The sequence below is a fragment of the Thunnus albacares genome, chromosome 12 (genome assembly GCF_914725855.1).
Source record: "Thunnus albacares chromosome 12, fThuAlb1.1, whole genome shotgun sequence".
Lineage (NCBI taxonomy): Eukaryota > Metazoa > Chordata > Actinopteri > Scombriformes > Scombridae > Thunnus > Thunnus albacares.
In genome coordinates, this window is record NC_058117.1 from 25,697,829 (window position 1) to 25,986,186 (window position 288,358).

At 39.1% G+C, this 288,358-nt stretch overlaps 9 protein-coding genes and 4 long non-coding RNA genes across 26 annotated transcripts; 7 read left to right on the plus strand and 6 right to left on the minus strand.

Annotated features, from left to right (window-relative positions):
• Window positions 1–22,677: 22,677 nt before the first annotated feature.
• On the minus strand, window positions 22,678–23,468 carry LOC122993083. Its single transcript, XR_006406326.1, has 3 exons — window positions 23,163–23,468; window positions 22,917–23,060; window positions 22,678–22,828 (listed from the first exon to the last, which is right to left on the minus strand). It is a non-coding gene; the product is annotated as an uncharacterized LOC122993083 (long non-coding RNA).
• Window positions 23,469–47,222: 23,754 nt separating this feature from the next.
• Window positions 47,223–53,634, plus strand: pold3 (polymerase (DNA-directed), delta 3, accessory subunit). The gene is made up of 12 exons (XM_044366952.1): window positions 47,223–47,358; window positions 47,981–48,036; window positions 49,573–49,672; window positions 49,791–49,830; window positions 50,098–50,230; window positions 50,586–50,841; window positions 50,943–51,015; window positions 51,478–51,619; window positions 51,831–51,934; window positions 52,208–52,290; window positions 52,430–52,511; window positions 52,902–53,634. The coding sequence occupies exons 1-12, from the start codon at window positions 47,302–47,304 to the stop codon at window positions 53,105–53,107; spliced, it is 1,332 nt and encodes a 443-aa protein (XP_044222887.1). The 5' UTR covers window positions 47,223–47,301; the 3' UTR covers window positions 53,108–53,634.
• A 2,021-nt stretch (window positions 53,635–55,655) lies between these two features.
• Window positions 55,656–94,607, minus strand: LOC122993079 (sodium- and chloride-dependent betaine transporter-like). 3 transcript variants are annotated; one of them, XM_044366949.1, is made up of 16 exons: window positions 94,158–94,607; window positions 94,102–94,103; window positions 65,819–65,965; window positions 65,585–65,719; window positions 65,286–65,423; window positions 64,709–64,811; window positions 64,175–64,307; window positions 63,438–63,572; window positions 62,917–63,020; window positions 62,546–62,670; window positions 61,931–62,043; window positions 59,984–60,121; window positions 59,789–59,888; window positions 56,693–56,793; window positions 56,341–56,511; window positions 55,656–56,111 (listed from the first exon to the last, which is right to left on the minus strand). In XM_044366949.1, exons 1-16 carry the CDS (start codon window positions 94,163–94,165, stop codon window positions 56,004–56,006), a joined length of 1,761 nt encoding a protein of 586 aa, XP_044222884.1. In that variant the 5' UTR covers window positions 94,166–94,607; the 3' UTR covers window positions 55,656–56,003. The 3 variants fall into 3 exon arrangements, with proteins under 3 accessions (XP_044222884.1, XP_044222883.1, XP_044222885.1); XM_044366948.1 differs by lacking the exons at window positions 94,102–94,103; window positions 94,158–94,607 and having other exon boundaries at window positions 65,819–66,775; XM_044366950.1 differs by lacking the exons at window positions 65,819–65,965; window positions 94,102–94,103; window positions 94,158–94,607 and having other exon boundaries at window positions 65,286–65,329; window positions 65,585–65,805.
• LOC122993076 (sodium- and chloride-dependent GABA transporter 2-like) lies at window positions 71,063–80,700 on the plus strand. Its single transcript, XM_044366942.1, has 14 exons — window positions 71,063–71,524; window positions 71,602–71,736; window positions 71,921–72,058; window positions 73,562–73,664; window positions 74,067–74,199; window positions 74,805–74,939; window positions 75,353–75,456; window positions 75,714–75,838; window positions 78,125–78,237; window positions 78,332–78,469; window positions 78,565–78,667; window positions 79,101–79,201; window positions 79,386–79,556; window positions 79,668–80,700. The coding sequence occupies exons 1-14, from the start codon at window positions 71,245–71,247 to the stop codon at window positions 79,773–79,775; spliced, it is 1,887 nt and encodes a 628-aa protein (XP_044222877.1). The 5' UTR covers window positions 71,063–71,244; the 3' UTR covers window positions 79,776–80,700.
• LOC122993078 (sodium- and chloride-dependent betaine transporter-like) lies at window positions 82,982–133,969 on the minus strand. Of its 4 annotated transcripts, none has more exons than XM_044366945.1 (14): window positions 101,511–101,551; window positions 91,287–91,421; window positions 90,958–91,095; window positions 88,401–88,483; window positions 87,862–87,994; window positions 87,136–87,270; window positions 86,475–86,578; window positions 86,112–86,236; window positions 85,257–85,369; window positions 85,025–85,162; window positions 84,830–84,929; window positions 83,849–83,949; window positions 83,442–83,612; window positions 82,982–83,208 (listed from the first exon to the last, which is right to left on the minus strand). In XM_044366945.1, the coding sequence occupies exons 3-14, from the start codon at window positions 91,060–91,062 to the stop codon at window positions 83,050–83,052; spliced, it is 1,467 nt and encodes a 488-aa protein (XP_044222880.1). In that variant the 5' UTR covers window positions 91,063–91,095; window positions 91,287–91,421; window positions 101,511–101,551; the 3' UTR covers window positions 82,982–83,049. The 4 variants fall into 4 exon arrangements, with proteins under 4 accessions (XP_044222880.1, XP_044222879.1, XP_044222878.1 ...); XM_044366944.1 differs by lacking the exon at window positions 101,511–101,551 and adding an exon at window positions 91,498–93,172 and having other exon boundaries at window positions 90,958–91,001; XM_044366943.1 differs by lacking the exon at window positions 101,511–101,551 and adding an exon at window positions 91,498–93,172 and having other exon boundaries at window positions 88,401–88,503.
• LOC122993082 (sodium- and chloride-dependent betaine transporter-like) lies at window positions 95,287–111,617 on the plus strand. Its single transcript, XM_044366953.1, has 17 exons — window positions 95,287–100,923; window positions 101,951–102,290; window positions 102,371–102,444; window positions 103,478–103,623; window positions 103,701–103,835; window positions 104,023–104,160; window positions 106,712–106,814; window positions 107,216–107,348; window positions 107,981–108,115; window positions 108,459–108,562; window positions 108,820–108,944; window positions 109,859–109,971; window positions 110,066–110,203; window positions 110,298–110,400; window positions 110,800–110,900; window positions 111,087–111,257; window positions 111,473–111,617. The coding sequence occupies exons 3-17, from the start codon at window positions 102,434–102,436 to the stop codon at window positions 111,578–111,580; spliced, it is 1,764 nt and encodes a 587-aa protein (XP_044222888.1). The 5' UTR covers window positions 95,287–100,923; window positions 101,951–102,290; window positions 102,371–102,433; the 3' UTR covers window positions 111,581–111,617.
• LOC122993087 lies at window positions 117,447–118,171 on the plus strand. Its single transcript, XR_006406331.1, has 3 exons — window positions 117,447–117,521; window positions 117,599–117,819; window positions 117,920–118,171. It is a non-coding gene; the product is annotated as an uncharacterized LOC122993087 (long non-coding RNA).
• On the plus strand, window positions 120,157–129,516 carry LOC122993080 (sodium- and chloride-dependent betaine transporter-like). Its single transcript, XM_044366951.1, has 14 exons — window positions 120,157–120,468; window positions 120,546–120,680; window positions 120,888–121,025; window positions 123,419–123,521; window positions 123,923–124,055; window positions 124,670–124,804; window positions 125,218–125,321; window positions 125,579–125,703; window positions 127,661–127,773; window positions 127,862–127,999; window positions 128,096–128,198; window positions 128,617–128,717; window positions 128,904–129,074; window positions 129,291–129,516. Exons 1-14 carry the CDS (start codon window positions 120,315–120,317, stop codon window positions 129,396–129,398), a joined length of 1,761 nt encoding a protein of 586 aa, XP_044222886.1. The 5' UTR covers window positions 120,157–120,314; the 3' UTR covers window positions 129,399–129,516.
• Window positions 132,937–134,281, minus strand: LOC122993408 (sodium- and chloride-dependent betaine transporter-like). Its single transcript, XM_044367551.1, has 4 exons — window positions 134,128–134,281; window positions 133,916–134,050; window positions 133,571–133,708; window positions 132,937–133,013 (listed from the first exon to the last, which is right to left on the minus strand). The coding sequence occupies exons 1-4, from the start codon at window positions 134,279–134,281 to the stop codon at window positions 132,937–132,939; spliced, it is 504 nt and encodes a 167-aa protein (XP_044223486.1).
• Window positions 134,282–139,732: 5,451 nt separating this feature from the next.
• On the plus strand, window positions 139,733–159,327 carry LOC122993074 (kinesin-1 heavy chain). Its single transcript, XM_044366934.1, has 26 exons — window positions 139,733–140,143; window positions 144,663–144,750; window positions 144,910–144,983; window positions 145,071–145,175; window positions 146,009–146,057; window positions 146,375–146,430; window positions 146,540–146,627; window positions 146,726–146,850; window positions 146,988–147,092; window positions 148,438–148,583; window positions 148,937–149,085; window positions 149,193–149,380; window positions 149,683–149,751; window positions 150,415–150,621; window positions 151,163–151,306; window positions 151,637–151,828; window positions 151,926–152,043; window positions 152,530–152,585; window positions 152,892–153,001; window positions 153,270–153,371; window positions 153,560–153,620; window positions 153,962–154,033; window positions 154,163–154,267; window positions 154,542–154,758; window positions 154,978–155,113; window positions 156,224–159,327. The coding sequence occupies exons 1-26, from the start codon at window positions 140,018–140,020 to the stop codon at window positions 156,225–156,227; spliced, it is 2,892 nt and encodes a 963-aa protein (XP_044222869.1). The 5' UTR covers window positions 139,733–140,017; the 3' UTR covers window positions 156,228–159,327.
• A 3,852-nt stretch (window positions 159,328–163,179) lies between these two features.
• On the plus strand, window positions 163,180–232,565 carry LOC122993075 (rho GTPase-activating protein 12-like). Of its 7 annotated transcripts, none has more exons than XM_044366936.1 (18): window positions 163,180–163,484; window positions 173,601–174,366; window positions 213,426–213,695; window positions 215,743–215,949; window positions 216,482–216,562; window positions 217,145–217,273; window positions 218,097–218,171; window positions 218,954–219,015; window positions 219,692–219,773; window positions 222,054–222,155; window positions 222,624–222,722; window positions 224,245–224,347; window positions 224,620–224,739; window positions 225,262–225,360; window positions 225,597–225,674; window positions 225,828–225,962; window positions 226,682–226,787; window positions 231,059–232,565. In XM_044366936.1, the coding sequence occupies exons 2-18, from the start codon at window positions 173,674–173,676 to the stop codon at window positions 231,231–231,233; spliced, it is 2,616 nt and encodes an 871-aa protein (XP_044222871.1). In that variant the 5' UTR covers window positions 163,180–163,484; window positions 173,601–173,673; the 3' UTR covers window positions 231,234–232,565. The 7 variants fall into 7 exon arrangements, with proteins under 7 accessions (XP_044222871.1, XP_044222870.1, XP_044222873.1 ...); XM_044366935.1 differs by having other exon boundaries at window positions 163,181–163,474; XM_044366938.1 differs by lacking the exon at window positions 215,743–215,949 and having other exon boundaries at window positions 163,181–163,474.
• A 968-nt stretch (window positions 232,566–233,533) lies between these two features.
• LOC122993085 lies at window positions 233,534–239,284 on the minus strand. 2 transcript variants are annotated; one of them, XR_006406328.1, is made up of 3 exons: window positions 239,025–239,284; window positions 234,874–234,995; window positions 233,534–234,274 (listed from the first exon to the last, which is right to left on the minus strand). It is a non-coding gene; the product is annotated as an uncharacterized LOC122993085 (long non-coding RNA). The 2 variants fall into 2 exon arrangements; XR_006406327.1 differs by lacking the exon at window positions 239,025–239,284 and adding an exon at window positions 236,162–236,410.
• An 18,129-nt stretch (window positions 239,285–257,413) lies between these two features.
• LOC122993086 lies at window positions 257,414–260,181 on the minus strand. Of its 2 annotated transcripts, XR_006406330.1 has the most exons (3): window positions 260,110–260,181; window positions 257,982–259,839; window positions 257,414–257,879 (listed from the first exon to the last, which is right to left on the minus strand). It is a non-coding gene; the product is annotated as an uncharacterized LOC122993086 (long non-coding RNA). The 2 variants fall into 2 exon arrangements; XR_006406329.1 differs by having other exon boundaries at window positions 257,982–260,172.
• Between the last annotated feature and the right edge of the window lie 28,177 nt (window positions 260,182–288,358).

Sequence of the window (288,358 nt, forward strand, 5' to 3'; positions counted from 1 at the left end):
TTCCTATAAAAGGTCAAGCAATCATACAACAATTCAACATTTTTACTGGTGAGCTGCTCAGGACTGTCTCAGCACTAAATGTCACCAATCACCTGTTGATTCAGTATCTTAATGTTTGACCTGTATGGCCACCAGTATATTTGAATTATGACTTTTTCTCCAAGCTGAACCGGGAATTACTCTGCTGTAATGATATTCTTCTCAATAACTGAAGACCTGCTTGTTTAGTCTGCGGGGTGTTTAAATTGTTGTCTGCAGGAGCCAATCAGCTGAGTGCGGAATTAATGGAGACGCTAATGACTCTACTGAATCAGAGTGGAGCTGTTTGTGGTTCAGTGGCTGCGGGTTCAAAGGGTTAATGGCTTATTTCTCCTTTAGAGCCAGAAAGGCAAATAATGTGGTGATACAGTAATCTGAGTAAGAGGAGAGGAAACAAGAAGAGAGAGGAAGGAACTAGAAAAGAGGAGAGGATATTTGACTTTTCAGTAACACTCCATTTCACATTTATAAGCAGTATGTTTTACTGTACATTTAATAAATTGTTTACAGCACACTGTGATGTCACTATAAGCAGCTATATGGACATTTTAATGTGTTTTTTTAATGTACAGTATTTGTCAATTATTATTATTAACTTCCCCTATGAAGTTTCTTTTACTATATTACTATATTGCCATTCATTATCTGTTATAAACCTTAATACACACAATAAATACTACATTATCGTGTGTTATAAACCATTTTTTGAATGTTTGTTTACTTATAAATGCTCAATAAGGGGACTTAAAGTAAAATATTACTTATTTCAGTTTGGCTTCTCTTGTATATCTTCCCTCTGTTCCTTCCTCATATCTTTTCTTCCTCTCTAAAGGTGCAACCTGCAAACACTTTTTAATTCTCCATAACGGTGTTAAATGGCAGCTGCGATTCAGCGGGTCATTTATTCATAGTTAGACTCATTTATGTTTTACCAAGACTAATTAGCTGCTTAATATTCCCTTTTTGTCACAGTAGAATTAATTCATGTCCTGACCTGAACAAAGAGAAAGAAAAAAAATCTCACACTACATTGTCTGCTTCTTTCTGTTGTGACTGGCAGTGTTATGCTGCCGTTCAGCAGTTCTAAGTCTTCATTGTGATTAAATGAACGCTGCGTACAGTGATTAAAAACTGTGAATTCCTATGATGATCTTTTGATGTCTCATGATTAAATTTTCATTTGTAGATGATTTCCTGTTGGACCTGCACATTTTAAGAAATAGTTTCACATTTTGGAAACATGCTTATTTGCTTTAAATGAGATTTAAATGAGAAGATCGATAGCCAGCAGACAGTTAGTTTAGCTCAATGGTTGAATAAGTATTTAGATCTTTTACCTACAGTGGCCCTGAGGTAAAAAACACAATATTTCACAAAACACAATGACATTTCAGAAAACACAACATTTAAACACTTGTTAAATGTTGTTTTCTGTTTTGATTTTGTGTTTCCTGAAACATTGTTGTGTTTTGCATCTCAGGGCCACCGTATTTACTTTGGTACAGGAGAAATACCTCAATCTAAAAATACTCCTTACATGTACAAATCCTGCATTTAAAAATGTTACTGCAGAAATATTATGACTAAAATGTAAAGTATCAAAAGCAAAAGTACTCACTATGCAAAATGGAGTGTTATATCATTATAGTGTTTTACATTAGTCTGTTTTTATCACTAATAAATACATGTAAGCATATTTCAGTGCTTGTCAACGTGGAGCCAATTTTAGATACTTTATATACTACTGGATAGAATAACAATAAGCAATAGTACTGCATCATGTTATATAGGCAAATCACGTGTTTTTTTTATGTAAAATCTTAATCTGAAAAGTAACAAGTGACTAAGTGTCAAATAAGAAGCAGTGCAGTAAAACTATTTCCCTCTTAAATCTAGTGGAGTAGAAGTATTAAGTAGCATAAAATGGAAATACTCAAGTTAAGTACAAGTACCTCAAATTTGTACTTAAGCATATTATTACAAGAATAATGTACTTGGTTTCATTCCGCCACTGGCTTAGCTTAGCATCAAGACTGCAAATAAGTCAAAAAAAAAAAAAAAAGCCTACCAGCTCTTCTAACGCTCACTATGCTTTGGTATCTTGTTTGTTTGATCCTCATAAGTGTAAAAACAAAAAGTTAAGAATTTATGGGGATGTATTTGTTGGACTGTTTCTTTTCCTGACAAGCGACAATCTGGAGTCTGGAGGGAGTCACTGGTAAGATTTTGTTACCTTTGGACAAAGCAGGCGAGCAGCTGTTTCCCCTCATCTCCACTATAACCGGCTGTTGGCGGTAGCTTCATACTTACCATACAAACATGACTCTTGACAAGCAGAGACCTCAAATTAAAAACAAGAGCAACCAAAGAAAAAAATAAATGCTGGGATAAAGTTTTGGTTTGCTTCATATTCAGTGTCATGTGACTGGCTGTGAATTTTTAGCCAATGACAGCCTAGCCTCTTTTAACGGTAATTACGAAGAGATATACTTTAATGGTCAAATGAATCTTCAGATCAGTTAAGACTGCAATCACAGAGATGGTTGCCTCCCAGCTTCATCTGAAACCAGCCAATGGCAGTCTGCCGCTGTAATGAACCAGAGCAGTGGGTTGTGTGCCGTCGGTATCCAACCAGGCTTCCCATCAGCAGAAATGGACTGGGTTCAGTCACATCATATTGGCTGTGTAAGTGGGACTCTCACAGCTCTGTGTAATTATCACCCATTTGACACAGTCTGAGCATCTCGTCCGGAATATGAATGAAGGAGATAAAAATACTGAGATCACAGTGAACCGGAGCCTTGTACCTGAAAGAATTATCAACGGCTCGACTCCCATCAATGTCCTCGCTGAGCCCTCGCTAACACACAACAATTATCTCGTTTGTGGCCGCTTTGCCGCCTCTTCAGGCTGGTAATTTATTTCCTTTAAGATGTGAATTCCTGCTATAATTCCTAAACATCAGCTAGTGTGTTGCAGGTTTGTAGAGGCTATATGGCACAAAGCCCAGACCTGCTATTGAAGTGTACAGCACTTAGTGATGCAGATCATAGGAGCTTAATGATGTGTGTGTGTGTGTGTGTGTATGTGTGTGTTTAGGTTTTTAATGCTCACTCTCCTGGGAATCTGTATACCGGATATCAGAGGTCATGTCCAGGCAGTTCGTCATTTTGTTCACTGACCTTTGTTAAAACACAGGAGAAATCAGGCCTTTTAAACGTCCTCTTTAGCCTTGACCTTCCTAAAATATGCTAATCCAAAACACACACAAAGACATCCTTGTAAATTAAATCCAATCCTTTCGTTTCAGTTCCTTTCCAAAGGCTGATATGTGACAAAAGAAACTAAATCACTTTTGAAGTAGAGCTGAAGGAAAGCGTGCTAATTGTTGAGGCTCTTTTGGCGTTGGAGGTTGAAAGACGTTTTTAGAAAAAGGGCTGGTATCCCTGGTATTTCAAGAGAGGCGTTTGATTAATTTCCAAACCAGCTTGAGAAGGCTGAGCAGAGCTGGATTAACATCACTGTTGAAAAATATCCTCTTAAGTTAAATTTGTGTATCTTTTTTTAAAAAAAAAAGAAAATGTTTAACGAAGAGCTGTACTCTACAATCCACTACAGCATGATGAACATTTCTCCTGACATGGTCATCAACAGTGATGATCTGTCATCTTTAAATGTGGTTTCAGAGAAATAAATTGTGTGGTTTGCCATGTCAGTTTAGCTGTCCTTGGCTCTTACAAACCTCATTGGGCCCCGGCAGTGAAAAAAAGGCCGAAGCTCCCGCTGACTCGCCTCGTCAAGGTCTGACTGGCAGGATAATGGCTCTGCTGTCTAATTGTACCTCATGTGCTTCTACTTCAGAGACTGGAAATCATGAGTATGTCATGTCACACATTCAAGTGCATTTGGTCAACAATACAAACAAAATGGACAACATAAAAATTATACATTTCACAGCTGTTTTTTGGAGTCACAATGCTTTGTGCGGCAGTGGAAATGAAGTGGAGTAAATACAGTCAGGTTCCTTATTCTAAATAAGGAAAATCTTAATGCTACAGCAAACAGAGATTATTTAGACAATATATGACTATGGTTTGTGTTTGGCACTTTCTTGTTTCCACATTTGCAATGCCCCTATGCACAGAGGCATGGTTTTCTGCGGTTGGTGTGGAAGAACTTGACTGGCCTGCGTAGAGCCCCGACCTCAATCACCACCACCACCACCACAGACTTCGAGTCGGGCCTTATCACCCGACATCACTGCTTGACCTCACTAATGATCTTGCGGCTGAGAGCAAATCCCAGCAGTCAGGCTCCAACATCCTGTGGAAAATGTTCACAGAAGAGTGGAGGCTGTTAGAGCAGCAGATTAATGGCAGCGTTTTTGGAATGACTGGATGTAATGTTCAATGTTCAATAATAAATATGATTATTATATTTATATAGCACCTTTCAAAAAAGGAACACTTTACTTTAAGCCTCCATATCATTAACATTTATAAGGTATATACAAACTAGGGATGTGCAGAGAGCTCAGTATTTGTATTTGTATCTATATTTGTTGAGGCAGCAAAATTATTCAGCAAGCTCATTGTCATCCTAGCCAGTCACTCTATACAACAAAACATCAGCATCCAGCTCAAATCAACCCAACTCATGCCCTCAAAGTCTGCCTGAAAATTGGGTGTCCTGATCGACGACCAACTAATCTTTAAGGTTCATGTGGCCTTAATCACTCGGTTGTGTCGATTTGCCCTGTACAACATCAGGAAGATCAGACCTTACCTGTCTGAGCATGCAGCACAACTAGTGCAGGTTCTCATAATATCACACACTGAGTACTGCAACTCCTTACTGGCAGGCCTCCCTGCATGTACGTTCAAACCTCTGCAGACGATCCAGAACGCAGCGGCACGGCTGGTCTTCAACCAGCCCAAAACAGCATGAATCACCCCGCTGTTCATATCCTTCTACCGGCTCCCAGTTGCTGCCTGTATCAAATTCAAAACCCTCACACTCACTTACAAAACAGCAATTAAAACGGCTCCCACCTACCTGAACTCCCTCATTCAAATCTACAGTCCCTCACGCTCACTACATTCTGCCAATGAAAGGCACCTGGTACCACCAGCACAACAAAAGACAACAAAAGATGCAAAACAATCATTTGTAATACTATATGAATCCATTTCATATGATTAGCTACTTACAGATGCATCCTCTTTAACTGTTGAGTGTAACTCTGCTTGTCAGACCTTTCCGTTAGGGCTGCAACTGACGATTATTGTCATTATTGATTAATCTGTTGATTATTTTCTCGATTAATCAATTAGTTGTTTGGTCCATAAAATGTCAGAAAATGGTAAAAAAAAATGTCGACCACTGTTTCTAAAAGCCCAAGGTAACATCCTCAAATGTCTTGTTTTGTCCACAACCCAAACATATTCAGTTTACTATCAAAGAAGACTAAAACCAAAAAACAGCTGGAATCAGAGAACTTTTTTTCTTAAAAAATGACTCAAAATGATTAATTGTTTATCAAAATAGTTGGCAATTAATTTAATAGTTGGCAACTAATTTATTAATCAACTAATCATTGCAGCTCTACTCACCACAGCCCTCACTCTTCATCACACCATCACCAACCACAACACGGTTGTTTATGTAAAATCATCATCACTGTTGGCAATATTGACGGACCTGTTAGAGCTTTGCTGCTTATTGTTTACATTGTATTCAGTCCAGACATACACAGACAGCTGAATTACACTGAAGTAACATAGATTATATAGAATCGCATGTACAGCAAACACATCCAGCTGATGGGCATGAATACAACATAGGTTTGACATAAACACATTAGGCTGCATTGCGTTGAGATGACAAGAATAAATGAGTGCTTATGCAACAGTTAAAATATTGAGCATCTAAAATGCAAAGAAGAAAATATGGCAAATTAATTTTAGAAAGTGCATACATTCAAAAAAATAGATTTGACACCTCATTAAGATGATGTAAACACAGTGTACTGGTATTTACATAAACTTATTACAAGAGATTATTGCAGGATTCTACAGACTTTAAGGCAGATAAATGTCTCTGGTTCTCTAATTAAGCTGCTGAAGAATTTGCCGCAGCCCTGACGAGACAGACAACTTCCTCTGTGGGAGGAATTAAATTAAAATAATATCCAGACAAGCAGAATGTGGTACAGAGGCAAAACAAAATCATTAGTTGTTCATCTTGATCATGACCTTTATCCACCACCTACAGCCCACGCAGCACTGTCTTTCTGGAGAGAGAGGAGATTAAACCAGACACCAAAAGTGTCTTGTCTGTCGGGGCGAAGAAGAGCACAACATGACCAAAGAAAAGAGCAGAGAATCAATTTGAAGCCGAGTCAGATTTGAAGTTTCTGTGTGTCTCCTCTGTAGTCTCTAAATAGGGATGTGCAAAGAGCTCAGTATGTATATTTGTATCTGTATGTGTTGAGGCAGGAAATAGACGTAAAACTCCAGTTTTTGTTTTTATTACACTTTTAATTTTAGGATATTAATGTGTTAAAAGTGTTTATGAATAAACTATCTTACAAAGGAGGTCCCGACACCAGGTCTCAAACTCAAGTCTCCCAGATCATAGATGACTGTGCTGCATACTGAGCTAAACCGAGTTCATTGCAAATGTGCAGACAGACCTCTACTTATTTATACACCCATAACACAGAGAGCACAGCGTGTAATGTGTAGAAAAGAACTTCAAACCTGATTCTTGCTTTGCACTTTTCATTTATTGCCTATTTTTTACAACCTAACTTTGTGGAAAGGAGAAGAGGAACAACAGGTTCTGGAGAGTCCCTTGTAAACACTTTGCTTGTGTCAGTAGCTCAGCTTTATCTCTGGGGAACACCCCCAACTCTGGAAGAGATGTCCAAATAAGGAAATGTGCGTCATGTAGCAGGTGGATGTGACTCCCCTCGTTGAGACCTGCTGATAGACTTAACAGCGGAGCAGAGGACAGAGACTAAGATGACAATGTAACTGACCTGCACGCTGGTATTTGACATGGTTTTTTCTTTCTTCCTGAAAACAAATAATTTAAAAAATATTTATATGAAACAAATATTTGTAAAAAAAAAACAACAAAAAAAAAACCTCCACGATTTGTGCTTTGCCGAATAATGTATTTGTATTCGGACACACCCCTAACTCTAAAATAAGGAGAGTGTCACATTTAACTGACTGACTTACTGATGAGACTGACATTGCTACCCCCAGCAGTACATTTACCTTTTTCTGACAAGCAACCTCATCTAAATAATCATAAAGTGGGTGTGTTATGTAGTAAAGTGGATGTGTTGTGTGCAGATAAACCCTTCTCATGTAGCCTCCTGACACAGCCTCCAGAAGCTGTCCAATCAGAAAAGAGTGAGCTCATTGGGAGGGGGCCTTAAAGAGACAGTAGCTAAAACGGCCTCTTTCAGACAGAGGCCGAACTGAGGGGTCGCATAAAGGGTCAGTATAGGATAAATAAGGAGTTTTCTTTAAACTGTAAATCATGATAGATATCCCAGTAGAGCCCAGATTAAAAATATAGACCTGGACATATACATAATATGTCCTCTTTAAGATTGCTCTTGTGGAGGATTCCATTGACAAGGTCAGTCCAGTATTGTCCTGTAATGCATTTTAAAATATATAAAAATATATATGATAGAATAAGGCAGACAGTCTTCTTTTTGATCCACATACATGAATAATGTCTTTGTATTTTTGTATGCAAAAGTGCGTCTCAACTCCTCCTGGTGAAGGTACTACGGCTCCATCTGGGCTACAACCACTTCAGAGACACAGCAGGAACCTTCAGCATATTCAAACTGCTGTCAGTTACAATAACGCATTAAACCAAGAGGGGATGAGGGAGAGGCAGGCAAAGAAAAAGATAAAGGCGAGACTGAAAGGTAACAATAGACAGACAGTGAGAAGAAAAAAGACACAGGATTAAGAAAGAAATGTTTTGAACATTCAGCCAGATTTCATGTAATATATTCCACCATGAACAGAATGAAAGATAGAAAGAGAGGAATAAAGGCAGTTTTTGTGCGACACACCAGGCTTCTAGGTGTCTGTGTGGAAACAAAAGAGCGAGCAGGTTTGACCTGCTGGCTGGCAGGTTGGCAGGAGGTCAATGAACTGAGATGGGACACTGGAGCTGTGTGTTCAGCCGGTGAATGGAGCTCCTAAGGGATATCACACACACACCTTTCTTCCTGCTCTCTCACGTTTATCAAGTCATCTAATCCAGAGTAACTCCTCTGATGAGCTGCTGTTGATTGTGTTGGTGTGAAAGAACCTGAGATCTGATCCGGTCTGGAAACCAGACTGCAGTCTGAAACACTTTTAAACACATCAGCGGCTGCAGTTACATGAGATACGATTTCTTCTTTTTGAATGAAATCAGGTTGACAATAAACACAAAAGGATTTATGTGAACGGGAAATAGAAAGGTGGAATAAGATGTCCTAAAGTGTCCAATCCATCACAGATAAAGTTTTGTTATTTGAGTTTGTGGCACCTTTTTGGTTACTGCTGCTATTTGTCTTGAATAATATGTTTTTCCTAAGACTATAGAACAGCTTGTAATTGGAAAGGTGAAAGCACACACACACCCACAGAGAGAGAGAAGTGCAGAGTAGTTTGAGTCACTGCACTCTTCTCCTCTTTAAATGCAATACCCCTCTGGACCAAATAATAAGAAAATACTGTTATTAATGAATCTTTTAGTGCAAGTTAAAGCAGGAAGATAATTATCACCCTACAGTATTTGGACGTCACTCTGGGGCTGCACCTCTTGGTTATTATTCACTGGGATTTGTTCAAAGGCTCTCCTATTATCCAAAAATCATCATAGCTGAAGAATATTAAACCACTTTACCTGTTTTGTCTCGCTGCTCTAATTGCAGTCTATGCCGCTTTGCAGGTTCACCTCTCCATGACCCGACCAAGGCCATATATCTCCCAAAGTGGGATCTCCAATTTGCTGCTATTTAAAAGGCTCTATTCATATAAATGTACCCAATTAGTCGAGGTCAATGCCAAAGTCTTTATCAAATAAAGAAATCTGTAAGTTGGTTGGTTTTGGTTGTATTTTCTTGTAATGTTTCCATCTTCTGTTTCTGCCCACATTGGTTTGGAGTGTTTTGAACTGCTTTTTTTTTCTCCTGTGACAAAATGTGTCAGAAATCCCAACATGCAAAGTTTAAAGAGCACAAGTTCACCTCTGTAACGCTTGGGTTGAATCTTTGTATGATGCATGTTACATTTTGGCAAATCATGTTCAGAAACAGCTAATCTTTTTTAACAATGCCAGTATAATTAGACATCAAATCTTAGCTTCAAACTTTCAAACATACAGTATATATTTTTTACTTTTAATACCATAGTTTAAACTTCTCAAACATTCAGTCTTTTTAATTTTACTTTCATTTTGATGAATTGTGGATGTGATTTTTCAGTCTCACAAACAAAAACATTTCATAAATGTTTCAGAGAAAGTGTCATTTTCTTTTACATCTCCGCTACTATAGGATTATATAATTTAATTCCTATGGACATGCCAAGACTATATGAGGATGAACACTTCGAGAGGCTATTTTAGAACTAATCCTGCTGTCAACATCTGTATGTGTTTCCTAAGAGACAAGTAGCTGCAACATGAAAGATCAACCCATACAATGTTAGGGATGTCACTATGTTCTAATAATGAAGAAATCCCAACATGCAAAGTTTAAAGAGCACAAGTTAATCTCTGTAACGCTTAGGTTGAATCTTTGTATGGTGCATGTTACATTTTGGCAAATCATGTTCAGTAACAGCAAATTCAATTATCTTTTTTTTAACAATGCCAATACAATTAGTATCAAATCTTAGCTTCAAACTTTCAAACATACAGTCTTTTTAATCATACTTTCATTTTGATGAATTGTGGATGTGATTTTTCAGTCTCACAAACATAAACATTTCATAAATGTTTCAGACAAAAGTGTCATTTCTTTCTAAAATACCGACATTCATTTTTATTTCTTTGTTTCACATCTCCGCTATAAAACTTAATTCCTATAGACATGCCAAGACTATATGGGGATGAACACTTAGAGAGGCTATTTTAGATCTGATCCTGCTGTCAACATCTGTATGTGTTTCCTAAGAGACAAGTAGCTGCAACATGAAAGATCAACCCATACAATGTAAGGGATGTCACTATGTTCTAATAATGCACTTCAATGTAAAGGATGTCTTCTTTTGAAGGCTGCAGATGCACTCAGACATTTTTTTTTTCTTCGCTCAACACAGGCATTAAAGAGGCAAATCCCCCACACACAAAGAGCTGTAATTGGACCATTTATGTCCATTTCCACACTGTTAGGATGTGTGACAAAGTCCTAACAGATTAAAGAGGAACATTCTGTCACCGCCGCGCCGCTAACAGCCTGGTTAACGTGTTCCTTTCTCTTGGTAAATGTTTGTCTTGTTGCTTCTCAGATGGTCGAGTGCAAAAGATGATAAGGAACCTAAAAAAGGAAGACTTTAATCTCTTCCTAGTTGTTTCTGAGATTATTTCTCCCCCTCTCTATTCACCCTCTTTCTTGTTGAGTGGTTCCTGTAGTGGTTTTTTCGGAGGCAGTTTAACATTCAGTTTCCGTCTTCAGAGAAAGACGAGGTTCTGTGTCAGTTTAGATGTTCGTCCCAATCAACAAGCTCTTCAAACAAAGCTTTGATTACATTTTAAAAACAAAAAATCTGCAGCTTATCCGACTCACTGAATTATTTGTAGATTCTAACTGATTGAGTGTCTCATCATAAAAAGTGTCTCTCATCATCTTCATCATCTCCTGGTAGATTAAAGGGGAACTACACTAATTTTAGACCTGAAGCTCAGTTTACTCATCATTGGGATTACTACTCATCCCGAGAGGTTTAATTTCTTCTGTGAAGGAAGGAGCTGCTTAAAGTCTGAAATAACCATGAGAATGTCATCAGGGTTATCTTGAGTTGGGCTTGGAGACTTCATATTTTTTACAAAGAGCTTTACATTACAAGCTGTGGCCTGGAGTTTGAAAAATGTGGGCATTTACCACACAGACAAAAGACTCATTTGTGTTGCATCATGGAAAATGTGGGATCCAGCATTTTTTGGAGCTTGACATTGCTAAGAATTAAAAGTCAGGGTATCTCGGTCTATGCTGCGTCACGTTTGACTATTATTATTTGAATCTGTCACTTGCAAGCCTCCTAACTTTGTTGGGCCTATAATATATGATTGTGGTTTATTTCAACATGACATATTTCCCAAGAATGTGGCCGACGTGGCTCTATGGATCATGCTAACTTTGTACTCGCCAGCTGTGTTACAGAGATTTGGGGAAACAAAGGCTCACTCAAAATGATGTATATTGGGGCAAGTGAGTCCTTGTTTCCCTGAAGAAAAACACTTTCAAAATGAGTTATAGGGTTAGGGAATTTCAATTCATCTCCATGGAAACACCTGAGGTCTTAAGTCCCATCGTAGCGCATTTTATTCCCTTGCAGCTCAGCGCCCTCACAGACTTGAAGTGATGATGGTGACGGTGCAACTGAAGTCTGCGAGGGCTCAGTCTGAAAGTCTGGAAGTCTGGAATTTAAACTACTGTAGGTCACCAGAAGCACATCTTTCAGGTTTATGTTTTTTGAAAGTAAACTTTACAAAGGTCGAACATGGACACCAGATTTATCTTGCTAAAGCTTAGATGAACAGCTAAAGATAGCATGCCTCACATTTAGGTTGATCTTTGTCTTGTTTGTCTTGTTGTAGAAACTGACAGCTTGTAAGGCATGGCAAGCTGTTTCTAAAATAGCGACTGATGACAAAGATGTGGCGTATTAATGTTTGCTTTGTTGCATGAACAAAAAACATTAGCTTATGTGGCTTTAGCAACACACTTAGTACTCACTATATTTAGTTAGTTTAATTACTGCATACTCAGAAACTTCAGCAATGTTTTTAGTAGGTTTCTTGTTAATACAAGTGTACAAAAATTACTAATATGTACTCACATTTTCAAAAATTTGAACTCTGATTCATATGGAGGATGCAGGTGTGGATCCAGGAAGGATTTCTTGACATTGAGAGATTGGATATTTTGTCACATTGCTATTTTTTCATAAACAACTCACACTAATTTGAATGAAAACAACCTGGTACATGTATCCTATGATTGTCTATCACCATGTGTATTTTGATGCTTATTAGATTAGATTCAGACATTTCTGATATTTTCTATCATTTAAATAACAAATTGTGCTCATTGCTTTATTTTTTCTGTTATTTGATCCATTAAAGTTTAAATATGTCCAACATGATCTCACTGTTTTGGAGGGATTGAACCTATGTGTGTGTGTGTGTGTGTGTGTGTGTGTGTGTGTGTGTGTGTGTGTGTTATTTATTTAGTAGTATTATGGCCTGAGGGAAAAAACTGTTTCCCAGTCTGCTGGTGCGTGATTTGAGAGTCCTGTACCTCCTACCTGAGGGCAGCAGAGAGAACAGGCTGTTGCGTGGACGTGGTCCTAAATGACCCTCAGGGACTTCCAGTATCACTGGGTATACAGCTCCTGCAGGCTGGGCAGCTCACACTCAGTGATGTGCTGGGCCGTGCGCACCACCCTCTCCAGCGCCTTGATGTCTATGCTGGTGCAGCTGCCATACCAAGTAGCGAAGCGGCCTGTCAGAAGGCTCTCTATGGTGCCTCAGTAGAAGTCCCTAAGGATTTGGGGCCTCAGGCCAAATTTCTTTGGGCACCTGTGGCCATGTAAATGCAGTCAGGCCTTTTTAACAACAATGGTGTGGCTAGACCATGTCAGTGTCAATGTTTACCCCAAGGTATTTTAAATTGTCCACCCTCTCCACCATTGTGCTGTTGATGGTCACTGGGGACATTTTGGAGGTTTGCACTGTCCAAAAATAAAAAGAATCACAGAGCAGCCCGGTGCAGGGTCGGTGCCTGGAGCTGAGGTGAGAGTAGCCGGTGCTGGTGGACGGTGCAAACCTCAAAAAAATGTCCCGAAGCTGCATTTCAAATGGTGGCGTCAGCAAAATGTCTATCCGTCCTGCAGTGTGCCATTGCCCTTTGGGATCTAGTTTTCGTCACATGTTAAATTGGATGTTTTGGTGCAGTTTTGGCAATATTTTCCTAGAGATCGGCCCAGTTAAACTCCCCAGCAACGATTAGTGCAGTCTCCGTATGTGCGGTCTCCCTCACATTAATACAATTTTTAACTATAACAGTGCCTGAATACTCTACAGTACTAAATCAGTACATGCACTGATGTTTTAGGCCAGATGGACTTCTTCGGTTTCTTAAAATAGACCCTGAGGTTAAACTGGCATTAGTTGTTTTGTTTTTTTTAAATTTGCTAACAACCATCTCTATACTGAGTTCACACAGTTCACTTCACTGACATTCAGCTCAGCACAACATTAAATCTCACATCTAAAATGCACTAATACACTTTGTACCAGAACACAGACAACACTTTGTCACTCATTACACAACAACCTGAAAAAACACTTAAACAGGTAGCATTACCTTACACCATTGTCTTTGAAGTAGCTTTTATCTATTTATGTATTTTATTTACTTGTTTGTTTAGAATAAACCAAGATACCATTACAATAAAAATAATGCTACTACTTTATCGTATGGATAATAAGTAAGTAAGTAAGCTTTTATTTATATTGCACTTTACAGACACATATACATGCAAAATTGAAACAGATAGATTAATAAAATATTCAAACATGAGACAGAGAGAAATCAACCAGAATGAAATAAAACAGGACATGGGAACAAGAAGGGAGGTCTATAGAAAGGCTCGCTGATATAAATGGGTTTTGAGGCGTCATTTAAAACAGTCCAAGGATTCGGCCGACCTAACAGGTTGTGGAAGATGATTCCACAGAGTCGGGGCTAAGAATGCAAATGTGTGGTCACCTTTTGATTTGCGGTTTGTGCGGGGGATAGATAGAAGGCCATCCATGATCCAGAAATTATACAACACGCTTCTGGACAAATATCTGTCATAAATTTTCTTTGATATGTAATACTTATAATAAACCAGAGCTGTATAGAAAGATCCAAATCTGATGACGACACAGGTATACAAAATTTTCTACACTACGATCTTTTGACTTGCTTCAAAATGAAAGTGTCTGCACAATAAATGATTGAGCTTATGTCACAGTTTATAATCACTCCTATTTCTTATTTAGCACCTCAGTTGTCAGGTAATACCAGCTCAGTTTACAAACCCAGGGGGTACACATCTCCAATTTTTAAAAGATTTTTTACTGGTTTTAGAAAATATGGTGAAATATAAAATATTGTAATATGTGTTTTTATTTCATGTGCATATTTTGTGCATGAACATTTAAATTGAAAAAAAATCTAAAAAACAGTGATATGAGTTCACAACAAGTGATCATGTCATGGTCCTGTCACACCAGCTTTACATTTCAGTGACATACCATCATGAATCTCAATTTCATCTTCAGCAGCATGTAGGTATAGAGAGGCTGGTGTTGTTGTTGATGTTATGTATTCAGAAATGGGAACCCTATCATGTTTAATTCAGCAAAATGTTATAACAACATTTCCCCCCATGGTGAAATCAAGCTCTCTGTCAGTGAGCTTTGAACAGCAGAGCTCAACATGGAGACCTTTTTGTATGTTCAGAGCTGCAGGGTAGATCTCTCTCCCTCGCTCGCTCTCTCATCATACACACACACACATACACACGCACACACACACACACACACACACTGAGGGAGTAGATTTGATGCAGGCTTAATTAATGATTTGATAACTGTTGAGGCGTTAAATGGAGCGCAGGGATAGTCGAGAATCCCAGATGAGGAGTGAAAGCGGAGCGGTGCTAGCTGGTAATATGATGTGAAGGGTTTCTCTCCACCTGCTGCAACACACGCTGTTTCTTTCTTCTCTCTTCGTGCCTCGTCTTTAAACTTCCAGATCAAGTGAAGTTTATTTTTTACAGCCATTAGGGCCTCTTAACACCCAACCCTTGACCCAACAAGGAGGAAAATGATAAAATTGGAGGAAGCCAGAGAGAAAGAGAGAGAGAATGCTTAGGTGCGCAGAGTTTTCTGATACTGTGAAGATAAAGGACTGTGTGCTCTTGCACCACTTACAAGCTTCACTCTCTCATTATTTGTCAAATTTCTGATTGTTTGGTTCCTGTAAAAGCAGCCTACTGGTAATAGTGAGGACACACTATAAACACAGAAGTATTATACAACACTGCCAACACCACTTCTAACTCCTCACTGTGTCACATGGCAACGCTCCCAAGCATATTAAGTATTTCTCCTTTGTGTAAATAAGCAACCTTCCACTTTTTACCTGGATTTACATGACTTTATGCCAAGAAATAGTTCAATTTTGTTTGTAGCTATAATCTTGGAAACAGCCCATCGCAGAATCATATTTTCTTTTTCACTTTTTTTGCCAAATCTACACAGCTACCAGGCAAATTTCCTATCATTTAAAATATATTTTTTCACCTTTGGATTGTTGCCTTTCTCTGATTGGATTGTTGCCTGCTTTTCCACAATGCCCTAAAGGAGACATATCATGAGCATTTCCGGGTCTATGTTTATATTCTGGGGCTCTATTGGAATATCTTTGCATGGTTTACAGTTCATGCATTTATATTATACTGACCCTTTATGCAGACCCTCAGTTCAGCCTCTGTCTGAAACAGGCCGTTTTAACTCCTGTCTCTTTAAGATCAGGATCCCACCGGGCGCGCCTGGTTCACATTCCGGCTCCGACGCGGTTTTGTTTTCCGTCTTGCACGCGGTGTCCTACCTGACTGGGAGCGTTTCATAAATGGAGCATTTCAGCATTTGCGGTCAAGCCAGCTGCCTTTTTAATTCAGTTGTACTGCTACTAATGTAATTACACACAAAAAAAAAAAAATTCTGTGTGAAAAGAAACTGAACCAACTAGAAAACACAACAAGTTTACCAACTTATCCATTGATCCAGACCAAATCAAATGAAAAATACATTGGAAAACATCCTTAGTCTCACTTTGAAGACCGTAACATAGGATTCACATCATTTTCATACTCATCACACCGTGCAGTGATCCCTTGTACCCTGTATGGAGACATCTGCTTTTATAATGTTTTTCTACTCATTTATTAAGGTTTTTTTTTTAATGTGTCACCTGTCTGCATCTTTATGGCTGGATACTAACAATTTGTGTTATTCTTTGTCTTGGGTGTTTGATTTTGTGAAAGCATAGATCCAGTGCATTAACAACAGCACATGAACGCAGCATAATAGTTATGGCTAAAAATATGGATATCACATATATGTTGGATATCTCGTACATAAAATAGATACATAAAATCTGATACATAGAAAGTATTACCATAATGTGTAAAAAAATTTGGCTGGAATTGAATCATTTATGTAATAGAAGTACAGGCAGTGTTCATTTCGCCTCCAGGAGGACAATTTGAATAAGCGTACATCTATTTCAAGCATGATTTGTCATGGTTGATGACGTGGATGAAGCAGGTAACATCGACTTGTCATTGAGTCTTCTGAACCTTCAGTTCAACTCTGTGGCTCTTCACCGTTGTCATTAACAACCCAGCCGCAGCTCTATCCTGCCTCTTTGAGCTGCAGGCAAAGTCAGCCAATAAAGAAACAGGACAATTACACACATAATGAAGACTGCCGAGAGGAGGAATTAAAATTTAAACTGAGCCAGGTGTACTGCTGAATGAGAGAGAGAGTGAGTCGAATGTGTCGGCAGGTTTATGAACTCAGACAGAAGGAAAAAGTGGGACTGAATAAATGACCAAACTGAAAATTAATCTGACTCATTATGAATTCAGATTTCTCTTCATCAGCAGCTGGTTCCAGATCAGACGGCATGCTGTGATGGACACAAATAGATGAAAACTCAGAGAGAAAACACATTATGTCTGTTATATCTCCCCATACTCATCACAGGCAAAGCAGTTGGCTGTGTTCTCATCAAACATTTGTACTGTGTCAATTTTGAAGGTTTAGGGTTTTTGCTTTTACAAAGGCTCCTACTGATTAAACACCTTCCACAGTTTTAAAATCATGTTGCAGACTTTCACAAATCTGACTGTTTGAAGACAAAAGTACTTTAATTCAAGAGCAGAAAGTTGCGTTCGGCTCTTGCAGCGAGAGAGCTGCCTCATAACTCTCTGCCTCTCTCTCTGATGACCTTATTTTCTCTCAACTATAATTAAGAGGTCTTGAGTTAAGCGGCCTTTTGATACAAATGATGTTATTAATCAGCACCCAGAGGAGAGCAACCACTAATGACCTTTATAATGAGGGGGCTGGAGTCAACATGCTTTTTCTTCTCTTCTCACCTCCTGCTATGCACTCTTCCTCCTCAGCTGTTTCTCTTTTGTCCTTTAAAGCTGGAGAGCGGGACTTTTGTCTCCCCCTTCTGGAAGTGAGAGGAATTACAAAAACACTGTTGACACATGCTTACATCATAGGCTCCGCTGTAGCGTACTCCGTCACTACTGTTGCGGCTTTAAAACAGTGAATGAATTGTTTTGAACATCACACAAGTCCTACGAAATGACTATCACAATTTGATCATTTAGTCCGATAACATTTGGAAAGTCTAGAAGAGCTGCACGATTAAATTATTTTATCCCCATTCAAGTTAGCAGAGAGCTAACTGGAAGTTAGCCAGCTTGACCGGCAGAAGTCTTCAGTGCCCATGATCTGCCCAATAGAGCATGTGCTGTATACATTCATCCGGCCAGCGCAGGAATGTCAAACCCAACACCAGATTAAAGACGTATACTGTGAAATACAGAGAGATTTATCTGCTTGTGATGGGCTTAAACAGCATTGTGTGAACTCGTTTGGCAAGGGCTTGAATGTAATGGACGTTCATTTACATATAAAAAATACTTCTTTTGCATAGTGTCCACATTTAACTGCAAGTGGGCATGCCACCAACAACACATATGTAAACGTTTCAATGACATATGAAAAGTATGGCTCAAAAAGCACTCCTGATACAGCCTATCATATGGAGGATACTGTTATTGAAAGTAACTCACACATTTTACAGTTGCATCCGATTCCATCCCATGTAATCATCATTAAATAATTGAATTATAAATACATATTCCTGTTCAGTATTCATCTTATATCCCCATTTGTCACACCTGTTTGTCATTTCCTCATCAAGCCGCAGTACAAATAGCAGCCACTCTCTCTCTACCAGATAGTTTTTGCTGCCTTTTGCTAAGTTTTTCAGCTTTTTTCTTGCCTGCCTAGTTTGTTGCTTTCTTTGTTTTTTTGACCCCTGCGTCTGCTTTGCTCCTCTGAACGTCTGCCTTGTTCTGACTGCTTTCATTTGCCAACTGTAATCCAGCCTTCTGACCTGAGTAAAGAGTGTTTTAGACTCATCTGCTGTTGGCTCCTGAGTTAGCTTTTTTGTAAATATTCCCAGTGAGAAATAAGACACTCATCCTGTAGCGTATGTTCCTTGCTTGACTCATGCATATACAAGGAATTCAGCAGCATTTGACCAAGTAGGAACCACACAAAAACTTCTTAGATAGAAGTTAGTAGCACTGAGCATCTACCTGATAATGAGAAGCTGTGACTTCTGGTGACTGGTGAAATTTTAATAATAATACCATTCCTGATTTAATTGGCCTTGATGCAGCTAAAAAGTCTCTGCATTTAGGAGCTAAGCCTGTGAGTCAACAATCCGTGGCACCGGCTTGTTTTTCTCCTGCTCATAATGAGAAGGTCATGCTGTTTCTTACAACACTCGACTGTATTTTTTAAATTTTTTTTATTTTTTTTGCTGTGGCAACACATAATATTTCAGTTGTGTGTTTTAAACAGATTTCAGGAAGTCATAAGTATGACCAACAACAAACAAACTCAATTTTTATTTTAATTGCAAGTTTATCAGCTAAGAGATACAGCTGATCTGGGAATGAAACTTCTGGAAAACATCTGGAAAAACACAGTGAAAACATATCTTATTGTTTAACATCATAAAAAGGGGAAATAGAACTGACTTGAGGCAAAAGATGAAATCTAGTATTAAATAAATTAGGTCTGAATCTGTGATACTACTGATATGTTGGCTGCACGTATTTTTGCTCATATTGTGAGTGCTGATAATGACTTTGCACCTTATGTACAGTGATCTGGATTCTACATTGCCTTTGGTACATCGCTGTATTGGTATATCTGCCACCTTTCTGCTTGTATTCATGCTGGACAAAAGAGACTTGCAGCCTCGGTGGAAAAACCTGGTTAGAGAAAATTCAAGATGTGAGCAGAAAAGTCCACCTGGAGGCTTCAGATTCATATATAAAGTAACAAAAACACATCAGTATGCGATGAACTTTTTTGGTTTTAGAGTCAGAGCTCAGAGCAGAAGGAAAAGAAAGAGGAAAAAATGAAGACAACAAGCAGTGGTGATGATTGATTGGTTGATTGGATAGAAAGGATGAGGTCAATATGTCATCTGTTGGCATCCTCTACCGTTAAATGAAAGAATAATCCATGAAAGAATGGCAACACAAAAGAAAAAGAGAAGAAGAAGAGGTCCTGTTTCTTCTGGCCATGCTCATGGCCTGACACTGTTTCTATGGAAACAGTGTCAGGCCGGTGAATCCTGGTGAAACAGACCAGAGTGACCCAACCAAAATCTCTGAACAGGAAATATTAGATAAGATGAAACTACACTAGGGAAATTGAAATTAGATTTCAAGAAATATATATAGGGTGAAATGGCCTTGCCTCACCCCTGTGAGAAGCAGCTTTCTGGTGATAGTATCTCCCTGCCAGGTGTCAGGTTAGTACCCGTCAAATAAAAGAAGAGATATGAGCCTGACTCTGCTGCTACAGATACCAGATGCATATCAGACAGAGACAGGCCACTGGGTGAGGGCTGAAGTTAGACTTGACTCTCAGTTTTTTAATTCTGACTGAGATTTGGACACTGACAATTTGTACTTTAAACCTACATTAAATTATTTTTTAGGGGTGCAACTTTGGGGCAGAAGAAGACATATAATCACCTTTTAAAGTTATATATATGATGGATATGTTAGCAATAGCAGATACGGGGCAACATTATCATTCATTTGGTGTCATGTTTGTGTGCAACTGATGAATATAAGTCCAATTTTCACTTTCCTTTTCGCTCTGTTTTTGGTCTGTCTTTGGGCGTTAGCTGCTTAATTGTGCCATTATTTTCACAAGCTAGTTGCTAACTTGTCATATTTGGCACTGGGTAGGTTGTGTAGATTTGGTTTTCAGAGCTTTTTTTGACGCAGAGAGTGAGCCAAAACAATAGAGTTATAGGCTGTAAAACCAAAACAGTGGACTGAAGCTAAAACCCCCCAACAGAGCTGAGGCGAACTGCAGATAATCCTGTGTGATAAGTGTTTCTACCAACTCCGAGGGAAATATATGGCTCTTTTATGTGCTAAATTCTCCACTTTGTTTACCAGCTAGTCACTAACTGTGTCTGTTTGCCATTTGGTGTTGAGCAGGTAGTATAAAGTGGGTTTTTAGGGCTTTTTTTCTGGAAACAGCTGCCTGCTGCAGCCGAAAACAACGCTATAAGAGCACTGAGAGTGAACCAGAAAGTAAAGTTGCAGATGGACAGCTAAACAATGAGCTCAGTAAAGCTGAGGGGAGCTACAGAGTTCTCTGTAGGTTCATCACTACGAGTCACACCTCTCACATTACACATTGTCATCTGATATGCTGTTATTATGACAAATATAAATTATATAAAGGCTTTTACAATCTGTACAACATAGACGTCTCAAGACCACAAAAGCTCCTCTTGAACATGACCTTGTCACCTTAGGCATCATTAAATTAAACATTAAACACAATTAAACAACAGCTTCATTGTGCATCTACTAACAGTACAGACTGCCGTAAGAAAGCACAACATGTATTTCAATTCAGAACACATACTAGTCTGTATATTGTAGTGTTTAAAAGTATGTGCTGCTAAAATCCAGTTGCTTTATGTAAAGCCTGAGATTAACAAATCAAAAGTCTCCATTCAAAACCACTTGAAACCTGTTTTTACTATGACAGGTGCACCAAGAAGACGAGAGGGTTCACACTTTAATGCTCACCTAATAATTTACCATAAAAAGTAACTGCCCTGAAATAGAAGAAAAGATATCAGGTGTGTCAGAATAAAGGCAGCTGAGGCGGAAATGTCACAGAATGGAACCACCAAGTGAGAATCAATTCAGTCAGTGTGACAATGTGTTTTGTCTTTAATTATCTGCTGAGGAGAAGATATCAACCACTTAGAGGCTAAAGTAGGGGCAGAGAACTATGATCAAAACATGATTCAATGCATCATAATCGTCCACACATTAAACTGTCCATCAGCAGCTCTACAATCCGAAGCTACAGCATAAATATTCTAACCCTCCTGCTGGAGACTTTGTCCTGTATGTTTGTTTCCTGTCTGACTGGTGGAGTGTGAGAGCATCTGTTTGGAGTCGTGCTCGTTCTCTAGCCGCTTCTGTCTCTGATGTTTGGCACTGAGAGCCCTCTGCTTCTCTTCAGTCATCAGTTGCTCTCCGCTAGCAGAAGGCTCATCATTAAAATATTGTGCACAGAGGTGTTAAAGCACCCAGGAATTCACACAGCATGCAGGCTCAGCTGAGTCTGTTTTCAACACTTTCTAGATACGAATATATATCCCACGATGCCTCATTGCAGGAGACACATAGTGAATTTTTACATGTAAAGTGATAATATACTCTGCTGCAGTCTCTCTGCACTGTGTATGAGCATCTTTTTAGGCAAGCATCCTTGACCTTGACAAAATATGGAGCATTGCGTTAGTTCAGGCAGAGGAGCAGGCATATTCATCGGCTGCCTGGCTACCAGCTGACCAGTAACATCCAATCATAGTTGCATAGGTGTACCAGGAGGCCTGATTTAACTATTACCACCTCCTCCAACACCCTAACCTTCACTAACGTTGAAAGTTTTGATATTGTTCTTTGACAGCTCCGTGAAACAGCTGTGCTTTTTCCACTTTCTCCAACTTCTCTGGCTGCAGTGCTGTTTTATTCAGATTTCAAACTTCTTGCATTTTATGTTTGTTTGTTGTTGGTTTTTTTTTCTTTTTGAGATAATGGCAATTGTAGACACAGTTTGACACATTAAGTAATTATGAGATAATGATTTTCCCCTGCGGTAAACAGTAACATGCCTCTGGCTTCCTTTAGGCAGACAGCAGGTCTGTGATATTTTACCATCATCCTTCTGTTCTCCAGAGCTACAGACTCTGGTTTCATTCTGCTTCAGCTTTAAAAAAAAAAGAGAAACAGCTTTGGACTACAACTAAAGAGACTAAAGACATATTCTTTTTATCTAGAGTAATAGCGACACAGAATGCATAATGACTATCAGGAAACTGTAAATCAAGTCAGTGTTTTTTCATGGGGATGTGTTTTAAGAACTCAAGAGGGTCCCAAACACAGGACAAGGACAGAGTGGTGTTGTTAAAGAAAAAAGGTTTATTGCAGGAGAGTTCTGGTCTTGGAGTGTTGGGGAAAGGGATCCAGCGGCAGCAGGTGGAGAGAGAGGGTGTGTGGCTGTGAGCGTGGGATGAGGGGAAGCCTAGCTGGCAGGCAGGAATGAGATGATCCTGGGGCACAAGAGAAACAGGTTAGCATTCAATTGATAGCTTGACACAAGGATTTCACTCACTAAATTGGCCTGGAAACATTTGCTACCGCTGAGGTTGAAACAACAATCCAGTGAAGAGTGGGTGAAGAGCCGGGGTAGATATATACTGGAGAGGAGGTGAAATGATAGCTGGCAGATGTGTGTTGACTGAGGGAGAAGATGAGCCGATAGAAGGCAGGTGTGCAGGTGTACTGTGAAGGAAGGGAAACCAAGCCTATGCCAACACACAGACACATGATAGAAAATAACAAAAAACATTATATGTCTCCTTTAAAAGGTTTATCAGAGCTCACTGAAACTCCATTTTGGCCAAAGACACCGTCCACCCCGACAAGCTCCAGTTACTGAAGGCTCCCATTGGACAGAAAAACTTCTTATTGTTGTTGTTGTTGTGACTGTGATGAAATGACCTTGGACTTGTTGTGCTGTGAGAATTGAAGACAAAGCCTGTTGACGCTTGTGAGGACTTTTGTTTTTATCAACATTCAGCTGCAGCAGATAAAGAGTCCTCAGAGAGCCAGATGATCACAGACACAACAGATTTATTTGGAGCTTTTCTCTTGACTTGTAAAGCTGCTGGTCTATTGTTTAGTATTCGAGTGACACAGTCACTTCATTAGCTGCTGATCAGCCTCCCTTATGACATCATTATCTGGTTAACGAGTAATGAGAGGCAGGTGTGTATGTAGCAGTTGATTGTTAAAAAAAAATCCCATCAGCGCTGTCGCTGTCTGTGGTGCTGAAACATCTCTGATGTCTTCTTCTGGTTTTCAGCCTTTTTGACTCACAACCCCCAGGGGTGTGTGTAAGTGCTAATCAGTTAATGAATGGTTTTAATCTTTTTCGCTGATTTAAAGGTTCAGTGTGTAGAATATAGTGGCATCTAGTAGAACAGACTTGGCAGAAATGGAATATAATATTCATTAGTATGTTTTAATTAGTGTATAATCACCTGAATATAAGAATTGTTGTGTTTTAATTACCTTAGAAGGAGTCCTTTATATCTACATAGAGAGCGCGTCCTCTTCAATGGAGCCCTCCATAGTGCACCGCCATGTTTCTACAGTAGCCTAGAATGGACAAACCCAACACTGGCTCTAGAGAGGGTCTTTCACATTTCACAGTCACCATAGGGTCTCCTTCACACTTGGAAGGGGAAGGGGGGGTATTCAGTTGGTTGCAATCTACAACCTCACTGCTAGATGTCATTAAATCTTACCTGGTCCTTTAATTTGATTAATTATCATAATAAGCCTTTAGGCTCAAAGCTCTAGAGTATTTCCACAGAAAAAAAACTAATCTGATAAAAATCTGCAGTTCTTCTCATCACAAAAATAAAGGTGGAAGGGAAAACTCAATGAAAATGGACCTTTTAAAGTAACAAAACCAGTTTTACAAACACTGCTATCAAAGTGAGTCCTCATATGTTGTACGCAGATACTGTATGCCATACTGGTCTAGGTCCGTATATCATCCCTGTTTGTTTCAGCCTGCAGCTGCAATTCCTCTATGTTAGTTCAGTTTCTCTGTCTTGTCTTTTTTTAACACAAGTCATGATTTTTTTAACCAACATAATTAAACAATTTAGCAGTTTTTACTGGTGCACATGCAATTTAGGCTGGAGCTGCAGCTAACAATTAATTTCATTATTCATTAATCTGCTAATTATTTTTTAATTTATAGATTTTGTCAGGTTAACAGTCCAAAACTCAAATATATTCAATTTACTATCATATTAAACAGAGAAAAACAACAAGCTGTTGTATTGATGTAGCAAATGTGTAGTTTTTTTTTTCCTTGGTGAATGTTGATAAATAATTATTAGCATTGTTGATGATTCATTTTGTGTGTCATTTTGTGATAAACCGACTAATCTTTTCAACTCTAATGTAGGCACTGACGATTTGGTGTCCTTGGAGCTTTTAGTTGTTTCTTGTTACTTTACAAATCCAAGCGTATATTTCCAGACCACTATTGCGACGAATTGCTACCTACTTTATAGCAATGTAAGTAGTTTGTAATTTAGTTACTTAACAGTTTTGAGTCTTTTTCCTTGAGGTTTTCACATTGTGTTAAGGTTTTGTTTTGTTTTGCTTTAGTACTGTTATAGTATTTTGTAAAACCCTCACTCCTGTGTTAGGATTCCTTGCAGTTTCCAGCCTCCCACATTGAAAGTCTGTACAAATCCACTGCTGTCAGGCATCTGACCTGTTAAGCAACATTTCCATAAATGTTCAAGAATCAGAAGTCATGTAAGTACATCCAGAGATAGATTATACAACACAACAACAATGCAATTCATCTGTGATGAAAGATGTATCACAACTAGTGGATAACAAATATTGCTGAACATGATCAGCATGCTGTCACTGTAAACATTAAAAGATTGGATTTACTTAAAGAGCTTTGATTATAATCAGCATTCACTCAGCCTCGGTCATTACAGTCACTCTGCTTCTGGTCAGATGAATGATTCATTGACTTTTCATCAGTCAGAACAGACACAAAGCAGCTCCGTGCGAGGTCTGAATTTCACAGACTTAGCTTTTGAGGGATTAGTTATTTTCGCAAAAAAAAAAAAAAAAAAAAAAAGTGTAGCTCTAGGACAGAAGCAGTATATCTTCATTCATATTAGTATATAAATGATGTGTCAGTTTTTTGATTCAGGGTTATTGAGGGAAAACCGAATTAAAATTGACTGCATTTGTTCATGTCAATGCCAACACAAGTATATCAACAACAACAACAGCAGTAATGGAACAAAACAGTTGGAAACAAATGAACAGTGAAGTTTAACATCCTTTACAGAAACATTGTGAACATCCTTCAGTGCCTGAGGCGGCCATTTGGTCATTAGCCTCAGCCATATTTTACATGACATCTCATCTCATCTGATATTTATAAATTTTAATTTTGTTTCTAGCCTTTTAATTTGTGTTCTAATGCGTTATGCTGTATTCGTTATCTAATGTTTTTATACATTATGCAGAGCACATTGAACTGCCTTTGGTTACAAAGTCTGTGGCTCATTTATATTTTGCTACTGGTCTAAATATATTAATATTTAATTGTTTTTTCATTTCTAATGTGAAAATAACATTTTTACATGTGGTTTTATTGGTGAACAGGAAACAATCTTTCTTGCTTCTTCCAGGTTTAAACTTTGACTACTTGGATTGCACTGAGCTGCATCACCCTTAAAACATAGTAAGGAAAATCCTCTTAGATCATGTTGCTGAAAACGTTATTTCTTTGTGTGATTATCCACCTTTCAAGGTCTTTTCTCACATAATCCTCCTGTAATTTTTTCCTCAGGTCAGTGAGAAACTTTCAGATGGTGCTTTGGTGTAATTATGATTCTTCATTCTGAATGGCCAAAGTCATCAAACAGTTCTGTCCTCTGCATTACGCCTGAGTAAACTGAACAGAAACTTATTTAGCTTATTTGGGATTTTCCTTTAAAACCACTGATTAAGGCATGTTTGATTTAAAAATGACTGGATGTATAAAGAGCTTAAGAAGAAGAGACTTTGAGGATGTTTTGGTTTAGTTTTGTGAACTTATACTGGTTAATTAACTGGTTTACAACAGATGAATTAAATTATTTAAAGAACCCCTCCAGACATCTATTAAGACTCTGCTTGGAACAATAATGTTTATCTGATATGGTTTTCCCACAGAAAAAACATATAATTTCCACTTTAAAATCCTTAAAATGACATTTCCTCTTTCTCCCTCATTAAAAATTGCAGAATCTATGAATATGCAAATATATTTCATCTCTGTATGTGCACTGGAGGTTTCAAGTTTCCGCATCACACTCGTGTAAATTGAATATTGGACTAGGATTGGCTTCGAAACTTCAGCAGATGAATGTTAAAACAGACTATTGTCAAACTCTGCACCTACATCTTTCTGCACAGAGAAGTTCAAACATCCAACTGTAGGAACAAGAAGAACATATTTTTGAGTGGAGGGAGACTTTAAGATTAAAGCAAACACATGAATCCAGGCAAAGATTAATTATTCGTCCAGATTCTCAAACCGGGTCCTTAACCAAATGATGTTAGATGCTACTTTTTTTTTTCTTCTCAGTTTCATTGACTTTCAAAATTGTAATACTTGTTGGTTGCATGTTTAGAGAGCAGATTTATTTGCCAGATCAACTCTCACCTTCACCTTTAAGATCATCTGTGGTAGAAATGTTATCAGTCATGTCTACATAAATATTGCCAGTGAGTTTGATAAAACCTGAGAAAATTATACATCTTATCGCCTGATTGAAGTATTCTCAAGTACTATTTAGCCCAAAAGGAGCCCCACTATTTCATTCAGTTCAAGCACAGAATCATGCTGGATCCTGATTGGTTGCATTATGCATAAAGGAGAAGTATAACATTTACTTAAATCTGTATTCACTGATTTTTTTTTTTTTTTTTTGTCCACTTGGGGGCAGCACAACAAGCTGCAAATACAACATTGATGTATTATCATCTTATAAAGGTAAATGTGCAAAGAGTTTCACATTCTGCAGTCATGGAGGAGCATTAGTATTCATCTGGAATCATGTTTCTGGCCACCTGAATAATGTAATTCCAATATTCAGTCTCCTTTTAGCTCTTTTTGGTCTCCACCAACTCCTGAGGGAAATGTCTGGCTCATTAGCTACTAAATGCTCCAGTATGTTCCAGTAAGAGTGAACCAAAACCATCAAGTTTCTGGCTGTGAAACTAAATCAATGACCTGAAAGACACAAAAAAGCTGCAGGGAACTGCAGATTTCAGTGATAATCCGCTGTGGGTTTATCACTGCAAGTTACATCTTTCATGTTACAGGTGGTAATTTTGTCATCGTTAATGTAAAAATATTGATTAGTGCAGTTTTAAATGATTCATTCCTTCCCCCTCCACCAACAGGAAGGACTCAAATGGAAACTAATGAACTCTACTGTACTTACATGCTGAATAATTTAGTTTTATAGATAACAGATATTCTTCAGAAACTTCAGAAAAACATTTTGAACTCTTTCCATTTGTGACTCCATTATATCTGTCAGCACTAAAACTTTAGATGACCGGAGAGCAAACTGTCAGAAAAGTGTTTGATGGAGCCACAGACAGCAGAGAAACAGATCCAAAAGTCCTGTGAAGCTCAACCAGTAGAGAAACTCCGCCACGGTCAGTGGTTTTATTTCCACTGGGACTCTCTAAACTCAGAGTCCGTGCACTCTCTCTGTGCTGTGAGCTGCTGCAGATAAGAGCGACATGTACATATGATGACACCGAGGTGTCGATATCTGTCTCTGTCTGCTGCTTCTGTCTTCTGTTCACATGCTGCGTCATCCTGTTGGCTGTGTTGGTGCAGAGACAAAGAGGAAAAACTACTGCTACCAAAAAATCCTCCTGGCTGAGCCAACGCTTTCTGTCTGACGGCCTCCTGATACAATCCAGATGAGACCGGACTCTTCCAAAGGTTTATCAGCTGCAAACAGCAGCACAATTACACCACAATCTACAATGGAAACGCTTACTGGAAACAGCTTCTGGAAATTTACATAACTTAGAACGACTGCCTGTCTCTCTCTTTCATCATCTCTGCTTTTCTTTTCATTTTTCCTCAGTCTTGCAGCTTCCCAGCATTATTCTCAGCTCCACGGTTAAACCCGTTAACTTGCATTACAGAGAGCAAAAGGACTCCCTCAGTGTCATTCACATTGCTGTGATTTCCAGGACTGTTGTGTTGTGCTGGCAGGTTTCAGTTACACAGTGATTAGTGAAGGAAACATGGAAAAAACATTGTCTTTTCTATCCCAAGAAGCTCAACACACATAAACATCTTTTCAATCCATCTTTACAGACAACAGGAAATAGTTTTGGGTTGGAATTTCTTATTCATTACTGTAGATGTGGTGTAGTATTGTCTTCGCTCCGCTGTATCAGAAGGTTTGAGATCTTCGTAGAATGAACAGAATGGAGAAATGGGGAAAAGGATTTGTTTCTTCCCCCAGAGGCTCAGCAGATAGGGCAGCTTTTATGCAAATGACTCCAGAAATCAAAGCGTGTGATGTTTTCCGTTATAACTTGTTGACACTGAATGACTGGAGAAGTGGAACTTGTTGGGAGTAATCAGGCAAGACAGCGAAGCTCGAAGCCGACACGGTGGACAGACTTAACTGAGCATGTAAAATCACAACGTGCTGTTCCTCCTGCTTTGTTCGACAGTCTCCCTGCAGAGCAGGAAGCTCGCTGATCTAACCAAGCATGCTGTGTTAGCAGATGCTGAGACGATCTGCAGGATTTCTTCAATGATTTCAGATGGAGGTTTGTCTCTCAGTTTCTTATGAAAAAAACAACTACAAAGAAACGGCAAAGCAAAATATCTATTCAAGTTTAGGAGAACATGATTTTGCTCATGTTCTTTTATGCCATGAATATATTTACTGATCCCTGAGCTGATTCTTGACACTTTATGCTAATCTGCTTTATTATTTGCTTCCACTTGCCCTTGATTTAGACAGCCGCACCCTCAGGCGTGTTGGAGAAATGCTAGCATTGATCTGATATTGTGCCTTCTAGCGTAGATCTGCGACACTGCTACATGCAAGCAGATATTTATGAGCTTTATCATCCAAACCAATACAATAACACAGTGCTGCAGATGCTCTCATTGATAGTTACTGTGGATAAGACCATCCGCTTGTGTTTAAAATGTAACTGGAAATGTTTTTAAATGTTTTTTTTTTTTCTTTTTCATACCAAGTAATTCATTCCCTGCTACCTCCACATCTGCACAGAGTTGGGAGGCGCAGGATACAGCTCATTGTTGATTGTGAAAAGCTCTCAACTCCTGTTTTGTGACTCTAACATAGTTTTCTAAACCTGAACAACAAGTGTTAAATAATGGCAATAATGATATGATATGACAAATCATGAATCAAATCTTATTTATCATTTATTCAGTTGTTATGTCATTCTTTAGTGAGAGACGAGTTATGAGAGGCAGCTGTGTGCACGCTACAGGTTGTAAGTGTGTGTGTGTCTGTGTGTCTGTGTGTCTGTGTGTCTATGTGTGTATGTGTGTATGTGTGTGTGTGTGTGTGTGTGTGGGCTTCCTGTGGACAAATCTACAGAAAGCACATTGTTGAAAGCTGATTGCTGTTTTTTTACTTGCTTCCTCATTCTCCTCATCATTTAAAATACACACTTCATTAGGAACACCTGTGCAATCTAGTGCAATCTAATAAAACTGCTCTGTCATAAATTCTACTTTTTACCAAGCTTATATATTTTCACTTTTTGTTGACGTTGTTAGAAAGGTGATAATTCTACTTTATGTTTATTATTGAGTGGGTGTTGGTGGTGTACTGGAGTGCATTATACATGTGTGTTCCTGTTATTTTGCCTCCATCATGTAGTTTAATGGAGTGGACAAAATATAAGTCCAGTACACCACCAGCACCCACTACGACTTCAATAATAAACATAAAGTAGAATTATCACCTTTCTGACAATGTCAACAAAAACTGAAAATGTATGAGCTTCATAAAAGTAGAATTTATGGCAGAGCTGTTGTATTGGATTGCATTATTAGGTGTGCCTAATAAACAAAGGTGCAAAGGTATTCCTAATAAAGTACTTGGGTGAACGGTCTTCTCAGTATGAGGAGTCTGAATATTATCACATGTTAAGAAAAGCAAAAAGACAAGCAAAACCAAAAAGAATGCAGTTTAGGGCTGTCACTTAACTTTCAGAGTTTAATAATAAATACATGACATTTACACTTAGAGCCAACATTTTGTTTAGCTCAATAAGAGATTATTATTAATAAATTTTATTTCATCGGGTATTCTCTGTATGCTTGTAGAGCAGCTCTACTATCTTTATAAAGCTTCAATCTACTCAAAAAACATAGTAAAAAAAGACACAAGATTCCTCTTCACTCCCTTTCAGATGCCTCTAAAGTGGCCTTTAACGAGGCAAGATGCTGCTCCAGTTTCAATGTATGTAACTGAGTTATTATGAGAGTTATAAGAAATGGCACCTTGGGTTTAAATGTTAAACTCAAAGTAGTCATTATATTGCTTCAAAACAGCAGTTAAGTAAACGTTTTATTCAAAGCAACAGGGAGTGAAATTAGAAGGTTAAGAGGTTAATTGAGATCTTTTTAGCCTAAACTGTTCAAAGCGCATCTTTCCTGGACGCAAAGCTTTCTGAAAACAAAAGTTACAACCAAGGGCATTTACGACTGTCAGGTTCAATGACTCACACACACACACACACACACAAACAGATATTGAGCTAATAGCTCAGAGGTCAGTGGATTTCACGGAGATGTAAGTTCAGTTAGCAGAGACGGTAGAGTGCAGCTACACTGACCATTAAATCGCCATTTATTAAAATTGAGACCATGAATCTCAAAGACTTGGGGTCATTTTAGTCAGGGTCAATTTAGTCTTTATTAATCCAATCAGAAAACTAATGTTCAAATGGGCAAATTGCATCCAAGGTAAATGACTGTAAGATCAAATTCTTTATGAAAGAATCTTGAAACCTGCCTTTGCTTCAGATATTATTCTATTGTTGCATTTTATACATTAATGCTTCAGGTGCACTGAATAGATGCTCCCAAAAAGATGATTTATTTAGTACAATTATGACATTTAAACATAGGTAATATTCCACATGTGGTCCATATATATTCCCTTGATTCATCCCAAATGTGATTCCCAGGTCAAGCAATTAGATCAATATATACTCACAAAATTATTATTTACAACACAAAGCTCAGAGATAACAATTTGATATCTGGTTCTTTGATTAAAAAAACAAACAATCAAAGATACAAACCTGTCGACATAAAAAAAAAAACCCAAGGAGAGAAGTCAAAACAAACAAAAAAAATCCAATCTCAGAGCTTAAAGATCCCCTCCAGACACTTCTTTGAATAATAATGTATGTCTGATATGGCTTTTCCACAAAAAAGTTCAATTACATCACCTCATAAATGACATCTCTTCTTTTTCCCTCATTGAAAAATCCAGAATCAATGAAAATGCAAATACAGTTACAACATGTAACTTGAATACTGGAGCACGATTGGCTCCAAACAGAGAGATCAGATTTAAGGTCAGCACAGGGAAACTTTCCCACTTCAGCAGATGAATGTGAAAACAGTTTTCTAGTGTCAAACTCTGCACATATGAGGGCGGGACCCAAACATTCCTAGCATTATTAAAAAAAAAAACCTCATAAATCTTTCAGTAGTACCTTTCTAATCCCCTTGAAAGTACTCTCTTTGAGATGCGATAAGCGCTTCTCCCGTTCCTGGAGACATTTTCCTGTAATCGTCTTTTGTCATTGTGCCCAGAGCCTCCTCCGATAACTACATCCTGCTCTCGTGCTATGAATGGTTTCTAAGAATTTTGGGGTTTCTTGTCGTACATCATTCTGCACAGCGAAACTCAAACATCCAAGTGAAGAAACAAGAAAAACTTGTTTTTAGTGGAGGGTGCTACATACAATAGAAATGTCAGAATCAGTAGATGAATATTGTTCATGACAATACTTTACAGCACATATACTGGCCTTTTCTACTGGGAATCTTCCTGCTTAGACTACAACACAGCATCCTTGGAGCTAAATAATTCAAAAGCGTATGAAAATGAAATAAACATGGATGCTTTAGATCATACATACTCTATTGAGTATGTATGATTTAACTGCAATCTGACTCGGACCGCTTTTGAGTGACCCATCACTGTCACATCACCTCAGCTGTCATTATTCAGCTGCCTGCTAGTCACCACCAATACATCCATGGTCGTCACACTTAAGTAAGGTGGTTGTAGAATTCAGGAGCTCCAGTTGAAAAAGTAAAATGGTTATTCAAAACTAGCCGATACAAAAAAGAAAGGTTGACAGTGAAACACATGCACTGCAAGGATGAAGTGGACTGAGAAACATGCTTGCATTTTGCCCCGAGGGAAGCATGAGACCATTGTGCTTGATTTGCAATGAAACAGGGGCCATAATGAACAACGGGAATGCAAAACACTACTACGACACCAAACATGGCTGTTTTGAACAAAACTATCCCAAAACCATGGACTTAAGAACCATAAAATTGAACCAGTTGAAGTCGTGATATGATGACCTCAGGAGAATAATTGTAAAATCAAACATTTTCAACAAAGAATACAGTGAAGAATTCAAACTGCAGCAGACTCATTAATGAACACTTACACCAGTGTTACTGCCTGGCTGTCACATCTTTTTATGCTCAAGTTTAATGACTTCGTTGCACAACAAAGGTCAAGTCTCCCATTGATATAGAAATGCTGTTCATGTACAGGGCTCTGGAGTTTTTCTACTGAAATATCATCATGTAATGAACCCTTACTGGACCTTTTGATGCAGTGGAAACATGTTAAGTGGACCACTAAGACCTGTGTTTGAGTACCCCTGCTTTAGATAAAAGTCCATCAATCAAAGTAGGTTACACCCCATTTAATGGAAATTTTGTAAATGCACACAATTCTGCACTGTAGCCTAAATCAAATTGTTCATCCATTGTGTAAATTACACGTGTCATCAGTGACACTGCAAATCATGTCAAGTTGTCAGATGGTATGAACACGTGAAGTCATAACCATGAGAATCTTCCTCATCATTACCCTCCATCACACATGATGATAATGTGACATACACTTCAGAACAGAGGACAAATGGCAGATTTATGCTGTGTGTGTGTGTGTGTGTGTGTGTTTGTGTGTGTGTGTGTGTGTGTGTGTGTGACCTCCCATAGTGCTTTGTACTCATAGTGTAAAGTGATTGTAGCCATTCTGCACTGTGTACTGGCAGATCTCAGTATTAGATTCTCCCTTTTTTTTGTCGACATGCAGTGTGTCGACATGCAGCTCACTGCGGGGAGTGTAATCATCATGCAGATGTGGTAGCAGGAGTCAGCAGAGAAGCCTGCCAGGCTTTAAGTGTGTGTGTGTGTGTGTGTGTGTGTGTGTGTGTGTGTGTGTGTGTGTGAGTGACTGTATTTTAATGATTAAGGAGAATATGATTACCATGCAGAAGAAGTAGCAAGTCAGAGAAGAGGTCTTGTGTGTGTGAAGGAGTTCCTGTGTTTACCTGTCTGTCCTTGTCCACCATTATGATTGTGTTCTTCTTCTATTCTCATCTCTCTGATGCTGTATTACACTCGGCTGCATGATGAAACCCAAATAAATGTGGAAATATTACATTACAGGTGAGCAGACAAGCATACGGCCAGTTTCATTATAGATAATATATATATTAGCATTCATAAAGAGATTATGTTAATATTGACTTTGTGTGACTCAGTGGAGCTTGAGACTGAACCTCCATGGTTAGAGGGGCAAGAATTATGAGGACAGTATCTGCCAGAAATCTGCCAAAGATGAGCCTCTTTAAATGACTCATGGTGAGAATCAATCATTTCCCACAAATATGAAAATCTAATCAAGTGTGTTTAAAGGTTTTCAAGCTTAAATTCCAACTGAAGTCCCATTTAATCATCCCTTTAATTTTTGCAGTCAAAAATAATGTCAACATGTTTTTAAAATATATTGGTAATCGTTTTGTGTTATTAAAATGGCGAAAAAAGGTCTTTGGGAAATATCAGAGATGCTCCTTTTTGTCCCAGCCAGTTGGAGGGGCGTGTTTATGGTTTGTTTGATTGACATTAGCTGGCAGGCTACGAGAGTGCCAGTGTCACTGAACGGAGAACGGAGACAAAGTAAACCTAGCTAGCAGGGATTTTGAAGAGTGAGGAGCATCACAAGAGACTGAAGTGACATTTGCAGGTATGTTTACATGCTGTTTAATGTGATGCAGGTGAGCACTTAATTAGATACCTAGCCCGCTAACTGACATTAGCGGTGCACTTTCCCCCGGTGAATGTTTGTTTGGTGGCTCGTTCAAGAAGCTAATGTGTTCATGTTTGTGAGTTAGATAAGAAGAGGACTTTATTAGGAAAGCTAATGTGGGTTGTTGTTCAGAGTCTGTGGCTCTTGTGTTGTGTAGCAGGATGCAATCAGGCTCAGTGTGACCGTCTGCTCTGCCTATGATTGAATGCCATATTATTGCATTATTCAGTGAAATAATGAGTCCAGCGATGTAAATGATGATGGAACAATATTTCACTGAATTAATGCAAAATCATCATGATCATATAAAATATCAATTTCTCCTTTTTGATTTTGGAAACTTTTTTCTCAAAGAAGAACACAAGTGATTTACAGGGCAGATATGAATGCTATAGTAGACAGAAAAAATGTTTAATTTACAAAAAATTCCAACTATTTAATTTCAATAAGTTGGAAAAAATACACCAATTGATTAGATAATTGAATTTGTTTTTAATGCAGTTTGATTTTTGCCATGCCAACCAACATCACGTTTTTCCCAAAATTTAACATAGATATTAGCAGTATTTAATTCACATGCATGTAACGTGTATGTTTCCTAATATAATACTTCGAAATATGTTAGCAAGTTACTATAGTTTGGCAATTTAACAATGGGACTTTATCACAGTTTTATGACATTTTAAACAATTGTTCCAAAATGATGTCCACTATTTGAAAAAACAATGCTTTATCTCATTTTGAAAGTAAACCTCTCTTGTTTACATGGTAATCACTTGTTTACCCAAATATAAAAATACTACATCAGCAATTTCAGGAAAGTTGAAAAATGCGATTACAGAAGGACAAACAGCCAGCTCATGAATGCAACCAAAGTTATTTTCCTGTAAATCATTCATTCGTCAGCATTTCCTCTACCTGTTACGGCCCTAAATCCTTTCTGCCTACTAATCATTCACACTTCAACAAATACAACACAAGTGTTGTGAATAATGAGAAAAGGATAGGTGAGGTGTCTCTGTGTCCTCAGGGGAGATCCCACTTCTCTGTGGTGTCTATCAGGAATCTGATGGCAGAATAAAACTTTATCAAGTGATTTCACTGAACTTGTTTTTTGTTCTTTAGTGAAAGTATCAGTTAGAGTAAAATTAAGTTTTTTTACCACTTGTATGAAGTAATTAATGGATGAATTTTTATTTTTGTGTCATACCATCAAAAATGATCCATTCCACATGGGATAGCATGACATATACTATATATACAGTGTATATATATGTGTGTGTGTATATATATATATATATATATATATATATATATATATATATATATATAGCCCAGGGGGCCAGATTCAAGTTTATCATTTCCCATAATGTTTTCTGAAGTGATGTCACCCATATAGTACTGGTGTTCTCCAGTATGTGTGAATTTTAAGCATCAATTTTTGAGCTGTCCAGCAATGTTAAGACAAGATAATATGCTTTATTGTCCCTGGGGGAAAGTTTGTCTTGGGATCAAGTGTTGAATACAGCTGCATATAGAAAAATACAAGGTACACATATACATAATCTCCATATGTACATCATGATCAGTGAAGTGGCAGAGCATATTTTAAAAAGAATTAAAACAATAAAAAGGTTAAAACCAGATGTGCCAAGTTAAATAGTATTCTCTATATTCTCACTATCAGTAAATATTGCACATGAAACTATATTGTACTGGATGTACATTCTGGTCTATAAAAATAAACACCTGTGCAATAGGTGGGTTAAAAATCAAACGCTATCTGTTAAGTGGTCTTAAAGGAGTGTTAATGCTAAACTGAGTGAGTACTATTTTAAAACAATGCAGGGAAAGAACAACTACTTTTTCACTTACTTCTACCAAAACATCTTACAATGTGATTTGACAATTTCTAAAAAATGATAAATCTCAGATTGATGTCTTTTACCACTGATAACTTATAAAAAAAAGTTTCTTCAGAATTGTGATTTAGGGTTTTTAGCATGTAATGCTTGAGGGATTCATGTTTGTATTTTTGTTCTGTTATCCAGAGTGACATATAATGGGAGACAGTGGTTCCATTATCTTTCTCAAGGACATTTCCACAGTCTGGATACTGACTGGATTGAAAATGTGACATTTTGTTTATGTCACAGCCATTGTAACCACTAAGTCAATCTGTCACCCTTTCCCTGTCTTGTGTTTTGTTTCAAGCACCTGGCCAGGATTTGGGCTGTACATACACTATCCTCTATTGTCCCATAACAATAGCCCCAGGGGCCAGATTCAAGTTTCTGTTGTCCTGATGGAGTGGACAGCAGCTCAGACTGTGTTTATCATTTCCCATGCAGCAGGCCACAGAGCAGATATTAGCTTGGGCTTATCAGCAGGAGCCACAAAGGGCTGAGGGTGAAGTGGAGCTGACGCCGAGGAGGGAACAGCTCCTCGGGGAGGAAGCTAATGATTGTCCCCGCTGACGGAGCCTGTCACTGGGCCTGGAGCGCCGCCACAACAGCCTCACTGTGGAGGACCGACAGCGACAGCAACAGCTAGCATATAATTTTAATGTTAACAGATGAATCCTTTAATCACATAAAGCCAGAGTACAGAGTCTTCACACTTTGTGTCCACTTTATTTGACTAACATAGTCTGATGAAGCCTCATAATATCTTCAGATAAACTTTTAGATACATTTTTGCACAAAACAAGAACTGCAGATTTTGTCCCCCATCACTTACTTTGTAACTACATTTGGAGGCAATTTTTTTAATGGCCAGTACGAACAGAATTAATGATTACAGCAAGCAAAACCTGTTTTATTATTCACATGGGGACCTGATCAAGAAAGGCTTGAAAAATTGTGAACCTATCCTTTAACTTTGACTGAATTCAGGAGTGAGAGGTGCTTTATTTAAGGGTAAGTTGACCCTTCAGTCTATGCAGATAGTAACAACAACAACACACTGCCAACCATTTTCACTGGAACTACTTTCTACCAAAGAAATAGTCCCTGTAAAACTGTTTACAGTATGTTGTGTGGATTATGCAGAGTAATCAGAACAATGTTTGCAATGCTATAAACACCACAAACAAAATTTACTCACCTCCATTGTATCGTGGTGAAGGAAAATATCTCAGAAATGTTAAGATACCGCTAGAAGGGACTGAGGCAATCTTGTAATTTGGGTCAACCATCCATTTAAAGTGGATCATTCGTGGGATGTGCTTAAGGGTTTTCTTCAAATACTTCTCCCCATTAAAGACTAGTTGTATTTAATGATTCTGTTGCTCCCTCATAGCATGCTGAGAGAATGTATAAAAAATGTTGTGATGATAAATTTCACCGCTCCCACTGTTACAGTATCTCCCCACCTACAGAGAAGACAATTTACAATTCAGATCTAACGTCATATCTAGTGACAACAATCTTCTCAGTCGGTGTTTGTGAGGAAAACATCTTATCAAATGTTCATCTGTGGCCTGATGCGTATCAACCTGGGGTACCTGCATGAAAAGAGTGTGAGCTTCTGAACCATAGGCCCGCAGGAGGCTGCACAGCACGTCATTTGTTTACTATGTTTCTGCATGGATCTGTCTGATCTCTACATGTTATTTCACACATGTCTGCTTCTCTGTGTGCTGTGATGGGAGGTGTCACGGCTGACATACAGTTGTGGAAGTCTGCAGCCATGGATTTAAGCAGATAACTTTCTGTCCAAGCTGCTGGTTGCAGGTTTTAAGTCATAAAACTAATCAGAATGTTGTGTTGAGGGAATTCTGCAGCCTGTTGGAGAGGAAATGCCTCTGAAATGAGTCTGCAGGCAGCAAGAGAGATATCTCAAACATTCCCTATGCATTTCTCTAAGAGCAGATATCTTTGCCGTGGATCTGATGCACCGGAGCAGTCAAATGCGATATCAGAGGCAACAGAACAGCAGGGGAGAAGTCAAAATGTTGCCAACATAAAAGATATTTCCACAGCACAATAAAGGAAAACCTCTTTTTCTCTGCCAAATGTTTTGCATTCGCCTTCTTATGCCAGCACACTGCTGATAAAAGAATCCATTATCAATTTTTAACCCAGACCAGACATCAAAGATCTAATCAGATTCATTTCTAAGAGGAATACCACTGCTTTCTGAGTATCCACATAGAAAAATTGGACTTTGTGCTTTGCTTCAATGCGACCTCTTTTATGTTTGTCTGCATTGAAAAAGAGATTGCTAATCTCAGCGTGGTCTTTGGATTTGGTGGGTCAAAACACACAGGACAGAATCTAAGAAACTACAAGAGATTATCATGCTGAGGTGAGTTCCTCAAACACACATGCAGAATTCTAATATTTTGCTTGTGTGTGTGTGTGTGTGTGTGTGTGTGTGTGTGTGTGTGTGTGTGTGTGTGTGTGTGTGTGTGTGTGTGTGTGTGTGTGTGTGTGATGATTGATGGATCATGTCACCAGCTCTGGAGAGCACAGCAGAGATCTCTGTCAGTAAAACTATTAGATATTGCTACCACAGGGTTGTCATGCTGGCTCATTTCCTCTCTGCTTCACTGAAATGGCAAACATATTGCCGTAATGCAGTGACAACGTGCAGGGGGCGGACAAAATAATACAAACACCTGGTGTTATAATGCAACACAATACAGTAGCTTTGCTGAGACTGTGTTTAGTTTCTTGATTGGAATATAACAACAACATCAAACACAAACTGAAACCTGAAAAATGATCTCAAGAGTTAAAGAATAAGGCTGGAGATTTGCTATTTTTTTTCTTATTGTCAACAAATCTCATGTGCAGAGCCAAACCAACAATGAACTGATCGGCCTATAAGCATTGTGTCTGTATCCAAAGTCTGATATATCTTATTCCTCTGTGCCGTAGACCTCCATTGTCATCCAAAAACTATTAAGGTCTGCAGCACAGAGGAATATGATATATCAGACTTTGGATACACACATAATACTTATGTGATAAGTACGATCAATTCATTGTTGGTTTGGCTCTGCACATGAGATTTGTTGATTGAGAAAAATGTAGAAAGTCATCAAATCCTTTAAAAAGCAGAGTACACTACAAACACTACTATTCTGAAACAACAAACAAAACCAATAATATGTCTGGACCGTGTATGAAACGCTACACAGAGAAATGCAGGAAATGATGTTATTCAGTCTGTAATGTAGCTGTAATAAAAATCCAAACTGTTATGTAGCTTAATAAAATAAAATGAAATTTAATATAGACTGAGCTGTTAATTTTAATACATCTATATCTATTGAAATGTGGTGATATCTGTACATATAGATTCCCAGAGGCAGCGCTGTTGTTCTGTCTGGTAAAAACATAAAGTGTAACTTTACATTCAGATAAACTGATGTGGCAGCTACACTTGTTATATTTCATCTGTGAGACCAACATTTATCTTCCAAAAGGAATTATATTATATATCAAAATGCTACAGAGACATTAGAGACAGCGATATATTACCAAAGAGCTGCAGAGATCAGTTCATCAGATCATGTTTTCCCTGGGATGATGACGGACGTTGATTGGCCGATCATCTCAGGAGTCGGGCTGCTAGCAGCTGAGATGACGCTGTTCTCAGCCGGCCAGCGGCTCCTCACATCTCTGAAAACGCCACAGCAAATTTTCAAAGAGGTGTCATTTAGATAAACTACATAGATCACATATTGGGAATCTAAATGGTTACTTTCTTACCTGAAAAAACAGCTTTTAGCCTGGCTCAAAATATCTGCCATCACTGCCAGTTGGTGTGAAATGCATTCTGGGATACTTACTTGCTGTCCCCAAGCTTCGGTTGACCAATGGCATAACTTCATCACTCAGCGACTCATTCACTCAGTCAGTCACGGACATTTGCGTTTGTAGGGCTGGCCCCGCTGTTACAGTCCAGCCAAAACTGAAAATGCCTAAAAAATCAAGATATTATGATAAATCAGCCAAATGTTTGCTGGGGACCAGAAAATTAATCCACAATACATGACAGTTCTCTCTTCATTTGATAATGATGACAGTTACACACTTCAGTATCCATAATGAGAAAATATGATCCCTTCCCGCTGTGACCTCAGCACTGTCTGAAAAAATCCTCTGTGACACCCGCAGGCACCAGTGACTCTCATCAACACCTCCTGATGTCAGAAGCAAGTAATTACTTTTTTTTTTTTTAATGTTCATGTGAGGTTTCATGTTAAATCAATGCTTCTCTGTCTGAACTTCACAAAGAGGTTACATTTGTGATTTAAAAGTTAAAACTAGATTTATTACCTAAAATGACAAGTCCAATTTTAACTGCTCTGGTTCATTTTCAACCAGGGTGTGAAGTAAAATAATAAAACTACAGATCAAGACACATACACAACCAGTCACAAGGTTGATATAATCAGGAAGCGAATTATTAACGGTGTTGAGAAATGCAGCAGTTTTTCACAGAAAGGAGAAGCCTCGTCATTTCATGTGCAAAATGATCAAATGGTACCAAATATCTCAGAGCACAGAGTCTCTCAGGGGCAAAACTGAAGTGGCATTTATCTCTTTCATGTGCAGGGCTACACTCAAGATTTTACTTTTGCTCTATTAGGTCAAACCAGAGAGGCGCTTGAGATAACCAGAGGGGCCGTTGGGGCGTTCAAGTGCCACTCTGGTGTGACATTAGAGTATCAAATCTCCTTACTGAATCCAAATCCTTTGAAATCCTTTATACAATCTATTTAGGTTCAGTTTTGGAACAGAAATACAAAATCTCTTATATAAAACTTATACTTTAGCCTATTTAAAAACAAAAAAGTTTTTACCTATTTATGTAAATGACTCTCATCATCATTGTTCTTTTATAATAAAAAGAGATCCACCATCAGAAGGATTGTGTTGTAAAAATGTACACGTTTATTGTGTAATACTTCCTTTTACACATGTTGAGTCCATTTTAAATTAAATTGTGTTGTATGAATTGAGCTGTTTTACACAGTTACTGTACAGTATGTGGATGTTTGTTCATTTCACCCAACACAAGATGTGTTAAAGTGGTCTGATTAACACATTATTTGTATATCTGTGTGTCAGCTACTAGCTTTGCCTGTGGTGCCAGGTACTCGACAAAGTGAAAGACAAATTTGTGTTGTTGAATAATTGCATTAATACAAAAAAATTTGATATTTCTTGAAATTAATCAGTTGTCTAGAACACATTTTATGTTAAATAACAACATATTGGGGAGTGCCAAAGCTCTTCAGTGTGCATATCACATAACCTAAACATCCACAATTTGATTCGCAGCGGGGGGGGGGGGGGGGGGGGGGGGGGTGGGGGGCTTTGTTGCATGCAAACACACTCATTGATGTGTATAAATCTGACACGGTTTAGTCTTAACACATCCTTTCTAATCATCTTTTTTTCTAAAATAGGAACTCAGAGCAAAAATGGAAACATAAATGGTACATTAGTCTGACAGCTGTGACAGGATTTTATTGAATCTACATTGAATTCAGTTTATCACAAATTATCAACAGCCAGTATTTTTCCAAATAAACTTACGCAGTTCTTCTCAGCAGCTCAAGTTGGTGTCAATGTTTGATCTACACTTCAACTGGAGAGCCACCTCTGTAGTTCTCACTTTATTCTATAAAGCAAAGTAACTCCATGTCTGGCCATCTGTTGAACAAGTTACACACATGTCCATACAGCAGTACTGATCATACATCAGCATTTACTGTCATGTTACTGCCTATATCATGTTGCTAACTTGTGTCTCTATAAATTCAGTCAAGCATCTCTTAACCCTGTGATAACTGTGTTTTCTTTCTGCTGAGGCTTCAGAAAGATGTACTGACCTACGGTACAATGAGCCGAAGAGACTGAAGAGGTTACAGTTGTAATGCAGGCTGACTGTCTTCTCAGCAGGACAGTGAGCTGAAGATTCAGAGCCGGCTCACTCCGAATATTGTATCAGATCATCTGAGAGCAAAAACATTGACATAATATGAACAGTGTATGACTGTCTTTCTCGCACAACTACATATTGTTAACAAGCTTGTTCAAAGTGCTGAATTTGCTTGTAGTTTAATCAAACAAAGTTCTTTTTAATATCACCGGCTCAAATATTAATAACTTTGATTCTTTATAATGTCAGCTGAAGTCCTGATTGTTAAAGTTCAGAATATTTTCAGGTTTTAATAAGCACGACCTTGTCACTCATCTACGGAGCATAGCTATTGTTTGGCTCAGAAATAATTACAGTTGACTCAGGATTGACAGCAGCTCCAGTGTCTGCAGCAGCAAACTGTTAAATCTCATTCTGCTTGTTTACAGGCTTCATCTGAGACTGAACTTCCCCCGTTTGCGCTTTATTTTTCATGTTACAGTATATTTCCTGCACCATTTGGTTTTATGTGTATGTCCTTTAAACAAATAAATAAGAATGTTTTTTTTTCTAAACTTTAACTTTGATTGTTGTTTGTTTAGTCGTGAATATTTAATGTTAAAAAGCAAGATTTATGACCGAATTTTCAGGGATTTTAAATCAAAATCAGTATTTTTTTCTGACTCTATAACTTCTATTACAGCCATACAGACCATTGTAGTCTGTGCTGCATAAATGGTTTTCCAATGTTGAATCACTGCCTTTCACAAACCACTGGTCTAGTAACATGTTATGCGTCCTCCATCATTATTTTTTTCTGCCCTGGAGCCATTATTGTTAAGAACAAGAAAGATAATCTTTCTACTTTGATTTAACAGAGGTTGCTTTATTGCTCCGGCTAGAAACGGCATGCAGGCCCCCCACCTGGAAGGTGTGAACTACACCACTGAGTGATCAATTTCTTCTCTGATATCAAACCTGAGCCTCCTGCGAGGCTAGTGAGGTGGAGTACAAATACAACACCACAGCTAGATTGTTACTGAAATAACAGGTAATGGGGCCCAAGAGACCCAGTATCATTATTATTTTCCACATATAGGTTGGTACATCATGATGCCCATAATGAACCTGACAGGCCTTTCCCTGACTGTGACCTTAACCGTAGCATTTATTGGCCTTTCAGCTGTTGTCAGGCAGAATATATGAATACATTTATATAGTATATGGGATGATAATTGAACAAAGTCTCCCTGGAATCAAACAAAAATGTAATTGTAAGTGAATAAAAATAAACTGAAACCAAAAAATAAATGACCATAAAGGTGAAACTTACCATAAAACTGTACAAGAGAGAAACATTTGATTACAATATTCTCACTTTTCTTTCACTGATCAGGATTTCTCTTTTTTTCAGTGAATTTTTCAGTTTCACAAAGCTCTCATGTGGGCAGGTGTTACAGAGCTGGGTCTCCATTGGCTAATTACTTTTGGAGGGAGAGGCTAAATGGTCTGCGGTGCAACAAGTGGTACGACTTAAATTATTTCCGCCCTCCATCTTGTTCTGTTTCTTGCAACGGGCAATCCTAATAGAAAGTAGGTTATTATTAGTACTATATTTAATTATAAATAACCATAGAGATACATTGGCTGCTGAATATACATTAATTTAAACAATGTGATGTGATAATTGGTAATTAATTGGTAATTAGCCAATGGGGACGCAGCCCTGTAACACTGACCCACCTCCTCACCCCTAACCTGAAACCGAAAAATTCTGCAGCAAAAAGAGAAATCCCAATCAGTGAAGTAAAAGTGAGAATATTGTAATCAAATGTTTCTTAGGAGATTTTGTTCAATTATTATAAGACAATCCCATAAACCCCCATATAAATACTGTACCTCTACTGTCTGATGATGCTCTTTCTGGACACAACAGTGGATCAACTGTAAAAAAAAAAAAAAAAAAAAAAAGGCATCAGGCATCTCATCCATACTTATGTCTCTGCTCATCATCTTATTCATCGTTCTCAACTCTAGTGAAAAAGATTCATCCTAACAAATGATGTATGAGCAGTTTCACCGCTCTCATTTCCCGTCATAATGAGCTTCACCTGATGCAGACAAATGATGACAAGCAGTGAAGCTGGGAGGAGGTTTGCCCTCATGTTGACCAATGATTTGTTTGGAAAAGCAACAATTGATGATGAGGTCACTGAAGGTTTAATATATCAACATTGTCCTTCCTGAATATATCTGTCATGGCAGCTCATTAAAATTCAAGACTTATATTGACTGTGGTTTGATGCATTAATAATGGTTGCTGATCTCTTCCCTGCAGCCTGCAGAGGAGACTCTTTTTTCCGTACTTATTACAGCTGACTGCTGCTGCTGCTGGAACGCTGCATATTTCCCATTTCCTGGTCAATTAGTTTCTCTATTAAAAACACATAAAAGCAGTGTTATTATCTATGAACTATTTTATAATATTTCATTTGTGTGGTTGAACTTATAGTCAGCAATCACAACTTTATTCTACTGTTCCAAACTCTCAGCTGCTCTCGTTAATCACAAATGGCAAATATTTGAGGCGAATGTCATGTGTAGACCGTCGCCTTCAAAACAGCCTAACAGAGCAGAAAACTAAAGTGGTTGTGTATGTTTGGTGGTTTAGGACTTTCTGGTATATGTGTCTTCTACCAAACAGCACTTAATTCAAATTAAAACTTCAACCTTCAGAATTAGCTCACATTACTTACTGCTGTCTATCACAGTGAATAGTTTTTATTAATTTCTATTAAATAAATGTAGCGTGGAAGCTTGCAAACCTTCTAATTTGTTACATTTCTTCTTGCTGTCAGCAACCATCTGTATTCTTTTGAGCTGTGGAAGATGTGGAAACTATGGGCAGAGCAGGAAAAGATTATTCATACAGGAATTATGATGAAAGTTCAGAGACATGTCAGTTAAGGAGGCCTGTGAAGTCTGAGGTGTTCACTGAACAGCAGATGCCATGTTTTCTAAATGTGTTAACAGGGGCAAGAAAGCTTTAGATATCACAGTAAAAGCTATTACCACAGTCAGTTAAACAACACTTTCATTTGCAAAAAATCTCATTTTTAGCCTTGTAGGGTTTCTTGTTACACGTCACACAGCTCTTTAACCACAACATATCTTGCTGAGTCATGCCAGTGATGTAATGCAAAGTGGCCAGAGATGTGAAATAGTAAAAAAACATTTACATTGCTGAAGTTCAATTTTAAAAGGAACTGATTCTGAAAACGCCTTTTATTTCTAGTTTTGAATTTTTAATGCAGTAAGATGGATGGAGTACATGTAATAATTTATCTTAAACTGGTTAGATAATATCTAAAATACATTGTGTCATTGAAATGAAACTCTGCTCCCTCATAGTTCCTGAAAAGTTGACATTTTAAAGATAAGATTTCCCCTGAAAACATAAATATTTTAAGTGTTTCACTTGTTGAATGTATAACCTGCATTGGAGTAAAAAAAGTGCCATATTTCCTTGTAATATGTAGTAGGAGGAAAGTAGAAAGTATCCCAAAAGGTATTCCAAAATACATATACTGAAGTCAAGTACATCAATATTGTACTTAAAAACAGGACTTGAGCAAATTATATTAATTACTTCTTGATTTGAGAAGAAAAGAAGGTACTTGTACTTTACACTTCCACTACATTTCAGAGGTAAATATTGTACTTTCTACTCCACTACATTTATTTGACAGCTTTAGTTACTTTTTAGATGAAGATTTGACACAATGGATAATATAACAAGCCTTTAAAATACAACACATTGTTAAAGATGAAACCAGTGGTTTCCAACCTATTTTGGCTTTTGACATCTTACAAAAAGCAGTGTGTAGTCAGGGTCACATTTCAGATGTCTATGAGTTGTTAACAGCTCCACCAAATAGTGATTTTTCCCTCTAAACTTCTCACATGGTTTAATTTCAATAAATCTTCAAATGATCCAGTATTTCACCAAAAATCAAAGATAAGAGAAAAAGTCCAAAAATTGAAAAAAGATTTGTTTTTTCTTCTTTCCTCTCCCATTAATCATCTCATGACCCCTCAGATTTATCTGGAGACCGTTTGGAGGGGCCTGACCCCTAGGTTGGGAACCACTGGACTAAACTAGCTAACTGTATATAAAGTAGTTCAAACCAGCTCCACCTCCAGCAGCTACAACAGTAACATGCTGCTCTAACACTGATGCTTCAGTATTAATAATCTAATGATGTCATATATAATAAAATATTAGTCAGAGGCACCAAACCACTACTTTTACATCAACACTTTAACTACATTTTGCTATTAATACTAATAGTAGGATTTTTGATGCAGGACTTTTACTTGTAGTGGAGTATTTTACATTGATGTATTGGTACTTTTACTTAAGTAAAGGATCTGAATACTTCTTCCACCACTGGAAACATCTCCATCACCAGTCTTGTCTGTGATAAACAGCTGTAGCCTGTGTTGGCCTGCAGGGGGCAGCCTGCAGCCTCTCATCCAACAGGAAGGAAGCACGAGGCACATGTGACGTTTCACCAGGAAGTAAATAAACTGCCTTCCCGCGCAGTTAAACTGGCTCAAAAAAGACGTTTGCATACACGGGTAATCAAACAAAAATGGACGAGCTTTATTTGGATAATATCGACGAATATGTCAACGACCACGACAAGATAGTAAGTGGACTATTGACTGGTGATATGTCCTCTCGTCTTTAGTGAGCTAATGGCATTTTATTAACGTTAAAACCGAGTTAGCGTCAATATTATTAGCCGTTTATCCGCGTTCACAAAACTGTCTGTTTGATGTTTCCGTGACTACAGGATAAAGTATCTATCTAGCATGACATGATCTACAGTTTGGTCTGATTTGTTTGGCTCTTTTGGTCAATTCGGCTTATGAATAATCTCGCAAATCACATTAAAAATTTACAAAATCCTGCCTTTTACAGATGAGTAGCTTCAATTAATCAATTAGTGCAGGAAACCGCCAACAGGTTCTTTTTGGGGGAAAAAAATAAATATTTTTGCATTAAGATGCTGTCGAACAAGAGGCAAAGATTGACATTTTGTATGACAAAGAATAGCTAACGTTAACGGTAGCTCGGCTCAGGATACAGCTACAGTAAATTTAGGTTAGTCTGGCAAATTAAATGATAACTAACTGCCTTCATTTGACGATCACTTGTACACGACAGCACTCAACTCCTATAATCTTTATCACCCAGTTGCCTGACTCATGTGGGAAGCATGATGTGGGTCTAAACACAAATATTAACATGACTTTTCTGTTTAACAGGTGACCTACAAATGGCTGAGTCTCACTCTCGGTGTCCATGTCAACACAGCAAAACAGTGAGTGTTAATCAACGTCAGCTTACTTTTCTTTAGACTTTTGATTTATAAAATGTATAGATATGCAAACACAAAGCACTTGGTTACATTCAGTCACTACATCATCATGTAGACTGTGATAAATATATGAAGTCCACTGTGCCTTCAGTATTATGTCAAATTTTTGACACAGGTGCTGATTGGATGCCAGAAGGATGCTTTTTCAGAAGGTTACCTCATATTGAAGACATAAAGGAGTTTTACAAAACCCCTTTATACTATTTAAAGGACAGGTTCACAATTTTTCAAGTCTGTCAGGTGTCCATATGAACAGCGAAAGAGGTTTTCCTCGCTGTAATCATTCCTCCTGTTCGTATTGGCTATTAAAAGATCCCCTTCAACTGTGCTTTCAAAGTAAGTGATGGGGGCCAAAATGAGGGTTGGTAGCATGCGCTGAGCAAAAGTCGGGAGAGACTCTGCAGTCACACATTTCTCTGTTGTCTGTTTAGCGTTGTCAGGTTAGGCTAACCTATTGAAGACACAAGAAACCAGAAAATATTCACATTTGAGGAGCTGGAATCAGAGAATTTGGACAAATTTCTTCTTAAAAAATGACTCAAAACAATTAAGAAATTGGTGCACTCAGCATGCTACAATCTTTTCAGACAGCATGAGTTATCAAGAGCAGACACGGGACCGCAGCGTACATAGTAGGCTACATAAATATGAAACTGTATTGCAAAGGCACAGGTCACCATGGAAACGTTTACAGTTACTGAAAGCAGCATCTCTAATCTTAAAAGTAAATCGTTAAAGAAAACATTCATACGTCAACAGGGAGGATTTAGTGATTTGGAGACTCCTGGGAAACTCTGTCTTGCTTTACAAAGTAAAGGAACAACATTGTTTTTCAGGACGGTGGTAAAAAAAAAAAAAAGTTAGTCTGGAGCCCTGCGAGGGAAATATCAACTTCTCTAAGAGGATTAGTTCTATTCACCATCAACTCTTATCATAGAAAGATGTGTTTACTTACTTGTTGGAGCGTCGTTGCAGCCTCATTTCAGCTGATCCTGAAGTTGTCGTGCAGTGCTGGCTCAATGAGGTGCAAGACCGTCTGTCTGCAGGGCTCTTCAGTGGGGCCGCCTCCGGTGCCAGCTCGGCTCCCCGGGCAGCTTCCCAGATTGTAGTTGGTTGCCGAGCAACGAGAGTCAGGCAGCGGAGAGTCTGAGCTGATTTTTGGCAGTCCCACTACTGTTGGGGTGGAGAAAGTTGTTTTGAGGCAGATACACCGCTGTCCTGGTGTTTTGAGGCAGAGCCCAGTCTCTGTTGATTTCGTTATCTTGATAGCGTCTCTGTCTCTCAGAGGCTGAGAGCGCCAGCGTCCAGTCTGACCAGTGTCAATTCTGACACCTTCACTACTGGGAGGTGAAAGGCCAGTTTTGCAGATCCTGGGAGTCTCTGGAGAGATCTATTCAACTCACCATTTGAAAGAGAGGTGGTTGTCATCACTACAATCAACTAATTATTGCAGCTCTAATTATGCGTGTTGTTTTTCAGAATGCTCTATCATTACCTGGATCACAAGAGGAAAGAAAGCTCAGCTCAGCTTCATGCTACCTATCTTGTGTCGGGGAAGTTTGTGGACAACGGCCAGGCGGTGAGAAAACAATTTAAATTAACAAGACCTGTTTTAGCCTACCATTTTTATTCTGTTTTTTGTGTGTGTGTGTGTGTGTGTGTGTGTGTGTGTTATTAATGTTGCACTTCCTTTTCAGAGTCACAAGGTGTCCGTTGTCAGAGAGGAGCAGTTGGAAGGTGTGTAAATATGTTTCCCAGATCACCAGGCAGTATTTACTCTGTAATTCTGCAGCACTGTTGGTTAGTTGTAGCTTTTGCTTCTAGTCTTTATGCTGCAAAAGTAAAACTGTACAAATTTTTGAATTGAGATTAAAGTCACTAACACTGGGCCCATGTGTCTTTGAGTTTAATTAATTGTAATTGTCTTTGTATGTCTTTACGTAGAGAGAGATCTGTATTAGACGAGGCAGAAGTGTCTAACCTTGGTGGTGTTTTCTCTTGCAGACTTCAAAGCCAAGATGAGCTTGATAGTCAGTGTCCATGTGTACAGTGTCCAGAAAGCTTTACTGAAAGACAGCGGTCCTCTCTACAGCGTCGACTATGATGCTGTGAAAGACAATCTGAAGAACTGCAGCAGGTATGTTGATTGATGTGAGCTTCAGAGTTTTGAGAAAGGTCTAGTTTTCACACACACACATAAGGAAACGCTATTTCTATTTATGATTAAAGTAGTAACCCAGCAGAGATTTTGACCCCTTGTGGTGCTGTAGAGCAATGTTTTGATCGGCAGGTCTCCATAACAGCTTTCAAATATATAATGCATCCACTCTATCCATCCTTTTTCTAATTCATTACCTAGTTCAGGGTTGTGGTAGCTACAGAGTAAATAAAGCAACCCAGCAGCAGTCTCCGGGTCAAAATAAAATCACCAGTTGACTTGTTGGATTGTCACAATTTAGGAAAATGTTGAATTTTTCTGTTTGTCTTTTCAGATACAGCGCGATCCGCTGTGCCTCTGCGGTACCCATGTCCTCTCTAGAGCTGCAGCGTGCGAGAGAAGTGCAGCAGGCTCCTACACCAGAGCCTGAAATCAGAAAGTCTGGCATGAACGGAGAAGCTAATCTAGGTTCAAAACCCTCCACCAAGCCGCAAAAAGGCATCATGGGACTGTTTGCAAATAAATCCACTCCTAAAAACCAGGACAGTAGCAAAGAGATAAAGTCAGAGGTGAAGGAAGATGCACCTGTTGTAAGTCTTTGGTTTGGTTATTTGCTCTTTATAAAGAAATGTGTAGAGAAGATGAAGTAAAATCATCGCTTTGGTTTTTATTGCTGTATTTTGTATTCTAGGTTGATTCCACCAAAAGCAAACCAGCTGTAAAGTCGAATCCTGTGACGAACTTCTTTGGGACTCAAGCAACAAGTGAGTAATATTATTTTTTTTGTGCTTTTTTTCTCCAAATTTAGTTTTGTGTATTTGTATAAAAGGGATTTTCATTCATGTATTAAACTGAAGGTTTAATATAAAGCTTACAGTTTTACTTCAACACCATCATACTCTTGTGGGGGGGGGGGGGTCACGAGCCGTACTTGTGGTGGAGCGAGGATCCTGAAGAAGGCAGTGAGCCAAAACATGTCTCTTGAGATACACGAAATACATGTTTTCTTAAATAAAACATCGCATTGAAGTATGAGCTGGTCCTTTTTTCTTTGATGTCCGCTTTCACTCCGAAATCTCACCAGAATAGGCGCATTTTCCATCAGTTCATCATTGGAGTTTGAATATGATTACTACTGTCAGTTACAGATGTTACAAGCAGTCATGTCTGCTGAATTCATCTGATCACTAATTTTTGTAACTAAACACTCTTCCTCACTTCTTCAGAGAAACCAGATAAAACTGTGAAGGAGGAGGAGGCTGCTCAGTCGTCTTCCTCAGCAGAGCAGCGGCATGCAAGTTCACAACCTGAAGAAAAACAAGAAGCTGCTGCAGTGGGGCCCAAGGACACTAAGAAAGACTCGAGGAGGTGTGTGTGTGTGTGTTTGAAAGTAATACTTCATGGAAGAAAGCATCAAATTCAACTACGGGTTATTTTTAAAAAAAATCAAACAAATGATCACAGAGAACACAAGAGACCCAGATTTTATATATTTCATATTTTAAAGTTTTAAAGATTTGCTTAGTAAAGTCAATTATGGTTTTGAATTTAGTCACTAAAAGTTTTCCTCCTCCTGAAGCAAAACCAAGAGAATAGAGGATTCTGACAGCGAGGAGGAGAAAATGGAGAAGAAAAAGAGACGAAGGATTAAGAAGCCTGAACCAGACAGCAGCGATGAAGATGGTAAACCATTAACTTTATTCATTCATGTTTCACGTCCTTTTCCATGATGAAAACTTCCACAAAGAATTAAAATTACCCCAAAAAATGCAGGGAAGATGTATTTTTGATAGTTGATTACAAGACCGGCAAGACAAGACTTTTTTTTTTTTTTTTTTTTTTACAAGTTTACATCTAAAGTAGTTGTTGTGCTATCTTCCATAATATCACAGTTAGTAAAAGGGGAAATTTCAAAATTCCCTTTTTATAAAAACTAATATTTGTTCCCCTCTTCAGTCATTCCAGATTCTCCACAGCAGGTGGAAACAAGAGAACCGTCACCACCACGTCCTAAAAAAGAGGTTGAATCTGTTTCACATGTAAGTGCTCAAACTTGGTGTTTAGATAGTAATTTTTTTTTTTAACTCTCACCTTGTTGAGTCAAGACATATTATAGTGTTGATGTATCCATTTATTCCTCTGTAAGACTAAATACACGTTTCTGTTTTTGTTCTACAGCAGGGGAACTCTGAAATGAAGGTGAGGAAGAGGAGACGAGTCCTGAAATCTCGTACCTTTGTGGATGACGAAGGATGCATCGGTAAGAAAGCTGAGTGAAAACTCATCGTATGACTAGTTTGGATTTGCTAAATTTATATTACATATACTTCATTTCACTTACACCTAAAGGAACTGTATTTGTATCTTTTATAATCTATGTGTAGTAATAATGACACTATGGCCAATTAACATGCTAAAAAAATAATTACTAACATATTAAAACTAAAAATATATTCTTTTACAGAGGTGTTTCTGTGTTGTATTGCATTTGCATTGTATTTAAAGTTGCTTCAAATTTTAAATTTAATATCTAAATCTAAAAACAATCTAAATGTATACAGTAAATCCTTCTAGTCTCAGGTTCAGTGCTAGGTTTATTAGTTTGGTTATCTTGCATTATTTTGAACTCTAGATGATCTCTTCCTCACAGTGACGGAGAAAGGCTACGAGAGCGAATCGTACTCTGAAACAGAAGACGACGCTCCGCCCACCAAACAAGCCCCAAAACACCCCTTTCCTGCAAAACAACCGACAAGTAACAAAGAGGACGTGAAGAAAAGTCAGAAGAAAGCTTCTGCAAACGCAAATAAAGGAACTAAACAAGCTTCAATTATGGGATTTTTCCAGAAGAAATGATGCAGGACAGAGTCAGACACTTTTATTAGCTTTTGAGGAACAACAAGCACTGCTGCTGACGTCCTGTTATGATCTTTTGGTAAAACTGAGTCTCTCAGTTGACACAAATCACATGGACGCCCGCAGCAACACACTATTCACTTAAACACATGGACGTGTCCAGTTTGGGATGAAAAATCAACGTACCAGCTGTGAATACATGTCGTACTTAATAAACGTTGATGGAAAATGAAACTAAATATGTGTTTTGCCTCAAAACAGAAACGGGGATGTGTTGTTTGAAAACATATTCATAGTATATAGTGTGGTGCAGTTACTTGTTGCATCATTAAGGCTCTAATTGTAGTAGAAAACTGGTATCTTTGTGTGACCTGGTAACCTGCTGGTTACGATAAATACCACATAACCACAGTGTCCAGGATCGAACTTTGCTGTTGCATGTCGTTCCCCGTCTGTCTCTAAAACCCCTTGTTTCCTCTCATCTCTATATATTGTTGCTATGTAATAAAAAAATACAAAACAAAATATTTAAAGAGAAGAGAAAATTGGCATCTTTTTTTCTTAGAAGTGTAGATGCACTAATAATTTTACCTTTATAAATGGCAGATGAAAGTTTGAATCATTTTTGATATTTGCAATTGTGGATACTACCACTATACTATCTGTAAATAAAATGTGAATGAATTTGTCTGAAAGCTAAAGTAGTAAGTACATTTTACAGTACTTTCAAGTGCTTATCTAATCATTCACCCTCGCAGGTGAATGTAACTAATCCAAGCCCAGCATGTTATTGATAAATAAATCAGTGGGTAGTTTCAACCCAACTTTAAAAATGTGAAGTGAAAGAACCAAAACTTAAGTGCAGATATGAAATTCTCACCAAAATAATATATTTCATTTGAAATTTTGTCACTTGCTTATTAATGTCAAAAAAAAGACAAGAAAAATCCCATCATTAAGTTACCAGAGCCCAAATAACGCCTTCTTATTGCTTGTTTTGTCTGACCAACATTTATTAACCCCTGAAAAGGCTGTTAATTAGTCTTTAATTAATAAGTTAATAATTATTTATCATCTTCTAGCTAAAGTATATTGACTACAAGGCGTTTTTTTACTTAATAAAAATGCCTAGTTGTCATACTCTGAATGACAAGTGAAGTGTCTCACTAACATTACTCTGCAGGTCCTGTTAAGCTGTTACTGAGAATTAATGAGAAATATGAGAATTATAATACACTATGATCCTTACAACAAAAATGTTTTATGAAGTTTTATGATGCTTGACCTTATATGTCATTATAAAATGTATTATAATGTGTTATTTTTGTTATAAAGCATTATGAATATATTTATGAGCACTTATACCTATAATAATACAGTGCTATAAGCAAATAAGTATGTTTTTAATACATTATAGACATGGGTGTCATAGAAAGTGTTACCATCATTACTGTGCAGAATCACTGACTCGACTTCTTTCCTGATTAGCGTTTGGCCTTCTTTTATCATCCGGCTGAAGATCCAGCCAAGAATAGGCAGGAAATGTGAGAAGTGTACACACAATCCCACCACAGCTGTTTCAAAGATGACAGCTGAACTGATTTTATTTCGGTAAAAAAAAACAAAAAAAAAAAAAACTAATGCTTAGTCATTTTCCTCAATATCTCCATACATGACCCAATATTTGAGGTGAGGAAAAATGTAACAATCCCCTCCAGACATTTATAAGATATATAAAAACATGATGCGTTGAATGATAATTTATGTCTGATATGATTTTTCCATTTAAAAAGCTGGTTGTGATGTCAAAAATCATACTTATAGGTTAAACCTTAAACTCAGATTTATGGTCAGCACAGAGAAACTTTTCTAATTCTGCAGATAAATGTGAAAAAATCCTTCAGATGTCATTCTGCATATACGTCATTCTGCACAGTGACGCTCAAACAGTCAGTGAAGTAACAATAACAACACATTGTTGAGTGGAGGGAGACTTTATACATGATGTGACAAACTGCTGACCGAAAATATTACATGAAATTAAATCAAATAACCAGTGCTATTATATGACAAATGTTAAAGGTAATTTCTGATGTAATTTGAGCTTTTAGCCAGTTTAGGATGACTAATATTGTAATTTTCAAAACGTCATTACAGCATGTTCTAGTTAAATATATACTTTGTTGGAAACTAACTAAACATGATGTATGATGTTACAAAATACACAGGACCACGATTTTTAAAAATTATTTTATTCTCTTCACTCACTGGAAATAGCTGTGGATACAAAAGTGTAAATAATTCAGTGAGAAGTTTAAAAAATGTGCCTCAGTAATCTTGAACAATAGTCTTTATTTACACTTGAAAATGTAAAATAAAACACCCAGACATCAGTACAAATCCAAACATAAAGTATCCTAACTGCAATCGTATAGAGCTAAAGTAGAAACTCATGATTTTCAGTGTCAGTCTATAAGTGATTAAATGTTTAATCTATAGTATGTGTAATTTTTTTAAAGCCATCACAAGTTCCCCTTTTAATTTAATTTATTTATTTATAAGACATGAATCAACATTTCTGTAAATGTGCCAGTGTTAGCCACCTGGCTAATTTTCAGCTGCAGTCCTTTGGCAACATGTTCTGAAACCAATGACGTGATGGTTACAAATGTAGAACCCAACATCTTTAAATTATTCACAGCTGACAAAAGCTGCAAATCCTCACATTTAAGATGCTGGAACAAGCAAAAATCATTTGACTTAAATGATACATTTAGACGATCCATCATTTCATCGACTAATAATTTCAGCACAAAAATCTGTCTTTAAATACATTTTAGCCACACTGAATACAATAAGTTTAACCAATGACAGATGAAGTGTCTAGCTGATGTGACTAAGATGTCTCTGCAGACGTCCTCAGCTCCACATGTATCCCATCCTCTTCCATTTTTCTTCTCTGTGAGACTGGATCTTCAACAGGATGACGAAGGACAGACAAACGCTGGGGAAAAAAGATGAGTGAGTAAGTTTACACACAATTGTAATCATTGGGACACTCAACAAGACCTTTTGGACCCCTGAAGCTAGGATTTGGAAAAGGGAACTTCATGCTGAGTCCTCCTCTTTTTCCTTTTCATCTTGCAGAGCATCCCTCAGCTTCAACTTAAGTTGAAATCATTAATCAGACAAAGAAGCTTTCAAAGTTGCAGGAAACTCATTTGAACACTGACCTGTCTGAAGGTGCCTGCTGTCCAACACATCTGTCCAGCTGCCCACAGTGGTACCATGAGAACAGAGGAGAGTGTCATGGTCCAGCCTAAAGCGTAGGCCCAGTCGGGGTAAACGTAGCTGTCGTTAATCCTGAGGTGTGTGTAACCAACCAGGTACATGATAAGGAAAATCTGTGAAAGAACAAAATAGAGTTTTATGAAAAAAGAAAAGATTTGGTGACACTAGCGCGATACTGCAGCTCAACAAACTCTAACAGGCTCTGTTCTACACAATACAATGTGTGTCATGTCTACATTGGTCTTTACCAGTTAATGGAACTAAATACAGTCTATTAATCCTTTTCTGACTTACCAGTGACAGCAGAGGAATGATATATCTCCAGCACACTTTGAAGAACACAGATGGTCTGTGTCCAGTCATGTCCTCAATGATGTTAATTACACGGTCAGCACCTGATGGGAATTTAGATTGTGCATTAGACTAGTTTTTCTACATTGAACCTGAGAGCTCAACTTGAAAGCACATGCAAATAAGCAAAACAAAAAGAAGAAAAAGTCTTAACCAATTTGACAACACATGCAGAATTTAGAAGAAAGTATTACAAATACAGAAAACAAAACCAAAATACAGAAAACACAACACAATACAAAAACCCTGCAAGTCACACAGAACACAAAATGTATTGTTTAATCTCCATATTGCGACAAACACAGGATCCTGTTAATAAGGTGGGATATTTTAAGATAAAACATTTATGCATAAGTAAATCTGACCCCAACAATCTCTGTCACATGTTGCTGATTAAAATTGCAGACTTCCAGGTGACATTTTGGCCAGACCTGGGGCCTCATTCATAAAACTGCGCACAGGATTCACATCAAAAGGTGGCATACAGACGAAACACAGGAAGAGCTTATGCACAAAAATATTTACAAAACAGTGTGCACACACATCCTACGGCGGTTCAACACGAAATTTGGCGCACGAGAGAGAGCGTCTTGTCACATCCTTGTAACGCCTATAGTTGCCTATAAATAGTCAGTGAAATGAATATTAATTCATACTGACTGCATGAAGACAAACACGGCAGAAATTCCACACAGCGTGAAATCGAAGTTCTTGTTGGGGAGGTTGAGGCAAGAAAAAACATATTGTTTGGTGGACTCAGCGTGGGCATTACAAGTGCCAAACAGGCTTTAGAGTGGCAGCATGTGACGGACGCAGTGAATGCTGCTGGCTCAGAGGGTCGGATCCTCTCCGAAATAAGTGGTCCAACATAAAAATAGAGTATTTGTGCGACTTGGAGGAATCCCCCCTGAGTAAGTAGCAGGGGACACAGATACGCAAGATGCATCAGATGACCCTTGTACATAATTTGTATTCCCTCGTTTGAAAAGAGTAAACCAAATGCATTCAAGTTGTGCTTAAACATTTATTTACACAAAGAAATCAGACATTTTCTTTTGTTTTTAGTCACTGCGTGTTCCAGCAGGCTCGGTGCTGCTGCAGCTGAGCTGAGTGAGCACAGTTCCGCCATCTCCACTGCACCTCATGCGTCTCAACCCTCCAGTGACCGTGTCCTCACAGATGTAGGTTGCCAAGGAGTTAAAAGAGATAAGACTTGTTTTATGCAACACATCTGTGATCTTTGCAACTTGTATTATTTTACTATTGTACTATTAACAACTGCACACTGTATACTGTGTAGCCAACTCCTAATCAATATCTGTCACATCCATCCCATTCCCTTCTATTTAATATTTAAAATTTAAATCTGTTAGCTGCTCCTCTCACACAAAATATATTTTACATGTTTCTTCTTTTGTAAATTCATTCTTTTTTACATTATTTTAGGATTACTTAATTTTTGTGCATTTTTTGTGTATATTTAAGACTGCTCCGAACCACAACACCAAGGCAAATTGTGCTTCTCTGCATGTACTTTGCAATAAACTCAATTCTGACTCTGATGAGCTGTACACTTAAAGATCTACTTAATAAATATTAGTGTTATGTTCATCCTTACATTGTGTTTTACAAGCGACGCATCACATCCACATGCTGCAGTGGCGTTTTGCTGAAATTTCAAACTGTTTCTCACATTTCAACCTTCTGCCAACGGAGTCGCAGTTTCTCATTTCTCTAGTTTATGTGCGTATGCATGGGTCAGAGTTTCCGTGGAGGACCACACATTCTCCCATCGTTTGTTTTTTATAAATCTCAAAGTTTGCTTAGAAAGTGACGTACGCCTTCTTTTGTACATAGGCAACGGTTATAAATGAGGCCATTAGAAACCGCTCCGAATAATCATATGTGACAAGTTTGGTGTGCAGTACTAAACTGGTTTGAATCCTACTTAAAGGACAGAGACTACTTTGTGTAATTACACATCTGAGCGTACAAAAATGACATGGAGCTCCCCAAGGCTCCATTCTGGGGCCTCTTCTATTCAACATCTATATGTTCCCACTAGCACAAATTATGGAAGACAACAAAATATGTTACCACAATTATGTAGACGACACACAAATTTACATAACCATGTCACCAGGGGCCTATGGTCCAATCCAAGCACTGAGCAAGGTCATAGAACAAATAAACGCTTGGATGTGCCAGAATTTTCTTCAATTACACAAAGGTAAAACTGAAGTTGTTTTTGAAGGCGAGGAAGAATGATTAAGAGTCAGCACTCAGCTTCAATCGATAATGTTAAAATCCAAAAACCAAGCCAGAAATCTTGGTGTAGTCATGAACTCAGACTTCAATTTCAACAGCCACAATAAGACAATTACAAAGTCAGCCTACTATCACCTGAAGAATATCTCAAGAATTAAAGGACTTATGTCTCAGCAGGATTTGGAAAAACTTATCCATGCATTTATCTTCAGTAGACTCGACTGTAACAGTGTCTTTACAGGTCTCTCTAAAAAATCGATCAGACAGCTGCAGCTGATTCAGAATACTGCTGCTCAAGTCCTCACTAAGACCAAGAAAGTGGATCATATCACTCCAGTTCTCAGATCTTTACACTGGCTTCCTGTCTATCAAAGAATTGACTTTAAAATACTATTGTTGGTTTATAAAGCACTGAGTGGTTTCTGATCTGCTGCTACATTATGAACAGACTAAAAACTAAACATGGAGATGCAGCATTCAGATTTTATGCTCCACATATCTGGAACAAACTATTGCCTTGCATATAAGTACAGAGGTTTCTGAGGTTATTTTATAACAGTTTGGTGCTGATTGGACAAACCAGGTATGCGTCATTGTGCCATGACAGCGCTCATTCATCAACATCATTCCAGTAGAGATTGCCAGAACAAAATTAGGACCCAAAAGCTCATGACTTATTAATTAAAACAAAAACATTTGAAACACAGATATATACAAATAGTCAAACCATATTATGAAAATGGGATATAATATAAATACTTTTTTGCTTACCAAAACCCCAAGCCAGAGCCAGACACTCAAAAGCCATGAAATAATGAAAAGCTTCAGTACAACCATAATAATCAGTAAGCTGGAATATGTAAATCCCTCCCTAGAGCCAGAAGACACAAAATTTGAATATGAGAAATTGTTTTTAAACAGATTGTGTGTTGTTTCAATGTGTTTTCATGGACTTATTTTATTCACCTCAGTGACCAAAGTCAGATGTATGAAGAAGAAGGATGAACAAATGATGAGGACAAAGATCTCATGTCTTCCTGGTTTACGAAACAGCTTCGGAAACAAGTCACTCACTGAGGTGACAAAACACTCAACTGTCACAAACTGGAGACAAAATAAAATCGGTAAACAACTGCATTAGTTTGTGCCTGAAATGCATTAGTTATTAATCAGAAGGTAATACAACAAAACGAAGGTTACAATATTGTAACCATAGTTCTATAAGTACAGGCGGCGCCCTCTACTGGACTCTATGGGCAATACTCCTCTCCAATCACACACATGCAATCTCTCACTGAAATGTGCATGTACGTAGCCGGCCAGTCAGGACACACATACCGATTGCGTGCGTCCCACACCCTATATAAGCTGCATCTCGCTCACCATCCAAAACCACGTCAGCGGACGTGGGTCCATCAGTAGAGGGCTCCACCTGTGCTTATAGAACTAGGGTTACAATATCGTAATATCTCATCGTTCTATCTCACACAGGCTCCGCCCTCTACTGGACTCTATGGGTACAGTGGGCAGAGCCCAATGAATGGACGCCCTGCTGCGCCACAACCTCAGACTGCCTCACTGAGCCCGGCCAGTCACAGGTTAATCGCCACGGCCCACTTACTACTTTAAAATCCCAGCCGCCTAGTGGAACAGTAAGGGGCCCAACCCAGTCTGGTTAACATGGACAAGAGCTGGGTGAAAAAAATTGCCTAACCTCGCAGGGGTCATAGGTCATATACCAAACACACTACACACACCATTTCCCGAGTCATCTTGGATCACTGGAGAATGCCGGTGTTTCATTGGCAAGAGGGGAAGGAGGGAGGATTCAGGTGAATCACACACCACCCTTTTCACAAGTCCTGAGTTGCACCTGCGAGCATGGACCTTGAAAAGGAGCCCATCATGTCCAAGAGATATAACCTTATGTACGGACAAGGTGTAGACCAGGACCTTGCATATGTCCTCGACACTCACCCCACCAAACAAGGTCCTAGACGCTGCCACGGCACGTGTGGAATGCAAATGGACCACAGTGGGGGGGTCCTTACCCGCCTGCCTGTAGGCTTGGAAGATGCACTCACAAAGCCAAACAGTTAGGCGTTTCTTGGATAGGGCTTTACCACTCCCTCTCCATAGCACATGAGCAGCTGTTCAGTGTGCCAAAAGGGGGACATGCGTACAACATAACATGCTGACGCATGCCCTGGGCACAAGAGGTGCAGTTTTGCCTCCCTAGCACCCCCATGGGGCGGAGGACAAAACGCTGTCATCTGAATAGTTCTCGACCAAAATGAGCTCCTTATGTTCTTAGGAACAAAAGAGTTGTCTGGTCTGAGAGTAGCACCACTATGGTCACCACAAAGCAGCAAACAGCTGGAGTGAACCAACAGGGCACCCAACTCGTTCACTCTCTTAGCTGAGGACAACGCAAGCAGCAAAGCTGTCTTGAATGACAACGCCTTTAAAGAATAGCGCTCCAGAGGCTCACAGGGATCACCCACTAAAGCATCAAGCACCACCGATCTGGAGGAAGCGCTCGGCAGAGTATGCATGGTGGTGGCTGCATCACGCCGCTCTCTGCATGGTCCCATCCGAGGCACTCGAAGCAGATGTGATGCCTGGCAGCAGGGGCGATGAGACCGGGGCACAACGGGCAGGAACGAGCAGGTACTGGCGACTCCATCCATGGAGAAGAGAGGTCAGTGAGCTTTTTCACTGTAGCTGAAGAAAAGAGCATGGTGAGCGGTAGCGAGACGCTGCTTATATAGTGTGTGGGACACACATAATCAGTAGGCATGTTCTGATTGGCCATCTACGTACATGCAAATTTCAGTGAGCGAGTGATTGGAGAGGAGTATTACCCATAGAGTCCAGTAGAGGGCAGAGCCTGTGTGAGATAGAACAACATACATGTGTGTCAACACTGAGGAAAATCATCATCAGGAAAAAGCAGACAGTCCAGAGCTGTGGTAAAGGCATCAAAGCTGTTGCCTGTGGGTAAGCAATGAAGGCCAAACCTGGACCTGTGGATTGGAAATAAACAAGAGGAAGTTGGAAAATATGTTCTTTCTGTAGCTGTATTTCATTATTGAACACAGCATTTCATTTCAATATATTTAAAGTATATGGCTGGCAATTTTCTGTATTTTCTTAATGTCAACAAATCTTATGTGCAGAGCAAAAACCAAAAAATTAAATGATCCTACTTACAAGTGTTGTGTGTGTATCCAAAGCCTGATATTTCATATTCCTCTGCAGTGCTGAGCAGTAATAATTATTTTTTTCAGTAACAAGTAGTGCAAGGGAATTCAATTTGAAATAATAACATTACAGTTAGTAATCCCAGTAATCCCCTCAGCCACATCCTTTATCAAGATAACTTTGTGTGTGAGTATGTGTATGTTTGCTACTTGGTGTCTATGAAAATGTTTTTTATTGTGATTTTAACATGAACTCTTGGGAGAGAGTCTAGCCTTGAGCTAAAAGATATTCAAAAATGAACAAATTTCAAATCTTTGAATATACCAGACTCAGCCACAGCGTCGACAGTAACACCCTGTTTCTGAGCCATGAATCCAAGTACAGAGAAGACGACAAATCCAGCAACAAAACTGGTCCCACTGTTCAGCAGACAGAGCCAGAAACAGTCCCTAGAGGTCACAGTAAGACAGAATACCTTGTCAAAGAGCAGACATTTGCATTGATATATAAGCTATTTTAGATGGTGATGTGAAAACAAGTGATGATTTATTGTAATATTAATGCATTGTGAACTGCATCGACTGTATTTGTTATTTTGCTTGTGACAATTAACTCTAACTTAGACTTTCACTTATTCAAAAACCTTTTAGTTAAAACTCTTATAAAACTTATTGTGTTTTGCTGCTTATACTTACTTGTAGCAGTTGTTCTTGTAGTCATTATAGCTGCTCAAAACATTGAGAGTTCCTGCGGTCAGGCTGTAGGAGAAGCATATTTGAGATCCTGCCTCCATCCAGACCTGTAATATAACAAATAAATATAATATATATGTGGTGGGGAGTCCTGCATACTGAAATAAAAGTAGCATGTGCAGTTAATTCTCTAGTAAGTCTTTTTCCAGAGTGGGCTCCACTTGCTGCTCCCCTGCAGGCAGCATCACCTGGACAACAAAAATTGTCATCTAGCCTGAAGTCTCCTGTAGCCAAGCTCTCATCATAGATTCAAATACATACATTAATTTAATGAATGAACGTTAAAGTGTCTAAATAAACTCATTTTGAATTGGATCCAGATGATCTTCTGTTTTGTTTTTTCTAACTCCAATTCAACACACAAGTTACCTGTGACCTGTGGATTGCCAACCAGTCTGGACAGTCTTTCTCTCACATGACGTAAAATGACTCAATGCACTGTACATAGTATCAATATAAAATACCTCAAGGTTAGCCAGGCTGTTCAAATCTGGATACAGGTAGTAGTAGATCCCTTCCCAAGCTCCAGGCAGAGTCAATCCCCTGATGAGCAATATCAGGAGCATCACGTAGGGGAAGGTGGCAGTGAAGTATGCTACCTTAAAAAAAACATAATTTTAACATCATCTTTTTTGTCATAATCAGAATTAATGAGAATTACTATTAATAATTATAATTTTATTTACATCATATAGCACTTTTCTAAGCAGAGTTGCAAGGTACATAACAAAAAGAGTACAGCATAAACATACTAAAATAATTAGTTTAATTAGAATTTACAACTATGAAAAAGATAAAACAGTGAAACAATGAGGACCATATGAAGATAGAATTAAAAAAGGATAAAAATATAGCTACACTTTTTTAAAAAACGCTTTCCAATCAACATGAGTTTCAACTCTGTTTCCTAGAAATTATGTTTATATACTACTAAATTTTCTTCCAAATTATGTTGTGTTGGCAAACGTAGTTACTGTGGAATCTCAGGCTGCGCTGTGGCTCATAGGGGATATCAATGATATAACCAGAGGCCTGACCATGCAAAGCCTAAAAATTATAATCAAAATATTTAAATCAGTTCTAACACTCACAGGGAGTTTGAGGTGAGCTACTGACTGAATTTAATTAATGAAATATTAACAGTGGTTTCTACTGTATCTACCACAAGTGTAATTTTATTTAGGATAAAATATCAACTCACCTTTGCAGAGGATCTGACACTTTTCCAGATACTGAAGTACGTGAACACCCAGCAGGCCAAGAGACACAAAGCCAGCTCCCATCTCACACTGCCCAGCTCCTCAATGCCTCCAGACATGGCCAGCACCCTCCGTCTGAGGAGAGGAGAAATTACACATTAATATAACATTACACTGTTTACTACACTGGATGGTGGCAAAATGTGAAGGTCATCTACGATTGTGTAATTTATTAGCGCACTTTTATAAAGTTGAAAAGATAGATTGAAAAAAAAGAGAAGTCAAAATTGAACTGCAAAAACACTGAATCCTACATTTCCCATAATGCAACTGAGTAGCATCTTTCATTATAATCTTCATGCCTCTTTGTATGTCCATGTCTTTCATACTCCACAGCCCAAGTTTGAAACGCAGGCTTTCTGTTATAAATTTGTTTTGTCCAAGCTCGAGCTGAGATGACTTGGTTGACATCATCAAACATCAACCACAAGACATTTTACAAACCTTAGACAGCTTTAAAGGAACATTAGACTCACTCCCAGAACTCAATGGCAGCAGAGGTGGTGTTGGTCAACATGGTCTGATTTATAGTCACATTTGGCGACATAGAATCCAAAGTCTGAAGACCCACACAGTTCACTGGTTTAGAGAACAAATGACAATGATAAATGTGAGGAATCACTACTACAAACTAACAGAGAACATTTGACAACAGGAAGAGAACAGAACAACTAGTGCAGAACTGACAGATAAACTGCAAACTGTTGTTACTAGTTGTATGACATAAAAAACAAGCGGTTACTGGTGAGAGGTTTTGAGGAAGTTCAACAAGTTCAGCAAGTACAAAACTTTCTTCTTTCTATGTTATTTAATTCCAATTAATCTCTCCTTGTTGAACTTGCAAATGTAGACAGATGAACGGGGCAATATGTTTGCCAAAATGTGCAACCCTCTGTTTTCTGTTGTTTCCTTGACACTCTGTCCTCATTTGCTCCTTAGTTTTGCTGTTTCACCGCATTAAGTGATTTTATTTAATCTCACCTTGACTACTGTAATGCCCTATTTATCTAACATTTTTATATAATTAAAAGTAAACTACAGTCAAACCTTTACCTGTATTCCAGGTGTTGTCACATGTGGCCCAGGGGAGCTGGGATCTGAATGAGAACACCAGGTAGAAGAGAGCCCAGACTTGGATAGTAATGTAGATGAAGTCATAAAATTTCAACACAAAATATCCATATCCAATTCCTAAAATACAGAAAAATAGTTAATAGTTTAGTTAAAATAGTTTTAATCATTAGATCTACTTTAGATATTCATTTGAGCAACATATTCAGAGTTAGTTTGAGACACAAACAATTTGATTCCTTATCATTTCATGTACATGAGCTCAACATAAATCAACTCACCTTGTGCCAGCGGACACAATTTCCTCCAACAGGTGATGAATCCTTCCTGGGTGTATTGACCAACTGAACTCTCCAGTAGGAACAGAGGTATCCCAACCACCACAGCTAACAGACCATATGGCACCAGAAAGGCACCTATAGGTATATAAATACAGACACATGTATGATCATGGAAATTACTAATTAATTTAGTGTAATCAACTCTTCAGTAGATTCAGAATTTGTATGATTGACCTCCTCCGTTCTTGTAGCAGAGGTAAGGAAATCTCCAAACATTGCCCAGGCCGACCACATTTCCTGCAACAACCAGAATATATTCTGTTTTACTGGCCCATCGTCCTCTGTCTCCATCCCCTCTCTGATTCTCTCTTTTCCTTCTTTCTTTGTTCATGTCAAGATCAAGAACTTCGTCCGTTGTGTGTTTCTGTTATGATTCAAAAATACTGCAAACTGATCTTTGCTGCTTATATAACATGTCTTTTCCTCATTTTAATATACAGTCATCTCAAAGCCAGCGATCATTTTAAATACAAAGCCAGTCATTCTGGTTGGTTAAGGTTTTTAATTTGCAGAACTCAGAGGAACTCATTCATTCAGTCATTTTGTTTATCTTGTAATAAGGTTTCATGGTGAAAATATGCAACAGCAACCTGCCTACAATAACCCTGATAAATTTATAGTAGCTCAGTATTTCAGTTTTACCTTTGACAGATTAATTTAAATGATACAGCAGTGTAAATGAGTGTGATACACATAATTACAGTTACAGATATCAATGCTTGTGGGGACACGTAGATTTGTCAGGTGAATGCAGACCAAAAACTAGATGCTGGTCATGGTAATGGCATATATCAAAGGGAAGACAACCACACACTAAGATCCAAAAATGTTATTAGATGTACAATACTGTAACCTGAAATGTTAGTTTTATAATAAAATCATTGGAGCTTTGTGTGTGGTCGTCTTCCCTTTGAAACATGTGGAGTTTAAACAGAAGAGACTCGAGTATTGATCCTTGGGGATCTCAATGTTATATTTTGCACTTAGATATATCAGTTGGCACAAGTCCAATTTTGCGTGTAGGTGACACACCAATTCTTCCCGTTAACTTCTGTGGGAGGCAAATGCATCCCCAGTCTCACATCAAAACATGTAATAGCTACATTGGTCATGTGACTGTCAAGTTTCTGTCTGCTCAAAAACAAAAAAAAAAACAAAAAGCGATGCCATTCCTTTTATTCTCAGTGGAAAATGCAATATTTTGAAATAGTTTCGGCATTAAAATGCATTTTGATAACATTTCTAACAAGAAATATATATCTTATTAAATTTAATTTTTATATTTTTATTATTTTAATCTTCACTAAGTGAATGTATATGATCTTTAGTTTGTTAGTTATTAAGAAGATTTTTGCTATTGCTGAAACCACGTAGTATACATGTTACATCTATTGCCCAGGATCATATATTGAACCTCATGGAGGGCTCAGAAATAATGTACTGTAGTATGCAACTCAACGTATTTAAGTTAAGATTAGATTCCTCTATGTGACGTTCTTTATGTGCAACTTTTAAAACACAATAGGTGAGGCATCATATAATCACTGAGCACACCAGAGGATTCGTCTTATGATGTTAAATATTAGTTTGGCAGTGTGGGACAAAAGAAAATGTATACAAACCTTTGGTTCACTTGGAAAAGAACTGCATTCACTTTCTTAAGTAAGAACCATATGTGAAAATACACATAATAAAGACTGATGAAACTGATGGATTTTGCCTTTAATTACTGGTTTATTTCCATCTTATACATACTAGCATTAGATGAAGACAGTAATGCAAAAACCAAACAGCTCTTTTTAAGGTCTGATGATTCTACAAGGAGGCAGGAAACCAGACATGAGATCCTCGTCATCTGTTTTTGCTTCTTCTTCATCATACTTCTGACCTTGGTCATTGAGATGAACGAAATATTTCCATGATAGCACATTCAAACAGCAATTGTCAAGAAATGCTTTTAAAAATAATTTCAGTTATTCAAATCTTCTCCTTCTCCTCTCAGTAGGGATTTACATATTCCAGCTTACTGATTAATATGGTGCTACTAGAGCAGAGTCATCATTTTAATGATATGATCTGACTATTTCTATATGATTTTGCCTTAGGTGTTTTCTCAGTGATACGTTATGAGCTGTTTTCCTAAAGTTAACACTTTGTTGGCCTTAACAAAGTGTGGATGTCAACCACAGAGCATTCATTTAATCACCTATGTTGGTGAGATGTATGATCTTGTGTTATTGAAAATACATTTTACAGGAAAGCAACATCTTTGTGCCAACTGGTATATCTGAGTGCAAAATATGACATGGAGATCCCCAAGGGTCAACACTGGAGTCTCTTCTGTTTAAACTCTACATGTTTTAAAGGGAAGATGACCACATTCAGAGCTCCAATGATTTTATTATAAAACTGATGTTTCAGGTTACAGTACTGTACATCTAATAACATTTTTGGAGCTTGGTCTGTGGTGGCTTTTGGTCTGCATTCACCTGAAAAATCTACATGTTCCCACAAGCTCAAATTATGCACAGCATCGATATTAGGATAGACATTGTTTATGAAGGGATTACATTAACAAACAAAAGGAGCGAACTACACGTTTCGCACATTGTTTCAAGACTCAGTGTTATCCCTTAATAAATAAATATTCTGGTATCCTAGTATGCACTGGAATACTTTTTTGACTTACCAGAATGACTGGCTTTGTACTTAAAATGATTGCTGGCTTTGAGATGACTATGTATTCAAATTAGCAAAAGACACGTTATATAAGTGTAGTGCTTTCCCTGGTATTAGCTACCCTGAGATACAGCGCTCTAGGTTCTTTAACTTAAACCCAACCCTGATACTAATCACTTGTATCAACCTTTTTATGTTATATGTGATATTACCATATAGACAAGACACCACTTCCAAACATCCCAGCTGAAACGAAAGTATGCTAGTGTGACTGTGTAATTATAACTCTTGACCCTTCCACTGTATACCTCAGCTTTTAACTGTTCCTATTTATTGAACCGACAAAGAAGAAATTTATATGAAATTATATTATTTATTTACCAAAAATTAAAGAAAATAAAACAAAAGCACGTTTAGTGTTGTCTTTGGGCGTCAACTAAGAAAAAAAATATACATCAGCCCTTTTTTTTCCAAGGTAATGGGAATGAAATTTTAAGGCAATATTCCCTTTAAATATGACTGCATGTAAACTTGTAACAGCTCTGCACCACAATATCTATGGTATCCAGCAGTTTTTTAACCGTGCAGAAAATAACCTGTAATTTTAAGTTGATATGAAGTATCCAACCGCTATTACCACTATTAACACCAAAAACCAGATCGCATGAATAAACAACAACTTCAAGTTACTCTTGTGGGCCAAAAAACTCCACAAAAGCCGGCAATAAACACAAATAAACAACCCCCGTTGCAGGCATGAGCGTAGCTTGAGTGCGATGTGTGTGTGTGTGTGTGTGTGTGTGTGTGTGTGTGTGTGTGTGTGTGTGTGTGTCAATTTTAAACAGTGACTAATGACGTCTTCACAGAAATGCAATAACGGGTTACTCACCAACGGCGGACGGTTCGACCGTCTCCTTACTTACCGACCACAGTCTGAACTCCGTCCCAGGCGCGGTGAAGAAGGAAAGCCCGAACTCAGTCCCTGTGGTATGGAAGCCCATTTCCGCCAGTGTGATGAAAAAAAGATCCTGTAAGTCATTATAATGAGAAACTTTCTCAAAATTACTCAGTATCTCAAAATAATGAGAAGCTATCTCAAAATAATAACTTAGTATCTCTAAATAATGAGAAACTTTCTCAAAATAATGAGTTAGTGGTCCAAGTAAAATCTCCTTTTTTGCATTTTCACAAATAAAATAAAGGTTTCAAGGTCAATAAGAAAAAAGTGCTACCATAAAAATTAATAAAACTTAGTATTATGATACCCTGTGATGTCCCCTGTCATATTGGAGTATTGGTTTCTTGAGAGTTTTTAATACTGAGCACAAATATAGGCAGAAATAGCAATATGGCTGCATTCACACCAAATCAGGCAGTGCGGCATTCAGCCGCAGGGTCGAGCAGAGGTGTGTGGGTTTGTGGGTGTGTTTATTTGTGCTCTACAATGTAACCGCTGTGAAACAATCAGAAAATAATGTTTTATTGATCTGATTCACCGGCTTTCTCGCTACCAGCACTCCCTCTTTTCATTCACTCTCTAGCTCGCTCAACCAGCTGCTCTCTCTCTCTCGCTTTCTCTCTTTCTCTCTTTCTCTCGTCTTTTTTAAAATGAGTCGGGAAGCCGACAGCAAAGTCTAACTTTACTGACGTTATCAAGTGAAGAGAAACGTCCTCCCTCATCCTAGTAACGTCTTTGTCCTCCCTCATGGCAGAGTTTACAACTTGTGTCAGTCTGATCGCCCGCTGTGATTGGCCACCGCAGCCTTCAGCCGCAGTGACGTTGGGTTGCGTTTCTCCAAAAGCTGACTCTGGCTCAACTTTCTGGCTGCAGTCTGGTGCGGCGCCGCAGCAGCCAAAATGGCTGCAGCCGAGCCGCCCTACCCCCATTCAAATGAATGGGACGACTGGCGTTTTCGCCGCACCGCCTGATTTGGTGTGAATGCAGCCTAAGACTGAAAATCAGTTTACCATGAGTAAGGGCAATGATAAAAAAAAAAATCTACAGTTAAAATGATCAAAATTTAGGATTGTAAATCAATTACAGACCATTTCATTCTATGATTCATTCTCATTTCATCTTATCACCCTATTTGTTGTTTTTCAGTTCATGAATTAGCTTAAAAATGACTGAACAACGATATCTACAGGCATTACGTCACTAACTCATTATTTTGAGATACTAAGTCATTATTTTGAGATACTAAGTCATTATTTTGAGAAAGTTTATCATTACTTTGAGATCCTAAGTCATTGTTTTGAGATGGTTTCTCATTATTTTGAGACACTAAGTCATTATTTTGAGAAAGTTTCTCATTATAATGATTTACAGGATCTTTTTTTTTTCATCACATTGGCGGAAATGGGCTTCCATACCGTGGCATAGAGGAAACAAACGGTAAGTCTTTTTGTAAACCCAACGGTGCACTTCTGCTCGTCCGGTCACACTGCGCCGTCTGATGCTGAGAGCGGGCTTCAGAGTCCATACATAAAACGCTAGGATGACATAAGCATGCATGCTAAATAATAACTAAGCAGCAGGGGCAGCCTGTGGAGTTAAGATGAGACACAGTACCAGCGAAAACTCTCAGCTGTTTAAACAACTCCTTACAAATGAGTTAGGCTACTACTAGACTCGCCTGATCTGACACTTAGCTAACTTTTGTGTCTAGTCGCCACATTATCAGAACACACACAATGATTCAGAGAAGCGCACACTCCCGTCCTGCTCTGCGTGATTGACCTGGTCCTTAACCAATCGTAATTTTAGAAACATGATGTTTCTCTATACAGACTAATCAGAGGCAGAAAAACACTCTAAAAATAAACAGAATAGCCTGTCACACCTCACACTGAGAGATTGTAAACAAACTAGGTAAAGGTTATGATCTCAAAATGACAGGGCCTAATATTGTAGCAACGTTATGGTATCTATTGCTATGCCCATTTTAATTCTGGGAATTTACCCAGGGGTTACATCAGCAGCAAAGATCAGTTTGCAGTATTTTGGAATCATAACAGAAACAGCGGACAAAGTTCTTGATCTTCACATGAACAGAGAAAGAAGAAGAGAGAATCAGAGAGGGGATGGGGACAGAGGACGGTGGGCCAATAAAACAGAATATATTGTGGTTGTTGCAGGAAATGTGGTCGGCGTGGGTAATGTTTGGAGATTTCCTTACCTCTGCTACAAGAATGGAGGAGGTAAATCATACAAATTCTGAATTTATTGAAGAGTTAATTACATGATCATACATGTCTCTGTATTTATATACCTATAGGTGCCTTTCTGGTGCCATATAGTCTGTTCGCTGTGGTGGTTGGGATACCTCTGTTCCTACTGGAGAGTTCAGTTGGTCAATACACCCAGGAAGGGTTCATCACCTGTTGGAGGAAATTGTGTCCACTGGCACAAGGTGAGTTGATTTATGTTAAGCTAAAAAGGTGACAATCAACAGATGATGAAAAACTTTCACTCTTGTAAGAGAGTTCTTTGTGTTTAAAACTTAATCTGAATATGTTGCTCAGATGAATATCTGAACTAGATCTAATGATTAAAACTATTTTAACTTAACTATTAACTATTTTTCTGTATTTTAGGAATTGGATATGCACATTTTGTGTTGAAACTTTATGACTTCATCTACATTATGATCCAAGTCTGGGCTCTCTTCTACCTGGTGTTCTCATTCAGATCCCAGCTCCCCTGGGCCACATGTGACAACACCTGGAATACAGGTAAAGGTTTGACTGTAGTTTACTTTTAATTCTATAAAAATGTTAGATAAACAGGGCGTTACAGTAGTCAAGGTGAGATTAAATAAAATCATGTAATGTGGTGAAACAGCAAAACTAAGGAGCAAATGAGGACAGAGTGTCAAGGAAACAACAGAAAACAGAGGGTTGCACATTTTTTTCAAGGCTCAGGTGAAAAAGGTCTGTAACCGGGTCAAATTCAATCTTTCAAATTTCAGGTTCATTCGAGATTATATGTCAACAGAGGCGGCTAAAATGTACATGCATTCCATGGTCATTTCCCATATCATTTACTGTTAAACAACCTGGTCGCAAGCTAGCAACACTACTCTAAAACCAATAAAGTCTTTGAATAAATGAACACTTAAAATCCTTGACAAGAAACCGGTACATTTTCATCATTGCCTAATATTAAAAAAAGTATAACTTGTTGAGTTGGGAAAACTTGATTAAATATGTAGATGTTTGTCTTATGTACAAGATTATATATATGGTTTGACCTCTCCTCTCTCCTCTGACAGTTTGTCAACATAAGATCAACTGCATATGGGTTCACAAGAGGTGCAGCAAGAGGGGATTGCATCATCCCACTCAGAAAAAGTACTTTCAGTCTGCACTAGAATGCAACTCGATCCCAGCAACTATTAGAGAACTGGACACATATAGTTAATTTAGAGCTCATTTAAAGAAATAGTTAATTAGTACTCTGTCAGCGCTAAAACTTAGTCGCACCTTGCTGTCCTCAGTCTGTCTGTGACTCTGTAACATCCGTCCAGGGACTACAGATGAAAAATAGCCTCTTGGCTAACTCTGGCGCATTTACAGCAATGTTTACTAATGTGCACTGTCCCTGTCAAATAAACCAGCAAATAAATAAACAAATAAAATAAACATTTTGGCAAACATATATTGCCCCGTTCATCTGTCTACATCTGCAAGTTCAACAAGGAATTGGAATTAAATAATATAGGAAGAAGAAAGTTACATAGAGCAGAATTACATACATAGGTGGCGCTATCAAGCACATTTTGGCACTTCGGGGGATAATTTTGATATTTTATCAAATTTTTCACCAGAACTGATGTGTGTGGCAAATTTGGTGAGTTTTTGAGCATGTTTAGGGGATCAAATTAAGGGTTGAAGTGGCGTAATAATAAAGAAGAAAGAAAAAAACAGACAAACACAAAATAGCCCCTTTAGGGCTCAGGCCCTAATGATGAAACTGGACAGTTTTTTAAGCAGAAAATAATAAAATTCACCAATAGCACAATAAAGCATTACAAACATTACTTGCTGAACTTGTTGAACTTTCTCAGAAGCTCTCACCAGTAACTGCTTGTTTTTTATGTCATACAACTAGTAACAACAGCTTTATCTGTCAATTCTTCACTAGTTGTTCTGTTCTCTTCCTGTTGTCAAATGTTCTCTGTTAGTTTGTAGTAGTGATTCCTCACATTTATCATTGTCATTTGTTCTCTAAACCAGTGAACTGTGTGGGTCTTCAGACTTTGGATTCTATGTGGCCAAATGTGACGATAAATCAGACCATGTTGACCAACACCGCCTCTGCTGCTACTGAGTTTTGGGAGTGAGTCTAATTTTCTTTTAATGTTCTTTTAAAGCTGTCTGTGGTTTGTAAAATGTCTTGTGATTGATGTTTGATGATGTCACCCGAGTCATCTCAGTTCGGGCTTGGACAAAACAAATTTATAACAGAAAGCTTGCGTTTCAAACTTGGGCTGTGGAGTATGAAAGACATGGACATACAAAGAGGCATGAAGATTATAATGAAAGATGCTACTCAGTTGCATTATGGGAAATGTGGGATTCAGTGTTTTTGCAGTTCAATTTTTTTTTTCAATCTGTCTTTTCAACTTTAGAAAAGTGCACTAATAAATTACACAATCATAGATGACCTTCACGTTTAGCCACCATCCAGTGTAGTAAACAGTGTCACGTTATGTTAATGTGTAATTTCTCCTCTCCTCAGACGGAGGATGCTGGCCATGTCTGGAGGCATTGAGGAGCTGGGCAGTGTGAGATGGGAGCTGGTTTTGTGTCTTCTGGCCAGCTGGGTGTTCACGTACTTCAGTATTTGGAAAAGTGTCAGATCCTCTGCAAAGGTGAGTTGATATTTTATCCTAAATGTTACACTTGTGGTAGATACAGTAGAAACCACTGTTAATATTTAACTTATTTTCATTAATTAAATTCAGTCAGTTGCTCACCTCAAACTCCCTGTGCGTTTTAGAACTGATTTAAATATTTTGATTATAATTTTTAGGCTTTGTATGGTCAGGCCCCTGGTTATATCATTGATATCCCCTATGAGCCACAGCGCAGCCTGAGATTCCACAGTAACTACGTTTGCCAACACAACATCATTTGGAAGAAAATTTAGTAGTAAACATAATTTCTAGGAAAAAGAGTTGAAACTCATGTTGATTGGAAAGCGTTTTTTAAAAAAGTGTAGCTATATTTTTATCCTTTTTTAATTCTATCTTCATATGGTCCTCATTGTTTCACTGTTTTATCTTTTTCATAGTTGTAAATTCTAATTAAACAAATTATTTTAGTATGTTTATGCTGTACTCTTTTTGTTATGCACTTTGCAACTCTATTTAGAAAAGTGCTATATGATGTCAATAAAATTATAATTATTAATAGTAATTCCCATTCATTCTGATTATGACAAAAAAGATTATGTTAAAATTATGTTTTTTTTAAGGTAGCATACTTCACTGCCACCTTCCCCTACGTGATGCTCCTGATATTGCTCATCCGGGGATTGACTCTACCTGGAGCTTGGGAAGGGATCTACTACTACCTGTATCCAGATTTGAACGGTCTGGCTAACCTTGAGGTATTTTTTATTGATACCATGTACAGTACATTGAGTCATTTTAGGTCATGTGAGAGAAAGACTGCCCAGACTGGTTGGCAATCCATCAGTCACAGGTAATATTTCTAATTCGTTGGTTCAATTAGATCTTCTGGATCCAGTTTAAAAACAGTTTTGAAGAGTTTATTTAGACACTTTAGTGTTCATCCATTTAATTAATGTATGTATTTGAATCTATGATGAGAGCTTGGCTACAGGAGACTTCAGGCTAGACAACAATTTTTGTTGTCCAGGTGATGCTGCCTGCAAGGGAGCAGCAAGTGGAGCCCACTTTGGAAAAAGACTTACTAGAGAATTAACTGCACATGCTACTTTTATTTCAGTATGCCGGACTCCCCACCACATATATACTATATTTATTTGCTACATTACAGGTCTGGATAGAGGCAGGATCTCAAATATGCTTCTCCTACAGCGTGTCCATAGGTACTCTGAGTGTTTTGAGCAGCTATAATGACTACAAGAACAACTGCTACAAGTAAGTATAAGCAGCAAAACACAATAAGTTTTATAAGAGCACTTTAACTAAAATGTGTTTCTGATGTTTGAATAAGTTAAAGTATAAGCTAGAGTTAAATGTCACAAGCAAAATAACAAATACAGTCGATGCAGTTCACAATGCATTAATATTACAATAAATCATCACTTGTTTTCACATCACCATCTAAAATAGCTTATATACCAATGCAAATGTCTGCTCTTTGACAAAGTATTCTGTCTTACTGTGACCTCTAGGGACTGTTTCTGGCTCTGTCTGCTGAACAGTGGGACCAGTTTTGTTGCTGGATTTGTCGTCTTCTCTGTACTTGGATTCATGGCTCAGAAACAGGGTGTTACTGTCGACGCTGTGGCTGAGTCTGGTATATTCAAAGATTTAAAATTTGTTTATTTTTGAATATCTTTTAGCTCAAGGCTAGTCTCCCAAGAGTTCATGTTAAAATCACAATAGAAATATTTTCACAGACACTATGTAGCAAACATACACATACTCACACACAAAGTTATACTGATAAAGGATGTGGCTGGCAATTTTCTATATATTTTCTATATTTGTCTTATTGTCAATAAATCTCATATATTCATGTAATCTCATGTGTATAAAGCCTGATATATCTTATTCCTCTGTGCCGTAGACTCCCGTTGTTGTCCAGAAACTAAAAATAAACACATCAGTGAGTCTCACTGTTGCACTGGGTGACACGCTCCTTTGGCCTGAAGATTGTGGTTGCATTAGTTTGTTAAGAAACGGCTTCAAAGACAATAACTACACTGTTAATTTCTCAAAGAACTTCATTACAAAGTCAAGATGTCGTGTTATGTACCACAAAAAGCTAGGAAAACTCTGTAAATGGAATTACATTTCTGCACATGCTCAGTGGTGTCTGCCATACACGGAACTACTCCCTGGATACTGAAAATACCATCGCTGTTATTAGTCTTTGGAGCCATTTCTAAACAAAATAACATGAACAAAGTTTTTGAGACAAGGGACCAAGTCACCCAGTGCAGCAGTGTGGCTCAGTCTCGTGTTTTTAGGAGTTTTTGGACAACAAAGGTCTACCGAACAGAGGAACTAGAAAATGCAATTTCTGTAGAAATTGCGTGTGATTGCTGAAAGCGAATTTAGATTGCATAACTGGAAGCTGAACACTATTGGAAAATCTACCAAGATTAAAATCAACCAGGAGTAGAATTGAACTTACACCCTCATGTTTGTAAGACAGACATACTATGCATTGAGCTAACATATCACACAGCAATATCAGGCCAGATTCTGGTATTTAGCCTGTCAATTGCATGAAATTGACAAAAAAGCAGTTCAGCTCAGCTCATTAAGCAGATTGACATCACCTGGACCCCTTCATCTCTACTGAGTTCCGCCCTAAGCAGGGCTCGAACTCACAACCTTTGGATCTAAAAGGAGTTCAGAAACAACGTAAGCTTAAACCACTAGACTACTCATACATCCTATGTAACATAGGAAAAGATGTCTTTAACAAGCATATCAATCCACAGTTTTGGTAATGTTAAGGTAAGCTAGAGTGGAATTGAATTATGGTACAGGATAAAGATGTGAGACAACTTTGTACATGAGAGCAATATCATGAGGAGCACTGCAGTGAGCAGGTATCAAACACACAACCTTGTCATCTAAGAGGTAGCTGATCATGAGAACAGTGTTCTAAACCACTGAGCCAACAAACATTCACAAAAATAGGAGGAGAAAAATGTATTTGTCTCAAACCAGAGCTTGAAGCCCAGAGATTTTTACATCATTAGTGAAAGCAAGACTAGTTTAACATGAGAATGAATGATATGTGTAAAAAGTGTTTGAAGGAAGAGAGAATCTGTAAGTTTAAGAAACTGCAGTGAGAGAAGACACACATCCTGCAGACTGTATTGCAGTCAATGAGAACATGACAGGGACTCTCTATCAATTAAAGTTCAGATGTCAAAAACTATATGTCCTATGTGAAATGTATTTACATTTTGAGAGTAGGTGGCTTATGGTAACATACTGTGGCAAGATATGTCCTTGAGGAGTTAAAATTGTGGGAGTGACAGCAGTTTAGAAAAACATTTCTGGTCTAAAATTATCTGTGCTCTCCACTGTGCCTGAACACTATTGGAAAATCTACCAAGATTAAAATCAGCCATGGGTGGAATTGAACTTACAGCCTGATGTTTGTAAGACAGACATACTATGCATTGAGCTAACATGTCACACAGTAATGCCAGGCCAGATTCTGGTATTTAGCCTGTCACTTGCATGAAATTGACAAAGAAGCAGCTCAAAGAAGCAGCTCAGCTCAGCTCAGCTCAGCTCAGCTCAGCTCAGCTCAGCCCAGCCCAGCCCAGCCCAGCCTGCTTTCAGCAATCACACAATAAAGAGTGAGAAGAACAATGTATGATTGCTTCCAGCAATCACACAATAAGATATATCAGGCTTTGGACATACACACAATACTTGTAAGTAGGATCATTTTATTTTGTGGTTTGCTCTGCACATAAGATTTGTTGACAATAAATAAAATATAGAAAGTTGGCAGCCATATCCTTTATATTGAAATGAAATACTATGTTCAGTAATGAAATGCAGCTACAGAAAGAACGTATTTTCCAACTTGTTTATTTACAATCCACAGGTCCAGGTTTGGCCTTCATTGCTTACCCACAGGCAGCAGCTATGATTCCTTTACCACAGTTCTGGACTGTCTGCTTTTTCCTGATGATGATTTTCCTCAGTGTTGACACACATGTATGTTGTTTTGTTGTATTACCTTCTGATTAATAACTAATGCATTGCAGGCACAAACTAATGCAGTTGTTTGCTGGTTTTATTTTGTCCCCAGTTTGTGACAGTTGAGTGTTTTGTCACCTCAGTCAGCGACTTGTTTCCAAAGCTGTTTCGTAAACCAGGAAGACATGAGATCTTTGTCCTCGTCATTTGTTCATCCTTCTTCTTCATACATCTGACTTTGGTCACTGAGGTGAATAAAATAAGTCCATGAAAACACATTGAAACAACACACAATCTGTTTAAAAACAATTTCTCATATTCAAATCTTGTCTCTTCTGGCTCTAGGGAGGGATTTACCTATTCCAGCTTATTGATTATTATGGTTGTACCAGAGCTTTTCATTATTTCATGGCTTTATCTGAGTGTCTGGCTCTGGCTTGGGGTTTTGGTAAGCAAAAAAGCATTTATATTATATCCTATTTTCATGATATGATCTGACTATTTGTATCTGACTATCTGTGCTTCAAATGTTTTTGTTTTCAGCAATAAGTCATGAGATTATATCTTTGTTCATATTGTCCCATGTCACAAAATAGGACAACTAGAAACGCTTCTAATTTGAGTGTTTGTTATTATTTAATTTTAGATAGCTTTGGCCAGACTGGTTGCATTTCCTGAATGTAACCAAATGTTTCAAAGTGACTGTTTATCTTGTTCGTCTCACTTACAGTCATTCACATTTCAGCAACAATACCCTGCAATACTAATAAAAACCTCCATATGACTTTGAAACCTATTAGAGCTCAACACACTGCTACTTAGAAATCACATGCAAATCCCAGATCCAACGCAGAAACTAGTCTAATCTAAATTCCCATCAGGTGCTGACCGTGTTATTAACATCATTGAGGACATGACTGGACAGAGACCATCTGTTTTCTTCAAAGTGTGCTGGAGATACATCATTCCTCTGCTGTCACTGGTAAGTCAGAAAAGGTTTAATAGACCGTATTTAGTTCTATTACCTAAATGAAATAAATGACATTTCGTGCTGAAAACCTTTGGCTACTTTTAAGTGTTTCTGTACTTATTCATCTCTTCTTTTTTCATTAAACTCTATTTTGTTCCCTCTGTAAAAAAACAAAACTATCTCCATACCTTCTTAGATTTCCTTTATCCTGTACCTGGTTGATTACACACACCTCAGGATTAACGACAGCTACGTTTACCCCAACTGGGCCTACGCTCTAGGCTGGACCATGACGCTCTCCTCTGTTCTCATGGTACCACTGTGGGCAGCTGGACAGATGTGTTGGACAGCAGGCACCTTCAGACAGGTCAGTGTTCAAAAGAGTTTCCTGCAACTCTGGATGCCTCAACAAGAGCTTCTTTGTCGTCCCAATGATTACAGTTGTGTGTAAACTTACTCACTCATCTTTTTTCCTCAGCGTTTGTCTGTCCTTCATCGTCCTGTTGAAGATCCAGTCTCACAGAGAAGAAAAATGGAAGAGGATGGGATACATATGGAGCTGAGGACGTCTGCAGAGACATCTTAGTGCCATCTGCAAAGTCACATCAACTAGACACTTCATCTGTCATTGGTTAAACTTATTGTATTCAGTGTGGCTAAAATGTATTTAAAGACAGATTTTTGTGCTGAAATGATTAGTTGATGAATCATCTTAATGTATCATTTAAGTCAAATGATTTTTGCTTGTTCCAGCATCTTAAATGTGAGGATTTGCAGCTTTTGTCAGCGTCATATAAACAAAGTATATATTTAAACATATTATAAATTAAACATTTAATCACTGACACTGAAAATCATAAGTTTCTACTTTAGCTCTATACAACTGTGGTGAGGATACTTTATGTTTGGATTTGTACTGATGTCTGGGTGTTTTATTTTACATTTTCAAGTGTAAAATAAAGACTATTGTTCAAGATTACTGAGGCACATTTTAAACTTCTCACTGAATTATTTACAGTTAACACACGGTTTGGACAAAATGTATCCACAGCAAATTCCAGTGAGCGAAGAGAGTAAAATAATTCTTAAAAATGGTGTGTATTTTGTGACATCATACACCATGTTTAGTGTCAGTTTCCAACAAGTGTATATTTAAGTAGAACATGCTACAATGACATTTTGTGAAGAAAATATTAGTAAATAATATTATTAAAATATTAGTCATCCTGGCCAAAATCTCAAATTACATCAGAAATTACCTTTAACATTTGTCATATAATAGCACTGGTTATTAGATTTAATTTCATGTTATTTTTTCGGTCAGCAGTTTGTCACATCATGTATAAAGTCTCCCTCCACTCAACAATGTGTTGTTATTGTTACTTCACTGACTGTTTGAGCGTCACTGTGCAGAATGACGAATGTGCAGAGTGACACTAGAAGGATTTTTTCACATTTAACTGTAGAATTGTAAACTTTCTCTGTGCTGACCATAAATCTGAGTATAAGGTGTGTGCCTATGAGTATGATTTTTGACATCACAACCAGCTTGAAGCCAGTCATGGTCCAGTGTGCAACTTACACAAGTTTGATGTGGAAACTTGAAGCCTCAAGAATAGACTTCAGGGAATCTTTTATCCATTTTGAAATGAAAAATATTTGGATAGTCATAGATTCTGGATTTTTCAATGAGGGAGAAGGAGCAGGGGGAATTTTAAAAATTACTTACCAGATAACTGAACTTTTTAATGGAAAAATCACATCAGACACAAATGATTATTCAAAACATCCTGTTTTTATAAATCTTAAAAATGTCTGGAGGGGATCTTTACATTTCTCCTCACCTCAAATATTGGCCATGTGTGGAGGCATTGAGGAAAAAGCTGTCATCTTTGAAACGGTTGTGGTGGGATTGTGTGTAATGAGAGTTCTTCATGTTCATTCTGTGATTCTCACACTTACTGCACTGGACCTAAAAAAATGCTTGCAAAACATAATTTACTGTCAATTGTTCTACTTTCTCTCTTGATCAACTTCCCACTAAAGAAGCTCATCCTTAACCCCTCACAATTAATAATTATAAGCCAATCTCAAGTATCATTCCTCAGCAAAAATATTGATAGGATTGTCCATATCATACCATGTATGGGCTTGCTTTCTTTTTTATTTTCTCTTGAATCTTGTAGTGTCTTGTAAGCCCATGTGGGCTGGGCACCTTAGGGTGTAAGATTTCCATGCCTTCATCTCATCACACCTGAATTATTGCAACAGCTTTTTTATTTGCCAAAAATCTGCTGACTGTCAGCTGCCAGGCTTTTAACCAGAACCAAGAGACATCACTCCTGTTTTAGCCTCTTTACACCGGCTCCCAGTATGTTTCAGAGTTGTTTTTCAAGATCTTACTGATTACTTTTAGGGCTCTTCATGGCCTTTCTCCCTGCTATATCTGACCTCTTAGTAAAGTACAAGCTGGTACGTACTTTGAGATCTTTGGACACAGTAATTCAATAAATGAATTAAATTCATTATTTTACAACAGTAATGTAACTTTGACAAAAATACTTGCACTCTGTCTTGATGCTCAAAGTGATAGAGTCTGCTAAATTACTTTCATACCTTATGGAAATCAACAGAAACCAGCAGATGCCTGGAAAAAGTGAAACACAGTGGTATAGTTTGATCAATGATTTGCAGTGATGCAAAGTACAAGAGGCTGAGACATGTTAAATCTGGTATTGTCCTTTAATGCTCACTCTGCTGCACTGGTAAAATACATTTAGCTACAATGTACCACAACATCTGAAGGGCAGAACAAATAATAACCATTTAATTTACCTTGTAATAGGTTCATATGTTAAAACACATTCTCAGAAACATCTAGCAAGCAACTCAAAGCAGCCTAGATTAGTTAGATTGAGGGTGCTATGGAAACCAAGAATGTATCAAGGTACTTACATTCATGATTTTGAATAGGCATACAAAACCTAAACACCTAATTTAGGAAATTATGGTGTCTTTAGAGAAATCTTAGCTGAATACTACACGCTTACAGAATACCATACACACTATACAATACACTGAATACAATAAGCTTAAAGGGGACCTATTATGCTTTTCCTTATTTTCAGTCCTATATATAATGTTACAATGATGGATGTTCATGTTATAAGTGGCCAAAGTGTCAAATAATGAGGTAAACATATGTAGAAGTGATCCCAGTTAACAACAACAGTTTTTTCTACTTTCAGCTGAGCTACGACTCGTTTGAGCTGCCATGCTGTGAGTGTTTTTCTATTACACAGCATGGCAATGCAAAATAAGTTGTTTACCTTATCTGCACCTCTTCATCAAACATCATCATCACTGTGGCTGTTTCTGCTTGTTCTATTCCTCCCTGCATTATTTCTAACTGATCTGCTGAACAAAGAGCAACATATATATCTCCATATCTTATTTCAACTGGTTTTTAGTGCCACTAACGAAGCTTCCTGGTGAGGAGCACATTTCACCTCCTGTAAACCCTAATTATTTAGTCATTTAAAAGCTTTTAATTTGAAGGTGTAAAGCAGGAAATGTTGGGTTTGCATCGGTGGTAACTTAACACAACTCTGATACAGCTGCCCCTCAGCAGCTTCTAGAAAGCTAGCCAATCAGAATAGAGTGGGCTCATCAGGAGGGGGTCTTAAATAGACAGGAACTAAAACTGCCTGTTAGAGAGAGAAGCTGAACTGAGGGGCTGCATAAAGCCCCAGTATTAGATAAATAAGGAGTTTTTTTTTTATTGTGAATCATGCAAAGCTGCTCTAGTGGAGTCCAAAAATAAAAAATATAGAGCTGGAAATGAGCATAATAGGTCCTCTTTAAATAAGGACAGATGAAGTGTCTAGGTTATGAGACATTTCTAGATGGCAATAAATTGTCTCTCCAGACGTCCTCAGCTCCACATGTATCCCATCCTCTTCCATTTTTTTCCTCTGTGAGACTGGATCTTCGACGGGATGACAAAGGACAGACAAACGCTAGGAAAAAAGTTGAGTGAGTAAGTTAACACACAACTGTAATCATTGGGACACTCAACAAGACCTTTTGGACCCCTGAAGCTAGGATTTGGAAAAGGGAACTTCATGCTGAGTCCTCCTCTTTTTCCTTCTCATCTTGCAGAGCATCCCTCAGTTTCAACTTAAGTTGAAATCATTAGTCAGACAAAGAAGCTCTTGTTGAGGCACTGCAGAAAACTCTTTTGAACACTGACCTGTCTGATGGTGCCTGCTGTCAAACACATCTGTCCAGCTGCCCACAGTGGCACCATGAGAACAGAGGAGAGTGCCATGGTCCAGCCTAGAGCGTAGGCCCAGTCAGGGTAAACGTACCTGTCCTTAATCCTGAGGTGTGTGTAATCAACTAGGTACATGATAAAGGAAATCTAAGAAGGAACAAAATAGAGTTCAATGAAAAAGAAAAGATTCAGTACAGAAACACTTAAAAGTAGCAGTAGTAGTTTTTCAGCCCAAAATGTCATTTATTATTGCTTTTATTATTTTCAAACTGTAGATAAGACTAATGCTGCATACAAACTTTAACATGCTGTGTTCTACACAATGTCTATATTGGTCTTTACCAGTTAACTAAATACAGTCTATTAATCCTTTTCTGACTTACCAGTGACAGCAGAGGAATGATGTATCTCCAGCACAGTTTGAAGAAAACAGATGGTCTGTGTCCAGTCATGTCCTCAATGATGTTAATAACACGGTCAGCACCTGATGGGAATTTAGATGTGCATTAGACTAGTTTCTGCGTTGGACCTGAGAGCTCAACTTACTGCAACACAGAAAGCACAATGCAAATAAGCATAGAACAAGTCGCACATGCAAGTCGTACAGAACATGAAATTTATTGTTTATTTAATCTTCATATTGGACATACCCAGGATCCTGTTAATGATCCACCAATAAACTGGAATTTTTAAGATAAAATATTTATACATAAGTAAATTTAACCCGAACAATCTCTGTCACATGTTACTCATTGCAGCCATACGTGTCCATGTTGTGATTAAAATTGTGGACTTCAAGGCAACATTTTGGCCAGACCTGTTGATTTGCATTAGAAACTGCTCAGATAATAAATCATAAATGACAAGTTTGGCGTGCATATAAGCACAAAGGTTTCTGAGTTTTTTTACAACAGGTTGGTGCTGATTGCACAAAACGTAACCAACTGTGCTTAACTGTGCCATGACAGCACTCATTCATCATTGCAACATCATTCCAGTAGAGAATGCATTTGACGTGACAAGGAATCTACCTGCTGTGGATGACACATGCAGGTAAGAATCAATCATTAATAAGTATTATTTACTCTTGTGGTCATTAATGTCACCAAGCTCACAACCTGCTCTGAGCAGGTGAGCAGCACAACACACACTCATTCTTGGCACCAAGACTGCCAGCTACTACTGGATTAAGATCACTACACCCTCAACTGCGCCTCCCCTTCCCCAGAGGTACACAGCAGGTCACCAAGATACCAACCTGCCGCCCTGCACCAGCCCGAAATTAGGACCCAAAAGCTCATGACATACAAATAGTCAGACCACATTATGAAAATGGAATAGAATATAAATGCTTTTTTGCTTACCAAAACCCCAAGCCAGAGCCAGACACTCCAAAGCCATGAAATAATAAAAAACTCCAGTATAAGCATAATAATCAATAAGCTGGAAGATGTAAACCCCTCCCTAGAGCCAAAGGACACAAAATTTGAATATGAGAAATTGTTTTTAAAAAGATTTTGTGTTGTTTCAATGTGTTTTCATGGACTTATTTTATTCACCTCAGTGACCAAAGTCAGATGTATGAAGAAGAAGGATGAACAAACGACGAGGACAAAGATCTCCTGTCTTCCTGGTTTACGAAACAGCTTTGGAAACAAGTCGCTCACTGAGGTGATAAAACACTCAACTGTCACAAACTGGGGACAAAATAAAATCAGAAAACAACTACATTAGTTTGTGCCTGCAATGCATTAGTTATTAATCAGAAGGTAATACAACAAAACAACATACATGTGTGTCAACACTGAGGAAAATCATCATCAGGAAAAAGCAGACAGTCCAGAACTGTGGTAAAGGCATCAAAGCTGTTGCCTGTGGGTAAGCAATGAAGGCCAAACCTGGACCTGTGGATTGGAAATAAACAAGAGGAAGTTGGAAAATATGCTCTTTCTGTAGCTGCATTTCATTACTGAACACAGTATTTCATTTCAATATAAAGGATATGGCTGCCAATTTTCTATATTTTCTTAATGTCAACAAATCTTATGTGCAGAGCCAAACAACAAAATTAAATGATCCTACTTATAAGTATTGTGTGTGTATCCAAAGCCTGATATTTCATATTCCTCTGCAGTGTTGAGCAGTAATAATTTATTTTTTCAGTGACAATTAGTGTAAGGGATTACAATTTGACCATCCAACACTAGCTGTTGGATTATTAACAATTAACAAAGTCGTTATAAGTCTTTGGAGCCCTTTCTAAACAATCTAACGCCACTACAATCTTGTCACAGTGCAACACTGTGGCTCAATGATGTGTTTTTAATCGTTTTTGGATTTTCAGTGAAGGTCTACAGCACAGAGGAGTAAGATATATCAGGCTTTGGATACACATACAATACCTGTAAGTAGATCAATTTAGTGTTGGTTTGTTTTTGCACATGAGATTTGTTGACAATAAGACAAATATAGAAAATCATCAGCCACATCCTTTATCTGTATAACTTTGTGTGTGAGTATGTGTATGTTTGCTACATAGTGTTTATGAAAATATTTCTATTGTGATTTTAACATGAACTCTTGGGAGACTAGCCTTGAGCTAAAAGATATTCAAAAAAAAAACAAATTTTAAATCTTTGAATATACCAGACTCAGCCACAGCGTCGACAGTAACACCCTGTTTCTGAGCCATGAATCCAAGTACAGAGAAGACGACAAATCCAGCAACAAAACTGGTCCCACTGTTCAGCAGACAGAGCCAGAAACAGTCCCTAGAGGTCACAGTAAGACAGAATACCTTGTCAAAGAGCAGACATTTGCATTGGTATATAAGCTATTTTAAATGGTGATGTGAAAAGAAGTGATTATTTATTGGATTATTGGTAGATTGTGAACTGTATCTACTTTATTTATTCTATTATTTTGTTGTGACATTTAAATCTAACTTATACTACGAACATCTCAAACAAATTTTGGTTTAAGTGCTCTTGTTTTGCCACTTATACGTACTTGTAGCAGTTGTTCTTGTAGTCATTATAGCTGCTCAAAACATTGACAGTTCCTGCGGTCAGGCTGTAGGAGAAGCATATTTGAGATCCTGCCTCTATCCAGACCTGTAATGTAACAAATAGATATAGTATATATGTGGTGGGGAGTCCTGCATACTGAACTAAAAGTGGCACTGAGTCTTCAACCGATCAAAATAGCCTTTTTGTTTTGTTCTTCAGACTCAGGTAGGTATTTATTTAACACTGAAACTATTTTATGTCTGACATCATGATTATGGAAGTCTGATAGTGAAATGTTGTGAAAACTTATATTTTATTGTACAGTTAATCCTCTAGTGAGTCTTTTTCCAAAGTGGGCTCCACTTGCTGCTCCCCTGCAGGCAGCATCACCTGGACAACAAAAATTGTCATCTAGCCTGAAGTCTCCTGTAGCCAAGCTCTCATCATAGATTCAAATACATATATTAATTAACTGGATGAACGTTAAAGTGTCTACATAAATTCCTCAGAACTGTTTTCGAACTGGATCCAGATGATCTCATTGGACCCATGAGTTGGAAATATTACCTGTGACTGGTGGATTGCCAACCAGTCTGGACAGTCTTTCTTTCACATGACATAAAATGACTCAATGTGCTATACATGGTATTAATGTAAAATACCTCAAGGTTAGCCAGGCTGTTCAAATCTGGATACAGGTAGTAGTAGATCCCTTCCCAAGCTCCAGGTAGAGTCAGTCCCCTGATGAGCAATATCAGGAGCATCACGTAGGGGAAGGTGGCAGTGAAGTATGCTACCTTAAAAAAAACACAATTTTAACATCATCTTTTTGTCATAATCAGAATTAATGGGAATTACTATTAATAATGATAATTATATTTACAGTATATAGCACTTTTCTAAACAGAGTTGAAAAATGCATAACAAAAAGAGTAAAGAAAAACATGCTAAAATAAATTATAATTAGAAATTAATACTATAACAGAATGAAACAGTGATACAGTGAGGAACATACAAACATAAAATTAAACCAGGATAAAAATATATTTACATTTCAAAAAAAGGCTGGGTGAGTTTTAACCCTGTCTCCTAGAAATTCCTTTTATATACTACTAAATTTTCCTAATTACAGTACGTTGGCAAACATAATTGCTTTGAAATCTCAGGCTGTGCTGTGTCTCATAAGGGATATCAATGATATAACCAGAGGCCTGACCATACAAAGCCTAAAAAGTTTTAATCAAAATATTTGAATCAGTTCTAAAACGCACAGGGAGTTTGAGGTGAGCAACTGACTGAATTTAATTAATGAAAATAAATTATATATTAACAGTGGTTTCTACTGTATCTACCACAACTGTAACATTTAGGATAAAATATCAACTCACCTTTGCAGAGGATCTGACACTTTTCCAGATACTGAAGTACGTGAACAACCAGCAGGCCAGAAGACACAAAGCCAGCTCCCATCTCACACTGCCCAGCTCCTCAATGCCTCCAGACATGGCCAGCACCCTCCGTCTGAGGAGAGGAGAAATTACACATTAACATAACGTGACACTGTTTACTACACTGGATGGTGGCAAAATGTGAAGGTCATCTACGATTGTGTAATTTATTAGTGCACTTTTATAAAGTTGAAAAGACAGATTGAAAAAAAAATTGAACTGCAAAAACACTGAATCCTACATTTCCCATAATGCAACTCATTAGCATCTTTCATTATAATCTTCATGCCTCTTTGTATGTCCATGTCTTTCATACTCCACAGCCCAAGTTTGAAACGCAGGCTTTCAGTTATAAATTTGTTTTGTCCAAGCTTGAACTGAGATGACCCGGGTGACATCATCAAATATCAATCACAAGACATTTTACAAACTTTAGACAGCTTTAAAATAACATTAAAAGAACAGACATTTAGACTCACTCCCAGAACTCAATGGCAGCAGAGGTGGTGTTGGTCAACATGGTCTGATTTGCAGTCACATTTGGTGACGTAGAATCCAAAATCTGAAGGCCCATACAGTTTGCTGGTTTAGACAACAAACAAATTTGACACACAGGCAGTGAACAGAATGTCTGAATTCAAATCAAATAGTGAGGAACTGACAGATAAACTTCAAGCTGTTGTTACTAGTTGCATGACATAAAAGTAAACTGGTCATGGTGAGAGCTTTTGAGAAAGTTCAAAAAGTTCAGCAAGTACAAAACTTTCCTTCAAATGTTTTATTGTGCTATTGGTGAATTTTACTGTTTTCTGCAACAACAAAAAAAAATGTCCAGTTCTACCTCACACAGGCTCCGCCCTCTACTGGGCTTTGTGGGAAATACTCTTTTCCAATCACATGCACAACAACCTTTCGTCTGTCTCTGCAACTTCACTCACCTTCTGAAATCCGCCCCCCCCTTTGCCCTCCATCCGCCAAAACCAGTCAGCCGGCTCCCAAACCACCTTTGTTTCACCTTCTCTCCCGCACATTTGGCAGTGCATCAAAGAATCCTGTAAGGAGCTTCTGAAAATGAAGTCACCAGTGGTGGGACTGGTTTCCTTCCTGAGAGAGCAGGGCCACACAGAGACAGGCTGTTCCGGTGTGCCCCCCTGGAAGAGGCTCTCACTTGGTTGACTGGGCAACAGCCTCTGCTGGACTATTTTGCGAAAATATTCCGACTAGGTGTGCAGCTGGCCGCAGCAGCGAACAATCTGGATGTGTCGGGCGTCACTGAAGCAAATACACCACTGCACACCCCCTCCTCAGCAAATCAGGCTGATTTCCTGTGTCGCACCATCAATCAGATTAACAACTTTGTCCTGGGTGTGCAACTGCCGCCGAGCAAGTGATGTCACTTGCCATAGTAGGCTCACGTCATGTGTGGCTGGGACACACTGTCCTACACAGGAAGGACAGAGAGGACCTTGTGGGAGCTCCCACAGCGCCGGACGGTCTCTTCAGATCCATCTCCTCTGACTCAGTGCTTCAAGAGGTTGGACGAAGAGAAGGTCGCTTGCCTTCTTTGAGGAGACTACCAGAGAGGGGACGAGGTGCAGCGCCATAACGCCATGGCAAGGAGGAGAGCTTGCAGGCAGGGCAGAGCACCATCAGCCCCCACTGCTTCAGCCACCTCCCACACCACCTCGACAGAGAAACCGCAGCACTGGCCTTCCTGCAATCGTGGAGCAGCCCAAGCTGCAGCAAGGAGCAAAGACACACATCTGCTGAAGCTGGCTTATGCCCAGGGAAAGTCAGCAGCACTGAAATGACTGTCAGTGGGAGGGAGTCGCTGTCGGTCATCTTGATAGCCCCGGACTGCTGTTTGGTGCTGTGGTATGCAGAGATGACCCACATGTTGGTGGCCCAGCCCTGGTCCATCCTCCATGTGTGGAGGGCACTGTCCCAGGAGGTGGGTTTGATAGGCGCACTGCCCACATTAGGCCAATCTCTCCAGGCTTGGCTCCTGAGAGGGACAGGCTGATCCCTATGAGCCTCTGAAGCACTCCTCTCTGAAGGCAATGTCAGACCTCAGCTAAGAGAGTGAGCAAACTGTTCACCCTGTTGGTTCACCCCAGCTGTTTGCTGCTTCATGGTGACCACAGCGGTGCTTCTCTATGACCGAACCCCTCCTTTGTTCCTAAGAACATAAGGAGCTCATTTAGGTCAAGAACTATTCAGATAGAGGCATTTTGTCCTCCGCCCCACGGTGATGCCAGGGGGGCAAAACTGCACCTCCTATGCCCAGTACATGCACTGGCATGTTATGTTGAACACACAGCCGCCTTTCAGCACACTGAGCAGCTGTTTGTGTGCTATGGAGAGGGAGTGTCCGGTGAAGCCCTATCCAACAGGCACCTAGCTAGTTGGCTTTGTGAGTGCATCTCCCAAGCTTACAGGCAGGCAGGGAAGGACCCCCCCACTGTGGTCCAGGCACATTCCACACGTAGTGTGGCAGTGTCTACAGCCTTGTGCAGTGGGGTGAGTGTCGAGGACATATGCATGGCGGCGTCTTGGTCTACACCTTGTCCATTCATAAGGTTCTATCTCTTGGACATGACGGGCTCCTTTTCAAGGTCCGTGCTTGCAGGTGTGACTCAGGACTTGAGGGTAGTTAAAAGGGTAGTGTCAGCCGTGTAACACCTGATCCCCCCAGGGCAATTATACGCCTGCGTTCTCCCGTGATCCAAGATGTCATATGACCTATGACCCTTGCGAGGTTAGGCCATGTTTTCACCAAGCTCAGGTCCATGTTAACTGAACTGGGTTCCTTCTTGAACTTGCAGATGTAGACAGAAGAACGGGGCAATATGTTTGCCAAAATGTGCAACCCTCTGTTTTTTGTTGTTGTTGTTCTTTCCTTGTGTGTCCTCATTTGCTCCTTAGTTTTATTGTGTCAACACATTACATGATTTTATCACCTTGACTGCTGTAATGTCATATTTATCTAACATTTTTATATATGTAATTAAAAGCAAACTACTGTCAAACCTTTACCTGTATTCCAAGTGTTGTCACATGTGGCCCAGGGGAGCTGGGATCTGAATGAGAACACCAGGTAGAAGAGAGCCCAGACTTGGATAATAATGTAGCTGAAGTCATAAAATTTCAACACAAAATGTCCATATCCAATTCCTAAAATACAGAAAGATAGTTTATAGTTAAGTTAAAATAGTTTTAATCTTTATATCTACTTTAGATATTCATTTGAGCAACATATTCAGAGTTCGTTTTGATTCCTTATCGTGTCATGTACAAAGTGAAACTTAGATTTTTTTGATCATCTGTTGATTGTCACCTTTTTAGCTCAACATAAATCAACTCACCTTGTGCCAGTGGACACAATTTTCTCCAACAGGTGATGAATCCTTCCTGGGTGTACTGACCAACCAAACTCTCCAGTAGGAACAGAGGTATCCCAACCACCACAGCTAACAGACCATATGGCACCAGAAAGGCACCTATAGGTATATAAATACAGACACATGTATGATCATGTAATCAACTCTTCAGTAAATTCAGAATTGTATGATTTACCTCCTCCATTCTTGTAGCAGAGGTAAGGAAATCTCCAAACATTGCCCAGGCCAACCACATTTCCTGCAGCAACCAGAATATATTCTGTTTTACTGGCCCATCGTCCTCTGTCTCCATCCCCACTCTGATTCTCTCTTTTCCTTCTTTCTTTGTTCATGTCAAGATCAAGAACTTCGTCTGCTGTTTCTGTTATGATTCCAAAATACAGCAAACTGATCTTTGCTGCTTATATAACGTGTCTTTTCCTAATTTGAATACATAGAACACATCTCAAAGCCAGCGATCATTTTGAATACAAAGCCAGTCATTCTGGTTGGTTAAGGTTTATGTTTTGCAGAACTCAGAGGAACTCTTGTTCACCTTGTAATCAGATTTTATGGTGAAAATATGTAACAGCAATCTGCTTACAATAATCCTAATACATTTATAGTAACTCAATATTTCAGTTTTACCTTTAACAGATTAATTTAAATGATACAGCTGTGAGAATGATACACATAATTACAGTTACAGATATCGATGCTGTGCATAATCTGAGCTTGTGGGACCATGTAGATTTGTCAGGTGAATGCAGACCAAAAACTAGATGCTGGTCATGGTAATGGCATATATCAAAGGGAAGACAACCACACACTAAGCTCCAAATGTTATTAGATGTATAGTACTGTAACCTGAAATGTTGGTTTTATAATAAAATCATTGGAGCTTTGTGTGTGGTCGTCTTCCCTTTGAAACATGTGGAGTTTAAACAGAAGAGACTCGAGTATTGATCCTTGAGGATCTCCATGTCATATTTTGCACTCAGATATATCAGTTGGCACAAGTCCAATTTTGCGTGTAGGTGACATACCAATTCTTCCCGTTAACTGCTGTGGAAGGCAGATGCATCCCCAGTCTCACATCAAAACATGTAACAGCTACGTCGGTCATGTGACTGTCAAGTTTCTGTCTGCTCAAAAATAAACAAAAACAAAAAAAACAAAAAGCGATGCGATTTCTTTTATTCTCAGCAGAAAATGCAATATTTTGAAATAGTTTCGGCATTAAAATGCATTTTGATAACATTTCTAGCAAGAAATATATATTTTATTTTATAATCTTCGTTAAGTGAATGTATATGATCTTTAGTTTGTTAGTTATTAAGAAAATTTTTGCTATTGCTGAAACCATGTAGTTGCATGTTACATCTATTGCCCTTGATTCTACAAGGAGGCAGAAAACTGTTCTAGAAAACACTGACCAGACATGAGATCCTCGTCATCTGTTTTTGCTTCTTCTTCCTCATACTTCTGACCTTGGTCATTGAGATGAACGAAATATTTCCATGATAGCACATTCAAACAGCAATTGTCAAGAAATGCTTTTAAAAATAATTTCAGTTATTCAAATCTTCTCCTTCTCCTCTCAGTAGGGATTTACATATTTCAGTTTACTGATTAATATGGTGCTACTAGAGCAGAGTCATCATTTTAATGATATGATCTGACTATTTCTATATGACTTTGCCTTAGGTGTTTTCACAGTGATGCGTTATGAGCTGTTTTCCTAAAGTTAACACTTTGTTGGCCTTAACAAAGTGTGGATGTCAACCACAGAGCATTCATTTAATCAGCTATGTTGGTGAGATGTATGATCTTGTGTTATTGAAAATACATTTTACAGGAAAGCAACATCTTTGTGCAAAATATGACATGGAGATCCCCATGGGTCAATACTGGAGTCTCTTCTGTTTAAACTCTTTAAAGGGAAGATGACCACATTCAAAGCTCCAATGATTTTATTATAAAAACTAATGTTTCAGGTTACAGTACTGTACATCTAATAACATTTTTGGAGCTTGGTCTGTGGTGGTTTTTGGTCTGCATTCACCTGAAAAATCTACATGTTCCCACAAGCTCAAATTATGCACAGCATCAATACTAAGATGGACACTGTTTATAAAGGGATTACATTAACAAACAAAAGGAGCAAACTACACATTTCGCACATCGTTTTATCACTCAATGTAATCGCTTACTAAATAAATATCCTGGTATCCTAGTGTGCACTGGAATACTTTTTTGACTTACCAGAATGACTGGCTTTGTATTTAAAATGATTGCTGGCTTTGAGATGACTATGTATTCAAATTAGGAAAAGACACATTATATAAGTGTAGCCTATATCCTGTAAGTCATTATAATGAGAAACTTTCTCAAAATAATGACTTAGTATCTCAAAATAATGACATAATGACTTAATATTTCAACAAAAAAAAAGAGTTAGTGGTCAAAGTAAAATCTCCTTTTTTGCATTTTCACAAATAGAATAAAGGTTTAAAGGTCAATAAGATTATTGGAGTATTGGTTTCTTGAGACTTTTTAATACTGAGCCGGCAGCAAATAGGCAGAAATAGCAATAAGACTGAAAATCAGTTTACCATGAGTAAGGGCAATAATAAAAAAAAATGCTATAATTAAAATGATCAAAATTTAGGATTGTAAATCAATTACAGACCATTTCATTCTATGATTCATTCTCATTTCATCTTCACCCTATTTGTTGTTTTTCAGTTCATGAATTAGCTTGAAAATGACTGAACAATGCCATCTACAGGCATTACACCACTAACTCATTATTTTGAGATACTAAGTCACATTGGCGGAAATGGGCTTCCATACCGTGGCATGGAAGAAACAAACGGTAGGTCTTTTTGTTAACCCAATGGTGCACTTGTGCTTGTCTGGTCACACTGCGCTGTCTGATGCTGAGAGCGGTCTTCAGAGTCCATACATAAAATGCTAGCATGACATTAGCATGCATGCTAAATAATAACTAAGCAGCAGGAGCAGCCTGTGGAGTTAAGATGAGACACAGTACCAGCGAAAACTCTTAGCTGTTTAAACAACTCCTTACAAATGAGTTAGGCTACTACTAGACTCACCTAATCTGACACTTAACTAACTTTTGTGTCTAGTCGCCACATTATCAGAACACACACACTGACTCGGACGAGCGCACACTCCCGTCCTGCTCTAAGTGACTGACCCGGCCCTTAACCAATCGCAATTTTAGAAACATGATGTTTCTCTATATAGACTAATCAGAGGCAGAAAAATACTCTAAAAATAGAGATATACGTTGTAAAGAAACTAGGAAAAGGTTAAAGTGACACGTTATAGTTTCTACTCCTATGCCCATTTTAAAGTGGACGAGGGTTGCTGGGGATGGAAGGTGGAGGGTTCTGGCATCCTGGTGCCAGAAGCACCTGTAAGGGCAAGAAGTTGCTGTTGGAAGAATGGGGCAGCAGGTGGTGCAGGCATCCCGGTGCTGGGAACCCCTGCCAAGGCTAGCTGCTGCAGTTGGAAGAAGGAGGCAGCAGGGGGTGCAGGCATCCTGGTGCTGTAAGCCCCGGCTGTGGCAGGTGGCTGCAGTTGTTGGAAGTGAATGGCAGCGGGCGCTGGCATCCTGGTGCCAGGAGCCCCAGCCGTAGCAGGTGGCTGCAGTTGTTGGAGGTGAATGGCGGGGGGCGCTGGCATCCCCGTGCCAGGAGCCCCGGCTGTGGCAGGTGGCTGCAGTTGTTGGAAGTGAATGGCGGCGGGCGCTGGCATCCCGGTGCCAGGAGCCCCAGCCGTGGCAGGTGGCTGCAGTTGTTGGAAGTGAATGGCGGGGGGCGCTGGCATCCCGGTGCCAAGAGCCCCAGCCGTAGCAGGTGGCTGCAGTTGTTGGAGGTGAATGGCAGGGGGCGCTGGCATCCCCATGCCAGGAGCCCCGGCTGTGGCAGGTGGCTGCAGTTGTTGGAAGTGAATGGCGGCGGGCGTTGGCATCCCGGTGCCAGGAGCCCCAGCCGTAGCAGGTGGCTGCAGTTGTTGGAGGTGAATGGCGGGGGGCGCTGGCATCCCCGTGCCAGGAGCCCCGGCTGTGGCAGGTGGCTGCAGTTGTTGGAAGTGAATGGCGGCGGGCGCTGGCATCCCGGTGCCAGGAGCCCCAGCCGTGGCAGGTGGCTGCAGTTGTTGGAAGTGAATGGCAGGGGGCGTCGGCATCCTGGTGCCAGGAGCCCCAGCCGTGGCAGGTGGCTGCAGTTGTTGGAAGTGAATGGCAGGGGGCGTCGGCATCCTGGTGCCAGGCTCCCCCACCATTGTAAGCCGTTGAATGGGCTGATGCTGAGATGCATAGGCTGCGGAGGTAATTGCACGGGATGGTGAAGGTCACCGGTATTGGGGATGAAAAGCCGATTGGGAGGTGGAAGGTCCTGGGATCGTATTGCCTGGTGCTTCTTCCAGATTAGATGAGAATACGCTGTGCAATTGGGAGGTGGCTACTTGATCCCTTGTGTTATGTAGACCATGTGATCCTCTTTTCTTTCTCTGATGTTGTCCACTCCTTTGGCTTTGGGCTGGAGAGTATGATTGTTCTGTCCCTTTAACGTGCGCTCTGACGTCATGGTGCGACAAGCTTTGCGCTGTGACGTCACCCAGAAGACGGCTGGTGTTGATGGTGTGGAGTGAACTACCGGCTGACATGAGTTTGTTGAAAAGTTTGGCCTTGTTTTCTGAGCAGTGGAACGGAATTCCTCTTTCTTTTAGAGTTTTGTGGAGAGTTGCTACAGTCCAATCTGAGATTTTCGAAGCAGGCAGACATTCGGGGGACCTCCCTGGAGCGTGGTGACACGCCGACCTGCTGCAAGTAGCAAGGCTGGTGTCAGGACAATGACGGTGAGCTGGAGCCAACCTGGTGGGCGAAGGAGTTGGGGAGTGTAACAGCAATGGATGGTCTTAGGACCGCTTCATCCCCTCTTTGCGGAGGGAGGAGATCGACTGGGAGACACCGAGGAATCTTCGGGTGAACTGTAGTTTTGAATGTTTAGGAGAGATGAACTGGGTGGAATGTGGATCGTGGAGTAGACTGAGCTTGAAGGAGTCGCCCACTTTCTGGGTGGCTTGCGGGCCACAGAAAGCGGAGTCTCGGGAACTGAGGAGGCGGGGAAGCTGTCGACCGGATCCTTTGGTGTGGACTGGCAGGGACTCAGGATTTGGTCGCCCTGATGCTGGCTGAAAAGGTCAATGTCCAACGGGGATAGGGAAACAAAATCCATGGTCGGAAAATGGTGAGTAGGCAAGAGGAACTTCGTAGTTTTTTCTTTTAAAGATATTTGAATCGACATGTTTGGTCTTGGCTCTGGAGCAGAATGCGAGAGTGAAAGAGGAGGAGAGGGGTTTGGTTAGTATTCATGAGATTGCCGGAAGGGGTGCGGTTGAGGTGTGGTCCTGCTCCTGAAACTTTGCTAGTAGCTTCAATTAAGGTAAGGTTAAACGGAGCTAGCTGGGCTGCCCATCGCTGTTCTACTGGGCCAAGCCTTGCTGTATCTAGGTGCCTAAGTGGGTTGTTGTCAGTATACACAGTGCAGGAGCCCCCTAACAAGTACTCTCTGAACTTATCTGACACTGCCCACTTAAGAGCAAGGAATTCTAGCTTCATAGAGCTATAGTTCTGCATGTTCTTCTCAGCAGGTTTGAGTGCCCTACTAGCATAAGCAATAAGCCTGAGCTTCCCTCCATGATCCTGGGAAAGTACTGCCCCCAGACATGCATGGCTTGCATCTATCTCTAACACAAATGGCCTCTGGAAATCTGTGTAGGCCAACACTGGTGCAGAGACTACTGCTTTCTTTAGTTGGCCAAACTTCTCTTCACACTCTGCTGTCCAGGCTGAGGCCAGTGGCTCCCTGGGGATCTTACCTTTTTTTGTACCTCAGCCCAATTGTGCCACCACATGGTACAAAGGAGCAGCCATCTTTGCAAATCCTGCTATGAAGCGCCTATAATAACTGGCAAATCCCAGAAAAGATTGAAGCTCAGCCAGGTTAGTGGGGGTCCTCCAGTCTCTCACAACTGCAACCTTGTCTGGGTCTGTTGCAACTTCATCAGCTGATACTACATGCCCCAGGTATTTCACTTGTCTCTGAAAGAAATGACACTTTGAAAATTTGACCTTGAGCCCCTGCTTCTGTAACCGAGAGATGACTTCCTCCAACCTCTCCAGATGCTGCTGGAAGAGAACACAATCACATCATCGAGGCACAGTAAGACAGATTGATAATGGCAGTCTCCAAACATGCACTCCATAAGGCACTGAAAAGTTCTAGGGGCGTTGCACAATCCAAATGGCACACGTGATTATCTTCACTGCAACCGACTAACAACCACAGCACACCTTAAGCCTGCCCTGACTGCTTAACTGGGATGCAACCTGAATAATGTTAATCGTGGGGACAGAAAACTAGTCTGCCCCAAGGGCAATACCCATATCTTTTTGCCCGCTACCAGCTCACTTGCCAGGGCAGACTAGACAGAAAAGAAAACCCCCAAAAAACACAAACAAACGATACAAATAATCCCACGGCAAGAGCAGCTAGTGGACCACTGATGCTCTGATACGTCGATTTATTTTCGTACTGACTACCAGCCGCCTTCAACCAAGCAGGGAAGCAGGTCAGTCATCCCTGCACTCTTGCCTTCCCTGCATACCAGCATGGATTGAGGTGTGCACCTGCCTCAATCAACTGGCCTGAACCAACAGTAGCAAAAAAACCTCTGTTCCTCCTTCAGGTAGCCTTATATCTTGACAAACCACACTAATTGGTGCACCTCCCCTTTTTCCGCTCAGTGCCACCTGCCACATTAAGTTATAAGAGCAATAAACCAAATGAGTGCAGCTGCAAGTGGTCAGTAATTTTCATCCAATTATGAAATTACCCACAATTCCATATAAGTAGAAATTTTGGAACCATGATTATGAGCAACTGAATATTCAACAGTTGTGTCAACATGGACCCAAAAAGGATTTCCACTGCAGCAGTGTTGGGGCATACTGTGGGGTTGATAAAACCCATCATGCAATTAATAGCAGATATTATTGGCCTGGCATGGAGGCAGACATCCAGAAATGGCTAAGTGAATATACTTATATACCCCTAATTTTCTCATTAACCTTATAAAACGTACTTGAAATGATTTCCATTTATTAAATTGATGATTAGCATCTATAATTCAGGCACAATATTGTGGCCACAAAGGGGAAACAACCACTGTGATATGAGAACATGTGGTATTCTCTCTTTCCGGATACCAGTGGTACTTGTAAAGGCAGACTTGACCTATGATAGATATTGGCCTACTTTGTGTCCATTCATTTTCCAGATCAGTCAATACCCAGCATGCCAGGCCAAGCCGGCCAGCCTTAAGGAACAATCACAGTACAACCCAATAGAGGTGAGGTTATTTGTGTCACTAGGTGCTCTAACTAACCTTCCAGTATAGTATAGATAATACTCATTCATATCTTTCAGGTATCTGAGCCGTTTGAGCTGGTGGGAATGGATCTACTCAAACTCACTGTCACTGAGAGTGGAAACCAGTACATATGTGTAATGGTTTACTACTTCACAAAGTGGGCAGAGGCCTATCCTCTTAAAAGCAAATCAGCAGAAGAGGTAACCCATTGTATTCTTGATTTTGTATACAAATTTGGGGCTTCTCAAAGACTGCTTACAGATCAGGGGACAGAATTAAAAATAAGGTGAGGTTAAAATCAAGTATTTGCTGTACCCTAGAACTGTTTATCCATGCTGACTTGTTTTGTCTTTGACACTGTGGAAGGTTAACACACGCCTCTGTGAAAAACTGAGTGTTAAGAGCAGCTTTTGCTCTCCTTACCACCCACAAACGAATGGACTAGTTGAAAAACTTAACAGCACCATTCAGCGGTATACATATCACAATGTTAAGTTAAAACACAGTTAATTATGAATATATGAAGTTAATTGTCTACCCACATGTAATTGAATATTTTAGATCTCTTGGCAAGCTTTCCAGGGACGATCCTAATAGTTGGGACCAGAACTTAGCAGCAACCATGTTCGGGCTAAGAACAAAAAAACACCTCACAACACAGTTTAGTCCTTATTGTTTAATGTTTGGTAGGGAGGCCAGATACCCCTCTGAGGTACCAAGTGAGTGGGAGGTAAGAGGGTCAAAGTAATGTTTGCAATGTTTGGATATGGCAATCATTGAAATGTAATGCCTTTTTTATACTAATGCACTTATGTTTTTGCCCTTGTAGATAACGGATGATAAAGTGGAGGCACTAGTGAGGGAGGAAGTTGTCTGTGAGGGCCTTAAAAAACAGCATGGTGTGTATCAGCAGGTGCAGACAAATGTGAGAAAATCCCACCAAAAGGTGAAGAAAAGGAAAGAGGAGAGGGGGCAGGATGATGGATTCACAACAGGAGATACTGTCCTGCTTAAAAATATAAGGGAACAGCAACAGAAAGGGGGCAAAATGGAGAGTGACATGCTGGGACCTTTCATAATAACGGAGCTAAAGGACAAAAGGGCCATACTACAATCTAGAACAGGCAATACTAAGACGACGGCAAACATCGATCATCTCACACATTTCATTGAGCCAGAGGAGAGGGTTCCAGCTAAGCTCAGAAGAATTGAGGGGCCCTCTCCTCTGACCTCACACCACAGCACAACAGGTCACAACACCCCTGATGCTGCCAGCAACCCCCCATTCCACTCCACCAGCCTCCTCTGCCACACAGTCCTGTACAAGTACCCCTCCATTAACACACTGTCCCATCTCTCCGGCCACTACCAGCTGCCACAGTGAACAGAAATCAAGCATCACACACCGTGACCAAAGCAATGGTACGTATATGTAAAACCTATATGACATTTAACATAATGTATTGTATTCCACCATCATTCTGCTCTCTGTACCCTTCTTAAAATACTCACTTATTTTCCTTTCCAGTGCCTGACTTCTAGGGAAAGGGAGAGATACTGTGGGCAAAGGTTGGACCCTATAAGTTATTCACATCGGATATCCAGAGCCTTGCCCCTGGAAAGGAAATTGGAGAGTGAGGTTTGTATCTAGCACTAAGCAGGGTATTAAAAGTTTGTTGGAACAGATTAGCCTATTAATGACGAAGTGAACTCTTTGCAGGTGTTGAATGCATATTTACAAGTAGTGTCAAGACAAGTGACATCTAAAGTCTTTGTCATAGACACTTCTGAAATGACAGCCATGTGGAATGGCACATCCCGGGGGTTAAGAAAGGTGAGCATCATTATTCTAATTCTAACAATGTCTTATTCAGAATGTTAAGTTCATTTTAACAACTGGACTTTTTGTAGCTGGATGCTGCAAAATATGATGTACTTATTGGAGCAGTTTGCAAGGACAGACACTGGAAGCTGGTGGTAAGTGGACTTTTGTCCAAGTTTGTATGCCCATCTTTAGCACACCTAGACTCTTCATGTTTCATGCATATTTAGGAGTCATCTGTGTATTTTTAACAGGCTATGTACCCCAAGGAGCATTTGTTGACCCTTTTGGTGCCACCAGTGCCCAGGTGAAGAAATGCAATGAAATGACAAGGTAGGCAAATCTTGGATGATCCCTTGTAGGTGCATCTATTATCTCTGGTGTGGCAGACTATTTCATATAGCCAACAAAGCAGCATCTCATATTTTCACCCCTCTATCTTCATGATGTAGCGCAGGGGTATTCAACTAAAATTTAAAGAGGTCAAGTTAGAGAAAATTTCTTGAAGCAAAGGTCCGGAAGATATAATGTCTAAGTATTTAATGTGATATATATTTCAGTAGCCTAGTAGTTGTATCAACATCTGCATGTAATCAATACCTGACTGTCAAATCAAATGAATTCAGTACAATTCAAAAGCTTTTTGACAATATTTATTGTCACATAACATAATAATAATAATATATATATATGTATGACTGCTGATATGTTTAATGTAACGGTTTTAATGGTTTAACGGTGGTTTAATGCCACGGTTTCTGAACCTATGAGACACACTGGTTTAGTGTTCCCAGTGGGAAGTATGAACAGAAATGAGTCTGTCCATTCCGGATTGAATGCTCTATTTTCGCTGTCCACGTTTCTTTTTTTTTGGAGAGCGCCATTCCTTCTTTATTTTACTCTCCCTTTCTCTGTCTCACCCGTCTGTATTTCTCCTTTTCTCCGTCACACTGGTCCTTTTCTCTGTCTCATCCGTTTGTATTTACCCTTTCTCTGTCTCACACGTCTTTTTCTCTCCCTTCCTCTGTCTCACTCGTCTTTTTCTCAGCTTTCTGTCTCACTCGTCTTTTTCTCTCCCTTTCTCCGTCTCACTCGTCTTTTTCTCAACTTTCACCGTCTAACCTGCCCTGTCTCCAACTCTCTCTCACCTGTCTGCACCGCGGAGTCGCAATGTTTCCTACCTGGAATGCACAAACTCCATTGGCTGAGTTGTATCACGTGGTATGGCTTCAGTCGCATGCAATTGGTCTGTGCGTTTCCTCAGCTACTAAACATTTACCGTAAAGACTACAAAAGCTGCGCCAGTTAAAATAGAGGCGCCCGTCAGGTTTTTAATCATAACCTTCTGTCTTGGCTGTAGGTCCGGGTCCGTATAGGACAGCTTCTGGGTCTGGACCTGGACTGCGCTTAGTGACCTCTGATGTAGAGCCTTCATCAGAAGGAGGAACATAAACATCTCCAAGTGGTCGTGTGATACAATTTCTCATCCCCACCAACATGACACTACATCATGTGGGGTGCTGGTGTGTGTTTTCCAGTTTGTCAGTTAATCCATCTCTTTCAATGAGACAATTTACTTCAATCTGTATTCAAGGTGGCAGTGCATATATTAAGGGGTCAGAGGGCAGACTTTCCGGTTGACATGGAGGCAGTCAACCAAATGAGAATGGAAATGGCCCAAATGCTGATTTCCGAGTCAGGTATGAATGTGATGGTCATGTATATTTAGTTAAATGCTTCACTAAATATACAGAAAATTCAATAACTATATTTGTGACAGATGCAATGGAGGATGTTTGCCATTTCTGTAGGGAGAAAAGCCCAGGAATGACTGCACAGACCCATGTTGACTGGGTAAGAAACCATAACTCAGCTCCATAATGTTGAATTTATTTTCACTTTGTGAGCCCAAAGTTTATTTTGTTTTTCAGATTGAATGCACGTCATGTACTAGATGGTTCCACTGAGTCTGTGTGGGGCAGATTAGATTAGATTGTTATATCATTCATTATTCCATGGACTAGGCTGTCCATCTGATGAATTCAGCTTATTGATGGTTTATGCATCTATGAAAAATGTTCAACTTCAGAGGCACAACAAACTGGGCTTGTGTGGCTGCTATCACTGCAATAACAGTGGTCACAAGGTAATCTAGCAGAGGTATTTCAAAACCCAAAGATAACATACAGTTGTTTTTGCTTCCAAATAGGCTGTGTGTTTGGGTATATTGGTAGTTCTCAAAGCCACATTGCTCAGTGGTGTAGCACAATGTACTCTAAGTATTCCTTTATATATAACACCCAGTGTCGAAACCCGGGTGGGGAGTTTTTATTTTGAAGAAAATACATCAAAATATGGTTAAGAATATTTCTGATCCCAAAGTTTCATTGAACTCTATAAACCATAAGCTGAATTAACCAGATGGATAGTCTAGTCTGTGAAATTATGAGTGATATACAATCATAATCAGACATTTACAAGGTCAGCAAAGTTTCCTCTCTGTGATTTGAACATCTTGCTGTCGCCATGGGAAACTCCCAACGGTTACAAATAAAGGTAACCAGTTAACAGGAAAGCCAGTTGATTTGTAACACCGGTAAAAACATCTTGAACGATGAACACTGGAGTAATCCTATCCCTGAGAAGCTGGTTGTTCAACAATGAAGACAACAACTCCCATGATCCCTTGCTACTTCACACCATCATCACACTCCGTCTTTTGTTATTGTTTTGATTGAGAGACCTCTAGAGGCTGAAATTACATATTGTGGGTTTAACTCTTAGAATTTACACAGGGGTTACATCAGCAGCAAAAATCAGTTTGCAGTATTTTGGAATCATAACAGAAACACACAACGGACGTAGTTCTTGATCTTGACATGAACAGAGAAAGAAGAAGAGAGAATCAGAGAGGGGATGGAGACAGAGGACGGTGGGCCAGTAAAACAGAATATATTCTGGTTGTTGCAGGAAATGTGGTTGGCTTGGGCAATGTTTGGAGATTTCCTTATCTCTGCTACAAGAACGGAGGAGGTAAATCATACAAATTCTGAATCTACTGAAGAGTTGATTACATGATCATCCATGTCTCTGTATTTATATACCTATAGGTGCCTTTCTGGTGCCATATGGTCTGTTAGCTGTGGTGGTTGGGATACCTCTGTTCCTACTGGAGAGTTCGGTTGGTCAGTACACCCAGGAAGGGTTCATCACCTGCTGGAGGAAATTGTGTCCACTGGCACAAGGTGAGTTGATTTATGTTGAGCTAAAGAGGTGACAATCAACAGATGATCAAAAAAATGAAATGATAAGGAATCAAATTGTTTGTGTCTCAAACTAACTCTGAATATGTTGCTCAAATGAATATTTAAACTAGATCTAAAGATTTAAAACTATTTTAACTTAACTAATAACTATTTTTCTGTATTTTAGGAATTGGATATGGACATTTTGTGTTGAAACTTTATGACTTCATCTACATTATTATCCAAGTCTGGGCTCTCTTCTGCCTGGTGTTCTCATTCAGATCCCAGCTCCCCTGGGCCACCTGTGACAACATTTGGAATACAGGTAAAGGTTTGACTGTAGTTTACTTTTAATTATACAAAAATGTTAGATAAATAGGGCATTACAGTAGTCAAAGTGAGATTAAATAAAATCATGTAATGTGGTGAAACAGCAAAATTAAGGAGCAAATGAGGACAGAGTGTCAAGGAAACAACAGAAAACAGAGGGTTGCACATTTTGGCAAACATATTGCCTCGTTCATCTGTCTACATCTGCGTTCAAGTTCAACAAGGAGAGATTAAATTCCCATTGTGATTTGATTTTATCTACACCACTGCAGGAGGAGAGAGATATAAATCTGTAAAGCTTAGATATTGTGCCTCTATTTGTTACAATCTTTTTCAATGTATTATCTGCATTTTTATCTTAGGCTAGTATGATACCTTGAGAGATAAATGTCTGCATTATAGATTTTAACTGTAGATACTGCAGAAAACACCGATCATTGAGGTCAAAGTTAGCTTTAACCTCATTAAATCTTATTATTCTCTCCTGCTTTAAGATTTGGCCTAGGTTCTTAACATTATGGCTTTCCCATTCCTTATTAATAAGAGTCTTCCTTCCAGCAGCAAATAATGGGTTCTCCCATAATGGACATGAAGGCAAAAGTATTCCATTAATTGCACATCTCTTTTGAATTATTTTTGCTATTTCACATGAAAAACTGATAATTGGGTTCTTAATATTTATATTGAGCTTTGTACAATACCACAAAGAACAAAGGGATACTTGTTTTTTGCTCTCACCAACAATTTTTTGTTCCATCCATTTCCAACTGCCGGCCTCACACTGTTCATGATAGGCCCAGAGCATAGGGTATTTGCCATTAAAGGCCTCTACCCCACAAGGACAGCGGAAGTGTTCCCCATCTGGCAAGATCTTCTCTGATTGTTTTAATCAATTTAGGACCATTTATCTCGAATATCCTCTCAATGGGGGAGATGATATTAATACCAAGATATTTCAGTCCCTCTTTCTTCCAGACTACCTGTGTTTTGGGAAGATGGGCTGGAAAAGTCATCCAGTTGAGCTCATTTATGAGCTCAAATAAGTGTGGGGTTGAGGTTGCTGGATTTGAGAGTATTAATAATATATCATCTGCATATAAATTTATCTTAAAATCATAACCATATATATCAATACCACTTATTTGTTGGTTAGCTCTAATAGCACATGCTAAGGGTTCCAATGCCAATATAAAAATTATTGGTGAGACTAGACATCCTTGCCTTGTTGATCTAGTTAGCTCAAAGGGTGAGGACACAATTCCATTTGTTTTCACACAGGCAAGTGGTTTGTGATACAGTGCCCTAATCCACTGCATACATATGGGTCCAAAGCCATATCTTCCTAAAGTATAAAATAAATATGGCCATTTGATCCTGTCAAATGCTTTTTCAGCATCCAGCAATAACATTACTGCTGGATGCTGAAGTGAAGCGGCTCTATGTATTATCTGAAAGAGCCTTTTCATGTTAGTTGCCACATGACGGCCTTTAAAAAACCCTACTTGATCAAAATGGACCAATGAGGGAACCACTCTTTCAAGACGTATTGCAAGCATTTTAGCAAATAACTTGTAGTCATTGTTAAGCAAACTAAGAGGTCTGTAGTTACTCATTTGCATATGATCTTAACCAGGTTTGGGTATAGTTGAAATTACAGCTGTTCGCATGCTGACAGGCATTGATTTAGACATTATAATATCATTATATAACATTGTAAGAAAGGGAGTCAAGATATCCTGAAAGCGTTTATAGAACTCAATACTAAAACCATCATCTCCAGGTGTCTTACCGTTAGACAAACACTTTATAGCCAATTTTACCTAATAAGTCATGTGTTCAAGTTTGAAGCCGATACCATTAACGCCCTAGGAGGAGATAGTGTTTGTTCGGGGTCCAAAATTGGGGAAATGTTGTACATTCATGTGTGTATTGTGGACTTCCTGTTGGATTTAGGTCAGGGGTGTCAGCATATGATTTATAGGTCTTCATGAGATGTATAATTGAGTTTTGGTTTGATCTCTGTACGACATTCCTACGGGCCGTGGTGGCCATTTTAGATACATAGGTGGCGCTATCGAGCACATTTTGGCACTTTAGGGGATCGTTTTGACAATTTGTCAAATTTTTCACCAGACCTGATGTGCGTGGCAAATTTGGTGAGTTTTTGAGCATGTTTAGGGGGTCAAATTAAGGATTGAATTGGCGAATTAATAAAAAAGAAACAAACAAACAAACACACGAAATACCCCTTTGGGGCTTAGGTCCTAATGATGAAACTGGACAGTTTTTTAAACAGAAAATAATAAAAATTCACCAATAGCACAATAAAGCATTACAAACATTACTTGCTGAACTTGTTGAACTTTCTCAGAAGCTCTCACCAGTAACTGCTTCTTTTTTATGTCATACAACTAGTAACAACAGCTTGCAGTTTATCTGTCAATTCTTCACTAGTTGTTCTGTTCTCTTCCTGTTGTCAAATGTTCTCTGTTAGTTTGTAGTAGTGATTCCTCACATTTATCATTGTCATTTGTTCTCTAAACCAGTGAACTGTATGGGTCTTCAGACTTTGGATTCTATGTGGCCAAATGTGACGATAAATCAGACCATGTTGACCAACACCACCTCTGCTGCTACTGAGTTTTGGGAGTGAGTCTAATTTTCTTTTAATGTTCTTTTAAAGCTGTCTGTGGTTTGTAAAATGTCTTGTGATTGATGTTTGATGATGTCACCCGAGTCATCTCAGTTCGGGCTTGGACAAAACAAATTTATAACAGAAAGCCTGCGTTTCAAACTTGGGCTGTGGAGTATGAAAGACATGGACATACAAAGAGGCATGAAGATTATAATGAAAGATGCTACTCAGTTGCATTACGGGAAATGTGGGATTAAGTGTTTTTGCAGTTCAATTTTTTTTTCAATCTGTCTTTTCAACTTTATAAAAGTGCATTAATAAATTACACAATCGTAGATGACCTTCACGTTTTGCCACCATCCAGTGTAGTAAACAGTGTCACGTTATGTTAATGTGTAATTTCTCCTCTCCTCAGACGGAGGGTGCTGGCCATGTCTGGAGGCATTGAGGAGCTGGGCAGTGTGAGATGGGAGCTGGTTTTGTGTCTTCTGGCCAGCTGGGTGTTCACGTACTTCAGTATCTGGAAAAGTGTCAGATCCTCTGCAAAGGTGAGTTGATATTTTATCCTAAATAAAATTACACTTGTGGTAGATACAGTAGAAACCACTGTTAATATTTAACTTATTTTCATTAATTAAATTCAGTCAGTTGCTCACCTCAAACTCCCTGTGAGTGTTAGAAGTGATTTAAATATTTTGATTATAATTTTTAGGCTTTGCATGGTCAGGCCTCTGGTTATAACATTGATATCCCCTATGAGCTACAGCGCAGCCTGAGATTCCACAGTAACTACGTTTGCCAACACAACATAATTTGGAAGAAAATTTAGTAGTATATAAACATAATTTCTAGGAAACAGAGTTGAAACTCATGTTCATTGGAAAGCTTTTCTTTATAAAAAAATGCAGCTATTTTTTTTTATCCTTTTTTTTAATTCTTATCTTCGTATGGTCCTCATTGTTTCACTGTTTTATTTTGTCATAGTTGTAAATTCTAATTAAAATGTAATTATTTTAGTATGTTTATGCTGTACTCTTTTTGTTATGCACCTTGCAACTGTGTTTAGAGAAGTGCTATATAATGTAAATAAAATAATTATTAATTATAATTATTAATAGTAATTACCATTAATTCTGATTATGACAAAAAAGATGATGTTAAAATTGTGGTTTTTTTTAAGGTAGCATACTTCACTGCCACCTTCCCCTACGTGATGCTCCTGATATTGCTCATCAGGGGATTGACTCTACCTGGAGCTTGGGAAGGGATCTACTACTACCTGTATCCAGATTTGAACAGCCTGGCTAACCTTGAGGTATTTTATATTGATACCATGTACAGTACATTGAGTCATTTTAGGTCATGTGAGAGAAAGACTGTTCCAGGTCGAAAACAGTTCTGAAGAGTTCATTAAAACACTTTAACGTTCATCCAGTTAATTAATGTATGTATTTGAATCTATGATGAGAGCTTGGCTACAGGAGACTTCAGGCTAGATGGCAATTTTTGTTGTCCAGGTGATGCTGCCTGCAGGGGACCAGCAAGTGGAGCCCATTCTGGAAAAAGTCTCACTAGAGAATTAACTGTACATGCTACTTTTATTTCAGTATGCCGGACTCCCCACCACATATATACTATATTTATTTGTTATATTACAGGTCTGGATAGAGGCAGGATCTCAAATATGCTTCTCCTACAGCGTGTCCATAGGTACTCTGAGTGTTTTGAGCAGCTATAATGACTACAAGAACAACTGCTACAAGTAAGTATAAGCAGCAAAACACAATAAGTTTTATAAGAGAACTTTAACTCAAATGTGTTTCTGATGTTTGAATAAGTTAAAGTATAAGTTACAGTTAAATATCACAAGCAAAATAACAAATAAGGTCGATGCAGTTCACAATGCATTAACAATACAATAAATAATCACTTGTTTTCACATCGCCATTTTCAATAGCTAATATAACAATGCAAATGTCTGCTCTTTGACAAGGTATTCTGTCTTACTGTGACCTCTAGGGACTGTTTCTGGCTCTGTCTGCTGAACAGTGGGACCAGTTTTGTTGCTGGATTTGTCGTCTTCTCTGTACTTGGATTCATGGCTCAGAAACAGGGTGTTACTGTCGACGCTGTGGCTGAGTCTGGTATAATCAAAGATTTAAAATTTGTTTTTTTTTTGAATATCTTTTAGCTCAAGGCTAGTCTCCCAAGAGTTCATGTTAAAATCACAATAGAAATATTTTCATAAACACTATGTAGCAAACATACACATACTCACACACAAAGTTATACAGATAAAGGATGTGGCTGGAAATTTTCTATATATCTTCTATATTTGTCTTATTGTCAACAAATTTTATGTATTCATGTAATCTCATGTGTATGAAGCCTGCTGTAGACTTCTGTTGTTGTCCAGAAACTATTAAAAACACATCAATGAGCCTCACCGTTGCACTGGGTGACATGTTCCTTTGACCTGAAGATTGTGGTTGCATTAGTTTGTTAAGAAACGGTTTCAAAGACAATAACTACACTTTTAATTTCTCAAAGAACTTCATTACAAAGTCAAGATGTCGTGTTATGTACCACAAAAAGATGTTTTATGTAGCACAAAAAGGTAGTGAAACTCTGTAAATGGAACTGCATTTCTGCACATGCTCAGTGGTGTCTGCCATACACAGAACTACTCTCTGGATACTGAAAATAGGATCGCTGTTATTAGTCTTTAGAGCTGTTTCTAAACAATTATTGTGAACAAACTCTTCGAGGTGAAGGAACAAGTTACCCAGTGCAGCGTTGTGGCTCAGTCACATGTTTTTGGACAACAACACAGGTCTATGGCACAGAGGAATAAGATAGATCAGGCTTTGGACATACACACAATACTCGTAAATAGGATCAATTAATTTTATGGTTTGCTCTGCACATATGATTTGTTGACAGTAAATAAAATATAGAAAATTGGCCATATCCTTTATATTGAAATGAAATGTGTTCAGTTATGAAATACAGCTACAGAAAGAACGTACTTTCCAACTTGTTTATTTCCAATCCACAGGTCCAGGTTTGGCCTTCATTGTTTACCCACAGGCAACAGCTTTGATGCCTTTACCACAGTTCTGGACTGTCTGCTTTTTCCTGATGATGATTTTCCTCTGTGTTGACACACATGTATGTTGTTTTATTGTATTACCTTCTGATTAATAACTAATTCATTGCAGGCACAAACTAATGCAGTTGTTTACTGATTTTATTTTGACTCCAGTTTGTGACAGTTGAGTGTTTTGTCACCTCAGTAAGTGACTTGTTTCCAAAGCTGTTTCGTAAACCAGGAAGACATGAGATCTTTGTCCTCGTCATTTGTTCATCCTTCTTCCTCATACATCTGTCTTTGGTCACTGAGGTGAATAAAATAAGTCCATGAAAACACATTGAAACAACACACAATCTGTTAAAAACATTTTCTCATATTCAAATCTTGTCTCTTCTGGCTCTAGGGAGGGATTTACCTATTCCAGCTTATTGATTATTATAGTTGTACCAGAGCTTCTCAGTATTTCATGGCTTTATCTGAGTGTCTGGCTCTGGCTTGGGGTTTTGGTAAGCAAAAAAGCATTTATATTATATCCCATGTTCATGATGTGATCTGACTATTTGTATATATCTGTGCTTCAAATATTTTTGTTTTCAATAATAAATCATGAGGTTATAACTTTGTTCATATTGCCCCATGTCACAAAATAGGACAAATAGAAACGCTTCTAATTTGAGTGTTTGTTATTATTTAATTTTAGATAGCTTTGGCCAGACTGGTTGCATTTCCTGAATATAACCAAATGTTTCAAAGTGACTGTTTATCTTGTCCCTGTTACCCTGCAATACTAATAAAAACCTCCATATGACTTTGAAACTTAAGAGACCTCAACACACTGCTATTTAGAAATCACATGCAAATCCCAGATCCAACGCAGAAACTAGTCTAATCTAAATTCCCATCAGGTGCTGACCGTGTTATTAACATTATTGAGGACATGACTGGACAGAGACCATCTGTTTACTTCAAAGTGTGCTGGAGATACATCATTCCTCTGCTGTCACTGGTAAGTCAGAAAAGGTTTAATAGACTGTATTTAGTTCCATTACCTAAATAAAATAAATGACATTTTGTGCTGAAAACCTCTGGCTACTTTTAAGTGTTTCTGTACTTATTCATCTCTTCTTTTTTCATTAAACTCTATTTTGTTCCCTCTGGAAAAAAAAACAAAACTATCTCCATACCTTCTTAGATTTCCTTTATGCTGTACCTGGTTGATTACACACACCTCAGGATTAACGACAGCTACGTTTACCCCGACTGGGCCTACGCTCTAGGCTGGACCATGACACTCTCCTCTGTTCTCATGGTGCCACTGTGGGCAGCTGGACAGATGTGTTTCACAGCAGGCACCTTCAGACAGGTCAGTGTTCAAAAGAATTTCCTGCAACTCTGGATGCCTCTTTTTCTGATTTATGATTTCAACTTAAGTTTTATATCTACTGAGAGATGCTCTACAAGATGAGAAGAAAAAGAGAAAGACTCATGACATTCTCTTATCCAAATCCAAAAGGTCTTGTTGAGTGTCCCAATGATTAAAGTTGTGTGTAAATTTACTCACTCATCTTTTTTTTCCAGCGTTTGTCTGTCCTTCGTCATCCTGTTGAAGATCCAGTCTCACAGAGAAGAAATTTGGAAGAGGATGGGATACATATGGAGCTGAGGACGTTTGGAGAGACATCTTAGTCACATCAGCTAGACACTTCATCTGTCATTGTTTAAAGAGGACCTTTTACTCTTATTTCCAGCTCTATATTTTCATTTTCAGACTCCACTAGAGTAGCTTTGCATGATTCGCAATTTAAAAAAACACTCCTTGTTCATCTTATGCTGGCCCTTTATGCAGCCCCTCAGTTCAGCCTCTGCCTCTAACAGGCAGTCTTAGCTCCTGTCTCTTTAAGACCCCCTCCTGATGAGCCCACTATGCTCTGATTGTCCAGCTTTCCAGAAGCTGCCAGGGGCAGCCGTATCAATGTTGTATTAAGTTACCGATGCAAACTAAACATTTCCTGCTTTACAACATCAAATTAAAAGCTTTTAAATGACTAAATAAATGGAGACTTTTATTTCAAAGAATATTCAGTATGTGAAATGTGTTCCTCACTGAATTAGCAGAGCTTCGTTAGTGGTGCTAAAAACCAGTCAAAATAACAAGATATCGATATATTTGGAGCTCTTTGTTCAGCATCTCAGTTAGAAATAATGCAGGGAGGAATAGTACGAGCAAAAACAGCCACAGGGATGATTATGTTTGCTGAAGACCTGCAGATGACCAGCACACCTCCAGCAAGTAAACTACTTATTTTACTTTTCCATGCTGTGTAATGGAAAAATACTTACAGTGTGCCAGCTTGACTTCAGTAATGACGCAAGTAGAAGTTGAAGTCTCGAGCTGAAAGTAGAAAAAACTGGTGGAAATCGAGTGTTCAGAGTAGTCTGAAGTCAGTGCTTTTTGCTCACCGGGATTACTTCTACATACATTTACCTCATTATTTGACACTGTGGTCACTTTTAACATAAACATCCGTCATTGTAACATCATATATATGACTGAAAATAAGGAAAAGCATAATAGATTTATTTAGACACCGTAATTCCCAGTAATAGGTTTTTAGGTTAGTTTGTCTATGCAAAATCATGATTGTAAGTACCTTGCATTCTCAGTTTTCATAGCACCTTCAATCTAACTAACCTTGGCTGTTTCGGGACTTAATCCAAGAGGTTAGGTGGTGTAGAAATGCAGGAAATTTGTTTTAAATAAAAAAAAAAAATTCTAATTGAGGACCCCCAGACACCCCTCCCAGTTATGTATCTTTCCAAGTTGTTCCTGGTTCCAAACTATGATTTCCTTATAGCTGCTTAAATGCTTTGCGTTCCATGCTACATGTTTCTGGGCATGTGTTTTAACAGGTTACAGTGTAAATATAATGGTTTGGTTTATTTGCTCTGCCCTTCAGTTGTTGTGGTACACTGTAGCTAAATGTATTTTACCAATGCAGCAGAGTGAGCATTAAAGGACAATACCAGATTTAACATGTCTCAGCCTCTTCAAATCGTGTACTTTGCATCACTGCAAATCATTGATCAAACTATACCACTGTGTTTCACTTTTTCCAGGCATCTGCTGGTTTCTGTTGATTTCCATAAGATATGAAAGTCATTAAGCAGACTCTATCACTTTGAACATCAAGTCAGAGTGCAATTATTTTTGTCAAAGTTACATTACTGTTGCGAGATAATGAATGAATGAATTTATTGAATTACTCTGTCCAAAGATCTCAAAGTACGTACCAGCTCGTACTTTACTAAGAGGTCAGATATAACAGGGAGAGAGGCCATGAAGAGCCCTAAAAGTAATCAGTAGGATCTTAAAAAACAATTCTGAAACATACTGTGAGCCGGTGTAAAGAGGCTAAAACAGGAGTGATGTCTCTTGGTTCTGGTTAAAAGCCTGGCAGCTGACAGTCTGCAATCAATCAGCAGATTTTTGGTTCAGGCAAATAAAAAAGCTGTTGCAATAATCCAGGCATGATGAGTTGAAGGCATGGAAATTGTCTTACACCCTAAGGTGCCCAGCCCGCATGGGCTTACAAGACACTACAAGATTCAAGAGAAAATAAAAAAGAAAGCAAGCCCATACATGGTATGATATGAACAATCCTATCAATATTTTTGCTGAGGAATGATACTTGAGATCGGCTTATAATTATTAATTGTGAGGGGTTAAGGATGAGCTTCTTTAGTGAGAAGTTGATCAAGAGAGAAAGTAGAACAATTGACGGTAAATTATGTTTTGCAAGCGTTTTTTCAAAAATCATTTGTGTCTGATATGATTTTTCCATTAAAAAATTCAGTTGGGTGTCATGTGGTAAGCAATTTCTAATATTCCACCTGCTCCTTCTCCGTCATTGAAAAATCCAGAATCTATGACTATCCAAATATTTTTCATTTCAAAATGGATACAAGATTCCCTGAAGTCTATTCTTGAGGCTTCAAGTTTCCACATCAAATGTGTGTAAGTTACATACTGGACCATGACTGGCTTCAAGCTGGTTGTGATTGTAAAAATCATACTCATAGGCACACACCTTATACTCAGATTTATGGTCAGCACAGAGAAAGTTTACAATTCTGCAGATAAATGTGAAAAAATCCTTCTAGTGTCACTCTGCACATTCGTCATTCTGCACAGTGACGCTCAAACAGTCAGTGAAGTAACAATAACAACACATTGTTGAGTGGAGGGAGACTTTATACATGATGTGACAAACTGCTGACTGAAAATATTACATGAAATTAAATCTAATAACCAGTGCTATTATATGACAAATGTTAAAGGTAATTTCTGGTGTAATTTGAGGTTTTGGCCATTTAGGATGATTAATATTTTAATATTATTTACTAATATTTTCTTTTCAAAATGTCATTGTAGCATGTTCTACTTAAATATAAACTTTGTTGGAAACTGACACTAAACATGGTGTATGATGTCACAAAATACACAGGACCACCATTTTTAAGAATTATTTTACTCTCCTCACTCACTGGAATTTGCTGTGGATACATTTTGTCCGATCCTTGTGTTAACTCTATAAATAATTCACTGAGAAGTTTAAAATGTGCCTCAGTAATCTTGAACAATAGTCTTTATTTTACACTTGAAAATGTAAAATAAAACACCCAGACATCAGTACAAATCCAAACATAAAGTATCCTCACCGCAATCGTATAGAGCTAATGTAGAAACTCATGATTTTCAGTGTCAGTCTATAAGTGATTAAATGTTTAATCTATAATATGTTTAAATATATACTTTGTTGATATGAAGCTGACAAAAGCTGCAAATCCTCACATTTAAGATGCTGGAACAAGCAAAAATCATTTGACTTAAATGATACATTTAGACAATTCGTCAACTAATCATTTCAGCACAAAAATCTGTCTTTAAATACATTTTAGCCACACTGAATACTGTAGGCTTAAACAATGACAGATGAAGTGTCTAGTTGATGTGACTTTGCAGATGGCACTAAGATGTCTCTGCAGACGTCCTCAGCTCCTCGCCTGATCTCTCCAGGGTGCCGCCGGAGTACCACGACTTCTGCCTGGTCTTCAGTAAAGCCAAACCCACATCTCTGCCTCCGCACCGCCCCTATGACTGTGCTATTGACCTCTTGCCTGGGACTTCATCCCCCAAGGGACGCCTGTACTCCCTGTCTGAGCCTGAGCGAAAGGCCATGGAGACTTACATCAATGACTCTCTTCGAGACATGCTCAACCGGTTCGCCTTTGTCTACCTGGATGACATTCTCATCTTCTCCCAGTCCAGAGATGAACACATTCACCATTTCCAAGCCGTCCTCCAGCGCCTCCTTGAGAACTCCCTGTTTGTCAAAGCTGAGAAGTGTGAGTTCCATGCCTCTTCAGTGTCCTTCCTGGGGTACATAGTTGCAAAAGACAGTGTACAGATGGACCCAGCTAAAGTCTCCACCGTCACCTCCTGGCCTGTTCCTGAGATCCGCAAACAGCTTCAGTGCTTCCTGGGTTTTGCCAATTTCTACTGCCGCTTCATTCGCAATTACAGCCCCATGGCAGCTCCTTTCACCGCCCTGACCTCCTCCAAGGTGCCTTTTCAGTGGTCACCTTCCACTGACAAAGCCTTCCAAACTCTCAAGACACGGTTCACCTCAGCACCCATCCTTCAGATGCCTGACCCTAATCGCCAGTTTGTTGTGGAGGTCAATGCCTTTGATGTGGGGGCAGGGGCTGTCCTGTCCCAGCGTTCTGCCACTGATTAGAAGCTCCACCCATGTGCCTTCTTCTCTCGGCGTTTGTCGCCTGCCAAGAGGAATTATGATATTGGCAACAGGGAGCTGCTGGCAGTAAAGATGGCTCTCAAAGAGTGGCATCATTGGTTGGAGGGTACCAAAGAGCCTTTTCTTGTCTGGACTGACCACAAGAACTTGGAGTACATCAGCTAAAAGACTGAATTCCCGCCAAGCCCGTTGGTGCCTGTTCTTTGCCCGGTTCAACTTTACCCTCTCCTACCGCCCTGGATCTTGTAATGCCAAGCCTGACGCCCTGTCCCAGCAATTCCAGAGAGTGGAGGAATCTGGAAAGAGGCCAGAGCCCATCCTCCCTGGGTCCTGTCTTATCACCGCGGTGACCTGGGACATCGAGGAGAGGGTGAGAGCAGCAGCTGAGGGACATCCTGGTCCCAGCTCCTGCCCGCCAAACTGCTTGTTCGTCCCTCCAGCCTTGAGATCAGAGGTGCTGCAGTGGGCCCACTCCTCCAAGCTCTCCTGCCACCCTGGTGCTCGACGGACACAGCATGCCCTCCTCCAGCACTTCTGGTGGCCCAGCTTGAAAGAGGACACCCAGGACTTCGTCAAAGCCTGCCCAGTCTGTAATCAACACAAGACCTCCCGCCAGGCCCCAGCAGGACTTCTGCAGCCTCTTCCTGTTCCCCACCGCCCGTGGTCCCACATCTCCATGGACTTTGTGATGGGCTTTCCCTCTTCTGAAGGCCATACTGTCCCTTCAGCCAAGAGAACTGCTCAGTTGGTCCTGCTCCACATATTCCGTCTTCATGGCCTCCCTGTCGATGTGGTGTCGGACCGTGGGCCTCAATTTGCCTCCGTTTTTTGGAGAGAGTTCTGCAGTCTCCTGGATGCCACCACCAGTCTGTCCTCCGGCTTCCACCCTCAATGGGCAAACGGAGCGCATGAACCAGGAGTTGTAAACGGCCCTGCAGTGCATGGCCTCCCAGAACCCCTCCTCCTGGTCCTCACAGCTGTTGTGGATAGAATATGCCCACAACTCCCTCATCTGCTCTGCCACTGGCCTCTCTCCTTTCCAATGTGCCTACGGCTCTGGACTAGAGACTGTTCTTGTGCAGTGTTGCGTCTTTCCCTCTTCGTCACCGATCTAGCCTGCCTAAGAACTGTTGGACTGTTGCCAGTGCTGTGGTTTGTCCGCCTTGGGAGTGGAAGATTGGGGTTAGATTCCGCTCGGTGCCACCTGCCACATTAAGTTATAAGAGCAATAAACCAAACGAGTGCAGCTGCAAGTGGTCAGTAATTTTCATCCAATTATGCAATTACCCACAATTCCATATAAGTAGAAATTTTGGAACCATGATTATGAGCAACTGAATATTCAACAGTTGTGTCAACATGGACCCAAAAATTATTAAGGAGCTCATGGACTTCAAAGTCCATAATAAATTCCCCAAGGGATGCGACAAAAAGGAGAGATACATAATTAAAAGAAGAGCAGCACATTTTGTCCTTAAAGGTAAATAATCCCACACCCTATACTTATATTTTTTTTATTTTCTCATTAACCTCATAAAACGTACTTGAAATGATTTCCATTTATTAAATTGATGATCAGCATCTATAATTCAGGCACAATATTGTGGCCACAAAGGGGAAACAACCACTGTGATATGAGAACATGTGGTATTCTCTCTTTCCGGATACCAGTGGTACTTGTAAAAGCAGACTTGACCTATGATAGATATTGGCCTACTTTGTGTCCATTCATTTTCCAGATCAGTCAATACCCAGCATGCCAGGCCAAGAGGGCCAGCCTTACGGAAAAATCACAGTACAACCCAATAGAGGTGAGGTTATTTGTGCCACTAGGTGCTCTAACTAACCTTCCAGTATAGTACAGATAATACTCATTCATATCTTTCAGGTATCTGAGCTGTTTGAGCTGGTGGGAATGGATCTTCTCAAGCTCACTGTCACTGACACATCCCGGGGGTTAAGAAAGATGAGCATCATTATTCAAATTCTAACAATGTCTTATTCAGAATGTTAAGTTCATTTTAACAACTGGACTTTTTGTAGCTGGATGCTGCAAAATATGATGTACTTATTGGAGCAGTTTGCAAGGACGGACACTGGACGCTGGTGGTAAGTGGACTTTTGTCCAATTTTGTATGCCCATCTTTAGCACACCTAGACTCTTCATGCTCCACGCATATTTAGGAGTCCATCTGTGTATTTTTAACAGGCTATGTACCCCAAGGAGTGTTTGTTGACCCTTTTGGTGCCACCAGTGCCCAGGTGAAGAAATGCAATGAAATGACAAGGTAGGCAAATCTTGGATGATCCCTTGTAGGTGCACCTATTATCTCTGGTGTGGCAGACTATTTCATATAGCCAACAAAGCAGCATCTCATATTTTCACCCCTCTATCTTCATGATGTAGCGCAGGGGTATTCAACTAAAATTTAAAGAGGTCAAGTTAGAGAAAATTTCTTGAAGCAAAGGTCTCAACATCTGCATGTAATCAATACCTGACTGTCAAATCAAATGAATTCAGTACAATTCAAAAGCTTTTTGACAATATTTATTGTCACATAACATAATAATAATAATATATATGTATGACTGCTGATATGTTTAATGTAACGGTTTTAATGGTTTAACGGTGGTTTAATGCCACGGTTTCTGAACCTATGAGACACACTGGTTTAGTGTTCCCAGTGGGAAGTATGAACAGAAATGAGTCTGTCCATTCCGGATTGAATGCTCTATTTTCGCTGTCCACGTTTCTTTTTATGGAGAGCGCCATTCCTTCTTTATTTTTCTCTCCCTTTCTCTGTTTCACCCGTCTGTATTTCTCCTTTTCTCCGTCACACTGGTCCTTTTCTCTGTCTCATCCGTTTGTATTTACCCTTTCTCTGTCTCACATGTCTTTTTCTCTCCTTTCTCCGTCTCACTCGTCTTTTTCTCAGCTTTCTCTGTCTCACACGTCTTTTTCTCTCCCTTTCTGTCTCACTCGTCTTTTTCTCAGCCTTCTGTCTCACTCGTCTTTTTCTCTCCCTTTCTCCGTCTCACTCGTCTTTTTCTCAGCTTTCTCTGTCTCACTCGTCTTTTTCTCTCCCTTTCTCCATCTCACTCGTCTTTTTCTCAACTTTCACCGTCTAACCTGCCCTGTCTCCAACTCTCTCTCACCTGTCTGCACCGCGGAGTCGCAATGTTTCCTACCTGGAATGCACAAACTTCATTGGCTGAGTTGTATCACGTGGTATGGCTTCACTCGCATGCAATTGGTCTGTGCGTTTCCTCAGCTACTAAACATTTACCGTAAAGACTACAAAAGCTGCGCCAGTTAAAATAGAGGCGCCCGTCAGGTTTTTAATCATAACCTTCTGTCTTGGCTTTAGGTCCGGGTCCGTATGGGACAGCTTCTGGGTCCGGACCTGGACTGCGGTTAGTGACCTCTGATGTAGAGCCTTCATCAGAAGGAGGAACATAAACATCTCCAAGTGGTCGTGTGATACAATTTCTCATCCCCACCAGCATGACACTACATCATGTGGGGTGCTGGTGTGTGTTTTCCAGTTTGTCAGTTAATCCATCTCTTTCAATGAGACAATTTACTTCAATCTGTATTCAAGGTGGCAGTGCATATATTAAGGGGTCAGAGGGCAGACTTTCCGGTTGACATGGAGGCAGTCAACCAAATGAGAATGGAAATGGCCCAAATGCTGATTTCCGAGTCAGGTATGAATGTGATGGTCATGTCTATATTTGTGACAGATGCAATGGAGGATGTTTGTCATTTCTGTGGGGAGAAAAGCCCAGGAAATACTGCACAGACCCATGTTGACTGGGACAACAAACTGGGCTTGTGTGGCTGCTATCACTGCAATAACAGTGGTCACAAGTTAATCTAGCAGAGGTATTTCAAAACCCAAAGATAACATACAGTTGTTTTTGCTTCCAAATAGGCTGTGTGTTTGGGTATATTGGTAGTTCTCAAAGCCACATAGCTCAGTGGTGTAGCACAATGTACTGTAAGTATTCCTTTATATTTAACACCCAGTGTCGAAACCTGGGTGGGGAGTTTTTATTTTGAAGAAAATACATCAAAATATGGTTAAGAATATTTCTGATCCCAAAGTTTCATTGAACTCTATAAACCATAAGCTGAATTAACCAGATGGATAGTCTAGTCTGTGAAATTATGAGTGATATACAATCATAATCAGACATTTACAAGGTCAGCAAAGTTTCCTCTCTGTGATTTGAACATCTGCTGTCGCCATGGGAAACTCCCAGCGGTTACAAATAAAGGTAACCAGTTAACAGGAAAACCAGTTGATTTGTAACACCGGTAAAAACATCTTGAACGATGAACACTGGAGTAATCCTATCCCTGAGAAGCTGGTTGTTCAACAATGAAGACAACAACTCCCATGATCCCTTGCTACTTCACACCATCATCACACTCCGTCTTTTGTTATTGTTTTGATTGAGAGACCTCTAGAGGCTGAAATTACATATTGTGGGTTTAACTCTTAGAATTTACACAGGGGTTACATCAGCAGCAAAAATCAGTTTGCAGTATTTTGGAATCATAACAGAAACACACAACGGACGTAGTTCTTGATCTTGACATGAACAGAGAAAGAAGAAGAGAGAATCAGAGAGGGGATGGAGACAGAGGACGGTGGGCCAGTAAAACAGAATATATTCTGGTTGCTGCAGGAAATGTGGTCGGCTTGGGTAATGTTTGGAGATTTCCTTATCTCTGCTACAAGAACGGAGGAGGTAAATCATACAAATTCTGAATCTACTGAAGAGTTAATTACATGATCATCCATGTCTCTGTATTTATATACCTATAGGTGCCTTTCTGGTGCCATATGGTCTGTTCGCTGTGGTGGTTGGGATACCTCTGTTCCTTCTGGAGAGTACAGTTGGTCAGTACACCCAGGAAGGATCCGTCACCTGTTGGAGGAAATTGTGTCCACTTGCACAAGGTGAGTTGATTTATGTTGAGCTAAAAAGGTGACAATCAACAGATGATGAAAAACATCTAACTTTCACTTTTTACATGAAATGATAAGGAATCAAATTGTTTGTGTCTCAAACTAACTCTGAATATGTTGCTCAAATGAATATCTAAACTAGATCTAAAGATTTAAAACTATTTTAACTTAACTAATAACTATTTTTCTGTATTTTAGGAATTGGATATGGATATTTGGTGTTGAAACTTTATGACCTCAGCTACATTATTATCCAAGTCTGGGCTCTCTTCTGCCTGGTGTTCTCATTCAGATCCCAGCTCCCCTGGGTCACCTGTGACAACACCTGGAATACAGGTAAAGGTTTGACTGTAGTTTACTTTTAATTATATAAAAATGTTAGATAAACAGGGCATTACAGTCGTCAAGGTGAGATTAAATAAAATCATGTAATGTGGTGAAACAGCAAAATTAAGGAGCAAATGAGGACAGAGTGTCAAGGAAACAACAGAAAACAGAGGAATGAATGTATTATCTGCATTTTTATCTGAGGACAGTACGACACCTTAAGAGATAAGTGTCTGCATTATAGATTTTAACTGTAGATACTGCAGAAAACACCAATCATTGAGGTCAAAGTTGGCTTTAACCTCATTAAATCTTATTATTCTCTCCTGCTTTAAGATTTGGCCTAGGTTCTTAACATTATGGCTTTCCCATTCCTTATTAACAAGAGTCTTCCTTCCAGCAGCGAATAATGGGTTCTCCCATAATGGACATGAAGGCAAAAGTATTCCATTAATTGCACATTTCTTTTCAATTATTTTTGCTATTTCACATGAAAAACTGATAATTGGGTTCTTAATATTTATATTGAGCTTTGTACAATACCACAAAGAAGAAAGGGATACTTGTTTTTTGCTCTCACCAACAATTTTTTGTTCCATCCATTTCCAACTGCCGGCCTCACACTGTTCATGATAGGCCCAGAGCATAGGGTATTTGCCATTAAAGGCCTCTACCCCACAAGGACAGCGGAAGTGTTCCCCATCTGGCAAGATCTTCTCTGATTGTTTTAATCAATTTAGGACCATTTATCTCGAATATCTTCTCAATGGGGGAGATGATATTAATACCAAGATATTTCAGTCCCTCTTTCTTCCAGACTACCTGAGTTTGGGTAAGATGGGCTGGAAGATTGCCAAACTCATTTATGAGCTTAAATACGTGTGGGGTTGAGGTTGCTGGATTTGAGAGTATTAATAATATATCATCTGCATATAAATTTATCTTAAAATCATAACCATATATATTAATACCACTTATTTGTTGGTTAGCTCTAATAGCACATGCTAAGGGTTCCAATGCCAATATAAAAAATATTGGTGAGACTGGACATCCTTGCCTTGTTGATCTAGTTAGCTCAAAGGGTGAGGACACAATTCCATTTGTTTTCACACAGGCAAGTGGTTTGTGATACAGTGCCCTAATCCACTGCATACATATAGGTCCAAAGCCATATCTTCCTAAAGTATAAAATAAATATGGCCATTTGATCCTGTCAAATGCTTTTTCAGCATCCAGCGATAACATTACTGCTGGATGCTGAAGTGAAGCGGCTCTATGCATTACCTGAAAGAGCCTTTTCATGTTAGTTGCCGCATGACGGCCTTTAAAAAACCCTACTTGATCAAAATGGACCAATGAGGGAACCACTCTTTCAAGACGTGTTGCAAGCATTTCAGCAAATAACTTGTAGTCATTGTTAAGCAAACTAAGAGGTCTGTAGTTACTCATTTGCATATGATCTTTGCCAGATTTGGGTATTGTTAAAATTACAGCTGTTCGCATGCTGACAGGCATTGATTTAGACGTAATATCATTATATAATATTGTAAGAAAGGGAGTCAAGATATCCTGAAAGCGTTTATAGAACTCAATACTTCAAAACCATCATCTCCAGGTGTCTTACCGTTAGACAAACACTTGATAGCCAATTTTACCTAATAAGTCATGTATTCAAGTTTGAAGCCAATACCATTAACGCCCTAGGAGGAGATAGCGTTTGTTCGGGGTCCAAAATTGGGGAAAAGTTGTACTTTCATGTGTGTGGACTTGCTGTTGGATTTAGGTCAGGGGTGTCAGCGTATGATCTATAGGTCTTGATGACATGTATAATTGAGTTTTGGTTTGATCTCTGTACGACATTCCTACGGGCCGTGGCGGCCATTTTAGATACATAGGTGGCGCTATCGAGCACATTTTGGCACTTTAGGGGATCATTTTGACATTTTATCAAATTTTTCACCTGATGTGACCTGATGTGTGTGGCAAATTTGGTGAGTTTTTGAGCATGTTTAGGGGGTCAAATTAAGGGTTGAATTGGCGGATTAATAAAAAAGAAAGAAAGAAACAAACAAACAAACACACAAAATACCCCTTTGGGGCTCAGGCCCTAATGATGAAACTGGACAGTTTTTTAAGCAGAAAATAATAAAATTCACCAATAGCACAGTAAAGCATTACAAACATTAGAGGAAAGTTTTGTACTTGCTGAACTTGTTGAACTTTCTCAGAAGCTCTCACCAGTAACCGCTTGTTTTTATGTCATACAACTAGTAACAACAGCTTGCAGTTTATCTGTCAATTCTTCACTAGTTGTTCTGTTCTCTTCCTGTTGTCAAATGTTCTCTGTTAGTTTGTAGTAGTGATTCCTCACATTTATCATTGTCATTTGTTCTCTAAACCAGTGAACTGTATGGGTCTTCAGACTTTGGATTCTATGTGGCCAAATGTGACGATAAATCAGACCATGTTGACCAACACCGCCTCTGCTGCTACTGAGTTCTGGGAGTGAGTCTAATGTTCTTTTAATGTTCTTTTAAAGCTGTCTGAGGTTTGTAAAATGTCTTGTGGTTGATGTTTGATGATGTCACCCGAGTCATCTCAGCTCGGGCTTGGACAAAACAAATTTATAACAGAAAGCCTGCATTTCAAACTTGGGCTGTGGAGTATGAAAGACATGGACATACAAAGAGGCATGAAGATTATAATGAAAGATGCTAATAAGTTGCATTATGGGAAATGTAGGATTCAGTGTTTTTGCAGTTCAATTTTTTTTTCAATCTGTCTTTTCAACTTTATAAAAGTGCACTAATAAATTATACAATCGTAGATGACCTTCACGTTTTGCCACCATCCAGTGTTGTAAACAGTGTCACATTATGTTAATGTGTAATTTCTCCTCTCCTCAGACGGAGAGTGCTGGCCATGTCTGGAGGCATTGAGGAGCTGGGCAGTGTGAGATGGGAGCTGGTTCTGTGTCTTCTGGCCAGCTGGGTGTTCACGTACTTCAGTATCTGGAAAAGTGTCAGATCCTCTGCAAAGGTGAGTTGATATTTTATCCTAAATGTTTCACTTGTGGTAGATACAGTAGAAACCACAGTTCATATTTAACTTATTTTCATTAATTAAATTCAGTCGGTTGCTCACCTCAAACTCCCTGTGCATTTTAGAACTGATTTAAATATTTTGATTATAATTTTTAGGCTTTGTATGGTCAGGCCCCTGGTTATAACATTGATATCCCTTATGAGCCACAGCACAGCCTGAGATTCCACAGTAACTACGTTTGCCAACACAACATAATTTGGAAGAAAATTTTAGTAGTATATAAACATAATTTCTAGGAAACAGGGTTGAAACTCATGTTCATTGGAAAGCCTTTTTTATAAAAAATGCAGCTATATTTTTATCCTTTTTTAATTCTTATCTTCATATGGTCCTCATTGTTTCACTGTTTTAGTTTGTCATAGTTGTAAATACTAATTAAAATGTAATTATTTTAGCATGTTTATGCTGTACTCTTTTTGTTATGTACTTTGCAATTGTGTTTAGAAAAGTGCTATATAATGTAAATATAATTTTAATTATTAATAGTAATTCCCATTAATTCTTATTATCACAAAAAAGATGATGTTAAAATTGTGTTTTTTTTTAAGGTAGCATACTTCACTGCCACCTTCCCCTATGTGATGCTCCTGATATTGCTCATCAAGGGATTGACTCTACCTGGAGCTTGGGAAGGGATCTACTACTACCTGTATCCCGATTTGAATGGCCTGGCTAACCTTGAGGTATTTTACATTAATACCATGTATAGCACATTGAGTCATTTTAGGTCATGTGAGAGAAAGACTGTCCAGAGTGGTTGGCAATCCATCAGTCACAGGTAATATTTCTAACTTGCGGGTCCAATTAGATCATCTGGATCCAGTTCGAAAACAGTTCTGAAGAGTTTATTAAAACACTTTAACGTTCATCCAGTTAATTAATATATGTATTTGAATCTATGATGAGAGCTTGGCTACAGGAGACTTCAGGCTACATGGCAATTTTTGTTGTCCAGGTGATGCTGCCTGCAGGGGAGCAGCAAGTGGAGCCCACTTTGGAAAAAGACTTACTAGAGAATTAACTGTACATGCTTCTTTTATTTCGGTATGGCGGACTCCCCACCACATATATATTATATTTATTTGTTATATTACAGGTCTGGATAGAGGCAGGATCTCAAATATGCTTCTCCTACAGCCTGACTGCAGGAACTCTCAATGTTTTGAGCAGCTATAATGACTACAAGAACAACTGCTACAAGTAAGTATAAGCAGCAAAACACAATAAGTTTTATAAGAGCACTTTAACTAAAATGTGTCTCTGATGTTTGAATAAGTTAAAGTCTAAGTCAGAGTTAAATGTCACAAGCAAAATAACAAATACAGTCGATGCAGTTCACAATGCATTAATATTACAATAAATCATCACTTGTTTTCACATCACCATTTTAAATAGCTTATATACCAATGCAAATGTCTGCTCTTTGACAAGGTATTCTGTCTTAATGTGACCTCTAGGGACTGTTTCTGGCTCTGTCTGCTGAACAGTGGGACCAGTTTTGTTGCCGGATTTGTTGTCTTCTCTGTACTTGGATTCTTGGCTCAGAAACAGGGTGTTACTGTCGACGCTGTGGCTGAGTCTGGTATATTCAAAGATTTAAAATGGGTTTATTTTTGAATATCTTTAGCTCAAGGCTAGTCTCCCAAGAGTTCATGTTAAAATCACAATAGAAATATTTTCATAAACACTATGTAGCAAACATACACATACTCACACACAAAGTTATACAGATAAAGGATGTGGCAGGCAATTTTCTATATATTTTCTATATTTGTCTTATTGTCAACAAATTTCATATATTCATGTAATCTCATGTGTATGAAGCCTGCTGTAGACTTCTGTTGTTGTCCAGAAACTATTAAAAACACATCAATGAGCCTCACCGTTGCACTGGGTGACATGTTCCTTTGGCCTGAAGATTGTGGTTGCATTAGTTTGTTAAGAAACGGCTTCAAAGACAACAAGTACACTGTTAATTTCTCAAAGAACTTCATTAAGTCAGGTCAAGATGTCATGTCATGTACCACAAAAAGGTGTGATTGCTGGAAGAAGATTGTTCTTCTCACTCTTTATTCTTATTCCGTCTTCTGTACATTTTTTGCTGTGTTTCAACTGCTGCATACTTTGTGCTATAAAAACCATTCAACTGTCAATCTGTGCAACTCATTCAGCAGATATGTGCTTGCATTTTTCTGAAATGTAACACGTTTCAGCGATTTTATATAATTTTTTAAAACATGAAAAATTTATAATGGCAGTCTATAGGACTGAGTTGGAACCTTGGTCACTTTGACACTCAACTGCCCGGAAGTCCCTTATTGTACAGACACCATTCAAACTTTAAAATGTTCACAAAACTTTGAACTTTATCAAAGTTATCAGATTGTTTAGTGATATCTTTTGTAGTTTTTCAGCAATTTAAGCCCAAAGTCAGGGGTTTTGAGGACTTTTTCAGGTCTCACCAGTGTGTCATGTGATCAAGCACAGTGGAGAGCACAGATATTTTTAGGCCCGAAATGTTTTTCTAAACTGCTGTCACTCCCACAATTTTAACTCCTCACGCACATATCTTGCCTCAGTATGTTGCCACAAGCCTCCTCTCTCTCACAATGTAAATACATTTCACATAGGACTTATAGTTTTTGACATCTGAACCTTAATTGATAGAGAGTCGCTGTCATGTTCTCATTGACTGCAATACAGTCTGCAGGATGTGTGTCTTCTCTCACTGCAGTTTCTTAAACTTACAGATTCTCTCTTCCTTCAAACACTTTTTACACATATCATTCATTCTCATGTTAAACTAGTCTTGCTTTCACTAATGATGTACAAATCTCTGGGCTTCAAGCTCTGGTTTGAGACAAATACATTTTCCTCATCAAAATGGAGGTTTTTTCCTCTCATTTTTGTGAATGTCTGTTGGCTCAGTGGTTTAAAGCACTGCTCTCATGATCAGCAATACCTTAGATGACAAGGTTGTGTGTTTGATACTTGCTCACTGCAGTGCTCCTCATAATATTGCTCTCATGTACAAAGTTGCCACACATCTTTATCCTGTACCAGAATTCAATTCCTCTCTAGCTCACCTTAACATTACTACCTAAAATATGGATTGATATGCTTGTTAAATACATCTTTTCCTGCACTACACAGCATGTGTGAGTAGTCCAGTGGTTTAAGGTCATGTCATTTCTGAACTCCTTTTAGATCCAAAGGTTCTGAGTTTGAGCCCTGCTTTGGGCAGAACTCAGTAGAGATGAAGGAGTCCAGGTGATGTCAATCTCTGAGTTGAGCTGTGCTGAGCTGAGCTGAGCTGAGCTGCTTTGTCAATTTCATGCAATTGACAGACTAAACACCAATTTCTACAGAAATTGCATTTTCTAGTTAATTTTTGGTTTGCTCTGCACATAAGATTTGTTGACAGTAAATAAAATATAGAAAATTGGCCATATCCTTTATATTGAAATGAAATGTGTTCAGTTATGAAATATAGCTACAGAAAGAACGTACTTTCCAACTTGTTTATTTCCAATCCACAGGTCCAGGTTTGGCCTTCATTGTTTACCCACAGGCAACAGCTACGATGCCTTTACCGCAGTTCTGGACTGTCTGCTTTTTCCTGATGATGATTTTCCTCTGTGTTGACACACATGTATGTTGTTTTGTGGTATTACCTTCTGATTAATAACTAATGCATTGCAGGCACAAACTAATGCAGTTGTTTTTTATTTTGTCCCCAGTTTGTGACAGTTGAGTGTTTTGTCACCTCAGTGAGTGACTTGTTTCCGAAGCTGTTTCGTAAACCAGGAAGACATGAGATCTTTGTCCTCATCGTTTGTTCATCCCTCTTCCTCATACATCTGACTTTGGTCACTGAGGTGAATAAAATAAGTCCATGAAAACACATTGAAACAACACACAATCTGTTTTCAAAACATTTTCTCAAATTCAAATCTTGTCTCTTCTGGCTCTAGGGAGGGATTTACCTATTCCAGCTTATTGATTATTATGGTTGTACCAGAGCTTTTCATTATTTCATGGCTTTATCTGAGTGTCTGGCTCTGGCTTGGGGTTTTGGTAAGCAAAAAAGCATTTATATTACATGATATGATCTGACTATTTGTATATATCTGTGCTTCAAATATTTTTGTTTTCAATAATAAATCATGAGGTTATAACTTTGTTCATATTGCCCCATTTCATAAAATAGGACAAATAGAAATGCTTCTAATTTGAGTGTTTGTTATTATTCAATTTTAGATAGCTTTGGCCAGACTGGTTGCATTTCCTGAATGTAACCAAATGTTTCAAAGTGACTGTTTATCTTGTCCGTTTTATTCACAGTCATTCACATTTTAGCAACAATACCCTGCAATACTAATAAAAACCTCCATATGACTCTGAAACTTAAGAGACCTCAACACACTGCTATTTAGAAATCACATGCAAATCCCAGATCCAACACAGAAACTAGTCTAATCTAAATTCCCATCAGGTGCTGACCGTGTTATTAACATCATTGAGGACATGACTGGACAGAGACCATCTGTTTTCTTCAAAGTGTGCTGGAGATACATCATTCCTCTGCTGTCACTGGTAAATCAGAAAAGGTTTAATAGACTGTATTTAGTTCCATTTCCTAAATAAAATAAATGACATTTTGTGCTGAAAACCTTTGGCTACTTTTAACTGTTTCTGTACTTATTCATCTCTTCTTTTTTCATTAAACTCTATTTTGTTCCCTCTGGAAAAAAAAACAAAACTATCTCCATACTTTCTTAGATTTCCTTTATGCTGTACCTGGTTGATTACACACACCTCAGGATTAACGACAGCTACGTTTACCCCGACTGGGCCTATGCTCTAGGCTGGACCATGACACTCTCCTCTGTTCTCATGGTACCACTGTGGGCAGCTGGACAGATGTGTTTGACAGCAGGCACCTTCAGACAGGTCAGTGTTCAAAAGAATTTCCTGCAACTCTGGATGCCCCTTTTTCTGATTTATGATTTCAACTTAAGTTTTATATCTACTGAGGGATGCTCTGCAAGATGAGAAGAAAAAGAGATAGACTCAACATGACATTCTCTTATCCAAATCCAAAAGGTCTTGTTGAGTGTCCCAATGATTAAAGTTGTGTGTTAACTTACTCACTCATCTTTTTTCCAGCGTTTGTCTGTCCTTTGTCATCCTGTTGAAGATCCAGTCTCACAGAGAAGAAATTTGGAAGAGGATGGGATACATGTGGAGCTGAGGACGTTTGGAGAGACATCTTAGTCACATCAGCTAGACACTTCATCTGTCATTGTTTAAAGAGGACCTGTTATTCTTATTTCCAGCTCTATATTTTTATTTTCTTACTCCACTAGAGTAGCTTTGCATGATTCACAATTTACACTCCTTGTTCATCTTATGCTGGCCCTTTATGCAGCCCCTCAGTTCAGCCTCTGCCTCTAACAGGCAGTCTCCTGTCTCTTTGAGACCCCCTCCTGATGAGCCCACTATGCTCTGATTGTCCAGTTTTCTGGAAGCTGCCAAGGGGCAGCTGTATCAGTGTCGTATTAAGTTACCGACCGATGCAAACTACACATTTCCTGCTTTACACCATCAAATTAAAAGCTTTTAAATGACTAAATAATTGGAGACTTTTATTTTGAAGAATTTACAGGATGTGAAATGTGTTCCTCACTGAATTAGCAGAGCTTCGTTAGTGGCGCTAAAAACCGGTCAAAATAACAAGATATCGATATTTTTGGAGCTCTTTGTTCAGCATCTCAGTTAGAAATAATGCAGGGAGGAATAGTACAAGCAGAAACAGGCACAGGGATGATGATGTTTGATGAAGACCTGCAGACAACCAGCATACATCCAACAAGTAAACTACTTATTTTACTTTGCTGTGCTGGGTAATGGAAAAATACTTACAGTGTGCCAGCTTGACTTGAGTCATGACACAAGTAGAAGTTGAAGTCTCGGGCTGAAAGTAGAAAAAACTGGTGGAAATCGAGCATTCAGAGTAGTCTGAAGTCAGTGCTTTTCGCTCACTGGGATTACTTCTACATACATTTACCTCATTATTTGACACTGTGGTCACTTTTAACATGAACATCCGTCATTGTAACATCATATATATGACTGAAAATAAGAAAAAGCATAATAGGTCCCCTTTAAGCTCATAGTTTTCAGTGTGGCTAAGATTTATTTAGACACCGTAATTCCCAGTAATAGGTTTTTAGGTTAGTTTGTCTATGCAAAGTCATGATTGTAAGTACCTTGCATTCTTAGTTTTCATAGCACCTTCAATCTAACTAATCTAGGCTGTTTCTAGACTTAATCCAAGAGGTTAGGTGGTGTAGAAATGCAGGAAATTTGTTTTAAATTAAAAAAAAAATTCTAATTGAGGACCCCCAGACACCCCTCCCAGTTATGTATCTTTCCAAGTTGTTCCTGGTTCCAAACTATAATCTCCTTATAACTGCTTAAATGCTTTGCGTTCCATGCTACATGTTTCTGGGCATGTGTTTTAACACATTACAGTGTAAATATAATGGTTTGATTTATTTGCTCTGCCCTCCAGTTGTTGTGGTACACTGTAGCTAAATGTATTTTACCAGTACAGCAGAGTGAGCATTAAAGGACAATACCAGTTTTAACATGTCTCAGCCTCTTCAAATCATGTACTTTGCATCACTGCAAATCATTGATCAAACTATACCACTGTGTTTCACTTTTTCCAGGCATCTGCTGGTTTCTGTTGATTTCCATAAGATATGAAAGTCATTAAGCAGACTCTATCACTTTGAGCATCAAGACAGAGTGCAATTATTTTTGTCAAAGTTACATTACTGTTGCGAGATAATGAATGAATTCATTTATTGAATTACTCTGTCCAAAGATCTCAAAGTACGTACCAGCTCGTACTTTACTAAGAGGTCAGATATAGCAGGGAGAGAGGCCATGAAGAGCCCTAAAAGTAATCAGTAGGATCTTAAAAAACAATTCTGAAACATACTAGGAGCCGGTGTAAAGAGGCTAAAACAGGAGTGATGTCTCTTGGTTCTGGTTAAAAGCCTGGCAGCTGACAGTCTGCAGTCAATCAGCAGATTTTTGGTTCAGGCAAATAAAAAAGCTGTTGCAATAATCCAGACATGATGAGTTGAAGGCATGGAAATTGTCTTGCACCCAAAGGTGCCCAGCCCGCATGGGCTTACAAGACACTACAAGATTCAAGAGAAAATAAAAAAGAAAGCAAGCCCATACATGGTATGATATGGACAATCCTATCAATATTTTTGCTGAGGAATGATACTTGAGATCGGCTTATAATCATTAATTGTGAGGGGTTAAGGATGAGCTTCTTTAGTGAGAAGTTGATCAAGAGAGAAAGTAGAACAATTGACGGTAAATTATGTTTTGCAAGCGTTGTTTTTTTAGGTCAAGTGCAGTAAGTTTGACAATCACAGAATGAACATGAAGAACTCTCATTACACACAATCCCACCACAACCGTTTCAAAGATGACAGCTTTTTCCTCAATGCCTCCACACATGGCCAATATTTGAGGTGAGGAGAAATGTAAAGATCCCCTCCAGACATTTTTAAGATTTATAAAAACAGGATGTTTTGAAAAATCATTTGTGTCTGATATGATTTTTCCATTAAAAAATTCAGTTGGGTGTCATCTGGTAAGCAATTTCTAATATTCCACCTGCTCCTTCTCCGTCATTGAAAAATCCAGAATCTATGACTATCCAAATATTTTTAATTTCAAAATGGATACAAGATTCCCTGAAGTCTATTCTTGAGGCTTCAAGTTTCCACATCAAATGTGTGTGAGTTGCATACTGGACCATGACTGGCTTCAAGCTGGTTGTGATTGTAAAAATCATACTCATAGGCACACACCTTATACTCAGATTTATGGTCAGCACAGAGAAAGTTTACAATTCTGCAGATAAATGTGAAAAAATCCTTCTAGTGTCACTCTGCACATTCGTCATTCTGCACAGTGATGCTCAAACAGTCAGTGAAGTAACAATAACAACACATTGTTGAGTGGAGGGAGACTTTATACATGATGTGGCAAACTGCTGACTGAAAATATTACATGAAATTAAATCTAATAACCAGTGCTATTATATGACAAATGTAAAAGGTAATTTCTGATGTAATTTGAGGTTTTGGCCATTTAGGATGACTAATATTTTAATAATTTTATTTACTAATATTTTCTTTTCAAAATGTCATTGTAGCATGTTCTACTTAAATATACACTTGTTGGAAACTGACACTAAACATGGTGTATGATGTGACAAAATACACAGGACCACCATTTTTAAGAATTATTTTACTCTCTTCACTCACTGGAATTTGCTGTGGATACATTTTGTCCGATCCTTGTGTTAACTGTAAATAATTTGGTGAGAAGTTCAAAATATGCCTCAGTCATCTTGAACAATAGTCTTTATTTACACTTGAAAATGTAAAATAAAACACCCAGACATCAGTACAAATCCAAACATAAAGTATCCTCACCGCAATCGTATAGAGCTAATGTAGAAACTCATGATTTTCGATGTCAGTCTATAAGTGATTAAATGTTTAATCTATAGTATGTTTAAATATATACTTTGTTGATATGAAGCTGACAAAAGCTGCAAATCCTCACATTTAAGATGCTGGAACAAGCAAAAATCATTTGACTTAAATGATACATTTAGACGATTCATCAACTAATCATTTCAGCACAAATATCTGTCTTTAAATACATTTTAGCCACACTGAATACAATAAGGTGAAGTGTCTAGCTGATGTGACTAAGATGTCTCTGCAGACGTCCTCAGCTCCACATGTATCCCGTCCTCTTCCATTTTTCTTCTCTGTGAGACTGGATCTTCAACAGGATGACGAAGGACAGACAAACACTGGGGAAAAAAGATGAGTGAGTAAGTTTACACACAACTGTAATCATTGGGACGACAAAGAAGCTCTTGTTGAGGCATCCAGAGTTGCAGGAAATTCTTTTGAACACTGACCTGTCTGAAGGTGCCTGCTGTCCAACACATCTGTCCAGCTGCCCACAGTGGTACCATGAGAACAGAGGAGAGCGTCAAGGTGTGCTATTGGTGAATTTTATTATTTTCTGCTAAAAAAATGTCCAGTTTCATCGTCAATTCTGCTCTAAGTAACTTTCTTCTTTCTATGTTATTTAATTCCAATTCATCTCTCCTTGTTGAACTTGCAGATGTAGACAGATGAACGGGGCAATACGTTTGCCAAAATGTGCAACCCTCTGTTTTCTGTTGTTTCCTTGACACTCTGTCCTCATTTGCTCCTTAGTTTTGCTGTTTCACCGCAAGTGATTTTATTTAATCTCACCTTGACTACTGTAATGCCCTGTTTATCTAACATTTTTATATAATTAAAAGTAAACTACAGTCAAACCTTTACCTGTATTCCAGGTGTTGTCACATGTGGCCCAGGGGAGCTGGGATCTGAATGAGAACACCAGGCAGAAGAGAGCCCAGACTTGGATAATAATGTAGATGAAGTCATAAAGTTTCAACACCAAATGTCCATATCCAATTCCTAAAATACAGAAAAATAGTTAATAGTTAAGTTAAAATAGTTTTAAATCTTTAGATCTAGTTTAGATATTCATTTGAGCAACATATTCAGAGTTAGTTTGAGACACAAACAATTTGATTCCTTATCATTTCATGTAAAAAGTGAAACTTAGATGTTTTTCATCATCTGTTGATTGTCACCTTTTTAGCTCAACATAAATCAACTCACCTTGTGCCAGTGGACACAATTTCCTCCAACAGGTGATGAATCCTTCCTGGGTGTACTGACCAACTGAACTCTCCAGTAGGAACAGAGGTATCCCAACCACCACAGCTAACAGACTATATGGTACCAGAAAGGCACCTATAGGTATATAAATACAGAGACATGTATGATCATGTAATTAACTCTTCAATAAATTCAGTATTTGTATGATTTACCTCCTCCATTCTTGTAGCAGAGGTAAGGAAATCTCCAAACATTGCCCAAGCCGACCACATTTCCTGCAACAACCAGAATATATTCTGTTTTACTGGCCCACCGTCCTCTGTCTCCATCCCCTCTCTGATTCTCTCTTCTTCTTTCTCTGTTCATGTCAAGATCAAGAATCTGTTGTGTGTTTCTGATATGATTCCAAAATACTGCAAACTGATCTTTGCTGCTTATATAACGTGTCTTTTCCTAATTTGAATACATAGAATACATCTCAAAGCCAGCGATCATGTTATAAACAAAGCCAGTCATTCTGGTTGGTTAAGGTCTTTGTTTTGTAATATAGCTTTTTAATTAAACGATGAGGTGTGATTGACACCCAGACTAGACTCAACACGTTGTTAAGACCATCAAAGTGTCAAATTTAGGAAAACAACTCATAAATCATCACTGAAAAAACACTTAAGGCACAAATAGTCGGATCATATCATTAAAATGATGACTCTGCTCTAGTAGCACTCTATTAATCAGTAAACTGAAATATTTAAATCCCTACTGAGAGGAGAAGGAGAAGAGTTGAATAAATGAAATTCTTTTTACATACATTTCTTTACAATTGCTGTTTGAATGTGCTATCCTGGAAACATGTCATTCATCTCAGTGACCAAGGTCAGATGTATGAGGAAGAAGAAGAAGCAAAAACAGATGACGAGGATCTCATGTCTGCCTGGTGCATGAAACACCTTAAAAAATAAGACAAAACTCTGTAGTTTTCCCATTACAGCTCCTAATATGTACACACTGAAGTTCAGATTGGCTTCTAATTTTATTTCCGCTTCCCTCTTCTTTTCTTTGTGTTGTTGTTGTAGTGTATTCTCTGACCCATCAGATTCTGTGACTTGTTGAGGAATGTCATGTCAAAGCAGAAAAGGTCTGGGGATCACCAAAGTATGCAGACTTCATCCTCTAGTGACTATGGATATTTGTACAAAATTTCATGACAATATATTCAATAGTTGAGATATGTCAGTGGCTGACCAACCGAAAAACAACAACAAAAAACACAAGCTGCATTCACAGTCCAGCAAACAGTTCACTTTTCAAATCTTGGTTTTCTCCTTTTTGGCCATTGGTTCAGCATAATATTATATTTGACAGTTTTCTGATAAATAATGCAGACTATATTGAAAATGCAATAAAGTGCAAATTTAAGAACTCTGATTTTCATTTTGATTTGATTTCCTTTATCTTGTCCCTGATTGATTACAAGCCCCTCAGGATTATTGACTAGTGCTTTTGCCACGTCTGGGTGTACACACTCTCTTCTCTTACTCTGGTGCCACAGTGGACAGGACAGGTGTGTTTTCCAGGTGTGTTACCTTCAGGCAGGTCAGCATTTTCAAGAACAGTTTTCTGTGTCCTTGAAGAATCAGCAGACCTTAAAAAGAGCTGTTTGGTTTTTATCTAGTGCTAAGTGCTGCAAGATGGAAATAAACCAGTAATTAAAGGCAAAATTCATCAGTTTCATTAGTCTATATTAAGTGTATTTTCAAATTTGTTTCTTACTTAAGAAACTGAATGCAGTTCTTTTCCAGTTGAATCAAAAGCTTTGTATTCATTTTCCTTGTCTCACACTGCCAAACTAATATTTAGCATCATGACACGAATCCTCTGGTGCACTCAGTGATTATGTGGTGCCTCAACTATTGTGTTTTGAACGTTGTATATAAAGAAAGTCACACAGAGGACTTTATAATTATGCTACAGTCTTTCTCCCTCAACTTTTTCTTTCCAGCCTGGAAGAGGAGGGAAATGGAGAGAAACCAGTGTCGAACTGAGAGTGTCTTTATCATAGTTATGCAGCAGACCTGAAGAGTCAAATTACTTAAAATGTCATATTCTGTGTAAGCTTTTAATTGTTACATTAAACAATTAAACAATACAAATGTATTAATATGTTTTGACTTGTGGATACTCTTCAGTTTAGATTTATATTTTCAACTGTGAAATTCTGAGTCATGATGGGACATTTGCACCAGTTTCGTATGTATATCCAATAAATACAAAATTTGAGGTATTTACTATCTTATCTACTATCCCTAGATAATCACCCCAGTTTTCATTGGACATAGTTTAGCTTTTAGCCACTTGCCCTGAGCAATTAAGAGTGAGTGAGGAGATGGGTTCAGTGTCGTGCCTCTGACAGACACACACTGGCTACGATGACCATGCAGGTTTTCTAACCTTGAGTCTATGCTGCAACTGAATTCAAATAACACAGCTGTTAATGGATCTATAAACTGAAATCTAATTGTAACTTAATTAATTTTGAGTTGTATACTACATGTTTCTGAGCCCTCCATGAGGTTCAATATATGATCCTGGGCAATAGATGTATTGTGAGTGACTATACCATTGGTTTTGCATATTTTAGTCAATGTACTTCAAATCTCTTTGCATGACTGTAAATCATTTTGAAAACTATGCTACTGTGTTTCATTTGAATGTCCTTTTTTCTACTGATACAGGAATGTGCTAGTTTCTTTTCATTTACGTATAATATAAAAATCAATAAGCAGATTCTAAAAACTTGCCTGAGTTATGTAATCCAAAATTTTTTGTGAGGTAATGCAGTGCATATTTTTTAAAACCAGCTGACAAAAATGAACGCAGACTTGATGGATTACACAACTCAAGCAAGTCTCATGAGTCTTAACAGATTTTTATATCAGAGAAGACAGTAGAAATGAATGGTACCCACCCGAGGGCAAGCTGAGCTAAAGCTGTACAGCGTGCATTAAAAATGCAAAAAAAGGTACAGTATACATAATTTGCGGTTAAATTTTTATAGTCCCCTTAAGACTGAACTTAATTGCTATGCATCATCAGAAAAGCACCTGCACTGCTGAAGTAGGGAAAACAGTGAATCCCTACCAGCTTCACAAATGCTCTATTCTTCAACTTTATCTGTAAAATCCCTTGTTAATGTTTTGCAGATTTTATATTTTACATATTGAGTGGTGTTGTTTCCCTAAAATACATGGATAGCATTGTGAAAATAAAATGAATGACATGGAAACGAATAGTTATTTACTCATTTGTAAGCACTAATCAGGCATTACAGACAATTTACAGCACCAGTCAAACATTTGGAAGCACTTTCCCAATCACTTAAATGAGAAAATGTGTCCAAGATTTTGACCGGTAGTGTAGATTAATGTAAATTTTATTCTCAAAACACATCTATGCCTGCAAGCTATTGCATTAACAATGAAAGTAAATCCACACACTACAAGACTGTAATAACAAAGACACAGCTGTCAATTAATAGGCTTAGTTGGATGCTGAGTCTTTTACATAGTGGGGTGGGGGGCGGGGTGGTCTCAAATAAATAACTCATAAAGTATCACCTCAGCCTGCTTTCTCATTATATTGAAGCAAAATAGCAGAATGTGTAAAGAAAGAAGATGAAACCAGCTCATATTTCTGAATAACTCTGCTTTTATTCTATTACTCTCTTGATGCCTTTGGGGATTTGTTGATCAATGACAACCACACTACCCTGTTAGCTCACACAGAAGCGCCACGCCCTTTCACTCCCTTAGTGAACACACAAGTGGACCAGTAGAACTGGTATTTGAATTAGCCATGCACTCCTACATGAAAAAGGATATCCTTCACTGTTTCAGGGAGTGGCCAGAAAATGTGTTCAGCCACTAGTTGTTTTCCATGGCTTTGCTCCATTATGGCATCTGTTGAGTGAGGTCAGACATCATGCATTTTTATTTAGGAGGAGGTCTCACAGCTGCAGCTCCCAGTGTACAGTCGTAAAGACAGCTGAGTCACAGGCTACAGTAATATCCTCTTTTGGAGTATAACAATAGCATTAGTGTTCATAATATTTCCATTTAAGCAGCTGAGATAAAACATCTTCCACACTGTGTGACTTCATACTCTGTGTCAGCTTGCTCCAGTACTCCACTGAAGCTTTATCACACTTATATTTACTGAAAATGTAAGAAACTAAAAGAAATGTAAGAAACTAAGAAGCAGTTTTTTATGGCTGCAAGTCAAATGGAAAATTCTACTTATCTCGTGTCTTATTTCACACTCATTTTCCTGTAAATCAGCATAACATATTTGTCATCCTGGAAAACCCTGAGGTTTTAAGTAGAAATTAGCTTTATGGGGTTTAACTGTGGACTGTCTGCAAATCATGCATTTCACATGAAAACAGGTCTATGTTGTTATGCAGGTAAGAAAGCATGACAAATATTTACAGGCACATTTCTCACATTAACAAATGTTTGGCAAAGGTCAAATTAGCCCAAAGCAGATAGTCCAGTCTGGTTATTTTATCCATAAACATATAATGTACTATACAAAAATTTATAGCAATATAAAATTACATATACTGTGTTATTAAATATATTGCAAGTCATGAGACTTTGTGTTTATACTCAACAACATTTCAAAGAGGAATACTGTATTGCACTTTTCCAGTAAATTTCAGAACTGTAGCAACAACTTTCTTTGGAGAATGTGATTTGAAGTGTATAACATACAATGAGCTCATAAAATCTGATTCACTGTTGGAGTTTAAACTTGCCAGTATGGAGTAGTCCAGTAGTAGCTCTGCTGTTCTGCAGCTCTCCTCAACTATAGTAGAAGAGAGTATAAAGGCAATACTTTTACTTGTAATGTAGTATTTTTAAACACGTAGTGAAGTAGAAGTACTGCAGTGTTATCAGATAATTTTACATAAGTATTAAAAGTAAAAATACTTGTTGTGCAGTAAATAGTAACTATAGAAAAAGTACACTATTTGCTTTTGAAATGTAGTGAATTAATAGTATAAAGTTGCAGAAAATAGAAATAAAGTAAATACCTGATGATTTACTGTATTTTCCATCATTCTCAGAGTAAGGGTCACATTTCAGATGTATATAAGTTGTTAACAGCTCCACCAAATAGTGATTTTTCCCTCTAAACTTCTGACATGGTTTTATTTCAATAAATATTCAAATGATCCAATATTTCAGCAGAAATCATAGATTAGAGAAAAAATCCTAAAACTGAAAAACAGATTTGTGTATCAGAACTGTATTTTTTCTTCTTTCCTTTCCCATTAATCATCTCACGACCCCTCAGATTTATCTGGTGACCCTTTGGAGGGGCCCGACCCCTAGGTTGGGAACCACTGGACTAAACTAGCTAACTGTATATAAAGTAGTTGAAACTAGCTCCACCTCCAGCAGCTACAACAGTAACATGCTGCTTTTTATACACTGATTACACACTCGTTATTAACTATATAGACATATAAATAATATTTCCCTCTGAAATGTAGTACAGTGGAAGTATGAAGTAGAATCAAATGGAAAATACTCAAGTACGGAAAGTACAAGTACCTCAAAATTGTACTTATGTACAGGACTCGAGTAAATGTACTTAGTTACTCTCCACCACTGCAGGTTGGCATTTTTGTGTGTCCACAGATTATTGAGGATTTCATTACAATAACACACACACACACACACACACACACACACACACACACACATACACACACACACACACACACACACACACAGTGAGGAGAGGAGGGGTGACGTCATTGTGATCCACATCCACAGCAGCAGGAGGGGTGAGGTGGCCAGCCGCTGATCCGCCGGTATCATGGCTTCCTAACGAGGAGGGGGAAGTGAATGAGAGGAAAACAAGGATTTTTGTCGAGCGACCGACAGATTATCGTCCTTTCCAGACAACTGAGAGTGGGACTGAGGGGCTCGGGCTCCCTTTTCGCCCCCCCCCCCATCCACACACACGGTCGCCTACTGGGATCCAGGATATACTTTATCATTTCATTGTTGAGTCTGCCTTCGTGAACCGTGGAAGATGGCCGACCCGGCGGAGTGCACCATCAAAGTGATGTGCCGTTTTAGGCCCCTGAACAGCTCTGAGGTGGTCAGAGGCGACAGATACATTCCCAAGTTTCAAGGGGAAGACACCGTTGTAATCGCGGTGAGTTGTGTTGTGCTGAAGGGCGTTAGCTGCCCGTTTGATTGGGCCCTCGGGCACAGTCAGCAGTACGCCATTTTTGATTGTCTTGTAGCTACGGTAGTTAGCACCTTAGCCTGTTAGCCACCGTTAGCAGGGACTGACCTGTTCACCGCTGCGTTGTTCCGCCGGCCCTGAGCTGCACCCAGCTTCTGGCGCCACATAAACACTGATAAATATTTAACTCATATCTTATTCTGTCTATAAGTCGGCAGCAGCTCTCAGTTTCACATTACTAGTGTTCATACTAACGCTTTTGCCGTTAAATATCACTATTCACAGTTGCCCTGTCATGGCTAGCGAGCTGTCATTCAACAAAGCCACAAACACATCGGCTGGCACAGGTGAAAACCTCGCCCGCAGATCCTGAACAATGTTAACTACATTATTATCACGACATGAATTAAGAAGTAGCTGTGCATCTGTAACGATAAAGCTATTAATTATGAACAGTTTGCGTCAGCATAAAAGCGTAAGCCAGCTTTGATTTAGTGGTGGCTAGCAGACTGTTGGCTAGCAAGGCTAGGCCAGCTGGTAGTTGACAGATTAGCCGGCCTTGGTTAGCTGGCTAGTTTTAATACTGCTGCTTAATTAAAGCTAACAGTAGCTAGCTGACCAGCTGGCCAAATGATCAACCTTTCTGTATAGATATAGTTAAAAAAATACTTAGATTAATGAATTTAACACAGAATTATAATGTGCCTCCACTAAGGAATAGGAAACGTCAAAATAATATCAGTGGCATCCACAGAAATGTCAAATTGCATGCAGGTCAGTGGTATTCTGTTAGCTTTCAGTAACTGGACACTTTACAATCTTAATAACACCACATGCTCAACTAGATATTCAAATATGTGAGGGTATACTTTATTGGTATACTTTATTGGTTTATTGGTTGGTTGTTAATCATGACGTTTATATTGGGATCCAACCAAAGTTTGTTGTCTTTAGTTTAATTAGCCTTTGAGTGACACAGAACCCTCTGGCACTTGATAAGGATAATGGCATGGGCACAATTTTCACAAAGACAAAAGAAGGAAATGCCTTTACTAATGCATTGCCACTGTTATGAAGTATCAAAGAATTTGCCCTTAGGTCAGTTTACAAGAGATGTACACTTGATGCTTTGTCATCATGGGCTTATATATCTTTAAGAGGCACTGTTTACACAACTTAGACTGGCAGGATTAAAAATCATTCACAAAAGGAAGAGGGTTTGGTCTGCTGTACAGTATGACTGTAGTAATTGAGAAGCACAACAACAGTGCAAGGGCCCGGCTGATATCTCACACTTGTACATGCTAAACATGCCAAAGTCAACAGCGTATTATTCTAAAATTGTGGTTAAACATTAGGTCTTCTTTGTAACAAACTATCACGCTCTCTGTGGACTTTGGTGCCTTGTAACAGATCCACCTATGAAAATGCCGCTCTAACAGCGTTTACAAGGCAATAGAAACTGTTTTTGAAATACATCCACAAAGTTGCAAGTTTTGGCTGAGTGCATATGAATCACATCTTCTTTTGGAGTTTAACTACTAATTTAGGCAGTGAATTTAGAATACAACAGGACTATTCATTTTCTGTCATGCAAAACACAGAAGACTGTTATAGCTGTGGCGACTTTATGAATAGTTTTGCTGACACTGACTTCAGGCCTTTAACTAATAGCAAGCGTACTGTCTGTGCCCCTCAGGCATGGTGTGGCCCAGCCCATTACAGAGTGCCAGTCATAGTGCCAAAATACCAGTGCACATTGTGAAAGACGCAAGTGTTACAGGCCAGAGCCCGCTAGCCTCTGCTGGTGCATCTGCTTTGAGAAGTACAACACTCACAGTGCCTATAAGCAGCAGCAGCAGCAGCGGCGGCACAGGCTTGCTGGGTAATCCCCCTGTGTTTTCTCTCCTGGTAACCAGCTGTTTGACCAATCAGAGCAGGCAGTTGGTCAGGCGCTTGGCGATCTCACCGGGTGGGGAGGGTAATTATTATGGTGATGTACTTTGTTTTGCAGAGATGCTCTTATCCAGGGTGACTGACTCACTTAGCTCGTATTTTTTTATCCGTTTTCAAACAATCTAGGGCGTGGACCCTGTATTAGGGCTGAAGCCTCAACTGTAGTGCTTCATCGCTCTGCCAGTGGTGAAGCTGACCACCACTGCCCATTGTAAAGACTCCTGACAAGCAGCTCGCAGGCCTCTGTGATGCTATGATGCTCTCACATATTCACGGAGGCTCACTGATCCTCTACACAAGAGAGTTTTGTCTTTTTGAGCATATTCCTACAGTCTTACTCAGCTGCAGCTCACTTTAAAAGTCCTGCCTGCCTTTTGCTGTAAAAGGAGGGAGATGAAGTTTCCAGATGAAGCGGTATTGGTGTCGTAACTACCCTGTTTTGCTCAGCTAGTTTTGCCGGCGTAGTGTTAGCGTGCAGCAGGTGAATAATTCATGCATCCATTACTTCCCTGTCGGTTCCTTTCCCTGTGCACAAAAAAGATCATTCCCCCATGCTTTGCTGTCACATCCCCTATTTGCATACAGTAACCTGGGACGCTCGGCAAGAACGCGACTGAGCTACTTTTAGATAAAAGGAAGAAAAGGATTAGAGAGATAAGTAAAAGTGCTCCTTTTAATCACATGTAAAACTGGTAGGCTAGATAACATCGAAGCAATCAACACCTGTTTTTTTTTTCTGTTTGCCTGCCAGCTGTGTACCAGGAAGCGAAATTGCCAACAAACCCAAACTGATAAACTGTGGAATACTGACCTATTTTGCCTAGCAACACAAATCCAATTAGATTTCATGCATCATTCAACAAGAATCATGTGGATGCTGCAGAATAACCTTGGACTGTGTGGTACTGTCTCTCCTGAATAGCTTAACAGGGGCAGTATCATAACAAAGCCATGAGGAAGCAGGAAACTGACGGAGGACTTATGAATACTCTAGCAAGGCTTTTTCACTGTAATTATGTTTTCAGCAAGTAATCCCATTAGACAGAAGTGTAGGTAACGAGGCCGGGTAACAATGAGGACTTTAAACACTGCCTATGCTATTGTTTGCACTCAGCATCTGGCGGGGCCGATAGTGCCTCGGCGCTCCTGTTCCGGGCAAGGTTCATTTCCAGGATGTGTGGTAGCCGGAGTGAATTAACAACGTCTTAAGATGCTGCTGGTCTGTGTTGTACCGAGCCGCGCTTTAGATGTGACCGTCTGTCGGTGGAGGGATTATGAGCCGGGGTGCAAATTGAGGACATCTCTGCTGCAGTAGTTCAGAGTAATTCTGTTGAAGTTGCCGTGTTGTTTTTAAACACCAGTGACATATTTGTGGTTTCACAAGTATCCAAGCCAGCTTTTGAATATGTTTACATGTATCACTAACCTAAAACCAGGAAGGAGTGATTTGTGGCTTCTCCAGGGTGACAGCAGCTGCTTGTCCACATTCTCAACCATGGGTTGGGGCCTTTCCCTGCTGATACAGGTGTTAACATTGAACCTGACAATAGCAAATCTCATAAAAAAAGATATATATATGTTTTGTTTTGTACCCTCGAGTATCAGAATTGGACGGGGCTTTCTTAAACTCTCTCCATATTTAGAACCCCACCCATCAGTCTGGAGACAGATGAGTCAGCTGGGACTTCAGACGTCCAAAGACAGCGTGCCATCTCAGTTGAACCTCAGAATCGCTTGTAGCATCATCATCAGCTTTTTTCCCCTGAGGTCTCCTCCTTTTTAAATCCAGCTATTGATTGCTATCTCATTAAAATTGTGCTTTGAAGTCTTTTTAACAAGCCAGTCGGATATCAAAATCAGCTACACTCTCTGCTTGTTTGAGGCAGACTGGCTCCTAAGCCAGCGGTAAAAGCTCAGGGTCTAGGTAAGTTCACTTAAAGGCCACGCAGAGATTGTTGAAGATCGGTTCAGGACAGATGTACTCACTTTCAGGAGTTCAGTAAGGTCGAGAACATCAAATCGTGACAGCTAGAGGCGTCCTGGTGGCCTAGAGGTTTAAGACACAGACTATAATTGTAAGTCAGGCGAATGATCTGTGTTGTTTGTCACCTCTTCTATAATTCACCGTTTCCTGTCACTTCTCTATGGTTGCTATTCAATGAAGGTTCCCAGAAGAAATTCTGTCAGCTTTCTCGTCAGTAAAACACATTTGTTTTGAGCATCAGGGTACAACAGTAGGGTTGGTTTATGCTGCATGATGAAGTGTCATTCAGATCTCTTTTCTTCGTCCCCTCTTGTTGCTATCATGCTACATCGATTTAAAATAAAAAATAGTGTTGCTGCTGCTGGACATGTATGCGTATGAGTCTGGTTATTGGAATCATGTTGAATCACTTCTGTGTGTGTAGTACAGATGGATCTGTTTACTAAACATGTCACAGATGACAATTTTGAGAGAGGCTGCGAGATAATGGGTTTGGTTTTGGTATTGTAGCCATTACTCACTCTTCCTTTTTCCTCTTTATTTCAGGGCAAGCCGTACATGTTTGACAGAGTGTTTGCATCAAATACAACACAGGAACAAGTGTACAACGCTTGCGCCCAGAAGATTGTAAAAGGTGAGGTGTCACTTTTGTTTTTTAGCAGTTTATTTTCACACCGGATTTGTTTTTAGAGCCATAACACAACAAAAGAAGATGGCATTAGCTAAGCTTTAAAAAACTTAAACCATACATAAAAACCAATGACTTAAATAAGTTCTGTGCTGTGTCTTGTAGATGTTCTGGAGGGATACAACGGGACAATTTTTGCATATGGGCAGACATCATCTGGCAAAACACACACCATGGAGGTAAGGATGACTTGTATACATCTTGTTTTGGAATAATATTTTAACTTTCACATCATTACATCATATTAATTTCTTCTCAATCTGCAGGGGAACCTCCATGACACAGATTCGATGGGCATCATCCCCAGGATAGTTCAAGACATCTTCAACTACATCTATTCCATGGATGAAAATTTGGAGTTTCATATCAAAGTAAGTAGACGGAGACAAGCTGTTAAACTGTCCCACCGCTAGTTGAGAGGCAGAGTGCTGCATTGGTGATGGAGACACTAACTAGAAAAGCCATTTTTGATCTTCTAGGATCATATATTAAGTTCAGATACATGTTTAAAATGTTATATTTATGGCTTTCTGTCCAAATGTTAAACACAAACTGTGAGTGCTGGTAACAAACTACGTACTTCTAGTTTTTGCAGTTTTCTGTTTGTCATTGTGGGTCAGCATTTTTTACCCGCAACATCACACGTTACTTTGTGCTGCTGCATCATAGTTCCTTGCTGGCTCTCCTTCATGTTCGTCGATCTTTACTATTACTATGATTGTAGTGATGGGAGTGATATAGTGATATAGATATATTTAAATATAAACATTTAGTGGTGAGACTTTTACTTGCTGCAGTGTTTTTTGCTCTAAAATATCAGACTTAAGCTACCTGTCTGGAAATAACAAAGCTGAAGAAATAAATTCAATTATTCAAGAAAAGAATCAGAAAATAAAAAACAGACGCAATTTTCAAAACACATTATACTTATGAATTTTTTTGGTTCCTTTTGTGTTTGAGGTGACTGTGACTTGCATTTTTACCTTAACTGTAACTAATAGGAAATGGCATCTTTTGTTTTTAGTGTATTTTTTTTTGTTTTGTTTTTTTAAACTTCAAACAGTATTACTGTGCTGCTGTTTTATCACTCTGCAGATAAAATCTAAATCTGGAAACAACAAAACTAGTAAAGCTGTTCTTTAGATTCTCTACTCTGAACTCTCAAGCTGGATTGCCAGTAATGAGATTGTTTCTCTGTTCACAGGTTTCATATTTTGAAATTTACTTAGACAAGATCCGGGACCTTTTGGATGGTAAGTGGCCGTGAAGGTGGAGTGAACACTGTATCTCTCATTTCTCCTAATTATACCAGACATGACAGAATGAGCCGCTAAAAGCCTGAGACACTGAGATAATGACGGAGCATCTGTGTTGCACTGCTGTAAATGCACTAATTTTGCAGGCTGTCCAGTTCAGACATTGTAAAGAAATTCAACAGGATTGAAACTCTGTCTTTAAATGTTAAAATCTGAAATGTTAAGAGCTTTAAAAAGTAAAGCCCACAATATGAGATGCATTTGTAGTGGGAAGTGGACGACGTCTCTGACACATTTTCTTCTCTCATCTCCAGTGTCAAAGACTAATTTGTCAGTGCATGAAGACAAAAACAGAGTGCCCTACGTCAAGGTGAGAACTAACCTCCTTCCACATGTCAAAGACTTGGTAAAACTTGTTAGAGTAGGCCAATTATCTAACCTCATGTTCTTATTTTTTTATTTAATTAATTAATTTTAAGGGCTGTACTGAGAGGTTTGTCTGCAGTCCGGAGGAGGTCATGGATACAATTGATGAAGGCAAATCTAACAGACATGTAGCAGTCACAAGTAAGATCCTGTTCTCATTAGACAATCAGTACATATATATTCTGCATTCGAGCCCGATGCCGTTTAACCAAACGGATTTCATTTCTCCCTTTTTTTAGACATGAACGAGCACAGCTCCAGGAGTCACAGTATCTTCCTGATAAACGTCAAACAGGAGAACACTCAGACAGAACAGAAGCTGAGCGGCAAACTCTATCTGGTGGATCTGGCTGGTAGTGAAAAGGTACAGAGAGTCCAAGGAAATATTCAGTCCAGTCCATGAGTTACTTTATTGTTTCTATATCGCAAAGTAGCTCCTCGTGTACACAGAGTCCGTTCTTCGCTGAGGTTATCGTCTTTGTGATTTTTTTTTTTTTTCAGGTCAGTAAAACAGGAGCGGAGGGAGCTGTGCTGGATGAAGCAAAGAACATCAACAAGTCTCTGTCGTCCCTGGGGAACGTCATCTCAGCTCTGGCTGAAGGAACAGTCAGTAACTCTACTTCAACTCTCTACAGTCATAGAGGATTTGCTGTTGTTTCTTAAATTTGCCATTTGGTGCAATTATAGAGATCCATTTGTTGAATATGTTGTGGTGTTGTTCTGTGGGATTTGATTACACAAGTAGCACTTTAAGCAAAAGTGAATCGTCTGATGAGGTGAAAGCTTTACTCCAGAACATTATGAGCTCATGTTTGTTTGAGGCATTATCATCTAGCTAAGTCAGCACAACAACCTCAGGTGATGATTTTTTTTTTTTACCCCCCAACAGTATTTTTATAGCATTTTTGAAATGACAGACATTACTGTTAATGTAACTGACAGAAGGGCAGCCTGGTTAACCAGCTGCACAGCCCAGAGCAAGGTGTGCATCTGGAAAACCAGCACGTTTTATCAGTCATCTTATGTGAAATTGCCGTTTTCGAACATATACGCGTCCTTTATGCCGCTGAAACAACTTAAGCAGATAAAAACTTTCCTCCGAGCAATGTTTTCTTTAGCTGTTCCATAGCGATTTCACCCTTTTCACTTTGATCAACGATCGGTTTGTTCTAGCGTCCCTTCCCTCTGTAAACAACCTGAGGCGGACAGCAGCTGATATATTTGTGATGGTCTGAAACAAGCGAGCTATTGTACAGACGTGTCTTACTCCAGACCGGGCGTAGTAGTGGTGTCTCAAGAATTACAGTGAACTGCTGCAGCTTAGCCCTTTATGTCAATAATCATTTATTGACATATCATGTTGTCATTTCATCTAATTTTGCTAAACTCATGAGAAATATAACTGAAGCCATCACATCCTGTTGGCACAGTGCTGATGAAGCCTCAGGCTGTCCTGTGCGTTTTCAGAGCAGCGGCAGCATGTTAAAATTCATTATCCCAGCTTTTAAAATCTCTTACTTTGTTCTGGGTTTGTTTTTCTTCCGTCAAAACTTTAATGTCTGTCGTAGAGTTTTGACAAATAATCTAAAATTACAGGATTTCCACCACAAAATTGTTTAATTGAGACCTTGATGCATCTCATCTCATGGTCACGTTAGTTACTAGATGTTGGCTTAACAGTAGCCACTCTTATTAAACACATGGCATTAGCTGTGTGAAATAACACCTCTGTTCATCCTCTGTTTTTATTATTTTAGCAGAGGTGGTCTTTATTTAAGGCGAGATGGAAACCATGAATAGCTTTGTAAGAGGTGTTTAACATCTTGGTCAAAAACTGTATTTACTGATGAATAGAGAAAATCAATGAACCACATATTTTCATACAGTCCACTAGGAGTCAGTTAATGTCTGTTCAGCTCATTAAATGTATATATTTGTGTCCGTGCACCAGGCCTACATCCCCTACCGAGACAGCAAGATGACCCGTATCCTGCAGGACTCGCTGGGTGGTAACTGTCGAACCACCATCGTCATCTGCTGCTCGCCTTCCTCCTATAATGAGGCTGAAACCAAATCCACCCTCATGTTCGGACAGAGGTTGGTAGACCAGGAGAAAGAAAACAGACATACTGCTGTTGTCTAAAATAAGTTGGCTGCAGACCATATTTATTTATTTATTTACATATTTTTAAAAATTTTTATCAAGTAATGAAGATCCTGGAAATCTAAAAGAGACGTAACTTCCAAATTTAGACTAGAATTTTAGAAGGCATGATATAAGTAATAATGGGATAGAAAAGATGGAAAAGTAATAGAAAATAATTCATAACACACAAATGGTTTCATGGTGTGGTCGCTGGTCCATTTATGAAGCTTTTTGAAGGAATTATGATCCAATTCGAGTTCTGTCAGTGTAATAAAAACCTTTTTGTTTTTCTTCTACAATTTAGAGCAAAGACCATCAAGAACACTGTGACGGTGAACATCGAGTTGACAGCAGAGCAGTGGAAGCAGAAGTATGAGAGGGAGAAGGAGAAGAACAAGACCCTGAGGAACACCATCACCTGGCTGGAGAATGAGCTCAATCGCTGGAGAAACGGTGAGGCGGCGGACTTTTGCCTGTGTTGTACACTGTTTAATAAACAGAAATGCGAATACAGTGGAGGTTCTTTGAAACATAATTGAGGATCTGTCCTCCCATCTCAGGTGAGAGCGTGCCAGTGGAGGAGCAGTTTGACAAGGAGAAAGCCAACGCCGAGGTTCTGGCCCTGGACAACATCATCAACGACAAGCCGGCCACCACGCCCAACGTACCCGGTGTTCGTCTCACCGACGTGGAGAAGGACAAGTGTGAGGCTGAGCTGGCCAAGCTTTACAAACAGCTGGATGATAAGGTGAGGAAGAGCACGGGATGTTTGTAACTGGTGCGTGAATGTGGATTTGTGGATCTGGCAGCATCTTTAAACAAAATTATTCCATGTTAAAATATGCAACCAGACATGGAGAATTGTTTTTTTTATTTCTTACATAATATAATAATTAAGACAGTTTCAGATATTCTTTTAAAAAATAAGATGGTGGTCTGTTTATTTTTTCTCAAGGCTGCAAAAGTTTAGCACAGTATTTCACCTTGTTCCCTAAGTCAATTAGACCTGCGGTTAATGTTAATGTCGCTGTGGGTCTCCGCTCTGTGCAGGACGAGGAGATCAACCAGCAGAGCCAGCTGGCAGAGAAGCTGAAGCAGCAGATGCTGGATCAGGAGGAGGTGAGTACCGGACGTTTGGGTGGGTAGAGGGTCTCGTGTGCAGCATAAACTTTTGATCTTTCTAGTCTCTGAGGTGTGAGGAGACTGAACATGTGAAGCTTTCAGAGCTGTCAGCTTGTGTTTATATTTCACTTACTCCAGTCCTGTTGTTTTGAACAGCGCTACCACCTACTATTAGGTATTATTTTATTTAAAGGGTAGCTTAATAATGATCTAGAGCTGGTTGTCATTAACCAGCCATGAACAGCTGCTGTCAGACTCTCTGTCTGTGTTGGAAAGAGGCAGAAAGGAGGGATGTGATCATGTGAACAGTGCAAAAAAAAAAAAAGATTTAGTGTGTAGTTCCACTTTAATAATTATGTCCATGAGTCAAATTTTTACTAACTGGTTTTTATTGGCAGACTTGATGTGTTTTTTGTAAGTCAGCCATGCACACACTTTGTCCTGCATTCCCACACTCTACTACAGCGCAGCATGCAGTGCAATTTCAGAGTACAAAAGAAAAGTCAGCAAGGAGGAAATCTTGTTTGATATCAAATTAAAAATGCAAATTGCCTTTTCTTCCATATTGTAAAAAAAAAACAAAAAACTGAATAATTACTGCAGCCCTAATGCGCTCAAAAAGAAAAATCAAACAATTACACTCTTCTCCCCGCCTTATAGCTTCTGGCCTCCTCACGCCGCGATCACGAGAACCTCCAGGCAGAGCTGAACCGCCTGCAGGCGGAGAACGAAGCCTCCAAGGAGGAGGTAAAGGAAGTGCTTCAGGCTCTGGAGGAGCTGGCCGTCAACTACGACCAGAAGAGCCAGGAGGTGGAGGATAAGACCAAGGAGTTTGAGGCCATCAGCGAGGAGCTTAGCCAGAAATCGGTGAGCCAAGGACAGATGTCAGCATGCCCAGAGACACTGTTGCACTTTAATTTTGGTCATGTGTCTTTTATTTGTCCTTGATTTTGGCTACGTTAATATGTAGCGCACAGACACGCAACACTATGATTAAACTTGTATAATCTGCAGGATTAAAGATGACTATTTACACATGCAACCATGCACACATACACATATCTACAGCCGCTACGGCCGCCTTTCTGTACTTCACTTTTTAAAACCAGTCCAGGTTTGGATTCAAGTGAAATTATAACCTCATTCTCATGATGTGTCACATGTCAAACCAGTTCAGCAAGGAGCAATAATTCACTTGTTTGTAAAGGAAAAAAAAAGAGCCCTGGGTTAATAATAATATTCCTTTTTTATAGGATAAAGCACAGAAAATAAGAATGTAGCTATTGGGATCATGTAAACCTATGTCAATGATAAAGTAAAAATGGGGAAAAAAAGAGTCAGTATGTAAAAACAGTAGAAGAATGAATATTATCTGTATCTGGTAGTAAAATCTTCTCCCTCCCCACAGTCCATCCTGTCATCCCTGGACTCTGAGCTCCAGAAGCTGAAGGAGATGTCCAACCACCAGAAGAAGAGGGTGACGGAGATGATGTCATCACTGCTCAAAGACCTGGCTGAGATCGGCATCGCTGTGGGCAGCAACGATATCAAGGTACTGACAAGGTTTCTGCAGCGTTACAGTAGCAACACCAGCTTCTAGATGTTTACATTGATTAAATATTTCCTGATGCAGGAAAGTTTTGTATGGAGAATAACTTTGATGGCACATATATGGGAAATGTAGATGACTTATTAGACAATGTGTAGACAACTAAATTCAATCCCAGTCCATTAAGATATTCTGATGATGGAGTACATGAAGACATTGACATCTTCAACTTCCCTACATCCAGCTCCAGTTTTAATCACTCTCCTTCCATCTCCTCCATCTCCCTCTTGTCCTCCATGATGTTTTTCCAACTTTCCTTATCTGTCCTTGCAGCAACATGAGGGCGGCAGCGGTCTGATAGACGAGGAGTTCACGGTGGCCCGGCTCTACATCAGTAAGATGAAATCAGAAGTGAAGACCATGGTGAAACGCTGCAAGCAGCTGGAGGGCACCCAGTCAGAAAGCAACAAGAAGATGGACGAGAACGAGAAGGAGCTGGCCGCCTGCCAGCTGCGCATCTCCCAGGTACGCAGGAACGAACCACAAACAGTACCGTGACCCGTAACTAGAACATAACCAATGTAAAAAATGATGTATTAAACATTATGTCTTCTGTTTCCAGCATGAGGCTAAGATCAAGTCCCTGACTGAGTACCTGCAGAATGTGGAGCAGAAGAAGAGGCAGTTGGAGGAGAACGTGGACTCTCTGAACGAGGAACTTGTTAAGCTCAGCGCTCAGGGTATGTCGCCACTTGAATCCACTCAAATACTTCTAGGAAATGAATCCTAACTGGTGCTGTAGAGTAAAAGTCAAACAGGCTCTCAGGATTCTTCAACATCAACATAGTCAGCCAACTTGAAAAACTTGTTAGGTTTCAAGTAGTGATTCTGATCAGAACTGCCTACAAATTAATAAGAACTGGTGATTAGTTAGGAAACACTTTTTTCCCCTCTATCCTTAGATCCTCAAATCGGAATAAAAAAACTCTTTAACAGGGAGGAAAATGAAAGAAATCTCAGGAAATGTAGCAGGCTAAATTCATGGAAGCCTAAATCTGCTGAACATAAATGCGTTTTTTGCTTTCAACATATCATTGCTTCCTTTCTTACATAAATTTATTTGTAAACAATACCCAATCCTAACTTCTTACTAACCTTACTGCTGCGTTCAACAGTTTATCCCTTTATCATCAAATAACAGGGAATCATATGTTTCTGTTTTACAGAGAAAGTCCATGCTATGGAGAAAGAGAACGAGATCCAGACGGCCAATGAAGTCAAGGTATGTGCCTCCATCTTTTTAAACAGGGTGAAAGTGTTCACCACAGGTTTGCAGATTAGTGTCTGTTCTGACACATGGAAATGTATGAACTTGCATCCAGAATGTTTAAATCTAGTACGACTAAAAATTTCGTGTAAATAATCCCAACATGCTAAATGCTAACCCTGTTAACTTTTGCAACAACATCTGGCAAAAAGGGACGTGTGCTATTTTGTTTTATGTTCCTTATATATTTTAATGCTTTTTTTTTGTCAAAAATTTAGTCAAATATTGCAGTACATATTGTATGTTTATGTGTGTGTACAGGAAGCGGTGGAGAAGCAGATCCACTCCCATCGTGAAGCTCACCAGAAGCAGATCAGCAGCCTGAGAGATGAGCTGGACAACAAGGAGAAACTCATCACTGAGCTGCAGGAGTAAGACTTCTGTCTAACTTTGTGTTCTGCTGTTTTACTTCAGTTACTCCTCTGTTAGTAATGAAATTACCACATAAAGGTTAAAATAAACAGACAAAGGGACATTTTAAATAATAAGGAAGACCGTGGCAGATACAGGGAAATGTTTCTTGTCTTAAGGACTGTTCCTGCCATAAAAAAAAAATACTCACATATTCATTATTCACACAAAATACTCACATTCAGTCAGTGCGTTCATATTAACATGAGGATATGTTGTCTCTTCCAGTCTGAACCAGAAGATCATGCTGGAGCAGGAGAGACTCAGAGTCGAGCATGAGAAACTCAAATCCACTGATCAGGAGAAGAGCCGCAAGCTGCACGAGCTCACGTACGTCTCACACCGTCGGCCGCTGGTCACTTTTGTGTTTTGTTGGCTCAGAATTGTTGAAATGTTCACAACAGAAACTGAGCTGCATGTACATGTTTACTGTCTGTAATTTCATACAACAACATTGTGGTGGCACGTTTATTTTTTTTAAGGTTTTAACAGAACTTGTTGTTGTTGTTGTTGTTCAGGGTGATGCAGGACAGAAGGGAGCAGGCCAGACAGGACCTGAAGGGACTGGAGGAGACAGTGGTGAGTTTATCTGAATTAACTGATGATTGAAGACACAGATACAAGGAAACAACATTAAGATGGACAACAACCTTAATCTCACATCAGACATCGACTACAACCTGGACTCATGTTTCCTCTCTAACCACATCCAGAACTATTCTAATTCACTTATTTAAAATTTAGAAGCCATTATTGGTTCTTACCATCAGTAGAAGTGATTGTATTGTTGAGCTCCAAAAGGAAAAAGTCTTACCTGTAATTTCTGATAAAAGTCCTGGACACTGCACTTGTTTGTTCAGTTTATTCCAACTATCTCAACCTGACTCTTTCTGATTTTGATTGACTTTTTTTCATTCAAGGCAAAGGAGCTGCAGACCCTGCATAACCTGAGGAAGCTCTTTGTCCAGGACCTGGCTACCAGAGTGAAAAAGGTGAACCACCATGAAAAGAAAAGCTCTTTACAATAAGAGATAATTTGTTTTGCAAAAAAAAAGGCACAAACTACACAATTGATAACACAGCAGTTATAATGCATATGTTTTTTTGTTGTTGTTGTGCAGAGCGCTGAGATGGACTCAGACGACACAGGTGGGAGTGCAGCTCAGAAACAGAAAATTTCCTTTCTTGAGAACAATCTTGAGCAGCTCACCAAAGTTCACAAACAGGTAGGAGTTTGATACACACACTCTGCTTTAAATATTCACATTGCCCATCTCCGATTGATCTCTTTGCAGTTTTCCTCTTTTTCTTCTTCTTCCCTGTATAAGCCATTCTCTCTTTTTTCCACATTTGCTCTACCACCTTTATCTTACTTTCCTGCCACTGCTGTCTTTGCCTGATCTGATCTATAAGCCTATTTCCTCCTATACTTTCCTCCTGTCAGACTGATAAAAATGTAGATGAAAGAAATGTTTTCAACCGATGTAAACTGTCCTGCAGCTGGTGCGTGATAATGCAGACCTGCGCTGTGAGCTTCCAAAACTGGAGAAGCGTCTTCGCGCTACAGCTGAGCGGGTCAAGGCCCTGGAATCTGCTCTGAAGGAGGCCAAGGAGAACGCCGCCCGCGACCGCAAGCGCTACCAGCAGGAGGTGGACCGCATCAAGGAGGCCGTCAGGGCCAAGAACATGGCCAGGAGGGGACATTCGGCCCAGATCGGTGAGTACGGGGCGGATTGGACGAGATATATATACGTCTACACCTGCTCTTATTCTCTACAGTGAGATCTCAGACACGCAGAGTCAAACTGTACACCACAAAGCAACAAACAGAAAGATTTCTAGCAGAATCACGTGATCCATACTGTTAGGTTTCACTTGACGGCCGTAGTCTTTGTAAATCCCATCCTCAATCGTCTCATCTCCCTCCCCGCTTCAGCCAAACCCATCCGGCCTGGGCAGCAGCCAGTGGCATCACCCACTCACCCAAACATCAACCGCAGCGGAGGAAGCTTCTACCAGAACAGCCAGACGGTGTCCATCAGAGGAGGAAGCAGCGGCAAGCCAGACAAGAAGTAAGTGTCTTTGCGTTAACAAGACAACGTGTTATCCGAGGGATGTGGTTAACGCGCTGTAGAATTGTGAACTGGTGGAAAAGGAAGCGAGTTTCAACTGTGAAAGGACATTCTGGTGAAAATACAGAACCAAGATCCCATAACTGTGAACATTTAGGTTTCGCTATGATAGATCTGATGAATTCCCCTTATTGAATACTGAAACAAAGTTCATTACATCTCAAGATGAAGGTCACTCTGGTGATATAACGCTTTAAGAAGCGTACCATGGAACTACAACGTCCCTGTTCGGGTTTACAGACGTGAGCTAGCGTTGCTGCGTCTGACTTACTGCAGATTGGAAATAAAAATCTACAACAGAAAAATGAAGTGTTCACTCCAACCTCTGTCACAGAAATACAATTATTACCATATAATTTATAATAGCTTTATTCAAAGAGCACTTTTCAAAACATGAAGTTAACAAAGCTTAACAGGATTATAATAGAACACAGTAAGACTATTAATGATGATAATAATAAAAGCCCCAGTCTATATAATAATAATACAAGGGATTAAAATGTCAAATGGCAGGAAAGAGAATATAAAATAATGAAATACTGAAGGTGTTTTACACTGATTATACCCTTACCTCAGTAATCAGATGAAAGTTTATATCAAATATTAGTAGTAATCAGTTTTTATGTGAATGTGAATGTCCATAATTAGAAGATAACAGTCTGAAAACATCTGTTGCACATGTGTCCGTCCTGGAAGAGGGATCCCCCCTCTGTCGCTCTTCTGGAGGTTTCTTCAGTTTTTTCTTTGTTGAGCAGGTAGTTTTTCCTTTTCCGAATCGAGGATCTAAGGATAGAGGATGTTGTATTGAGGAACAGATTGTAAAGCCCCCTGAGGCAAATCTGTGATTCATGATATTGGGTTACGCAAAATAAAATCGACTTTATTTGTATATTAGTTCCTTTTGTGAAAAAGCAGCTGCATTCATACAAGCCGCCTCCATTTTCACACTGACAGACGTCTTTTTGAGAGTTTTATCGATGTAACTTTCATGATCGATGGTAGAATATGACATTCACTAACACCAACCTTTTTCTTTGTGTCTATCCGCAGCTGAAGAGCAGCTGGATAGAAGGACGACATCACAGAAGAAGCCAATATCACCCCCCCCGCCCACCCCGACAACCTGTCATTCCATTACAGCGGACAAGCTCCTCGTCGCTGCTTTGGAGCCACGAAGGAGTTTCTGAATTATAAATATATATATATATATATTATAAATATTCCTGGCCTGTACAGCTCCAATCCCCCACCTTCACCGACCCACTTACCCCTACGTCCCCTCCCTCAATTCTCATCACGACTTATCTCTTTTTTTTTTTTTTTTTTTTTTTTTTTCCTCTCTTACTGGATATAATTTAAAAAAAAAAAAAAAAAAAAAAGACAACAAATTTTAATTTTACAAAAGATAATATTCTTATCCACCGAACCAAACGCAGTCTTGAGCGCAGCCTCGGCGAGCGAAACCGCACACGACTGGAATGTGTAGCTTCGGTTTCGTTTTTTGTTTTGCACAGTCTGTCGTCATCTGTCGTCGTCGTGCGAGTAGTTCTGCACTGTGCCAAGCTGAATGTAACGGTAGCAAGATCCGATTTAAAAAAAAAAACAAAAAAAAGAATAACACACCTAAAACAAACAAAAAGACTAAAAAAAAAAACAAAAAAAAAAAAGGAGACCCTACCACGAGAAATAGCTTGACCCTATAGGCTAACCTCTGTACATTTCAACATTACTACTATTGGTTGTTAACCACACTTTTCTCTGGATAGATTTTACATGCTTCTTTAAGGAAAAAAAACTACAAAAAAAAAAAAATACGTATGGTTTTGAAATGACTAGATGGCGTCGAGCACTACTGTTCTGTCCGGTCTTGATGTACAGATTGTAAAATTGGCACTACTGCACACGCTTCCCTGGTGAGAGAGAGCTGTATGGAAATAGGGGAAACGGCTAAAAAGAAGGATTTAAAAAAAAAAAATAAAAAGCCAAGACGTGCGACAGTGTACTGTAGATGTATTTAACTAAATACCTGTGGAGGCCAATTGTTTTTATCATTAAGTTAAAATAAAAACCTATACTCGTTATTGGTGACTTCATGAGAAGGATGAATAAGAATGTAGAAAAGGAAGGACGGAAAGATGAGAATGATCCGGTTAACACGACACACTTCCACTTTTTAAGCATAGACGTTATGCTCAGTAGCTAAATGTACTGTTTTTACTTCTCTCAGTGGTTAGTAAACGCTGTGTTTAATGGACGCTATTTATATCTCCTCGCACATCGGAGCACATAGACTTCAGGCATATAGACTGATAGCACACACGATGCTTGTCCTGTCCTAGCTGGGTCGCTGTCACTCACTCGTCCCTAACATGCGTCCCCCCCCCCCCTCCCCTCCTCCAACCACCTTCGCTCACATATTCAGGACCTTGTTTTGATTTTTTTTTAGTCGTAAATCCTCATTTGATCCCTGCCGTATCAAGTTGAATTCTTTTTCAAGGGTGCCTCGCTTCTATATTATTTTTTTTCTCGTCTTCCTTCCCCCACACCCTTTTTTGGTTGTTTCGAATAGATTTAGGACCTGTAATTGTACGTCTCCCCCCCCCCCCCCCCCTCCACACCCCTTTTTTTGTTGTAATTTGCATAAAGCAATGTGTTTCGCTGGGTTTTATGTACTGTATCACTTTCATTGTTCCATAGATCAGAAAGCTTAGATGCATATTCGATGGGGGGGGGAAACGGCGGGCGGGCAGGGGGGTGTCAGTCGATGGCTCGGACCTTTTTGCCGCTGATCAGCCAGTCAGGAGAGCAGGGTCTAAAATTGCACAACAATCTTCTGTCATCATCTGGAGGGAAGGGTTTATTTAACAAAATCTAGTCAGCGGTGTAGGATTTATTTTGTGTTTTGTTGTCTTTAATGTATTTTTTTAGAGTGTTTTTCATGATTTTTTTTTTTCTTCCCCCCATTTTAATTCCCACTACGGCTTGATTTTTTTTTTTTTTTTTTACCCTGTGAAGCCCCAGTGCATCGGCAAAGAGCTTGTTGTGATTGTAATCCCAGCATGAGAACACTAACATCTTGTGCAAGTGCAATATACTGTTAAATACACTGTAAATCAGTCGACTGGCAGGTGTGATCAGGGTGCGTTTGCAGCGGTAATCCTGCCATACAGAGTCAAAGTCCTGTCCCACTTTTCTTTTAGCGTCTGTTTCACTAACTTTTGGTTTTTTTTCTCTTTGCTCTTTCTTAAAAGCTGAAACATGATTACAGGGATTTTTCTGTCCATATTCTAAGATTAAGGAGTATCTACTTCTGTGCTGAAAGATAAACTCCATCCAGTGCAGTAGTAGATATTTAAATTAGAAAATGAACAATTAAGTTTCAGCTTTTAAAGAAACTGCTGGAAAATATATATTTTTTTGTTGACAATAGTGGAACAAATCTAGCTCGAAAAGGAAGGGGGACGGGAGTTTGATGTCATAGTAAAACCTGTCATCTTGGAACAGGAAAATTGGGTTTAATAGCACTTCTTCACAATATCTGCACTCAGAAAAAACACTCCATATGTGGCTGTTTTTTGACTGGAGGAAAAAAAAGAAGTTTCCGAAGCCCTGTAAATGGATCTGTTTGTTGACGGCAAATAATTTAACTAGTAATAATTACTTTGTACAAGCTGCAGGGAGGAGTAGCTTCCCCCTACCCCCCGTATCTATGACAGGACAGTGTTTGGTGTCTATCGAGATGGTTTATTCCCTCTGTGTAATCTTCTAGATTAGTTAAAACTTTGCAGCATGGACCTCAAAATGTTTATCCTTTGACCTCCAACCAAAACTGGATATGAAATGGGGAAAAAAAAATATAGTTAAAAATAAAAACAGCAAAGAATATTTGTGGTGTTTACCTAAATTGAATTTTGCATTAATTCTAAATTTAAAAAGTGTAGCTACTTTTTTTTATTACTGTGTAATAGTCGGTCAAGTTTTAAAGGACAGTTTTGAGGATCCATCAGTGGACGAGGTACTGGATCATTCCTGGAGAACTGGGGCACAAATAGCAGGGCTCTGATATGAACGGAGATGGGAAGTTAATGAGATCACAGTTTTGGATTGACTGCATGATGTAAATGTATGTGTGATTAAATAATTATGAGAAAACACTTCCATCTCTGTCCTTCCTGCGTTCGGTCGAGACTCGCTGATTGTTTTTGCAACAGCCAGTCAAACGTCAGAACAAAATTGCAAGTCATTTAATCTTGATGAGGTATTGTGTTCACAAATTAACTTCCTGTAATCATATTTGATACTGTTAATCTTGTAGTAAAGTTATTTAATGAAGTCTATGTTATATGGCCAATACTTCTGTGTACTTCTGGTTTGTTTATTTCCAATTATGGGAAATTTTAATCCTACAGCGTAAAATTTTATTTTAGACAATAATATGCTTCCAATTTGGCAGCATTTGTGTTTTGCCCTTTCAACATGTCAGTGCTCTCAAAAAAAAAAAAAAAAAAGGTTTCCCCAGTTTGGTGTGGAAGAACTTGACTGGCCTGCACAGAGCCCTGACCTCAGCCTCATCCAACACCTTTGGGATGAAGTGAAAAGCTGTAGATGAGATCCTATCGCCCATCTTCAGTGGCTAACTGCGAGCAAATTCCAGTAGTGATATTCCAAAATGTTGTAGAACGCCGTCTTAGAAGAAAGGAGGTTGTGGGTCCATAGCGGCAGATTAATGTCCGTGGTTTTGGAATGACTTAATCCTCAAGTGTAGTGTAGATCAGCTCTTAAATGGTCATTAAGATCCTGTAGTCCAGTGGGGCTCCAAACAGTTTCAGGGGAGGCTCAGTGAATGGAAATGAAAAAATATTAGATTAGTTATCAAAAGAAGAACATGTAAAACAGCTTAAATGTGTGTGATTTGGTTAAAAAGATACAGTAGTTTTGGGGAATTTTTCCCACTTTCCCAGAGCCAGAAACTAATCAATGCCTTTTTGTAGTCTGAAGTTAATATTATGCTATCTTGGCTCAATTGTTGAGTATCTATGGGATCAAATAACAACATAATCATAATCCCGTAGGCATCCAGGAATTGAGTGAAACTAAGCAAGTAAACTAAGCAGGAGTGAGGGGGCGACTTTTTCCAAGTGTTGTCTGAGGGGAGGCTCACAGTCTGAGACTTTGAAAACCCCCGGTGTAGTTATTGGTTCATCAGGGTCAAAACTTAATGCTGTTAAAACAAAAACTGAACTCTATAATGAATAATTTTAGTCTGTACCAATAAGGAGTCACAGTACAGAATTTGGAAATTTTATACATTGTCAAGTGACCATCGTGAAGGTTTTTTATGTTTGACTTCACTCTTACTAGCTGCACTAACTCATTACCTCGTTACCAAGGCAACCAACGTCTCATTCTGGTGGAAGTGGCCCCATTTGTGACGTCAGCACTCGCATAGCAATCCCTTTACAAATCTTAGGGGAAAAGTGCAAACATTAGTTATTTATTTATTTATTTATTACATGTTACCTAGCAACAGGTTGCATTTTGAAACATATTTTCATCTGCCTGGAGTTATAAAATGTTTGCCCACCTGCTACAGCACAGCAGACTATTAATCCGCCCAGCAGTTTAATGCTGGTGTCCATGCAGATAGCGGACACCTGAGACTGTCATGGTGAGTTTCCCCCTAATGTTTGTGTGGGAGTATCCTGTGTTTACTGGTTATTTATTGAGGAAGGGACTATACACATTAATGAACATGAGCACTTGGGTCCGTTGTGTAAATATTCCAGATTTAGACTTAATTTTCATCTGCACTTCCTGGCAGGTTGATGGCATATAAGAAACATTAAAAGAAAACATACAAGAGCACAGAAAAATAGTAAAACAATAACCACTACTCCAGATTATGACAGCATGTTTGATTATCCAGTAACCAGAGTTTTATAGATTTGGAGAAAGAGTTGAGAGCTGTGATGGGTGAAATGTTCCAGTTATGTGCTGCTCGTTAGGAAAAGGCTGAAAGCCCAAAGGTCCTTTTTCTATGTGGTTTTTTTTACAATCCCCTCTGGTAGATGAGTTTGATTTTGTTTAATGAATTCATTGAGCGGAGGAGGGGCCAGACCATGAAACATTTTAAAATGCAAATTTGGTCAATGATGGTATATAACAATGATGATATGAGCTTGACTTTTTATCAAATGTTACGTCACGTCATGAATTTTCATATAGGCCTGATATTCTCTCTGGTCAGACTGCTATAGTTGAAACAGGTGTCTGACCATGCAGTTATTGCTGGATGGGTATCTGAAAACCTGAAACACTACAGTTGACTCTCTCTAATATGACAGTCTAATAAAGTTAGATAACCACCCCTAAAAATAGTCTGTTTCTCCACCTGTTACAGTTGATACAAGAAGAGATTTCTCTTCTCATTAGGGAAGAGATTGAGGATATTGTGAGCTGAAGACTCACAAGCACCTAATGTTCTGCAAACCTGCATCACTGCTTTAGTCTTACAACAGTTGGCAGAAGTGCACCACAATATGACAAACAACAAACATTTGAAATGTTAATGTAAGAGGAGTTATGAGTCTGCATCCAGTTGTACTGAAGCAGGCGTAATTTAGTCATTTTGTGCAAAAATGTATTTATCTGAAGCTTATATGAGGCTTCAGCAGTCTGACTTAGTCATATCAAGTGGATATCTGCCACATTTATAGTCTTTTTAGCATCACATTCCCTCTTTGTGTTTCCTCTGACAGTGTTTCCCTGTTGAGCTGCGGTGGGAGTATAGTAACAAAAAGAGGGACTTTGGCACTAAAAAGACTGCAGCATTGAAAGATATCTACTTGATTTGATTCATTTGGACACTGAAGCTTCATTTTTGCACAGGAGGAGGACTGTGGATTTTGCCCCCCATCACTTACATTGTAAGTGCATCATGAAGGGATCTTCTAATGGACCGTATGAACCAGAGGAATCATTACAGCAAGAAAAACCTGTTTCAATGTTCATTTTGGCACCTGATTGTTGTTTTAAGACAGACTTGAAAAAATGGAGAACCTGTCCTATAACTCAAGCTTCCCTCCTATCAGGAACAACACCTACTCACAGCTATCTAGTTGTAGTTCCGTGTGATCACCACCAGGTGGCGCTTACTGCCTGTTTGCACCCTGAACACCTGAGGGCTCCGACCATAGAGTACAAATTAGACGAGAGTCCTCACTCTGAACATATTTTCGCTCATCGAAACGTGGTACTTTTTTTAAATTACTGTTAATGGAAATGCTAATGAAATTTAGAAGTGGTGAAAGAAGTATTCAGATTCTTTACTTAAGTAAAAGTAGTAAATACTGTAATCTAAATAGTTTATATAAATATTTAGACTACAGTTTAGACTATATAACATTTTAGTATATTACATTGTTTGTTTTCATCACTAACAAATATATGTAAGAGCGTTTCAGTGTTGTCAATTTTAGATACTTTGACTATCATATCTTATTAATTATAATTATATACTTGTATCATATGTTTTTTTAAATTATAATAATAATAATAATAATACAGTTTATTCATGTTGCATCTTCCACACATTAATGCAGCTCAAAGTGCATATCAAATAAAAAAAGAAAAGAACAATTAAACAACAGTTAGAATACCAAAATATATTACTTTATGTCAAATCTTCGTCTGAAAATTAACAAAATCTATCAACTTAATGTAGAAATGGAGTAGAAAGTACAATATTTCCCCCTGAAATGTAATGGAAATACTCAAATAAAGTACAAGTACCTCAAAATTGTACAGTAGTTGATTGAATGTACTTAGTTAGTTTCCACCACTGCTTATACTATACATTACTCGTCACAGAAACAAACTGTTGTCTTAAAAGTCAAATGAAGCGACATTTATTATTCGCTCGAAACATCGGTGCCGGCAGTGCCTCTGTACTACATTGGTCACCATGGTAACACCAGTGTTTACCCGAGGTGTCCACAGATCGGGCGGGTGCGGGAGGGGAAAAAGCAGCAGAGTGGTTCGTCTTACAAATATACGATCTTGAAGGTAGTTGCCAAAGTTGGCAGAGCAGGCAGGAGTCAACGGGAGCGAGCACCGCGCTGCTGCGGATTACACCGGCCGGGACAGAGCAGGACGGGAGCGCTGCCGTCTCAAAAACCTGACAAGTGAAGAACTACTTTGGTGGTCGGTCGACAGGAAAGTTTACGGGGAATTAAACGTCAGCCGGGACCGCTGGAGTGTGTTTTATCGTCTCCGAAGGACTGTCTGACACCAGCGGAGAAGGTACGTTAAGGTGCGGATCTTTTGACTACGGGACACCAGGAATATGTAGCCAGAAAGCTAATTAGCAAGCTAACGTTAGCGACAAATTAGCTCCTGGAAACCCAAGACACACGCCCAGCGAGGAGGTGTAACTTCACGGCTAGATTACAAAACGTGGATATAAATTAAAGATAAGTTAAATCTTGTATATCCTCACTAGAAATTGCACCGAAGTGCCCCCATAGTTGTGAAGTTGAGATGAATGCTGTACAAATATCAGGAACTGAAAGTTAATCCCTTCAGGAATAAGCCAAATGTCATCCAAGGGTAACGTATAAATTAAAAACTCCCATAACGCGTTACAAGGTGACTCTGCTGGTACTATGAAGTTGATGTTATGCTGGTATCTCGCTAATTTAGGCATAAATGGTGAAATTTGGGTTGTGTTTGAACTTCACTAGCTGTCACCAGTGAAATGAACCTGTCATGATGCAGCAGTTGTTTGTTATTGCAGCTCACAGAGCTTGTTGAGGAAAGCAGGTGACCTATAATTTAAACTTTTGAATGTGATAAATGACGATATTCAAGGTGAAGATTAGATTTCAAATGTTCTCCTTTTCTAAATTGAGACTAAGAGCAGTGAAAAGTGGAAAATAAATCACAGCGAGTCTGGTCGATTCATTATTGATTTGTGTTATGTTATTGTATATCATTTTGCCTATAACATAAACAATAATAACAACGTCCATCAAAAGTTATTAGAGCTGCAACAATTAGTCAATTAATCAATTAGTTGATCTATAGAAAATTATTCTGTATGTATTTTTTTTATAATCGATTAATCATTTTGAGACATTTCTTTTTGAAAGAAAAAATGCTGAAATTCTCTGGATTAGTTTCTTAAATGTGAATATGTTCTGGTTTCTTTAGTCCTCTATGATTGTAAACTGAATATTTTTGGGTTGTGAACTGCTGGGCGGGACAAAACAAGACATTTTAGGTTGCATCTTGGGCTTTGGGAAACTGTGATGGACATTTTTCACATTCTTTTGACATTTTATAGTCCAAATAATAATATAAAAAATAAAAAATAAAAAAATCGATTAATTGAGAAGATAATCAACAGATTAATTGATCATGAAAATAATCACTAGTTGCAGCCCTAGAAGTTGTTACAGCCCAAAGTGATGTCATATAATGACTAAAAGTATTCAGTTTTTAATCGTTTAATTGGAGAATATCAACAACAATTACTTGCAATTGATAACATCATTATACTTATGTCTGAAATGACAAATTGATCAGTGCTGAGAGGATTAGTTGTCAACAATTTTGTTAATTGATCAAATAAAAGTGCAAGATGTTTGCTTTAAAAGATGTGAGGATTTTTCTGTTGTAAATGGAACAAATTTCTGTTTTGGACTTTTGGTCGGAGAAATCAAGCCAGTTGAAGATTTTGTGACATTTTATAAACATTTTATAAACAATTAGTCAGTTCATCAAAAAAACATTTGTACTTTTGTGGTTAGCTATAGCTCTAAAACTGATTCTCTGTCAATGAGCTAATCACCAAATTGTTTGAACACCATAAATCATAGACTTTCTTTGGCTACAGACAGTTGTGATGCCCGTGTGAACTGGTTTATTTACTTGTAACTGAGGTGAAGTATTTACTGAGTGGTTCCTGCACAGGAACATGGGAGGAAGATTATATCATACTCAGATGACTTTGTTCACCTGAAGTCCCCGCTCTTGTTTATATTGTGGGAAACCTGCCTACATCAAAGCATTTACTTTTTTTTGTGTTTTATCTATGCTGTGTGAACTCTGAAGATGCTCACATTAGATGAGCTGCAGCTGGCTGAGGTTTGTTGAAGTGTGACAGATTGTGGTTATAACAGTCGTATGAGACCCCGGGGAGCTGAGTTTCGAGGAAAGTCTTGGTGAGAGGTGTTAACTGGAGCAGCCTGTGCTGAATCTAAGCAGTTCAGGGGAACAGGAACCTATATTTGGTGTGACCACGTGTGAAGGTCACAGTGCACTATTTGACTGTTTTTAGCTTGTTCCTGATGTTACAACCAGTGGAATCAGTTTCTCATGGTTAAGGGTTGTTTTGTTCACTCAAACCACAAAAACAAAAAACATCCATGTCTGTCCAGACTCATGTAATATTTGTAGTGAAGACTTTGAAGGGATTTAATAAAAAGTATTAAGTGTATTTTCTTTGTATGTGTTCACATATTTGGCCAATAAAGCTGATTCTGATAGAACAAGTTGTAGCTGTGACAATAGACAAAGTTTCAGATATGGATGTTGCTGCCAAGAAGCTACAAATTCAACAACATGGATGCTTCACACATCTTCAACTTGGTAGCACAGAAGATCCAAACAATCACCACGGTGTGAAGGTGGACACCCAAGATTAGTGTCACCAGATCAGCATCTGAGCAAACGTGAAATATGATCACAATCTCCAGTCCCTTCTGTTCCTGAGTCATGGTGTCGAATAAAGGCCACAAAGGTGTTACAGTGTCACATGATGTCACAGTGAAGTTGACCTTTGTTCCTTTTGGACATAAAATATCATCACTTCATCATTTTTTCCATTTGTGTGAAACTGTGTCACAATTAGAATATGAATTCTTGAGTTATGGCTAAAAACATGTTTTGTGAGGTCACAGTGGTTATGACCTTTGACCTTTGACCACCAAATTCTAATCAGTTCATCCTTGAGTCCAAGTAGACGTTCATGAGAATGGGATGGACGAATGGACACCCTGAAAACATAATGCCTCCTGTTACAGCTGTCGCCTGCACCAAGGCTTAAATACATATTTCCTCACTTATCCATGCTGATAGTTTTGCTTTTATGTGCTGATACAGCGGCGTCAGTGTCCGAAATTAGCTTTTTGACTCACCTGCCGAGAGGACTGGTAGATGAAAAAATCCACCAGCCACTCATATTTTTAAATGGCCACAATAATAAATTGCCTTTTTAATGGTAGCCAGCAGCAGACTGGCAGCAAAGGACAGTTTAGCGGAGAGTTGCGATGTCAAGTAGCTGATGTCCGGTACGGTAAACAGTGCCAAGAAACTAGCAGCACTGGAGACGGTCTGTGGGTGGCGCTCAATCGCCTCAGACTATCAGACATGTGAAAAAACACTATGATGGGCGTGTTTACACTGTAAAGGGACAAACTTGCGTAATTTCCTCTGAGCCATCACGCCAGATATTTTTATTACATGTCTATTTTGGTACAGACATTTACCCGCCCTCTGAGATTTACTCTGAAAATCTACCTGCATTTGGCGCTTGGCGGGTGTTAATTTCGGACCCTGGGTGGAGGTAAATGTACTCCCTTTCAACTGTTTTTTTAAGAACTGTTTCTTAAATGTATTTCCAATGAAAGCTGACATTTGTGGATAATGTAGAGTAACTGGGGAAAAAAAAAAATCATAGTGTTTTGTTTTATATTTCTCTGAAAAGCTGACATGTTGGTTGTTATGTAGCAGCAGTATGTGAACACTGAAGCTGAGCTTTGTGAGACTGATAACCATCTCTCCAACCTATTTTCCCTCCTCTATAAATACCTCCATTATAGAAGAGAAATTAGCTCTCTCTGATGAAAATAACTCACTTAAAGTAATCACTGGCAGGCCAGCTCTGGATAGAAACAGTCTGCTAACAAGAGTCATGTGAGACCCGATGCACAGCAGTCTCACTCAGCCCGACTTGTCCATGTTTCAGTGGAAACCTTTCCTGCGCTCATGTCAAAAAAAAAAAAAACCCCTTCAGAGGTGTTGCTTTCTATTTCGCTGAGGTGGGAGAAAATAGGAGGGTGTGTTTCCTACATGTGCTGACAACGGCAGATTTTCCACCACATATCGGTTCAAACAGACCCACATAAGTCTCTTCTCTCTTCCCATCAATCCCAGCGCTTCGGCTAAGAAAAGCCTTTCCTTGATGTCCTGTAGCCATAGATAGTTTTATTCCTCAGACCCACCCATCCACTCCACAACCTGCTGTAAATCTTACTACCATCACATCAAATTAAGGCCCTTCCTCTGATTTTGTTGACCGGACTCTTAAGATCTGTGCCGTCTACTAAACGCGGTGCTGATGCTGAAGTTTAATCTAGGCAAGGATAAGTGAGAGAGACAACTGCCCGAGGGACTTCAATCGCTAATCCTATTCAGTATGAAGAATAAGAGTGATAAAAAAAAAAGTCGTAATTAATATTTGTCTTGTTAGTAGACTTGCACAGTTTCAAGGGAGAAGACATTTTGACAGTATAAATTGATATTAATGCTCAGTTGTTAGACTCAGTGGGGGCGGGGCTACTTGTATAACACATTTTAGTCTAGAAAGCATCTTAAAATACATTTTTAATTTCTCTCTCTTTCATTTTTCTCTCATCTTTTTTTTTTTAAATGAGTCGGGAAGCTGACAGCAAAATCGATCTTTACTTTTAACGTCATCAAACGAAGAGAAATGTCCCTCCCTCCTCCTAGTAATGTCTTTGTACTCCTTCACGGCAGAGTTTTACAGCTCTCAGCAGTCTAATCGCCGGCTGTGATTGGCCACTGCAGTGTGACGTCAGGTTGCATTTCTCCATAAGTTGCTTTCTCGCCTATGCGGTCAAAATTCCCCCAGCCTAAACACACAACCCCCATTCAGATGAACGGGAGGACTGGTGTTGTCGCCGCACCGCCTGATTTAGTCTGAATGTGGCCGAAGTCGGTCAACAGAACTATTTTGATAATCGCTTAATTGTTTTAAGAAAAAATGCCAAAATTCTCTGGTTCCAGCTTCTTTAAATGTGAATGTTTTCTGGTTTGTGGACTGTCGGACTCAGTCAGGACAAAACTGGATATTTTAGGTTGCATCTTGGGAAACAGTGATCGACATTTGTCACCATTTTAGAGACTGAACAACTTGAACAGATGAATTGATAATGAAAATAATCGTTAGTTGCAGCTCTAACATTTAAAAGTTTTGTTTCTGCTTTAGAGTACAGAATAAGTTAACCATCAAAGATAAACCCTTATCCTGGAAGTAAATGTAGTTGGACAACTGTCAAATTTTCTTGCATTTATTGTTACATAGAAGATGTAAAATCATGGAAAACGTTTGTATTGTAGTTTTCCATTTTAGCGTAACTTCAGTCAAGGTTTTAGTTGCACTCCATCACCTGAGGTGACATGTTTCAGTCTAAATGAATTTTTTTTAACCCACAGCTGTCAGACTGGTCTGTTATTTACTTTAAAACTTTGGCAGAACATTGAAGAGGAGTGCCTTGAGATGACTTTTGTTGTGATTCGGCGCTGTATAAATAAAATTGAATCGAACTGAGTGAAATGAAAACAACAAGGGGAAATGTTGTGCAAGTGGGACAGGAAATTCACTGCAACAGATACAGTGACATGTAAGTCCCAGAAATCCCCAGCCACCGGGGCTAATTCATCAGCTGATAATACTTGTAGAGTAGAGCAAAGAATAATGTTTACTGCAGACTTTGCAGGTGTAGAAAGAAAGGCTCACTGTCTGCTCCTAGTTATATTTTCCAGTATTGGAGAACTAAAGGAAAGATGCGCCTGTGGCAGCTCTGAGCCGACCACAGAGCTCCGATATGCAGTACATCATGTTAGATAGTGTGATAGTGTGATGTGGAAGAGAGCGCAGATAAAATCTCACACCTACTGTGGATGATGTGAGTGCAGACCACTGAATGTATATAAATATGGACGACGCCTCTCCACTTCCCACCGCTATGCAAAAGTCAAACTTCTGTTCCTGGGAGCTGCCATCTTGCTCGTGTGACATCATTCGGAAACCAGAGTCTGCGCAGTAGAGACGAGCGGCGGGATGACGGCCCACGGGACACGCCTCCTCAGCTTTCCCGCCATCTGACGGAGGTTTGAGAGCAGCTGTGACAGCTGTCAATTATGACGTCACACCCCCTTTTTATATCGTCAAATAACTAATTAAAAACAAACACTTGGACAAACATCAGTGTGATAAGAACTACTTAAAATGACAGAAACCATCTTTGGGAAGAAATTTATTTCACGTGTACTTTGTTTTTTTTTTTTTAGTTTGGCTCATGTCCCATCTGCTAACATGGAGGGGGCGGGACTTATGACCTAGAGCTGCAATGACGTCCATATTTATGTACAGTCACTGGTGCAGACTAGTAGAGAAAGTGCTGTATGGCCGCCCAGTTGTGAGTAATAAGCGCTAATCATTGATTATCTTGATTGCTCTCAATGATGTAAAGAACGTAATTATTTTATTACACTCTTTCATTTGCACTTTCTCGCTGTCTCATCAACAGGCTCCAAGTATATCTTTGATTTTATTTTTTGCATATTTTTAATCATTGCTCTCCTTTTTTTTTTTTAAAAAGTACCCCATTAGTCAGGTTGCTTATCTTTTTTTGTGTGTGCTGGAGTCCACATGTCTTTAGCACGAGGATTAGATAGAAACAGAAAAAACGTGGTCCACTTCCTGCCAGGCCACCCACATGAATTGGGTCACAGGTTAATGAGTAAGGCCCTACTGCTCAGCGCCAACTTCTATCATGACATCATTTGACCTTTATTCAAGTGGTAATAAAATGGCGTAAGTAATGTGGCTTTATACACGTGCAGTGTGCACACCTTCTTTGTCTCATACTTGATAAGAATAGGCTTGCAAAATATGCCACCCAAATAGATCCGATCCAGTAGCATTTTGTCAGCCACGACCCACAGAACTGGCAGTGAAATTTATTTGTTGTGTGTTCGGTTTGGTGCCCAATCTGCAGCAATGGCGCTGGGTTGAAAAAAAGGATGCGACTCTTATTAAAGAAGTCCATCATAGGACATGTGGATGTGTGTGTGTGTGTGTTTGTGTATGTGTGAGTCATGAATATAAAGACATATCTAGACTTGATTACTCAATGTCTACACCTTCACCTTCACATGTTTATAGGACAAATGTTTCACTGGATGTTACTCAATGATGACTTTGCAGAATTGTCATTACGACTGTCATTGTCATGTCCTGACGTAACTGCTGCTGATGCTGTAATATCCTGCCACCCCAATATAAGATGATGTCCAGCCAGACTGCACCTCTGTCTTGTCAGGGTGTCGCTCAGCTGGGGTTAAAACTTCTTAGAGGAGACATGAGATGTATTTTTAGAGAGGCTAAAGTGTTCAGCATAGACGGTAAGTTTGATTTTGTTTCTGCATGTTGTACTCCAGACATTTACATATGAAGTTTGTTTGAGGTCCCAGTAATAATGAAGATGTTTGGGCTGTTTTTGGCTTTTAAAATACTATGCAGATTAAATTCATTTTTTGCTAAAACTTGTCAAGTTTACATGATTTACGCATAGTGTTCTTGTCGGTCTAATTTGGTTAAAAGTTATTTCATAGTTTTCATATGTGTGCTCGTTGATGCTAGATGACTTGACACGTTTATTTGTTAAAGTGTACATTTAAGGCACAAGTAAAGACTCACACTCGGTCTTAGAGTGATTTACAATGATTGCAAAAGTTTAATCTCCTAGATCATGAACATCCCAGTTATCTCTAGCTATGATTTTAACGCAAAACAAACACTGGGGCTAGATATATATTAAAAAATAAGAGCTAACAAAGAGGTATATGAGGCATTTTTATGCAATGCCAAAACTTAACATCCAATTCCAATATGGCCATAGAGAGCAGGGTGAAGTCTATGGGCTGAGTGCTGTTAAAATCACAACACAAAACACAATGAACAGGGCTAGATGCACGTCCTTCAATTCTTAAAGGGGACACCATATGGTTTTTGTGATTTTTACACTGTTGTAATGTTGGATGTCTATGTTAAACATGATCAAAGGTCCAAAACTTGAGGTGAACATATGTAAAAATGCTCCCTGAAAGCCAAGGTCACCTTTACTTCCTCTAAGTAATGATGTCCGATTATTTGTGGATACACACAAACACCTGTCCGTTTTGTAGCATGTACATGTACAAACATGTACGGATGTCTTTGAGAAGTTTCCAGTTCGAGTAAAGAATGAGAAAAAGCAGTGAAATGCTACTACTGCTGTTTGTTAGCGTAGCCTCTGAGATGCAGCTTCCTGAAGTTGGCTAATCAGAACAGAGTGGGCTCATTGAGGGCGGGGGCCTTAAAGAGACAGGAGCTAAAACGGCCTGTTTTAGACAGATGCTGAACTGAGGGGCTGCGTAAAGTGTCAGTATAAGATAAATAAGAAGTTTTTTGAACTGTAAATCATGCAAAGATATTCCAGCAAAAATTACAGAATATAAATACAGACCTGGAAATGTGCATGCTTTGTCTCCTTTAAACTTCTTAAAGTATGAAATATTTCTTTTCTGAAGTTCTAACCAGCATCAGTAGCAACATTACACCATGTCTTTCTATCAAAATAGCCCATGCACAGTGGTAGCCCGAGGCAGAACATGACAACTCAATCTGCACCGTCACACTCCTGCTTACCAGCTGAACCATAACTTTAATAAAACATTCAACACAGATAAGACATGCCTTTTAATCCGAGGCTTGGCTCCATTGTATAATTCTTGTGGTCACCGTCAGTTGAGTTATGAGGATTTTTTTTTTTTGAATTGCTCAAGTTTAAAAAGAAACACTTCAAAGCACGTGTTGCTCAAGGTGTGCTGGCGCGTCACCTCATGGTGTGTGTGCATGTGTGTGTGTGTGTATGTGTGTGTGTGTGTACACATAGGTGACTTCAGCGGGAAACTATGTGCGCGATCCGACTAATCTCTCCGCTCAGCAGCAACATGCCTGAGTCGCTGCTTGACTAGCTGTCAGCGGCAGCCAGAGGAACAGGGAGGGAGAAAGACAGACACAGAAAAACAGAGACAAGAGTAGTGGAAGACGACAATGCGAGTCACATTACTGTCTTCCCTCCTTCCGTATAATCTGATGTCCTGCTCTGAAGCTCTGAGTGGACTGTGCACACAACCTTTGAAGAGGATTACAGCTCTTCAGTTTGTATCTCATTCATTTGTTCTGATTGGGTTAACTGAGTTTTGAAAGACATGGTTGTTTGCTTCTGATTCAGCGTGTGATGTGTAAGAGAGACAGAAAAGGAAGAGGCACCATTCTCATTTATCTTTTTTTTTTTTTTTTGGTAAACATTTTATTATTTTAATTTGATTTAAAGTCCATCTTTGATGCAATGTATTGTCCTTCCCAGAGGTCAATTGGCAGCTTATCCGTTACTAAAACACCTTCTCCCTTTGATTTTTACTTCATGATGTTTGAATTTCTTTAGCTGACCAGCAACCATCTATATTGCTGCCCTCGCTATCCACCCAGTTCTTCTTTATCTTATCAACCTGAACATGTGATCATTCTGGATCAGATGGAGAGTGAAATGTTTTATGTGACTCACTGGCCAGTATAACCTCTTCATTTAATTATTAGCTACTATATTTATTGACTATTTATTGACCCTTGCAGTATCTTGTGTTTATTTTTGTCTGGTGTTTTTAAACAACACGTTTTTTTCATTTTTATGTGTGAAAGTGCATAAAAATGACCATTAAAGGAAATCTAAATCTAATCTAATCTAAAACATCTAACTGCTGCCATCTCTGATAGAAATGTAAAACACACAACTTTCTCAGTGCTGAAGGATTTTTTCTAGTGTTAAGTAAAGTTAAAATTTGTTTTCCTTAAAGAATTCATTTAAGTTAAATACAACCTCTCAGTGGAAACTAATGTACAGCCTGAAAACTTATTCAAAAAGTAGATTATATCAAACTGTCTGTAAAAATGTATATTGTTATCTTTGCATAATATTGAAGCAAATTCCTACTGCAAAGTGAAATGTGTTTTAGAGGAAGCGACACAACAGTGAAAACACTATTAAAATGAATTTTTGGCATTTTTGCCTCGATGTAATAACAAAGTAGAGAAGCAGTCAGGAAATGTAGAGAAAGTCCCTGTTCAGATTTGAACCAAGGACATTGCAGTTGAACGGTAGACATATTAGACATCAAGGTACAGATTCGATAATTATTTTGGAATATAAAGTTACAATGAAAAGTATATAAATGGAAATGTATTTACATGGAACTATTATTGATATTTACTTTAAATCTGTTTGTGTTCCCTCAGCTTTGCTCTGGAGGCCATGCTAATAAACATCTTCCTCTTGCGGTGAGCTGTCTGGTGGACAGTAAGAGGCATCATGGCGGAGCTGCCTATCGCCCCGGGCCAGGTCTACATCGAGGTAGAGTACGACTATGAATACACGTCCAAAGACCGCCTCATCACCATCCAACAGGGGGAATGCTACATGCTGGTCAAGAAAACCAACGACGACTGGTGGCAGGTGAAGAAGGAGGAGGGGAGTAAACCTATCTATGTACCTGCTCAGTATGTCAGAGAGGTCCGCAAGGCCCTCATGCCTCCTCCTAAACCTCTGCCACATCCTCCTGCCGCCACCGGTAACACAACCCCACAAAGCAGCGGAGCACTCTGGGTAAAACCAACCAATCTAGACCTGGGACTCCACAACACCTCGACCGAGAACCTTCACAGACACGAGTCCAGCTACCGGCGCTCACCCTCCGCTCAATCTGCCTCTTCTGGACACTTCAGTCCCCCGAATCAACGCAGGGACAGTAACCACCATCACCCTCCGAGCACTCCCACCGACCACGAACGAGCTCTGGCTGACATCCTCGTCCACGGCGGCGCCCCCCAGCCCGCCCACCGAGGCGGGTCCCTACCCCGCACCCGAGCCCGATCCCCGAACATGATCAGAGCCCCGCTGGATGTGGACAGCACCCAACACTGTGACTCTGCCGGTGAAGAGAGACGCACCAACGACTCCGAGTCCGGAGACGAACTGAGCAGCAGTTCCACCGAACATCTCCAGGTAAAGTCAGAGAAAATTTGATTGAATCGCTGTCAAACGGTTTTATATGTTTGAAACTTGACCCTAATTTTAATTCCCTTTTAGCGGTGTTACCATTTCCTGTTGGTAGATGAATTCCTGTGTGACGCTGGAATTGTCCCTCCACGTTTTGTGCAGAAGTTTCTACTTATTCCTCTCATGACCTTTTCATGTATTTTACATTTTTAGGGGATCTGACCTTTTCACCGACTGAAGAACTTTTTGTTGTGTCAATCAGGCTCTAAAGCTTCTGCGGAGCAGCTAAATGCAGCTTCCGACAGCGAGCCTCAGCGGGATGAGACAGCTGATTACTAGCGAGCTTGGTCAAAGGGGATGTTTGTTCCTGAGATCATTAGCTCAGTCTGCTGCTGAACAAAAGCCTGTGAGAAAATAGAAACCAGGTCTGTGTAGCGCTGCCACCGGGTATAACCCCTCTTTGTGTACGCAAAGGGGTGGATTACAGTTAAGGTTGTGTTCAAGTTACATGTGCTTTTTACAGTTTGTGGAATTGTGACCTAAATACCAGCACTAATGTGTCATAAATATCAATTCTGCCACGGTACCATGGCAAACAAGAATAGTCTTCTAACACCGCTGTTGCTTTGCAAAGTTATTTGTGTTAAAACACTTGACTTTGAAGATTTATAGCAGATTTTTTTAATGTCATTTCGGTTTTTGGGTGTGCGCTTATGTCATCCTCCTTTCACTTTTTTGTCAACCACTTTAGAGGAATTCTGCCTGCTATAGTCCATTTTCACAGAGCCAGAGAGCAATTCTTTCTATTCTTATCCTTCTTCTTTCAAGTGTTATAACCATGATTTAACTACCCTCTAGAGATGACGTTATTATTGTTATTATATTTCTTCTTTTCTAATTAAGGACAACAGACATCAGCATTTCTGTACCAGTATTACCCAGCGGACGCATTTTCAGCTGCAGTCCCTTTGGTGAGATGTTTTAAAACCATCTTGTGTTAAAACAAGTGACAGGTTAAGAAAAACAAATGTAAGACAGTAAGATGCTGAAATGATATTTTTCTTTGACACGTTTTCAACACGCCCAAAGCTGACTTAGCAGGGACAACACAATCTACTGACCTACTGAAACTTTAGTTTGATTTGTGACGCATTACACGTTGATGTAACCACAGACTCCTTTGTTTGTGAAAGGTTATCTAAAAGTGAACGTTTCAAAGTCCATATACACCATGAAGGCCATTCAGTTCCACGTCACAATGGAGCTCCTTCCTTCCTGTGTGTAATGTAAACGGGAGAAGAAAGGTCAGAGTAGTAAAGCTCGTTTTGGTTATATAGACAACCAGTTCAGCTTTCACTACCAAGTAAACTCTGTTGTGATTTTTCTCATGTCTTTGTCATTTGATCAGCAAAATGCAAATATCACAGCAAAAACAAAATCACATGTGTGTGTGTTTTTTAACACGTGTTCCTCCCTCATGTACTTGTTCAGTTAATGATTGAAGCTCTTCTATTCCACGGAAACGGAAAGTATTTATTTCTGATTGGCTGTTAAAATTAGATACATAGCTATGGTCATCAGTTTAGTTCCTCTTCTAAATGAATGTCCTTGAAGTGACATCTGTTTTAGACCGCAATTAATCACAGTAAGAGCACTAATACTCTATGTGAAACACTTAAAGGTACAATCCATAGTTTGGTACCTGAAGTCAAAAATGATCATATAGTTTTTAAAGTTTCCCGATGCTGTTTATGCTTTGTTTTTTTATATCAGAACTTTTTGTGAAACCAGCATGCTTAAGTTCTGCATGATAGGTTTTAATTTTTTAACTGTGATAAAGCACTCTGAGGGACACCACAGTTAGCTGTGAAATTATACCTTGTTGAATATTTTCCTATATGAGGACATGTAATTGTGAATTATCCTCATGGATCAAATCTTTCATCTGTATTCACCTTCTCTGTGTTGTTCTGTCTTTAATATATAGGGCTCCATATTGGTGCAGCACCATTTTCATCAATAAGATGAGTGATGAATTTGTTAACACCATGCTATTCCTTTAGTGACTGACTGTTGTTTGGGCAGGTGAAAACCTTCAAAGCCATGTGAGCGAGCCAGGGAATGGGTGTTGTGAAACTGACTTGCTTGTTTGTATTTCCTCTGTCCTGACAGCATGATGCAGGTAAAAACAGCTCAGTCATGACTCATTATTACATTATTGACTTATTAAAATATGCAGGCCTTGCCCCCCCCCCCCCTCCCCCCACCCCTGCCCGTCCCCTCATCTTATCTTTTCTCCTCTCATGTGTTATCTTATCTACCTTTTTTTTTTTTTTTTCCTCTTGCGTAATTTTTAAAAGGATAGGAAATAAGGGGGTGACTGATTAAAGCAGGAGAAGAATGACTTAACATGAAACCAAAGCAGCAATATAAATGCACAACGTAGAGCAGTGTGTGTGTATTTATGTTTCCAGCTTCCGGGCGTTGTTCCTTATTGCCACCTCATTCAGCATTCAACTCCGATAAGCTGCTCGGTCAGGCCTAAGATGAGTGTGTCTGCAGAGCGACTCCTTGTCAGGCTCTTATCTCCTACACTGGACCTGACACTCAGGCCTACTTTGTCGCTACTTTTGTGGTTACTCCACTTTCAACAGTCACCACTGTTCAAGCCTCATTCTTTGGCACTGTAATTGGAACGGAGTGCATGACTGTGATTACACCATCTATTCGTCATTATCTCAGACAGCTGAGCTGCTTTTTAAGAAGGTTCGGGAGAGTTGTAAATAGGGATGCCCCCCTGAAACCCAGTTCTGAGTTGTAACCAGTTCTAAATTTTTACATATTGGTGTAATTTATGGTCGTGCTGCAGCCTCACCTCGGTGTTTAACTTGAGGGTGGGACTCAGCTGATTCACCACACACAGCGGACAGCAGAGCAGGGAGATCACTGTTGAGACACTGAACCAGGTGAAGTGAAAGATAACGTTTTACTGGAGTTGACGACAGCTACGCTTGTTACTGTAAGTGCCATAAAACCCCTCGGAGTAAAAAGCCAATAAGAGTACACCTGTCCTACAAGCATAAACGTGTCGAAAAGCGTTATTTTCAACTGCTTTGCCTGCCGTATCCCATCCACCGCTGATATGTTTTACATAACCACAGCCCCGGCAGCCCCTCCTCTCTTTACCAGCTGTACCTGCAGGCAGTGAATCATATCAGCAGCCGAGGGAGGAGGACAGGATGAATGAACGATAGTGACTCATTTATATGTTCTTCATCCTTTCTAAACTTCGCTCAGTATTGATGTCAGGAATATGATAATATAATATATCATAAATATAATGATATTTGTTTTATTGACATTTCAGATTTGTGTCCAGTGAGATATATATTATTGAGTCTATATAGTGACTTTCAGAGGTACTGTTGCTGCTCTGGAAACAGTATTTAGCTACATTTAAAATGTAAATAATTTCTAATCCTGTTCTGAATTTATTCTTTTTAAAAAATATTATATATACAGTATATATTTTTTAGAAAGCAGTTCATTAGTAATGACAAGGAACTGATAAGAGTATCAATAAAGAGCCGGACTGATAAGGATTATCAGTAGGAGTAGTAGTATTGATAAAATCCTAATGATACCCATCCCTAATTGTGTCTCCTCTTTATGGGTTCTTCTCTAAACAGACATTTTTATTAGATCTGAACGACTGATTTGGATGATTTGGGCTTTTACTGAGTTATTTCCTCTCCATTTTAGTGTAAAAAGAGGATTTTCCCAGTTTGCCTAAAGGCCGGGTCACACCGGAATTTAAAATCGATTAGCCTAATTTCAGTGGAATTCTGTGCTCAAGGGAGGGTGAGTAAATCTGTGCAAATCTGTGGCATAATTAAACTTAGCTGAACTTTCACACTTGAATTTGTGCTGTTGACCTGTAGCAAGCCACCTTGACAGCACAGACGTTTGAGAGAATAGAGAGCCGGACAGTCAAACGGTTGCTGATTAGCTTTGTTCTGTCATCTACTTTTATTTAACCCTCTTCTGTTTGAGTATAAACTGCTTAACAAAAGAGGAATGGTTCACAGACATTTATGAGATAAGATGGTACATAATACATCTTTTGAAAACTGTGCCAGCTTATTGTCCTGTTAGCAACCAAGCTAACAAGCATGGCGGTTAGCCAATTTCATAAGGACCCACTGTGTCATTCTGTCTTGTGAGAAAGGCCGTTTGTGTTTCCTTTTTTTACTACCCAACTGCTTTGTACAAGGCATCACAGGGACAAAGTCCAGCTATTACTGTAAGCTCACCACTTCCTGTTGCTTCTTGACATTCCAGCAAAGAGAATTGATAGCTACAGGAAGTGTTGAGTCGTACTCACCGCTGGTAGTTAGCTTGGGTTAGCTCAGGTTTCAGCAGAGGTTAGAAGTGAGTGGAAATTTGCTTTTGAGCATTACTGGCAGATCAGTATAGGTATGTGTTTTGGTAAAAAGTAGCAGGCATTTATTGCAGTTAATCTCAACAGATGGTAAACAGTGTTTTTCCCATAATGTTGTCCCCATTTAGTACTGCTGCACCCACTGAATCCAAAGCAGAAAGCACATAGTTTAGAGGAGACATGCTGCAACACAACTATAAAGTGATAAAAGAAATGTTTTAGGCAAAGAGCCTTCAATACGTTACTACTGAGTTTCTCCTAAGCCCATTAGCCATTGATCCTTAGTTGAAAGATGTTGAAGTTACCGACTGAAATATCACTTGATACTTCCATGCACACAGTACCTCTTAAAGCCCCTGGCCACGGGGGACTGATCATTGTATTCACTGAAGCAGATGTTTCCCTCCAGCCACTGAATATAATGGCTGTCAAGGTCTCAGTGTATTTTAATTTGCTGCTTCACTGCACCACCTCATCCATTCTGCTTTTCATCATCCCTCTTCCTTCAGGATCATAATAATCCTACAGCACATGTGAGAAACACCGACTATGCTATATGCTCTGAATTTAAAAACATTGTATAATTACTTTGGGGAAATTATTACTCAGTTTTCAGCTCCAAAAACAGCAGACTCACGCTGTAACATCCTTGCTACTGTACCCTGACCTTTTCTCATCTTATGATTGCACACTGGATGGACTTGGAGCTGTCACAGTGCATGAGGAGAAATTTACAGTTGAAGCATAAAAATATCTGGACCTCTATGATGCAAAATTAATTTAAAAAGGATAGTTTAAGAGATTGGCTCTTCAGGTGGGGAAATAACAGACTAAATATTCTAGATTCAAGAGCAGAACTTAAAATGCTCCTTATATGTCTTACAAACTGAATCAGCTTGTTGAAGAGTTGAGTAATGTAGTAAAGGCATCTAATGACAGGCCTCATATGGTAAAGGGGTGTGTTACAGACAGAGTTGAGGGGTGTGTTACCAATGAGTTTTTATAATTCATTGACACTGGTTCAAAGATCATATTCACTTATTACACAATACATGAGGATATCCGGACCTCACACAAAATGTGGGGCCATGTAAAACGTGCATATTGACTGAACATTATTATGTTCAGGAAAAACTACTGTACCTGAACCAGAGTTTGAACTTAAGCTTGATGTTTTGGTGCGTTGATTGCCTTGGTGTTATAATAGATTAGCCCTGTGTTTCTATCCTCATTCAGCCCAGCTTAGCCCTGAATTAACCTGGAGCTGTTATTCAGCAAACACTGTGATGTAAAAGGGAACATTTCATGCTTTTCTTTTACGCTGTTATGGTGTCGGATGGTCGGAAGGTCCTAAACTTGAGGTGAGCGTATGTAACAATGTTCCCTGAAATTCAAAAGTCAAGGGTTCAGCCTGCTTGTGATGACATCAGATCGTTTGTGCATTCCCACAAACAGCCGTTCGTTCCGTGACCTTTTTTCTGAGGTTGTTCACATTGTCCACTCGCATATTTCAGATCAGAATCAGGCTCGCACGGATGCATTTGAGAGGTTTCCATTTCGAGTAAAGAACAAGAAAAAGAAGTAATATCCTACTACTGCCTTAAAAAGACAGAGTCTCAACTGCAGGGCTTCGTAGAGGGCCAGTATAAGATAAAAAGGTGTTTTTTTTTTTAACTGTAAATCATGCAAAGATATTCCAGTAGAGCCCCAGAATATAAATATAGACCTGAAATGTGCATGATACGTCCCCCTTTCAACTAGAACCTCTCTCTTTCTCTTTACTGTGTGTTCACAGTAAGTCTTGAGGAAGCTTTACAAGTCTTTGATTTCAAAACTGATATTAAAAGCCTAAGAAGTCTGTAATTACCCCCCAAACAAAAGGATCTTCTCATAAGGATCAACATTAAGTCTGTAAATCAGTTGCTCGTGTTGCTTGGCACACTCTTTTCAGTAGGAAGCAAGAAAATATATAACAAAATTAACAGTTAACTTCAAATATGAGATGCATTTGACGTCAAATTAATTAGAACAAAGTAGAAGAATGAAGCTTCTGGCCAGTGTCTCACTTTTGAAAATGACAGGCACTTAAAAGTCTTCAAATGTTAGATTTACATAAATAAGACCTGGAGCCAGTCTGGTCTCTCTCTGTCTGTACCCCCCGCCCCCCCTCTCTGATTCTCTTGATTGTCACAGTCAATAACACCCACTCAACCCTGTAGACTCCCATCGTTCTTTATGACAGCTGTAATCAACTAAAAACCTCTAATGACTCTCACCAGGATGATTGATTGGAGGAAGCACTTCCTCATTTGTTTGATTACCTAGAGTGGTAGGAAGTTGAGTTTGCAAGTGTGCGTCTTTACACCGTCACACCTTGTTTTACATTAAGTTGTCGAACACACCCACGCACATAAACGTATGTCCTTAGAGCATAAAATCGGTCATTTATTAATCCAGTCAGTCATTCATTCACTCTCTCTCTCTCACTTTTTAGCATTCATCGCTGTTCGGTTATGCAGAGACACACGTGAGCCGACACATGCATACAAATTTGTTCACACACACACACACACACATAGTGAGAAGGATCTGTTATGGGAGCCAAGCCATCTGCACTACTGTTAATTCTCATTCTCTGCCTTATTAAAAAGGCTTATTATATCACAAGTTGGCAGGGAGGGTCTGAACTCACTGCAGAGTTATTTAGATGCTAAATCATCCTCTTTCAGAGGGTCTCAAATGTTCTTTCAAGACCCCCAGATGGAAAAATAATAAACCACCGGCTCCAATTTGTTAAAAAAAAATGTAATAGAGCATGAATTTATTGCTAGTTTTGACTTGGTTTACATTTATACAGTTTAAACACTTTCTCTCTGCTTCTGCTGTTGGATACTGAGCACTGCAGCAATTAAATGCATTGCTCAAGGGCACAATGACGCTGAACTGTCGACAGGAGGAGAGTGTAGCAACGCCGAAATTAAATAAACCACCTGCAGACTTTCACAGACTCACTATCTTCCCAACATTTGCTAAAGTTGCTGGTTACATAATTTTTTTATCTGTGGGTTTATATTCTTTCTTATCTTACTCTGTCAGGTTTCCTGCCAGATTGTTTGAGGATTATAACTGGTGACCTTCTGTCACAAACCCACTTCTCTTACATCTGAGCCACCATTCAGTGTTCATTGTTTATCAGGGCTGCATTGAACGGTTGTTTTCCTTATCAATTAAGCTGCAGTATTTTCTTGATTGATCAAAAACTTATTTGGTTTATGAAATGTCAGAAAACAACGAAGAATACCCACTTTCCTGAACCCAAGATCAAATTGATTGTTTTGGCTGAAAAACAGTCCAAAACCCAAAGAAAGTCTATTTACTATTCTACAATCTTCTAGAACAGCAACAATTAGTCAATTAATTGATTAGTTGCCAACTATTAAATTAATCTAGTCTGATAATTGATTAATTGTTTTGAGTCACATTGTAAGAAAAAAAAGTCCAGACTCTGTGATTCCAGCTTCTCTTTTCTGGTTTCTTTCGTCTCCTTTGACAGTAAACTGAATATTTTTGGGTTGTGAACTGTTGGTCGGGACAAAACAAGACATTTGAAGACCTCATCTTGGGCTCTGGGAAACAGTGATCGATATTTTTCACCATTTTCTGACATTTTATGGACCAAACATCGATTAATTGAGAAAATAATCAACAGATTAATTGATAGTGGAAAGAATCGAGTTAAATATTCTGTCAACCTACTAATACCTTCAGCTCTACTGTTGGTTGTCTTAGTCCCCTCTTGAAATGCATCAGTATCGGTTAAAGGACCAGTGCGTAGGATTAAGTGGCATCTAGCGATGAGATTGTAGATTGCAACCAACTGAATACCCTCCTCTAACCCTCCTCCTTCAAGCATGTAAGAGAACCTACAGTGGCTGCAAAACTCACAAAAAACATGAAAGTTCCTCTCCAGAGCCAGTGTTTGGTTTGTCCGTTCTGGGCTACTGTAGAAACATGGCGGTGCAACATGGCAGGCTCCATGGAAGAGGACCCGCTTCCTATGTAGATATAAAGGGCTCATTCTAAGGTAACGAAAACACAATGATTCTTAGTTTCAGGTGATTATACACTAATGAAAACATACTTATTAATACTATTTTCCATTTCTGCCAGTTGATCCCCCTGAATCCAGGCGCTGGTCCTTTAATGAAGACAAAATATTTGGTGCACTCGATGCACTGTTGTCTGTCATGAATTCTGATGTATTTTGGGATTTGAGCCTCAAAAAGGCTTCACAGATGTCTCCTTTTCAAGAAAATCACTGTCAGCAAACTGTAGTTCATTTGGGGGGAAAAAAGAAGGGAAGTCTCAGTGGAGTACTGAAGGCTGTGGGAGTGTCAGTTTGTGTGCTCATTGTCAGCGTTATGAAGCAGCCCCGAGGGGTTTATAGTACCGTTCTGTACTGTGCTCACCTGGAACACACACACACACAAACACACAAACACACCGAGCTTCAGGCGGTCTGGCAGCTGACCCACTGCTTGGTTCTTGTGTAAAAGAGCAGGGGCAAGTTTCTGTCTGTTTTCTTCTGTCCTCATTTCAAATTCACCTGCTTCTCTTCCAGCTCTTGTCTAGCAGTCGGAATAAACCTCTTTATGATGCAGCACTGTGATTCGACCGCCCTTCAACACTGCAAAAAATAGGCTCACATGCAGTAATGTCTTTCTTCATTTTAAAAAAAAGATGAGCTCCCTGTAACTCAAATACTGCAAAATTGTACATATTTTGTGCAGGCAGTGGGTCATGTGAATAAAATGGTCAAAGTATATACTGTATATCATAAAGCATTCAAGCTTATTATTTTAAAATATTGCTTAAGATGGCCTAAAAGTACTAGATATTTTAAAGTGAGAGCTGCTTTGGTATAAGTGGTTTAGTCAAATCTGTTGATTAATGTCCCTATTGTGTGCTTGATTTGTCCAAAAGTAGCTCTCAATATACTTAATTCTTTTGGGGTTTTTTTGTTTTTAATTAATGCTTAAATTGTTTTTTTATAATGATCTATGGTTCCTTAGATGAACCACTACCTTCACCAGCTTTTCTATGAATGACATTGTAACATTAGCTGACAGCTTAATACATTTATATAGATACTCTGTGTCCAAAAAAATATCGAAGTTCAACACCCAGCCCTAAGCCTGTATGATCAGAATCATGTTCCTGATAAGCAAGAAGATAAACAAACCACAACTGTGAGCGGTATAATAGATATTCTAGATAGTGATTATAGGAGATCATCCAGTGTAAACCATTACTTTGCCCTGTATGGCTTCTTTGATTAGAGACAAAGAAGCAAAGTGTGTGTGTGTGTGTGTGTGTGTGTGTGTGTGTGTGTGTGCGGGGGGGCAGGGGGCAAACAGTTCCTCACTTTATGGAGCTTTTCTTAATCCCTCTGTGAGCTTCAATTGGATATTTGTGTGTGTGTGTGTGTGTGTGTGTGTGTGTGTACATGCATGTTAGTTATTATGTCAGCTTGGGCGTCCTGTGCTGTGTGTGTGTGTGTTCGTGCAGAGCGGCATTATGACATTATGGGAGGGCAGGTCAAGCGGTGTGTGTGTGTTGTGGTAGTTCAGGGAGAGCGAGTATCACTGAGCCCTGTGTGATCTCTCTCTCTCTATTTCTCTCTCTCTCTCTCTCTGTTTATGTAAGAACGTGTGAGTGAAGAAGAGTCCGCGTGCGTGTTTCTGAGTGTGTATGCGTTTTTTAGAGAGCATCCCAGAGTGACATTATCTGGTTTGCCCACAGTGACATGTCAGTCAGGGAGAGAGTTTGTGAATAGGCAGAGGCTGCTGTGTTTCTCTGCATCATCAGCGTCCGTGTCAGCAGCAGCGCCGGCTACAAGACTTATTTCCTCTGCAGCGGCAACTCTGCTACAGGACAGTATGTACCCAGATGAGAATGAGACGGTAAGACAGCTTCTTTATTCACATACGTGTACCGGAGCCAGAAAACACTCAAAAATTACAGAAACAGTCAGTTTTTTTTGCCAAGTCACAGCAGTACAACAGTGACTCAATACTGTATATTTTTGTATCAGACAATGTATCGTGCAGTGATGAATGCTTGTTAATATCTCTTAACACAATGCAACTCATTGCAAGGCATCTTTTTTTGGGGGGGGGGGGGGCGGGGGTTGCAGGAAGCACACAGATGCACACAGCTGCTTTTATAGCATTTGCTCTTGTTTGTCGCACTCTTAAGAGAATTATCTTTTAAATGAAGTCCTGACTGTTTTTAAATTTCATTAGGCGTGTTCCTATACATAGCTCTGATATTTTCATCCCAGTCACGCAAGCAGAGAGCGCTGAGCTCTAAAGTTATCTTGCTTCAGTCATACACACACACACACACACACACTCAGAGCTTATGTGACTATTCTTTCTCAGCTCTGTCTTTGTCTCTCTCTCTCTCTCTCTCTCTCTCTCTCTCTCACATACACACAATCACAGCTGCTGATCATGCAGTTTGCGTTCACAAGCTCAGGGGCAGACTTGTATTTAATATCCATACGTTCACCAAGAGTGCTCACACTGATCCATAACATTGATCGTTGGAATCCAGGCTACTTTTTTTTTTTTTAAACTGAGTCCATAAAATCAGTAGCCAGGAGGAAGAAGACAGGATGTTCAGTTGTATCCAGAAACGTTCAAAACTGATGATGGCATGCGACAGGGTAGCTAAGAGGATGCGCTAAGCACTTGGCATGCTTCATTACATAAGCGCCAGCTACGTAACATTTGTTTGGACAGCTGGCTGGTGAGACGAGCTCAGGGCAGCGGTGACGATAGGAGAGAGGACGTGGAGGAAGCGGGCTGGCACGCAGGACAGAATATTCTGTGATATTTATTTGGATTTCAGATATAGTTTTTATTTACACAGATAGCATGACTTATATTTTAGGTATTTAATGCACTGAAGAGAATATTTTTCACAGAACAGTGCTTTGTTTTTCAAAATGATCAAGAACTGAATGTTAACTTAACTTATGTTTAGTGTCTTAAAAATGAATTTACAGGCAGCATAAAGATGTTAAAGCCATTAACTCTTTAGTTCAGTTCATTTAAAACCCTTTTTTAAAAACAGCTTTTTAATCATTGATGTTTCCAATTACAATTATATGCATTTTACATAACATTACTTTCAACTGACATACTAATAGTAACATTTCCTTCATTTTCTCCCTTTTTATCCAGTGTTACATACTATAAAAAATAAATGCACAAAAAAAAGACAACAATTCCCAGCATCTTAAGAAACCTTTCACCTCTTATTAGATATACTGTTACAATTACATTTGTAGTTTTAATGTGACCAGTTCATAATACATTAGAAAAACGTCCTGTTTTAATGCAACTGTTTATAGACTGCTCTCCCTCAAGTTATGAAATCTATCTCTTCATAACCCAGCGTATATATCCGAGCACCTCTAAATGACAGAGAGCCGTTCTCACCATATAATCTCCCACTCCAACATAAATAAAGGTTTCCTTGTGGCCCTGCCCATGTGTACTCATGCTTGTCTGGCCGATGGCGGTGTACACTATAATTTCTCACTTTCCAGTTGAAAGGACTTACTTTGTTTGTACTTTGCCCCCAGAGTGTAGTTCAGAGATGATTAACTTGGCAACAGTCTTTTTTTTTTTAGTTGTACATTTAGCCTTTTGATCTGATTATAATGCACGTGCGTAATGTTTTTAACTATCTTTTGTTATTTTCTTTTTTCACTTTGTCTTTCTGTGAAGTATTTGTTGCATCTGTTTGAAAATCAACTGAATACAGTTCAGAATTGTAGATGACTGACAGAAAATTAAAAAAAATATGCAATTATTTTAATAACCAATGCACTTTTTTGTAGTCCTTTTTCAAGCCAAAACACCAAACATTCTTGGGATCCAGTGTTTGAAATGTGAGGATTTGCAGCTTTTCTCTGTTTTATATCATTGTAAACTGTTTGGACAAAACAAGCTGTTTGAAGATCTCAACATGAACAATTATTACTTAATCTACATGTCAAAAGATGAAGAAAGTTTAGACTAAAATAAAGATGATTCTTCAGTAAAATTATTTCAATAAATAAACTGCTACATATTGCTGAATATGCCAGTTGTATTTGAGATAAAAATGATTGATTTCAGGGGATTTCGCTTCATCTGCTGCTATATTTTCTCTATTATTTTTCTGATAATGTCATTGTCATTATGCCATACCGTTGCTAACATGAGGCTAACAATTACCTTAATTTACAAGGCATGGGGCATGTAAGGAATGTGTAGGAGTCATTCATATGTTATGTGTGTGTTTGTGCAACTAAAGCCTAGATGAGGACAATGCATGTTAGGCAGTCAGGCTGGTTTAGCCTTCAATTACAAAGACCTACTTTCCTCACAGGGCTTACAGTGAGTTTCTTATAGACGTCACAAGTTGGAGGTTTGATGTCAGTGGGTCAGTGCATCTTAAGCAAATGAGTTTTTTTTTTTTAAACCCTCTCCTCGTAGCTTAACAACATAGTCCAGACTGGTTTACAGTGTTGTAATAATCACGCAGGGCACAAGGTCACGGGATAAAGAAACCAGTGTGTAAATGGAAGGACTATGATCTGGTTGGGGATCAATTACAGCGTGATCCCAGCTTAAGCTTTGTTCCAGTGCTGTGCATGGCAAACAGGCTGGTAAAGACCTAATTTTTTCATAATTTAGAAACTCTTGGTCGCATGTAAACCTGTGATTATGTAAAACTCATATTTACAAATCTCATGTACTTGTGTACATGCTTTCTGAGCTCAGCAAGACACGTTTTGACAACAAATGGTCGTTTGCTCTCATTTTCGGGTCCTGAAAAAGATCCATTTGTTGTCCACATTGTCAAATGTGTCCTAAAATCAATTGGGAATGAGATGGCAGTTTGCAGTCAAGTGAAACATTCATCCAGTTCCTCATCATCTCTCTTCAACTCATAGATATATTGAGAGAACTGGACACCTTGCCACCACTTAGCCTTACTACTAATTTCCCCCAGTGATCACTTGCGATATTGCAGCCCAAAAAGCATTTTCCCCATAGATCAACATTATATAAGAGATGCCTGTAAAGCTGTTGACAGGACACCTCCAACTGCAAACAAGGTCAATTATTACTTTTTGTATTATGATTTCTAATCCATGAAGGTTTTATATCTGCAAAACTTTCCCTGAGCTAAGAAAAGCTAATGACCAGCAGGAGAAACACTAGTGCGAATATACAGTGGGCCACACTACGCAGAACATAGAAAAGCTCTCTAGCTTATATGCCAGGCGAGCACTTGAGTGAATAGGCGTCTTTGAGTCTAGTATCCAGTTCCTATAATACATGCATGGTTCATCTGAGTTTGTTTCAGTGTTTGACTGAGGTTAATGTTAGTCAACTTCTACTTGACTGTCTCCACATCCAAATTGATTGGTCAGAGAAAAAACAGAGGAGTCACAAGAGGAATGATCTCAAGACAGATTTAAGCAGTTTGTACTTTGTGGTGACACACGCAGCACCTGTCTACCATGCTGTTTGGATAGCAGCATCATTTAAAGGATGTAACCATAACTAAATGACACAACCAGCTCATCAGAGCCTCATTCTACTGGTTAGAATAAACTGAATCGATGCATTCTTTGTCTTCTCTAGCCTCTGATGTTCTCGAAATGAAACAGGCCTGAATGTTTCTTCATAGGCTCAAGACCTCCTTATTTGGAGTTTAATCATAAATTAGCTGAGGCATGTTTATGCATGTATTACAAGTATTTGCTGATAGTCTCTCCTCAGCACACATGGTAGCTCGCAGTGTGGCGAAATAGTTGGACTGCTCTGACATTTATCTATATAGCAACAAGTTCAAACGTAGTTCTACAGCGTTTGTATTTGTTAATTTGTCATCAAGCAGCCGTGCAGTCGCGAACGTCTGCTCGCTCGCCACGCATCTGTCTGAATCCTTGAGCAATTTGCACATTTCAGAGTGATTTACAAAATCATTCCCCAAATGCACCGTCTGGAACACTGTGATTGAATTGCTCTGATAAAACAAAGATTACAGCACGAGTAGACGGACCTGCAGCGTCATGCTGGGGAATTGGCTGCACACTGTCAGCTCTTCTAGGTTTAATGTCAGCTCCTCTCCTGCAGGAAAAAAAAGCTCCTTAACTTCCTGTTTGGTAGCGTGCCTCTGGGATAATTCCATTTTAGATTAGATTAGTAGATTATTCTAGGAAACTTGCCTGCCTGTTCCTGTTCCTCCTCCTTTTCCCTTTTCCTCCTAACACTGCCCCCTGATGATTCATAATAAGTGTTAAACTGATATCACGTATCATTCCACATTATCTGTGTAATGTCCTCCCTTTGTAGCTCAGTTTAAATGTGCTTAAATCCTACAGAGAAAACCCAGCGAGCCCCCTTTGTCTTGTTGAACTGGTTTGACGTGAGCAGGTTTGCTGTCTGAGATGCTAAAGACATGATGCACACCTTCGTTCATTTGCTCTCAAGACCAGAAATACAGGTTTAGGCCTAATTAATGGCTGGTATTCTGAAAATGGAAAAGCAAGTGTTTTTTTCCCCAAGGACAGTTGGATTTTAGTTTTCTCGGTTGAAGTCAAATCAAACAGCGCTTGTTGTTATCTGTCAGTGTCACAAAACCTTGAGCTGGCCCCTCTGCTCACAGTATTCTGGTCATTTGTAATTATCAAAGTGCAAGCTGAATCCGATCCTCCTTACCGCTCTGCTTCACACAGTAATAGAGTAAATGTATCTGTAAGGTGTCGAGACTGGCCCACAAAATCTTTCCAATCCGCAAACCTCTGCAGGCCTGGTTCTGTGTTTTATCAGCTTGTTTTGAGATCAAGCAGGCTGCGAATGAACAGGGTTCATCCTGACCCAGTCCTGTAGCTGAGGGACAAGGGACAGAGATACCAGCACTTTATTTTAGTTTTCAGAGAAAATGATAAAATGAGATGAAAAGTGTCAGAACCACTGGCATCTAAAAGGCCATCATTGAGGTCAGATCATAAGGCTACAGCATTTCCCCTGTAATTGTAGAGGCTTGGTGGGCTGCCAGGCCAACGAGAACCCCCGCCAGGCCAAAAAAATCTGTCTTTTAATGCCAAAAATAACGCCAAATATCCATTACTTCAGAAATCAGTAGCGTTTGGGAGCCTCTGTGCAGCGTTGTTCCGAAATGTGAGTCAACCTCTGTGTCATTGCCTTGGAAACTCTTGATAGCAGAGCTCCTTTAAGGAATAGGACAGTACGTAATGTGCATGCGTAGCGAGTGTGCGGTTGAGCAAGTGTGAGGAGCAGAAAAGTGACAGTGTATGCGAGCAGAGTAGAGGAAAAGGTCAGCAGTAAGTTGTCAATTTGGCACTAAATGTACAGTTTAGGTTACAATGTGTCAGTTAATAATAAGACAAAGAAAAGTCTCGTCAGTTGTTTCCCCAACTGCTCGAAAAGTGAAGCCCCGAAGTTAGCAACAATGGGTTAGTGCTCCCCTAAAGCTAATAGGCATTCAGTGTTTTATTCACATCCACGTGACGGTGGTTAGTGTTTGCCAGTATAAAGGAGAAAGAATAATTCCAGTCTAGTATAACTTGGGTCTTATATTTGTAGTCCAACTAAGTGAAATGCTGAGATCTGGGAATGCTGTGACAACGTTAAAGAGAAGTGAGACTCATCAAGAAACACAAGCAATCAGACAGGTTTTAAAAAAACTTCCAGGTTGGCTTCTCTTAAATATTACTCAAACTGTCTGTGGTAAACATCCTTCACAGTTTACAGAACAGTTGAGTGCACACAGTTTTCCTGAGAAATAAGAAACTATTATGGATATATGGCTTTACCGCCAGGTTAAGTGGTTTAGATAATTTGGCTAAACAGTTTGTCTATTTGCAGACTTTATCATAGCGATGAGGCAAAGTTTCCAGAACTTAGCAATTAATTTGGTTTGAACAGGGTTAGAAAGACAGAATTTACACAACTACAAAAAGTCAAGTTGTAATAAATCAGAATTACCCTTCATCGTCCAGCCTCTACCCCTAACAAATCCTGCTATTCAGGTAAATCCCAAAACATCACAAGTGAATATTGTGATTTTACCACCTTGCTGGAGTTTTAGAATACAATCAGACCTAAAGAGATGATTGCTTCTCAACACGGCTGCTTGTATAAACAAATGATAAAGATTCTGCTTTTTGATGCCTATTGGCTTCAGATCATTCATGGAAAAAACAAGCACTTATCAGATTGATCTTTCAGTCTGACCTGCAGGCCCTTTGTTGAAGGGAACATTGTATCATGGCCTACTGGAAAACAAGTCTCATATTGTGATGTAAAGGTTGAACTTCTCAGGCTTACTCTAGATCAGGGAAGTGACACCAAAAACTATGAATAGCGGGCAGTGTGGTGGAGACTCATTAAGTAGGAAATGTGCTGCAACACCAGCGGATTGATTGATTAGATTGTGGTAGTTTAGGGTTTACTTTACTAAGTAGTTTTTTCACTGCAGCACTTACAGTACGTGGGAGTGCTCCTGAATGCTTTCTGGGCAGCGTCTCATTTTTCTGTTCAGGTTGGAACATGTTCAGGGGAAACAGCAGAGTGCTACCGTGTTTTTTTTTTTTTATATATATATATTCAAAGCTCTCTGTCGAATTGTTCTCACTACTGCACAACTGTAGCAGAGTTATTTGTTTCTACCGCTCTGCCTCCCTGTGTGCATATCAGAATAACCTTGCAGGTTTTGAATGGTCATTGAAGTAATCACAGCCAGCAGTTCCTATCTCAGCCTCTTCTCTCTTTCTGTGTTGTTGCTTCATCTCCGGAGTGGAAGCCAGCGGATGAAAAACCGCCGGGAGTCATTTTAGAGACGAGCTACAGCAGCTGTCAACAGCTGTGTGATGCAGTTTCTTTCACCCTATTTTTTTTTTTTTTTCATTTAGTTCCCCACATTTTGACTTCCTGGAGGGCTCCTCATTCATGTGTCCGCCTCGTTGTATCTTAACAGCATCCTTGCAGTCACAAGCCCACCTTTCTGCTAAGTATCCCCTTAATCTTTGAGGACAGTAGACAGCTGACTGGACTCAGTTATAGATTTTTTTTTTTTTTACCCACTTAGACCAGAATCAGGGAGTGACAGTTGTTTTCTATTGTTACTCCTCTTTTCTCTTCTTGGGAGCCAAAGTCATGATCTCATGTCTGGTCTAGTCTCTTTTCCACTAACTTCTGATTCACAATGCAATCTCTTTGCATTGTCATATTCTAAGACAATTTGTCATCCACTACAGCTGCGATAAGAAATTGAAACCTTTGTGATTTTAACAGTCAAACAACTATTTTTTGAGCACAGATAAAATTATAGTCGTGCGGGTACATACATCATTGTAACTTGGTTTTGTTCATATCAATAAATCTCACCAACCCTTTCTCCTAAAGGAGGTTTTTTTTCAACTTTCTAGTTGTAATATGTCTAAAAACGTCCATATTGTTTTCTCTTCTTTCCCGTGCTGTTATTACAGACATGTCTGATCTCACTGCGACACCTTGACTCCCTCATGGACTGTGACATTTAGTGAAATTGTGAAAAATATTGAATAAACAACAATATCACAAAGTTTTCAAAAAACTACAGTTCTTATTTAAACATGAATTGAGCCACACAACATACTTTTTCAGTTCACTTGGGCTATTTATTTGTTGAGTAGTACATAACTTATATCCAGGGTCTGCCTGTGAAGACACTGAAGTTTCGTTTTAGGGTTGATTTTTCCCTTTAATATCACACTCTATTTGTTGAGCTTAATGGTACTTAAATACTTATCTTTAATTACATTTTTTGATTAAACAAAACCTTTGGATACAGCAGGGCTTTTTTTGCACATAAATGTCTTTCAACTTGAGCCCATGAAGTGATTTTTTTCCTGTCATGCTGCAAGCTGAATGTACAATCATCATTAGCCAAGGGGATCTCTCTTCCTGCATCTGTCTTCCTCATACCTGCCCTTTATCCTCCTCCTCCATAAAGAGGTGCGCTGTTCAGGCATGTGGCTGTAAAGGAAACTGGGACACGTGGCTTTTTTTCTGTGTAGCTGGAGGAGGCGAAAAGTTTTTATTTTTTTTCCCTCTCCCTCTCCGCCACATTCTTTAAGGTGTGCAGAGACGGGTTGATACATGATTTCCTGATGAACAAAAAGAGAGCAACAGCAATTTTGAGAGATTCAGAAACGGGCAAAAAGGAGAGGAAACAAATATTAAAAAGTTGGCACAAGGAGATGACAAGAAAGAAGACCTTTTCAAAGGGACAAGTACAGAAAGGCTCCACCGTTATGTTGTTGAAAGCTGCCAAGAGCAGAAACAAGAGCTGATATTCAGTATTTCAAACTACTCAGATTTTCACACCAGCTCGTGGCCCATCACACCACTTCATTTGTCAAGGCAACCGCTATGAAATTAAATATTACTTCACTGAGAACATTATCTAATAGCAGCGGTTGTGGTGTAGGCAATCGGTGATTTATTACTAAACAAAACTGACCGTAAAAGTTCTTTTCATACAAAGTGACCTGTCTGTTGTGGTTTCCTCTTTAAAGGAAAGTACGTATGTGGTCGGCCTGTTTTCTAGAAGTAGCTCTCTGCAGTGTCTCGTGGTTTAACTGGGATACATTTTGATCAATGAGGCAGGAAAACACAGCAGGATAACCTACATGGGCGGAGGAAGAAGCAGATTCACTCAGATCTACTTCAGCACCACAGAAAACAGCCACAAAGCTGATACATTTAATGTAATCGAGTTTCATAAAGCACAGTTGTCCCATGACCAGATGTGTTTTTTTTTTTTTGCACAGATCGGCTCAAGTTGTTCATTGTTGTCTAATCACTCACGGCCAACTACTTTGCACTGTTGTTGACCTTGTGAAAAGACATGGAAGGGAGTATTTGGGCACATTGTCAAGCTTAATTACACTCTGCGCTTTTCTTATTGCTCTGTCATTTTGTTGTTGCATGCTGCTGCTCAGCTTTCCTGCATTGTAATTATTGGTCTTTTAACTCGCTGTATTACAGTGTGTTCAACTATCTGTCTGAACCTACAGGCATGCAGTGATCTCTGTTGTAAACTGTCAAATATCACTCTGATTTCACTTCTGATTTTATACTTAGTGCTGCGTTTGGTCTATAAAACATCAGAAAGCAATTTAAAATGTTGATCAATAATAATATAAAAACAAAAAAAAAGCAGCAAATTCTCAATTTTAAGAACCTGGAACCATCAAATGTTTGGCTTTTTCACTTGAAAAATGACTTAAACAATTATTAGCCTAGTTTATAAAAACTGTTACCAATTACTTTTCTGTCGAGCGACTGATCGATTGCAGCTAGGGCCCGATTTATATCGATAAATTGGCCGATAATCTTGAAACAGTAAACTTCACTGGGAATTTAATAATTATAAATAACTATAAATTAAAAAAAACAGAACAATGATAAACCATTTGTATGTATATATTACACTTTAATCAAGAAAAAGGATCAAATATACATTAACTATTTAAAGAAATACATATACATGGATACCAATATATCTGTGATAAGCCAATATCGGCTGACTGATATATCGGTCGGGCTCTAATTGCAGCTCTACTTGTACTTATATAGTTTGGTCAGAGTACAAAGTATGCATACGAGCTCAACACAGCTCTGTTTTAACTCCTTTTTACTTTCTGATATATCAGGAACTGTCAGATAAAAGCTATATCGCTCCGCTTATAGAGACTGGAAGAACAGTTCAAGATCAGCAGATGAATTTAATAGTAATTTAGCTTTAAATTCATGCTAAAATAATATATTCACATACTATCACTGAGTCATGTGGTTGGTTTGCTTTGCTTTTACACTAGAAACAAACATCAGAGTATGCTTGGAAGCGGACAGAGACCTTCCCTTTTTAGTATCTTTCCAGCTATTTTGTCTGCACCAGAGTTAGTTTGAACTGCACCAGTTAGATGTGAAAGCACCCTTAATGCAAACCAATCGGTAGGCTAGTTGTTTCATCACAAATGTTTTATCCCAGTCAGTTTATTGGTTTGATTTTTTTAGGTGCAGCTACTAGTACAACAGGAGATCATCATTGATGTGTTTTCCAGGAAGTAACGGTTCTAGTGCCCGCTTCATGGTATCTTAAAGTTGTCACATTTAGGAAACACTGGTGATACACAGGAAACGAAGTATAAAACTCGTGTCGTCCTTTGATTTTTATCTCCAGTAACTGTGATGTGTATCTACATTAACAACAGATCAACAGTCAGCATTGCCTCTATGTGTAAAGACAGTATGAGAGATGAATTACATTATCTCATCTCTTATCCGCCTTTTGGCTTTCTAAATAAAGCCCAGTTAGCTTTAAATATAACTGGGTCCATCAGTGAGAGCGTCCTATATAAATGTCAAGCCAGTAACCCAGTTAAACCCAATCAGGCCAGTGCCGCACAGACCTCTTCAATGTAGGCAGTGTATCATTTGCTACTGAAATTGCAACCTTGTGAGACATTGAAATTTAAGCTAGCACAGTGGATTGTGTTGTATTTTGGCTCACTATCAGCAAAATATAGAAAAACTCCAGCCAAATAAAGACAAACGTCGGTTCAATCCACTACTTCTGCTATTTTTATCTAGTTCCACTGATGCATTGATTCTATTCTTAAAAAGCTTGATTGCTGGTAAACTGGTTTCCATTTGGTGCTAAATTTTGTGATTTTCCACATACTGTGGACTGTAGATGAAGAAGCACTTTTTAAGCCGTCTTTCAATGGAAATTTGTGAGCAAGAAGAAGTAAGTTAATATATAACCCTGAATGCCATGATGGTTAGTGCTGCTGTATTATACTACTCCCTCTTGTGTAACGTATTCATCTTATTTACAGTAATCCCTTAATTTCTGGGTTTTGTAATGATGTGCTGTCTGTTAAAAAAAAAAAAAAAGCCACTTGTGTCATGTCTCAGGCATGACTCACACTTTTCCATTGCCCACTCATTTATGACATCTAACGTCGGTATGTGCCTTGAATGTATGACTTTTAGCATTCCCATCATTTCTTTATTTTTATGTATTAGCCTATTTTAATAAGAGATTTATATTCCCTGCTTGTTTTTTTCATGTGTTTCAGACTGTATTTCACTCTACTTTCTATCCTCAGATCTTTCGTCTCGGTTCTGTAATGTCTACATTTGGTTAGATCTTATCTTCATCCCATGTTTGTTCATTGCTGTCCTTTGATGTCACTTTATTAGGGTACTTTTGAGGCAATATTGAGTCATCGTACTAAATGTAGGCTGTCTTTTTATTTACCTACAGTCTCTTTGAACATCTCTGTCATCAGCGCTGTTGGCATTTGACTTCTCACCCACACGTTTGATCCCACATTCATTATTAATGCGCAGAGGGAAAGAATGTAGCTTGAAGTGGGAAGAAACAGTTGTGGCCTAAAGCTTGAAGACTGCCGTTGGGTGGTATTAGTGGTTATTACTGATGGTTAGATTGTTCTTCTGACAATGAGGTCCCCCAGGGGTCCATTAAGTTATTGCAAGGTATCCACAAGAATATGAGGAAAACCTTAATTTAATCTTTTCACTCAGCAAAATAACTATTCTGATGAAAGATTTACACATCGTTACCTCTTAGGTTAAAAGTTGTAATTCTGCACTGAACCCAGTCTCCTTAAAAAATCTTGACATGAAAAAGCTTTGGGAAACTGATCAACATTTTTCACTATATTCTGACATTTTACAGTCCAAACGACTAATTGATGAATCCAGAAAATAATCAGTTGACAAGATTAATCAATAATGAAAATAATCTTAGAGGATAAAGCCACATAGATTAGTTTTATCTTTCTTTAGGACAATTATGAAGTTCTATATGTCGTGTTTTTATTTTACAAGCATTTTTTGTTGAAGTTGGGAGAATTTTGCAGAGTCCTGCTGAAAGTTACAGTAACATACTTAAGTAAGGAAATAACGGGAACAACACATGACTTTGCAAACAAAAAAGGAAGTCGGTATTGTGTCGGAAAATTCTTTGTACCTCCTACAAAGGTCACTAAGAGCATTGTTTGGTAGATTGTGACTGTTTTGTTTAGGAACTCTTGAGACTCTTCCTATAAAAGGACCAGTACGTAACTTTTCCACATTAAATTGTCAATAAACAACTAGACCTATGTTATATATTTTGTTGAGTCGTGCACTTAAGTTTCCAACAATGTTCAAACTTGGAGAAATCCGTAGTTTTAATCAAGGTAATGGTCCGTTTTATTTGGTCGCCTGTCAATGGCGTCATATCCCCTTTGCATATGCATTGTGGTTGTCCGCCAGAAGCTGTTATAAATTTACTTTTTATCCAGTTTTAAGCCACGTTTTTACAATGCACATTTACATCTTGGTCTTTTTTAACTATATCTTTTAACCAGATGAAGGATTTTAGTCATTGGACGTCTGGAAGAGAAACAAGCTGAGCAAACGTTCAGTCCTCTGGACACCAGAGAAACACTGATTTTTAATGTGAAACTGCTTTATTCAGTGTTTTTACCAGTTTTAATTACCGAGTCTGTTTGTTTCGGAGAGGAGGAGACCTCTGCAGATAATTCAGCTCCTGGTAAAAACCTCCTGAAAGACGAACGCTGTAGGAATCCTAACCAAGAGAAGCTGCCATGAAGCCCATGATCCCACGCTACTTCACGACGTCATCAAACTCCGTCTTTTGTTATTGTTTTGACTGAGAGACCCCGAGCAGCAGAAAATTACATATTATGCGTTGAATGATTACAAACTGCCTGCATTTGAAGGTTTTGACTCCATAGGGTTTAACTTTTGAAAACCATAGTTTGCGAAAATAATGTGATTTTTCATTTTTATGGAGCATTGGCCCAGAAACAAGACAAGCATTTTTTAGTTGCAAGTAGACAACATGCAACAGTTTCTAAAGACGTTTCTTGACAGACTGTAATTTAGCTTGTGGCCTTGAGGCCGCCATGTAGCTTTGAATGGATAAAGTCTACTTAGATATTTACCGCTCCCCACTGAGCCTGCTTTTATCTCCGTCAGTTACACTATAAGCTCACTGCATCATCAGTCGTGTTGTCTCCCTGTTCGCCGGGTTAATAGACATACAGACTCATTCATGCCCATGAACGGACATCCAACACATTTGGACCGATGACCTTAAAGGACCCGTGTCTGTGTTTTGAAGGAATAATACTCAGTCCTGTTCCTTACCCTGCTGCGTTTGGTCTTAACCCATTCACTGAGCCCAGCTGGGTCAGGCTGCACAACAGTGAAGCTGTGTCTGTTGTAATGTGATCTGACAAGATGAACAGGGAGGAAACTAATGTCTTTAACTCCTCAATGCAGTGTGTGTGTGTGTGTGTGTGTGTGTGTGTGTGTGTGTGTTGGTTTTCTAAATCAGCTGGCCTGTTGTTTCCAGCCTCCCTCAGTTGCGAAGTATGTAGAATAAAATAGAATTACACGCTAACTCATCCGATAAAGTCATTTCTGCCGGATGAATCATCAAGTGTTAATAAAGTAAGGTAGTAAGATCGTCATGGAAATCGTGGATCATGGAAACTTTCAAGCGGGCAACACCGAAAATCACCACGTTCACCTTTGACTATTTTTAATTCAAGCCAAAAAAATATTTAATTAGAAGTGAAATAAACTTAAAAGGGACGTTGCATGAACATTTCCAGATCTATATGTTTATTCTGGGGCTCTACTGGTATATCTTTGCATGATTTTGACTTTGCAGGGAGCATTTTTACATACGTTCTCCTCAAGTTTTGGAACTTTGATCATGTTTAACATAGACATCAGACATTATAACGGTATATAAATGACAAACTAAAAGTCTACGTAGCCACACCCAAACTGTAATGGTTCATTAAGTCGAGATAAACAACTGATGCAACCAAATGTAAATGAAAAGTAATCCTGTTATTATTAGCAGACTTCAGTGGAAACCAGGCTGTGTCCCGCTTGTGTTCTGTAATGTGCTGCTGAATAGGAAATTAACTGAATGTGCTCTGTCTGCCACAGAGGGATTACAACACACACTCTCACTCTCTCTCACACACACACACACACACACACACACACACATATATGCAGCCATCTGCCTCGCCACATTCAAATCAATCAGAGGTTTTGGTGACTCAAACCGGCACATAAAACCGTCAAGACGAGGGTTAAACCGTATTACCGTAGGTTAGATTTAACTAGGTTAAAATGTACCGCTGTGCTGGTGCTGTACTGGTGATGTGCGGTGTTACAGAACAGAGTGAAAGACCGGACCGTACAGGTGTATCAGGCTCCACATTGTTGTCTCACTGCCTCGTCAGCTCTCTAAACCACATTTTCCCCATTTCTCATTCAGTATGAAATGTCTGGCATGCTCCGCCGGCTGTTCTGTTTACATTCACCGCTGCAGGAAGGTGACAATGAGGAGTGAGTGTTGTTTTTGTTCACGTCCTCTTCTCACTTTGTCCATTTACTTTTTTATTTTTGTCACTGTTACGGTAAAAGTGTATCTCGGCAGAAATACATTCGATAACAGGAAGAAAAAACTGTACATTTTTAGAAGTAGACAAATAATTGCGGAGGGTTTACATGCTACTAGTGTGAATTAGGGAAATAATACAGTTGCAACATTTTGGGTTTTTGAGCTTCTATAGCAAAGCGATGTCTGCTTGCGATCCTCAAAGGTTGCTTATGTCAACAAACTTTAAGCAGCTCAACCAAAGAGTGATGTTCCCTCCTCAGATTTTCTCATTATAACACTTTTAAGAGGCCTGAGTCGGGTCAGAAAAGTGTTTTCAACGTAAATGTTTATATTCCTTCGCTCCTGTTTTAATTAAACATCTCATGACTGCTCCGATTTAACTCGTGACTCCTCGAAGGTCGCGACCCCCACAAAAATTCAACCCGTAATTGCTTTCTATTGCAGCAACAAGTCTTCTGTCAGAACAGGAGATAAATGTCATTTTTTTTGGCTTACATAGCTACTGCTCTTTTGATTTTTCTAGGTCAGTTCAGCTGCTCCGGTCGGCTCAAACTCACGCACTGGAGAGCAGCTGCACAGTAGTCAAATCCCCACACCAGCTAAGATAAATCTGAGTGGGAGGTAAATAAAAATCGCTTTGTCCCTGAAGCTGAACACACTACCCATTAGCGAGTGAATGTAACACCCAGCTGCTGTCCTTTCTTCAGGCGTTGAGAGTTTGCAACTTTATTAATGTAAAGCACAGCGCTGCTGAAAAAAGAAACTTATTTGTAGAGCCACACAATCCCAAGATAAATAAATTGTTTAAATAAAGACACAGTAAGTAAACTGGGTGTTTCTGCAGAGGACTTTCATAAAGCTCTCTATTTAATACACACGATGTGGCGCAGTATAAACAGATAAGCTGTGTACAGGCCTACAGGAGGATGTTGAGACTGGGTTTGGCATTAACTCTGTAGCAGGACAAGACAGATATGGAGAGTTACTATATCTCTACCTCATATCTTCATCCTTCTTAGCTCTATTGGCTCAACAGAGCTGGATCGAGATAACGGGCGTCAAGATGTAAACATCCATCTGCGGTGATACTGTCTTCAAAGCCTCTTGTGGTGTGTTTAGCCATTTATTTCTAAGAGATACAACTTGAGGAGCAGCAGATAGGCTAATCTCGTCTGAGTGCGGTTTGGGCAGTACCACCAAATCATACCATAACAGCTCTAGTTACATGTTAACTGACAAATCCGCCAGATCTCTTTAGCTAATTTCCATATTGAGATCCACCCAGCTTGAAAACGAGAATGCATTTTAATACCAGTTGTAAATGCAAAGACCCGTGGATTGGATTTCATTATCTAGATAATATATTGTTATGACCCGACTCAAGCGGCCACAAGAAAAGGGAAACACACCATGTCAATGTTTAACAAAAGATATGTTTATTAACACAAATTAACCAGATTAGACCAGAAACTAACTAAATATTCACAATATGGAATGTGGAAATCGGTAGAGTCAGTGTTGTGTGATGTGCGTGAGTGGAGGATGTGTGTGTGTGGGTGTGTTGTAGGTTGCAAAACAAAACATAAAAATAAACTAAAACATAATAACTGAACCAAACCAGGGAGAGAGTGGCAGCAAGTCCGGGAGAGAGTGAGCTGTGCTGCAACCAGGACTTAAATAACCTGGGAGGGTGTTGCCTGCTGTGCTAATAATCACCTGCACAAGTAAACAAGCAGGTGAATCACACAGCAAGACAAAGACAACACCAGAGGTCATCACCTCCTCCGCCCCCACCCCTGAAGACGGAATCCCTGCAAATTCCTCTAATAGGAAAAAAACAAAACATAAACCCGACTTAAGACCCACTCCACCCCTGACCCGCCTCCACAACCAGGTACCTGAAAAGACTTTAAGAAGGTGATGTTACTACCAAGTGTAAATGGGGTCTATAATGCATGTCAGGCTAAAAAGAAGGGATTTTAAAGACTTTTTCCACCTGGCAGCAGGGTTTAATAGCCCAGCATGCATGCATTAGATAATAACATTAAATAGTCCACAGAAAGCTACACACAGCATGCTTCTTCTTCCTAAGTCACATCTCATTGCATTATGTGTCCTGAGCAGTGACCACACCTGTCCCCTAGCTACCCTCTTACATAATCACCTAAACACACACACATATACAGCACATACACGCCAGCTGTCCTTAGAGCGGATACCCATTTCCTCCAGCCCCCATCCAACCACCACGCAGGAGAATTAGCGTCATTAGCTGCGACCAGTCAGGTAGATGGAATTAGAGGATTAATCATTCGGTCGAGGCCGTCAGCTGCCCGGCTGCCCTGTATTCCCTCGGGCCCTGTGGCCTCGAATAATAACGTCACCGATCATACAAGGCTGAGTCATCTCTTGAGAATATTACACAGACGTTTTCTAGCATTTATTATAAAAGCATGTGTCATTGTGGGCAAAGCTTCAAACCCAGAGAGTGAAAATATTTCCTTGAGCACACTGAAGCCTGCTTACTGTACGTGGTTTAAGTGCGTGTGGTTACAAATGTCAAGAAAGTGTCTGAAAAACCAACAGTGTTGTTACAAATTAAGATTTCCTCTGCTTAGAAAGGGTGACCGCGGGCTCAGTCATCATATCTCAGTCTGCAGGGAATACCCCTCGTCCCCCCCCCCCCCCCACTGTGGAGAGGTCAGAGCAGAGCAGCATCCAGACAGCTGCTGCTCCAGACTCACAGGCATATGGTCATACACTCTGGAATCTAAAAAAACACACACACACACATCTGGAAAAGTACATTTCCTTTTTTACATTTGGGCAGTGCCAACACTAATCACTTTTCTCTGTCTGTGTCAGTCGCGCTCTCGTGTACTTTTGTATATTTAGTCACGCAATCCAGTCGACTGTACCCACTCCCTACAGAGAATGAGGTTATTAAAAGCACATCATGCCCTGTTGGAAAATGTGATGTATTGCTTTAAATCATTGGAGGGAGAGACGTTATTATTTTGCGTCAGTTTGTTCCATTATCAAGATGATTTATCACAAGTTCAGGTGAGTCTAAAGGGGCTGAAAGAATGTCAAGAGATATATTTAAAGGTGCAGTAAGTAGAATTTAGTGGCATCTAGTGGAACAGACATCATGAAGATAGGACTCAAATTTAGTTTTAAACATCCTTTTTATTTTGCAAAGCTGGTCTCAGGATTTATGCTTTTCTGAAAGTCCTCAAAATGACTTTACTTGAGGAAACTTGTAAAAAGATTTTCTATTTTGTTTGTGATGACAGGGCCCGAGTTCACAGGAGGCAGACAGAGAGCAGCAGTCAGACGTCTGTCTCAGAGTCAGCGGGGATTCAGATCCAAAACAGCCCTGCGTTAAAGCATGGAGCTGGGTCGGTGGTGGTATGTTGTTCAAGGTACTGGTGAGACAGTGAAATATGATCCAGGAAGTCCAGTTGGACCAACATATGAATGCGTTTAAAGGCTTCTCAGATGTCAAAACACATTACAGGAGTTTAACAGACAGGATTTTACAGCTCTGGAAAGTTATCGCAGCAGAAACTATTTTATCTTCGCTCACAACAATCACGAGGTCAACAGTGGAAACACGGTGTCACGTTACAAAATAATCTCGCCTTGCCGGATGATGTCATGCATCAAAAGTTGAGCCTGGTTCAACTTTCTGCTGGAAGACGGCGTTGTTTCGCCGAAAACCTTTGCATCGGCAACCTCGCCGCATCAGCTGACCGCTCCCATTCAAATCAATGATAGTGTTTTTTCACGCAGAGCTCAAGACAGTCTGACATGAGCTGGATGCACAATGCAGTGTTGTCCAGCCAAAAACCTGAACCTGGCTCAACCGTAACTTGGCATCATCCAGCAAGGAGGTGGCCAATCAAACACACGCAAGATTACTTTGTAATGTGAACGCTGTGATTGTTGCAAAATATAAGATAAATGCCCATGTGTTAACTTTCTAGAGCTGCTGTGAACTGTTTTAGTGTCTGAAACACCTTTATACTAATGGATCAATTATTCCAACTGCACTTCCTGGATCGTATTTATTTGCGTGACCGGTACCTGAAACAACACACCCCCACCACACAGCCTGTTGCATTTTATCAATGCAGGCCTGTTTTCAGTCTAAACACACAGAGCTGCAGCATGATGATGAAGAATTGTGTGCCGACCAGTTAATGAGGCTTATATTTGATAAACTTCTGCTTAGAGATGATTTAAAAAATGAGATACTGGGAGGAAAACAGTTCCTTCTAATAGATTTTATTTTGATACACAATCAGACCCAGCTGCATTATAATTTGATTGACACAAAGTACCTGTAGTTGTACCTTGTACCTGCACCATAAGCATATAAAGGTTGACATTTTTCCATTATATTTCAGTAAATGACGACGTAACTTGCATGCACACAACCCATCAGAAGTCATGTAACATTTACATCTTCGTACAGCTTCTCTCCCATCCTCCTTTACTTTCTTTGTTACTTTCTCTCCCTCCCGCTGTTTCTTACATTTGACCCATTTGCAGCTCGTGTAGAGACACGAGTAGATCAGAGCTAGATTCGGAACAAGACCAGGATTCCTCTGTGGACCCGCCGCTCTGACAGACAGCGGGGATGCAAACGCTGAAGTGGGATTATGTAAAAGAGGACATCGTACATCTCTTCTCTCTGATCTGTAACTGTGTTGCCTTCCCTGTCCCACAAAGAACATTGATGTTCTATTAAACCTTTTCTTTTCTTCTCCAACTCCAAACAGATTATTGCATATGTAGATCACACAACCGCAAAGAAAATAGAATTGTTATCGCTGTATCAAACACACCCACAATGTATTAGAGTTAACAGGGGCCATGCACAACACAGCTGTTGAGCCAGAGTTAGCTATAGAGCTAATTTACATATGTGGTCCCTGCAGACCAACAGGCCAAAACCTAAAAATGTTTCATTTACTGTCACATATGACGAAGAAGAGCAGCAAATCCTCACATTTGAGAAGATGAAACCAGAGAATATTTGGCCTTTTTGCTTGAAAAATGACAGAAATGATTATTTGATTATCAGAATAGCAGGGCTGACCCGGATGCTTCGAAGCTTCATTCGATGCCGTGGTATTGGAACGGCAAAATAGCAGCAGCTTCAGCGCTAACTGGACGCAGATCAGCAAAATACTGGCAAATTCTCAGACACACTCTCTTATTTATGCAATATTAGTATTCATCTGATTTCGGTCGGTGTTAAAGAATCGAAATTGAAGAGTTGAATTGAAACTTTCTGAATCAAAATGTAATCGAATACAGAGATTATTGTTAATATCCAGCCTGAGTCGCAGCTCTAAATCAATTGCATTCAACACCATCCATAGCTTATTTAAAATAATGTTGTTTCCCCCTTATTTAAATTGCTCTAATCTTGAGTAATGCACAATGTGTTTAAAATGCTTTCATAGTCAATTCAGAGGACAAACTAAACTCAGCCTTTTGTCAGCGATGTGCTTTTTTCTCTCCTTTTTATTCCTCTTTTTGTGTTTGTTTTTCTCCTCCTGAGATTTTATTCAACAATGTAAAACGCCCTCTTATTGCACAATTCAAACGTATCTCCTCGTTGTGTTCGGCCTTTGTCACACTGGGCCGTGTTATGAATTAATGTGTGAATAAGTGGATGTTGTCCAAAAATAGATAGTTTAGTTTCTGTTGTAAGAGTTGATAGTTAGTTTCCTCATTTAAATATGGACGTATCAGCCTGATAAGTGCTCTGTGTTATTTTGGGTCAGCCCGACTCCTCCCTGACTTCAGCGCTGAGCCTCATGAGGTCGGTCAGGGAACAAACTCACCTCAGGCTATTCGCTGCAGCCACTGTTTTCCCCTCTGTTGCATTGTCTGCTCTTTTTCTCTTGTTGAATGTAATTGCACCACTGTTGCGTAATAGAACTGGGTGGTGCCGGTGTTTCAAGGCCTTCTTGTGTTGTCTTGTAGTGTGTTTTGTCCTCTTTTGGCTTTTCTTCCTTGTTATTTCATTTCAGTCAGATTTAGTGAGATTACCTCAGACCACACTCAGAGAGCCACCAGGCTGTAATGGGCATCTGTTTTACAAGCTTGAGGTTTTTCAAGGTCTGTTTTTGGACTCAAAGTCATTCAGTCCTGATAATGTTTTGTCTTTTTGTGTGGTTAATTTACTGCACGCTGACTATTTCTTTTCCTCTCTCACACACACACACTCAGTCCTTCCCCTAGAAAATGTAGAGACTCTGACAAAAAGAAACTACAAATAAAAACAGTAGATCTGCAAACTTATATAAAAAATAGAAATCATGCAGCAATAAATTCATTTCCCCTCATCTAACTCACACCTCTAAGTGTATTACAGCATCTGTGACATCTGTGGCTTTTTTTTCTCCCTTGTTTACAACACTAATATGATCTCCTTACTTCCTGTTTCGATCAGGTGCCGTCACACCTCTTGGCTGGTTTCACTGGTCACTTGTCTCATGTTCAGCTGTTAGTGTAGCTGCTTATCTCGGACACACCCAACAACAACTTCAGCTTTTTTTCACCACAAGCCTTGATTCAAACCACATCAGAAAAAGAATAAAGAACTGACAGTGATTTAAAAGAAACACCATCACATATTAAGAATAACAATGCACCACGTCTGTTTTTGAAGCTACATTTTCCCCATTTTTGTTCCTAGAAGGATTTCTTTAAAATTCAATGTGAAATAGCTTTGAACAAGTATTGTTAACAGTATAAATCTTAAATGTTACACTGAGCCTTTTGCCTAAACATGAATAAAACCGTCTGTTTGCTTTTCTTGCTGTGTTTATGTTGGTGTTTCTTCTTGTCTGACATGCTACAGTGGCTCAGCAATGCTGTCAAAATTATGATAGCTGTCTCTGGCAGACACATTGTGATGTATAAGCTGTATGTACAGTAGACTTCCTGCATCAGTATCAAATTTTATACCCTCCAGCAATGTCGTCCAGATTCAAAATTAGTTAGAAAAGTGACCCGGTGCTGCTTTTTGCTGACTTATTCAAGGATCAAACCTCTGTCACATGTGAAAGAAAATAATTGAATTTCTGCCTCTGTCAGCTATAGTGACATTGCAGCCAAAGAAGGAAATATAATGAACATTTCTTTGTTATGTTGTGCAATATAGCGGTTGACCTCAATCATATCAGCCTCACTAACATACATACAACGTTGCACACTCAGTGTAACAAAATACTGAATGGACAAGGGAGTGCAAGAGAGGTGTGTGTTATAGGGTTGAGATTAGGGTTATGGTTAGATTAGGGTTATGGTTAGGGTAAGGAAATGAATGCAAATCTTTGTAAGTAAACCAAAAGTGACTTAATTAAACCTTGTGTATGTGTTTGTATGTTTGTGTTTGTGGGCATGTCTGTACATGTGCGTACTTGCACACGTGTGTTTATTTGTCAAACCCATGTACTTAAAGGTTGTCATAGAAGTGTGTGTGTGTATGTTTATGAGTGTGTGTGTGTATGTTTTGTGTTTGCATGGCCCAGCTCCCTGCGGTATGCAGCTGAGCAGGTTCGTCTGTGTCAAACAGAAAAAGAGGTTGGGAGAGAGAGGAGGTGAAAGCGTGGAATCCCGCCTCCATCGCTGGCCCGTCCCTTTAACACTTCACAAAGTTTGTTGTCAGGCTGCCACCTAAAGGGCACTGCTGCCTGCACCTTTAGTCTGCTGTGACTTTCTCTCTGCTGTTGAGAAGAATAGACTTCTCACTGAGAGATGTCACCGTCAATGAGAGCTCTGCCTCTACTTATAGTCGGACGACTAGTTAGCTTCAGAAATCCTGCATCGATCTGTGACTCCTTTCTGTGAGGTATCAGGTGATGAAGGCTAGACAGCCAAGTCGTGTTGACTATGACTGTGCAATAGTTGTTTAGTCTATGAAATGTCTTCACAAACTTTGCGCCAAAAAGAAAGAACATGACAAATGCAGATCAGAATTTCCTGAAGCACAAGTCAGAATCTTCAAATGTTCTGTCTGACTAACAGTCCAAAACCAAAGGAAATTAAATTTCCAGTGATGCAGAACAGAAAAAATGCAAATCCTCACATTTGAGAAGCTCCAAATAGCAAATGGTTGGCATTTTTATTTATAAATGACTGAAAGGTTTCATTGATTATCAAAATGGTTAGCGATTTGTTTTCTGACAATTAACTAATTAATTAATCAACTAATCATTTTAGCATTAAACACATATATAGAGTGCAGGTTGTAGTATGTATTTCCTCAAGTTTAGATGTTTCCCAGTAGCTTGTTTTATTGTGTGTGTATGCCGTGCAGATGGCTATCAGAGGTGTTGACATCCTTACTGTCAACTTAAGCTGGTTAAAAACTGCTCAGTATATCATTATAATTCATAATAATAATAATAGTACATAATATATTTCATTAAACCTTTAAACGGTAGTATAGAAGTGATGATGGTCAAAAGATCAGTTGGTTAATTAACTGAAAACATTTGCTGGTTCCAGCAAAGTAAAAATATTCACTGCTTTTCTCTCTTATCATTGTAAATTGAGTACATTTTAGGGGATGTAACTGTCAGACAATAAGCAATCTGAAGACAAGAAGTTGAACCAGCTGATCCAACAGCCAACGAAACAGCAACTGAAACCGCAACTGAAACAAACTAGCAGACAAAGCAACCATAACTTATTTCTAACACGAACAACAACTTAAATAAATGCATAAAACAAACACGTTGTTCTAAATCTTACACCATCCCGGTCTAAATATAAACTATATGATGCTAAAGCATCTGCGGCCGTTTCTGTCTAATATTAGCTCTGATGCATTCGCTGCCTGAAGCTGAAGTCTTCTCTCTATCTCTGTTTCACTCAGTCTGTCTTTCTGGCTGTGATGTGGTTTATCTCCGGTTGAAGAACACTGGACCGGTTCATTATTATTCCACTGCAGAGCTGCAGGCAGTGCAGATAAGACTATGCAGGTCTTCTGTTTGGAATTGGCAGCGTCACTCTCCGTCGTGCCTTCTCATTCTCTACCCATTAACCCCTCGCTCCGGCCTGAAATAGGAAATTACGAGCACGCTGCAATCAAAGCTGTTAATTGGCTGCTGCAGCGCTGTACGCCCTCAGTGTTTCTGTCACCAGACTGTACAGTATGTGTTGTTATAGTTGCAGCTGACTTCTTGGTGTGATTGAGGCTCTAATGATCAGTGCTGTGAGGGTTCAGACTGTGTAAATATCAGTTCAGCTAGAGGTCTTGAACTTATGACCGTCTCTGAGCTGAGCTGTAAGAGTATCTGTAGAAATTAAAAACCAAACAGCAGTTAGAGAGTTTTACAATCACTCTTTAAGGAGCTCCTTGATCCTCACCATCAGCTTTCGTTTGCTCATGTCATCACCATTAGAGGTTTGTCCCTAATTGCAAAGGAGACGCTGGTTGTGGAACTGTGTTTAACTACAGTAATGCAGGAAGTCATTTGAAAGTTTTATTTTAAGGCTACTTGTTTCTTTCATCACAGAGAAATACTGAAGTCTCCTGCATAATCAAATGATACTATAGCTTTGTATTATGGCCGTCAGTTATAATATTTCAACTTCATTTATGAGAAGTCCCCTTTTTTTCTGTCACTTTGGTATTGCAAACTGCTCTCCAACAGCTGACGCAAATCAGAGCTTAGGTACATTCTGAACACTTTCTTGTGAAAACAAAAAATTGCACCATGTTTTTTTTTTGGTGCATCAAGAGATGTTACCTAACTGGCTTCCTAATTCCTCTTAAACTGACCCAGAATGTGAAAGTGAACTGATTAAAACCGCTGAATGTTTTTATCAGGTTTTCCAGCTGTTATAGAGCAAGTGACCATGTTCTGTCCTTCATTCCTTCTGCTATCAGGCTGCTAAATGCCAACAGTAGTTATTTTAAATGAACGACACATTCGTTTAACCTATGTGAACTATTTTATCCTTGTTTGCTTTCTGCTGTTTCCTTGCGTAAGCCTGCATTTACAGGGTGACCTGAGGGTAGCATAGTGTTGCTGAATGATTCATTCCTTAAATTTATGTGAATTACTTGTTGTTTTGTTGGCTTTCTACTGGTTCCTTGTGTAAGCCTGCATATACGGGGCGACTCGAGGGTGCCAGAGTGTGTTTGCTGTTACCCATGTGCTGATCTGTTGTCTCTGACGTGTTGCTGCCTGCCTGTGAGTTGTTCTTGTGTGTGGTCTGGGTAGGCTGTACAACTGAATTGCCCTTCTGGGATAAATAACGTCGTCTGCAGATGAATCTGAATAAGAAGTGTAGGCTTTAGCTCGCTGTTAGAAGCACACGCAACAGGTTTTTGAGCTCCTCAGGAGTTGTGGCTAGCATCTCCCCCTTAACTTTTTTTATGTTCACAAGCTTGTACATTTCACTTTTTATCAAAGAATTAGTTTTTAATGCATTTGTATGATTCCACTGGGAGAATTTCATGCCCATCCAAACTTATGAAGTGCTTCAACTGTCACATAACATTGTCTATGTCTAAAATGAACAAGACATTAGATTCTGAAACCCCGGATGTTGTAAATAATTCCTCCCACTTTGCGACTCCGTAGTACACAGCAACCACTTGTCCACCTGGCGACCTTTACTTAAAGCACAGTGTGTTTTCAGAGAGAGAGCAGCTTTGTCGGTGTAAGAGGTCAACCTCGTAATGTCCCACTGTGGTTCGGTGGTTTTAGAGCTCAGTATTGATTAGATGGTCAGTCTGTTCACACCAGATGTCCAGCACCAGCTGCTCAGGGATATATAACGGAGTTAAGACACTCTCTGTGCATTTTTAATGAGCCAACCTGGCAGTGCAGCCTTTAGTTACATAAAGGGCGCTGTTATTGACGAAGAGCATATTGCCGCTGTCATCGGAAGACCTTTCTGCAGTTTTAGGGATTCAGTTGAAAACCAATACGTAAGAGTTCTGAAGACAGTCTGATGATAAAGTTGCTTGCGGTTAAGTTGCCATTTGAAGATATTGAGTTGCATCCATGTATGTCTCAATTGCTTCTGTACTTAAAAACCTTCTTAAACCGTCTTTCTTTTTCATCCACAACTTCCTCTCCCTTTATTGAAATCGGTTAATCAGTTGAGAGAGAGCAGATTGCGTAGTATTAGGTGTGAGCAGGTATTTTTATCACACACTGATAACACTTGCACAGGTTTGCTTGGGACTGGAAAGTTTGGCGCCTACGTATACAATCAGGTGCTTAATAATCTTAGAAAATATTAAATCCATATGATGCTGTGACAGAAAGGTAATTAAACATCTCATAGCATGTCAGTTTTGTGGGGGTTTCCTCGCTTTTAAGTGGAAGTTCCATTTCAGACTCGAGAGGAAGACGTGGTTTTGTGGCCGACACTGAAGTGGGATACTATCCAACTGGCTTCTTAACGGTCGATTGACTACCAGGACTTCCTCTTTGACAGATCCACGCACTAAATCACATGTTTGCACAGCGTTATACAGGAAGACCACAGAGCAGTGTCGCCAGTGTGGAACTGTAAAGGAGGAAAATCACAATGGCAATGCCCCGTTTGAGAAATTTTCTTCGATCTATATCACTACACGAAGATGACGATGATGTGTTTACTAGTTGCTCACCGCCGGAGGTAAAATGTTATATATATATATATTTTTAATTATTCAGCACGACTGTTAAGCTGCACTTTGCTTCACAGTCTGCAGTTCTGCAGAGTAGCAGTACAGAGCTTTCTAGTAAAACTACAGTCTTTGACTTTGGAGGTCTTGTGCTTTGCATTTGCAAAGAAAGTTTCCCTGTTTTGTCTCAGCTTTCCAACCAGGAACTGTCAAAAGCTGACTTCTCGAGTTAAAAAAACAGGTAGAAAAAACTACTGTAAATACATGTATATTATGTATAATATATGCACTCTGCACCTTGACTTTGTAGTGCTTTGATACTGTATTGAACAGCGCCGCTCCTCCTAGTCCACTGAATATTCGATTCTCATGAGTACCTCCAGCTGTTTGCTCGACTCCTGCATATTTCATCCCTATTGATCCCCCCCCGTGCAATAAAAACATCACAGAGCCAGTGTTAAGAGCCACGGGGCACCGGCATTATTTATGACTCTCTCTCTCTGCCCTGTCGCTGCACACAGCCAGACAGCTTCTTTGTAATGTCAGCATGAAATAATCATGACAAGCAGCCCATTGACTGGATCAGTCGCGCGTCAGGGTTTTTGAAGACGGATGTTCTGTCATTAGAGCTGTGGAGATGTTGTAGTTAGACTCAACACAGGACTGGTCTATTTGTCAACTTTGCCAATAGTGCTGTAGTTCATAACCACATCCACTAGACTTTTTTTTTTTTTTACTCGTTATTAACCCAAGATATTTCAAATATATTGACACCTGCAAATTGTAGTTGGACACCTGCCAAACTGGTAAAGGAGACCATCCCAATCTTACCAGCTACAGCCTACAGACATTTGGTTTTCTGTCCATTTCTGCAGAGTTGGAATTTTTTCAGAGGTTTTTCTTTGTTTCTTGTTCAAATAAAAATAGCAACTGAAAATCTAATCTGAATAGACCAGAATCTAAAATGAGATTATTTTTTTTTCTTAAAAAAGGAAATTGACAAAGTAATTATAGTTTTCTATCAATCTGTACTGAAGGTATTCATTTACAAAAGATATTGTTATTAAAATGGTTATCATCACCTGTTGTTGAGATGAAAGTTAATAATAGAGTAGTCAGTTGACGCGTAATTAATTGTTTTCAAGCAAAAATGCAAAAACATTTAACGGTAACAGCTTCTCAAATGTTAGGATTTGTTGTTTTTTCTTGTCTTATATTGTAGTAAACTGAACATTTTTGGGTTTTTTTTTGACTGTTAGTCAAACAAAAAAGAGCAATTTGAAGATCTGAAAGGCTTTGGGAAATTGTGATGGGCGTTAAGGCTGGTGATTTTCTATATTTTTCTTATTATCAATAAATCTCACGTGCAGAGACGAACCAACAATGAATTCATCTACTTACAAGTAAGTGTATCCAAAGCCTGATATATGATGTTCCTCTGTGCCGTGGACCTCCGTTGTGATCCAGAAACTATTTAAAAAAACATGTCAGTGAGCGGAGAATGACAATCTTATCGCTGCTCCTAAACAAATTATGGTAGTCGTTGTCTCCGGGGCGACAAAGCATGTCACCGGGGCAGCGGTGTGCCTCATTGACTGTTTTGTTGATTATTGTTTCATAGTGAATGTTCATCATGATCATCATCACGTACATAGCAACCAGTTTAACACCCAAAAAGTACTTGCACAATTTGATGTACAAATAAGAGGATCTATATTTCGACATTTTCCAGAATACTTGTATCTTTTAGCTTTTTTTTCTGTAGGAAATATTTCCACATTGTTCACAGCTGTAAGAATGAGCCTGAACACACTGTCCACCCAATATCCAGGATGCATCTTGATAGTCAGTTTTACTTCCTTATTTCTACCTGACACGGGTCCCTGCAACTCTCAGTTATATAACAACAGCAACTTCCTTCCCCCTGTCCTCCTCTGAGTTCATTTGATGCATTGGCTCCTTTATGACCAACGAATGTCAGCTTGAACTGCTGCTTCTTATTTCTCTCATGACCTTTCAGCCGTTTCCCTTTTGCACCGATGCAGCTCAATGAGTAGAGTAAAGCACATGCACGCTTTAAAACTTCAGTTGATTGACACCATGAGGAGAAACCTGGCATTAACAGTGTGGGGGTTGAGGTGTTTGTATGTTCTAACGGTATTTAAAAGTGCTCAAGCTTCCTCACGCAGCCGTTGATTTACACTCTGAAAGCTGTGAATTTCCTACATCACGGCCTGTCACTCGCAGTCCGGGAAGTTTTTAAGTTTTCTTTCCGATTATATAACAGACTTGTATCCACTCACAGATTACTCACACATCCACCTCTCTCTCGTCTTTCTTTCTCTCCCCCCCCAACAGACGGTATCTTCGTCAGGCCAGGGTCGCTCCGAGTCGCCCGTCTACACCAACCTCCAGGAACTGAAGATCACCCAGTCCAACCTGCCCCCTCTGCCCACCAGCTCCCCCCTCCACGTGCTGGGAGACTGGGAGACTTACAAAGACCAGAACGGCAGGCACTTCTACTACAACCGCTCCACCCAGGAAAGGACCTGGAAGCCGCCCCGGGCCAGAGACACCAGCAGCGGGAACTCCAGAGGAGACAGCCACAGCGCGGGAGAGAGCTCTGAGGTAGGGACCACATACAGAGAGCTCAACCAGACACACATATTATTGTCCTTCTCTCTTAGATATATAAATAAATATATGGAATAAATCAACAATGTGGCTGGTAACTTATCATAACAACACCAGTATAAAGCCAATTATGAGCCAATAAAAACAATCACTCTGGTTTAAGAGGCTGTTAGTCGGCTGCCTGGACGGTCATACAAGAGGAGTGAACTCCAAATCATTTCTTTTGAAGAGCAGTTAACTTATTCTAACGTCAGAAAGTGAGAATACACAACAAGGTCAGATGTGTCGCACACTGGGGTCAAACTTTTCAGAAGCGGCTGTCTTCGAAGGTGGAGAGAGAAACTGGTCATCAGGGTTGGTAGTCACGGTTACTAGAGATTAAAACACAAGAAACAGAAAATAAAATACAGCTTTTACAAGTAACACACACACACACACACAGGTAGATCAATTCCTTGTTTGTGTTTAATAGCAGCTGGGACTTTGAAAAAGGTGAAGTAGAGTTCAAAAGTTTATTCTGGTTTAAATCTCACTTCTCCTTGTCCCATCAAAAAACGTGGCTCGAATAGAAGCGCTGACAGCGTAGAATGTTGGAATTTGAGGAATGTAAAGAAAATAGTTTGCGAATTTGACATCTGGTCACTGCAGAAAGCAGGTGTATGGGTCTGAACGTCAGTTTCAGGAAGTTGTTTGAGTCAGACTGTCTCCTCTCTGAACATCTGAAACACAAGCTTTTCATTGCTTTCAGACTGCCTCAGCTGCTCTTTTTTTAGACAGCAAGAACGGGCCCTTAACCTTTGCTCTAGAATTAAAAGCTGAGCGCTGAGTTTATTAGAGAGCCGACGTTTTGGTTCGTCAGGCATCAATATGAACAGTATGAAGCAAAAACACCAGAGGCAATGTCTGCAACAAGTAATCTAAAAGGGAACCAAATCACCAACCTGAAACAATTACAGCAATAATTGTTTAAAAACATCCTTAAAATGAAATGAAGACAAATTTCATGAACCGTAGAATAAAAAAAAAGAATAGAAAACAGTGTCTAATAGCTAAATTGAAAGTTTTACCCCTGAGCATATCAGTGAATTTGCGTTTGTAATGTAAAAACTGTTGACACTCTGAACTCAAACTGGTTACTACAAAACACACTTGCTGACTTGTACTCAGCCGGTGTCGGAGCATCATGAGTCAGAGCTGCTTAACATCAGAGACGTATATTAAATAAATAGCAACACAGCACGCACGCTAGCATTCATCTAATATTATGACTGTCTTATGATTAACAACACTGTACATGCAGACACAGTTGTTGTTCCTTCAGCTCTGACAGATTGTTATTGGATATTTGAGTTGTTATAGTGAAAAGTAGCTGCACGCACAGCTCCAAATCTTGAACACAGTATCAGGTGCACAGTTGTAGCAAGAATCAAAACAAACAAAACACCAGCGCTCACGGATCTATAATCTTCTTATTTTATTGTGGACACAAAACATGTCAGGAAAAAATACATCTCAGAGAAAATGAAACTTTTTTTTTTCTTCCTCTCTTACTGACATGCAGCTTGTTAATACACCAACATCAGAATATTTTTCTCTTGATTTAAAAACACATGTGGCCTTTTTTTTAACACATATATTGCACCAGTCACAGTTTTGATATATGTTTTAATGACCGACTCTCACACAAACACACACGTTTTGACATATCAGATTAGCCTGAATCAATTAGGGAGTCATCTCTGGTTTCGAGTCAGCTGTACAACACTGCCACCTACAGACAAAAAGTAGTCCCTGTCACTTCATTTGCTCTGTGTCACACTGCAGCAGCCTCCTTTTTAGATTTACTGTACAAAATCAAGCATGAGAAATGGTGATTTTTTTTTTTTGTCTCTGATGGGTCTTTTGGTTCTCTGTACTGCTCTGTGTATTAAATTGGTGGGTTTTGGGTGCATGATTCCTCTCCTCTGTAACTCCATGGTGAAAGATCTTTTTTTTCTTTTCTCTCTTCTCTCTCTCTCTTTCTCTTTCCACTAACGGTTAGACCACTCCTCTCTCGCTATCGCCGTCTTTCCTCCCCTTCCTCTCGCTCTCCATCGGTCGTCTCCAGCCTCTGTCGTCGGAGGACACCTGCTTCAGTACCTACTCTAGCCAATCAGACAGTCAGTATGGCTCGCCGCCGCGTGGCTGGTCAGAGGAGATGGACGAGCACGGCCACACGCTGTACGTCAGCGACTATACTAATGAGAAGGTACGGCTGCACTGAACTGATCTCTGCTGGCTCTTTAATGTCGTGGTTTCTGGAGCTGCGTGAGGGAAGCGGGCTCATTTGTGGTGAATTATTCTGCTAATAGTGCAATACTCAGATGTTTCCTCTTCCACATTGATTAGGCAGTGTTGTGCAATCACAGCATGAGAATAGTTTCCTCTATTAGAGAAATTATGACTGTACAGAACAGTTTTTCCTGCCATTTCCTCATAAGGCACACACAGCTATTTCCTCAGTATCCAGAAATGAATTATCTTTGTTATCTGAAACATTAGATGAGATGTGAAAGTGATGATGTTTGTGCTCTTGGTGCATACAGTTTAATTTACTCAAACAGACATGGACATATGACAAAATGTATATTTTATCAGAGGATTAAACTTCCTTAAACTTAAAAGTTGTTGCACACATACTTTTGTGTTTCTGATGTCTGTGTGTGTGTGTGTGTGTGTGTGTGTGTGTGTGTGTGTGTGTGTGTGTGTGTGTGTGTGTGTGTGTGCGCACGCACCACCAGTGGTTAAAACATGTTGATGACCAGGGCAGACCTTATTACTACAGTGCAGACGGCTCCAGGTCAGAATGGGAGTTGCCAAAGGTAAGAGTCTGAAGCAATCCTTTCAACTTATTGAATGTATTTTCTACAAAATTCGAAGCACTTGATAGATAATTAAGCTGTAATGATCAGCTTTGCATGCTGGAGATAGGGGTAACTGCAGATCAATGTCCAAAAATAATGTGACGCCTCCTCAGTGAACTGCTTATAGCCTGCTCAGTTATCAGTGTGGTTGGTTAAGAAGGGAACACCAAGTAAGTCTGAGTGCAACACAGCTACATATAATGATTACTTTAATTATTAATTAAGCGTTTAATGTATAAAATGTAAAAAAAAAAAAACTTGTGAATATCACCAGTTCTCAGAGTCTGAAGTGACATTGATGTTGCTTGTTTTGTCCCGACCAACAGTCCAAACCCCAAAGATATTCAGTTTACTTTCATAGAGGACTAAAGAAACCAGAAAATATTCACATTTAAGAAGTTGCAACGAGAGAATTTTTGGCTTTTTTTCTCTTAAAGGACTCAAAACAATTAATTGTTTTCTGTCGATCGACTAATGTAAAATTTAGGCTGAATCAGGTTTAACTCAGAGTGAACACTGATTCCCGTTCCCTCCCTCCAGTACAACCACTCCCCTCCACAGCCATCCGCAGACGCTCCAAAGAGTCGCAGTCTGGACAGGAAAAACGCGGAGCCCATCGTCCTGACCAAGTGGAGACACAGCGCCTACGTCCAAGAGCCAAGCGACAAGGTCTGATACCCGAGTTCACAACGATTAAAGATCAGCTTCACTATCAAATGTTTCATATCACTTCTAGCAAAAAATAACCCCCTGTGAAAATGCTAATAGAAAAGCACAGAAAATCTTACAACCCATTTCTTTCACACTTGCCAGTTGTGCTCAATCTTTCCTCTTTACATATGTATCCACTTGAGTGACGTGAGTCCAGACTTTCAGTTGTAGACTTGGTTGTTTTACAGCGGATGCGCAAAACCAGGCGTTTCCGTTCAGGCTCTGCCCGTCTACACCCGTACAAACACCAAGTCAGTAGCCTGTCCATCACCTCCCACAGACCAATCAGAGCCCTGAATCCAAACAGACAATCACCTGGAATGAACGAATGAATGAATGAACGAATCACACAACAGGAATAATGAGTAAATCCCTATCTTCATCAACAAATACAACCGTTTTTCTCACCTGATTCACTGAATTGATTAACCTGCTCATTTGACATTCAATCATGAACATGATGAACTTGTATATTGAAGAGTTTGCCACAATGACAACACTGATCGATTTACTTTGAAAATACTAATTACCTAAAGATGACGCAGTTTTCAGTAGCGGCCTTCTGAGAAACACCTGCTTCCACATCTCGTTAATAATCCATTTGTGCCTCCTGGACATCACAGGGGCACTCGATACACTTTAAAGCGTTATGATCTCACCGCTAATTGCCATCACACTCTTTCAGCTGACCGTGTCTTCTTAACCTTGCACAATCTTCTCATTAACCTTCCTGTTGTTCACTGATGTGACAGTGTGTTTTTCATCCCTTTCTCCTCACTAGGATGCACCGTTGGGCCCCAAGCCCCCTTCTCCTGACTCTGACTCCTGCCCTTCGTCTCCCAAGCCCCCCACCTCTGTTAGTACTCCCCCCACCACCAACGCCACCACCGCCCACCAGGCTCTGCCCTGATTGAAGGCAGTGACACATATTGCAGTGTATTGCAGGGTTCCTACACAGGAAATATATGTTTCTGTATATTCAACAAAAAACAAATTTCAATCTCGCATATTCTATATTTGTTACAGGAAATTTATTTTATCTGAAAGGAATCTTGAGTCTGTGTAGAAACCCTGTTAATATTCAGTGCTTATGGCTTCCGATACCTGATGTATGGCTTGGCCTTGTTAAATCAACGAGGAGTCTTTTCTTGCCGAGGAACATTTAGATAAATTGTTGGCTTTGTTTCTGGGTTAATTGATCATCTGTGTTGCCCTAAAAATGTCCCTGTGTGTCACAAAAAAAATGAAAGATCACTGGCTAAAATCTGTAAAAGTAGCTCAACCCAGAATCCCCTGGTCTACTTTTACATTTTCTAATTTATTTGTCCTTTGTCCTTTGTCTGTCCATGCACATATTTGTGTTTAGCCGCTTTCCTGAATGGGAATAATAACAATAGGACTCTTTTTTTTTTTTTTTTTTTTCCCTCGAGCTGAAAGTGGTGATTGTGTCGGTGGCGGGGAATCGTCTGGTGGTGGTGTGTTTTTTAAATGGAGCTGCTTTCTGTCGCAGGATACATGCATAATGTTTCCCAATATTAATTTTTGATAGCAGCTTCTTCTCCAGTGATCCTGCTGTGGTTGTCAATGGTTTGTGGGATTGATGCCTATACTTGTTGTAATACTTGTTTTTCTCCGCAGCCGTCTGAAAAGTGCGGCGTTCTGAATGTGACAAAGATAACAGAGAACGGCAAGAAAGTTCGGTGAGTTGAACAGTATCTATAGCTGAAACTAGACCAATGTTGACATTTGACAGTGTTATGTTGAGTTAGTTTTGCTTTAAGCTAGATGTATTTGTTTGGTTCTGTTTATGTTTCCCCATTTTCCCTACCAGTTATAATCAAAAAGTTGTTACAAGAGAAGCATCATATCTAAACATTGAAGGATATGGCTGGCGATCATTTTCTTATTGTCAACAAATCTCATGTGCAGAGTCAAACCAACAATGAACTCATCCTGCTTACTTATAGTACAGTATTACCTGGTGACAGTACTGTGTGTGTATCCAAAGTCTGATATATCTTATTCCTTATTGTGCAGTAGACCTCTGTCATCCAGAAACTATTAGAGACACGTCACACTGCTGCACGGGGTGACATGTTCCTCGGCCACGAAGACTTTTGGTCACGTTAGCTTGTTTAGAAACAGCTTTAACCCTAATAACAAAAATCATGTTTTCACTCTCTGGAGAGTTGTTCTGTGTAACCAAGCATTTGATGCCGATTCTCGACACAGTTTTTTTTAAACCTGGTGCCACAGACACAATGTGGTCTTTACCCAAAAAGAAATTGGAGTTTGATACCCGACCTTACTACTGAGTAAATAAATTAGAAGGTTTATACAGATTTACTCACAGTATTTGTGGAATATGTGTTGCAGGAAGAACTGGACTTCCTCCTGGACAGTTCTGCAAGGATCCAACTTGCTGTTTGCCAAAGGCCAGGGAGGCGGGACCAGCTGGGTGAGTGACAGAGACCTTTGATTGTTAAAAGAGGACAATAAGATCTTGTCTAGACAAATGCGCATGCAGTAGAAATAGTATTTTATTAACATAGATGGATGAATGTCATCTCTGCATTGTTGTGCTGCTCTCTTGCATTATAAAGCTTTCTCCAGTGACTTCTTTAATCCACCGAAATCTCTTAGATTATCTTAAAACAGCTTAGAAGTCTTATTATCTCAGCAGTGTCAGTTTAAATTACTTCCATAAAGACATGTACATCTGTGTCGTTTTCATTCTTTAGTTTGTATGCTCACTTTGTGTTGCCTGTGCCTAAAACTTTAGATTATGGGCTTTAGGGAGTTGGGGTTGAATTTTCTCTCTTCTCGATGTTTCCTTTTTCCTTCTCTTTCCATGTTTCTCTTAATACCTCCATCTCTTCACCCTCGGCTTCACCCACACACCCTCCTTTTTCTTCATCCCCATCCCCGTCCATCCCTCCATGCAGCCATACTACCACAGTGGCTCCTTCTCTGAATTGCTCCTGTCACTGTTGAGTAACTGGAGGCCAACGGCTAAGAAACGTCCCGCTGTCTCCTATGGCTGCTCTGGGCCCAGCCGAGCCTCCTCTGTATGTGCTTCCTCCTTCCTTATGTGTGCTCCCCTCTCCTCCTCCTCCTCCTCCTCCTCCTCCTCTGCATGCCACCTCCTCCCTCCTGTCTGTCATGCTCTGATCCCAACCCCCTCTGTGTGTTATCAGTCACTGGCATGAGGCAACGATTAGGGACAATGGTGCAGTTCTTTGCAAAATCATTAAAAATTTCGGAACAGGCATCTTTATTTTGCTTTAGAGGCATTTAGCTGATGATTTACCAGGAGAGATAAGTTGGAGTACATTAAACACATTGTGGAAATGGAGAAATCATAAAGTTGAGGCATTGATCAGGATACATCAGATCTTTCATGGGTGTTGTGCTTTCTGATTGGCCATCACATGGACAGAGCATGACACAAGCAGGATTGCATTCAAGTTTGCATGTGTGTGGTCTGAAGTAGGATGATTATGTAAAATTCAAACAGCTCTCATGCTTAAGTGGAACTTCAGTTATTATTCTACAAAGTAAAATATATATATATATTATATATATATAAAATTATTATATATATATAAAATATATATATATATATATATATATATATATATATATATATATATATATATATATATATATATATATATATATATATATAATATAATATATATATATATATATATAAAATATATATATAATATTTTTAACGTTGCATCCAGTCTTAGTGTGTTAAAGGACATGGCTGGCTATAGATACGGCTCAATTTTTTCTATATTTTCCTTATTTTCAACAAATGTGCAAAGACAAATCAACAATTAATTGATCTACTGAAAGGTATTGTGTGTGTATCCAAAGCCTGATATATCTCATTCCTCTGTGCTATAGAGCGCCACTGTTATTATAAATTATAAATTATTAATTATATTATAACAGTGAGCCACACTGTTGACTGGGTGACATGTTCTTTGTACACAAAGAGTTTGAGCATGTTAGTTTGTTTAGAAACGGCTCCAAAAACTAATAACAGCGATCATGTTTTCAGTCTCCGGAGAGTAGTTCCGTGTAAGGTAGACACTGAGCATGTGCAGGAACATGGTTCTGTGTACAGAGTCTTGCTAGCTTGTTGTGCTACATATCATAACCACCTGACTTTGTACTGAAGCTCTTTGAAAACTTTACAATGTAGCACAAAGTCAAGAGGTTGTTATATGTAGTGGACAACAACAGAGGTCTACAGCACAGTAAGGAATAAGATATATCAGGCTTTGGACACACACACAATACTTGTAAGTAGGATGAGTTCATTGTTGGTTTGGTTCTGCACATGAGATTTGTTGACGAAAGAAATAAAATCGCCAGCCAAATCATATAACTAATTTTGTATTGAGCTGTTAAAATAAAGGCAATGGTGGTGATGTTGTAGGAATCCTACATTTAACATGCCTCATTCTGCAGCAACAAATGACAGATGACCAACCCATGCTTACTGTAGTTAGTTAGTTAGATAAGTGTTAAAAAATCTAGGAATATATGTGCCTACATGTGCACCGTTATCAAAGTAGAATAATGTTTCTGACTTTCACAAATTGTTTTGTTGAACATTTAAGGCTGAACACATGTAAATGATTTGAATAGCTCCTCTGTATGTTAATCTGCTTTCCTTCGATTCTCTCTCTCTCTCTCTCTCTCTCTCTCTCTCTCTGTCCAGTTTGGAGGCAGTCAGTCCAAACCAGAGTTCACCGTGGATGTGAGGGGCGGCTCGGTGGAATGGGCTTCCAAGGACAAATCCAGCAAGAAGCATGTTATAGAGGTGAGGGAGAGTTTATTCGTCCTACCTCGATCTTCTGTTTGTTTCGAATCTACATTTATGCCATTTGTATAATAAAAGAAAGCACTGCAATATCTCAAATACAAAGGAGAGCATCCTTCAAGTGTAGTTTCATTACAGTAACTCACTGGTCCTCATGTCTGAACAGGAAAATGAAAAATGTTTCTGCCTTCAAACACAAAATTTGGCAATAAATATGTGAAAATGACTTTTCATTCCAACTGTTAACACACCGAACAAACACTATTTTTTTAGTTGATAAACTAACTGATATGGACAATGCACAGTGAACCAGAACTCAATCACATTTAGTTAATGAGTGCTGCGTTCACATACACACACTCGTCTCATGACACTGATGGCTTAGACCACAATATTGACACATTAGGTCTTTTTTTTGATGAGCTGATGATTGGAATTGATTATATTGTGTCTCTAATCCGGTCGCAGCTAAAGACTCGGCAGGGCACGGAGCTGCTGATCCAGTCGGAAAACGACAGCCTCATCAACGACTGGTACCGAACGCTGCAGGATACCATCAGCACCCATGTGAGGACCAACAGCTTCGGATTTAAGATCAGATCAGAAAATATGGATGTCTGCAATGAGAAGACTTGTTGTGCGGCTTAAAGGAAGATTCCCAGTCACTAGTCAATAGGGAGGAGGGTTTGGGGTCGAGCCAGATATTTGAGAAGAGAGTGGATTGTCAGTTACCTTTTATACTGCGGGCATTTTAATTTTTAATGTTAATTGATTAAATTACATATTTTAGGACAGATGTCCTTGAACTCAGCAGCATCTCCACCTGAACACCAGCTGCTCATTTTCAGCACTGCAGGCAAACTTAGAAAACAAACAGAAGTGTGATAAACACAGAGCTTACAAGACACTAAACATAAGTCACTTTACAAAGGACAATGAAATACTAAATGAATTTCATCCTCGACAACATCAGGATCACAAAAAACACTAAAAATATGTGATATTTGCAGGGTAATGGAAGAAGGAAATTTGGACTTTGTCATCTGTTATTTATCCAGCCCTACTAAAAACACTGAAAGTAAAACTAAAACATTTGTGAAAAAGCTAAAAGTGCTAAAGTTTCCTTGAAAATGAAATGAACTTTGAAGGGAATAATTTTATTCCTATTGGATATCTGAAAATTACCTGCTTGCAAATTGAATACTCACTCAATCTGTCGTCAATGTCATCAACAACATGAAACAGTGAGAACACTTAGAAATTGTAATATTGATTAACCACATAAAATACAGGATAAAATCAATAAAGCTTAAGTATCTAATCTGTAATTAAATCTATTAAGAAAGCATTATCCTAGCAATCAAATGATACACTTATATATAATCCACTGATATCAAATAAATCAAATGCAATAACAGGTGTGACTTCCCATAAAAGGTTTATTATTCCCATAATAAACTAATGAAACTATTCTAAACACATGAAAAGTTAACCATTTTAGTGGCATTTCTGACCAGTTCAGACACTCATTGTATATAAAAAATAAGAGAGGAGGAGAGTGACTCAAAGGAATGCAGTTTCTCCCAAAATTTACGACTTAAGAGATGAGAACGAGCCGCAGAAAGGAGGGAGTCTGTTTGTGTCTGACAAGAAAAACAAAGTCATTCGTTTCTAAAACTGTTCATTTTCTCTCTGTGACTGGTGGTGAGAAGGCTGCGTGTTTAGTCCTGTCCAATGTTTTCTTGACATCCATATGCCTTTAGGTCATTGGGTCCATGTGTGAGTGTGTGTGTGTGTTAGGCCAAAAGATGTCATAATGTTTTTGAAAGAATTAAAATTTTCTTCTTATATTCCTGGTTTTATTATCCTACATTATTTAAAAGTTAAGTAAAGCAAAAGTTGAATATCACTGTCATCAGTTTAGCTTCATTTTATTTGTCTTCACGTGTTTATTATGTTGTTATTTATTTTTCTGCACTGAAAGTCCAAAGGTGCATGTGGAGGTATTTACAACCAGTTGTATCTTATTTCCTTATCTGTGTGTGTGTGTGTGTGTGTGTGTGTGTGTGTGTGTGTGTGTGTGTCTTAGGCGTGGGAGTCTGATGAGGCCATAGAAGAAGACATGCCTGAGTCACCTGGTGTGGAGAAACATGACAAAGAGAAAGAACACAGAGACTCCAAGAAAGGCAGAGGTCTGTGTGATGTTTAATGCTGTTAAACAGACAAACATATCAAATAAACACATATCATGTTTGAGGTATTTAGCGAGTAAAGTACTACATACAAGTTTGGGTGAATTGATCATAAATCATCAGTTCCTCGACAGCGTCACGTGTGATACTTCTACTATAAAAACAACTGCTTATCAGCTTAAGTCCCCAAACACATCCTGTTGCCGTCATGCCGATCAGCGTGCTGAGACGAGTGGTGGACAACACTGTCTTTTCCCATCTCTCCTTTCCAGCCATGAAGACCTCGACCAGCATGGACGCCTCCGACAACAAGAAGACCAGACACAAGCTGAAGAAGTTCCTCACCCGCCGTCCGACCCTGCAGGCCGTCAGAGACAAGGGATACATCAAAGGTACCAGAGAAAAACATCACCTCTGCTCACATTTCAGTATATACAGTATGCTCTGTGTCTACGGTTTTCTTGAGATTCCTGGAAAAAATTTTGAGTTTTTAGTTGAATAATCTAGAAATAACAGAGTTTTACTAACAGATTACTTTACAGAAATATAGGAGAAAGTATTTAAGACACAGGTTAGGTTCAGATATATTTGTGGTATAAGCTAGTGGTTTTTCTATTTTTAACAACAGAAAGCAACACTTTGACTTTATGAATAAATTAAATTTACAGCTTGATATAAATCTATTTGCTTTAAACTTGTATATTATTCCCGCAACAGGCCAGTTTGCCAACAGGAAGCATGACAAGTAAACGTTTGTAATTCTATAATAATAATTTGTTTCTTTAAGCTTTTAGCCTAAATGACATTTTAAAGAACCCGCAGAAAGAAACGTTTCCTTTCTTCTATCTCTAATAAATAAGTCGAGGACTTTGGACTGCTTCGTGACTGTGTTTTTGTTTTCTATGTGACCTCAGATCAGGTGTTTGGCTGCAGTCTCTCCAGTCTGTGTCACAGGGAGAACAGCACAGTGCCCATCTTTGTCAAGACATGCATCGACCATGTGGAGAACAACGGTGGGTTCTGATCTCAGTCACTTTACCAGACTCGAATTAAGAGAAAACTATTTTCTAGTTTCTTATAACCTGCATATAGTAAAGGGAGGACGTGGTTTACAGCACCTGATAACACAGGTAATTTCAGATAAGTTGTCAGTCACTGTAAAGTTGTTTACTTTTACTGTATGTTTTTGTTTTGGAGGATTCAGCTCTTACTGAAATGATCAATGCTTTCCTTCCATGATCCCCTGCAGGTCTGTGTGTGGACGGGCTGTACAGAGTCAGTGGAAACCTCGCTGTCATACAAAAACTACGTTTTGCTGTCAATCATGGTACGTTTCTGTCCTCTGTAAAAGCTTCTCCTCATTATTTTTGAAAGAAAAGACTGAAAAGCTATTTAAAAGTATTCTGACTTTAATGTTTTGGGAGTTTCTTGCGGTCATGTAAGTTGTTATAAGGGTTTAGAGTATTCTGTGTGTGTCCAGATGAGAAGGTGAACCTGGCAGACGGGAAGTGGGAGGACATCCATGTGACCACTGGAGCTTTAAAGATGTACTTCAGAGAGCTGCCGGAGCCTCTCTTCACCTACGCTCTCTTCCACGACTTTGTCAGCGGCATCAGTGCGTAACTAACACACACACACACACACACACACACACACACACACACACACACAGTTAGATAAGATTATTTTCATTATCCATTAATTGGTGATTATTTTCCTGATTGATGGACTAAACATAACACAGTTTTCCAAAGGCCAAGGTGACGCCCATTATCCAAATGAATCAGCAATTTTTTTTTCTTAAAAAGTGACTAAGAGATTAATCAGTTATCTAAATACTTGGCGATTCATTTTATGTCTAAATAATTGTTGCAGCTCTACACACGTCACATAATTATCTGTAGATTGGACAAGAAAGTCTTTTGTTGATGCATTTACTCACATAATGAATTGTTGTTAATGTCTGTATCACTATCACTTTAACCCAGGAACTCCAGAAGATTTTTCAGAGAATTAAGGATGAAGAATTTTAAGCTAAATACAAGAAGATTTGAATTTTTGTTCTCTAGTTAAATAACTTTGCGTGGGGAACCTATGAAACCCCCTTCATGGACCTCTGAGGTGTCCAGATCCTGCTTAAAAAAATCTTCTACCTGGAGAATAAGTATATCTGGATCAAGGAGAGTTGATTGCAAATGCTCTGCAATCTCACAAACATTAGCATCAAAGTATCCTTTCCCAAACATTGCATCAGTAAACCAACAGAAGACTGCTGTTGCTTTTAGCAAGCTGCCAAGTCTCTGACTTTTCCTGTTTTTGTTTTCTGTTCTGCAGAGAATCCAGACTACAAGCAGCGAGTTCAGGCCATCAAAGAGCTGGTCAGACAGCTGCCAAAGCCCAACCACGACACCATGCAGGCTCTCTTCAAACACCTCCGAAAGTAAGAAGAAAACATCATTTTGTTTTTAACGTTTTATTGATGTCTGTGCAAAGCAAAGAGGGCACCATAAACAATAATGGAAAGGTACACACTGTGTAGGGATTTTAGCAATAACACCCCCACAACCCCAAGGTAAATAAATAAAGAAGGAAAGAAAGAAGAAAGAAAGACAAAAGGAAAAAAACAAAACAAAACTGACCAAAAAACTGGCGAATCGCCAAAATCTACATACATCTATACATTGCATACATATGTGATCCCAAAAGATAAGGCAGTGTAAGTCTTGTAAGTCTGAATTTACAGACTGGTTCTGAAAATATGTCAAAAAACAGTTGTCACCTCCTACAGAATAAGTCTGTTGATCCTTTGAGAGTGAAATTGATTTTCTCCAACTGGAGAAAGAACATGATAGTAGTTTAGAGGTGGAGTGGGAGATTTCCAGGATAAGAGTATCCTTCTTCTGGCCAGGAGCATTAAGAAAGCGATCGTGTCAGACACAACAGTGCTGCAGGGAAGTGGGACTCTAGACACACTGAAAACGGTTAGCAAAGGGCAACCTTAAGTTCAAACATTTAACCCCTCTGAGATCAAAACTTTCTGAGCTTTGAGCAAGACCAGAACATCTGTAAAAGAGTTGCAGGGTGCTGTGAAAAATCTTCAGGTGTCCCAAACATCATTAAAACTCAGAAAGACTCAGATATATTCAGACTCAAAGAAGAGTTCAATGTGAATAGGTTTACTGTGCATCAAGTGTAATACAGAGCAAACCGAGGCTTCAGTCCCAGGATGAGAACCTAATGCAAAATCACAGAACATCATTTTATATACTGTTCATAACTCCCCCTGTTGTGGAGCTTATATTGGGCTTTTTAACAGTTTCACCTGGCTTGGAAACAATGGTTTCTCAAACTTCCCCAAAATCCATAAATAAAATTGGGCCTGCTGGCATTTAATCACACAGCAAATAACCAAAATATCATGTTACTGATTAACCCCTCTGTGTACGGTCTCTACAATGGCTGCACATTGTTGATTCTTTAATTAGCTCTCCTGTGTATAATCTTTTGTGCTAACATTGGTATGACTGTTTACCCAAGGGAAATTAGTCTCCCCAAGGGCCAACGGAGCAGCGAGTACACATTGGACTAACGTTATGGTAGAGTTCTGCCACACACAGATAGGCTCTATGTGTCACTTCGAGCTGGATCAGATTCAGGCATGCGCAGGAGGAGTGTGGTTGATCCTATGTAAGTCATCGGACCACTATTCATCATTCAACTCAACACTGAGTTCTGACTCCCATTTAGTCTTAGTCTTGGAAGCAGAATCACTTCCCAAAGACTTACTATTGATGTTGGAGATCAGTTTTCGAGAGGTGTACGACAGTTTAAGAATGTCCTCTCCCGAACAAGCTGCCATTGGGGACGGTCTTTGGGATAAAAGTTGAAAACAGCATCCATTTGTACAGGGGTGTAGACAGAGATAACTATAGATAAGTAGTCAATAAATGAAACGTGGTCTAGAAGGTTCCTGTCTATGAAGAAATAATCAATTCATGAGTAGGTGCAACGGATGTGGGAGAAGAAAGAAAAAGATTTTGAGGAAGGATCTAAGAACCGCCAAGGATCAATACACCCATTGTCATTCAGAAAATAGGACAATGATTTAGCTATTTTAGAAGTGACCATTTGTTTTGGACTGGATCTGTCCAGGACTGGATAAATAACAGTACTGAAGTCGCCACCCAGTATGAGTTTGTGTGTGTCTATGCTGGGAAGGGAGGACAAAAGTTGTTTTGTTTTTTTAATAAAAGTCTTATTGTCCCAGTTGGGAGTGTAAACGTTGGCAAGCAAAACTGGTTGTTGAAAAAGGGTCAGAGGTAATGTTATTTGTGAATTTTTAAATCAGGTGTGGAGGGGGGGGGGCTGAGCAAAATGTGTTACTGGTGTTACACAGTTTTCAGGTATACACCAATTGCAATACTTTCCCTCTGCCCCCACCGTCGTTTTGGGTTTCTTTTATAGAAATAAAACCCATTTAGTTCATTTTCGTGTATCAGCATCCACGTTCATCAAATAAAAAACTCTATAATTTGTAAAATACTGAGCATGTTGTAAATACTTAGTCGGACGATGGACACTACAACTATAAACTGAAAGTGTCTGCTCCATGTCTGTGCGTGCTGCAGACCAGTTTTACACGGAGCATGACCAGCTGGCAGCAGCCTGAAGTTCGCCATCACTGACTCTTAATAAGAGGAAGATCTAAACTAAATAACCCCCTCAACCCCTCCAAACCCCCCTGACAGATGAACAGTCCTAGGATTCCTTTCCAGAAACTAAGAAACCCACAGGCAAATAAAAACAAATGACTACTAACGCATATATCTTTTAAACCTAACTCAGATTGTAGCACAAAACCACAACAAAAGGAAAAAAGGTGTTCCTGCTCTGTTAGCTTACATTTGTTGTTACATCAGTTCAGTGCTCATTCGGGGAGAATGAGCATAACCAAGACGCAGAGTAGCTTGTTTATAGAGAGAGAGAGTTCAAGTCAGTAACGCTTACCTGTAGTGTCAGTTATTACAGCTGCTCCGTGAGCTTACACTTGTTGTTAAATCAGTTCAGTGCTTGTTCGGGGAGACTGAGCATCACCGAGACAGGGAGTAGCTTGTTTATGGAGAAAGAGTTCAAGTCAGTAACGCTTACTTGTAGTGTCACTTACAACTGCTCCAAGAGTGGTTTCACACACACTGTTACAGAGCCAACCTCACGTCAGTCCTCAATGTGTTGTTCGTAAAACGCCTGGGCCGCTTCAGGACCGTTGAAGAAAAGCATTTCACCGTTGAACTCCACACGGAGCCGGGCAGGATGGCAAAGCGTATTGAATGCAGCGTGCTGCTGAGCCAAACTTGCACTGAGGTCGGGGTAGATATTAATCCGCTGGCCCCTGGAAAGTCAGCAACTCTCACCACCTCGCTAGAATCAGGTCTTTATCCTGGTAGCGGAGGAAGCAGCCAATGAAGGCTCTGGGGTTTAGGTGAGGATTTACGGCCGGCGTCCGGTCCAAGATGGGGGGATGAGGGAACACTTTTAGGCCAACAACAACCTGGAAAAACAAAGTCATGAACTGAACCTGCAGCTTCTCCAGCACCCCGGTGACTTTCAGGTTCCACTTCCACAAGCGATTCTCCAGGTCGTCCGGCCTGGCTGTCAGCATGTCGTTTTTCAAGAGAAGCTCACAATAGGCAGACTCTCAAAGTTTGGTAACTTTGTCGCTGTAAGTTGACAGGCTGGTCTCGATTGTCTCGATTGTATTGGCATGTGAAACAATTGTCTCTTTGATAGAGGGAGTCAGTCACTGACTGGAAGTTTTCCAGGTCGTTGAGTAGCTTCTTAGGGCTAACGTTAGCTTCTCTGGCTAGCCCAGGTGCCCCTAGCTGAGTGGAAGCAGCAGATTTAGTTGACGTGTTTCTCTGTGAGCTCTGAGCCATGTCTCCACTGATGTGACTAAATAAGTCTTGAAAGAGTCGTTTGGCTAACAAAGAGGAAAGAAACTTGTGGGCAGACAAAGTTTTTTTTATAAAAACATGGGAGAGCTACGAATCTCTCCAACTGCGTGCTCATCCAGAAGTCATGATTTCTTTCTTTCTTGTTATTTTTATTTATGTTTATTTGTCCCCCAAAACAAGAGGTTAAACACAAGTTTTAATACGAAGTCCCAATAAAAAGGCATAATTCTCTACATTTGAACAGTGTGTATCAGAGAGATTCAAATGTATTTTCAGCAATTCTGACCATTTAGAGATTTCCACATAAATGATTTTACTATAAATTTTAGGGCCCAAAAATGACAGCCTTGCAGGTCCAAAACACTGGAAAAATGCATCTATGAAAGGTAAACAGGGTCACCCACAACACCAGCAAAATAAATGTATGTATTGTGCATAGTCACTAAAGTCTCAATACATTTTACTGCAAAAAGTCCACATACAATATGTAACCTTCTTTTGTGCATATGTGTTTGTCTGTTTCCTCACATGCCTTTTTAAAAATGGGAACTCTGTTGTGTTACAAACCTGACTATACAAAACTGCATTATTGGCCAGATTGACATTCAGTGTTTCTGTGAGAAGGGTGCACTAATTTTTTTTTTTTTTGCTTGTTAAAACTGTTTTTTTAGTAAAATCTTCTTAGTTCACCAGCCTCTGGAAGGTGAACCAATGTATTTTTTATTGTCAGACTGTATCTAACCCTCCTCCATCCCTCCAGGGTGATCGACCACGGTGAGGAAAACCGTATGACCACCCAGAGCGTGGCCATCGTGTTCGGCCCCACGCTGCTGCGGCCTGAGACGGAGACCATGAACATGGCGGTCCACATGGTCTACCAGAACCAGATAGTGGAGCTTATACTGCTGGAGTACGAGAACATTTTCGGGAGGTAGACGGAGACGCCAAAGGATGAGCCGTTTCTTTTTATTTTTTCTCTACCAACGCAGAGCTCTTCCTAACCCAGCATGGCCCTGCGAAAAACAGCCCGGATCGGCCCGGCCTGGCACGGGGCAGCTTCTCTTCATCTCAAACCAACCTGTGGTCACCGGCTTCTCCAAATCTCGCAACCTCTGGACCAAAGCCACGCAAAATGTTTCATGAACCAAAACATAGTAGCTAAATACATGTAGCTATCTAGCGACCAAAAATTTTAGACTCTTTGCACTTTTCAGTATCTCATTTTCTCCTGCGGCTGCATTTGTGCCACTGAAGCAAAAGGTGGCGTCCTCCTGTCCCAACACTGGATTCCTAAAAACTGATAGATGGGCCAAACAAGCCGCTACTGGTGCACAGACTGACTGAGACCAAAGGAGCTGCGGAATAATGAGCCTTTGTTGCCTCGTACGAAGGAGCCGTCAGTATTGGAGGTTAATGATGTTGGCTGCACCCTGTATGTACCGTACTGTAAATCTAATCACTTGTATAGACTCAATCACTCCTGTTTGAACCACACTGGGATACAACTGAAGAAATCAAACTCCTTCTACCCTCAGCTTGACTATAGATGTTTAGGCGCTAAGAGAATAAATAAGTTAGAACAAGGAGAAGAAGGGATGACGTGGAGGTCTTTTATTTAGGAACTATAGGTTGCTCAACGTTGTTGACTCTCCTTCACTTTCTCTTTATTTTAAATGTTTTCCTCTCCTCCGCTGTCTCTCCATCTCTCTCCCAATCTGTTTCTCCTTTCTGAAATCCTGAAATACTGGACTAGGGTCCTTTGAACACATGACAGGTTATCGTGTTCTTGTCTGTATTACAGTATATCTGCACGACACCTTCTCCATTTGGCTTTTAGAACAAATCATCTTGCAGCGGTCAGAACATCAACTTGAAAAATACAAACAAACGGTACTCAGCTGTGTCTTTCCTTGACTCATGGATATGAAATGTTTAAAAACAGCCTTTAAACATCTCTCTATTGAAACATTTGTACAGTGTTTATGTGTATGCATGTAATTGGGGGGTGGATGGATGAATGGATTCAATGTACCTTATATTGTACAAATACTAAATACGTACACACCTACAGAGTGTTAAAATATGTTATGAGGGAGCAGTGTAACCAACAGTTGTGAGGAATAAAGTTATGAGGTGGGGATGTGGAGGTATAACTGTGAGTGAGGTAAAAGGATGATTGTGAATGTAATTTTGCAAAATAACATTTGTTTGCTTTGTCAAACTGGAATAAAGACCTCTAGAGAGAGGAACTCTAGAGATAGTCTTTATGTTCTCGTGATTAGTTTTACTCCACCTGTGTTGTTTCCATGTGACTCAGCAAGAAGATCAAGATACTGTCAGATTTAGAGGTTTGATTCCATGGATGTTATTATAGGAACTGGATACCAGACTCAAAAATGAAAAATTGCTTGCCTGGCTAATAACCTTAAAAAGTTTCTACCTTCTGCATTGTGCGGCCCAATGAATACCTGCAGTAGTGTTTTTCCTGCTGGACCCGTTTATGAGTTCCCGCTTGGCCCACAGACTTAACATTGAGATGACGTTAAAGATTTTAAAATCACTTTTCCAGGCTCTAGGAAAGTTTTACAGATGTAAAACTTAAAAAAAAAAAAAATTCATCATACAAAGAGTAATAATTGACCTTGTTTGCAGGTGGAGATGACTTGTCAACAGTTTTATACAGTAGACGTCTCTTTTTTAATGGTGGTCTTTGGGAAAATGCTTTTTGGGCTGCAGGGGATTTTTTTTGTAACCACTTGGAAAAATTCAAGGTTGAGCCTTGTTAATAAATCCATGTTTGATGCCTACAGACAGAGATGTCACATGACCCTTCAAATATTTGAGATTGGATGGCTTTAGAAGGAGTCAAATTGTTAAAGTGTTCTTATTAATATTAATAATAATAATAATAACAATAATAAGTGTATAAACAAAAATCACTTTTTCTGTTTTTATTTGTATTTATTCACGTTAATGTTACTTGGTTCCAGCCAGAAAACACTTCATATTGGCAGCGTAAAGTTGCTCAGTTGCGGTTGTGTTAACCACAGTGAGGTTTGATTAACCAGTCTCAGCTAACGCCATAAAAAAATATGACTTAATTGAATTTGTAAGTTACTTAGAGCTTCAGAAGGAAAAAATGTTAAGTTAAAAACATGAGATTCTAGACACTAAATCAACAGTAAAACTGGAAATGTTCTGGATGCGCTGGGTTTTTTTGTTTTTTTAATGTAAGTTTAATGTAAGTGGAGAAAAAAAGAGTACTATTCCTCTTCTGCATTAGCTTGGAGTCAAAAATCTCAGAATATCTCAACAAATATCAAATACATGTTCCAGGAAATATACTGTAACACAAATAGAAGAAGCTAAAGGTCTCAAATGAAGCCTGTCAACAAGCAGAAAGTGATATAACAATAACAGTTTGCTGCTGCAGACACATGAGCTGCTGTCAATCCTGAGTCGACTTTAGTTATTTATGGGCCAAGCAATATCTCTGTTTGTTAAATGAACAACAATGTTGTGTTTATTAAAACCTGAAAACATTCTTAACCGAAGAAATAAATAAGAAAACCAGTCAGAGTTACATTCCTTCAGACAACAAGGACTTCAGATGATCTTTTTTTAACAATATAGAGAATCAAAATTATTTATATTTGAGCAGGTGAGATAAAAACTACACTTTTTCAGTGATTAAACCACAAGCAAATTCAGCTCTTTGAACAAACTTGTTAATGAATCCGACTCATACACTGCACATCTGATGTTTGATTCAGGTGTTTTTTTGCTCTCAGATGATCCCGATAGAATATTTAGAGTGAGCCAAGCTCTGAATATTCAGCTCACTGTCCTGCTGAGAAGACGGTCGGCCTGCATGACGACTTCTAATAGAAATGTCAAACAGGAGGGCAGCGATGTGCGGCAGAGGAGGTAAAAATATTTCCCGCATGGTGATGAAGAAGGAGAATCATCGTCTCACCTCGAAGATACAGAGAGAAACTATAATCTTCACATGGATCAGAGATGTTTAAGATGCTTTTGCCTCTCTAACCTGAGTCTTATTGTAAAGTAAAAAACATTTAAAACAACATTTAAAAACCTTTTAGTAGCCTAAATAACAAATAATAACAAACAAGTGAAGAAAGATATATATAATAATTCTAAATGTGTGTCACCATTAGTATCATGTAGTTAAAGTAAGTGATGTTTTGTGATCAGAACTATATTGTGGTGTCGATGCAAAACAAATAAGAATCTGAGATGAGATTAGATTCAAATGGTCTGGTGCCTTTTTTAAAGTAAGCTTTACATAAACACACAGCTACGTCACACAACGATTTTCAATTGAGCACGATTACAATCGGAAATCGCATCGAGGCAAAGCACAAAGTCAAATTTTTGCAATGCAGACGCTCAAACAGACAGCGGTATTGTGACTCATCGATCCAGATAAGATCTTTAATGTCTGGCTCTGTGTTAAACCTTCATAATGGATTCTTTTATCAGACCTTTCCTGGTGTACAGAGGCAGATGCAAAGCTTTTTGGCTGAGGGCAAAAGGTTTGCTGTCATATCTTACCGTGGAAATATCTAAAATGTTGAAGAAACTGGCAACATTTTTGAGTTTTCCCCTGCTGTTCTCTGGTCTTTGATATACCATTTGACTGCTTCGGTGCATCAGATCCACAGAGAAGGAAGTATCTGCTTTTCAAGAGATACACATATAATCTATTAGACATCCAAGTGTTTGCTCTCCAACAGGCTTTAAGATTCCCTCAACAGAACATTCTGATTAGCTTTATAATTTAAAATCTCCAAGCATCAGCAGCTCAGGGGGGATGTTATCGTAAATCCATCCATAAGTTTGTGCATTAAGTCCTTCTTAGGTTCTTAGTAACTAGCTAGTTTCAAACTAGTGATTTACTAAATCAGGTTGCACCATTAAAACTTGTCTGAGCTAGTAATCACTTTAGTTATATGTCAATCAGTTGCTAGGAAACATCTGTAGTGCTGTCCAATAAAAAGCAGCCAGTAAACAGGGAGTCACTGTTAGCATCACAAACTGTAACATAACCTCCAAAAATAACTGTTTTAGGGGCCAAAAGATTAAAAAAAAAAAAAAACAATTAAACAAAAAAACAAAAAAAATGTAACTACCAATCCTTTGTGAATGCAGGTGTAACTTTGTTAAACTTATATCTACATACCTGGAGAAATATGTGTTTTAGAATTTGTAGTATTCATGCAGTTTACAGCGAGAGGAAAATATCCAATTATGCTGAGCTAACTGTTATTTGGTCATTTACTCTCGCTATCTAGTTATTAGCAGTTATTCTACTTATAAACTTTAAGTTTTGTAATTTGAGGTCTAGTGTGTGTTTTTGAGATGTAAAGTGTCAGGTCAGATATATCGACCATGCTACCTCTTTTACTCATCAATCTAGACGGGTCAGATATTAGCAAGCTAACATTAGCTTTGTCAGTTGGTTCATTCAGCTGTCTTACGCAACAGTTCGTTGGTGTAAATATTTAGTAACAACTAATCTCTATGTAAAAACTAGTTTGTATGGTGCAACTAGCTTTAATTTAGTGATCTGTAAATATCCACTTAATAAACACTTACAGTATGTTAGGCTAAGTTTGAGCTAATGAACAGCTGGTGCAACCGGCTCCAGAACTTCAAACCTTTTCATGCAGTTTACAGAGAGGAAAATATCTCAGTATTTAGTATAACTAATTATTAGCAGTTAATATTTAGTAACAAATAATCTCTATGTAACAACTAGTTTGTGTGATGCAACTGGTTTTAATTTGTAAATCTCCACGTAGTGAACAGTTATGTTTTAACTTAGCTAGTTTGAACTTACGAACAGCTGCTGCAACTGCTGAACCTCAGGTTTATACACTTCAGACCACAAATCATCATTTATTAAGATGTTTCACTCAGAAATATCAAGATACAGTTTTATAGAGAGCAGGAATCATCACCAAAGTAGAGGTTGTGCAGTCTAACCACTTAAAAAAAAAAAAAAAAAGGTGGATAACCACCGAGAAAAGCTGAAAAACACCTCCCACGATTCCTGCATCCCTGATATGTTGATGTTCTCACCAACCTCAGTTCTCAGTCACAGGTCTGTTCACACTGTAATCACAGTGAGAAAACTGGCACACAGTTGCCTTTTATCACTTGTTTGTTTATGTTTGAAATCACTTCAGTGGAGTGTTTTATATCCCTGAGATACGGCTCTTGACGCACATTACTTTATGTATCGACTTTAAAAAAAGGCAAACCACCTCACGGCCTCTCACAACAGTGCGTCTTCTTTTATCCTGGAAAAATGTTTTTTGCTGAGCTTGCATGCTGCTCTTTTTAGAATTGACCTACTTTAAATTGCTCCAGTTACACCTGAGAGAGGAGGTCAGGACAGCCACTGTTCCTCTGGTAGTCATTGATTGAATATGATATTGCCATGTAGAGTGTTTTCTAATGACTTTAACCTCAATATTACAGGTCATTTTGCACATTGAGTCCATCAAACATGCAGTTTGTTTTCACACGGATCTACTGAAGGGGTGGAAGTTTCTCTGTGCTCACCTTAAATCTGAGTTTAAGGCGTGTAGCCAAGAGCGCGATTTGTGACATCACAACTAGTTTGGAAGCCAATTGTAGAGTATTTTTATATGTCTAAAAACATGTCTGGGGGGGGGGATCTTTAATCTATTTTAATCTTTAAACTGTGACAACATGATACCTCATATGCGTTGCCATGACACATTTGACAATCAGACTCAGTTAAACCAACTGAGTCTACTTTTAACATACAGGATGAATAGATGACTATGATGTGCAGCTTGTAAAGCCCATTGTGGCAAATTCATATACTGTAAATAAAATTGGCTTGAAGTAGAGTTTAAGTTTTTAAAATCACATATCAACTCACAAGGCTGAGACACAATTTCAACATGACAGAAAGAAAAGGTTTACTGTCGTCAGAGGGGAAATCTAATGTGATTAGAACAATATTTTATTTTGCAGTTATTTTTTCCATTATTTACAGTAATTAAAATGTCATAAAATAGTTTTTTTTCTTAAATGTCACAGTAAATTCAATTTACAACTATTTTAAAGAGCGAAAGACATTGAAAAGATGAAACCAATGACCTTAATGATTCACTTTTATTTATTTTCTGGTGATGAACTAATTAATAAATCAACATTTCAGCACTATTCGTGATCTAATGTGGAAAAGGGAGAGGTTTTAAGTCATTTTATAGAATAAGGTGATTCTTCTGTTAACATTAAAATTATACACCAGTTGTTGCTGTTGCTGTCGCTCCTCCACAGAGAGGCTGCGGTGGCAGTGCCCCAGGCCCAGTGTCAGGTGCCGTAAATGGGGACGATCGTTAGCTTCCTCCCAGCGGAGCCGTGTCCCGCCTCGGTATCAGCTCCATTTCACCCGCAGCCCTTTGTGGCTCCTGCTGATAAGTCCAAGCTAATATCTGCTCTGTGGCTGGCTGCATGGGAAATTATAAACACAGGCTGAGCTGCTGTCCATCTATCAGGATATCAGAAACTGGAATCTAGCCACAAAAATGCAATTGGATTCAATATTCAAGTTATGATTAAACATCCTTCTCTGATGTTATCTGAGACTGCAATAAACGGCATTTATAGTAAATATTATTGTAATGTTTGCTGCAATCAATGAGGTTTAATTGTCTGATTGATGTACTGTACATGGTAACATGAAGTGCTTATAATTCACATGTGGTAGAGTTCACGCAGATGTGTTTACAGCTGCCCTGTTCTATTTTATAAAAAATGACAAACAAGACGTGATTTGAATATGAATTAAGGTTGCAGCCAAGGGTTGTTTTTGTTTTTTTTTTAAATCAACTATTCATTTGTCATTTAATTTGAGGAATAACTGATTGTTTAGTCTATAAAATGTCAGAAAATAGTGAAAGATGACCTTCACAGCTTCCCAGATTGAAAGGTGACATTTTCACTTCACTTGTTTCGTCCGACCAACACTCAAAAATCCAAAGATTTGCAGCAGAGATACATGACAGCAAAGCAGCAAATCCTCATGTTAGAGACGCTGGAATATTTGGCATTTTGATACACGACTTAAACGATTAGTTGATTAACTTAACAGTCGATTTAATGATCAAACAATCAACAGAAAACTAACATGAATGATGAAGATAGCGAGTATATGATAATATTCCATAATTTTCCATTATAACACTATTCTAAACATGATGCAATTTTAATCTGTTTTAGCTGTTTAATAACCTCTAGTTTTTGTCTTGGAAAGAAGTTCACGCTTCATCCAATTAGGTTTAATTTTCGTGGCTCTCTGTTTTCTTTTTTAATAAGGTGTCTGATTGTTTGTTACAGTAATTAATATTTTGACATGAATGTATTTTTCATTAAGCAGCTGAGTGACATAAACAGCCTCAGAGGATGAAAAGACATCAGCGCAATCAGCATGAGGAACATCAAGCGCATAATGACAGGCAGGTCAATGCATAATCTTCTATCTCCTCTGTGTGTGTGTGTGTGTGTGTGTGTGTGTGTGTGTGTGTTTGACCACCTTAGAGGATCTCCCAAACCGTCCACACACACACACAAAATCCAGACAAGACCTCTTCTGTGACTCTCGCTACCAGTCCTGCATGGTGATTACAGTTTCTTCAGCCATTCACACACAAACACACACTCACTTAGAGGCTGACAGGGTTTTTCTCTCTGACTCCAGCGAGCAGCTCTGCATGATGATCGCCTTCCCAACAGTCATTTATGTTGCTGACGCCGGCACACCTCTCTGCTCTTAACCCAGACTGAATGCTAACAGCCAGGTGGGCCGGAGTGTGTCGACATGCAACAAGAGAAAGAGAGAGAGAGAGAGAGAGAGAGAGAGAGAGAGAGACTTAACATGCAGTACGACCACTTCACGCTGTGTTGCTTTGCTCTATTAAAAGTTCCTTGAAGGTATTGACTTTTGACTTTTCAAGACTCAAATATCAAACCTTGGTTTAGAAATTAATAATACAAACAGCATTATCCAGCGGTATCGAGCTCTCCCAGTACATACGGTATAATCAATAGTTTTCATCCACTTTTTTTTTTTCACAATTCAGCAACTTTATAAATATAATATAACACAAGTATGGTTTGTAACCACATGGCTGGAAAATAATTTAAAATAACGCTTCATTTCATTTCAGGGGAATCACTGCAATTAGTGGTTTTACTCATAAAAGGCGAAGTAAATTTGCACTGTGCTTTAATCAGCGGTGAAGGAAGTATTCAGATGTTTTACTCAAGTGAAAATATCAGTAATTCCATGTAAAAATACTCCATTACAAGAAAATGTCCTGCATTAAAATTGTATGTAGTATGTAAGTACCGTATTGGCCAGAATATAAGACACTGGGGTGGTTTTATATTTGAGGACTGGACAATTATAAGTTCACTTTTTGAATGATATATTTGATATTCTTTTTGAATGGAGAGAGTAATGATTTGAGTGATAGTAGTGTAACACCAGTTCCTACAGAGAGTGTTGCATTATGGGTTGTTTGTAGCCTTACCGTTGCTAGGCTAGTGAGTTTCTTCCGGTCTGAGTCCTGTCAGTGTATCAGAAGGCTTGCGTAACATGTTTTTTCTGCCACATTCATGACGAGTAAAAAAATGAGTCCAAAGCGCCTTTACTGCAGAAACAGACTGCAGTAAAGACGACTCAATCCTCTGTCGAGCTGTCAATTACCACTTCCACATACGACGATGAGCTCAAAAAGACAATTTTGACTGCCTCCGAGAGCCTTTCAGGGAGACTGTTTTTTGATTTCTAGTGAGCTCAGAGAGACTTTCTCCCCCCTTGAGTAGATGAATGTGAAAACAGCCTTCTAGTTTCAAACTCTGCACATACATCATTCTACACACCGAGGCTCAGACATCCAATTGAATTAACTTTAACAATAAAAAGGTGAAAGAATAGAAAACACTCATATAGCTTCTTTTTACATCTGTCATGTGACGTTTTGGAAGGCGCTAATGGACTCTCGGCTAGCTTTTTGTCTCCGCAGGGCTTTGAGCTTCAGCGGTTTCTCCAGGCTGTGAGAAAGATCTCTATTAAGATTGACCTGAGTGACAAGAGCTTCAAGTATCTAACGGTCTCTCTCTTTCTCTCTCTGGTTGGCAGTGATGGGAGACAGCGTAAGCCAGTCAGTACTAGGAGAAAAACCAGCTAACCAGAAGGATAAAATCTGCTCGGAGGCTGCTTAAACTCTCAGAACACTGCTCTGAATTGCCACTTTTAATCGCAGACAGGACTGAAGAGTTGTTTCTTACCTGTCAGAAAGGAATATATTTCACACCCTGCTCCTCCCTACCCAGATTCCCTGCCTGAGTCTTCCCTCCTCTTGCAGAGACACCCAACATGTGCTTTAAAGTCATATCTGTTCCTGCTTTCAAGTGATAATCATGTGGTTATATTTTCCACTCAAGAAGTGGCATTTATGTGGTTTAAGTTTGTGAGAAAGCTGTTGCTAGATGAATATTAATAATAAGCTAAATAAGTTTTCTGCATGTCAGTATGAAGCAGCAGGAAAAGGGAAGCTAACAACGATAATTTAAATATGAAAAGAAAGATATTAGTATATGTTGAATAGGTGAACTCAGAGCTTTCAGATATTTTTGATACGTAATCATTGGGCCGTTCCAACAAGTCCTCTAAATTAAACGACCAAATACATCGTTTGACCATGTGACTCCAGAACATCACATAGGAGTGTTTTCTAATCTGGCGCCCGTATTGGCAGCAATCAGCAGGACATCATTTGTCTGTGCTTTCCAAAACCGTCACAAATCACAAAAATAATGATGTTTTATGATGTGATAACGCTTTGATTAAAGTCTGGTTAGGTTTAAGCACAAAAATCACTTGTTAGGTTTATGGAAAGATCATGGTTAGGTTGGGTTAAAATGATCACTCTGTTAAGGTTAGAGAAAGAGAGATGTCCTTAAAGTTAGGTGACCTTCATCGTCATGGCAACAATAATAACCACAGGATTAAGGTTAGGGAACGATCGTAGTCGTGGTTTCTAAAAAAGTGTCCCGACTCGCAGCTGTCCCAGAGTTGGGTTAAAGCCTGCATCCACTCATCCTCCTCCAAAAAATGAAATTTGTCAACTGATAGACGTCATCTTAACTGCTCCACTGCTCCAGGTCATGATTACTACGGCCGTTAGATGGCATCTGTCATCAGTTGTTTTTTTGGCCAATTGACATTACGACCTACTGTGTCGTTTTTCTTTAGAGGACAGTCTCAGCCGTTCGGATGTACATCACTGCGGTCATTGATGTCTTGAAGAAGACATTTTGAGGTTTTGTGCATCTCATCTCAGGCTCAACAGCACTGACAACAGTATTTATGGAGGGCAAGTATAAAACTCCTGTGTCATGCTGCTTATTTTTACATCAGATATTTTGATATTCAGACTATAAACCAAAGCTTGTTTTATTATCTTTCTCCTTCTTAAAGTTGGTCAAGCCTGAACTAAACTCACACTCCTCTGAGGGCGTTCAACTCTAGTCTTTCATCTGTCATTTTTAGTGCTTTTGATGCTAAGCATCACTGAGCAGATGGCCTGACTCATTTGGCACTAATCGAGAAGTTTGTCTCGAGAATGAAAGATCTACTCTTCAGGGTAAAGTGACACCTCCTTCACAAGTTGATTGATTGTTTGAAGCCGCCAATTTAGACAGGTGTTATACCCAGTCTAGGAGTGTCTAAGACACAACATGAATGCAACATCCATCTTCCCCAAGTCCCATGAAGCCACAGAGACAACTGGCTCAATATAAAGAAAGTAGGCTTATTTACAAAGTTAAATAATGTAGATAGGAGTGGACTTCCAGTTTAGTTTCTCATGTTTTGTTAAGTAGGGAGGTAAGTTGTTGTCTTTTAGTTTCTTTGTTTTCATGAAGTTATAACGGTTACTTCCTAGTTAGAATTGTTTTGTTTTGTTATGTTTGCCTTTGTCCACCCTGAAGTTAAATCAAGCTCTATTAGCTCCAAAAAAAAGGGAACAAAACGATGATTAAACAACATCAGGATAAGAAATGTGGCCGGTTGGGAGAGGAGGAAGATGGGAGATGCCCTTACGCAGCAGCGACGCCATCTTGGCTCTTTATATATAGTTGACTTCCTCTTAAAGCAGCCAATCACTTGCTGGAGCTGGAAACTGATCCACCAATCACCTCCCTTGTCTGCCTATTTACATAAATGCACACACACACCTGACACAGACACATCCAGTCTGAAGAAGCAAAACTCATTTTAATACAAATTACAACCACAGTCGTAACAACGGTTTAGTTCTGTGGGGCAGGCAAGGTGATTTTAATATTGTATACCCTGAACAGTAATGTTTACTACGCAATATGCAAACAATAACCAAACCTTTTACAAGTTGTGTCAGGATACTGCATGCTTGGAAGCCCTTTTGACCCTCTGGCTCAGGTGATCTCACAGAGCACAGCTGCTTTCATCACTTTATTGGCTTCCAATAAAACATCTACAACACAATATGTGCGATTAAGATATAAATTACTTCTTACATCTTGCTTCATAAGCATCATGCTACATTTATCTGTAATCCTGCGACACGAGGATCCACGGGCATTATATTTATATATGATTTGTCTCTTTGTGTGACCGATAATGTGCAAATAAACAAAAGCAAGCAGTATGATTGAATGATTTGTGCATGAACTTTCTACTTTCATTATTTATCATCATGAACTTTATCGTCTCGCTTCGCCTATACCGTGGCCGCTCTTCAACAAAATGCCATAGGCTATGTGATCAAATTAGAAACATCAGTAGCAGCGTGTAAGGCCTTATATCACTTTAATTATCGTTAAGGGAAGAAACAAAGCTGCAAAGATGTCTAGGCATATAAACACATCCAGTAAACTTCTGACACAAATTAATAGGCTATTTACACAACCTTGGAGATTTACTGTATCTTTATGACTCTTGGTTTTGGGATGTTATGTCAGCATGACATAACCTATTCAGTCAGAACCAGAATCTGTTTTATTAGCCAATGTAAACATACAGAGAATGTGTTGTGGTGTTTACTCCCAAAAAATGCAACACAGAAGAATAAAAATAGACAGACGTAAGGTAATAATAATAATGAAATAAACAATATTAAAATTAAATTGCCAATGCAGAACTACCTTAAAGTGCAGTGCCACCAATGGCTGCTAGATCCTGACTCCAAGTGACTCCCATTCAAAAAGCATCAGTTTCTCTTTTGAAATATTAAAAAAAAAAAAAGTTTCTTTCAATGAGTCATTATGGTCTCAATGTCTAAATTCGGACCCTCTAATAAGTGTGCTGGTGGTTATTTTGGAAATTATTGCTCCCTGAATAAGATTTGAAGACTGATAGCAGCTCTGACGTCTGCTGTGTGGGCGTTGATTGACAGCTGTGATTGACAGTTAGCTCACCTGCTGCTCTCCCCGGCTCCAGGTCTCACACTTAGTGGGACTATTGTAGCAATATTTAAGTAAGTTTAATGTTACTTGAGTATGATGCCTGCCCTGTTAGGACAATTCGCCTAAAGTAGCTAATGTGTTCCCAGTAAGTTAGCGTTCACTTCAGTCTGAGATAGCAGGCGTGTTTCCAGACCATGACAGGAAACAATCCTTATTTGGAAGGTCCTGGCTCCAAACGGAAAAGATGGTGCCGATCATAAGCTGCAACTCTGGGCTTCAAACAGGCTCCAATGCAAACCACTAGTTCACGTCACACCTCACTGTATCCATCTTTATAAACAGTCTATGATATTAGGTCATATTGTAAACTTCAGGTAGTGATCGTAATCTAAAAGAAAAAAATGTCTTTTGAAAGAAATCTCTTTAAAGAGAATGGCTGATTGAATTTGATCTGAAACTGAAATGAACTGTTCTCTACATAGAAAGTGGAGTCTTTGGATACACATTTTTCACTCAATATTTCAATATACTTCTATGAAAATTAAAGAGTGTTGTTGCTAGATAAACTAAATGAGTAACAAAATGTTTCTGCCTCCTAAATGTTTGATCACCTTGTTTGAATCACCTCACCGCTCGGAGCAAAAGGTGCCAGTTTTCTCCTGACATTTTGGTTTGATGACTGACAGCAGAACGGCAATGTTACAGAGTTAATGAGATTTATCCAGAAAGGCCAAATCTGCTGATCCACAGCCACACTGTGACATTTCTCTCGCTGTAGATTGATCGATAAGTGGCCTGATTTTACCCGCAGGCTAAACATTAAAGCACAAAAAAGAAAACATAAGTTTAACTGGAACCAAACAAAACATACTTCTTTGTGCTTTAAAAAAAATATGCAATCAAAAACTTTAGAAGAGAAGGTGTGTTTTTCCTAGTTCAAAATCAGCGTGCGAAACACCTTATTACAATCAGAGGTTGTGTGTTTCTATTTGCGGTTCTTTCAGATCACAGTCTGGTTATGTCAGCCTCTCAATCCATGCAACTATATAACAAAATGCCACAATTAAACTTATGCATATGCACATTGAATATGCCTTGATAGATAATAGAAAATAGAAAATAATTAGGTTAATGTTTGAGACCTGCTAAATATTTTGTTGCGAATAAACTCCATAATTAAACTCCAGGTCTGTATTTGTGGTTTATTTAGTTTTAAGCAACTTGCCTGTTAATACCTGCTTGTATTTTTTTCATCTTGCATTTTGCATTTAAATCTGTAAACCTCTGGTTTAGACTTTATATATTAAAATTTGTTTTTTCATCACCAGACACCAGTCATGTTGCCTCCAATATTCATTCTTTAAATTTTCTTTTTGCCTTTTTTCCCTCTTCTTGTTTGTTCCCAGTTCACACATCTGATTATCTGTTCCACCACAGCCAGGCATAAAAAACTTTTTTTTTTAAAAGCTTAAATGCTGGTCGCAGCAACGAGGATTTGAAGCTTGTTATGTGTCATTTGGATCTGTTGGTCGGACAAGATGTACGAAGACGTCACCTTGAGCTCTATGTTGGATTTTTCCATTGAATTTTCAATTTGCACATTTTAATTGAACATTATAAAACTAGAATGTGCATTTTTCACATTTTTCGACACTTTCATAGATAAAATGATTAATCGATTAATCAAGAAAATAGAGTAAATGCTAATGAAAAACAATAATTTGTTGCCGCCGCAATCTAAAACTTCAATAGGGGTTAGACTTTGATGTTAAGTTTAGAGGAGTGTGGATTTATCCAGAAGGTGGAGGTTAGCGGTGGGGGTTACTTTAGGTCCCTTGAGCAAGGCGCTTAACCCCTAACTGCTCCAACTGACAGAGTGGCTCAATAGAGTAATTTTAAACTGAATTAAAAAAAAAAAAAAAAAAAAAAAAAATCAGTAAAAGATCATTCAAATTACTACACGATGCCATCCACGGCTTTTATGTAAATATTTGGAGTTAGGTCGTTAAGATAAACAGTTGGTGGCGCTAATTTTCCAGTTAGTGGTAATGGAACCATTGCAGAAGAAAAGGGCGCAACAAGATGATGTAATTAAAGTAGAGTGTCAGTCAAACCTCAACCGGTGAAACTGGTTTTTGTTTCATATATTAATTTGAGGAACGTTACAGTCTCCTCATCGCTCCAAACAGATCTGATGTATTTGTCTCTTAAGTGGAAGTCACATGCTTCATTTACATCATCATTCAATCTGTAAGTCTGTTTCTATGCACCAACTTTTCCACCGCAGCCAAGTGTAAAAATTTTTACAGTATTTTGGAATTGTTCCGAATTTTCAGTTTCCACTGAAATTGAATATGCGAATAAAAACAGATGGAGGTAAATGCACCGACTGTATTCTTCTTCTTTTGGAACTTCTTTTGAACTGAAAAAACAATCAGCTGTGTTCAACCTCTCATCATTTTATCATAATAATCCATTTTTTACATTTCCAACGGCATATTAAACTTAAACAGATGCTTTTATTCACAGAAACTGTTCCTGTTGTTTTGGATGACAAATTTCATAAATATCTGCTGGCTGTAGTGGTGACACAGATCAGTAGTGAAAGTCAGATATATGTGTGTGTGTGTGTGTGTGTGTGTGTGTGTGTGTGGCATGCATTAATCCAAGAACAGTTTCTCCAACACGCCTGAGGGTGCAGCTGTCTCCATCAAGGGCAAATGGAAGCAAATAATAGAGCAGATTAGCATAAAGTGTCAAGAATCAGCTCAGGGATTTGTCGCCACACTTCTTCTGCACATTGTCTGCAGTAAATATATTCACTGCATAAAAAAAAAAAAACACAAGCAAAATCATGTCCTCCTAAACTTGGGTCTTCAAGGATGAATGATTGTTTTGCTTTGTTTTTGTTTGTAGTTGTTTTTCTTCATAAGAAACTGAGAGACAAACCTGCATCTGAAATCATTAAAGAAATCCTGCAGATCGTCTCAGCATCTGCTAACACAGCATGCTTGGTTAGATCAGCGAGCTTCCTGCTCTGCAGGGAGACTGTCGAACAAAGCAGGAGGAACAGCACGTTGTGATTTTACATGCTCAGTTAAGTCTGTCCACCGTGTCGGCTTCGAGCTTCGCTGTCTTGCCTGATTACTCCCAACAAGTTCCACTTCTCCAGTCGTTCAGTGTCAACAAGTTATAACGGAAAACATCACACGCTTTGATTTCTGGAGTCATTTGCATTAAAGCTGCCCTATCTGCTCACTATGAGCCTCTGGGGTAAATAACAGCTTATCTTTTCCCCCCGTTTCACCATCCTGCTGTTTCTACGAAGATCTCAAACCTTGTGATGTGACAGAAATAAGACAATAACAAATAAGAAATGCATCCCAGGAACTACTTCCTGTGGTCTGCAAAGATGGATTGGGAAGATGTTTGTGTGTGTTAAGCTGCTTTGGATAGAAAAGAATGTTTTTTCCATGTTTCCTTCACTAATCGCTGTGTAACTGAAACCTGCCAGCACAACACAACAGTCCTGGAAATCACAGCAATGTGAATGACACTGAGGGAATCCTTTTGCTCCGTGTAATGCAAGTTAACGGGTTTAACCGTGGAGCTGAGAATAATGCTGGGAAGCTGCAAGACTGAAGAGAGAAAAACGAAAAGAAAAGCAGAGACGATAAAAAAGAGACAGGCATTCGTTCTAAGTTATGTAAATTTCCAGAAGCTGTTTCCAGTAAGCGTTTCCATTGTAGATTGTGGTGTAATTGTGCTGCTGTTTGCAGCTGATAAACCTTTGGAAGAGTCCGGTCTCATCTGGATTGTATCAGGAGGCCGTCAGACAGAAAGCGTTGGCTCAGCCAGGAGGGTTTTTTGGTAGCAGTAGTTTTTCCCTCTTTGTCTCTGCACCAACACAGCCAACAGGATGACGCAGCATGTGAACAGAAGACAGAAGCAGCAGACAGAGACAGATATCGACACCTCGGTGTCATCATATGTACATGTCGCTCTTATCTGCAGCAGCTCATAGCACAGAGAGAGTGCACGGACTCTGAGTTTAGAGAGTCCCAGTGGAAATAAAACCACTGACCGTGGAGGAGTTTCTCTACTGGTTGAGCTTCACAGGACTTTTGGATCTGTTTCTCTGCTGTCTGTGGCTCCATCAAACACTTTTCTGACAGTTTGCTCTCCGGTCATCTAAAGTTTTAACATTGAGGGGCTAAATAGAGGCACACATGGAGAGAACTGAAGAGCTCAGAAACATAAATAAAACATGAAAACAAAAAAAACACTTCAATGTCAGTTAGTATATCCTTCAGAAAAAATGACACTTCATGATGGTTTCAGTTTGTCTCACCATCTGATTGAGTTTGTATGTTCATACTGCAAAAGTGGCAATTCAAGAAAGTCATAATATCTATAAATTAAGCTGAATTAAGGCTGATATGATCAAGGTTTGAGCTTCTTCATCTTGAATTTGTGATGAATTTTGTCTTGTATTTGAAGTTTTGTTGTGTATATATATATATATATATATATATGTCTTCTTTACTTTGTAATGTTTTGCAGTTCCCTTTGTTTGTGATGATGCACATTTCTCTCCATTTTGTAATATTTTCCTTGCTTGTTAAAAGGAGATTTTTTTTTTTTTTTAATCAAATCTCACCAGCATTGTGTGAAATCATGCACAACACATGGACCAGAATTAAAGCTGCCCTGCGGGGTTTTCTTGTAAACAAACAAAAGTTATGTTTTCATTCACTGTTATTCGCCAAAACACCTTGCGTGTATCTAACAAACATGTTAAGTGTCGCAAAAAGCCTTTTTTTTATCTTGCAAAGGCTTTTTTAAAATATATATTCTATTGTTCATTGTTGACTCATTCATGTTAACTAGCTTGCCATCTTCTTCTTCACTGCTTTTATTGGTGCATCATTGCTGCACTTCTTTGCATGTTACCTCCACCAATTGCCAATTAGCAGATTAGTGTGAAAACAACAGCAAGATGTTAATTTGGAAGGTCCGCTTGCTTGTGTGTGTGTGTGCAAACATAACAGCGACCCACTCATACAAACAATGCTCAGTTGCACTGCTAGAGGTACATTTAAAGAAATGTTACACTTCCGTTAACCAGTCAGTGCAAGACTGAGGGAAGGAAATGCATCCAATTTTAGTGAGTTAACAGTAGCTTCTGAGAATGTGTGTTTTTGTGATCCATAGTTGTTCCCTTGACGTCACTGTGAGAGACAACAAATAAAGCTTTATGTATTTACTGTAAGATTTATGATTTTAGAAACATTTGTTGAAAATTATAGCCAGAGATAAACAATGCAAAGTCAGTTAATTCACTGTACACCGAAACAAAAACATCCACACAGTTTGCTCTCCAGCTCTTTATGCATTCAGTCGGTTTTAATCCAACGCGCCTTAATCAGCGGATTTAAAGGGAAATCCTGCTTACTAAATGGCTTCTTTAGAGTTTGCTCAGGCGTGTCGCAGAGGACGGAGCTGTTTGATGACTTTAAGCCATTCAGAGCGAAGATTCATAATTACTCCTCAGGACTGTCGGAAAGTCTCTCGGTGAAGCAGAAGCAGAACATTTATACATTTACACTCTCAAACTCCACTTTAATGCTGAAGTATGAGGACTTTAACTTACTTCTTGGAATATAAAAGAGTTTTTTTTCTTCTTCTGTGATCACCGGAGTGGCTTGTGACTGTCAGTAACAGTTATTATCTATAATTCATACAATATAAATCATCTATGGAGGTGTCCCACAAGCTGAAATATGTAAATGTTATAGCTGCTCCTGCTCCCGTTTTCGGACTTCCTCCTCTCTGATATGAACATGCTGAGGCGACAGCTGCTGCAGACACACCTGACTCTCATTACTTATTAACGCGATAACCATCATCTGGGAAAATGATCAGCAACTAATGAGGCAAATTTGCAACTTTAACTATTAAATAAGAAGCCAGCAGCCTTGCATATAAAAGAGAAAAGCTACAAACAAACCTGTTGTGATTGTGGACGTCTGGCTCTCTGAGGACTTTATCTGCTGCAGCTGAATGTTGATGGAAAACAAAAACTCCTCACGAGTTTTGTCTTGAATTCTCACAGCACAACAAGTCCAAGGTCACTTCATCGCAGCCATAACAACAACAACAACAACAACAACAACAACAACAGGAGGTGCTTCTCTCTGGTGGGAGTTGCACTTGTTCAGTAACTGGAGCTTGTTGGTGTCCTTGGTCTAAACTTCAGTCTCAGTGTCTGAGGAGACAAGATGAACAGTGAGTTCTGATAAAAGAGACGCTTCACTGGGGTGACTTTGAGTCTCCAGACAGCATTCATATGTTCTCTGTGTCGCTATAACTCTGTATAAGAGGAAAAATATTCTGAACAGAGGATCACTTTGATCTATATTCAATGTACTTTTGGTATTTTAGTTGTAGTCCAAAGCTGTTTCTCCTTTTAAAGCTGCAGCAGAATGAAACAAGAGTCTGTAGCTCTGGAGAGCAGAAGGAGGACAGTAAAATATCCCAGACCTGTTGTCTGCCTAGAGGAAGCCAGAGGCATGTTACTGTTTACTGGAAAATCAACTTGTTACTTAATTATTTGTGTAAAAAATTGTATGTTGCTATGAAGCTTAACAAAATCTTACTCTACGTATCTACACGGTCTCTTTCTCTTCCTTTTCCTGCTTCCAACTCAATCAGCTGACTGAGGGCGTACACTCTCTGTTAAACCGATCAAGATTTGCCACAAACTGTGAGTCAATCATCTTGTTGCTGCCATAGCTTAGCTTTGGTCCATGAAATTTCTTGGAAGTGATCATACACTGTATACAAAAGATGGACGTAGTAAGGTGTGATGTCACCCACTGGTTTGCATCGGAGCCGTTCCGAAGCCCAAAGTTGCATCTTATGGTCGACGCTATTCAGGACTTTCCAAATAAGGAGTGCGAGGTGTTGACTTTCACGCTCTGGAAACAGGCCCCGCTACGTTGGACTGAAGCTAACGCTAGCTTACTGGGAACACACTTGGGCTAACATTAGCTACTTGAGCTAAATTGTGCTAACAAGTAACATTAAATTTATTAAAATATTGTTACAATAGTCCCACTAAGTGTGAGACCTGGAGCTGGGGAGAGCAGCAGGTGAGCCAACTGTCAATCACAGCTGTCGATCAAGGCCCACACAACAGACATCAAAGCTACTATAAGTCTTCAAATCTCATTAACGGAACAATAATTTCCAAAATGACTTCCAGCACACTTATTAGAGGGTCCGAATTTAGACAATGAGACCGTAATGACATGTTGAAAAAAATGATTGACTTTGTATTTCTAGAGAGAAGAAGAGACCATTGGTGGTATTGCGCTTTAGGGTGCTTCCACATTGGCTTCAGCCTCAAGCCACGGTTGTTGCCGCTTGCAAATTATGGGCCTGGAAAAAATAAAGCATCTGATCAATGAGTGGTCCAGAGGAAATGAACATCGCATCATCTGTAAATCATTATACCATGAATTAACTGCTCAGTTGAACAAACAGACTGATTTGCATCATGTTCTGTGTTTGTAGTAAAATATAAAAAAGAAGAATAACACTGCACAGACGAACACACATGATAGGAGAGAACAAGAGCTGAAACAACAGAATATATTATCACTTTTACATATAAGCGTTAAATATTCACTGCGTGTCTCCCGGAGTGAGACGTTGCAGTCTGTATTCGTACTTAGAAAGCTGCACGCTGTGTGGATTCCCGGCTCGTGTGCCAAACATTAGAAGACAGAATCAGCTAAAGAATGAGCTCAACTCCAAACAGATGCTCTCACAAAGAGGAAACAAACAGGACAAAGTCTCCAGAAGGAGGATTAGCATGATTACAGTTTTGGATGGTGGAGCTGCTGATTGTGTGTGTGTGTGTGTTCGTGTTTTCATCTCTCAGTGATATTTTGTTTTCTTCACACCAGAAACAGTAATTACTTTATTCAGAAACTTCTCATATCTTCTTTATTCTATTTCACAGTTTTTCTTAAAATGTAAATTAGTCGGGTTTTGAGAATGAATATTTTTTCTTCATATCCCGGCGGGTTTTTATGATCTCTCTGCTTGGTTAGTGGGTTGATGTGAGAATATGTGAGCTGACTAGTCGTTAGAGGATTTACAAACCCTTGACTACAAGGAACAATTCATTCCAGGGGTTAGATGTGATGCTTCATGGTCAATGACAAAGAAGTACAAACAGAAAAGAAAGCGCTGTGGAGTGCTGAGGAAGACTTTGTCAAAATGTTGGCTCTTGTGCTCTTACTTCATTGACCTGACACACCTCAAGTCCAAGTTGAGTTTGGAGTCATTAGTGTTTGAATCAGCGACTATCTCTCACACAGTGTGTGAGACGGTCCCTAACGGGGCTATGATGGAAGGATAGTAGGCTGGTATAATAGTAACATGCTAAAGTATTCAGATTATTCTTTATGGTCGTAAAAACTTTATTTCTTCAAGTTATGGAAACAGATCTTAGTCACTTTTATCTTAGTTTCTGAAATCTGTATTTATGTATTTTAATTTTCCTTCGAAGAATTCCTTAATATGTGGTTTTATTTTATTCCCTAATATGTATTTTAATAGCCAAGAAGAAAAACTGGGTCATTATATTAATCTTAGAAAACTATACTTGCTACTTGCTGCACAGTGAGAATATATCATAAGTATCACAGACGACTACAGCTTCAAAACTAGAGGAGTGCAGATCTCTGCCAGGTGTGTCTGGGGGAGCATGTATAGTCTGTTTTCTTTAAGATGCATAGAATAGTGTGATGGTATTATAACTGAGCTTCCTCCTGGGTTCACCTAACTGTATAAACTTAATAATTTAGAACATTTTGTTGTAACACACCACACAAAATAAAACCCCTCCCTACCTCCCCTCTCCTCTCCCAAACAAAGAAGAGTTGAATCTCACTCAGTTGTTCCTCCTGGCTCTCTTTATTCTTCTCATATTGTGCCTAACTTTAGTGCATCATAACATATCAGGTATAGAATTAATCTGCAGATGCTCCGGTTCAAGATGAGACCAAACTTTTCTATGGATGTCAGGTTTTGAGCCACGACAAAGGCAAAAAACGTGGCCTGCAACAGACTTGTTTTTAGCCTAACCGATTGCTGGAAATGCCTTTTGCATGAGTGAGGAGTCAGCAGTCATAATGATATAAAATGCGTTATAAAAATAGGGTTTTTCCAACACCTGTGAATCACCGCAACCAGGAGAGATCCTTGAGCATACAGTCATAAAAGTGCACAAAAAATATTAGGCTGATGCGTCCAGTGGTATGCCAGATTAACTGCAGACAGATACACACACACACACACGATCTCTGCCAGGTGTAATAAAAGCCTGTTGGGTTGTTGAAAAATATACTTTAGTGTTGCTCAGCCACAGAAAATGTATGCAACTTTCTGTTTTTGCATTTGCATGTTGCAACACATCATACTACATTGTTGGCTACTATTTAAAATATGTAGAGTAATGTAAATATACTATATTATATACTAAAAATACTACATAGAAAAAAGTAACAAGGAGAAACTAGTTAGTTTGAGAAGTCATTTGGATTCTCCAACATCCCAAAGTCCAGCTGGACCCTCTGATGCAGACTGCAGCTGTCTGAGCTGTCACACAGACTCACAGGTTCAGTGGATGGCAGCAGGCCGTGGGGTTTGTTTCCCACTGAGGATACATGCTCTACAAAACGTATACAGTCACAGTGTGCAAGAACACCCAGGATTAAAGCATCCACTGACAAGTACTTTATTCCCCTTCAAAACCCATCTCCTTATTCAATCTCTCAGTTTTCCCCCTAAGGAGATTTTACACTTGAAATGAATAATTATGTAAAACTAAAAGCATGAGGAGGGCAGGGAGAGAATGGAAAGAAATTAGGGAAAAGAAAAGAAATGAGGGCAGAAGACAAAAGGGCAGACACTGAAGGGGGAAGAGTGCACAGCAGGAGGAGAGGAGAAGAAGAAGACGCATGTTGACTCCAGCCCTCTCATTATAAAGGTCATTAGCAGTTGCTCTCCTCTGGGAGCTGATTAATAACATCATTTGGATCAAAAGGCCGCTTAGCTGAAGACCTCTGAATTATACTTTAGAGAAAATAAGGTCATCAGAGAGAGAGAGAGAGAGAGAGAGAGAGAGAGAGAGAGAGAGAGAGAGAGAGAGAGAGAGAGAGAGAGAGAGAGAGAGAGAGAGAGGCAGAGAGTTACGAGGCAGCTCTCTCGCTTGCAGTGAACACAACTTCCTTCTCTTGAATAAAAAGCACTTTGATCTTCAGACAGTCACATTTGCAAAAGTCTGCAGCTACATGATTTTAAAAAAAAAAAAAAAAAAAAAAAAAAAAAAAAAACAGTGGAAGGCGTTTAATTAGCGGGAGCCTTTGTAAAATCCAAAAACCTTAAAACCTTCAAAACTGACTGTACAAATGTTTGATGAGAAAGCAGCTGACAGCGAGAGATATAACAGACATAATGTGTTTTCTCTCTCTCTCTGTGTTTTCATCTCTTTGTGTCCATCGCCGCACGCCATCTGATCTGGAACCAGCAGCTGATGAAGAGAAATCTGAAGTCATGACTAATTTTCACCTCACTTCAGTTTGATCATTTATTCAGTCCCACCTTTGCCTCTCATCTGTCTAATTTCATAAACCTGTCGGCACATTCGACTCCCTCTCTCTCTCTCTCTCTCTCTCTCTCTCATTCAGCAGTACACCGGGCTCGGTTTAAACTTTAATTCCTCCTCTCGGCAGTGTTCATTATGTGTGTAATTGTCCTGTTTCTTTATTGGCTGACTTTGCCTGCAGCTCAGAGAGCAGATCAGAGCTGCGGCCAGGTTGTTAATGACAGCGGGGAAGAGCCACACTGACAAATTACTGTTACTGTACCTGCTTCACTGATGACTCCAAACTAAGACACTGAAGTTTCCTCACAGCGTAGGAATGTTTTCAATCTGTTTGACTCATGAAGAAGTCATTTGTGGTGCTGTGTTGTAATTATTTTTGTTGCACCAGGGCTGCTCACAAATTCAACTAACACTTTTTTTTTTATCATCATCAATTAATTTGCCTTTTTTCCATGACTAATCAACTAATCATTTAGTCTATAAAATGTCAGAAAATAGTGAAAAATATCTGTTATAATTTCCCCACAACCCACATCTTCATATTTCTTGTTTTGTCCAACTAACAGTCAAAAATTCAAAGATATTCAGTGTATAATTATATAAAAGCATCAAATCTTTGTATATGAACAGGCTAAGACGATTAATCGATTATCAAAATAGATGCTGATTAATTTTCTGTTGATTGACCAATTAATTAACCAACTAATTTTTGCTGCTCTATGTTGTGCCCACTTCCTCTCATCCTGCTGATCTATAGCATTTGTACACTTCTTATGTGTCCCAAATAAGGATGGCTGGTTAAATTTTGTACCAGTCGGGAAAAAAATACCGGGATTCATTGAGACTCTTATGAATCTCTTATCAAACCTTTTACCTCTCTACGCTCTTTTTGAGCCAATGAAAACATATAGTTAAGTTTCAATCAATCACCGTATGAAGCTTATTTTTACTGTCTTACATGTGTGAATTCTTGCTGTTACATTGCTGTTTTTCCAGCTTTACTCTACTCGACTCTACTTTGTTTTCCTTTACAGATAGAACCCCCTCAGTGTAGGGTTGTGGAAAAGAGCTTTAATCTCAAAGATCACAGATTGGGTTAAAACAGTAAAATGCGGCAAAAATGTCTTGAGGTCATGGTCAAAACGTCTAGTAAAAACGTCCTGTCGTGGTAGAGAATGTCTCGAACGTTGCTCCTCTGCTGCTTGTACAACTTTTTGGCAACAAGCTATCAAGCCATCCGCCCAACCCGCCTCCTACTAATAAGCCAAAATCACAATATAAAACAAAACTAAGTCACATTATACTGACGTCATCTGTGAAATGACGCAAAACGCTTAAAATACTTGTGATACCAAGCGAAATGAGAAGAAATTGCCGTGTTATTCATACACGAGGCTGATTATTATGATTGCATTAATCCAATGCTTTTTTTTTTAAATTTTACTGTATCTCATGTTGTAAATTGTCACATCACATCGCAAAACGTGGCGCAGCAGTGTTTACATAACGCAAAATAAAGTTGAATAGGAGGTCATGACTCACAGGATTAATGCGCTCCTGTAATTCGATGCTAACAGGCAGAATATCGAGTTATAGCGGACCGGTCTGATGTGTGAAGAGGTGTGTGTGTGGTTGTTCTGTAGCAGCCTGGTGTCATCTGCATGTGATTTAATGAAGGTAAACACAGTAAACAGCTGTGTAATGGTACTGTGCTCTGGGGGCTGCAGATATATCACCATATGTGTCCTTCTGCCTTCACATGGCTGCAGGGATTTAATTTAGTTTGTTTACATTTCAAGCATTATACCATTGTTGCTGTGGATTTGCTCCAAGTGTCATGCTTGCTCTTGTTGGTGTTACGTCCTCGGTGGCAGTAAAACATGTTACATAAGCCATCACATCCTATCGGTTGAACTGGACTTCCCTAAACACTTTTAGGGCAGTTTCACAAAAGAGAAACTCGCTAGCCTAGCAACAATGAAGCTACAAACAACCCATGACATGACGCTCTCTGTTAGAGACACCTTCCATTTAGACAGAAAGAATATCTGATGCTGTGAATAATACGGCTACAAAATATATTTTCATTATCAATTAATCTGTTGATTATTTTTTCAATTAATCGATTAGTTATTTGGTCCATAAAATGTCTGAAAATGGTGAAAAATGACGATCGCTGATTCCTAAAGCCCAAGGTGATGTTCTCAAATGTCTTGTTTTGTCCACAACAACCAAAAGATTTTCAGTGGCTGGAATCAGAGAATTTAGACATTTTTTTTGTCAGGTAGTGAGTGGAGCAGGTGGACTCAAACGCAGGAGACGACAGGGAGGCAGGATCAGATGCAGAATATTTAATGATAAACATGAAACACTGAGACACAGTGACAAGGAAAACGGACCATAAACGCAGACGACTCAACAAAGACTGAACTCAAAACTGGACCTTAAATATAAACCAAACTAATCAGACAACGAGGAACAGGTGACAAGACACAGGGGCAGGCTGGGAGCTGATAGGCAGGAGAGACACTGAGAGCAAGGTGGGGCTGACGAGACTGATACAGGGCAGGTGTGGGGAAGACACAGAGCAGGGCTGGATGGATTAACGAGGGTAATGCAGGGCAGGTGAGAGGTGGAGCACATGAACACAGGAGGAGAAAACACAAGGAAACCAGAAAACCAAAAAACACAACACCCTAGGCTAAACAAAGGCAGTCCTGTAAACCCACCACACGAATCACGACAAAGAAAACCACCACCAGATGGACTTGACAGAGGTGCAACACAGGAAACTCCAAAAAACACAAATAAAGTCCAGGCAGGATGTGACATTTTTTTTCCCTAAAGAATTAATCGATTATCAAAATCTTTGGCGATTAATTTAGTAGTTGGCAACTAACTGATTAATCGACTAATCGCTGCAGCCTCTGCTTTATTAAACATAATTTCCAGAAAAAACAGTCCATAGATACTAAAGGAAAAGGATTAAATAGGGGGGAATAAAAGATCGATCAGGCACATGTCTAAGTAGTTATTAATCTATTACTTGTACTCTTCCCTAATGATCATGTTGAAAAACATAAACGTGTGCATAAAAGTCACATTCCCCTCTTTAACCTCTGCTGACTGTAGCCCACCCGCAATAAATGATCTGCTGAGAATACAAACTTCAGACTGAATCTGCTCCTCACGGTTACTTTCTCTTTGAAGTTGACTCACAGATCGTTTCATTAACAATCTGACTCTGTCCAGGTAAAATAACAACTGCTGCTTTCTAATGAAACGGCAGCCGCAGCGATCACAGAGTCTGCAGATACGATAGCTCTCCTCCTCCACATTTTACAGTACCACCAGCGGCGCGCTGCAGGCGTCCTGCTGTGCTGATCTGAGACAGAGATCAAGGGAGAGAAAGAGGGAGACGGAAGAGAAGCTGATTCAGACAGAGGACAGATTGAAAGACACTGTGTTACTGCAGGGGGAGACTCACATTGTATTAACAGAAGGTTCGGCTCTGCTTTCACTCCTCATCTGGGATTCGCTGCTTTCCTTGCTCTCAGTTTAACGCCTCGACGGTTAACAAATCATTAATTAAGGCTGCATCAAATCTACTCCCACACAGCCCTGCGTGTGTGTGACGCGCATGCATGTTTTTGTTACCTCAGTTGGACCTTTTCAAGTATAAACACTGACCTCGTCAGGACCAATAGTCATCATGGGGGCCAAAACCTGGTCCTAATGAGGCAAAATGTCATTTCTGAGGTCCTGGGTTTGGGTTAGTCTGTCCACAATGAATAGAATACTCCAAAACCACAATTTTTATTCAAATAGACAACATTTCGATCAAGTCAGATCTCCGTCAGGTCAAAATGTTTAATAACTCTTTTCCTATTGATGCTTTTTTGTAAATAGTCTTGCACCCCTTCACACATTGATTATATATATATATAACAGGTTTTGGAAGAAACTGTACATTTGTTGAACACAGTGTACTAAAATTATACTTTCACTTGGGAACAGACAAGAATTTAGTCTGTGTTGATGCCCAAAAGGAAATTTTGTTAATAAAAACAAAATAGTATTAAAAACATATAGAGTGTGTTGTTTTTAGGATATTCGACAACATTTAATAAAATTCAGTTACTTGGTTACGTAATTCCTTCTCTGGCACTGCTGAACATAGCATTAGTCTACTTTAAAAAATACGCAGCCAAGCTCATTGTCACCACCTGTTACTGTATCCAACAGAGACGCAGAGGAAGGCGACTACAAATGAGTCATGTGAGAGTTGGCGTTGAGCAGAGAGTCAGGCGAAGTAGTTTCATATAGGAGAGGGACGCTGGATATTAGAGAGAGAGAGAATTGAAGGTGAAGGTGTGACAGAGGTAGTTGCAGCATCATTACTATTCAGCACCGCTCTGTATCATAACTGACATTACTGGTCACGTCTCACAGTCCGAGACTGATTATTTCAATTTCACAGCGCTACGTAATGGAGAGCTTCAGAGACTGACGTGTGTGTGTGTGTGTGTGTGTGTGTGTGTGTGCATTAATCTACAAGGAGATGATGACAATGATGATGATGATGATGATGATGAGAGGAAATCTTCCCAATCAGAGCCTCTTTGGTAAAGAATCTCAAGCAGTTATCCAGAGCATCTCCTCCGCCGTCAATCGGACAAACTGCAGATTTTTGTTTCTAAAATGTAATCGAAGCTCTGTTTGAAGAGCTTTGATTGAGTTGAGCATCTGAACTTACACAGGACCTCCTCTTTCTGTGCCTCCAAAAGACTCCAGCAACCATTCAGCAAGAAGAAGAGCAAAGGGAGGAGGAGGACATTATTTAAGAAACAACTGGGAACAAATACAAGTCTCCTTCTTTTTGGTTCCTTATCATTTTTCATCTGAAATTAAACTAAATTTCACCATGCAGAACTAGACCGTTTGCAATATTTAATTTCATCTGTTAGAGCTTAGGCATCACTTACTGATAGTCATGTAGATGGATTTAGTTAAACAATTGTGTTGTCTTTCATCTATACAAGTGTAAAATTGGGTAAAATGTCGTTCCTGTCTGTCAAGTTACAATAAAGTGTAACATGCACAACAATACAGATACAAGCAACTTATGAGAAACGTGTCTGTATGAGTGTCTCTTACATGAGGCCCGATGCTTGTTGGCTCATCTGAGGAGCCGCTCTGGATTAGATGACTGAGATTCAACCCTCGATAAACATTAGAGAGAAAGTAAATGTGATCTCCCAGAGGAGCTCCACTCACCAGCTGAGCTCACAGCTCCAGTGTCCCGTCTGCTCGCTCTTTTTATTTCCACACAGACACCTGGACAGCTGACGTGTCGGACAAAAAAAAACAAAAAACCAACAACCTTTATTTCTCTCCATCTATCTTCTCTCTTTCTTTGTTGAGCTCTCCCATTATGTCCACGTTAGGATACGTTACATGCAAGTTGGCCGAATGTCCCAAAACATCTCATCTCTCTCTCTCTCGTTCTCTTTTCTTTCACCGTCTGTCTCCTCCTCTTATTACCTTGCTCTCCTGCCTCTATCTCTCTTTCTTTGTCTGCCGCTGTTGCCTTCAATTGAAATCCATTACTGTACCTGACAGCAGTTTGAAAGCGCTGAATTTCTCCGTCTTCTCTTTGTGGTTGGTTACATTCTCGATGGATCCGCGGTAACCATCAGAAAGAGTTTTTTTTATTGAAATGCAGCCGTATACCTACAGTACCATACATAGCCATCATATATACACACACAAACACACACATTTTGTTAAATTTGCTGATGACACAGTGAGGATGTAGTCACAGTGGCTGATGAGTGTGTAGGTTGTTGGCGAGCAGTTCTCGGTGATGTATCACATCCTGTTTTTAGTGAACGAGTTGTTTCCATCGGGTCGATAATACAGGGTTCAACCTTTTAGGACAAATCAATTTCATATGATGGTTGTGTGTGTGTGTGTGTGTGTGTGTGTGTAAGGTTGCATTTAGTTGTACTGAGTTCAACTAAATGTCTCTGTCAGAGGTGTTCAGTACATGTACCTCTTTATCAATGAATCTTTACAGTAAAATAGTTTAATTTTTGTGATTTTCTGTCATTTATATACCTTTATAATATCAGATGTGTATGGTAAATATGGTCAAAAGTCCAAAACTTGAGGTGACTGATGTAAAAATGCTCCCTGAAAGTCAGAAGCCAGTGCTTCAACCTGGTCTGAATGCTTCGTTTGCTACTTCGTTACTTCTACTTCCCCATTGAACTGAGGTTAGATTGTCCGCGATCTTTGTTCTGTGGGCTGTTCATGTTGTCCACTCGCATATTTCGGAACCGGATTCAGGTTGTCACATGTGCAGATGTATTTTTGAGAAGTTGACATTTTGACTAAAGTACAAGGAAAATAAGTGAAATTCTACTACTGCTGTTTGTTTACGTAGCCTCTGCAGCTTCTGGCTGCTAACCAATCAGTGTTTCAGACAGAGGCTGAACTCAGGGGCTGCATAAAGGAACAATATAAGATAAATAAGGAGTTTTTTGAACTGTAAATCATGCACAGAAATTCCATTAGAGCCCAAGATATATAAATATAGACCTGGAAATGTGCATAAAACTGAAAATATTTCTGTGACAGTACATAAAGGATAATTCCTGGATGGAATTAAAAACACAGATACTTGTATTTAGAATATATTTATTTTATCTAATTAATAAAACTGGTGAAAACCTTCATATAAAGCCCACATTTAACAGTGGAAAACTTCATGTATGTGTCCATCAACATGTCTTTTCATTCCTCAACCAGCCTGAACAATTAACACGCTTTCCTTCAGCTACTTCAAATGCATTTTTGTTTCTTTTGTCACATATCAGCCATTGAATGGAAGTGAAACGAAAGGATTGGATTTAATTTACCAGTGAGTGCTCTGGATTAGCATAATTTAGGAAGGTCAAGGCTAAAGAGGATGTTTAAAAGGCCTGATTTCTCCTGTGTTTTAACAAAGGTCAGTAAACAGGATGTGATGACAAACTGCCTGGACATGACCTCTGGTATCTGGGAACCAGATTCCCAGGAGAGTGAGCATTAAAAACCTAAACACACACATACACACACACAAACACAAATCATTAAGCTCCTATTAGCTGCATCACTAAATGCTGTACACATCAATAGCAGGTCTGGGCTTTGTGCCATATAGCCTCTACAAACCTGCAACACACTAGCTGATGTTTAGGAATTATAGCAGGAATTCACATCTCAAAGGAAATAAATTACCAGCCTGAAGAGGCAGCAAAGCGGCCACAAACGAGATAATTGTTGTGTGTTAGCGAGGGCTCAGCGAGGACATTGATGGGAGTCGAGCCGTTGATAATTCTTTCAGGTACAAGGCTCCGGTTCACTGTGATCTCAGTATTTTTATCTCCTTCATTCATATTCCGGACGAGATGCTCAGACTGTGTCAAATGGGTGATAATTACACAGAGCTGTGAGAGTCCCACTTACACAGCCAATATGATGTGACTGAACCCAGTCCATTTCTGCTGATGGGAAGCCTGGTTGGATACCGACGGCACACAACCCACTGCCCTGGTTCATTACAGCAGACTGCCTTTGGCTGGTTTCAGATGAAGCTGGAGGACAACCATCTCTGTGATTCCAACGTTCACTGTGTACCTTAGATGTCTACATTTAGGAGGATCACGTTTTACTTTTTTGTTGATATAAAGTTCAATCGATCCTTCATTAAAACCCTTTCAACCGAATAGCTTGACAGATCCTAGGAGCTATACTCATTATCCAAAGAGTTTGGTGTCTTTTTCCCCGACCTTTAAAAGCCAAGAACACAAGCAAAAGTATAACGCTGATAAAATTTGGCTAAGTACTAGTTCACCGTCTACAGTGGTAAGTTAGGATTAATTCCAAGGTAAGGGGATCATAGGTTTGTCAGATCACGCAGTCGCCAGAAGAAATGTTGAATGTTTCTGCAAACCACAGAAATGTTAAATATATACATTTCAATATGTGTAATATGTATCATATCAACATTTCTACAAACGTAGCATATTAACATTTCTACCCATTGAGTAATGACGTTTTATGGTGTGACAACAAAGACCACTTGGTTTGGGTTAGGGAAAGATCATGGTTTGGGTTAAAATAAAAATAAAAAAGAAAATAATAACGGCCAATGTCTCACTAAAAACATCCGCTTTTCTCGGCAGAAAAACGGCTGCAAATGTCTTGACGTCTTGCTACAAACATCTGCTTTTGTCGGTTGGAACGGGAAGCGGACATTGGTTTCGAGGTGGTCTCGAACCGTGTTCTCTGCTGATTTCCAACTTACTGCCAAGAAACTTCCTAACCATCCATGTGAACGCTTGTGAACTACGTCACTTTAGAAATGTTGAGATGATATGTTTTGTTGAAATATTAATATGCTACATATTACACATGTTGAAACATAGATATTCAACGTTTCTGTGGTTTGCAGAAACGTAAACTGCCTGTGTTTTATTCCGACGACCAGGCTGCAGATCAATACCTAAAGTATTGGTACTACATTTGTTATTTATTTGTTATCATTTGTCATTTAAAACTTGTTTTTTGTCTCGTGTTTTAACATACAGTATATTATAATATTAACAGGGAATAAAGTAGGCTATTAGTTAATTATAAGTGAATTGTAAAAATTGTTGTTGTTTTGCAAGTTACTCAGTGGTAATAAAAATGTATTCTGAAGTATCATCCTCACATTCTCTTGCAAAACTGAAATGGGTTGAAAATTCTACTAATAATAAAGATATAATACTAATAATAAACCAAAACTTTGTGTTGCTTGTCAAAATCAGTGGTCTCTAAAAAATGAGAAGACTGAGTTTGTTTACTTTCGTCTAAAATCAAGGACCCACTTTTTTGCAACATTACTATAAATTTTAGGTGTCAAATTTGGAAACTTCTGTTATCTGAGTCTTGAAACCATTTAACTTGCAGATCAAGAGGGAGAAACTCTGTATAGCACATACTTTAAAAAAAAAGGAAACTTAGGTTTAGATTTCAAGAATTATGAGTTTAGAGCTTTACAAAGCAAAGACTTCATTCATTATCTCTCTATTTAATTGAATTTGACACGGTGGTTATTTCCAAGAGGCCCTGGGTTCATAATAGGCCGGAGTTGATTTCAAAGTCACCTAAATGAGTTTTTAATCACTGTACACAGCATTCATTTAATCACAATTAGGTCTTTGAACTGCTGAATGGCAGCATAACACTGCCAGTTTTCATCACAATATTTATTCATTACAGAAAGAAACAGATGATTTAGTATGAGATTTTTTTTTCTCTTTGCTTGCATTCATTAATTCTGCTGTAACAAAAAAGGAATATTAAGCAGATAATTAGTCTTGGTAGTACATAAACGAGTGTAACTATAAATAAATGACCTGCTGCGTCACAGCTGTCACAGTTAAGGAGGATTAAAAGGTGTTTGCAGGTTGCACCTTTAGAGAGGAAGAGAAGTAGCAGTTTAGAAGAGAAAGAACATATAGAAGAGGAAGACTATGGTACACACCTTTTATGGTCTTGTTCAGTGTGTAAATCCAATCAGGAATCTCTCCTTCTCTCTTCTCGTTTCCTCTTTGTTTCCTCTCTTCTTCTCTCATTTCCTCTCCTCTCTTCAAGTTTCCTCTCCTCTCCTCTGATTACCATATCACCACATTATTTGCCTTTCTGGCCCTGAAGGAGAAATAAGCCATTAACCCTTTGAACTCACAGCCACTGAACCACAAACAGCTCCACTCTGATTCAGTAGAGTCATTAGCGTCTCCATTAATTCCACACTCAGCTGTTCACCTCCTGTAGACAAAAATTCAAACCGCCTGTGGACTAAACAAGCAGGTCTTCAGTTACTGAGAAGAGGAGTAATTCCTGATTCGGCTCGGAGAAAAAGTCACAATTCGGGTAAAGTGTAGCTGTGAAAGTCAAACATTAAGTTACTGAATCAACAGATGATTGGTGACATTTTGATGGCGAGTGTTGAGACAGTCCCGAGCTTTGATGAACAGAGCAGCTCACCGATAAAAATGCTGAATTGTCGTGTGATTGCTTGACCTTTTGTAGGAAAGTGCTGATGGAAAATGAGGTGTTTAACCTGGTTGTGTGTTTCCTATTCTGTGTGAGTCTGAGCTTTAGTGTCATTGTAGCTTGAGTCCGACCTTTAAAGGTGCTATATGTAAGAATGAGAAATGCCTTCTCATTAATGACACCGATGATTGGTGGTGAACTGCAGACAGCACCTTTTTTTGCTTGCACATGTCAGCACAAGTGAGCAGCTAAAATCACAATATCGTAATATATTTCACATGCTTTGCAGTAATGTTAGCTCACCTTTCCAACAGGAAAAAAGCCAGCTTGGGTGAAAGTCATTAGTTAATGTTAGCTAGTGTTGCAGGAGCCAGAGCTGATGTTTCAGCACTGAGTCTGTGAGAGTTAGTGTGGGGAACCGGACGTAGTGGAGGTAAAGAGCCGCTGCTCGCTAACAGACAGCTGCAGAGCCTGAGCTTCTGGAGCAATAACACCTGGACAGACGGGCTTCACTTGATAAAACTTTTGTGTTTTTTGGGCTTAGGACTTTGTGTCGGACTCTGTGTTGTGGTGGGTGCTGGTCATTTGTTGATGTCAGTGGACTCCATTTCTACGCTAGCTAGCGAGTGTTGCCCCCTGCTGGTACTGTAGCGGGAGAGAGGCAAGGCACTTGGGATCGTGCATAAACGTCACATCTTTTGGATTTTTGTGGAAAAACTGGCCTCACATACAGTCCTTCACATAGAAATCAGTCCCCAGGCTGTTATAGGCAACCAAGAAGGTTGATGAATAGGTTGATGATTTCAGTTAATTTTTAAATGTTTTAAACTAGGTAAAACTTTTACCTGATGAAGGTCTAAGGACCAAAACGTTATATCTTTAATAAAGTTTTTTGCAAGTAAAAGGATCGTGTGCAGGAATTCTTTCTTCTTTTGCCTACGGACATTTCCTCCTATGCACCTGCCAACAAGAAACTGAAGGTGTGCATGAGCCTTTATAGCAAAGAATGTTTTAAACTGAAATTCTTACGTAATTCTTACATATAGCACCTTTAATGAGACAGAGCAGGACATGAAGGAATAAAAAAGGATCTGACAGCTTTACACTCAGGTGTCAACACTTCAAGAGCATCATGTTCTGTACAACGTTTCATCATCTGAGACTTCATTAAATCTGGTTCCATTTGATGTTTCGTGCGTAATGATGGATGATACGTAAGATGTATAATGTGTTTTTTGGACAGGGAAAATTAAAGCTGAACCCGAAATGACCGCAAAAATGAGGACAGGGTGACTTATGCTTTCTGCTTTCACATATACTGCTACAAAACATTAAGTGTTAATATAGTCCGCAATTAGCCATGGCTTTGATGAATCTCTAAATTACAGCACATGTCTGAGATTTGGCAGTTACTTTATGTTCCACACAGTTTAAAGCACCACTTATTTTTATATTTAAGGACACAGCCTTCCCAAACTTAATTTGGCTGTTAACAGTGTTTTTCAGATGTGAAATTACACCCTTATCCGGTGCTCTCACATGATTCCCAGAGTAGCTGATTGCACTCAACTTCAACTTTTAAGAAAGTCTAATCAGCTGAAATACTCAAAAATGCTCTACGGAGCTATGGAGCTTCCAATTGCACTTTATTTTGGTTGTACATCCTGTGAGTTTAGATTTTAATGACCCTGTTTCCATCAGAAGTAGGCAGCAAATAAGCTCAAGTGTCATGTCAAGTGTATGCCGACTGCCCTGGATCGAGCGAGCGGGCAGCACACCTTTCTTGATAAAGAAAGTGGAACATATAGGAGCTAAAGAGCCAGATATTTTCTTAAGTAGCTAGTGAGAATCAATTCAAGGAGAAGAGAGTCCCCCATCCTGGAAACCTTTTCACTCTTAGTGAAAGAGGTGAAATACTTCCATTAAAGCAGAACATAAATCCCACATTTGTGTAGCTTATCTGTCAGTCACACACTCACATTCTCTCCCGTCAGGCTCTCGGAAGTGGTCAAAATTATTTTCTCTGGCAGTTAGCATTTTTCAGACTGTCGTTATGAGCTCCTCGTCTTCCTCATCTATGACAGCAGTACCTCAGTCCCCAGAGTGTGTGTCTGCACTGGCGGTTTGGATATGTTGTTTTTTTTTTTAATGGCAAGAATTTATTTCCTCCGTGGAAGTGCTCCAAGTTTGATTCATCAAACTCTCTTAACTACATAAACTTGGCGTAAATTGCAAAAAATGCATCACAAGAGCTGTCAGAGACTCCTCCAAGTTAAACTGGGCTAATGAAAAACACTTTTAGGGCTGAGTGACTCCAAAAAACACACTAGTGCTTGAAGACACTTGCTAGCATAGCAACATTAAGGCTAACAAAGAACCCATAATGCAACACTCTCTGTAGGAGCCAGTGTTAAACCTTCTCATTCAAAAAGAATATGCAATCTTGTGAACACATAATTGTCTTATATATATGATGATTCACACTTTTTCAAATGTAATTTCTAGAATACAATATTGTCTTGTATTCACACCAATATGACATGTCATATGGTGTGCATGATTCTGCCTCATAGTGGCAAAAAAAAATCAATGAATGCAGCTTATGTGTGATTATATTTCTCAACTTTGATCATGATAAAGATTGTGTTCCCCGGGGGATAAATATAATGTCACTATCCAATCCATAAGGCTGATTATACAGTTGTCACATGTACAGTATAGATCATGTTTTCACCTTGTAGTGAGCTGCTGTTGGAAACAACTGATGCTAAGAATTGAAGCAGATGTCTGTATGGGAATGTCCTCACTTGTTGTAGAATTAAGGTCAAACTTTCACAAAGTTTCTTTTGTCGAAGACATCTGAAACACGTCAGCTGTGGAAGCAGAAACACCTCATAGCACCTTAACCCCCCTCCCCCCCCACCCTCGCTCTCGCTCTGTCTATCTCTCGGTGGTCAGTAATGGATGTTTACATGGGAAGAGAAATAGTTTGCTCAGATCAGCCCGGCTGCTGTCAGCAGGAGATTGGTGGAGGGGAAACGAGTGTCAGCTGTGACAGGAAGGAACCCTGCAGAGAAAAATGACCGACATTGACAGGAAGAAAGACAGAGGAGGAGTGAGAGGAAAAAAAGAGAGAAGAAACTGATGAGGGATGGATAGACAGATGGAGGGAGACAGACAGGAGGAGGACGCAAAGACGCAGTGAGATGGGACGGAAATTGACGGAAATTACATGTGTGCAGAGAAACTTAATCTACATGAAGAATGTAGCCTGAGGCAATGCTAAATGCATTAAGAGTTAGTGAAGAGCAGGAAATTATGTTATTACCAAGGAGTGTGAAGCAGGTTATTAGAAATGAATAATTGTCCGAATGTATATGTGGGCAATTTCCTTTTTATAGGTTTGAGCCCTGAAACCAGTACATCAGTGCTGCAGTCTTTCATGAAATGACTCCAACCAGCCTGTGATATAAACCCTCAGACCAGTCAGACCAGTCCTCTCGAAATCCATATTCCCATTTAAAATCAGTTTACTAGTAGGGATGAATACTGGGAACTCTCACCAAAATCTGCCCCCTTTTTCCAAGAAAAATACCTGCAGGAACCCTGATGTTCACACACTAAAGACTCGTGTGTACTGAAACAACGATGCCTTCCTTGAAACTCATGAACCCAACGATGCAGCTTTTGTGTAAGCCCAACTTTGAAAGGTTGTTATTACAGTAATTTAACTGGATCTGATTTTCAGTTGCAAATGTTCCCAAGAATACTGGTCGCGCTAAAATGGCAGCTTAGAGTTCAGATTTGTGGAAAAATGTTTTTTTATACTAGATGTGAACAAAACCTGAAAATAATAATTATAAATAATCAGACATGAAGGCCTTCATCTTCTTATCAGCAGGCAGAGAAGCATCAAAGAATAAGTGTCCTGTACCTCAAACCACTGAAACAACTCACCAAAACAGCAGCGTGCTACAGATTTTTCTTCCTCGCCACTGTATGTAGTAATAACCTCCCTCAGGTCCATTATGCTTTACGTAACTCCAAAACATAGATACTTACAGTTTCATCACTAGTACAGTACATGCAGACAAAAGATGAATGCATAGTGTAATCTTGTGATTAGCAGGCAACGCAATTTAAAACCACTACAGCAGACAGGACAAAACTTCTGCTAAAACGTGGCTTTTTCCATCGAAGTGTCCTGTATCTGCAACCAGACGGGACTAGAGTGAAAAATGAGGGAGTGTCTAGTGTCATGTGTTACAGTGAGCACTATGCAAGTGATGGCTATGTTACTGAGATCTGATAGGTCAGGGGTTGGAAGACCAATGATTTTGGAAGTAGTGTGTGCGATACAGGACAACTCGTTCTTGTTGGAGACACACAACATGGTCTCCCCTTCCTGCAAGACATTTATAACACCCACCTCAGTCTGTTCAGCCTCCTGCCCTCAGGGAGAAGGTACCGAAGCCTCCGTGCCCGCTCCACCAGACTCACTAACAGCTTCATACACCAGGCTGTCAGGAAGTTGAACTCTCTCCCCACCCTCCCACTCCCTCCTGGACACCCTGGACTCTGAACCCTGACCTTCAGAAACGGACTGTCTTTTGCACTACTACTGCATAATATCATGCTGCTGCACTATTTGCACTATACAGGACAATATATATTTTATTTTTTTTATTTTATTTATTATAGTATATGTCTATTTGTTGTGCACTTTATTGTCTTACTTGTCTTACTTTAATGTTGCCACTGCGGGATACTGAGAAACGTTTTCTCGATTCTTCTGTATGTTTGGCACATGTAGAGAATTGACAAATAAAAATCTTGAATCTTGAAATAGGGGGAGCAGTAGAGCAGTGTGCATTGAATTATGCTTTGGACATGCAGACAAGGGTTCAGTGTCTTCCTCAAGTCTCCTCCTTCCTTCCTTCCTTCCTGGTTCCTGGTTCACTGTCCTAAAACAGTAAGTTCCCTCAATCTCATCCAAATCCATCAGTGTTCTCAAAGCATTCGATGATCTGTAGACAGTCACTCTGTTCTAATAGCAGGTTTGGTCCTCTGACCCTCTCCTCGTCATTTCATTTCATCGAAGCTGCTTCTCTCTTTTAGCGGTGTTTTGTTCCAGATGAGAGCGGTTGTCAGTCACAGCTGACGGGTCAGAGATGCTCAGAGGTTGTTAGGACTCTGACGCCTCCCGCTGTGAGGCTCAGGGTCTAATATCACGCTTCACAACACTCCTCAAAGCTCCCCGGCTGGATATACAGTAAACCTGAAAAGTCAAATAGGCAGCCAGTCGATGGTAAAAACAGATATTTAGAGCCAGTTGCAGAGTCAGTTTAGGACAAAATGTCCAAAAGCATTTAAATTAAATGAAAAATAAATATCTTAAGAGATGAAAATCAGTGTAAAACAAGGACAAACATAATGAGTGAGTGCTGTGATCAGGTTAGTTTATCTGGTTTCTAAAATTAATATTTGGACACATGAGATTGGCTTTGTTGGGCCAATAGATCAACACATCAAAAGGTCACCTCAGACCTATTTCTTACCATAAAATGGTTAATGTCATTACAAATGTATTAATATTAGTGTCAAATATTAATTAAAAGATTAAATGTAAAGATTTATAAATACAATCTGTATGAACAGAAGATGTAAAAGACAGTATGAAGATCTCTTCACCCAGGTGTTTCTTATCGTCATCCCTCAGTTATTTTTTAATGATCAAAATTGTTCATTTTGACAGATATTTAACCATAACAATAAACAGAGTCTACAGAGGAACAAAGAATACAAAAAAAAACAAAACAAGACAATGTTTAGTGACTTGTAAAAGTAACATTTATGATAAAGACAGTGACAACAGTAATAAAACAATAATGATGTAAATAATAACAAACATCTAAATAGAAAAAATAAAATAATAATGAATAAAGAAATAGAAATCAATAAATATTATCATACAGGCTGAACTAACTAAAGATAAAACATCCATATTTCTACATTCTAACATAATCATATTATTCCTTAAACAAGTTAAATAAACAAACCAGGATGTGCTTAATTTTAGGTGTTACTGTCATGAAGACTAACAGGAAATGGACCCAAATGAGACGCAGCAGGCAGAGCAAAATCTGAAGAAACTTCTTTATTAAAGGCTCAAAGGCAAGAAACAAAGCTGGCTGATCTGAAAAAAACCTAAAAACGAACAGAACCAAGAATCCAACAAAGACTGAATTGAAAACCAGGACTTAAATACAGACAGAACTAATAAGGGAACAGGTGATGAGACACAAGGGCAGGCTGGGAGTTGACCGGCTGGGGAAGACACCTGGAGCAGGGCAGGACTAACGAGGATAATGCCGGCCAGGTGTGAAAGGAAAGTGTGTACAGACATGCCCACATCACACACACAGACACACACACACACACACACACACCAGGAGGACATAGAGAGCAGACTAACTAATAAAGGCAGTCCAGTCCAAACAAACAAGAGGAAAAGTCAGAGGGTCTCTGGAGGACTGGTGGAGAATGGCAGCTAGACGTAGACTGGGACAGAATCATGACAGTTACATTCTTGCTATTTTGGGAACTTTTTGGGGCTGAGTGAGTTTTGCCATGTGAGACCACTTCTCAGTGTGTTTCCAGATTGTAAGAAGAGTCTCAGCAGGGGGAGTCGGGGGCTTTTTTTCCTGTCTTGCTGCGATGGTTCAATCACCGCTTTCCTCAAGTCAGTTTTTTTTTTTTTTCCTTTGGCCTGCCATCCTCCTCTAACCTGCCAGATGGTTTGTTACAGAAAACCATCTGAGACATAGTCCTTGGAAACTGTTTGGCAAAGAGCCGGCACTTTCAAAAAATACTTGGCAGGAGATCGGATGAACCGTCTGTCTATTACCTTGAGAGGCAGCTTGATTCACGAGATTACGCGAGAATCCTCACAGGATTGCTGATTGGTCTGAACCACCGGTGGTTTGGACACAAGTGTTTAACTTGAAGCCTGGCGAGATGGATTCCCACGTAATCTCGTGATCTTGTGAATCCAGCTGCCTCACAAGGTAAATCCTCTTCTTCTTCTTTTTTTTGCTGCAGGTGATTCTGACATTTCTTTTACACAGCTGATTCTACACTGTAGAAGGTAAAAGCCTTCCAAAGTATTGTGCATTAGATCAAATAAAGTACAATTAATATTAAGAAAGACCCAAACTGCTACGTCTTGTCTTCTGCAGTTTAGGCCAGTGGATGTACTTTTGTATCGTGATGCATCCTGCATTTTTTTTTTTTTTTTGAAGGAAAGTTGTCGGTTATGGAAAAAAAAGCTCTCCGCTGAAATGTTGTGACAAGCTCCTTTTAGTATACTACAATACACAAAACCGGTGATAATTCCTGCAGCAGTTTGTTGCAAGATAAATCTCAGCAGCAGCAGCAGCAGATGTCAGTTTACAGCTCAGATGGCAGCTTCAGGATCTCATCTGCCCGTTTCATTGTCAGACTTTTCATTCACGCTCAAACTCCCTCTGAATCTCCTCACAGCGTCTCCTCAAAGCGTCTGTTGACTCCTTCAACGATGCTGAAGTTAACAAAAACATGAAAGGTTTTGTTGACGTTTGGCAACATGTCATACAGTAGAGCGGAAAAGTAACACCCACCACTAGCGCATAAAGAAATGTGACCTCCAGGCTCTGCAGTGTAGGATCATGAACAAGAACTACTGCAGCTCCAGGTGTAACAAAACCTCTGGATGTTTGTGATGCAGGACAACTGTACATAAGACTGTGTGAGTGATGTTAAGGGCAGCATTAAGGCTGATTGGAGCTCAGGAGCTGTTTCTCATCGGTATTATTAATTTATTGCGGTTGTAAAAGTTGAAATATGAGTATCTGCCTTTAAGACATTATATGGCATTATATTATAATCTTATTGTCATCAAAGCAGCAATGCGTTAGTCTGTCCTGCAATACTTTTTCACCTTGTCTGTGGCTCTCAGCCCCCATTTTTTCCTCCTGAGGACATTTTTTAAAACTTTTTATTGCATGAGCTCGTTGGTGAGCCTTCAGTCCCCATACCTCTTCTAACTGGGCCAGTTTTTCCATAGATTTGGTGATGATGGTCCCCTTGGGTTGATTTGTCTTGAATTAATAATGTGTTTTTTGAATTGAGAAGGGTTTTTTTTTTGTTATAGAGTGCAGCTAACTCACAGGACAAAGCTGTGTCTGACACAAAGCTGTAGCTCTGGACTCCCAGCTGAAGATGTCCTTGGCACTCAGCAGGATGGCTTCAGGCTTTCTAAATTTGCACAAGAAGTTTTTTTTTTTTTTTTTTTTTTTTTTTTTCTAATTCAGCAGCTTTCTCCCAAAATCCCCTCCAAAACATTGGAAGCACATTTGCATTGCAAGTTTTCTTTGCCTTCCAGCCTTCACTGTTCTATAATCTGATGAAAGGTCATCAAAGCCTGTTTTGTTCAGAGTGAAGTTACAGTGTATGAGCCGTAATTACAAGAAGCACAAGCAGCTTTATTAGTGTTGTCCCTTCATGTCCTTTTATGTAATTATCTTTTAATTTCCTCTGTCTACGCTAGATGCCTTAACCCGACTCCCAACAATAAGTTGAATCAACCAATAAACTTGTTTAACGATGTGATTTCTGCTACATTTTAAATTCACCACACAAAATTGGACTTGCCGCTTGTGATTTAGTGTATTAATCTCGGAAATCATGATTAATTTAAATAAAATAACATGAAATTATGATGGTGTCTCGGTATCTGTGCTCTTTGGGATAATATTCAATAATAAAATTAAGTCAGTGATATTTAATGTATTCCCTTTTAAAGTAACTCAAAGGCAGAGACATTGTAGCTTCTTAATATGAAAGCAAATAAGTGTGGCCAACTTACAGAGTTGCTAGAATGACATTGTTCAGATTGATATCTGGTTTATCCTGCAATATCTCATCTTCAACCAGCTTTTCTCCAATTATCATGCATTGACTATCAGCTGATAAAGGTCATATCAGCCGTCTGCACTCCATTTAAGAGGGTTTCCCTGCCCTTTCCTCCATATAACAAGTGACACGCTGGCATTATAGTGTGTTATAAACCATTTATTAAATGTATATACTGATTTATGAATGTATATACTGATTATAACTGAAAAAATAGGGTGACTAGATTTTGGACAGTCGGTCGAAGAAAAACAAGCAATTTGATGATGTCACTTTGGTATTCAGGAAATTGTGATTTATTTTTATGATCCATGTTTTTCACTTTTTTCTGACATGTTATAGATCAAAAAAAAAAAAAAAAAGAAAAGTGGGTCAGTTGAGCAGTTTCCATGATAAACATCCCCTCTTTGACCTTTCAGTGTCAGATGAATGAAATTATAAAGAAACGCGGTAACAGTCACTCAATCCATCAGTCAGTTACACGCTGAGTCTGTCAGTAAGTGGAAAATCACCTGTCAGTTTTCCCACCAACAGATTTAAGCTTGTGTCAGAAACTCCACCCGACAACAGAGCCCCCCCACTGAAAGATATTTTAGTCCCGCTGCTGCTGCAGCTTCAGGCTCGGTCCTGCGGTTAAATCTATTGCAGAAAATCGATCTAATGTATGCCTTCTTATAACCTGCCTCTTCACCAATCACACTAAAGGTGTCTGAACACGGGTATAATTACAGCAGTGTATTTCAGTCTGTTTCTATTAACCTCAGTTCATTTCTCTCCTCTCTCTCATCCGCTTCAATAGCTAGAGGTGCTCACAGATTTAACAGCAGGTAAACATTTCTCTGTTGACTCCGGTATCAGTCTCACTGTCCTCAGTGAAATTACTGCAGCATCTTGTTCTCTGTGGAAAATATCTGCAGGCAAATGCTGCTTCACCGACTCTATTTCTCTATTAATCTCTTTCTGAGTGTCTCACAGTAAACGAGACAGTCGTGCAAACCTTTATTCACTTGAAAAGAGAAGAGATAATCATCAGAAACAACAAGATCGTCTCATAGCGTGTTGTCAGATCCACAGAGATCAATTATCTCAACCAAAAAAATTAACCACTGTATATAGACAACTGAATAAATGTCAGTGAGCGGGACTTTGTTGAGTTTGTTTCAAGTTAAAACTCAACTCAGGATCCTATTTTCTTCATATCAGGAGAAGTGAAAGGAATATGCATGCTGAGAGATAAGATTTTTTTTTGACCAAAAGATATTTGCCAGACGCTGATGTGAGATAAACAGTTATTATATCTTTCATATATTTGAGAAAGCTCAAGGAGTTCTGCTGTCCCTTATCATGAAACAGATGCTTCCAATTCTGAGGCTGTTAGTGTGTCAGGAAAGATAAACTAAATGCAGCTTCAGACAATTCACACTTCACATTTTCATGTATATTTTTACTCCTGTCTGATATTATGTGAATAAATCTCATCTGAGTAAAGTGAACAGAGATCTGAAATGAAACGATAATGATACAATAAAGAGTGTTTCAGTTTCTGAGGGTGTTACACACCTAAAGAAGTGCAGATATTTCATGCTTTATAGTCATTTTTGCTTCCAAGACTCAGAAAAAAAAAAATCAATTTCCCCTTTGAGGGTGATTTTTTTCTCCTCCTATTATTAACACCATGACTGCAGTATGTATCTCTGTTGTCATCACTGATCATTTCAGCTCCACTGCTGGTACAGATATCAAAATATGAAACCCCAGAGTCAAATTTATACAGAAATATCCAAAATGTGACATATAAATGATTTTCTATGGAAACAGAGAAATTTTTTTTTTATTTTTTGTGGAGTTGTCTTACTTAAAGACAGAGTTTGAACTGATGTGGTAAAAAGTAAAAGTTTTACATTTTTGAAATAGCCTCTTACTAACTCGAGACCAAACTGGACTCTGAATCAAAGTTCATTCTTGACCCGACGACTGAAGCTTCAGAGGCTATTAAGTGGACCTTGGGTTGGGACTGTTTTGTCTAAGTTTCAACCAAATCCTAAACTTTACTTCTAATATCTAAAATTAAAGGCGATATCACAGTCGTGGCTCATTTCTATATCCACATACTCGCACATCATGTTTTCTTCTGACAAGAAAGGGAAAAAGTGATTGAAAGAAATACTTTTTTTTTCTGTCTGCACTTCATGAGGCAACCAAGATGCAGTATTGGTTGTCCTCCACTATGATAAACTAGATGGGATAAAATGCTAATTTTTGTTTTTTAATATAAAGTGCTGACTTGTCATACCTGGTAGAGTTTTGGCATGTACCATTTGGAATTAAGAGCGTACCGTCTCAGTCTGCAGGAGGAGGCATGCAGGAAAAATGGAGATTCTCCAGAGACAGTTCTGGTTAATCCTTTATATTTTTGGTCATGGATACTCACAATGCATTGAGGTGTAAGTGTGAGAGATGAAAAGGTAAGAGGTCTGTCTGCCGGAGCAGGGAAATAATAGACTTCAGCGATGCTCATGCTTAAAAGTGTTGACCATCATGCCTCGCCTGCTGTGAAATTGTAATGAAAACAGCAATTTTAACAGCATGGCACAACAAAGTGCAGCTAAAGCACGGTGTCCTGTACTTGTCCTGGACAGTTTCTATCCTTCCTCCTCTGCCCTCAGTTCTCGCCTCCCTGCGCTGTCTCTGGTTTTACTGCCTGTGTGTTTTTCTGCCGTTCCTCACCTGTCCACCACGTGACTTCTGTATGTAGGAGTCCAACTGCTGACCAGCATCTCTGTCAGTCAGCCCTTCATTTATTTCTGTGTTGTCAAGCCCAGCATTCATGATCCACTGAGCATTTCAGGTCTTCAGAGAATCAGTTGGAGAGCGTCCCTGTCTTCCTGCAGGCTTGATCTGTGGAACTGATTAGAACTTGGTGGTCAAAGGTCAAAGGTCAAGGTCAAAGAATTCATGCACTAATTATGACAAATTTTCACACAAATGTCTAATAGGATAAAATAATGAAGTGATGACATTTTATATCCAAAAGGTCAAAGTAAAGGTCAACTTCACTGTGACATCATAAAACTCTGCAAGAACACTTTTCTGGTCGTTATTCAACACCACGCAGGAACAGAAGGGGAGATTGTGACCATGTTTCACATTTGGTCAGATACTGAATTGGTGACACTAATCTTAGGAGCCCACCTTGAAACTGTGGTGATTGTTGTCAGGAAGTGAAACTGCATCGAATTGGTTTTTCCTCCAGAATAATTTCATCTTCCCAGGACTCCGCTGGCTGTCCGTGCAGCCGCCCGTCCCTCAGTCTATCTGGCTTCTTTTCTTTCTTCCTGCCTGCCTGCCTGTCTGTCTGCGCACCATGTTAGCTGGACAATATTCTGGGTAATTGAGCTATTTTGGATAAAACTCTTCTTATTCTTCTCTGCGCTATACAGCACAGTGATATAGTGAAGAAGAATTGTACATTGGCAGCGGTGACTGAAATGAAGAAACCAATCTACATTCAATAACATCACATTACAACAGAAAATATGTCCAAGTAAATCATATTAAACTTGTGCATTGATTATGTATGAACTTCATGATTAAATCCTCACTATAGTCGAGCTGCTGCTCCCCAATAATAATGAATTGGTTTCAGACAAGTTTCAAATGAAAAACACTTTTAATGAAGGTGAACTGAAATGCTATTTTCAGGTTTAATTAAACTTTTCCCCCTCTATTCCTCTAATGAGGTCATTAATGCACAAAATTGGTAAAGCTCTGGTGGAATCCATTGACATTCCGGTTATCTACAGAGCGCCTATTGACGAGTTGATTAATTACTTCTGGACACCATTCAAAGATCAAATTTGAGACTCTCTTCACGAATTCCATTTTTAGATTTAGTTGTTATCATTTTAGTGGTAGTAAATAGTATCTTTTTTTTAAAGCAAATGTAAATCCATGTGTGTTCCAGTAACTGCACAGATTGATCAATAGATTATCAGAGAGGATATCATCTTACTGTAGTACATGGATGTTATGTGCATCACTGACAGTTCAATACCATGAATGCAGTAGTGACCGTAACAACAGCCTTTTACATCGGTAATTAATACCCCAAAAAACAAAACCGCCTTTGAGCCATTTATACATCACTTGTCTGGGACCTTTGACCCAGATAAATATGTAATTCTGATATTATAGAAAGTTACTAGTTTGTTTATTGTTGCCACCAGATAAGAAGTGATTGCTTTATCAGAAAGCTTAATGAGGATTTATTTTATCTTCATCCAACGTCATAATTCAGTGCTGTTCATTCCTGCAGGAAGATCAGAGGAGGAGGTGGAGTCTCAATTTATTTACTAAACAATTTTAACTTCATTGAAAGAAAAGAGCTTAGTTTAGATAAGACTGATGTGGAGTCATTGGTCATCGAAATTCCCTGTTGTTCAGTATTTGATGGCAAAAGTATTTTAACTGGAAGTATTTATAGACAACCTGATTCTGACATCAGCAGTTTCATGGATGCCCTCAACCTAGTTGCCAGAACAAAATGTTGGCATTGAACGTTTCTGCAAACCACAGAAACGTTGAATATATACGTTTCAACACGTGTAATACGTATCATATTAACATTTCTACAAACGTAGCATATTAACATTTCTATCTGTTGAATAATGATGTTTTATGGTGTGACAACGCTGTGGTTAAGGTCTGGTTAGGTTTAGACACAAAGACCACTTGGTTAGAGTTAGGGGAAAGGTCATGGTTTGGGTTAAAATAAAATAAAAAATAAAATAAAAACGGCTGCAAATGTCCTGACGTCTCACTAAAAACACCTGCTTTTGTCGGTTGAAACGGGAAGTGGTTTCGAGGTGGTCTCGAGCTGTGCTCTCTGCTGATTTCCAACTTACTGCCAAGAAACTTCCTAACCGTCCACCGACCCCTCCTCCTCTTAATAGGAAAGTCAGCTCATATAGATCGCATGTGAACTACGTCACTTTAGAAATGTTAAGATGATACGTATTGTTGAAATGTTAATATGCTACGTATTACACATGTTGAAACATAGATATTCAACGTTTCTGTGGTTTGCAGAAACATACAATGCCGACGTTTTATTCTGGCGACCAGGCTGATGCCCTCTACTTTACCCAGGAAATGATATGTAAGGAAGAAAGAATGTGTTTGTTACTTGGTTATTTCAATAAAGACAAACTGTCATCTACTGTTGATTTTTTTCAATATACTTTCTTCAACGTATGAACCTTGATTCATACACCTACTAGAATAACAAGGTCATCTGCTATGCTTGTTGACAACATATGAATTATTTAGATTACAATATTAGTGCAGGATTATTGCTGACTGATATTTCTGATCATCTGTAGGTATTTCAGTTGAAACCAGGGTCAATAAGCACAGCAAATCTAAAAATACTGCACAAGAGATCATAAAATATCATAAGTTTTCCAGAGAGAATATTGAGTTTTTCAAGTCATTGATGAATGAAGTTTCATGGGAAGAGGTTTTCAATCAGCAGGATGTTGAAAGAGTCTATCACACATTCTCAGCTGGTTTCAATTCTGTTTTTAATAAATGTTTTCCATTGATTAATAAGTGAAAAACAAATGACTCCACAAATGTGAAACCTCGGGTGACTGAAGAATTAAAAAGATCCTTTATTATAAAGAGCATATTATATAAGAAATTTATTATGAATCCCCACTGCTCTAAACTTATAACTTATTACTTATAAGAAGTATAAAAATAACTTTACCCAATTATTTAGAAAAGCCAAAAAAAAAAAAAAAAAATTCAGAAAAATTCACCCAAGCCTCTGAAGATATTAAATCATCCTCTTCAATCAATTACTAAATAGAGAAAAAGCTCCTGTAGTTGGGCCGTCTGAAATGTTGAGGATTGATGGAATTCTTCTTAACCGCAGGCAGAAAGCTGATGGTTTTAATTCATTTTTTATAAATGTAGGATTTTTCATAGCCAAGAATTTTAATGATTCTGGTGAGACTCCAGCTGATTTAATCACACTTAAATTTTCCTCGCTTTGCAATTTCGAGCCACCCACTGCTAAAGAAATACATAGTATTTATTATAAAGTTAAAGGATTCTGCTGAGAGACATGATGGAATCAGAAGTAACTTGATAAAAGAAATTATTAACTCAGTCGTTCATCTTCTTATATTTTTCTCCTATCATTACAAACAGGTGTTCTCAAAGTTGCTAAAGTTTACAAATCACGTGACTATGACACTTTTACAAGTTATCGTCCAATCTCTATTCTACCTTGTTTATGTTGTTTATGCAAAAACAACATCCTGAACAAACATTAGTATGGTTGTTGCTCAACAGAATTGGCACTGTTGCAGCTTGTTGACAAGATTTCTTCTGCCTGGGATGAAAAAAAAAAAAAATGCACTCGGCATCTTTTTAGATTTATCCGAAGCATTTGATACAGTTAATCACAATATTCTTATTTCCAAGCTTAACAAATATGGATTACAAGATGTTTGAATGACTAGTCAATTATTTAAATCATGTATGCATAAATGGTTGCATTTCAAATAGATTAAAATTACTTTGTGGATTACCTCAAGGCTCTATTCTTGGCCCACTTCTATTTTTGATTTACATTAATGACTTGCCCATGGTTTATGAAGATGTTTTTCATATTTTATTTGCAGATGATACTAATCTCATAGCTACTCATGATGATTTCAAAGCACTAATCCGGCATACAAACAATGGAATATCTTCCATTTCTAAATGGTTTTGGATGAACAAATTTACTCTCAATAATATTTTGCGATAAAAACAAAAAATATAAAATGATGCTACAGTATTCATAAATGATACAGAACAAAATTCTTAGTTATTGTAGATGAAAGATTAACTTAAAACATATTGAATATGTTTATAAAAGGTCAATGAAAATGATTGGGATATTCTCTGATTCATCTTTCTTCTCATTTAACTCTTTATAATTATAGTCACATCTATCCATATATCAATTATTGCAATATTGTTTTGGCTGCTACATATCCGTCATACCTCCTTAAAAGGTTTTTAAGAATGATTTCAAACTCCACTAGCCAAGAGCCATCTGCACCTTTGTTTAGTAAATTTAAACTTTTGTTATTCTGTAAATACTCTTCTAATGCATATTTATGTTTAAATTCATAGATCACAAGCAAAACCTTACAGATACCTTTCATAATTTTTTCCTTTTATCGTCAGACATTCACTGTTATTCAATAAGGCGCTCAAACAACTTTCATTTACCTTATTGTTGCGCTTCCAATCATCAGTTTTTCAAATTAAATGTCCTCATCTCTGGAATTCAATACGTACAACTTTGAAGTCGTCGTCTTTTTTAATGACTTTCAAAACACATTTTAAAAAATATCTAAATAGAATATTGTGTGACCGGGTATGTATTATATCTCTTACACATTTAAAGTGTGCAAATTTCTGCTTTGTCTATTTGATATTGTCTTGTTTTTATGACTCACTGTGTTTTTAATGACTTGTTGAAATGAAGGGGAGGACTTTGTTTAAGCCCTCTAGGCTTCTTTCCTCTCCTGCATGATTAATATAACTTTTTTTTTTTACTGTGTAATATTTTATTGTAACCTCTGTGCAAATTAATAAACTAAAGTAAACTAAGTAAAGTGCTGAACTGCAGAGACAGACAATCATATTAAACAATAAGTATAAACACTCACATCAGAAATTTCTACCACAAAAATGGAAAAAAAAAGGGAAAACTGACGAATCTTCAGATTTGTGGATTTTTCTTTTGACTTCGCCAAAACACCATTTTTTTATTTACTGCAGAACATAAACCAGTTGAACAGTTTCCAATGTGAATTTTTGCATTCAGCTATTCAAGTATGACCTTGAAACAGAGAAAAATAGAATATTTACATTTATTCAACTGACTTCTTTTTTGTTATTTTGATGTTGAATATTTTGAGTTTTATTTATTTTTCTTATCTTATGTAACCACAGGCAAGTGGGAAAACTCTCATGTCTCACTCCCAGGAGGGAAAAAAAACATCCACTAAAAATTTGGTCACAAAAAATAGTTTTGTCTGAGCAGAGCTGTTGTCTGTTGCTGTGTAATCCAGCTGTAAGCTTGTTAATTCCTGGCAGAGACCGGCTGCGCTGAACCGACTAACATCGACTGTCTGAAGCTTCAGGAGGCTGCAGCCCGGCTGATCAGCTTTGCTCTAAAACAACAGAAACCTGAGTTGCCCTGAAAGAGGAACCAACAGGATTAGTGAAAGGCGCTGTCTGTAGTTGTCTAACTTCAGTGTTTCAAGGATAAAACAGTAGAAGGTTACACTGAGCTCACTTTTAATGCCACTTGGATCTTCTTTCTTCTCTGACATGGTTTCCATAAATCCAGGCTTATAAAACACCTTGAGTTTCATAAGCTGTTATTGCACCAGGCGAGTTGAGTAAAAACAACATTCATATTTATGGCATCAGAAAGGAGTTTCTGCAAGGTGAGTGAAAGTCTGACAAGATAACTCAGATCCGTTCACCTCCATCCAACGCTCTGACCCAGAGCAAAAGGGGCTCAATACTTCGCTCAAAGGCTCATGGTGATACATAAGCAACATAGTGGGCAGCTGTGGCCTAAAGGTTAGCGAAGCGAGCATATAACCAGAAGATTGTTGGTTCAATCCCCAGAACAGCGGGGTAAATCTGTGTGGGGAAAGTAAAATAGCAGTCCAGACGGCGCCTTCACTGAGCCTGTTGGTTTCTTTTAAGGGCAACTCAGGTTTCTCACGTCTACTGCTGGATTACACAGAAACAGACAAAATCTCTGCTCCACTTCCTGTACTCAGACTCAAAAACTATTCTCCAAGCATTCTTGAGAAATCTTCTGCTGCTTTTTGTCACCAGCAGGTCTCTAAGGTCCTCTGATCAGGGTTTGCTTGTTGTTATTCGATCTAGTCTTAAAATTAAAGGAGACTGTGCTTTTGAGGTTGTGGCTCCTAAACTTTGTAACTCTCTCCCTTTGGACTTAAGATCTGTGGACGCCTTTAAAAAGCAGCTCAAGACCCACTAGTTTAGACTTGCCTTTAAGTATTTTTTTCTGTTTTCTATTTAATTCTGCTTTTATTGTGTTTTATGTTTATGCTTTATTTCTTCTGTGAAGCACTCTGTGATGTCTCAGGTCTGGAAAGGTTCTGTATAAATAAAGGAAACATTTCTGGGAGGAAGAAATAATCTCAGTGGTTGACTCATATCTTGCTAAGTATTTTAAGACTGACAGAAGCTGCTCTTCTTAATGTTGTGACCTTTCAAATTTCACTGGTAATTTCTCTAGAAACTAATGACAATTCAAAGGTGTGTTTCTCAAATCCATACAGCTGCACAAGTAGCATCTCTGCTAGGAACAAATGTTTAAATGCTAATTGGTGGATGTGTCAAATGGCAACCGGAAAGGTTTGACATTTTCAGGAAAAAATTAAGCCTATTTACTTTCTTCTTTCTGCTGAGAGTTACAGTAGATAAGAAGATTAATACCAGTCTCACGTCTGTGTTTTAAGTACTGAGTCGGAGCCAGGAGTCTTTATCTTAGTGTAAAGACTGGAAGCAGTGGGAAACAGCTAGCCTGGCTCTTCCAAGAAGTCTCAAAGTCCTAAAACCTGCCTACCACCAGCACAATATTTAACATATTAGAGACAAGTAAAAACTGATTATGTGAGAGTTTTTAACTTTGGCTACAGATACACTGGGGACATTGATCTTACTGTGTGTTCAGACAAAACTCAACAAATGCGAATTTTAGAGGCAGTGCAGTTGCATAAAGTATAAAGCTGATGGAAAGACATGAACGGGCACAAGTTCACCTGGGGCAGCAAGAACTGAGACAAATGCGCATCCGCATGGGTTGAAAATGTGTTAACTTGAACAAAAACTTTGCATTTGGGGCTTTATGAATCAAACGTTGCCTCAGAAACAGACAGAGAAATGAGGAAACATGTTATGTTGTGCACAGTTGGTAAATTGGCCGTTTGGGTTGGATAAACACTGACTGCACAAATAGTCCAGTGGATAAATTCATGTGAGAATTTGCTTTGCTTTCTCTCTGAACACACCTTTACAATATTGACTTCAAACTACTGATTTCTTTTTTCCCGGAGCCAGCAGTGATGAAGACATAGAGCTTCAGACACACATGAAACCACTATCTCAACAAAACTTCTCTCCTCTCTAAGATCAGATGAAGAAAAGCACACCTGTACTCCACCTGGCAGAGCCAGGAAGTACCTCTTTGAGGAAACCTGCTGCCGTCTTCATCATCTGACGGGCAGCCTGCAGGCATTTCACACCATCTGTCAGGTAAGGATTAAACAATACTGAACTATCCATTCTTGAGGCTCTCTAACACACATTAACAATCTACCTTCTCACATAAAAGAGGTAGAAAAAAAGCAAAGTCTGGATCAAGTGTGTCGGGGACTTTTTGTGCACTTTTTAGAGATTTTTTTCAGTCATTAATTCTTAGAGAAGGTCATTAAATCCAGACAGCAGAGGTAATTATATAAGTCATTAAAGTGCATGGCTGGTAGGTGTTTTTCGTCAATCCTTGATTAATATTACATATTCTTAGATTTGATCTCGTAAGATAGGAACGTGATTAATTATCGATTGTCAGAGGATTATGTCAAAAAAAACGTGAAGATAATTCAAGTGCTATTCATTTGTTGTCAACATAGAATGAAGTGCAATTTGTCCCAGAAGACTTTATATCATTTCATATCAGGGCAATGAGTCTAATTACAACGTAGAGTCTTATTATCAGCTGTCAATCACTATATTTGTTAAATTCTATGAGCCTTATGCAAGTTTCTTGGACATAAATCCAGATTCAGTAAACTATTGCTGCTCCCAGTTAACGCACCTGCAATCCCATTTTGCGTACTGACTGTTTTTAGGATACAGTGCATTGAAATCGGCACAGGATGAACATCTCGACATCACTACACCACCTGGATACTGACAGTGTTTGGTTGAGATGTTGCCACAAGTGTATTATATAAATTAACTTGAATAGACTCTATACTCTCGACTCTTTTGCTGCTTAGAGGCCAAAAGAGAAAGCGGATTCTGAGGTTGTTTGTCATCACTAACCTTAATCTCTAACCCTTCTTGAGAAAGAAGCACTTCTTTCGCTCGAAAGGACCGTTTCGATGATACTCAACCTTGTTTCTATGTACTCATCACAGTGACAGGAATAGATATACTAAATATACAGCTAGTCCTCCAAATTTAATGACAAAAGATGTCGTTAGTCCGTGCACTCCAGAACAACTCATACCTGTGTTGTACTTGTTCTTGTACTTGATGGTGATACTCTCCTTTTTCAGTAAGGGGGGATGATGGCTGTTCTCCTCTCTCTGAGGGCTGCTTACAGACGGTACATCTCGGAGGGTCACTTGTTGTTGCACTCATGGTGCTAAAATCACAAACAGAAGATGGATATTAATTTTTACAGTACTGTAACTGACAAATAATTAATGAACTTCACTAACTGCAAATTTTGTAACCCTCAACTTGATCATTTTTTGCAATGACTCCTGTTCACATGAATTTTGCAGGTCGCTCAATTTGTTAACCCTTAGATGCATAATCCATCCATAAGAGGGTCAAAATAACGTGTTTTAAAGAATAATAAAAATATGCCATTTTCATAATTTTGGTTAAGAATAATGATTTGTATTATATTTTGGTTCACACAAGAATGAGTTCACATTTGAAATATGTTTATTTTTGACTTTTTAGCAGATTTTGAACATTACTAGGATACTAGTATTGCCACAACTACTACTGCCAAAATCAAGCTGTTTCTAACCCTAACCCTTTCAAAGATCTTGAGTAAGTCATCTTTATATCCTCCCACTTGGACTACTACAACTCCCTGTATACTGGGATTAGTCAGTTGTCCCTGTCCTGTCTGCAACTGGTCCAGAACGCTGCAGCCGGACTCCTGACAGGTACCTGGAGGAGGGACCATATTACCCGTATCCTGGCTTCTTTCCACTGGCTGCCTGCACAGTTCAGAATTGATTTTAAGGTTCTGCTGTTTGTTTATAAAGCCCTAAATGGGCTTTATTGTGGACAGTAACTGAACCCTTTGTATGAACATCAGCCAAGAAGAAATGCATAAATCAATTTTTTAAGATTGGTGGCATTGGGGAAATTGTGGCATCACCAATTTCAGTATTTTAAGACTAGAAAAGAGTTTCTGTTGCAATTTGTGCAGGGTCATGTCGTATAATGCCTGTACTTGTAGTAAATAGAATGATTTTATGTACTGAAGTGGAAAGTGAGTCTTTTTCTTGCTGTTCATTCAGACTGTGTGGATTACAAGTGAATGAAAAGAGCTTTAATTCCTATGAGGTGAAGAATATTACTGAAAAGAAAAAAGGTTTTTAAAATGTGTAGAGGCTCAGAGTTGAACTTTAAACAATTAATTGTGGTTAAACTTGTAGTCTAATTTTAGGGAGCAGACGTGTAGTTAAAGGACCAATGTGTAGGATTTAGTGGCATCTTGCAGTAAGGTTGCAGTTTGCAACCAAATTAATACCTTTCCCCTCCACCTCCCCTTCCAATTGGCCCTCTCTAGAGCCAGTGTTTGGTTTGTCCATTCTGGGCTACCATAGAAACATGGTGGCATGCTCCGTGAAAGGGGACCTGCTCCCTCTGTAGATATAAAGGGCTCCTCTAAGATAACATGATTCTTATTTTCATGGGATTATACACTCATTAAAACATAGTTATGAATATTATATTGCATTTCCGTTCCACTAGATGCCACTAAATTCTTCATAGTGCACCTTTAAAGAAAGAAACATAAACTGGAATCAAACATAAATGTATCATGAACACAGGATGTGTTGGTAGCCAACCGTGTGACTCTGAGACACTGAAACATTGGGAACTTTTTGTGCTTCTTTGCCAAAATAAAATGTGTGTTACATGAATAAATTCATTACATCTAAATAAAACTGGAACATGATTCACAGAAAGACATGCAAAAAATGGTATCAGTTGCATTGAAATGGAAATCTATTCAAATGTGTCTACTGTCATATGTTTATGATCTGCATAACAGGCTTTAATTAATCTCACTCTGCAAAAACCGGAGTGAAATCATGATGTCTTAGAATATTAGTGTGATTTTTTATAACTGTCTCTAATATAGTTTGATTTATGTATAATTCAAAGAAATAATTTTGTTGTGACTCACACAGTTACTTTAAATGTCAAGCGCTTAAAGTCTGCACAGGAATGTTTTTCAAATCAGTTTTCATTATCAAGGACAGGAAAACTCAAGTTTACATTGAAATAAGCTTTACTGGCACCTCAGGACACACACACATGCACGCACACACATACTCACACACACACACACACACACTCCCTCTTCCCTCCCTCCCTCCTGCTCCTCCATTTTGATGTGTTATTGACAAGACTGCAGGCCAAAGCCATGACCTTTGGTTGGTTTCTGAAGGTTATAAACAAGGAATTATACAGTTTGTATGGAAACACTATAGTAAGGATCACCCACTAGCACAAATTGGAGCAACCTCAAGAGAACATCACAAATCTCCACCCACACTATAGCGCCTGAAGTCAAGTCAAGTCAATTTTAGACCAATATCACAAATCACAAATTTGCCTCAGTGTGTTTTACAATCTGTACAGCATACATCCTCCATTCTTAAACCCTTGATTCTGATAAAAGAGAAACTCCCCTCCAAAAAAAACACATTTAGTGTGGAAAAATATGAAAAATCAGCTCAAGCTCATTAAACCGTTGCAAAAGAAAACCTCACACAGTGAAAAATAATGTTGAAAACATGATGGAAATATGACATTTATGTTGGTTTTATGTGTTAATTTGAGGGAAGTCTCCTCATTGGTCCACACAGATCACCTGCAGATATTTTTTGTCTCCTCAGTGGAGCAAACGTTTCAGTGGACGTTACATCACATACTTCCTGTGCGTCATGATTTAAGTCTGTTTCCATTGAATTTTACTTCTATCGATACACCAGTTTTTCTATCTCAGTCAAGTGTAAAAATATTTTTGAAATATTTAGAGATTTTCTTTCAAATTTTCAGCCATTTTTATGTGAAAATTGAAAATGAAAATAAAAACCAGTGAATGAAAAAGCACCTAGCTGATGCAGCTGGTGTTGATTAAACCTCTGTTCAGTCTCAACTCATAAGTTGTTCTCATGAACATATTTTTCAGTTTCTGTTGTCAAACAACTGAATAGGTATAAAAGTGATTTGATCTTGTTTTATAGATGCTTCCTGTTGTCCAAGTGAATGGTTGGTTCCTGCATCAATGCACTGAGACATCAATCAAATCGCTATTTTGTAATTGTGTTGTCGTCTGACGAAATAAACATGCAGTAAAAGCAGGTTAATGACAACATGTGATTGGCTTTATCACAGTTTATAATGATGAGTTCTTTCATTGCCTGATCATGTCTCAGCAGAATGATCTACTCTGGAGAAAGTTTTCGGGGTTGTTATATATGCTAAGTGTCAATATAATCTGACATCACTGTCAAACTCCAGCCTCTGCACGGCACCCACATCATCGCCCCTCCACCTTGATACCACACATACACACCCACAGGAAGCTGTAACATTTCTTATGTGATAACGAGCACGCATGCATTTTTGAACTATGTCTAGAAAGCTCAGAAAAAATGCATTTGTCATGTAGACAATGCATAACTCAGAGTGGTATTTGACTTAAATGGGTCTTTACTTAAC

Coding starts and splice junctions, on each gene's coding strand:
- pold3 (XM_044366952.1), top strand. CDS start 47,302: ATGGACGAGCTTTATTTGGATAATATCGACGAATATGTCAACGACCAC. Junction 50,231..50,585: donor AATCTGAAGAACTGCAGCAG/GTATGTTGATTG, acceptor TTGTCTTTTCAG/ATACAGCGCGATCCGCTGTG. Junction 51,620..51,830: donor ACTAAGAAAGACTCGAGGAG/GTGTGTGTGTGT, acceptor CTCCTCCTGAAG/CAAAACCAAGAGAATAGAGG.
- LOC122993076 (XM_044366942.1), top strand. CDS start 71,245: ATGGTATCTATTGCTATGCCCATTTTAATTCTGGGAATTTACCCAGGG. Junction 73,665..74,066: donor GCTGCTACTGAGTTTTGGGA/GTGAGTCTAATT, acceptor TCCTCTCCTCAG/ACGGAGGATGCTGGCCATGT. Junction 75,839..78,124: donor CGACGCTGTGGCTGAGTCTG/GTATATTCAAAG, acceptor TACAATCCACAG/GTCCAGGTTTGGCCTTCATT.
- LOC122993078 (XM_044366943.1), bottom strand. CDS start 91,654: ATGAACAAAGAAAGAAGGAAAAGAGAGAATCAGAGTGGGGATGGAGAC. Junction 86,237..86,474: donor TACAAGAACAACTGCTACAA/GTACGTATAAGT, acceptor TGTGACCTCTAG/GGACTGTTTCTGGCTCTGTC. Junction 84,930..85,024: donor ATCTGACTTTGGTCACTGAG/GTGAATAAAATA, acceptor CTTTGGCTCTAG/GGAGGGGTTTACATCTTCCA.
- LOC122993079 (XM_044366949.1), bottom strand. Junction 65,424..65,584: donor ATTGTGTCCGCTGGCACAAG/GTGAGTTGATTT, acceptor TCTGTATTTTAG/GAATTGGATATGGATATTTT. Junction 64,812..65,285: donor TGACAACACCTGGAATACAG/GTAAAGGTTTGA, acceptor TCTCTAAACCAG/TGAACTGTGTGGGTCTTCAG.
- LOC122993082 (XM_044366953.1), top strand. Junction 103,624..103,700: donor CTGCTACAAGAACGGAGGAG/GTAAATCATACA, acceptor ATATACCTATAG/GTGCCTTTCTGGTGCCATAT. Junction 110,401..110,799: donor GGCTCTGGCTTGGGGTTTTG/GTAAGCAAAAAA, acceptor AATTCCCATCAG/GTGCTGACCGTGTTATTAAC.
- LOC122993080 (XM_044366951.1), top strand. CDS start 120,315: ATGAACAGAGAAAGAAGAAGAGAGAATCAGAGAGGGGATGGAGACAGA. Junction 128,000..128,095: donor ATCTGACTTTGGTCACTGAG/GTGAATAAAATA, acceptor TTCTGGCTCTAG/GGAGGGATTTACCTATTCCA. Junction 129,075..129,290: donor CAGCAGGCACCTTCAGACAG/GTCAGTGTTCAA, acceptor TCTTTTTTCCAG/CGTTTGTCTGTCCTTTGTCA.
- LOC122993408 (XM_044367551.1), bottom strand. CDS start 134,281: ATGAACAGAGAAAGAAGAAGAGAGAATCAGAGAGGGGATGGAGACAGA. Junction 134,051..134,127: donor CTGCTACAAGAATGGAGGAG/GTAAATCATACA, acceptor ATATACCTATAG/GTGCCTTTCTGGTACCATAT. Junction 133,014..133,570: donor TGACAACACCTGGAATACAG/GTAAAGGTTTGA, acceptor ATCCTGTTGAAG/ATCCAGTCTCACAGAGAAGA.
- LOC122993074 (XM_044366934.1), top strand. CDS start 140,018: ATGGCCGACCCGGCGGAGTGCACCATCAAAGTGATGTGCCGTTTTAGG. Junction 146,431..146,539: donor ACAGAGTGCCCTACGTCAAG/GTGAGAACTAAC, acceptor ATTAATTTTAAG/GGCTGTACTGAGAGGTTTGT. Junction 146,628..146,725: donor CAGACATGTAGCAGTCACAA/GTAAGATCCTGT, acceptor CCCTTTTTTTAG/ACATGAACGAGCACAGCTCC.
- LOC122993075 (XM_044366936.1), top strand. CDS start 173,674: ATGGCGGAGCTGCCTATCGCCCCGGGCCAGGTCTACATCGAGGTAGAG. Junction 213,696..215,742: donor GCGCGGGAGAGAGCTCTGAG/GTAGGGACCACA, acceptor ACTAACGGTTAG/ACCACTCCTCTCTCGCTATC. Junction 216,563..217,144: donor CAGAATGGGAGTTGCCAAAG/GTAAGAGTCTGA, acceptor CCCTCCCTCCAG/TACAACCACTCCCCTCCACA.